The sequence below is a fragment of the Pezoporus occidentalis genome, unplaced genomic scaffold (assembly GCF_034315485.1).
Source record: "Pezoporus occidentalis ecotype Australia unplaced genomic scaffold, CSIRO_AGI_Poc_V1 ctg193, whole genome shotgun sequence".
NCBI lineage: Eukaryota > Metazoa > Chordata > Aves > Psittaciformes > Psittacidae > Pezoporus > Pezoporus occidentalis.
In genome coordinates, this window is record NW_026913782.1 from 492,557 (window position 1) to 732,932 (window position 240,376).

A 240,376-nucleotide genomic window follows, 5' to 3' on the forward strand; every position below is an offset into this window, starting at 1 on the left:
GTATGTTTGTTTTTAATGTGGGTAGCCCTGTTGGCCTTCCTTAACTTAAATGCTTTCTTGATTGGATGCTCAGCACCTAAACGCATTAGGCTCCCATTCAACACTCACAATAAGGCTTAATCTTGAGTCACATTGGCCCCTGAATAAAAAAAAAAATAAATTAGTATCTGCTTTGTTACAGTCATACAGCAATAAAAACTGGCCTGTCACACTATCTGCATTGTATGGGTTGTCTTACACTTAACTGTCTGCTTGTGTCCAGAGCTGGCTATCAGATCTCCTTTTTGTTCTTTGGTGAGGGAAGGGTGTTTTATGATGGGAAAATTAAGAGCTTGCTGTATCTTCCCCCCACCTCCCCCAGCCCCCTTAAATGAATCAGGTGGTGTAACACCTCCAAAAGTATTCACATACATTTTGTTACTGAAGCCACTCATGACTCCCACCATGTAAAGCTTTGTTGTGTAAAGTCCCTGGTCTCCAACACACGCATTTCTCCTTGTGTAGGCCTAGGTCAGCCATGGTTTCTCTCCCAGTTTTCCTGCTGAATGGTAAGCAAGGGGTTTTGCTTGGCAGACAGCACATTTTCAAAAGCACCTGCTAGCAGAAGCAAGGGATGGTATGGAGTACTCCACTAGCTGCCTAAATAACCTGAAAACCTGTCCCTCAGTCCTGCTTCAGTTCTCCAGTTTTCATTTGTATTTTCCCACCCTGTGTGGTAGGAAATCACACCAAAGCCAGGCAGGTGCTTAGGTACTGCAGTAGCAGGAACCTGTTAGATGGATGAACAAGCTATGAGATGTTGCTCCAAGTCCCCTACTGAAATAACCTTCCAGCAACATATGGACACCCTTTGAGAACATGAATAGCACTCTACCTCTTAAGAGCATGATAGTGATGGTCTGAGGGAGAGAGCAAAAAGCACCAATTGTTTGTAGCATCAGCTTTACTTCAGGAGAAAGGAGATACCAGGCTGCAGAAACACCTGCCCAGAAGTTTGCGAAAGCACGTTTTCACCCTGTGCTTCATATGCAGAAATGCTATGCTATTTACTCATCTGGATGATGACTGGGAGACACATTACAATGAACTATTATGGAGATGAATGCTTCAATTTTAGGAATTCATGTCCCAGTTGTTACTGTGAGAAAATAGCTAAGGACTTAGATGGAAGCTGAACCTAATAACTTAAAAATCAGATCTTTGGAGTAGATGAGAAGAAGACACAGAGAACAAATGTTTGATACAAAAACAGCATTAAAACAAAACCATTTTCACTAGCACAGTATATACATCTTTATTTAATTGATTATATGTTTTCTTCTTTGGGTAAAAGGGATTTGAGACATGCAAATTCTAGCTTAGAGACAAGTTGTGCTCATGAGTAATCCAACTGACCTCCCCAGGCTGACTCCCGTGAGCAAGTGCTCATCACCACCACCACCGAGGTTGCACAATCAGTGGGGTTTCAGTGCACCTCTCTAACTGCACCACCCTTCATGCAGCACCGCGTCTGCCCTGCTGCAGCACAAGCATTTGCTGAGCTTCCCTGATCGCCACAAAGCTACGCCAAAACACAGGAAAAGTGTCCTGTGCGAGGAATTAGTTTGATTAGTTCTCTTAGGATACACACTATTTCTTTCTCTAAGATCACAGAAAGAACATTTCAAGGATACTCCGTGAGAATAATCAATCTTTTAAAGCACACAAGTTGACTAATTACATTTGCAAAGGAGAAAAAGAAAAGCTGTGTTTGCTGTGGCAATGAATGCGGTAGTAAAGTCAGCACAACTGAGCCCGTAATTTTGCCTTTTCACCAGGTTTCAGACCATTAGGTCTGTGAGCAGTAAAACAAGGGGAAAAAAACAGGGATAGGAAAAAGCACATGGTTAATATTTACATTATGGTGCCCAAATGAAAAAAGACCACTTGGCTTCATTTAACTTCCTATTTTCATAGTCTGAAGAATGCTGTAACATGCTCCTGGTGCATGCCCGTAAGGTAACTAGTAACTGGCTTCCATAAAAACTGTTATTTACCAGAAAAAAAAACCCAAACCAGTAAAAATCCTTGCTCAATTCACTGCACATTATACATGCCAAATTGCAAAGAGATTTTTTTTTCCCCTGCAATGAAGTAAGTAGAAGCACCAACAAATACAAATATGCATCTGTTACTAATGAGATGTTTACAGCCCCTGCCTTGCCAATTGCACATATGGAATACCTCAGTGCGTCGTTACCTATAGAGCTCTGGTTAAGAGACAATAGGTGCAAATTAATGTACAAACAGACATTATCTCTTCAAGCCTGGACATGACTTGAAGCCTTGTTAAATATTTTTAAATGCCACAGCTTTCTCCTAAGGTTTTAAAATCCTTTCTTGCACTCTTTGCTGATGGGAGAAAATGTTCAGGGGACAGGACAAGATATTTATAATAACAGGACATTTCACTCTGCACTTTTGTTTTAGCATGTGGGGGGAATAATAATTGTATTCAGACTTGAAATGGCTTGGGTTACGCAGTTCAGAGCACAAGCACCTGCAGCAAATTAATTTGTTGTAGCACATTTATTATCTCATAGCTTCTATTTAGGCTGCAGCTGTTGCTATTATGTTAATAATGTTTTTTATCACCACTGTATACAACAGGTTATGGTAATAAAGAAATTTTGGGGTGTGGGGTGTTGGTTTTGTTTTTTTTTTTAAATTTATTTTTAATTTTATTTCTTAGAAAGAAAAAAGATGGGGAGAATATAACACATAATCATTGATCAGGCATTGAGCCTCGTGTTTATTAGCTGATTTGAAAGAGAATGGGCAAGAGAAATTAGAAAAGAGTAACAATAGATAAAGATGGCGCGTGCAGAATTTGTGAAAGCAAAAAAGAAGAAGAGGTGGCAAAAAAAAAGAGACAGCAAGAAAGCCCGAACACCGCAGTGCTGGGGTGGTGAGTGTTCGGGTGGGGGTGGGGAAAATGCTGCAGTTTTCGTGAAATAATAAGGTGGAAAAAAAAGGCATACAAAGAGTAGGTTTTTCATTGTCTGTAAAATATAAACACAGATGAATTCTGTCTTTGGTTTGTTCATGCTTTTCACTCTGCACAGCAGGGATGTTCTTAAGAAGTTGCCCTCTGCGAAATTTCACTAAATGGAAACCGTGGACCCTGCATGATGCGATTATAATCACACCAGCCATTCTTTTTACATAATTTTTTGTTTAAAATCCAGTAATGCTTCTTCTTTTTAAAACATATATCTGTATCTATACACGCATCTAAAAAGGTGCTGGTTTATGTCCCCCCAGCAAAGTGCAAGCTGGAGCTCGAAACTGGCTGTATCCCATCCGCAAATCTCCATGGACTCCCAAACAAGATGAAAATTTGGAGCTGACAAGAACATGTCTGCTGCCTGCAGTCACTGCAATAGCTCACCATGTTGCCTACTAACCAAAAGATCAAAAATTATCGATTTCATGGCGCTGCGTGCTTGGGATAGAAAAGCTACTTTAAAATTTGCATTATTTAAGAAACGAATTAAGAGAAAAGATCGTGTTTTAGAGCGGTTTGGAACGTAAAACTGGCTTTATGTTTTAATCTTATCAATGTTTTCCTCTATTTCTATGATTTTTAGCAGCTGGGGTCTGGAAATGATTTTTTTTTTGCCGATGAATTTAGGATTTTGCCGCAGTATACATCTGCAGTCCCAGAATCCTCTGGTAAGATAATCCCTCCTGCGATGGGGAAACGCCTTTAACCTTTTCGTGAATGAAAAATACGCAACCATTTTGAAATAAAGAGGGGGAAAGAATGATGATTTCTATGAACTGGGATGAAATTTACTGTGAACTGAAAGAATAAGGAAAGAAAAACATACTGTAATCGTGTTGTGGTGTTGGAGTGTCTAGCTGTTGTCTACCTTTCTTCAATGGCGTCTGTAAATATGCCTGGAGTATGGTGTTACCCGTATTTCACGAGAACCAAGACCGTAGGAAATAAGAGCATTTCCTTGCCGTAACAGCAGGAATGCTACAACTACCATCTCCATGCTGCAGGCTTTAAGGAAAATCTTGATTACTGGTCATTGAAACTCATTTGATCAGTGGATTCTTAAGATGACTGGACTGCATTAGGGGAGCCAAGCCTCTAGATAGCAAGAGGTGTTCACAGCTGCTCTGGGGTTTCAGCTAGAAAGGGAAGAGGAAAATATTCTGTGGCATAATGAAAATCTGAAGCCCTAATCCATGCACTGCCTGTTTGGAGATTTGCTCAAATGAAGCTCCTACTTATAGGAGCTCCTGATACTCATATTTTCAGATGGCACAGTAATTAAGAAAGAGTGGTCTAAACAAAAAAATGAGGTCTTAACAATTTACTATTTTGTTTTAAGATTACGTATTAGAATCAATTACTTGGAATAAGGAAATCTGGCCTAAAGCTACGGAGAGAAAAAGGAAAAAATTACATTATCAAACACCTTTTCAAAGACAGTTTTCTATATTAGTACATCTCTATATATTTCGATCGGACAATTAAAGGGTTACAACCCTGGGAAATCAGGGTTTCAGGTGGACGAACTTTGATTAGGGAAGTAGGAGGTAGGTGTCAAACCTCTGCTAATGTTTTTGTTTTTGCCGGTGTTTCTGGCTTTTCTGCCAGGGTGCCTGAACACAACCATTGCAATTGTTTTAAATGGGGAGTATGAGACCCATAACCACTGAGAGACAGGCACACAGAGAAATTTTAAAGGCAGCGGTGTACTTAATAATGACAACGTTTCGGAAGGGATCAATACTGTGGGTTTCTGTTTACATGACTGTGCAATAAATTTTTAATATAAAGCCACCTTGATTATCTATTTGGCTAGTAGCTATTAAACTATATGTACTGGGAGATGCAATGCTTCATGTTTATTCTGCTCCACTGCTTAATATGCCAGTAATCAGATATTCTGATGAGTAATGCCTCAGCTGCTAAATCAGCTGGAGACTTCTTCCAGTTTCTGAAACATCTGTGATAAAGTTAAACTCTTGTAGGCTTTCACATGTACTTAATTAAAGAGGGAAATATTAAGGCATATTGTATATACCCAAAATAGGGAATACCAAGGGAAAGCATAACTTCAAAAAAAAAATATTAATAACCAAATTGCTGGCCAATGACAATTCTATTTCTGATGCCTGAAGCAACATTTATAGACTACTCCGATTTCCGGAGTTAATAAGATGTTTTGATCAGCATCTTCTATACTAATTTATTACTGATTTATAGGGTCTCTCCTTCCTTCAAAATGACCCAGTTACACACTCCCAGTTTATATTTATAGACTACTCTGATTTCTGGCATTCGAACCAGTTAATAAGATGTTTTGATCAGCATCTTCTATAATAATTTATTACTGATTTGTAGGGTCTCTCCTTCCTTCAAAATGACCCAGTTACACACTCCCAGTTTTTTGTCCAATTCCTGAGAAAAGTAGAATCTCACCGGTATTCTGAGTTTGCCAAATTTTCACTCTTTGTCCATAAAAACCAATTTTATTTATTGCTGAAACTTAGACAGAATGGCACAGCTATTTGCATTAGCACAGCAAACATTCTGATGCTTATTAATAAACTGTAGCACTTGTGTATAAGGCAGAAGTTACACTGATTAGTTCTGTATCTCAATGAGTGTGTAAGTATTGCAAGATCTCTCTTTCGCTCGTCACTCTTGTATGAAAGTGAAAATATGTGACTGTTTTAATACACTATAACTTCACTTTGCTGGAAGAAGATCCCCCCCCCCCCCCCCCCCCTTAAGACAATCAGAATGACATATTTTTTTTACTGACAAGTGAATATATATTTAGTCAGTGCCTGAAAAAGTATCTGTAGTTGATGCTTGAATATGTTCCTAGAGTACGCATGGTTAAAAGCCAATTTTGCATACACTTTTAAGATTCATACGGGAAATCAAATATTCAGGCCCAGAGCCCTAGATATTTCCAAAACTGGTAATTTTGCTTTGTCCTTATACGAGTGCCATGGCTACTCATTTGTTACCATGTTCCTTACGAACATAGCTAAATGCCAGATTTCATACGGAAAGGTGACCAACTAAGTTTACCTTTAGCTGACTGTTATTTTTATTTGATGGGCTTCCTTGCTTTCTACCCTGTTAAAAGTTGACTCACCAAAAGCAGTGCTAAGGATGTAAAACAAATGAAGATGTTAACAAAAAGATTTAAATCATTATCCATGAAGCTCTCGTTTGCACTGAGGATTTCTTACTGCGGTGATACACAATGGACACATTAGGAGACTGCTTGACCTTTCGAAAAAAATATGTCTGCAGCATACTCGTCTAGCAAACAGCCACCAAAACAAACCTATTCAAGTATAAAAGGGCTCGAAGGCAACTACTGAAGCTGCAGATACACACTCAGTGCTTCTTGGGGGATAAAGAAAAGAAGGTAGAAGAGGCAGAATAACCAGGCTGTCTATGAATTTACTCGTGAAGCCCCGCACTGTAACATCTAACATTTACTCGTTTTCTTTGTGGATCACGACACACTATTTTAGAAAATCATAACCACAAAATGTACTTTAGAAACATTTTTATAATTGAAAGAATACTGTTAAGAATTAGGGTTAATCAAAATTGCAACACTTGCAGCTATTAATATATTGGTTTTCCTGGGGTAGGGTTTTGTTTTTTAAAAGTGAAATTGTAGAAAATGTTTAGGTACCTAGTAGCTCAAAATTGCAAAGTTAATATTAAACAAATTTCTATTATAGCAGTTTGTCTAGATCTGAAAGTATCCTAACAACTTTGCAGTGAAATATATGCAGATTAAAATGACAAGAAACCATGCAAGAATAAAGCAACCAAAAAATCAACAAGAGTATAGCATTATGTACTAAAGGCCTTATGAAATGTATATATATAAATAAAAGTTGCATGTTTTAAACCTGCTTTTAAGAGGGCTAGCTCCAGTTGTCCTCGTCAGGTCAAAAAGAAAAGCGGTCCACAGTTCAGGGGCCAGAAGCAAAGACACGGACCGTACCCCTCCTGCTTCTGCAAAATCCAGGCTCCAAAAGCCCCATCCCTGCAGACCTCAGGGGGTGGGATGGCACACAAAGAGGCTCTGAAAGGTATCTGGGACCATGCAATACATCAAGGGCGTTTGACTGATTCTACTGTTGTTATCAAGTACCCAATGGAATTGCTTATAGTGAATTTGGCAATAATGCCCTATAGAAACAGCACTTTGAACTTATATAGTACCTTTGATCCAGAGATCTAAAAGGAGGGCTCTGTCAGTATTATTATTGCCATTTTACAGAGGGTGAAACCGAGGCAGAGCAGATCTTCCCAGGATCTGCTGTAGAGGAAGGCAGCTGAGAAAGTGCAGTGGACAAAGAAATTAACTCTTCCCCTCATACCTTTTTGCTTTTTAGTGCCCAAACCAAACTCCAGGAACATTTTCTCTGACTCTTATCTTAAACTGGAATCAAACTTCTGGTGACAAGAATGGCAAGGTCCTTCTGCTCATAGCTGCACTAAGTTATTCCCCTGGAAGGAGATGAGCGTGCTGATCTGGCAGGATGTTTTGCCAGCTCCTGCTGGTTGTCCTCATTCTGGCCAGCATTGACTGAATGGGCAACTGTCCTAAGAGAAGAGAGAATGACAAGGAAAGCTGTATTTCGTAAACCTCTAACTTCAGGGTTGGCCAGGTGGCATTTCATTCCTTACCAGTGGGGACCCTGCTCAGGAAGGCTGGGTGGATGGAACAACAGGGGGAACAGGAGGAAACAAGGGCTTTTTTTAATCACCACTGCCTACCAAAAGCCGCATTAGTCATGACATCTAACCTGCAGACTTAGGACCCTTCCCCTGCACTTGCCCCACTGGGTTGCGACCCCTCTCCACCCATGCCAGGTCAACCTCCAAGGGCTGGGGTGCTTTGTGTGTGCAGCAAGCCCTACATTATTTTTTTCCTTCCCCCAAAGGGAGAAACATCCTGTTCTAAAAGGCACTGATTCAAATAAAAGCAGCTGATGTGAAAAATGAAGAAGCACCGTGGAAGAGGCTCCTTTAGTCTAACACCACTTACTACTGAATAAATCAATAGGACAAAAATAAATCCTTAACTAAGTGCAACTTCCCAAGTAGAAATTCAGGTCCCGTTTAAAACAGGACTACCAATGGAAAAAAGCAGGTATAAAGGTGGCCCCTTTGTGAACTGCATATGCCCTCGTTGTGAGGTTGGTGGGGAATGAGAGGCTACACGAAGGAACAGGAATTCAGTCCCCAACATCCGCTAGCGCCAAAGCAAACTGAAACTAGGAGAAAAAAAAACACGAGAGAAGAAAACTATCTTTCAATAGCAACGGATGGTTTACATAAACACCGAAGTATATACCGTCCTTGTTTCATGGGGCTTGGGGGGTGTGTGTTAAACACCCCGTATGTTAAACACACTTTGCAAGACTACACACGCAAAAAGTCCGTGAAACATTTAACTGTACAAGCCCGTGCACGCCGAGGAAAGGCTGCCACAGATGTGCCTTCCCCGCGAAAAACCCTTGTGTAATTCACAGTATTTTCCTGCTTTTACGACTCTCTGAACAGGCGAGGGGCGGGCGAGGAGGAGATGGGGGGGGGGGGGGGAAGTGAAGGAAACCCGCTTCTTCCATTAAAAAAAAAATACATAAATTGCATAACGACGTACTTTCTTTGGCAACTGCTTCCTGACAAATATTTACCACAGCGGAACGCGTTTCCGCCGACGTGAGCGGGCCCCACCGCCGCCTTCCGCGGGTTGCACCGGGCCGCGCCGGGCCCGGAGCCTCGCGGACTTGGCGACGAGCGTTTGAAAACACGGAGTTTCGTTACAGTTGGTGGCGTGCGTTTAGACAAAAAAGAAAAAAAAGAAAAAAGAGTATTAAAAGAAAAAGCATAGAATCCGCAGCAACGAAACGCCAAGTTAAAAGGCTGGGGGGCAGGTCGGTTTCATGGTTGCCTTTCCCCTCCCCACCACCCTACAGCGGGACCCTGGGGTTAACCTCCTCAACTGCACCCCTTTCCCCTCCGCCTCTCCCCCACCCTCACACAACTTCGCTCCCAGCCGGGAACTCGGCTCCTTCTCCCCTACATCCGGAGCACGGAGCCTCCACCAGCCTTCCCCCACCCTCTCGCCCCTCACGCCGCCACCACAGCCTTCCCCCCGCCTCACGGCCGCTTTCCCGCCGCCGCCGCTGCTGCTCTCTGTCTCCCTCCGCCCTGGGAGCCGGGCACTATTTCTCCTCCCCCTGCCCTGTGCGCTGGGTGCCTGTGGAATGCTGCGCGCTGGGCCCGGCCGCGGCGGCAGGATACAGCCGAGTCCGGCGATCACTATAAGAACCTCCTTGTGAGCGACGCCATTTTAAGCCTCTCACTCGGTTCGGCGGTGGGAGCGGTAACGGCGCCCGGGTAGGGGAACTAACACGGTCGCCACCTGGGAGGCAGCGACGGGGGCACTGCTGCAAGCAAAGAGCCGAGCGAGGAGGAGGAGAAGGCGGCGGCACAAGGAAGGAAAGACGGACCAGACCGGGGTCGCCCGGGCGGCAGCAGAAGCCGGAGCCCGGGGAGACCCTGCGCTCTCTCCTCACTGCAACGTTAGTGCCGCTTTTTTTTTTCCAGCGGGAACTTGAGGCGAGCCCCAGCCGGGCTCCCTCTCCCTCAGCGGCCGCCGGTGTCCGGGAGCGGGCGCTACGTCCCGCGGCCGCTGTGGGGTGCAGGGTGTGCCCGGCGCTGAGGCGGGAAGGGCCGGGCAGGCGGGGGGCGCTGCCTGGGTGGGAGAAAGGCGAGAGAGGGGGGGTAAGGAAAGGGAAGGAGAAGAGAGCTCGTGTTTGGGGAGGTCCGGACAGCTGCGTGGCTGAAGGAGGCGGCAGCTGCAGCTTCCCGAGGTGTCTCTTGGGAAGCTTGTCCTGGGGCGAGGGGGTGGTTGCTGGGGGTCTGCAGGAGAAGGCGAGTCGCTGCCCCCCGGGTCGTCGCAGCCGAGGCCGCGGGACTTCCGTTGTCGTTCCCCTGTTCCTTTATCCTTTTTTTAAAGGCTAGGGGGAGGTACTGACTCGCCGGTGGGCTGCAGATTGCCGTTGGTGCTAGGAGAGGGGAAAGAGCGCAAGGGATGGGTTTGTTTGTACCGAATGCAATTAATCACGGTCACTGCAGTCAGCGGGTGATAACTAATCTGAAGCCTTGTGGGTTTTCGGTCTTAGTTGCTTGCATATTTGCTGGAAAGGTGGTGCTGCTTCTGAGTCTCTTAGAAATGGAGCTCCCTGGAGCTGGGAGCAATCAAATTAAGTTTTAACACCCGCGTTACCAGAGTCTTGTAGCGAATGACTGGGGGCTTGGGCAGTGTGGGGGCTCTCATGCTGCAAGGGGAAGCGCGTGCTGCTTTCCCTAGCTAGCTGGAGGGACGACGGCGGCTCCAACCTCCCAAAAGCACGCTTCTGAGGTGTAAGAAGCAAGTTGTTGTGACTTCCAGTACGATATGGGCACTTGTACTGACTGCCCGTGGAACAGAGAATTCCAGTTTAGTTCTGGTGGGTTTCTCCCCCACGGAAAGCTTAGTTGGTTTCTCTTGTGTATGACTAGCTGCTCCTGGAACAGCGAGGTTTAAGTCTAGCAAACCCTTAAATTTTTCCCTAGGTACGACTTGGTGTAGGACATCAGGCTGCTTTTTAAATCTTTTCCCAAAAAACATTTAGTAACCCCTTCTGGGAAGAAAGGGCAGGCCGGGAAGGTACTATGGGCAACTTGTACGACTTTAGGAATAGCAGCGTTGATCGTTGTAATCAGCTACTTCTTGATCTCTTTTCTCACGGAGTAGCCATTGTTCTGACACTCTGTATATTCCAGACATCTGTGGTCATCCCATCCCCCAAAGTATGCAAGTGGTGAATGGAAAGAGGCTGGGCTGGTATGCTGAGGTCGGTGGACGGAAATCAAAGAGGGGTTTTAGTAAAATGGGATCTTTATGTGCAGAGACTATAGTAACGGCAAAGATGAGAAAGCTACCTGAAAGAGTGTCAGGGTTTTCTTAATATTAATTTCAGACACACCAGTGAGCAACTTAATTGCAATTTTGCTTCTGAATGACAAAATGTACTACTGCAAGGCTTTAAAGCAGCATAAAGGGCAAAATCTGCTGGTGTTTATTGGGCCAAGTTACAATGTGAATGTCAGTAGCTGACAGTCCAGGAACCAGGAACCTTGCACCATTTATTAAAAGGTGCTGACAGCTGCAGGTATGTGGCTACTGTGTTGATTGCCTAATGGTTGGTACTGTTGGAAATGAGGCTACTTAAGTCTTCACGTGAGGCTTTAAGGCTCTCTAAATTCAGCCATTCAGGATGAAATCATATCAAGTGTCTTGGCATTTGGGCTTGTTCTAAAGTAATGTCATGTTTGCTTGGGTAATGGTTCAGATATTTTCTGTTTAGGTATAAGCTGATGTGTGGGAATGTTCGTGTTGGTCTGTATGGCTGAGCATTTCAAAGAGTCTAGGAGAGAAATAAGTAAAAACATGTTGATGGGAAGAACAATGCAATGCACAATAGCTTCTAAAAGCAAGGATTTAATATGAAGTAAAGCTTGATTGAAAAAGGCAGTTATTCAGATGTTCTGGTACAGCCTTAGTAAACCCAGCTTCTTTTTTCTTGCCAAAGCAATAAATAGGCTGGGTTACTTCCTTGATACATGGCTTACTATGAACACTAGTGTTTTGTTATAACTACATGATGTGTCAGTAACTGGCTTATCAAATCTTGACAATGAAACCTGGTTGCCCTTCAGACATACAGTTCCTTTGTGAAGCTGGTTTTGGTCTTCCTGGACTTAACATCCCAGAAAACTTGAGTTTAACTCTACAGAACACAGTTGTTCAGAAATTTAATTCAGACAAGTTGTCTTCTAAAGGTTTTCTAAACCACTCTTGCAGTATTTTGAGGGGTAGAAAAGGAAGTAGCAAGAATGGGGCAGGAAACGTGACTGTTGTGGACTTCAGTTTATGAAGTTTGAATGTGTGGTCTGAAACTCTTGGCTAAGGATGTTTCTGCAAAATATTGTCTAGTAGGCAAGACTAGTGTGCAAATACAGCAGTAATCTAAATCACTCATGTTAATTCATAGTTAAAGCTGGTAAGACAGGGGTTGTGGTGATCATGCAATTGCTTGCAGCAGAACTTGTTCTGTGACTTCGGTAGACTGCATACTGTGGCAGGAAAATTGGGATGGACCTTACTTACCTGGAACATCATACTTGATGAAGCCTGATAAGACTTCGTGAGAAACTCTGCAGGCAGCTGGGACTTGCTTTTGAGTCCTCACAGCACCACATTAACTTTGCAAAATTCTGTGAACTGCAGTTTTGCTGACTTTCTAGTTAAGCGTAGGAAGATTTGTTCTGGAGGTTTTTGGTGTTCTGCACCAACTGAATTGGTTAAACTTGCCAGCATAAGATAGTTTGACAGTGATTAACTTTTAATACCCTTTCTGCCACTTGACCCCAAAGTAAAATTTGCTGTAGGTCAGTGATGAGGCTTTAGTCCAAGAGGGTACTGTCTTAATATGCCAGTATTGCATGGCCTGTTTTGCCTCTTCTAAGACTAAGGGAGCCAGAATGTTTTTTTTGCTCTGGCAGGTAATGTAAAGGAGAGAACTAATGGAAGTCTGGCATATCTGTCTGTATGGAACACCAAATCGATAAGGTGAGCAGATGAAACCTGTACCTCAGTCTGCCCTTGTGAATCTGCTTACTGTGATTTAATGTGAAAACAAGTGTGACCCGTGCCTTGGGAAGTATGGGTGCAGATGTTGCTTTACAGCTTGAATTGCAGAAAAAAATTTTGCTAACATTCCAAGTTGCTTTAGGAAACAATGTACACTGGCTGTATTAGTATTGCAGAAGTTACTTGTGGTGTTACTTAATACTAAGTAAACTCGAGTCTTGCTTAAGGAATAAATTAATTCCTTTAAAGTTTGAAAGGGTTAATGTAGTATTCGAGGTTGCTGCTTTTAACAAATATGAGCTAGGTGGATCTTACTGGAGTTGGCAAATTACTGGCATGCACAGTGTGTTTGCTGGAACTAGCATTTCTAGGCTGACTTACTGTGCTAAATGGACTTGTATAAATCAGAAGTTTGCCAACTCTGCAGCAACTGTAGCAAGTAGTTTTGTATTGTCCTGGCAACAATTCAGGTGCCCTCCAGTGGCCAGAAATCTTGACATCCGAAAGGTGCTGATATATTTTGTTGTCTTGTCAGTTTGTCTTGATTAAAAGTTGAAAAAAACGTATCAGACTTGATTAGCATGTTCGTTGCTTAAACAGTACTTTTTTGAATGTCAGTATGTCTTATTTTAAATAGAGTTATTCTGACAGACAAGCAGAGACAGTCACTTTCAGATTCATAAGTATTTCATTAGTGTCAGTGCAATTATGACTAATCACTCCGGTTTCTTAGACCATGGAGATTAATGTTTAAAGCCCATGTACAGGGCTGGTGTTGTGGTTGCAGCCTAAGAAGAAACTAGATTATGATATGATACTTCCTGGTTTGAAAAGGGAGGTTGTTTGCTAAATTATTGCTATACTAGAGTGGAAATGAGTATTTTAACTTCTGCATAGACAGGAGGGAAAGATGCTTCTGTAATACAGTGGCTGTCAACCTTGTTAGTGATGTACACAATCATGAAAAATGACTGCAGAGCCATTAAGTATCTTTTTGACACTCTTAAGTAGGCAGGAAGCTTGAGGGATGGCAGTGGTTTGTTGCTGAACTTTATTAGTGTTAAATGAAATACAGTATAATGCTTAAGTTCTCATAGGCTATCTGTAAATAGTTATGATGGCAGCTTTTTTGTCTGCATAGTGTAGGTACCTAACTGTCCTGCAGATAAGATGTGGCAACTTGTTAACCTGTGATTAGAAAACTGCTCTTAAGGTTTTGCCCAGCCATGGAATACTCAAACATAATGAATCCTGCGTGAAACCCTGATTGGAAATGCTTGCTGGTGACCAGAAGATTTCAAAGTAAATCCACTGCTGAACAGAAGTGACTTAGTAACTGTTTTGAGGTTACTTGCATTAGTTGGTGGTGCTTGGTTCGTCAAAAAACACATGAGTAATTGGGCTGATAATCTTGTTGTGAATTTAACACCAGTTCATAAACTTGAAACTGTCATACCAGTCCTTTAATACTGACCTGCAAGGTGCTGTCAGATGATTGATAATGTGCATTATGTGGAGAAGATTATTACTTTTGTTCTCAAGATGGATGTGTAACCCCTCATTAGCAGTTGAGGAAGTTTCTTACATAACCTTAAATGTTACCGTCACTATCTCAGCAAAGAAGGATATGTAGGTACTTGGAGCCAGTCTTGCCTACTAATAAAGTGATAGATTTTCCTAGTGTTGCACTATGCTTACTAGTGAAAAGCTATCTTAAACCATTCCTTTCAAATATAACCTGATGATTTCTCTGTCGGCTTGAGTACGGCTGCTCATAGCTCTTAGAATCAACCAGAGACTTCTGTAGGGGACAGATACTTAGTGCAGAAAGTGCAGCTGTCTTTGAAAAGATCACTTTGCTTTGTTTGCAGATGTTGTTAGAACCTGTTTGCCCATGATTTTGAATATAAAGAATTGCGTTGACCCGCCCATTGCAACTCCTGAATCTTTCTGTAGGTAAAGAGGAGAGTAATTGGGCTGTGGATCTAAACACTTCCCTGACGTGACAAGATCCAGTGCTGTGATACTTCAGCTACTACAGTATAAGTATTCCTTTAAGAAGCAGAGTGTATGAGACTATGTGGAAAGGTGTGGTCTTTACATTGCAGAGTATGCCCAGCCACATGGCAGCCTTGGGCTCTGACCAGCATCAAACAAAATTCTCTAGGGCACTCCTGGTAGTTGTAAGAAATCACAGTGGTAGGTAACTGCTACTGAGCAGTTTCTGACACCTTTGTCCTATCAATACATGACTTCTCTAAAGTTTCTCTAAAAATCTCTCTCCTAGAGAGTAAGGTACTGTGCATCAAAGGTATTAGAGCATCTTCACATGATATTGCCAGCTTAATTTTTGAGGAGGCTTCCTGGCAGATTTTAAAGTTTGAAAGTTCATATCTTAGAGTGATCATGCCCAGGTAAACTTCATTACTTTTAGTAACTTAAATTATGTGCTTGTTCTGAATTCTCCTCCAGGTTCTCATAATTTTCTCTGTTAGTTATCGCAGGTATCTGTAGGCTGACCCTGGCTCTCAGACCAATGTTAACTGTTGCTTTATTGAAACTTCTAATGGGTTGTTTATAAAAGGGTGCTTAAAGGTTAGTACCTGTCAAGACCCTGACTAATTGCATGAGCTGTTAGTGCCGAAATGTGGTGTTCCTTGCTCAAAGGGCTGGGTTTCAGTGACACTCAGTGCCAGCAGCTTGAAAGTTCACCAAGTCCATTTCCAATACATTTTGTCACCTGAACTTTCTGCCAGTGACTGTTTCTCTTCAGTGATTAAAACTGCTGATGCTCTGGGTGGGGTTTTGTACATGGGGTGAGCAAAATGTGGAACTTACTGCACTTACAGTATAGCTTCGGCCACACTTGAAACTTGGAGTTAACAGAATTATCATGTGGCAAGCTGGCTAGGAAGTGTGATTCTTTGCTAGCCTGCTGCCCCTTTTGGGAGGGAGGGGAGGATGAAAAGGTGAGTGTCCTGTAATATTGGAGCACTCTGCTCCAGTCCTAAAGGAAGTGAAGTGTGGTAAAATATAGGCTTGCAGCCAAGTTCTAAGGTCCTTGTGGTTCTGCTCCTTCCCCTCTGCCATGTGTGTAGTTTTCTGACTTTGTAACCACAGTCTTCACTAGACGTTTTTTGAGGCATAAATCCTCTTTTACTATAGCTAACCCAGTGTTTAAGTCTAGTCAAGACTACCAGACGTCTGCAGTTCGGTTCCATTAAGCAATTGTAATCAACTTAGAGTAGTCTAGCAAGAACAGAAGTATCTGCACGCTGTTTGCTTTGGGTAATGAGCGTGTGAATAGAAACTCTACTCTGTGCTCTTAATTGGTGTTAGATTGCCAAGATGATGGAAAATAGACATGCATAAGGTTTTATATTTTGTGATGTGGCATCAAATCAACTCTTACAAAACTAATAAAAGCTAGTGTAGGGAAGCTCTTCTGCCTTTATGTTGTGGAAAAGATTTTTAGATCACTTCCAGGGCAGAAGCCAAAGGCAGAAAAAGCAGAACTACTGATGAAATGGCAAACTGGGATGTGTGAAGGAAAAAAGAAATGAAGTGGAACTGAAGCATCAAAAAATCAGTGGCTGAAAGCAGAGGCAACTTGTCATGAACATTGATGGATCTCTGTGTGTGCTGTCAAATGCTCCTCTTCCACTTTAATTCTGTGGATTATTTGAGCTAGTTTGTTGCCTCTTTCAGCACATATTAAAGATATTTAAAGCTTGGAAGTTGCAGCCTGTTAAGGTCAGTAAAGCGGATACTATTAGGGTTTCTTGATTTCCTAATGTTTTATAGGAGAGACAGATCGTAGACTTTCAGGTCTTATTATTAAGATATTTTAAAGAACAATTTAAGACTTATTCTGGGCCCAGAGTCAAGTTTACTGTGATGTGATCAGCTGAACCTAAAAGTATTGCTGTTTGCAAGGCATCTTCTAACTTTCTGCAGGCATCAGTAGAATGCGTTGCCTTGGATAAATTTGAGCTGGGTGGATTACATATGATACTGAGTTTATCACTGCAGTGAAGTATTCCTGCTTGGTGGTTGGAGGGAATAATGTGAAACAAATGCTGCCTGAGGAAATAACTAGAGCAGTTTTGTCAGGAGTTGAAGTTTAGGAATGAGCTTGTTCTGTTACAGTCTAGGATCAGTAAGCTGGTTTTCAGTATACATGTGCTGTGGCATGATAGGTTCGGATTATTGGTAACTCTTAGTTTTCAGTAGAACTACTGGAATAGTTGGGGTTGCTACACCTTGGCACAACACTTAAAATGTAGTAATGCTGCTGTCTCTTGCAGTGGTGTTTCTTCTAAGGTGGTAGTGAAGGCTGTACGTATTTTATCATGTAACCCAAAAGAAGATAGAAATGTTTTGGAGCTATGAAAACACATGATGTTTTTATCTTTAAGAGTTGGTGGTATTGTTTGACTCATTTCCTTTTCATGTTAACACTGCATAAGTTACTTCCATTTACTTAGGATGTCTTCAGATGGCCTGTGATAAGGTATCTTTACCCAGTATTAAGTATCAACTTGCTGAAAGCAGAAGGAAGCCTGACTTTAATGAGAAATGTAAAGTGTTATATTCTGATTCCTGGTGTAGATAAGGTAAACATTAAATTTACTGCTAAAATGTGGCTATTTACAGCCTTAAACCATTATTTGAGAACCAGTTCTCAATGAGTTTCATAGTAGTTTTTGTTCATCCAGGTTCTTAAACTGCTGGTGTGAGGAGGTATCTGAAAAATTGAATTTCTTAATCCAGAAGTCACTACTGGTGAGTGACTAATTTCACAACAATCAAGGTCCTCTAATGTTGCATATAACTTTAATTTCAAAATAACCTCCACTTACTGCATACAGCTGTTCCTTTCAGAGTGGACAAGATGACCGAGGACTGCAAATGCTGCTACTTTAGAATATGGGAATGCCGATCTGTATTTGGGATATGGAATGTATTAAAGGAAAACTTTTGTATTTAAACTTGTGTACAAGATGAAATATTTTCTAAATGCAGATTTTTAGATTGAAGCTCAGGCATGTTATTTATTTCTACTTTGAAATAAAGTGTCTTCTGAAATAAAGTATCTATGCAGGGAACCTCCATAGAAAAACCATCAACCCTAATTGTCATTCCTACAGCAAGCTTCCTTCCTTAAAACACACAACACCAAAACTGTACTTTCAGGATTTTTTGCCAATCCTGCAGAAGATTCTGATTAAAGGCCTCTAAAAGTACCTATACCCCTTCTCAACAGAAGCGAGGTAAAAATCCTCAAAGTTAAGTTTTATTTGGGCTATCTGGGAAGATGTGGGAGAAGAGGACTTTATCCTCATTTGGATAAGGAATAATAAGTTTACAGTAGATTTCTGGTGTTTAAAAGTTTCCTAAATTGAGACCTACAATGCAAAGGACAGTCCTTTTTAACTTCTGAGGTTATCTTTCTTTTCTTAATCCAAAATTAGAAATGTCCAAGTTAGAAACTGACTGCAAGTACCATGGATCATTACTTCCCACAAGTGCCATCCTTGTTTTCATCTGTGAATAGACAATCTATAAACCAGTTCTTACAGGTCACCTGTAACTTCTCCCTCCTTTGCTCCCTCTCGCATCTTAGCTGCTGTGTGTTCTTCAGCTTGACTGACTTCTCACTTTCTGCTAATCAGTTTAGTGCTATTCCTAATGAATGTTAACATGATTATTTCATTTGGGTCATGTCTTCATAAGACAAAGCAGAAGGTTTGTTGCAGGAATGCTTATAGCATGATACATATAGGTAGATTAGACCAGAAGATGCTTGAAGGAGACAGGGCACTCACTCATGCCTGAAAGAGCTTATATACCGTGAAAGCATCTTTGATGTTGCCATTATCAGTGTTGTCCTACTTAGATGATTCCTACTTCCCCCCCCCCCCCCCGCTTCCTTAAACAGATTAATAATGTCCAGGATAAGATCCCAGGGTTTTTTTTTTTTAAATCCTCAATCAAATGTGTTTCCTACATCCTTTACTTGAAAACTAAGGTTAATGATGAAACTTCTGCTACATTAAGTTCTTACGTACCTGTTCTTGGGTCATGGGAGTGAGTGCTGTAGTTACCTGGTGTTAATTAATTTTGGAACTGGTGTTTCCTGTAAAGCAGATAGTTGGGCAGCATCATTGGCAGGCAGCTGCCTGAAACAAGACCAGTTATAAAATTAGACCTAAAGAATGCTTTCAGTAACACCTTGGTAATAATTGAAGTAGCTTTGGAATACTTGGAGAAAAACTGTTTTCCAGTACATGTACTTCACTTGTATGTAGCTAATACATGTTTTTTAACTGCTGTAACTGTCACAAGAAGATGAAGATCTGCTTTTTCTATGTAAAAAAAAAAAAAATGGTTAATTTACAGATGCAGTTGCTTGGCCTGTCCTAGGTGGGATGTATCAAAACATGGTCAGTAGACATATTCACTTCAAATAGAAACAGTGGTTGGATGTATCAGCCTTGAATTCCCATACAAGGTTTAATAATAACATGCTGAGCTCAGTCAACAGATTTCTGAAAGACTTTCAAACTTCAAGTTTGACTTGCTTTATAAAGAAGAGGGGATCTGCTTATCAAATAAGTCAGGTAATCTAGGTCAATCTTAATGAAGATAATTCTTCAGATTTGAGAAATGTTACGGGCTCATTGACTTCCTTGGCATGTGCCTAACTCTTTTCCAAACTCAGAAGTTGATACCCAAGTTTTATTCATTATCAAAATACTCCTCTTTCAGTACTTTGAAAACCAAGAAATTTGCATTGTCTTCTGTAGTAACTTGAAACTTGGCTCATAAGCCTGCAAAGGTTGCAGAACTATTTTTCTCATTTTCCTGGAATTCACATGCAAGGTTGGGACTGATGGTACGCAGTACACTCTAATGGAATGTCTTGCATTGCACTTTGTATTGAGGAATTTGTGTGTGTATATATATATATATATGTATTAAAAGAAAAAAAAACAGCCCCCACTTAAATCCAGAGCTGATGGTGCATGCTAGTGGGTAGTGTCATGGAGGATGTTTTAAGAAGTTAATAGTTCCATAACTCCTGGCAGTACATTGGTATGAACTTCTTTATAACATGGCATTTACTAAAAATCAGACTTTACTTTAGAGTACCAGATAGTTTTTAAAAATAGTGGGGCTTACAGAAGCTTGCTGTCATGCTAAAGTATACAGAGTCCTTCTATCTCTTCCTGATGCTTAAGAGCTGTATCACTGACCTTGACGATGGAATGTCACTAGTCATGTGTACTCCAATAAATTTGAACAGGGGCTTGATTTAAATGAGCTGGTATATGCTCATGGCTGAAGACACAAGCTTAATTAGCCTAGCAAGGCTTTTTGTGTTGTTTCCACTGCCCCGCCTCCTCACACCCATCCTGTATGTACTGATCCAGTTTCTGTTGGGCAAATGAATAGCACAAGCATTTGTACCTAGTCTGGGGTTGTTGCTTTCTTTGTAAGTGTTAACTTTGTCAGTGACACATAGGAAAATAAAGTCAGCAGCTTTCCTGGACACAGTTCACCCCTTTGTAAAATGAGAAAGAAAATTATGGGAGAATGTTCAGCTACAGAAACCCTAAAACCAAACAGATCATACCCTTTTTCACTGGGTACCTTTGGTCTGCAGTTATTTTGAACTCTTAGGATTAAAACCATTTTTTCCCATTTAAATAAAAAGATGCTACCTAGAATTGCTGAGCATGGTTATGTATGAAATGTAGATGAGGATGTTAGAGATTTTCAGGTGCAGCCAGCAGGCTTATCTAATGTCAGCATTTCAAAGACTGAGCATCTGAGTGATAATGCAGTTCTGAACACTGAATCAGTATTTGTCATTGCCATTTTGTAGATGTTCCTCAGCTCTGGTTTGGAATAGTGTTGCATTTCAGTGGCTAGTGTGGTCTGCTGGATTGTATCTAATGGTACAGCTCTTCTTCTGGTCTCTTCAGGCTGCTGAAATTGAAACAACCATTTCAAGAGTGCAGTTGCTGTAAGCCAGCTGCATTCGTCTGTGCAGAATTCAACAGTGGAAGGAAAGTCTGAATGTTATTCTCAAGCCCTGTATTGCATATTTGAATCTGAGGTGGTAGTATCTCAAAGCATGGTCAAGCTCCTGACTGGTTCATCTGCCAGTATGTTAAGTTCAGAACTAGTTTGGTGATAATTTTTTATTAACAGCCTCATGATAGGAAGAGACAGGAAACGTTACAATAAAAATAGATCTTTTGTGGTAAGCATGTTGTAAATTGCATATAGCGTCTGTATCTTGCCCAGTTTTCTATGGCATATGTCGCATGTGCCTTACAGCGAGGACTACAGGAAGTGAAGGATAAAAATTCTAGTGCTGTTCCACTGCTTTCTGTTTGGAAGGTGTTAATGGGGCTGACAGAGTAACGCATGAGACCTGCAGGGAGCCATCAAGCTTTTGTATCGGCATTTCTTCCGCCTTAGGTACTCAGAAGAACTTTTGTATTAATGGTGAACTGACAGCATGACTTAGTTTCTCCTTCCCCTTACCACTGCTGCTCCAAAATGTTGGAAGAATCAGTGTTCAAGGGACTGGAAAAAAACGGTTGTATTGTCAGTGCATCTTCCATGCAAATTACGAGTAGACTGAGTTGGCCAGTCTCTTCCAGGTGGTGGAATAGGACTCGTTTAGGGACTTGTGCATTAGCAAACGCATAGCAGGGTACTTCCTGTATGGTTGTTACGTCTTAAATCAGCTCAGTGCTGCTCACCTGCTGCAGATGCAGATCTGTTGTCCATTTAAAAAGAGCCAGGGAAGGGTTGCTGCCAAAAGTTGTGGGAGTGCAGAGTCAGGACAAACAGCACTGGCATTTGTGGAGCAGAGTAATGAGATTGCTCAGGAGCTGCTGGAGTATCCTGTAGCTGGCTCGGGGACAGTGAAATAAAAGCTCGCCTCAGAGTTGCCTAACCTATTCAGTGAGACTTAAAACTACAGGCCTGTCTTCTGTTTAATTCTGATTTTCTAAAAGGTACTCCTGAAGGAAACTGGGAAATCTGTCTTCACACAAATAGTGTCAAATGGACTTTGTTCTTCTGACACACAGTACTGCAAACATGTCCTTTAAAGAGATTAGCGGCTTGCCTTTACTTCATTGTCTAGGAATGTTTTGATCAGCATAGCTCTAACACCTAAGGGCACATTGAAAGGTGATTGCTGGAAGAGATGGTTTTGCTCACTGCACTAGTTACCACTACAAATGTTTCTGCTTGGCTAGCTCCCAGAATAGGCTGTCACCAGCTCTGTCTGTGTTGAAAATGGTGTTGGACTGGGGTAAGGGGAGCAAATGAAATAAAAGTGACAGCTTTGAGTGACCTGTTGTGAAGCTGTAGCCTCGAATTTCTCTTTCTGGGTTAGTGAAGAAACAGCTACAGATTTATAGTACATATACTTCCTTACTGTTTGATATCAAATGCAGTTGCATACTGGTGATTTTGATCATATTTCAGCCTCCTGCCCCCAGTTATCTTGGCTTTCTGTGCAAAAAAGCCCCACCAGACAACTGAGTTTGGTGACTTCATGTGTGCACCTAAAGGAGAGCATTTGTTTACAAGACAGGTTCAATTTTCAGTTGAACTTCAAGGAAGACTGTTTTGGGTAGAAAGAAACTTGTCTTCTTGTGGTACAGCAAAGAAGTGAAGGAGGAGGTACAATTATAACTCTTTAGGTAGTTTTTGTACCCCTGAAATAATACCAGCTTGTCTTAAATGGTCACTTCAGCTTTCCACATGAAAATCCATGTTGTAGCTCTGTATCAGTTTTTCTAGTATCTTAAGAATAGTTGTCTTTGAGGGAAGTAACATTTAGCCCTTGTCTTTGCAGCATGTCCAAGCTGTGGAATTTAATGTCTGGACTTCATGCAAGGATAGAGGAGTGAAAAATGGCTCAATCATGATCAGTCTTCAGTTCTTTTTCTCTTAAGAATTTATCTTACATGTAGTCTGCCAGAAAAAGTCTGTGTGAAACATTTCATTCTTTTGCATCCCTGTCCATGGGGGTTTGCTAATTAGCACTGTAGTAATGAAATGGCAAGATAGGTGAAGTCTTACAGGTGAAGAGTTTGCAATTCTGGTGTTCTAATAGGAAATTCTGTCTTACTAGCTCTGATTAGTGTTTAATAAGTTCTAACCTTGCTCTTTTTCAGGGTCTCTGAAAGGTAGCAGGAAAGAGTTCTGGGAGCACAAGGAACATGGCAACCCAAGGTATATAATGCATTACAATTTCTATTACTAGAATCTAGCAGTTCTAATAAAGAGCAGTTAAACGGTCTCCTTACTCCACTTTTTAAACTTCTATTTAAGCCACTTGGATTGAATAATAATGTCTGTTCTACTGCAGTAATTAGTATCTTACACAGGAAATCAAACCTGCAGATAAGTTTGTCGCTGTAAGCTTTTCAGGTCCCTTAAGTACAGTTAAGTACATAATCACAGTATGTGGAAAAGGGGACCTTTAAGCAGTAGACTAAGAATGTTGCAGTAGCAGTGATTGCTCTGTCTGTTAGTTGGGTTTATAGGCATCTCTACTTGTTTGATACAGAATCTCAGTTAAAAACTGCTGTCTCAACTTGCAGAGTTGAACTTGCTGAGTTGAAGTAGTTGTTTATGGGAGTTTATTTTCATTTAAAGTCCATGTCATCTCTTGAAAGATTGCTGGAGTAATTAAACTAAGCTTAATGGTTCAACAATGATTTCTTACAGCTGACTTGATGGAGTTGGATATGGCAATGGAGCCAGACAGAAAAGCAGCAGTCAGTCATTGGCAGCAACAGTCATATCTGGACTCTGGTATCCATTCCGGTGCCACAACAACTGCTCCCTCCTTGAGTGGCAAGGGAAATCCTGAAGAGGAAGATGTGGACACAACACAAGTGCTGTACGAGTGGGAGCAAGGATTCTCTCAGTCCTTTACCCAGGAGCAGGTTGCTGGTAAGGCCTTTTCTCTTACACTGGTTTGTTTAGACACACAGCTTAAAAATACAGAAACCTAAGTACTGAATTACTACCAGTCTAGAAGATGAGCTCTTTATTCTGAGTTTGAGGTAATGACTTACCTTGGTTTTCAGATATTGATGGCCAGTATGCAATGACTAGAGCTCAGAGAGTTCGTGCAGCTATGTTCCCTGAAACACTGGATGAAGGAATGCAAATCCCATCCACGCAGTTTGATGCTGCTCATCCAACTAACGTGCAACGCCTGGCTGAGCCATCCCAGATGTTAAAACATGCTGTTGTTAATTTGATAAACTACCAAGACGATGCTGAACTTGCAACTCGTGCGATCCCAGAACTGACCAAACTGTTGAATGATGAGGACCAGGTAAGCATTTTCTTCACCTCAGTGTAGCTCGTTTGGGGGGCTTCTCCAATGCCTTTAAAACAATGTTTTCTTCAAATATTTCTGCAGGTGGTGGTGAACAAGGCTGCGGTTATGGTTCATCAGTTATCCAAAAAGGAAGCGTCTCGCCATGCTATTATGAGATCTCCTCAAATGGTATCTGCTATCGTACGTACCATGCAAAACACAAATGATGTGGAAACAGCTCGTTGTACTGCAGGTACACTACACAACCTCTCACATCATCGGGAAGGCTTGTTGGCAATCTTCAAATCGGGAGGCATTCCTGCTTTGGTTAAAATGCTTGGGTATGTAGACTGCTAATGCTACGGTACATGTGTTTTTCAGTTGGTACTGGTAGCCGCAGGTATTCACAAGGGGTTTTTTTCCTTCTCTAGGTCCCCAGTAGACTCGGTGCTGTTTTATGCCATTACAACCCTTCACAATCTCCTGTTGCATCAGGAAGGAGCCAAAATGGCTGTTCGTCTGGCTGGTGGGCTGCAGAAAATGGTTGCCTTGCTCAACAAGACAAACGTCAAGTTCTTGGCCATCACAACGGACTGCCTTCAGATCTTAGCTTATGGCAATCAGGAAAGTAAGGTGAGTGCCTCTGTTACTGAAGCACTTTGAACGAGCAAGCTTGCTGTGAATGGCCCAGCAATTCCTCCTTATTCTGAACCTTCAGCCACGCTCAGCTTTTGCCAGTCAGTCCTGAACTTGCAAGAGGTGAAGGGTGCAGGAATTGCTTTGCAGAAATGCAGTCATGCTTATAGCGGGACTGTGAAACTTGCAGACCACACAAGCAGATGGGAAGTTTCTTGCACCCACCTGTAACCTCCAGTGGGTGTAAGCCAGTGACAATTACTACCTGCTGAGTGGCACAGGAAGTGACAGATAAATGTAATTTTTGCTGTCTTTCAGCTGATTATTCTGGCAAGCGGTGGACCGCAGGCTCTAGTAAACATAATGAGGACCTATACTTATGAGAAGCTATTGTGGACCACTAGTAGGGTGCTGAAAGTGCTGTCAGTTTGCTCCAGCAACAAACCTGCTATTGTTGAGGCTGGTAAGTACCTTGTAACCACGGTAACTTCAAGAGCTATACAGTACTTCAGGATCGGTACATTCCGTATAAGGGTGGAAGCTGCTAGCATCAAAGATTGAACTGGGATCTTTCCTTTACTCCATAACTAGTTTTGGAGGCCTTCAGTGTCCAGAAGTATAAAAGCAGTCTGTTTTAAGTAAGTCTGCTATGTTTTTAGCTGGGTGCTGAGCATTGTCATGTTAGAATGTACATGTTAGAATATTGTACATGTTAGAATACATGTACATTTAACAGGCCCAGTGTCATGCTCTTGACATGAATCTCGGGGTTTTTTTTTTCCTATGGGATGAAGTGTTAGGGCTTAGCTGTATTAGGATACTAATGCTGAGAAAGATCCAGAAGCTTGTGAGACATGCACTTGAACGTCAACAGAGAGAAGAACCCAAGTGTTAACAAGATGAGGATCTGAGTATGGTGTCAGACCTGAGTAATGCTGTCAAATCTGTGCCATCTTCTAGGTGGGATGCAAGCTCTGGGACTCCACCTCACAGATCCAAGCCAGCGCCTCGTCCAGAACTGTCTCTGGACTCTGAGAAATCTGTCAGATGCTGCAACAAAGCAGGTACATGGCTTTCTTCTAAGGGATCAAAAGCCAATGTAGCAGAAGAGGAGAGAGACTAAATTTTGCTTCCTTCTGTTTTGCAGGAGGGCATGGAAGGCCTTCTAGGAACTCTTGTTCAGCTTTTAGGATCAGATGATATCAATGTTGTGACTTGTGCTGCTGGCATCCTTTCTAACCTTACCTGCAACAATTACAAGAACAAGATGATGGTTTGCCAGGTTGGTGGCATTGAGGCTCTTGTGCGCACAGTTCTTCGGGCTGGAGACAGGGAAGACATCACAGAACCTGCTATTTGTGCGCTCCGTCACCTCACCAGCAGACATCAAGAAGCTGAGATGGCTCAAAACGCAGTGCGTCTCCATTATGGGCTCCCAGTGGTGGTTAAACTGTTGCACCCGCCGTCACACTGGCCTTTGATCAAGGTAAAATGATGGGTTAACAGCATCCAGCACTGAAAACTGATGCTTTTTAAGATGTAATTTTAACTGTGTGAAGTACTTTGTTTACAAGGTGTTGAGGAATGTAATTTGTCTGATGGGGAAAGTTGCTTCAATTGAGTAACTTTGCATTTTGTCCTGGAGATTTAAGTGTTTGGGGCCAAGAGATGAATAAAAGAAATTGCTAAAGGCAAGCGCACTCACCACACTCTTTCATTCCCCATCCCCTTTCTTATCTGCAGGCTACTGTTGGTTTGATCCGCAATCTGGCACTCTGTCCTGCAAACCATGCCCCACTGCGTGAACAGGGTGCTATTCCAAGGCTAGTTCAGCTGCTGGTTAGAGCACATCAAGATACCCAGCGACGTACTTCAATGGGTGGAACACAACAGCAGTTCGTGGTAAGTGCCCACCACTAGCTGAAGTTACATTAGCGTTGCCTTTAAAACTCCTCATTTGTCAGCGTGCCTCAGCCATGTATTGTTTAGTCTAAACAGCTGTTGTAATTTGCTCTGTTTCATGTTACTCTCTTGGTGTGCTGATAATTCTGTCTCAACAGACCTGAAGTTTTTGTTAAATAAATAAGAATGCCAAAACCTTGGTTCTTATTTCACTAAGAACCCCTTGAGCATTTAGTTCTGAATGCTGTAGGTCACAGAAACACTGGGTTTGCCTACTCTGGCAAGGCAAATAGTTCTGTACTAGGAAACCAGAACTGCCTCATCATACATTCTCATAAGAATGGGTTTAAGAATGTTATCACAGCTTATTGTGTATTTTCAAGGGTGCTTAGAGCTGTAAAAGTACTGAGAAGTTGTACAGGCTCCATACTTCTTACCTGTTTAGGTAGCAGCAAGACCAGTCTTGATATTCCCCCCCATTAAACACATTAATAAAGGGGAAATTGCCTTAGCGTGGGCAAATGGAAGCAGGAGTGTAGTTAATACTTGCAGAGGCAGGAAGGGGCCTCTTTGTTACTGATAACCACTATTTCAAAACTACCCAGCTAATCCATCTTGGGGAAGAAGAGCCAGTGTTGTCAGACCTGAAGGTCGCGGTGAACTCAAGTAAAACTGAGAACACCAGGAGGAGTTCCACTGAGATGCTTCACTTAATTCAGTTGGGTAAACTAGGCCAACTCCTAGCAGGGGTGTTAAGCTTGAAGGCCAGCAGCAGATAGTGGATATAAGGCCCGTTGGAGAAACGGGGTGTGTGCAGGGGACAAGCTTGGTTCATTTGTTGGCAGGCTGATCAGCTTTTTGACAGTCATTTTATAAGATCTCATGCAATATCTCAACTTCAAATAATGCCTTTTCTTTCCCTGATTAGGAGGGCGTGCGTATGGAAGAAATTGTTGAGGGCTGCACTGGAGCTCTGCATATTCTTGCACGTGATGTTCATAACCGAATCGTAATCAGGGGTCTAAATACCATTCCATTATTTGTGCAGGTAAGAGCAAGCTCAAGATAATGCTATTGTATATACTAGGAGAATGAGTAATACAGCTCTTGTGCTTCCTGGGTAGAACTGCTAAACCTGAATGTGCTGAAGTGCTCATTTCAAGTAGAATTGCTAAAGAAACCCTCGTGTTTTGGTTGCAGTTGCTGTACTCTCCCATTGAGAATATCCAGAGAGTAGCTGCCGGTGTACTTTGTGAACTGGCTCAAGACAAGGAAGCAGCTGAAGCAATCGAAGCTGAAGGTGCAACTGCCCCTTTAACAGAACTGCTTCATTCTAGGAATGAGGGTGTTGGTAAGTGAACTTAAAAGACAGATTTCAAACCTGTGTTAGAACAGTTGCTGGAAGAGTTGACCTCTGCTAAAATCACTCTTCCTTCCGATAGCGACATACGCAGCTGCAGTGCTGTTCAGAATGTCTGAGGACAAACCGCAAGACTATAAGAAGAGACTTTCAGTTGAATTGACAAGCTCTCTGTTCAGGACTGAGCCAATGGCTTGGAATGAGGTGAGTTGTGTTTTCTGTATTAATGGTTCCTTAGGGAGACTTTACTTCCAAGTCCTCCCTCTTTCCAGTAGTGACGTGTAGATGCCATCAGTGATACAGGCCCAGCTTTACATTTGGTTGTATCATCGTTACTTTGTGTGCTCAGATTCAGTGAACCTGTGACAAGCATCCTTAGAGCTGCTTCTTCCCTTGCAGATAGGAGGAGTCCATTCTTTACTGCTGCTAAAGTGTGTAATTCTCATTATGTTTGTTAGTGTGCCAGGCTGTACATGAGAATTTTGTACATTTCTGTGCTGTTTACCAGAACCTAGTGAACTCTGAATGCAGAGATGGAGGCATGAGTAATATGAGGGAAGCATAAAGGTAAAACATATCCTGTGAAAGCTGTGTCAAGGAAACAGTGTTGGAGTATAATCTTGGTGGGGGCATGCAGTTTGTGTCTTTTCTTAGAATTGAGCTTTCAGAATTGAATATGTTTGCAGGCTGATTATCACACATTGCTTTTCTTTAGCTTTAAGGGCTGTACAGTGAATTGAGACTGAAAGCAGGCATTGTGGATGAAGTTGAGGGAAGGTTTTGCTAAGTCTCTGTCTCATCCCCAGATTGTTAAGATTCAGGAGCCTAGCAAGTCTTAGCTTGTCTGTATTTACTAAATTAAGGACAGGAGCCCTTGTTTTGTACTATTTCAGTGCTTATTTTTCTGTTTTTCTAAAATCTGTATTTACCACAGTAATGTGAAAAAGAAAAGGAAAAAAGCTAAAATGGATTATCTCTTGGAGTTACACAATTGTGCCACAGACAGGCACTTCTGTAATTGGGCAAACTGGGAGCGGTTCCTTCAGCACTCTTAGGTGGTCTCTTGCTGGCTGGGGAATCTCTGAACAGCTGACTTGCAGGAGCTTACAGGTGTACCCGAGGAGGTGTTCCTAGACCTGCCCCATCTTTATTCCCAAACAGAACCCTCCTTCCAGCGATCAAGGGATTTCTGTATCTAAATAGATGTGGATGCTTAGATAAAAAGGCGTATCATGGTCACAAAAGTATCCTACTGCAGTGCTTGCTGCAGAAGAGTTGCTAAGGAGGGATCTGGAGCAAGCTTCAGAACTTCTTAAACTCGGAATCAGTAGTTCTGGCCCAAAGACCACACGTTAAAACTCTTGTAACTTTTTGTGTGCATCTAGACGGCAGATCTTGGACTAGATATTGGTGCCCAGGGAGAACCTCTTGGATACCGCCCAGATGGTATGTCTCTTCTGTTCCTCTTGAATGAACTTAAGTTGGATGAAGTCAGTTTGTAAGTTTTAAAGGAGAACTGCAAATGGGTGAAGAGTGAATTACTCTTCAGTAAGGTACTGCAAACTGACAGGCTGATGGGGAACTGCCAGTTCAAATAACCAGTTCCTGCAGCACCATTTGGCAGCACTGAAACGGGAGCCATGTGAACGTGCAAAACTAGTGTCTCTTGCCTGAGTCCTGTGGGAGCGTCTCCCACTGAGCTGTGTTGTTTCCAGAAATCTTTTACAGTCTTTACAAATGGACTTGACAATACCAATAGTGCAGTTTTTCTTTAAAACAAAAAAGCTGGTATTGAATGTATTAGTCTGAACGCAAGCCTGTCCCTAAGGATTCTAAGCTATTTTTGACTAGCCTTTCAGAAGCAAGTCTACAGTCTTGGAGCCTGGTTTTGCTGCAGTATTGTTGAATTGTAGTATTGTTGATTGTGCAGACTAATGGCTTGGCTGGAAACCTGCTCGTGCTTTTGACTGCAGTGTGCTTTGTCTGCAGGATCTTACTGGAAGGCTGTTTCGAACAATGAAATAGCCATTAAGGGCAGGCAACAGATTGTGTTGAACTTGGCTGAACTAGAAAAAGAATTAGATGGCTACAAAAATCTTCTCACACACTGATACTTGCAGCTTCCGATGCATCTAACATCTGTTAACATTATGCTTTTTTTCCCTCTGCCACCTTTAACTTTCTTAGATCCTAGCTACCGTTCTTTCCACTCGGGCGGATACGGTCAGGATGCCTTGGGTATGGACCCTATGATGGAACATGAAATGGGTGGCCACCACCCTGGTGCTGACTACCCAGTTGATGGTCTGCCAGATCTTGGCCATGCCCAGGACCTTATGGATGGGCTGCCTCCAGGTGACAGTAATCAGTTGGCCTGGTTCGATACTGACCTGTAAATCATCCTTTAGGTAAGAAGCTCCAACCTTGAATTTCAAAAACAAAACAGAGACAAACCCATGCCTGGACTGAGGACTTGGTTGGCAGGGAGGGATTGGCTCGATTGGGTCCCACTGTGCCACAGTAGTGAATAAACGCTCTGGAAACACGCAACCAGAACACTCCAGACTGACTTCTGCTGTCAAGTGTGGAAGTAATTAACTGTTAATGTCTTGTGCACCGGCTTCACGCACTCTTACTGTGTTAAAGCAGTTCTTTGCTCAGGAACGCTGACCCCTGTGTTTTTTCTCTTTGCAGCTGTATCATCTGAATGAACTTGCATTGATTGGCCTGTAGAGTTGCTGAGAGGGCTCGAGGGGTGGGCTAGTATCTCAGAAAGTGCCTGACACACTAACCAAGCTGAGTTTCCTATGGGAACAGTTGAAGTAAACTTTTTGTTCTGGTCCTTTTTGGTCGAGGAGTAATAATACAAATGGATTTTGGGAGTGATTCAAGAACCGAAGAATGCACAAGAATGAATTGCAAGATGGAATTTATCAAACCCTAGCCTTGCTTGTTAAAAATCTATTATTTTTTTTAAATCTCTGTAATGGTACTGACCTTGCTTGCTTTGGAAGTAGCCTTTCTTTTTGCAGTAATTGTTGTTAGGTTTTTTTAAAGTCTCTCGTAGTATTAAGTTATAGTGAATATGCTACAGCAGTTTCTAATTTTTAAGGATTGAGTAAAGGTGTAGAACACTAATTCATAATCGCTCTAACTGTATTCTGAATAAAGTGTAACATTGTGTAGCCTTTTTGTATAAAAACAAACTAGACAAATAGAAATGGTCCAATTAGTTTCCTTTTTAATATGCTTAAAATAAGCAGGTGGATCTATTTCATGTTTTTGATCAAAAACTTTATCTGGGATATGTCTGGGTAGGGGCCAGTAAGAACTGTTTATTTGGAACCTTGTATTGGACAGTTTACCAGTTGCCTTTTATCCCAAAGTTATTGTAGCCTGCTGTGATACAGATGCTTCATGAGAAAAATGCAGTTATAAAATGGTTCAAAATTAAAGTAAACTTTTAATTCACTCTGTGTCAAATTATTTCAGGTCATAGAGTGTATTTGTGTGGTCACAAGTTTCCTGCACAACACCTTCAGGACTTCAGAGGAAGATGCCAGAACTGTTTACCCTACTAAGGAGTAATTAACCACACTTAGAGCCCCATGTCCTGCTAAGACAGTGTTCATCCCTGTGCCCTGCTGCCACTTGACCTGTGACCACCTGCCACATCTGGCATGTTCCCTCAGCCAGCTGTGAGGCAGCAGCTTGCTTCCTGCCTGGCCCACCAGCCCCACGCTCTGGTTCTTCAGAAGGTGAGAAAACTGCATTTACTTGGCTCTCCTCAGAGGAGCCTTCACTTACCATAGGCTGGGGCAGGAACTTAAACCCATTTTCAGAGGTCCTTGCCTGTGTGTAACCGATTTCTCTTGTGGCAGCAGGGAATGTGGTTCTGGAACCACTAATTCACCTCTGCACATCTGTACAGGGCAGCAGTTTGCTGGTGGAAGGTCAGAGGGGCTCTTGGCCATGCTTAGCATCCCAGGTTCCTGAGAGCTGGACAAAGCTACACAATGGACTGTCCCCTCTTGCAGAGCAAAGGCCCTGCAGCTGCAGAGGGACAAGTCTCACCCAGTTAGCTTGGTTTCTCTTGGCCACACTCACACTGGACAACCATTACTGTAAAACACTTCACCAAGTAATAGGCACCATTTACTTTCCCAATTTCTAGTAACTCCAGCTCTAATCCCAGGTAAGAACAATTCCTGTCAACCAGACACTGCAAAATCAGTTGCTTACCTAGGGCTGCTCACCTCCGTGTACTCCACAGAACTGGCTGTCCAAGAGCAGGATTGTAGAAGCAATGCTCTGTAAGGCATCTGTGTTGGGGAGGTGTGGCAGGAACAGGGAGGTGCTGCTTGGAAAGTGGAATGTTAAGGAAGAAGGGGATGGTAGTACCAGTTTTAGCCATGCTCTGCTTGTTCAGGGTACGTTCTTAGCACTGGAACTGCTCTCTCTCAAGGACCTTCCAGAGTGCCAGCTTTTGCTGTCAGGCTCGTCCTCACCTATTTCCAAGCCAGAGCTCCAATCAGGAGCTGAGGATACCATTCCACCAGTGCAGCTTAAGCTGTGTAGTGCCAGGCAGCAGAGGGGGGACGAGTCTCCCAGTAAAACCCCATGCTACGGGGTAAAAAACTGATCAAAATCACACCACATACATAACCCATGCGCACATCCTCTGTGCATGCAGTGACCCCTTGAGATGACAGCCGAGGCAGTCACTTGGTCCACAAGATACAAGGAACATTTCCAACAGCAGCTTAAAACAGTGAAACGCTTCATGTCTGTATTGTGAAACTGCATATTTAATTAACACTTCAAACTGGCTGTCAAATACCTGCGCTACATCATGTAATGCCAACAAAGTAAAGCAGGAACCAAGAATTCATCCATACAGGGGTTTAAAGACCAACCAACCCCCCTGAAACCTCCCAAACTCACACATGTGCCTGCACACAGCCACACCTGAGCTTGCTGTGTTAGTTGGGGGTGTTCCTGCAGCACTGGTGCTCAGCATCACACACAACTTGTGTGTCTCAGGCACAGCCGGGTTACTTGGTAGTCTTGATGCTCTCATGTCCCACCATCCTCAGAATTTCAAATGCCAAGGAAGCCACAGCAACATCAGCGTGAGAGCTGGGAATTAAAACCATTAACACCAGTTAGACATCTCTGGGGGGGGAACCTTGTTCAAATCCCACATTTGCCTTTACCCTGGACAATTCCTACTGACCATCAACTGTTCTCTGTACCCTGCACTACCTCCCAACCATGGAGCCTGCCCTGTGGCAAATGTGGTGTGAAGATGAATTTCAGCTCAAAGGCACAGTGACTGCTACCTCACCCGATTGCTCTGTACAAAGCCAACATCGTTTATTGTGACCCCATGAATGTGCACACAGACGCTTCCAGCTGGACAGAAACAAAGATGTGTTTTCACACACACATCCAGCAACTACTCCCCCCCCATCCCCTCCAGCTCTGCAGGTCTCAGACTGACTGGTGGGGCCCTTTGCTTCCTCACCAAAGTTTTCATTATTATACGTATTTCACCTCATTTTCCTGTCTGGAAACACATGTTTTTTCTGGCATTGGAACAGAGGCTCTCACACATTACTGCTGGTCCACAGGAACAAGTCTCTAGGCTACCATCCTTCACCTTTAGCTTAGAAAGGCCGCTATCAGATCAACCTGCAACTTCCTTGGTTGCTGCTAATGACAAGTACCTACGGACACTCCATGCTTTGGGGAATGCAGAGCTAGCCAGGAAGTCCAAATGCTCACTCCACGCTGTGTAAGCTGCTCTTAATGAGCAGCAATTTAGACCAGGAAACGTGGTTATCTGAAACAAATTCACCCTGGCAACTGCCTTCGCTGAGCAATAAATGGCTACGATCCCACGTTTCACAGTGTGGCTTCGGTTCCACGTAGCTGCTGAAGCAGAACAGGCTGGTTGTGTGTCACTCGTAGAACTGCCTGCTCTCATGAGAGGGTGTTATCACGACAGAGACCGGCAGCAGGAGAGCACCCACAGCAGCTCACAGCCCCAGCAGTGCCCCTCTGCTGGCTCCTGACCGCTTGGCTGGCGTCCTCCTCCTGCCATGCAGGCAGAGTGAGGCGTAAGAAACCTGCCTGATGGAGTGAGCACAAAGGCTCCTCAACCACTTCACCCCAGTGATAGGATGTCTGAGCCTTGGGAGCACAGCTTAGATCCAGGATCTCTAAAACACTTCCAGTTCTGCATGGGATACAGAGAGGCTTCTTAACCGAGTTCAAAGCACAAGTGAGGAGACCAAGTTTATTAGGTCACAAGGAATACTCCAGGGAAGATGGCAGAATATCCATAGCCTCCCTAAACAACAGCTAAACCTGATAAAGTTTGCTAATCCCAGCCGCCTTCCATCTGCCTGTTGCCAGTTTGTCCACACCTGAGTCCATTACAGCCCCAAGATCCAGGCTGAATCCCTCTGTTTCCTCTGGAGGCAAAGGGGCAGGGACATGTGCTCCCTAAAGAAGGGGAGGAGGGGAAAATAAATCTCTGAGCTCCTGGGGGCTCCCCTGCTGCTGCTGCAGCGTGGGAGCTGGGCACAGCCGAGGAACTTGGCTTACCCTCATGTACAATAGGATCCTGGAATCCCAGACTGGTTTGTTTTGGAAAGGACCTTAAAGCTCATCCAGTTCCAAGCCCCTGTGTCCAACCTGGCCTTGAACACTGCCAGGGATGGGGCAGCCACAGCTTCTCTGGGCACCCTGTGCCAGCGCCTCAGCACCCTCACAGGGAAGAACTTCTGCCTTAGATCTAACCTGAACTTCCCCTGTTTCAGTTTGAACCCATCACCCCTTGTCCTATCGCTACAGTCCCTGATGAAGAGTATCAGTTGTCATTGGCATCAGCTAGAATTCGGTCTACTGGGCATCCTGTCTCAAATAAGAGTGCTCTTTATTTGGGGTTCTGCAGTATGTGGTTTCCTGTTTCTCTATAGGCAACAGACAATGAGGAGAAGCCAGGAAAGCAGAGCCAGAGAAATGCTAAAAACCAGTGAAACCCTAAAGGAGAACCCCCTGTGCTTCCTCACTGTCACCTTCACTGGTGTTGCCTGGGCCTCCCTTGGGGAGAGCTGACGTTTTTCACTCAGATAATTTCCTGTGTCACACGAACCCCATGAGTCAGCAGCTGAGCATGCGAGAGGGATGCGGACTGTTCCCAATAGGTTCGGTCAGTCCTCGGTGTGCATCTGCTTACACTCCCCGCATCCCAACATCTCCTTCCCACATCTCCCCTCATCCCTGCTCCCTTCCCATACAGGGTACACCCTGACATAATGTGGAGGAGCCAATTTTCCCACACAACTGACCCATATAAAGCCTGCCCTTGGGAGCACAAAGAGCACTGAAAAGATGATCTTAGTGTTCCCAAACCTGATCCATAAACTACAATTTATTGGGGAATTTTAGCTCAACCAGGAGTAAAATAGAATCATGGAATCAACCAGCTTGGAAAGGACCTTTAAGCTCATCCAATCCAACCACTGCCCCAGCACTGCCAAGGCCACCACTAACCCATGGCACTGAGGGCCTGCAGCCTAACAGCCCGCAGCAGGAGTCTTAATACTTGTTTTGAGGGGCAGAGAACAGTAAAATCCATTCATCCACATGTCCAAGGGGGATTGGATGAGGGAAGGTCTGTGAGAGATGAGCTGAGGTTCGGCCGGCTTGCTGGGACTAGCACCTCTGTTCTTGCCCTCCCCTCAGCCACAGGTATTCTTGAACACAAGCAGTTTTGTTCCTGTGCTGCACATTTGAAAGTAATCAGCACCAAACACAATCACTTTAAAACAGGGCACAAACGTCACACTGTGCTTGTAGCCCACTCCATCACTGCCCAGTGTCCGGTCACAGAGACCAAGTGTTTGGAATAAGATTGTATATTCAAGAAACAAGGTTAACCATGGCCAGAGACAGGAACCTGAGCAGCTCAGAAGGCGATTGATTACAGGTGAAGACCATTGCAGACAAAGCAGGAGGCGAGCACTCTCAGCCCTGGAAATTCCTAGCAGCCTGAGGGGCCTCACCTGGCAGTGTGGGCCAGGCTCTCCAGGGTCTGGAGAAGAGCATCACCATCATTCTTCAGGCTCTCTGAGCGCTTCTCGTTTGAAGTTATCTGGAACGAAAAGAAAGAAGCGTTATCAAAGGCTCAGGAGAAATTCCTCTCTGTCATTTTTTCTGTGGGGTAGGGGAGAGGGAAGCGAGTTGCAGCATTTAGTACAGTTGCAAATGGAATGTGACATTAAAGAGACCCAAGAGAAAGTCCCTTTTACTGAGCAGGACTGACTTGTAGGCACAGACCATCAAAAATACCTTGGCTTCATTAACAAGACTCACTCTTGCTCGGAGTCCCTGTACGTGTGCAAATTCACACATCACAGTCTGCCAGTCCTCATTTCATCTCTCGCACCAACACAAATACAAGCCCCATTTAGCCTGAATTCCAGGGAGATCTTGGGGGGGGAGGTTACAACATTCATTTTCATGTCTCTTTTCAGGGAAAACCTCACCAAGCTTGTTCAGCTTTCAGATCCAGACGTGTGGGGCTTCTCCGAAAGAAGCCAGGTTACAATCCCTGCCCCTCATCGCTCATTAGGTCTGTTACCTGCACAGGACTGTCGCCTACAGAGCAGGGCACGGAATGACCAAAGCAACTTCCCTCTGGTGTCAAGTGAAGCCTTACTATAGCTGATTCTGCTGCTGGCGTGTTCCATCACAATAATCTGCAAGGACTGATTGTTTCTCCAGCCTTAAGCAGTGTAACTACACAGCTCCAAGTGCATTTCCTGAGCAGTCACTAAGCAGGTGAATGGGAAGGGTAAGGGGGACACGATGTGAAGATGCAGGGCACTGTGGCACAAATGGACACTGAATACTCGGCAGTTTGCTGAAGAAGCTCTTGTACCTCCAAAACTCACTGGGGAAAGGGTTTGCGTGTCAGGTCCTGCTTGCAAAGGTAAAGAAATCTTGGCTGCAGAGAAAGGAAAAGAGGAGGACCAGAGCAGCTGATTGTTCTGATACTGGAGGAGTTAATGCTTGAAACGACACCTTCTAATCCCCAAATCTGGCAAGGACTTTTAAGCTTCAGCATGCTGTGGCTGGCCCTGTTTACCATTGATCAGGCATCTGGGCGATACGCCTTCACATCTCCCTCTTAAATCACAAGAGAAGCTGCATTTACAGCTGCCATCCCCCCGTGATTTATCAGCAGCGGTTCTGCAGCGGTGTCACTGCATCTATAATCACAACATCCTGTAGTTAAGCAGTAACAGGGAACTGGGAGCTGTCTGAAGTAAACTACAATGCACCCTGTGTGCTGGAAAAACCCAGCGATGCCATCACCTGAGTACAAAACACTGCTAAATCCTGATTTACCATCACTCATCATGAAACCATTTTCCTCTTTCGAGGTTCACATCTGACCCTTCCACTTTATGTCTCAGGAATCTGCTCTCTGCACTGGGGAAGGCACCGAAGATGTTTTGTAATCTGGGTTCTGAATGGGAGAACACCACCACAGGTAACAGCAGCAACACAGCTGCAATGGAGGGGGGAAAGTGCTTTCACCACAGGACATTGCACTCTATTCCTAAAGAGGGCTCAAGCCTCTACCACACACTTCCCCATAACTTCTGCAGCTCACCAGTGGCTGCCACGCTCTTTGCACTCACCACATTCCTGTCTCTTGTTTCTCCTCCACTTTAAAAGAGCCAGAGGTGACAGGGGAGGAAGGTCACTAGGGCTGGATCGTGCTCCATGAAAGTGCAAGGTCAGATACAGGTTACAGCTATCTTTAATTCCAGTGCATCCTAACTCGTGGGTGCTGACACCTGTACCACCCTCACAGTGCTTTAACAGCTCAGTCCCTGTGTATCATACAGGGATGGAACATTCAAAACAGGCTCAACTATAGAACTTGGTAGCAAGAAAAAGCTTTTAATTCTACAGTGCTCTATTTCAAACAGCAGCTCAGTCCACCTGAGTCACAGGGTCTGCCTACAGCCGAGTTGTAGCATGCCTCGTGCCATTATTATGAATGCATTTGTGTGAGTACAAAGCATTTGAGTGGATTAAATGGCTTTATATGCACAGAAATGGTAACAGACAGAAGCAGAAGGACCCATGAGATCATCTACCCCATCTCCCTGTTGTGTTTCACTGTCCAGAGCAGCTTTCAGTCACAAGCAATGGGCTTCTGCGATACCTGTCCAATAGGGGTGACTCCACTGGCTAATAAAATGCTCCAATAAGATCCTTTCAGAAGTAGAAGTGGTACCACAAGGAGGGGAAGGATGGGGCCTTTAACACCATGAGCAGGCTCTTTAAGTCAAATTTAGGATGCATTTTCTTGACAGCATCAACTAACAGCTTCCCATGAGCTGAGGGGTGTTGGTGGAGAAATACTGCCGAAATCCCTGTTCACTTACTTTGTTATCTCCTTCTACCCTTCCATCCACACCAGTTCTAGTTCTCCTTCACTTGGAATTTCAACAACCGGTTTAACGATCGCCTATAACACTGCTGTACGTTAGGGCTGGCTACAACACATATTCAATGACATAATCAATAGCTATTCCTTTAATTAAACATGTAATTACATCTCAGTTTAGTTGTACGCTCACTGCAATGTAACAAGAATTTCAACAGGACTTTTCTTTATTAAGCCAAGAGCCATTCAGCAGCTTTCCCCTCTTCAGTTCTAGTTCAAGGATGAGCCCTAAGGAGCACTGTAATGGATAGGTGAAGATCAGTATTCCCTGACATTTAGGGTATTTCAGGTTGCTAAAGGCGAGGGCAAGAAAACACACAATGTAAAACATTCTCTGGAAGATCCCCTTCACTAACAAACTAAGGAGGTTTGGATCCTTGGTCAAAGAGGTGATTTTTGCAATTCAAGGTTCAAGAAAGCACGGAAACTTGAGGGCAAATGACTTTTCTTAAGGCTGGTTTCATAACGCTGAACTGCTTTCGCTGGTTAAGTCATAACTCATGACTGAGTTAAATGACCTAAGCAGTAAACTACTCTCTCACCATTTTGAAGAGAATGAGACTCCTGCTTTGCTGAGGTTTCCAGTAACCTGTAAGCTTGATGTCTGTGAAATAAACTGGGAAGTGAGGCACAACAGCGACTGAGTAAAAATAAGCAGCTTTGTACTTGAAACAAGTGAAGTGAGTGAAGAGAGGCCCCGAAGCACGTTCACCTTCATCTGCAAGTGCCATCTTCTCAAATAAAGAACTGCTGCAGGTGTTGGCCATATCCATGCTCAACAGATGCTTTCCTCAAGCCAACAGGCTGCCCAGGGCAGGGCTGCAGTCACCGTCCCTGCAAGTGTTCACACAGCGTGGAGAAGAGGCCTCAGTGCCATGGGTTAGTGGTGGCCTTGGAGTGCTGGGGGATGTTTGGACTGGGTGAGCTGAAAGGGCTTTTCCAACCTGGTTCGTTCTATGAATCTATGATCATTGGGCCTGTGCACACAGTCAAGGCCTTTCATAAACGCTCTTTCTCACACAACGGCTTTTTCTCTTCCCTAAGCACACACATTTTTACCTCATGAAGTGATGCTTCTTTACGTTTTCCTCAATATGGAATACACTTAAGCCAATTACCTTTGTAGGATTAGTTAGCTCACGTTCTCACCCAACTTTACCAGCTGGCTGAGAGCATCCATATGGGTGACACGGGACCTGCCATGGGCTGCTTTATCAGAACCACCAGATACTTGTAGGCCCAACCTTAGCATCACTTACATATCGAAAGATGCTGTGAATAAAGTACCACTTATCCCTAGTTAGAGGCTTCTCTGTGAATGGGAATTGTATCTTCAGCTAAAACTACAGTAAAACCAATCAGAGAGACACTTTTTCCTGTGTAGGACATGAGTGTTCAGGATGATAAAACCCCACAGAATTAGAAGAATTGCCCTCTACACATTATTTCAATTCATTGTGAGTGCTGTCCCCACAGTTTTAAATGTGCATCTCAGGCTTCTCATTCCTGCTTCCATCTTTGCCTGGCCAAAGGCACTGCCAGCATAGGACACAGCATCTTTCATCCCCACCCAAAGCTCCTCTTTCAAATGCTGTCTGGGGTGGTGGTGACTGCAAGTTGGTGGCTGTTCACAGCTGCTCGGTGTGACCTTACTCCCAGCTTTAAGGAACAAATGTCACAGAAGATGGTGGTGTCAAAAACATCAGCTATAGCTGATGTGACAGCCCAGCAAAGAAGTCAATGGGATGGTAACTTCGGAAGCGAAGCACAACGGGCTGGAGGAGAAAACCTTCTGTGTTGTGGCCCATCTTATGCTTATCCCAGGGCATTTAATGGTACTTTTCCTCTCAGGCTGTCCGCGCTGAGCTGTTCACAATCACCGCAGCAATCAAATCAAACACGTCCCTTGGCTTGTCATTCACAACTCATGAAGACATGGCCAGAAATATGCCGCCATTCCCTCTTAACGGAGGAGCAATAACCAACATACAGCAAACGGGCACCCATGCAAGTGAGCACTCGTGTGAATAAAAAACCAAACAGATCCACTGATCATGTCTGAACTTACTAAATATAAAGATTCCCTTCATTAGAAATCCCTCTCCAAGCACATACATTAAGCTGGCAGTGCCTAGAGGAGGTATAAGAAATGGATGCACCACTTCCCATGATGGATCAAATGGATCCATCACTTCTGTAGGCCTGCACACTTACTTACTCTTACAGAGTCACGTAGCTTTACCTTTGTGTAATGAAGGGCCAGACCCACTAAAGCATTTGGAGCCTCTAAAGTAGCTGCAGAGTAGAATATTAGAGCGGTAATGATTATGTTTAAGGCGTCAACCCCCAAAGAGGAATCCTAAGAAGAGCCCGAGATCCCTGCACAGTGCATGGGGAGTGTGCAGCTACCAAAGGGCATGGAAACCTGCACGCTGAGCATGAAGTTCTCCAGATTCCCTTTCCCCTCTGGAGCTCAGCCTGCTAACGCAGCAAATGAAAACTGGTGCAGACACCACAACTCCAACCTTTCCTCAGTTCCCCTGTGCTCTCCTGTAGCCTTCTGCCCTTTTCCAGGTGAGTGAAGGTCACAGTTTGCTGCTGTGGCACGGTTTCCACTGGAAGGGGAAAGGCTGGGAAGTCTGGATGGTTCTCATGTAGGGGGTGAATAACATCATGGCACAGGGACTCAGCAGGGTATTTGCTTCATGTCCTCGGGTAGGTACGTGCGACTGGACCCTTCACAGCACTCAGGTGCAACCCATTTGCACGCTGTTTAATGAGAATGAACGGCAGCTCTTGCCAGGCAGTGCAAGTCAAGCAGAGGAACACCTTGAGATTTGTGCTCCCAAAGACACCGCGCACTCCCTACCATGGCCACAAGTTGGTTTTGCTCTCCAGAGTGTAGAAGAGCTCATTCTAAAAGGGTAAAAACCTTCCTGGCATCCCCCCCCCTCCATCACGGCATGCTTCCTTGCTCCTCTTTACAAATGCTTGAGCTGGAGTGAGCCAGACACAGACCGTGTGTGTGGGAAGAACAAATCAAGTCAGACAAGTTCTATTTACGTTACTAACTGCCAACTCACTGGAACAGGCCTGAGCAATGCTGCTGGACCATAAAAACAAGAAAGGAAAGTTACAAAAGCATGAGTGTGTTCCAGGTGTGCTTTGGCAAGCACATTGCAGCCAGGGATTGCCGACACACCATTACAAAGACTTTGTGGCCTCCAGATCCTGCAAATACATGTGAAAACAAGCAGGTATCTGTGACAGAAACCCCCCTGCATCAGACAGCTTAGCTCTGAGTTTGGAGTTTTTATCCCCCCTTTATGGATAGGATTCTTGTTGCGCTGAAGTCAGCAGCAAACTCCTTTTGACTGTGATAAGGCCAAGCTTTCACTCGACAGGTTTTGTCTTCCCATTTGTATGTGTGTGCAGGTTTATCCCAGGTTCAAAGCCATCTCCACTGGTAACTTGGAATCATACCAGTTTCCCGGCAGTCTGAAAGCCACGCTGCCTCAAGGACTACTCACAGAGACACAAGGAATGTCTCCCACACGCTGTACGATGGTTAATTGATTTTGGATGTTTCTTGACACCTTCCACTTTGAGGCCATTCTCTGCCCTTCAGCTTATACACAATGCACACAAAGGCATGCTCCATGCTTGTTGGAAACTGTAACATTACCAACTCGCAGGAGCATTGTCTAAGCATAAGAGGAGATTCATAAAACCCTGGGGTAATTATTGAACACTGCTCTCTGTCTCGTTTGACTTCTTTTGCTTTGGTTTCTGTTACAAGCAGTGTTCTCAGCTCACTTTCAGAGATACAAGATGTCTTTATAACCCACAAAATAGTGCAGTTTCCATCCTCTGTAACCGGTGAGGTTAAAATATTTGACTTAACAGAACTGAAGAGGGCAACTTCGACACATCCACTAGACCCAGGTGTCCACAACAGCTTCATTAGCAAGCAGTGCTGTCTGGCAGAAGATGTCTCAAAAGGAGACTTCCACATAGTGCTGCAGTTATACGTGCCCATAAGCAAGCCCAGCATCAATATGGCATCAAAAACAAACACTTGTCACCCTGTTGCTGGTGATCTCATCTGCAAACACAGGTTCATCTGTCATCTGCATGCCAACGACTCCCTGAGGTACCACTTCAGACTGGTTTTGCTCTGCCCAAACAATGATTCCAGCTGGCCTCAAACAGCAGCTTTAGCAAAACAAGGCCACACACTGAGCTTATGCAAACCCTGCAAGCCCCTCAGATCCCTCTTCCTGCAGCTCACCTTGCTGGATGCGAGGAGATCCCAGATACACCTCACCCTGATGGTCTCTTACAGCTTTCCCCATTACCAAAGGAATAGGGAAATACACTGGAATGATTTTTATCACCGCAGCAGGTCCAGTTTAGGCTCAGATCCTACGTTCATGTTCCTTTAGGAGATACTATAGAGGCAGCTAGGAACACACATTAAAACAAAGCACAGATCCTCTGCATATCTAGATCTCCCCTCAAGTTCATCATTCCAGGGATCTCTCATATTCAAATGTCCTTCAGAGTCTATCAGCTTTTCTCCTAAAATAGCTTCTGACAAGTAACTACTAATCCCTCTTAAATGTTGATTCCTATCACCCTTTTCCAGGGCGGCTGTCATTTTCTGGCCTAATAATTCAATTTGTGCATAAGATCCCTGAATTTCAGTAGCTGTCATCCCCTGTAAACCTCACAAAATAGGCTGACGGCAAAGATTATATGTGGATGGAGTTATATGTGACCTCCATCAGTATGCTCCATGGGTTAGGGATTGCCTTCTGCTCATGGACATTTTCGTGTTCATCTCATACAGCTCAACGTAGATATTTCACTGACAGATTTCGTGCTATGGCAGTTCAAATAAACTCGAGTATTAATACACTTGCAAGAGTCAGAATCATTACTGCAGCTAACTCATCTTCACGCTATTCGGAAACCAGTGACACCCAGAACATGTTGGAAAGTGCTGACCTTCAAATGGTGATTACCATGCAGGAGAAGTGTGCAAGCAACCAAGCTATTACCATTTTTGTAAATGGTTTTAAATGTAAGGGCACAAAGCCTTGAACAGCCATGCCTCCGATGCTCGGATGAAGTGGCCAAGCCCCTAGGAAGTGCCAAGAAAAACTTGAGTTTTAATGCTTCCAGCCTCTAAAAAATGATTGCCTCGACTTGACAATGTCCCTTTTCCTGCTTTAAAATGCTCCTCAGAAAGGCAAAAGGCTACCGTGCCTTGCAAAGGTAGAGTGATGTGACCAACCTACCCAGGCTGATGTGAACAGATGCTGTCAAAATTATCCTTCTACAGATCTGCTGCAATTCAAGTCAGATCTAGCATGCAAAATCCCTGGTTTCTGCCAAGCAGAACCTTAACTTTCCTGGAGAATGGAACAAAATTGGAAAACTCACGCTTACACTGGCCATAAGGTGGGTTTGAACACAAGACTCCAACAACTAGAACTCTCTACAACTTGACTTAATGTGTTAGATTTACTACCCCAAGAAAAGCAGGAATATAAGGAGTCAAAAACTAAAACAGATCACGAAAAATACACTTAGAATAAAAATAGTAGCAAGATCCTGTTAGAAAATCATGATAAACTATTATTTTGAGCTACACATTAATGGATTAAATGTTAATTCTTTTGTAAGTCCTATAGACTTGGCTTCCGTAGAATCTTAGTATCCTAGAATGGTTTGGCTTGGAAAGCACCCTAAGATCATCCAGTTCCAGCCCCTGCCACAGGCAGGGACACCTCACACTAGAGCAGGTTGCTCCAAGCCCTGTCCAACGTGGCCTCAAACACTGACAGGGAGTGGTAGGCACATAAAGCTTGGACACAGAACCCTTGAGGTTTTCTTTAAGTACCAAACATGTATAGACTAAAGACTATACAAAATATACTTCATATAGTGAAAGGAAGATTAAAAAGCTTGAAGATCTTTTAGCAGAGGTAAAATAGGCATGGTTGTACTTACGCTTTATGCAGAAAGCAACTAGGAATGTAAACGAGTGAACAGGGATATAAGTCTATAAACCACCCATTTCTGAGGAAAATTATGCTTTATGAAATGGTTCCATTTCCATAAAATTGTAAAAACTGTCATAAAAACAAATGGACTCCTGGAATCGATTCTTGCTTATTGTCATGTGACAGATGGCTTTGCCTGCCTGGAAGAGAGCAAACAGCTATGGAGTTGGTCCTCTCTGACCTCAGAGAGAATCATTTTGGACTATTCATTCTTTTGTTAACAAGCCCAGTTGCATTTAAGCATCTTTACGACAGCTACTAAGTCATCCATGTGCAATTACAGCGAGGAGGTCAAAAGGAAGTAATAGTGATGAGCCCAACGGATGACACAGCTAGGCAATCTCAACAGTATTGCATGATGTAAAATTACAGTGCACTGAAACACCAAATGAGTATGGCAATCCTTTTGTGCCCACAAAAACAATGAATTAGGACTCCATAACAAAAACACCCGTGATAGTCACTGGGAATTACACTGGCCCTGAATTATGAATTGAATAAACAGGTTGCAGGTTTCAGAACTGCTGGTTTCACTGTACAACCCCAAGCAAAACATCTGTCCATGTGAAAGAGAGCCTATTTCTTATTGTTTACCATGGCAGTATTGCATTCCAGACAGCTCCTGTATCTATTCATAACCACACTGGGCTCCCAGTACCCAAATACCAGCACAGTGATAACTGTTGTAGAGGGACTCGGAAAGCAAACACATTCCAAACAAGGGGATCAGTAATGGCCCCCTGCAATGTGAACCTGTAGAGTGCCAGTCACTGGAATGAAACCTTTCCATTCTTGCTGCTCTCCGACATTAAAAGCAGGTCCCATATTGGATGAGACCCCTTGTCAGTGTCATTACAGAGTAGTTATTGCAGATTGACTGAATAATGTCAGTTGTGAAAACAACCATCAACCAAAATGTCAGCCCAAATCTGCCCTTAACACATACACTGCACATATACTTCCACATTTACACTATTTACCCCAAAGAAAGATAGTGAGATTTAATGTAGAATGAATAGTTCAATAGGCCACGTGGTGAGTAAGTGTTCACAGTTACTTCAGAGGTCATTCCCCCTCACACTGGAGATAACCACAGGTTGTCAGTACATTCACGTTTTGGGTTTTGCCAACACTTGCCACATTTCATTAAGCTGTGTTTGGACTCCACCTGCTTGACTCTTCAGAGCCCTGCTGGTTTAGTGACACTAAACCAGTGATTTGATGATTTCATTGCAATTTTCCTCTCCCTACCTCCACTCACATACACCCACACTTGGCTGACTATCACAGTCCCATCAGTGACTGGCAGGAACAGGTTCCTGAGTAGTTTTCCTATGCTTTTATGGATTCATTGAGTTTCAGCTTCTGGCAGCCTGTGTATAAGAGAAATTCCTGCAGCTGTCCCTGACATCATACCATTTTACTGTTCTTTACAATAAGATTCAAAATGCAGATGAATATAATAAACCCTGCAGAGTTTCTTTGCTGCAACTGCAAAAACAAAGGAGCTCTAAGACAAGGTTAAATGATTTACAACAGAACCTTGCAAAGAGAAGATAAATCACCTTTTTCTCTCAGTACAGTGCTGTACAGTCGTTTTCATCTTTTCTTATCAGCTGCCATTTCCAACACTTACAAGAAGTGCTCTTATTATGCTAGGGAGCAAAAAGGATCAAGCTCTTCAACGTGGCAGTCTTCTATCAGCAATAAAAGATACAAAGACCCAGAGTCCAAAATGATGTCACTAACCAGTGACATGAATGGCAATGTACTGCTCTATTGCTAATACAAGAAGTCGGGGAAGGCTCATTTTCTTTAAGGATGAACTCAAATAGCTGATAACACACCCCTGACAGCATAAAAAGAAGGACAATGCATGGCAACTCTGCGTACTACTTCACGGCAGATGGAGTGAGGGGAAGTAGACTCGCTGGCTGTGCAGGTGATGGGCATGGGAAGGACAATTTTGGCTGATGCAACTGCCCACTGTGATCACCAAAGTGGGACAAGACAAGGAGGAATGTATCAGTGTCAAGAAATGGATATAGCAGCTGCAGAATACCCGCTTACATTGTCCCTCCTCTCCACATAGAAGGCTGTGTCTGGCAGTGTTAACCCAGACAGTACAGCTTATCTTCTCCATTGCACAGTTAAACAAATTTCAGCTAAATTAAAATCATGCCATTGAGTAAACAGTCATTCCATCACAAGTACTTGAGTTAAAGCAGTTTAAGAAATTACCAACCACTTAGCTAGCTTGTGAGATCTATGTATATATGCACCCACTAAATGGCAATGCTTCAAATGGCTTAAACCACCACTGTTGGTGATTTACTCTTAAGGTATTTTACTCCATGCTGCAAGAGACTGGGTGCCCATACAGTCAGCTGAGTTATCTCAGGCAAGGTAGTACTGATTTGCAACCGAGCAGACAACTCCTTCAACTCCTTTCCCTTGATGGCACCGTGATGGATGTCCTTATTTTAAAAGCTGGGTAAATGATAAAATTCCAAGCCAGAAACTGCTATCAACAGAGGAACTAGGCTAGCACTATAATTTTAATGCATCCATATTTTTATAAAACATATTCAAATTGAGATCAGTTATGGCATCAGTTAGTTATGTTGTCCAAGGGGCTTTTTGCATTTCAGAGCCTTAAGCATGAGCTCACAGACTCTTGTCATTAAAAGGTGGAGATAAAGAGGTGCAAAGCTGAAAAGATGAAACTTTCAGGGAAGAAGTCCGCAACACAGGCAGGGTCTGCCCTGTAAACACAAAATCTCCTGAATTCCCAAAGAAGTCCTTTTTGCTTAGGAAGTAAACAGCTTAATTTGGATAGGAGAGTGGGAGAGCATTCTCTGGAAGACATATGGGCTGTTTCTCTTTGTAACTCTCTAATACAGTAGAGATTGACCTTTGCATCCTCATTTTGATGCTTATCTTGAACAAACAGCATAGGAGTCAATGTCTACTGAGAAAAAAATCCAGGAAGTGACTTTTCTTTCTAAGTGCAGAGCAAATCCTAGGGAAAATGTTCATAAACACTCATGCAGCTGCTGTGGCTGGATGGGAAGCACCTTTGTGATGCAGTGCTTATTGGGCCATTAAATGCTTGCTGAGACAAGTTAAACTTCAATCTTGAATTATACGATTAAGTCTTCCAGGCAGTAAGTGATCCTTTGTAGCTTTTGTTATCTCCAAATACATTATACGTAGAAGAACAAACATCTTCTTATTTTATATGTTGCTTTTATCTCACGGGCGAATTTAGCGTTCAAGGAGTGGATACCACTGAGCAAAGGCAACCCTAATGAATGCAAGGGATCTGAGGAACTTCACCCACGCAGATGGGGCAGTGAACCTTACACCTAGCTTACACCCAGCTTACGGCACCGCCAGTTCTGCAGTCTTGGCTTCAGCTGAATAGACAACTGTGATCAAACTGTGTACAAAGCAGTGACCGACAACCCAGCTTCCAGCTATCATCTAATCAGGACGTGAACTGGATATTTTTGCCTCTCATTTTCTTTTTGACTACGGGAAAAAATTATGAAGTACTATTACTGCACTTTAATATTCATGATAAATATGCAGAGGCTAAAAATAAAGCCTTGTTAACTTAATAAAGCAGTTTGTTTTCTCTCAAGGTTTCAAGTTAAAACTCCTCAGACATTTTTGCTGATGTGCAGCTAATTACATCATTGTTTTGCATTTGCTGTTGCACAAGGACCATGAACAAGGAGTGCCTTAAAATTAGATGTTGCAGCCCATACACTTAACCTGATTAGGTCAATGATTGAAACATTAACACAGTTAGGGAAATGAAAGCAGAGTCTTGTTAAACGAGAAGTCATTATATACTCTAACACTGTATTCTTTTAACTGAAACTTCATGTTTTCAGATGCAGAATGAGCATCTGGATGTTTGTCACAAGATATTTATTGCCTTTTGCTCCTAATACCCCCCTGTGGCTGCCAAGCTTCCAGGACCAGGTAACTGAGTCACAGTGCAACCCTTATCACGTCACAACACAAAGCTGATGTGATGATCTCATTACTGCTCCAGGAAAAGGAATAAACTCAATTCCTCTTTACACCAGCAAATCTAGCTTTCAGCAAAGACCTACAAAGGCCTTAACCACATAACAGAGAGAACAAGTAACAGTGTGGCACCCTGTTAAGGAAAACTATTATCATAAGCAAGATAGTGACATTAAAGTCTTTCAAAGAAAGACTCAGTGCTTTGCCAGATGATTTCTAAATTTTGAAGGAGATCTGAAGTTATCTATCGATACCTATCTATAATAGGTTAAGATACCTGGAAGTTACCTTTATGTCAGGTTAAAAAGAATTTTGTACATTAAAGAAGAGATTTATTGCACTCTTTCACGCACTTAACGCCATCTAAATTGGCTGGGAGGTTCATCTTCAAGCTCTTCATCCTTCTTTTAACATTGTATTTGGATCATTTTCTAGCAGAGTATCAGACATGCAGAAACAAAATCTAAAATGACTAAATCTGACTTAAAAAGAATACTTGTCTGATCAAAGCCTCTACCTCACCTGTGCAGGTTTGGGGGTTTTGGTGTGTTTTTTAGAACTAAGTAGCAGGAAAAGCCTTATCTTCTAAGAGTTGCACTTGATTGCTCATAAAGATTTGAAAAATGATTGGGATTATCATTCTAAAACAGCACCCAGGGGAACTGGGTGGATCAAGGGATTGCTAATGAGATATTGAGTCTTTCACATCTAAACTGCTGGTTTAAATTCAATCCAACACAAAGATCACCCAGCTGGTGGACACCTGAAAATCTGTAAGGAATGAGGTGATGTTCTCACTCTAGTTTTAGATGGCCTACAAGTGCAAGGTCCTACACCTGGGTCGGAGCAATCCCAAGCACAGCTACAGGTTGGGCATAGAAGAGATTCAAAGCAGCCCTGCAGAGAAGGGCTTGGGGGTGCTGGTCGATGAGAAAATGAACATGAGCCGGCTTCAGTGTGCACTCCCATCCCAGAAAGCAACCGTATCCTGGGCTGCATCAAAAGGAGCGTGACCAGCAGGTCGAAGGAGGTGATCCTGCCCCTCTGCTCTGCTCTTGCAAAACCTCACCTGGAGCATTGTGTGCAGTTCTGGTGGCCTCAACACACAAAGGACATGGAACTGTTGGAACAAGTCCAGAGGAGGCCACGAGGATGATCAGGAGCTGGAGCACCTCCTGTATGGAGACAGGCTGAGAAAGTTGGAGCTGTTCAGCCTGGAGAAGAGAAGCTGCGGGGAGACCTCAGAGCAGCTTCCAGTGTCTGAAGGGGGCTACAAGGATGCTGGAGAGGGACTCTTCATCAGGGACTGTAGTGATAGGACAAGGGATAACGGGTTAAAACTTAAACAGGGGAAGTTTAGATTGGAGATAAGGAAGAAATTCTTTACTGTAAGGGTGGTGAAGCACTGGAATGGGTTGCCCAGGGAAGCTGTGAATGCTCCATCCCTGGCAGTGTTTAAGGTCAGGTTGGACAGAGCCTTGAGTGACACGGTTTAGTGTGAGATGTCCCTGCCCATGGCAGGGGGGTTGGAACTTGATGATCTTAAGGTCCTTTCCAACCCAAACCAGTCTGGGATTCTACAATTCTAAGATACATGTTTTAAGACCACTGAACTGCCAGCAGAATTGGCACTCTGCAGTGAAACCAAGTAATGAATTGACGATGAAACAATTTGAATTAACTTTTACCTCTCAATAGGGTAATATAAAACAAGGATTTGGCTTTCTGGATCAGGTTTAGATAGTACTTATGATCTCCAACCTGCTCAAAATAAAGAGTTTCAGCCTCTAAGACTACTACAGTAAAGTCAAATGAAACATTTTAGTAACTTAAAAAAATTACTATTTCATTTCCAGAGTGGCTATAGTGGGTTTTAATGACTTCTAATTTACAGAAAGGGCAGTGGTAGATGCTAATGAGTGACTCAGACAATTTTTTATTATGCTTTTCTGCAGGAGTACCCATTATCATGTCAGTTGCTGAGAACATAGCACTCTCTCGTCCTCCCTCTTATTTAATAACAGCAAATTAATGATTTCCAATCATTTATGGACTCAATGAATTTAGACCCTAGCTTCACTCATAAATTACAGCAAATGTATCATTTTAATTAACTTACTAGTCAGAGCTGTTCTACAGATGTTTTGTTTGCTTGAACATACTTCAGTCTACAGACTATTTGCAGCTCTTACTACTGTGATTCTTCATTTCCTAATGGGATTTGTGACAGATCAACTGTATGACGTATTACTGTTTCTCTTTGCTGACTACCGGGTCAAACTGAGAGTTCACCTCGTAGGCCTAAAGCTCTTTGCTCTTGGTACATGACATGGCTATCTATCTGTCTCAAATGGCTACCATGAAAACCAAGCCCATAGCCAGTATAGGGAAATGCACTGACCTTATCTATATATGAATCAGTGGGTTGGGCACACAGTAATTGCCACAGCAGAGGCAGAGCCTTGTTCCCCTTACTCAGCCTTCTTCCCTCTTTCCTTCTCAAAAAGCACTCTTCCACCCCATAACCCAAGTCCCTTACCCTGCAGGAACATCCCTCACGCCCCATGGCAATTACAACCCATGCACAGGAAGGGAACCCACCAGAGGTACCAGAGCAAGGTAGCAGGTTCCATGCTGCTGGCCCTGCATGGAATGCAGGAGGCTAGAGCAGTTCTTTGTTGTGTCTTTCAAAGGATCCTTAGTGGATACCAGGCAGAAACCCATTCTGAAGACCCAAGTACTTAGCTATCACCTTGACGGAAAATCAAGGTCTTGGGTCTGACTTTTGTCACCAAAGGAAGCAATGATGCCCTGCCTTCCCATTAGGTCTTCATCTAGGTACATGATTTTAGCTTCCCTGCTTAAACTCCCTTTAGGTATGGATCTGTAGAAGTGGGGTGTCATCTTCTGCCAGGAGGCTGCTAACATACTTCCCGGTACCCTTTTACCTTTCCAGACAGTAGATGTATGCACATGCTCCAATTTCCCTCCCAAAGGAGCTGGATGTGTGATCAGAGAAATGTGCCTCAGGCCCAGTGGTCTTTCTGGACCCAGACTTTACACTCTCTCTTCTACCATTCAATACACTAGGGTGGGTAAAGGCAGGTGTCTTTAGGGTCTAAAATACCTTGCACTAGACACAAACATGCCACAGCCCTCTACCAACTAGCCCTTTTCATGTTGATGCAGCACAAGGACTGGCACACACTTTCTTTACACCCAAGCACCTTTAAGATGAGGAAAAGACACTATTTCCTTCCTATCAAGCAAGGCCAGACCTCTACAAAGCCTGTGTCCTCTGACAGGCTATTATGACCATAGGCTGACCTTGTCCAAAATGATGAGCTCATGACCATTCAGACACCAGGTGGTAGTCCATGAAAAGGGCTGTCCAGCCACAGGGACCTCCTTACTCATTACTGGCCTCATGGACATTTTTCTTGGACCAACGCTCTGCAAGCCCCAAGGCCTATACAATTAGGATGATTTTTGTTCTCTATATATTAGTCAGTATCTCTCATTAATGAATGCTATCTACAATTCTGCCATCCAATCTGGATCCAGACAAAGAGCTGTCATCCAGAAAGAGTTGCCCGCAACTCCTCACCACCAGCCTTAGTTTTGAATAATTTTGTATCATCAAACATCTTTGCCATAGCACTCTTCATCTCTTTTTCCAAGCAAATTATGAATGCATTGCAGAGCAAAGATCCTGGTAGGCTTATGACAGTAATCTACATTTATGGTGTAGCATTAGCTATTTATTATTTCCTATCATTTAAGCTGCTATTAATCTGTGAGAACTTTCCTCTCTCTCATGGCAGCTTAGTTGCTTTAGAAGTTTTATTGAGAAACCTTAACAAATGCCTTTCCAAAATCCACATCCAGTATACCAAGTGGATTGCAATTCTTCACACATTACTGACTCACTTGAAAGAACTGGAGAAATATGACTTCCCTGCACATACCTCATACTGACTCTTACCTAATGTGCTATATTTATCTTTCTGTTTACCTCCCTTTTGTTATTATCATACCTAACAGTTCAGCCTTACAGAAGTCAGAGTTAGGTGTCTGCAGCTCTCAGAATGATCCCTGGAGCCCTTTTAAATGTACTTGATAGGTTGTATACCACAATTGAAGCAATTCAGCAATTTCCTAGACAACTGCCATTGGGACCAGCTGACCTATTACTACTCACTTGATCAAACTGTTACAAAATCTCTTTCTGTAACACCTTCACGATTTTTACACAATTCTATAGATATAAAAAACAGACTGAGATGACCAAACTGTGTCACTTTCAGTAGCAAAAATCAGAAGTCTGAAAAGTGATCTTTGTGGTACAAGTACAGGGACTCTTCATCAGGGACTGTAGCAACAGGATGGGTGATGGGTTCAAACTGAAACAGGGGAAGTTCAGGTTAGATCTAAGGGAGAAGTTCTTCCCTGTGAGGGTGGTGAGGTGCTGGAACAGGCTACCCAAAGAAATAGTAAATGCTCCATCCATGACAGTAGGGATGGACATCCCCAGGTAGGACAGAGCCTTGGGCGACATGGTCTAATGTGAGGCACCCCTGCCCATGGGGCTGATTGATCTTAAGGTCCTTTCCAACCCAAACCATTCTACGATTATGTGATTCTCTGACTTCCCCTCTTCTTGTCTTCAAGGAATACCTCATGTGTCAGCCTACAAAATGAAGTCTGATGCAAAGATACAGCAGTTTCTCCAAACCTTTCCAAGTAGTGATGAATGACTACCTTCACTGCAGATGATGTGTTTTTTCATTTGATGAACTGATATGACAGCTGTGGCCATGAAGAGAGGCACCTTTGTCTCTATTGTGAGACAATCTGTTGAAAAATATACACCTCAGAGTATAACCTGGGTCCCTGGCCTTGCTAAGTAGCAAATATCCTTGCTAAGTAACACATACTGATCAACTTGGTAAACTGCACCACCACTAATCTAAAATACCACTACACATTTCAGACACCCTTTTAAGTCTTAGCACCTCAATGTTTATGGACATAAACATGTCAAGACAGAAAAGAGCAGACATTTGGAAGTCCTCTGGTAGGACACCTCCCCTGAAGGCAGGCTATCTTATCACCTTGGAATGATTTCTTGTGATTTCCCTTGAAACATTTCCTGGGTAAAGCTCCTGGAGATAAGACACTTCTTCCTGCTTGTGTCTGTCCCTTATCACATTTCCATCCAAAACTGACGCTGGGAGTGACACTTCTTGTATGGGGCAGCTTCTGAATTTGCTCATCAAAACGGAAACGAGGAAGCTTTCTGAAGAGCATGTTCCCACATATCTGCAGTGTATACATGATGAGCATACAAATATAATACAGTAACATAATCTAGCTTTTGACTCTGAGAACAAATCGTGGGTGTATTAGTTCTTGCTTAACATGAGCGCCACTGGGAAGTACATTTCAAAGGGATAACAAGGCTGTGCAAAGGACTAAGATTCACAAAACTATGAGGGTAATTTTGTGATGGGTGTGGACTGTGGGAGGTTTTTCGAATAGATGCTCAGAGCCAAGGAAAGCTAAACCTTTCTTCTTCTAAATGAAACAAAGCCTTCTAATAAAGACACCAGAGAAACGGAATAATGTTATTGCCATGGGACATGCAAGTGCAGTAAGCCAGGATACGGTAACACTTCAACGATAAGCAGAAATCACAGGCTTAGAGTGCAGAGACTAATAAAACACAGGAAGCAAAAATAAGAAAACGTTGCAAATGTATCTGAGAACAAAAATAGTCTTAAGAACAGTGCGCTTACCATGCCAGTGGAGGAAAACCTGCGTAATTAAAAGGCATTGATCATTTCTGTAATGAAGGTGAAGGAGTGAGAACATCATTAGGAGAACTATTTGTCAGTCTCGTTTTCAATCGGACTCAGAAACTTCAGTGGCATTTGTATGAGTAAAATTACCAGAATGCCCATATTTAAAACACATTAGGGTGGCTGACTTTTAGTTTATCAATAGACCAAAGACCTTTGAGTATGGTGCCAATCAAGATCAGGGGGCTAAAAAGAGGGTAGGCTCTTGGAGGCTGTGGGACACAAAGTGCTAACTTAGGGGAAATGTCAAGGCGTGGATGGGGTATGGAGATAGGCAGCTGATGGGGACATAACAAAAAGTGCAAATACCAGATTGTTAGCACGGGAGTCTCATGGTGAGACTGCTGTAAGAATGAGCTGGAAGCTGGCAACAGAGAGAGCATGGAGAGATAAGCAAAGGGGGGGTTATCTTCCTAGATCACAGGAGAGGATTTGATTAGTGGCAAGGGTCATCCCCAGAGCAGCTTCTCCCATGAAAAACAGGACAGTGGCATTTTATTAGGGCACAACAGCTGAGAAAGGATTCTCCAGTGGCTAGGGAGCACTGGTTCACAGCTTCTCCTCTCCTCCCCTGTTTTCAATGAACTCAGATCTTGGAAACTGAGCTGCTGCCTCCATTCAAGTTTGTTTACTGGGGTAGCTGACAGGAGATAATATTCCTTTACATCTCTCTTCACAAAAGCCCGCAGCAACAGATGGGTTTTGCAGCATAATCTAAAGGTCAACAGCTTCTGACCAGCAAAAACTAAAGGAGAACAGACCAGACTGCAGCAAGGGGAAACCTAATTAAAAACTAGGTTCATATTTAACCAGTGCTCCAGTATTGCACAAGGACTGAGGGAGTACCTGAGGTACCTAAGGTATGTTCAAACCAATAAATGCTTTTCCTAAAAAGGAAAGCTATGCATAAATGTAAATCACATCCCAAATTCACTATTTCTAAGACACAATATGTAACAAACAGCTAGTTTTCTCCATCAGTTGAAAGCCTCTAAGCACATCGAAGTATTCCGAGCTCAACATGACAGAGGGGTGGATTCTGTCATGATGCATCTGAAATGGCTTAGAATTAGTTTCATGAGTTACATAGATGAGGGAGGGAGGAAGAAGACTGTCACATGGATGTTCAGAAGCACTTATGGTTGATCAAGACTCTTGAGCTGCAAATTTGAAACGCCCTGCTTCTCTTCAGCTAAGAAAATGGTTTCAACCCTGCCATACTGCTCAGTTTCCCACCCTTTCACCAAAACTCAAAACTTCAGTTGCTCAAGGGTGCACCCCTCAGCTACTGAACATCCTTCAGACTCAGAGGGACTAAACAAACATGGCCTATGCTTCACAGTAATGTGGACAACTACAGCACCCCATCCAGAATAAATGAAACATCAGTCAGATACCGTTTTGGATAGCCTTTCAGTAAGAAATCATTCCAGTCCAGCAGACTGTAACATGGGCAGCTGGCCAGTAAAACCAGCTGTTCTCATTCCACAGCAGAAATCACCAAGCAATAAAACCAGCAGAGTCTCTGAATCACAGAATCATAGAATGGTTTGGGTTGGAAGGGACCTTCAAAGCTCATCCAGTTCCAACCCCCTGCAATGAGCAGGGACATCTTCAACCAGACCAGGTTGCCCAGAACCACATCCAGCCTGGCCTGGGATGTCTCCAGGGATGGTTCCTCCACCGCCTCTCTGGGCAACCTGTGCCAGTGTTTTACCACCCTCACTGTGCAGAATTCCTTCCTCACATCCAGCCTCAATCTCCCTCTTTTAGTTTAAAAACCATCACCCCTTGTCCTGTCTCAAGAGGCCCTGGTAAAAAGTCTGAAGCACTGCATGGCCTCTAAATAGACAGAGGGGAAAGATCAGCTTGAGGAGAGTTACTGTCCTTGGCAATAATATTCTATCACTGAACTTGACACAAACACTGACTTTTAGCTATAACCTCTACACTTGCACAGATGCAACCATATGAACAAAGCAAGCCCAAATCCCTAGATAGCACAACACTAGTAGTAGTGTTACAGAACTGATAGTTAGTTCTGTAGTTCACACTGCAGAACTTATGTGATTATAATTTATTATGACACCCCTCTTTTGCACACGCTTTTCTGAATATGCCTTATAGGAAGAAGCATTCTTTATTTTAAGAAACTTCTGAGTTTTTAAGCCTGCTGAAAGCATTTAGCTAAGAGCTTTAGCTGCAGGCTTTTAAAAAGGAGCACAGAAAATACACATGCAGGAAAGGAAGCGCATGTTTTAAAGAGCTGTCTAAAAGACAGCACTTTGATTTTGCCCCAGTTTGATTCCATGGGACCATGAAGAAGACCAACCAGTGGGAATTCAAACACTGGATCACAGTAAATCAACAGACATGAAAACATTAGCTCAGGCATTAAATTTACATTTTCCAGACCATTGGCTCTTGTGACCCAGAATACACTGGGAAATTTCAAGTTCTGCTGTCAGTTCTGTAGCTCTGATACACTTTAGCCCAAAGCACAGTCATGAAGGGCAGGCTCTCACTTCACTCTCTTGCCCTCCACTGGAATATACTTCATATATAATAATATATATTCAATAATACATACTAGGCATGGTATATTTACAATCTTATTACACATACGAATGGGGATAATGAAGTTCATGCTCAGTCTCAGACTGGGATGATGCACGCCCTGTTTAAATGGAAACAGCAGCTGTTTGGGGACCATACAACCAGCCGCACGAAGCTTTAGCACGCTCAGAATGTTCAGGTATTTCTGGTTATATTATGGAAGAACTCTTTACTGAGCATATAAAAAGCTGCCACTTTTTGAAGGGTTTCAAGCCTTTGAAGAACTCTGCAAACCAGAGGAGATTTCAGGGGATGGCAAAAGCCACGTTGTGTAAAGAGAAGTCAAATCCTCGCCACAGGCAGCGACTTTTCAGAGAAGCACAGTTAAAGTCATCGGTGGTTTTAGAACTATGACATAGTAACAACAACAACAGCCACAATAACAACGACAAGAATGTAATATCTCTTAGTAATATTACAGGAAACTGGAAGTTGCATCAAGAACAGCTTAGGAACATTTCAACCTGAGGTCGACACCTATTACGACAAATTAAAGCCAAAACACCCCAAAGTTACAGGCAACTGCTATACAACAGGACAAGCTGGAAAAGCCCCATAATATCAACCACACATGTCATATTCAGCCCTGTCTACACCACAGAGGAAATGACAAAGTAAGCATTTTGCCTTTGTTTTGGCTGAAGTGCTTTTAGCATGCTCTCCCTCACTAGTACCACCACAGTGCTCCTGCTAGCTATTGTGCTGTAGTAAATGACTTCCCAGGATAGTTTTGTTTCTCTTCCCTATCCATATTATCTTAGAAATCATACTAGAATAACACTGGTGACATGTTTAAATGCATCTGTTGTTACCACAGTTTCAATGGCGGTGCACAAAGGCTGAAGTGACTACCTCCTGCTCTCTACCATTCAGTCTACTCAGCAGATCCAATGGGGCACATGGAAATGTTCTCTTTTTGATATCCTGGCTGAACAACAGTTCTCCTGGACTTCTCACTTAATCTGCCCTGTAGGAAATTCAGCTAAATAAAACCCAACATAACAACCAAGCTTGTGATGGGAATATTGCCCAGGTGCTAAAGAGTATTTCATATTCTCAAGCAATATCAAATCAGTTACAGAATATCTGTAATGCTATAAACAGAATATAATAAAACCACTTTTTTTTTAAGTTTTCCCATAATAAGTTACCAATTATATATGATCAAACATCTCCAGTGCAAAAAATATTCTACAGATAAAGTTTCAAATTCACTCATTCCTCCTCCTCATTTCAACTGGCCTTGCCATGCCTCATAAACTGATGGCAAAACCAGACACCAGGTATACAGTATGTGACCTTTCTGTGACGTATGGTGAAGGACAATGGGACTCCTGATAAACAGGGACTTCTTGAGAGTATGTAAGGCCATGACCTATAAATACAAAAGAGGTGAAGCCCATAACACTTCTCTTTTTCCATCAAGAATAGGCATGGATCCAGATTCTTACGGGCCTTATGCACTGAGGTTAACCCCTGGCTATTAGAAATAGGATACTGAGGAAAACAACATACATTGAACCGATGATCACTCAGGTGAACACAAACTACATCCCTACCTTGCTCCCCCTAACAGAAGTCATGGGTTAAGTAGCACAGGGCAGGAATAAAAATCTCCCCTTTGAAAGAGATAAGGAGAGGTCCCTCTCCTGATGGAAAGTCAGAAGAAAGCCTGGTTGCCTCTAGCCTAGAGCTACAACTGAACTCTTCCATGAGGCTACTCCAAGAGTCTGAGCTCTGAAAGCATCATGGGGCACAACTTGCTCATACCATTCTACTGAGTTAGGAGTTTCTCCCTTGTAGCTTCAGTTTAGCTGAGACTAAGTGGAAGAAATGCCTATTATTGACGCACAGCACAGAGGCTATCCCTCACCACCCTGTCCAAGCAAAACTCAGACCTACGAGGGGTGGTCTTCAAAAGTATCTCAAACAAAAGGAATTTGTGTATTTGGTAATAGTGGGTTTGTCAAAGTAATTTTAAACAAAAAGACAGTGCTATAGTTACTGGGATACTGGACAGATGGGATTTAAGATCATAGAATAAGCTGGAATTAATACAGAAACTTTGTAGCTTTCTGCATGAGATATACTTATTTTTAGAAATAACAAAATTAAATCCACAGGGATCTTATCAAGTCAATAAACTCTTTTTTTTCCTCCCTCTGAAATCATAGCCATTAATATTATTCTCACATATGGGAGAACTGAGTTGAACAATTACTTTAGTCAAGGATTTATGACTATACTGGATACGAAAAGTCTACCCATGTCAGTGGCTTGTTCTGTAGTATGTAAATTACTGTAATGATAGCAAGCAATTTTCTTCAGTCCTCTGTTCATTCTCCTAAACAACAGCTTTCCAATTTATCAAGATAAATGAAGGAGCTGAGCTACAATTCTTAAGGGAAAATTTAATAATGCCTTTTAGTAAATTTTGATTTGGAATCAGAATGCCATACAACGTGGATACTGGCATTCTGCACCAGGTCAAAATGAGTTCCAGTTCCTACAGGCTGTGATTTACTTACTGACCCTAAAGCTGAGGAGATGCTAACGAGAGTCCCCTTCTCTATCTGCTTACAATAATTTCACTGAGACTGAAGAAGAATAATTAAACCAACTTTCCACCTTCTGCCACTGGGATACGCAGGTTTTGTCACTTTACCACAATGGATTGTTTCTAACACTACAGTCAAATGGCTTCCAGTAAATTCTTTATATATGCATTGCAAGTCAAGTTTTTACTTTTGCCCTGTTAAGGACTCAGTTAACTAATGATAACAGAGCATAAAAGAGAACATTCCAAAAGGTATAATTTTCTTTACCTGTGCTTTTCAGGAAGACTTCTAAGACACCAAAGACCTTCATGTGTTAAAACCATCTGGTATATAACCAATAAAGTTTTAAAGTTTGGAGTTTTCTTCACATGTTCCAAAGCATCATATTCACAGTAAGAAACCACTTTACCTATTCTCAGCGTAAATGGGAAAGAAAAACAATGTTTTATTGTGCAACTAAGCCATCTAAACACTGCATTAGTAAAAGCAGATGTGATGCCCACCCACCACAAGGCTTAGTGGTGGACTTGATAGGTTTATGGTTTATGGTTGGACTTGAGGATCTTAAGGGTATTTTCCAAGCTAAATGAGTCTATTATTCATACATATAACAGTCACTAATACTGTTTATTTTACTCTTGATGGTGGTCAAAGGTTTGGTTTAGAAGAACAGCACCACAGCATGCAGAGCAAGGTATAGATATGGTGAGTCTTTCTGTAGACCTTAGACCAGGCATGAAGTATACAGGGAAAAAAACCACCACGTAGCCAACCAGTTATGGAGAGGAGAAGCAAAATGCAGGCTTAACTCCACCAAAATAACACTTGTAATTGTAGACTAAGAACATATTCAAATTGTTAATTTACTCAGGTAAACTAAGCCAGGGCTATTAAATGTCGTGCTTTGCAAAGTGGTGAAACTTCTATTGTTTCTGTGCATGGGCATATCACTACCACCCAAGATACAACAATACATAATTGCACCTTGGCACTTTTACTGGAAAGAGCATGTTCCTCACTGTCCTTTACATCAGCTTTGACATCACCAGCATGATTCTTAGTTTGCTCTAATCAAAGGAGGGGCAACGGCTATATATTTATAGTTTCTCATTTCTCATATTTATAGTATACATTTTATAGTTTCTCATTTCATTGGCAACTTGTTTTAATAAACAGGTAAATAAAGCATTGGAAGATCAGATTACTTTGGGGGAATGGAAGGTTATACTACAGCTTGTTTAATCCCTAGGACAATATTGATGGTGGAATGAATACGAATAGGCACCCTGGATACACCGCTGTTAGCCACCCAGTCCTTGATCATTTTAGCATCAAGTCAAAAGTGACCATCTAATACATGTTCTCTGGGCCAAAAGTGTTTCAGAGTTGAAGGAAAGCAGGTATTTGTATGATCACCAACATTACCTTTATATATTAAAAGCTTCAAATTGCAAAAGGACTGAAAAGCCATCTGTGATAATACTTTTAAAAATAGCCAATAATGGATTCCTCCTCTGTGCAAGAAAGAAGCATTGTAGAGCTGGAAATTGGATGCTGGGTAGAGGCATACAACAAAACAGAGCAGAAATACCTAAGACAGAAGTGCAGACTCCAAACAAGCAAAGAGCACTAAACCCAGCAGAATGGTATCTCACTCTTGTACAGCTCTAACTCTCACAGCTTCTACCTCCCCATCAATGAACTGAAAATGACTCACCAGTAAAACCCATTCTACCTCCTGGCAAAATTACCTGCCCATAAACAAGATGAAAGCAACTACTAATTTCACTTCAAACTAACTGTGCATTCTGAAGTTTCAACGGTCCAAATATGAAGGTAGAAATCTTTCTTTCCTAAGACACAGGAATAAACTCAGAAAATGGATTTCAAATAAAGAGATACAGAAAATTAGGCTTCGTCATCAACCTTTTTCCCATATATGTGAGTAGTCATTTTAAAACTGGGACTCACAACAGGACAACTTCACCATTTTCAGACAAAGCAGGCTGGTGAGCCATTAGGGAAAGTTATTTCAAGTAATTTGAGCTGTACTCAGTGACATAAAGATGAACTTCGGCCCTGCAGTGGACACAAGAAGATGGAGAAAAGGCCCACCACTATAAGCTGACACTTCTTTTGTCTGTTTTTAAGGCAGTGGCGGGTGTTTGGTTGGAGAGATACTATTTTCAGCCAGGTAATTTTTCAGACAGATCATTCTTCTGATCCTCCCCATAACTCTGCCCCACACACAGCCGCAGCAGCACAACTTGTAAGGGCACATGGGTAGGGTGGGAAAAGGAACCAATACAGGAACAGAGACTGAAAACAGGGGCATCCCCATTGCCAAAGCAAGTAACTTGGCAAGCAGTTTGTTTAAAAACATTCTCAAACAAAGACTTAACACATCTGACTTCCTGAACTCTGAGCCTGTCCTCCATCAATCCCTGCTTTGAATAAATCCATAAAGCCTAACCTTATTATGCCACATTTTAAAGGCTTTTTTCTCACTTGCACTAATAGTTAGGTAGCCACCCTCGCATCATCTCTCAAGCACACAGAGCCATCCCCCTATAACCACGTTAGGTGAGGATGAATATTGTGAACTGATTAGGTTGAGCTAATTCATGTTTGAAACACTACATCTTGCCAGATTATTTTGGTAGTTCCACTTCTTATCTCAAGCCAGAACTCAGAAACTGATGAGAATACATGGAGAAATGGACAGCAAGCAAGAAGTGGATGAAAAATTAAAAAGAAAATGGACAAACACCAAATACGGTTGAGCCTCAAATTAAAGCGGGTTCATTTCCAGTTCTTGTCTAGCTTTAATCCTGGTTGATGTGTTTGCCTGAACCAGTCTGTCCATTTTCAACTGGCAGTCGAACAACGCATCCTAGGAAGTTGCCCTACACTGTGGAAAACATGCTGCTGCCCAGCAGTCAGGGCAAAAGCGCAAATGCAGTACTGAAGTCCTCAGGTTGTTCCCTCTTCCATGAACACACAAGATGAGGAAAAGGCTCAGGGACACCAGGCTCTGAGCAGGAGGCAGAAGCAATAGGGAATAAAAGTGGGGTCATTTTACCATTTCTGACATGCCACCCTACCAATTGCCAAGCAAAAGTGGAGGGTCCAATTTAAGTCTATTAGTGACAGAGCTTGCCCCTGACTTGCTACAGCTATACCTGTGCTCTGCAGCGTCAGGCAGTGACGCACAGCAACGTGTGAGGCACTAATGGCTCAGCAAACATGGACCAGCTCTTTCCGCAGCCAAATAACCACTGCAGTTCTGGTTACTTCTCTGAGACGTGCTTGCTCACACCGTGTGAAGACTCAGCCCGCTGCTTCCAGTTACGCAGTGGGTTGATTCTTCGCAATTTAGATTTTAATTTACTTTCAGACTTTTCCCTTCAATATATTTAATGAGCGCAATAACCCTGCAGAATGTGTATTAGTCAGCTAATACACCCACACCCTGGGTGTGTTCTAGCCCTCAGCAACACCGCTGCCCCAGTATAGCCAAGATGCATGCATACTGGCTGACAAAAACACACCTTCCGTTGTGTTACTGCTTACATAAGACAGGACCTAACATATGTAACTGTATATTAATGACACACCTCGATGCATTGTTAAACTGGAAACTATGGCTGTGCTCCGTCAGAGGCTTAGGTGTGTGCTGTATTACACAGGGCAAAATTAATTAAGAAACCCTGCGTTCTTGCTGGCAGTAGCTGTAGTGAGATGCTGGGAACCAGAGGTCTCACTGCTCACTGACCTATATGGAGCAAGATCGAGGCCAGCCTCCTAGGTCTAAATGCCTTTCGGACACAGTCTCTAGGCAGAAATGTGTTAGGGTGATAGGAGGAGGAGCTGGGCCTGGTTAGCCCAGAGAAGAGCAGACTGAGAGGGGATCCCATCAATGCACATAAATATCTCAAAGGCGGGTACCAGGAGGATGGTGCCAGACTCTTTCCAGTGATGCTCAGCGACAAGACAAGGAGCAATGGCCATAAACTAGCACACAACAAGTCTCACCTCAGCATGAGGAAGAACTTCTTTACACTGAGGGTGTCAGAGCACTGAACAGGCTGCACAGGAGGGTTGTGGAGTCTCCCTCTCTGGAGACATTCAAACCCTCCTGGACACGTTCCTGTGTGACCTGCTCTGGGTGGCCCTGCCTTGGCAAGGGGTTGGATTGTGTCCAACAGAGGTCACTTCCAACCCGGATGATTCTGGGATTCAGTGAAAAATCCCCATGTGCCCAGCCCTGGTTGCAGGTTCTCCATCCCTATAAACCAGCCTGAGCATGAGCTGCTTGCTGAAGGGGCCGGTCCCCTCTCCCCCATGCCAACCTCCCCAGCCCTCCTCTGCGCCAGCACTGGCGTTGGTGCAATCAGATGGTGAGAAATCAGGGATGGGATCTGGCCAACCCCTCCCATGCTTTCTTCCCTGGTTGGTTTTACAGTTTACCACTCAGGCTCATACTGGCACCAGAGAGGCGGCAGCAACACAGGGCTGGGACCTCCCTTTTTGACGCCAGCCCACACACAGGCTGGTTTAAAGCAATCACGAAACTGCACCATGAACAGCACTGGCAAAAGCCTTCCCACAGACACAGTTATCCCCACAAGAAGTTGCCTTGCCCCAGTGACTTTTTCCTTTTGAACAGTGAGTTAAGGTGACTCTCTGCTGTGGAGCTGAGGGGGAGGTTTCCACAAATAGCTCTGCTGGCAAACCTCCTCCAAGTCTGCAGTGCAGCAGGACTGACTTTAACAAAGCACTGCTAAGTGATACCAGCAGTGATGCAGCCCCTGGTGGTTTAATACTGATTTTTATTCCTTGCCTTATTTTCAATATCTCATAGAATCCCAGACTGGTTTGGGTTGGAAAAGACCTTAGCATCATCCAGTTCCAATCCCCTGCCATGGGCAGGGACACCTCACACCAGACAAGATTGCTCCAAGCCCCTGTGTCCAACCTGACCTTGAACACTGCCAGGGATGGGGCAGCCACAGCTTCTCTGGGCACCCTGTGCCAGCGCCTCAGCACCCTCACAGGGAAGAGCTTCTGCCTTAGATCTAACCTGAACTTCCCCTGTTTCAGTTCGAATCCATCATCCCTTGTCCTGTCACTGCAGTCCCTGATGAAGAAGACTTATACTTTTTCCTCTGGGCATTATCAAACTTTCTCTTTTTTTTTTAATGACTTTTTCCCCTTCAACGCTCCAAGCTTACTCACATGGGAAGTTTTACCTTCAGCTGCCACAGCTCCATCAGCTCTCCTATCAGGCCCATTTGAAAGAAGTAAGGTGCTAATTAAGGTGTTAATGGCTAAGGAAACACCTTTTTTTCTTCTTTCTATTTCAAGGAAGAAACTGCTGGAAACTCAGCAGTTTTATGCTCAGGGGCTGGAGCACCTCCTGTATGGAGACAGGCTGAGAACATTGGGGCTGTTCAGCCTGGAGAAGAGAAGCTGCGTGGAGACCTCAGAGCAGCTTCCAGTGTCTGAAGGGGGCTACAAGGATGCTGGAGAGGGACTCTTCATCAGGGACTGTAGTGATAGGACAAGGGGTGATGGGTTCAAACTGAAACAGGGGAAGTTCAGGTCCTTTCCAACCCAAACCATTCTCTGATTCCATGATTCCTTGCAGAAATGTTAGACTGCATATAAATTTAACAAACAGAAATGCCTTCACTCGGCACACAGTGCACAGAGTCTGGCTCCCAACAGCTCCAAACTAACATTTGTTTTTTCTCTTCCACCTTGGATTTGGAACCATTTCAGTGTGGAAGAAAAGAAGGGATATCTTTCCTTGGTATCTTTGAGTGCCAGAATACGTATATTTTTAATCTTTAAAATTAATTCCATACCAGAGAGCATCTTAATGATGAGAAAAGTGTTAATGTTTGCAGTAATGTGTGGTTTCAGACGCCAGCTGAGCTAACCTTGCATCCCTCTGCTGCCGAAAGAGGCTTCCCCCCCTCCTCTTCCTGCTGAGTCTTCCCAGTGCCAGTCCACAGTTGCTTTGGGTCTGGCGCTTGTCTGATACCTCCGTGAGTGCAGTTAACTCACTAAACTGACATGAAGCCGTTGACTTTTTGCTGGGTTTATTTTCTGCCGGTGGAGTGAGCTGAACCGGCTGAAAGCAGTGGGAAACACTGGGGGATTCTTCCTTTTCACAGCAGCAAACTGCTAAAATGGCTCAAGCATCTTGTGAAACCTCCCCTGAAGGGCACAGCTTTACTAAATTGCCTGATAAATTAAGAGGTTGCTATTACAGAGACAGGTCCAAGTTGTCATCCAATCTATGTTAAGTATTTCAGCTCCCTAAAGTGGCAGAGAACTACCCAGGGCAGCAATTGCTCTCTATATCAGCAAGTGGATCTTAAACACATTCTGGTCCAAGGAGCCTGGAGGCTGATGTGAGGCAAAGCCAGTTGTGTGGCAGGAGTGGGAAGGAAGAGAAGAGCCAGGAAGAAGAGCGAGCCCACTCCTCTTCAGCTGTGGTGAGAGCTGAAGCCTTGTGAAATCACACCCTGGTTTATGAAAACTCTTTGCAGAACCTCCCTGCCAACCTTATTTCTCCACTCCTGTTAACAGCTAACTGTGAAGTTCCTGCTCCCCCAGAGTCTTTATATAAACTGGGTGTCTTGTGTAGAAGCAAAAGCAGTGTTTCTCTTTTTTTAATCAACGTTTTCATTTCATGTAATAACCCAGTCTAACAGTCTGCAAAAATAGATGCAGTGATTTCAGATACTGCTGCACACCAGACTGCGTGTTACTGCTCTCCCAGCTCGATGAGTTGATCATGATTGTTCTTCATTCACTGCAGTGCAAAATCAGCACAGCTAGCTCGAATTATCCTGGCAGCAATCTATATTAAGCAAAGGAGGAGATTCTGGTTGTAATGTGAAAGTCATTTTTGGAGATGTCAGAAAGATAGGAAGCTTTACTTACAATGCTGCAGATGGAACGGAGCGGACAGGCCCCTCGAGGGCACTCCCATAGAGTGCTGTGTCCAGCTCTGGAGTCCTCAGTATAGGAAAGACATGGAGGTGTTGCAGAAGCTCCAGAGAAGGACCACAGAAATGATCAGAGGGATGGAGCACCTCTGCAGTGAGGAAAGGCTGAGAGAGCTGGGGTTGTTCAACCTGGAGAAGATTCCAGAGAGACCTTATTGTGGCCTTTCTATACTTAAAAAGGGCCTTTAAGAAAGAAGGCAAGAGACTTTTTATCCTTTATCCTTTTGTGACAGGATGAGGGGTGATGGGTTTAAGCTGAAAGAGGGAGATTGAGGCTGGATGTGAGGAAGGAATTCTGTACAATGAGGGTGGTAAAACCCTGGCACAGGTTGCCCGAGAGGCGGTGGATGAACCATCCCTGGAGACATCCCAGGCCAGGCTGGATGTGGTTCTGGGCAACCTGATCTGGTTGGAGATGTCCCTGCTCATTGCAGGGGGTTGGACTGGATGAGCTTTGAAGGTCCCTTCCAACCCAAACCATTCTATGAGTCTATGATTGCACCAACACTTTGCCAGGTGGTTCGTGTTTTTAAGCCAGCACCTTTCCAAATGCTGGTTGTTTTTCAACTTTCAGCTGCTGTTTTTAAAACATTTGTGTCTCCTCGGTGGGAGTTTGGGGGTTTGTTTGCTTGTTTATCAATGCAGCATGTTATTTGGAGCCTTATGCTTTATGTTACAGCTAGACCAAGATGAGAGAGCATTTGTCAGGGGGTTTATGTCACTCAGGGATTTGAAGCAGCTGGTACCTTTGCCAACAAAAAAAGCTTCTTCTCTCAGCATATGCTACATCAGTACTAGGAAGGTTTGCACCACGACTGTGCCAAGCCAGTAACAGTGGCATATTTGTAAGTGTGGCAAGACAAGACCTCAGAGGAGTGATCTTTAAACCCTGCTCTGACATGAATTTGCTCATGGGGCAGAAGGGTATTTTTCCATGACTTCTATTCCAACATACTTATGCCTTTGGATTTTGGTTACCCATATCTGTTTTCTGCTGTGTTCTGATAAAAGCTTGTTAGAAACCGTATTCTACAGAAACTTCAGATCCAATTTGCAGAAATATGTGCTGTCATAAATAAACAATGGAGCTGATGAAATCTGACCCATTCCAAACACAGCCTTGTGACCTGTTTCTGGCTCTGGCAGATGACTTCTCTTAAGAAAAGCTGTTGAAATGCTGAACATTCACATCTGAACTCCACTCCAAACTCAGTATCAACTTCGGCTTTAATAAATCAGGACCATTACCTCATCCTTACTTTTAACTGCTAAAAGCAACTAACTTTATGGACTGCTACACCTGACAAATTACTAAATGTTTCAGTTATTTTCTAAGTAGAATGAAATGTAGATGCAGTTCTTTAATCCCCATCTCCTCTCAGAGAAATTAATGTATCTCCCTGTACTGGCCTTGTTTTATTTAAGTAACCTGATAACTCAATCCTTTCCCATCTTCTCAGGATTCAAAATAAATTGGTCTCTTAGTCTACTCTTTCCTAAGGAATATGGTTCTTGCAGATCTAATCCTTTTAAGTGACTGAAATCCTCAGGTCTTTGAATCAGTCAGGTTTGGTAATACTTTTCTGTAATAAGAAAAGCAGGATGCAGGCACCACCTCCCCTAACTCACATTCTGACATCTGTATTGGCACAGGAAAGCCTGCGGTATTGCATTTGGAGTCGATTGTTCACAGACATGCAAGTATTTCACTTCTGAACTTCCAGAATTGTTGCTCTTTTCTAAGAAATTATTATTCACTGAAACACAAAGTTAAGAAAAATTACTGAAGGGAAAGAGCTGAAAATAAATTCTTTCTCCCAAGAAGGTAATTACATAGCTAAATGTAAATCCTAAGTATCAGTGGCGCTTGTCAGAGTGCTTTAATGTGCCTGATTTTTTGCAAACACTAACTTAACACTTTCCTGACATCTTGATATGTTTCTGAGAAGAGCTGCAGAGTTTGGCTGCAGTGTGTCACACCCAGTGAACAGGAGGACATTTTTTATGCTATTATGACTGGAAAAACCCTTACAAAACAAGTCCTCTAAAAGAAAAGAAATCTGAAAGTGAACTTCTTGGTCTACAGAAGGTATCCGGTGCAATCCTAGCTGAGATTCCAACGTTAACAGCTCCACCAGAAAGGCCCAACTAATCAGTAAAGCAAAGCGAGAACAGGGGAAAAACCCCTGGATTCCTGAGGCCTGCAATCCACGAGGATGGAAAATAACCAACCCAAATATTTTGAGCAGAATTAGGTATTAATGCTTCAGTGGCTTCCAGCGAGAAATATGATTGAGTTTTAAACCAGATATTAGAGAAGTAAAATACATTTCGAGTTATTATGCAAACCAGACATTTTCTATGCAAATTCGGGCACTGCACTTCTATAATCTTAATTTTAAAACAGAAGTTGATGTTTTGATTGTACGTGGTGGGGTTTTTTCATTCTGAATGTCATGCGAAATTACTGTGTGCATCTGGAGGCTTTGTGGGTGGAGGGGATTGGCACAAGGAGGAATTCATTCTTGTGAAAACAAAAAGCTTTTTCTAAAGGCAGGGTTAAGGATAAGAATGTAGCACTTGGGGTAAAAATGGAACCAACCACTGTTTGTAAACACATCAATGTGCAAATGAAGCAGCATTACTCATTAAGTACACAAAATCCTTGATTCAGCCCATGCTGGTCTCACTGGCCTCAGTCTCAACCTTTTCATCTCTCTAAGAGGTTATATTCTCTCCATCAGGATACCAGGGTTCCTCAACTCAACATCGACAGACTGATCTTCTGAACACACCCCAGCTATTGATTCCTACATGATTTCCATTATTAAAGTGCAACATGGATACACTGATCGCAACGCTTGGCCTCAGTGATACCCATTTTGCTTCGTCAACTGAAGTAGCACAACAGCTGTTTTACATTTAAACAGCTTATTATTAGCTGTTTAATGTTAAAAACATTAAGCACAACAGCCTTTTACATTTAAAACACCATTCTAGACCTGTTGTACGTTTTCAGTTTACAAACCCACGATACAGAATGCTGGGAGGTAGGTGGAAATTCAGAATGCATTTCTAAATACAGCAAACCCTACTAGAACCTGTCTTAGCTTCTTCTCATCATTATGAACTAGCAGTTTGTCTGTATATCTGAAAACTAGGAATGCTGAGCTTGTGGGCCCAGTGAGGCTAAGCAGTGAGTAAGCCAATGTCTACCTTCAATCGTACCTTGAATACAATACAGTAGTTCTGGCACTTTTGGACTAATACAGCAGAACATTTTTTAGCTTGTCCAACCTGGTGCAGCTCTGCTGTGTCACTAACACTTAGGTAATTTATATGAGTTCAGCCTTTCTTCGTCTAGGGCTAAGCTTCATCTCCTTGCATGCCAATAGTTTTCCAATGAGTAAATTGAGAACACTTGATGTCCAAGAGCATCTATTCTGTAAAGATTAGTATTCTATAAGCACCAGTTTAACACCTTCTTGTATGCCTTTTACACCCCTCTTCATCTAAATTACTCTAAATTTCTTTTTAATGTAGGGTTATGTTCTGCAGTTCTGTTCTATAATCACATTATAGGATTATGAATCGGGCATTTTATTTCCAATTCTATCACTAGCCATCTTGGCTAAAGCAACCAAAAATTACTGAGTAAAATATTCTGCCATTATCAGACCAATTGGCAGAAGCCTCAGTATGTAATATCACTTTAACATTATTTTGTGGTTGAAATTCATAGTTTCTTCTGAAAAATGCAAAGCTCTAAAGGTAATGAAGTAAAAAAATGCTTGAAGCGAGATCAACAGGAACCAAATCAGATGCACTCTTCTAAGCAGAAAATGGAGCACGCGAAAGTTACCAAGGCCAAAAATAACCTTTCATATTAGCATGTTTTGAATAGGTAAGACTGGCTACTTGTAATGAAGAAGAATAAAACTTGGATGGGTCAGAGGCCAATGATGGCTTGGGACTGACTCAATCTGAAGTCTTAGAAATAAAAACCTGAACTCTTGAATAAGACACTGGTTGTCACCCAAAAGCAATAAAGGGTGAATCACCAAGCAGTCATCTTCTTCTGTCTTCACACATTAATCACACTGCCTCAATTCTGCTCTGGTGACAGCCCACCACTAAGGCATTTAAAAGCTAAGCAGCTGAACTGAGTCTTTTTCTGAGGACTGTGCTCAGATTTGGCACTGTACTGGTCTACCTCTATCCAGGAAGCCTAAGGAAAGGCTGCACAACTGAAGACATGCTTTTTCATGGATACATGATGCACAGCAGCGGGATGCTGATACACACAATTCAATCCCACTATTCCCAAGGATGTGCTGTTTTCACAGCTTTCTATGTCTGCAGGCAGAGTCTAAAACTGGTTACATACTCCCATAACAGTTGTCTTGACCAAGCCTAGAAAAGACCCTTTGCTCCTTCTCAAAGCTGCAATATCTTGTCATAACGTGTAGTGCCTGTAGCACTCAGGGCAATTCCTCTCTAATTAAATCTGGAAAATACAACAAGCTGTAGCCATCTGAAAAATCTCTGCAGCAGCAACAGGCCAGCTGTGGCCCCCAGACAGCTCTAACACACGGCTACCCCAACAAGTATGTTGTGTGCAAGTGGTCCTAGAGGGATGCTGAGCGCCCTTCCTCTTACACTGCACTGTGGATTGCCATCCACTGCTAGGATTAGTCAGAGCTAGGAGTTTATGCTAAATACTTTGATATTTTACATTTAAAGGCAAGAAGAAACCTTATTTACTGGTTTACAAAAGGGTGAAACAGCTGAATAAACAAGTCTGCCTTTGACCTTGAATGGAACACACAGGTGGTGTGAAATAACTGCCTCAGTTAAACAGTGATATTACACAGAGATGTTTCTCTGATAACCAGACAAATGACACCACAGAGAAATTTCATCCTATCAGTAACCCAATAACCTCTACAGTCTGTACCTGCAGTAGCATCAGCACATACACAGTAACTCATTTTGCTTAAGAGTCTGCTAGTTGAAGCCCCCAACAGTTAATTTAGAAACAAGTGACATTTTTTGGACTAACAATAGAAACAGAGAAGGGAGTTTAAAAGATACAGAAGATCCACCTAATTATTAACAGACATTAATTGCTGAAGTGTGCTCTCCTTGATATAAGAACTGCAATAACACTAATGGAACAAAGCCAATCAAGAACCAAGCTTTGAAAGTCTTAACCTTTTGTATGAGGCACCTTAGCACATCGTTCCTAAAACCATTTCTGCTTAAAATGTGTCACATGGATAGATGTTTAAAATACATATAAAATTTTAATTGAGGATTAAAACTTTCTCTTTTCTGCTAAAACTCTTTCCCTCCAATTACATTTCGTTTGGCCTGCTCCCTTTTCTCTTCCCAGTCTTTTTCTTTGATCAATGAACCAATGCTAGTTAAACATACATAAAAATCAGGGTTCACCAAATTAGAAAGGCAGACTTGCCGAATTCAAACACGTACCCTAAATATTTTCTTTCCCTAAAGTCGTGTTCAGCTTTACAGCTAAGTCAAGGCTGAAAGCTTCAGCAGTAAGATACATAACAGGAACGTTTCTTATCTTAAACATTTTTAAAGGATGGATTACAACACTACAATTACTATTCTGCCATTCAAAATTGAAAAGGAAGTGAACTGCTAAAAGCACAAGCTGCCATAAAACCAATCACTTCCTTTCTTGAAACTTTTCATACTTGCATGAAAACAGTTTGCCTAACAAACATCAGCTTCAGTAAGGAGAAACACTACTTGTTTTATAAATGGCCCCTGCAAAAGATTTATTTGACTTACATTACATTCTATCAATATTCATTGTTGGTTCCACAAGAGCTGTAAGAAAATAAATATTGGCTTTGAGTTTCATTACCAGTTCCCAAGTTTGAACCAAAGTCTCCTTAACTGCATCTTCAATGAGCCAAAACATTTTAGGGCAGCATCTGACTTTTGCTTTGATATGATTCACCCAAAGAAGTGGTGAATGCCCCATCCCCAGCAGTGTTCAAGGCCAGGTTGAATGGGGCAACCTGCTCTAGTGGAAGGTGTCCCTGCCCATGGCGGGGGGTTGGAATTGGAGGAGCTTTAAGGTCCCTTCCAACCCAAACCAGTCTGGGATTCTGTGATTGTTCATCCACACCAAAAAGTAAGAAATTGAGCAGATTAATGTGAACCAGAATAAACATGCAAACAAAAATGTTTGCATAGACTCCCTCTTCAGTGCCACTCTAATCATACACATAACTGAAGGCTGAGTGACTTTCTTGGGAGATGTGCATGAAACTTTTTATAACAGCTTATCACTTTGCTCCCTCATCTGTGTTTCTAGTACACTAAGCACGCCAATCAACATCAGCTACATGGGACCTTCTGAAGATTTAAACAGAAATCACTGTAACAGAATAAAAATAGAAAAGATTATAAAAAATATTAGTCTCACTGAAAAGTAAAAGATGGTAGATCCCATTTTAATTAACACTATTTAAAAATCAAGCTGTCAAGAACTATGCCTAATTCTCCCTGGGTTTCAATGACACTACCTCGTTGGTGTTCTTCTTTTGAAGACTGCAGGGTGCAACTGCAGCTTTTGAGTATCGTACCCATCTCATTTCTGTATGCTGAAGGGATAGCAACAACCCCTCCCAAGTAATGCTGCTATCCAAGGTTAAGCTCAGATGCTGATAGTGGTATTTCTCTCTGTTCTTGTCTCTCCTTTCTTCTTTCTTTGCTTTAGAGCACAGTCAGTTTTAACCCTCTGATTAAACTGTCATTAGCGAGCAATTTCTACAATGTTAAAACTACTTTTTCAAACCTCGGTTTTCAAATGTGAGAACATCAAAACATTTGTGCCTTTTTTTTTCCTCTGTGACTTCACAGGAGTGTATAATGATCATTATGAGGTGGCTCCATGTTTTAAAGTTAATAACCAGATTTGAGCAAAAGCTGCAAAGGTAAAAACGCCATCAGAGGGCAAACCATTAACAGTGCCACACAGAAGTTTCCACCCACATATTCAGCCTGATGGTTTTGAGACTAGAGATCAATTAGGAAACTACTAGAAGGAACTGATTATGTATTATGTGGTATGACTCTACAAAGTTACTGGCACCTGCAATTACTTTACTAGAAGCAACACATATTTTGTGTTAGAGTATCAAGATATTCTTACGTAAATTATTTAATGTAAATGAAATCATAATTTATGAGAACATAACCCATTTAAATCAGTGTCACTGATATCACATTTAGGTGAAAAGAAATAGCAGAAATGTGTCATTAAAATCACTCTAGACCACAGTTCTAAGTGCCCCTTGACATTCAAACTGAACTCACATATTCATATAGGACAGTGAGACTTTATGGTACTCTGGAAACGTTTCTCCAAAGGAAACCACAGCAGAAGTAACAGACAGCAAGGAGATATCCCTCATCAACTCCCAGACAGAAAAAATTACTAGTGATTTAAACAGCGCACACTGAAAGCGCCAGGAAGCATCCAACTGCTGCACACTCTGGGCTGACTGCCATCGTAAGTCCACAGAACGCTGCCCAAACAGGTAAGAGTTTGCTGCTTTTACATCTGTAGCTGGAGTAACAAACAGGGTGGTGGGATGTAAAGGGCCTTTTTTAGCAAACTGAAGAAAGAAAATTTTGCTTCCCATCAGGAGAGCCACAAGAAACCACTTAAGCACAGGTCTTTCTGTTCATGTTAATGAACCTGAAGCTACATTTAAGGTCTTAATTTTGGTAGTGACCAAAGTCCTTGTTCGCTCATCCATCCATCCGGCTTCTGCTCCAGAACCTAGGATTCTGTAGTCATGGGCTACAACTCTATGTGTGTGCGTGTTGCTGAGTATGAGAAATAAAACCCTCTAGACAAAAATAACACCACCACCACAAGGGACATGTAGTCAGCATGAACGCCGTGCAAGTCAATGGCTATCTTCTCAGAAAGGTCATATGATAGCTAGACTTGCACATAGGAACTGCAAAAAATATATATGACTTTAGTAGAGCCAGTATTTTCTCTGTTTTGGAGAACAATGTGAACCATCTTAGCAGAAGTTAACAGTGCTGCTACGTTCCCTAAGCACACTGAAGACATGATGGCCCTGTTTTACTCCCGAAAGCTCAAAACCTTTCAGTTTAGAAAGCGGGAAGGTTTATGGAACTCTTTTTTACTTCTTCTTATTGGGACTTACTGACAGCTCCTCTACACTTGATCCCATCTCTAGGCCAGAGAGAAACAAGGACACTGAAGCTTGCCTTGTTTTCCTTTACGATGTTGCATGTCAGAAGGAGACTAATAACAGCTGAAATGTCTGCTTTCCTCTTTGTATGCTTTGAAATCCTACCCATCCACTTACAGGAGGTGGGAAAGGGTGTGGGTATTTCACTGTGACCTCCCCCCCTCAATTTATCTACGCCAAGGAACATAAAGCTGACCTTCTTAATAACAGGACTACGAGTCCCAAAGATCCTTAAATACATAAACTAAGACCAACTCTTATACCACGGAAGTCACTTTGTAGAATGACAGAATTAGGAAAACCAAAATGCATGGGCTTTTCTTTCTGACAGGTCTCAAGTTGTTTCTTTGTAGATGCACTGAAGATGTCCAAATAAAACAGCAAAATGATGTACATAAATCACCTTAGGTGCTAAACAACACTTACTGCGAGGAATAAAAACCCCAAACCAAATAAAACAGCAAAGAAAACCCCAAACCCAACCAAACCCCAGCAATAAAAAGACAAGAAGGTCTTTTTTTGTTTGTTTGTTGGCATATAATCTTACTTCCAGATTTAGCTCTTTAACAAACATTCTATCAGATATACTTTTTCTTTGTATACTGTGCAAACTGGCTTAGACATCTCCCATAATGAAAACGTTGCTACTATTATTATAAAGTCATATAAAAGTAGGTGAGCAGCTGCAGCCTAATAAACACACAGCTGAACAAAGGAAACTGCTGACAAGCCGCAGTCTTGTTTTACTGTAAATTCTCATGTGTTCACATCGTATCTTAATTGTACACAACAATAAATAAGCTTCTGTCACTAGGAGTTTCTCAGAAATGGGCTAATGCTAATTATCTCTCTATTTTCACCCACATGGTTTTAGTGAAAAGCTTAATGGCAGGAAAAGAACACAAAAATAATGAGCTGTGTGAGCCATTTCAGTGGCAGAAAACATTAGTTCTCTTTATTTGATTTTTCCAGCTTTATATGAAAGCTTATGCTCTCCCATAAGACTTCTCAATATTCCAAGCATTAGATCTATTATTATATTATGTAAGAAATAGATAACCCATTTCCCTAAATTTTACTTCAGTATGGTTGTACCAGTCAACTGAAAGCCAAAATGTGCATCTCCAGCACCATCATTGAATATAAGGGCTGGCCTTTCTTACACCTGGAAATACATAGTTAAATACGGGTGACAAGTTTCCTTTCTCTTCTGCCCTTTGTTCTATAGCTGGCATTAGGAAATGTTTATTTGGTCATTTGTACTAGTCTGACAAAGTTATTTTAGCTCTGACTGATGGGAAGATAGCATGAGGCCCTTAATGGTAGACTTGGCAGTCCTGAGGTAAAGGTTGCACTTGATGAGCTTAAAGGTGTATTCCAACCTGATTCTCTCTGAAAGAATACTGCCCAGGGAATGACTAAGAAGAAAGGGCCTTTTGAACCACTTAAGTGCTACACACTTCTTTTCACTCTTTTTGTCTGATTAATCCTTCTTAGTTACACGTCTTCAGTTTCCAGTCAAAATCAATACCACACTGAGCGCCATATAAACATACGGCTTGAGACATAAAGGTGGTGACTGCATTATGTGGTGGCCCCTAGGCACACCCGACCTTTGAAATGCCCTTCCAACCCAAACTATTCCTTGATTCTATGACACTTTCTGTGCTGCAAGCGTGGCATCAGGTCCAGCTGTAGCACAGCCCCAGCTCCATGGTGGAACCTGCATGCTTAAGCACACTGGGCTAGTGTATTTGCACCAGCTGCCTTGCAGAGCAACAGGGTTGATGGAAGGCTGGGGGGTGTGGAGACTACTCCCCACTTTAAGGTGCAGCCCCACCAGTGGGGACAATCACTTCCTCATCTTCTGGATGAGGGTTTAAATAAGGTTGCCAAAACTTTTCTATTCTCACTAATAATGTGACTGTGGCTAGAAAATGTCCCTAAAAGACTTCATCTAATACTATAATACATGGTGGCTTCGGTGCGCCTTCTCTCTCCCTACAGTCTTCCTGAATGCACACAACTTTGCTGGAGGACATTCCCCACTATGGACATTTTAACACAGCAGCGCAGGTCTGATTCATTTGCTTTGCAGAAGAGCGGGAGATACATCCCTGCCCATCAGAAGGGAGAAGAACAGAAAGGTACATGAGAAGTGCAACCTCCTCTTTCCTTCCTCTCTGCTGGAATAGAGAGGCTGCAAGCTGAACTCCTCTAAATTGGTGGGGAGCTGGATCAAAGCAGCGCTTACAGAGGCCACAGGCTGTGCAGAGCAGGACACAGGATTCCTATCAGACTAAAATCCCTATGTTCAGTAGCCTCAAAATCTAATGTGCTCCGTATTGTTTGGGAATTACATTCAGAACTGCTGTGACATTGAGCTAGTGCTATCACTGCTCTGTATTTCTCACCTCTAATCATTTCAAGACATTGCTATTATTTTTTCTCAAACACATTCATCAGCAGTCAATGCTGCTCCTTTCACATTCCAATCCACATCTTGCCACTGTCCTCTGCACCTTGCCTTACTCCCAGATATCCCAGGGTCACTAAATCACTGTCAGCATGATTACATTTGCATTCTACTTTCTAATCCAAGTCCAACCAGAAATATATTCATTTATTATATTCCTGAAGTGTTCTACAAGGTAGAAGGCAAGAACTGAATAAAAATATCTTGGCAGATTGATGCCTGGCTGCTATTGCTTTCTAGTAGAGATGGGCAAATTTGGTTCAAAGCCATTTGAACTTTGTGGGTAGAGCATTACCAGGTTTATCTCCCATTTAAAACAGACTGTTAAAAGGGGAGTGAGGAAAAAGACATGGATGCAAGATTCAAAAGCCAAAAAACTACTGGTGCTAGTTTTGTGTTTAGGAAGACTATTAGGCTTCCCACATACAGCAGTCTCATATCATAGCATCCTATTTCACTCATTTCATTGTACTTGAAATGTACAACTTAAACTCAATTGGAATGAAAACTTTTAAAGCAAAATACTTCATAGTTCTATTGAATACCATAGAATTTCTGTTCCCCAGTTAGTTCTTTTGTCTCTTCTTTCAATCCTTTTGTAAGAGAAATAAATATCTTTTTGCTAGGACTTAGAGTATGTAGCAATTTGGAATGGCAAATCAGAGCTTTTTGTAGGCCTGATATTCAGGACTAATAAGTACTTTCAGGAAATGAGATTTCCTTTGGAATCTCCACAACTGAATTTGGATAATTAAGGTATTTTAATTCCTAGTCATTTAAAAATCCTCTAACCACTATGTAGACAGAAATGCTAAAACATAAGCTATAGTTTAATGAGAAAACGTTAAAGGATTACAGAACAGCCTAATAGATGTACACACACAAGCACATAACAGTATGCTAATGTAATTATGCGTTCCTGAGATCATAAACAGTTATGCAAAACTGAAGTATGAAGCTGCAAGAAGGGGAAAAGGATCTTGTTAAAACCTGTAGTGGTCAAAATGTAAGATGAGAGTAGGCATTTTGACATTCCTGTTTTCAACATCAATTCCCACAAAGCTTTCAGTTTCATTTAAAAGAAAACAATAAATAAATGTCAAGGAAAAAATCAGGAGCTTCTGGTTCAGGAACCCAGCAAAGAATTCAAACCATACAACTAGAGGCGGAGTTGTAAAATAGAAGAGATGCCAAGAAAAGGAGCCTAACAAATATAATGGTGAAAGGGATACAGAGGCTAGGAGAGCCTAAAAAAAAAAATCATTCATTATTAAATAACATCACCTTCAAAATGTAATATGTGCTCCATTTTGGAGCTACAATACATGAATAAATTGCATGAGCATCCCTCTGGTGTTATCTGAGCTCCTTAGTGGAGTAACAGTCCACTCATGCAATCCTGAGGGCCTATTATTTAAGTCTTCCAATGACAGCTGTAATTTGCTTTGCAGCAATAAGGTTTTTCCCCACCAAACTAAAAGAAATATTGCTCTATTTCTATTAGCAGAGTCAGGGCCACACATAACTCACTGATGTATGGGGCATGAATTACTCTTAGCCATCTTACAGCTCTGGACTCTGCAAAGAAATATTGTGTGCCATTTTGGGAATACACCCCCATTTATATTGTAAACACATAAGCTGTATTAATGGTTTAAAATGACAGAAGAGGGCCTTGAGCTTAATAAAGTGATTCCTTTTATGCTTTATGTAAACTTGTTATTTTATCACACCTGCTAAAAATCATGTATTATAGCATTTAAATGCTTGCAGTACTCGGAAGAAAAGTAGCAGTATGAGGATATGTAAATACACTCATTTCCATGGGAATGACTCAACTGTGAAAGATACTGGTCTTAACTCTAATCTGCCCTGTGTAGACTGTTGCTCTAATGAAAACAAGCAACAGTCAGGAACTCACTAAGGGATCTTAGTTAAAATGTTAGGGCTGACTAACTGCTGCTTTACCAGTGAGCTCTTTTTTGCTCCAGCACTCAGGAGCAGCACTAAGCCTAGATGCCCATGGCAAATCCTGCCTCTGTATCTCTCCAAGACCACTGCAGAAGAAACAGCTGCAGAGAGCCCTGTCCCAGCTCTTCCCTGGAAACGCTGGCCTCTTGCATGAAAAGCCACAAAGGAAGCATTCAGTCAAACTGAGAACAACGTATTCCACCTTGATTCTTTCGTTTTTTTTCAGGGATGAAACGGGACAATAGTAAACTGCAGTTACAAATAATGTAATTTGTTTAAATGGTTAGTCTGCTGGACTCCACTGTTTGGTATACATACCCCACATCACATATATATATATACCTCACATAGAATCACAGATTCAAGTAGGTTGCACAAGCCCTTTAAGCTCATCCATTCCAACCGTTCCCAGCACTGCCCAGGCCACCACTAACCCATGGCACTGAGGCCTCGTCTCCACGCTGTGTGAACACTTGCAGGGACGGTGACTGCAGCCCTGCCCTGGGCAGCCTGTTCCAATGCCTGAGCACCCTCTGGGGAAGGAATTGTTCCTCAGCTCCATCTAAACCTGCCCTGGTGCAGCTTGAGGCCGTTTCCTCTTGTTCTATCCCTTGTTACTTGGGAGCAGAGACCAGCTACCTCCTGGCTCCATCCTCCTGTCAGGCAGTTGTAGGGGGCAGGTTTTCATACAGAGATTTTAATTAGCACAGGTAGGGGCAGGTGTTAATATAAATAATCTTTTTCTGATGCAAGTCTAATATGCAGTAACTCTGTTCATTGCAATTACCCAGCATGTACAGCATAAAGATCAGATTTCCATCCACAAGGTACAATATCATGCACTACGGAACATCCCATTTTGACTTTTCAACGTATCCTGGGGTTATGCTCTACAGCAGCACTCTTGCAATTAAGTACCCCAGAAAATTTCCTTTAAAAATGAATTTTAAATCATTGGAGCTATCTGATACTGTAAAATTACATGCTTCTGTTGATCCATTTCTAAATGAATACTACATATTTCTGGAAGAGTACTCTTATTGATATTAGAGGATTTAGGTAACCATCTGCTTTTTGACAAGACTAAGGATGGTGTGTGAACTTCATTGCTCTTAAAATGCTTCCTGAACAGCCTAAACCAGCAAGATGTTTAAGCAGAGTAGAGCTGGTATGCAAATGATGAGATATTCCTATACCACATCATATGAACTCATCAACTAGGTATTTCATCTCAGAGAAAGTGTCTGCTGTGTGGAATTTAGGACAGTGATTTAGAGCCCACAGAACACTGCATCACCACAAATTCCATTTGTTATAAATTTATAATGATGTTCATATAAAAACATTGTATTTTAATAGTTTAAAGAAGTGACAGCACTGGGCACTTCATAAACGTTTAACTAATAGAGTCTTCATAATTTAAAATGTGGAGGTTTCATCACTGAAGATGCTGGACCGAATCACTGTTTGAACTTGGGGAGAGGGGTCAATTACTGTAGAAATCTCATGAAAGCCTAACCCTTAATACACACAAAGACTGCTTTTAAACACAGCCTTGTTTCAGAGCACTTACATGAATGACGGAGTCATCTGAAGTTGTGCAGCACCATGTTCCTAAAGTCCAGATATGGTTCTCACTGTCAGTGAGAAGCAGTATGTGAGCACAGGCCCTCTGTTGGAGAACTTTAAACGTATGCCCTTACTGTTAACAAGTACGTCAACCAACCATCAAATTCCACTACCTCCCTGGTAAACATACTCTCCCCCTACAATATACCCCTTTAAGCAGTCCAGCTATATATCAGCATCCACACATAGACTATTGAATAAAGCTGTGTGAGACCTGCAGTTACTCATGGCAAGGTTTTTGAAATCACCAGCTTCTCGGCAGCGTTCCAGCTTTAGAAGATGAAGAGGGGTAAGGAACCAGACAAAGTGAAACCCAGTCACTGGTTTTCAGATGCCACGTTAAAGTGCAGAACTTAAAATGTATTTTAAAAACCCATAAACAGAAACATTGGCAAGGAAAATAAGGGAGCACTGGGGATTAACAAAGAGGGTATGTCAAGACCTCTTGTTCTAATGGTTGAATACTAGGTGATTTAGAAGCCAAAGGAAGGAGCACTCTTTTACAGCAGGGAATCTACATTAGAATTCCTCCTGGTACATGGCAGTTAAGATTTTACTTCCATGCTGAAATGTAACAGACTATTTCACCCTCAGGAAACTTGTCAGCAAGGAGACCGAGTTTAAGAGGACAGATGTAATAAAAAAGGGAGGATTTGTTGAAGGGTTTGCAATATGAATTTGCTGAAATATTATTACTTAAATACCTGTAAACCTGGTATCTATGCATAACTGCATCTCAACATGGGCAACCGAAATCTTTCAAAGCTCTTTTAGTTTCTGGTAACAGCCTCGTATGAAGACTATATGAAGACTGAAGGCTTTCAAATACCTCTGTGAACATAAACATTTATATCTGGAATAAAATGAAAATACTTTTGTATTAATAATCAGGAGCAACTAGTTAAAACTCCCATTCCTGTTTGCACAGAACTGAACATTGCCGAAGGATCTGTTTTATCCAGGATGGTCATCTTTGTGTCAAATTATTGCTTATTAGGGAGAGTCAATTCCAGGCAATTCCTTGATCTTATTTTCAATACAGGAAACAAGCTGGATTGCTCTCTGGAGCAAGAAATTACTTTTTACTGTGCTTGTATTGAGCTTACCACAATGAGGTCCCAGTCTACAAGCACTAATACAATTCAGTTATAATAATGGAAGTAGCAATGACTGCTCATACGCGTGTAACAACAGCAGAAAATGAGAATGAGAAAATCTTGGTAATAATTGAAGCCTATTTAAGTGCTGTTGATGGGTCCTCTTAAGCAAAATGTTCCTGATATTTACCACTCCTTATCGGAGGACCGTGAAATATTTTGCAAATATTAAACATCACAGGCATTTATGAGGGTAGGTGAGTAACATCGAACATCAAGCTGCTAGCACCAGGCAGAAAGCAAAAGTAGGAGGCATCCAGCTATATATATTAGAAAGCTGACAGCGTCAAACCAAGCCTGAAGAAAAATGAAGGAAAGCCATTAAAATAGGCCTCTGTGTGAACTTTAGGGTTGGGAGTGGAGAAGACTGTATATGATTTGCTGGCAAAGCAGGTGTTTGTCTGTGTGGTGGAAATACAAGATGAAGGAGAGCGTGCTCTCTTCAACAAGGAGAAAGTACTTCACAGTTACAGTAAAAACCCTGTCAGCAAATTAGTCATTGCAGGGGTGTGAACGCACAAACCAAACCAGCACCTCTGGATTAAGATAACCACGGGTATCCCAGACACATCACCAGCTGCAAGAAGGTAGGACCTAAATCGCATCAAAAGTTAGAAGCCCCAGTAAATACTTCCTTAATCAAAAGCTTCTAAGCTAGACAAACTCCTACATATCCCCCAAATGGTAAGTTAATTGCATAAAACCTCCTCAACATCTGACTTAATACATAGCAACTTTATGCTCTGGTTCATCACAGTTATACAAAGCCTAGTATTTTTAATAGAACAGGCTTGGGGACTCCAGTGATCAGCTGAAAACACTAATCTCAGCTTAGATCCAATTCAAATAAAATTTGAATTCTCCCAGTTACTCAGAATTTCCTGACACTGAGTTACGAATACCCCAAATCATAGACATAAAGAAAGTACATTGTGGTTATGGTTACGCACACACAGGGACACAAATTATACCACATAAAGTGAATTAGAGCAAGCACAATGAAGTACAAAATTCACACAGCAGAAGAGGATTCTGACACAGCCAGAAATAAGTGATCCTATAAGCCTGGACAATCTTATGGAGATTCAAGCATTTGCCTTTTCTATGAGAAGAAACAATCAGAGCATTCCTGTACCATCCAGTGCTTTGGGCTGAAAAATAGCCAAGTTTTCTGCAATTTGGTATCAGCCACAGAACTTCTGCACAGGATCAAAAGTGACAAGACAGGGAAAGATAATTCCAGAGACTGCATCAGTGACTGAGACTTGCCCATGGAAACTTGTTCTGTTTTATTTCATAAGACATAAATACTGGAAATAGACCCACCAATACGTGACTTTAGAATCCTTTGCTTAAGAAGTTTGGTCCACTGAAAGAAAGATACTATAAAATTCAAAGAGGTAAATTAAAAAGAAAGCTAATCTGAAACAGAAAAGGCCTATTAGGATTCTTTCAGTGCTCACACCAACTGTATAAGTCTAAATACCAAGACATTCCTCTCGCTCCTCCAGTAGAAACCATAGGATGCGAATGTCAAAAAAAGAGAAAGCCAAGGATGGTGCTGACTTATTGTGCTGCTACTCAGTGTCTAGAAAACTCCATGCATTACACACAGTATAAATGAGCTTGAATTTAGCCCTTCACAAGGTGCATAAGCCAGGCACACAAGTCATAAACACGCACATGCCTCTAAGGTGAAACAGCATCTGATCGTTCTAGATTATGAACTAAAATTCTTCTCAGACCTAAACACTGAAAATTTGGGTCCTGGATTTCAATACATAGAATGCAATTAGGTTAAAATTAACCATGTATAGTACTACAAACAATGCCATGGGATCTCAAATGATAACCAACTACAGTATCCTGCTTATATCTGGATATCCTAAGTATTAGTAGACATATGAGTAACATTTTCCTGTTATTCCAGAAAAAGTGCTTTTTGGAAAAGCCCTGTTATCCTTAATAACAAATAATTATAAACTAAATAATCGTTATTTTAAGACCTGGTTTTGCTCCTAGAATGTCTGACAACAAATTGGAATGCAAGTCAGTTTCGACTATTAAATAAAAATCACACTTTCATTGCCTAAATGCCTTCCTTCTTACCGCTACTGAAAACACTTTACTGAGCTTAAAAAAAAGATCTCCATCAGGGTTTGATGGTGAAAGAACAATAACTCATTTCCATAAGAATTTGGTAGAGCCTGTATGACATCACAAGGTGAACCCAAAGTTCAAAATCCAGCTTGAATGAGATGCAAAACCAAAACAGGGATTACTCAGGTAAGTTAATATTAGCTCAATTCTCTGTTCAGTATAGATACACTACAACAGACATCAAACAGCCTGTGCTGCAGAACTATGCCTCCTAAGTGCTGAATTTCCTTACATTACACTATGTATCTAGTCTAACTATCACTCTATTTAAATCACTGTTTAAATTGTTAGAGTAGCTGTGATGAGGATGCATTCATCTTCTGAGTAATTTGAGCTAGTTTTTCTTAACTCTTCACTGTAAAGTCAATATACGGCTGCTTCACCAGTGGCAATGGCCTGCCATAGCAATTCTGACTCAAAAATATCCTGTTCATGATCTACATAATATATCTTCACACCAACTAGTTTTTGCTTCTTGGAGGGGATCTTAAAGTTGTTTGTGTCTAATGAAAAACCCCATCCTACCCAAGGACATTGTCCTATTAGACTGCAGCCAACAGAAGATGGTCTATAAAGGAGGGATGCGGGTTTGGTTAGAGCTTGAAAACATGAGATTAACACTAATGAGGGATAGAAATTATTCACATAAGAGTCATCTGGATTTAAAAAAAAAAGTATAATTTAGGAAAAATACATATAACAACCTGGGCATTTATAGTGAGCATACCTATAATGTCAGCAATCCATGAGTCAATACCGTATTCACAAGTATCTCTGTCATAAAATTACTCCTCAGAGCAACAGAATATTATGGATTACTTTCATAAGCAAGGAAATTAATTAAAAGGCACACCGAAAGACTGAGATTAGAGAAAGAAGTTTTTCTCCAGCTAACTGAGTTTATCTGAGTGCTCTGATCTCTCCACAGGAGATAGGCCAACAGGTTCCTGCAGCTTTGTAAGACTGGGAAGGCAGACTCCACAGGGAATTGCCACACAAGCACCGCCTTGTGGCACTGAATCCTCAGAGCTGAAGCCATTAAAGGGATGCTATCTGAAAATCCCTTGGCATTTTGCTTCACCCTCTTTGAGGGAAGCTCCCTGTAGATGTACTTACGGGAATCTCTTGAGAAGCAAATCTCCAGCAAGAAGCTGGACTTAGAGAGGGACTGCAGGACTGCAACCCTAAAGCAAATGTTTGTGCTACTTGGGCTGTATCGCTCTTCAAGCTCTAAATATCTCCTCAAGCTCTAAATATCATCTTTCCTTATAATGCATGATCAGTGAATAATATAAGAAGGACCTAATCTGGGAATTACCACAATAAAATATCTACATATATTTTAATATACAAACACACAGCTGTCAATTCAAGAGATATGAACTCGGCATATCTCTGTATAAAACTCAGGATGCTATAATTGATAATCTACATAACAAAAATACTTAGGGACACAAGACTTTAGACATAGTGACCCAGGCTTTAATCGGTTGGAAACCAGGTAATAAATCCACCTGCAGGTACACAATGATGCCATTGCTGTGGCCCAGACTAGCAGGGAAAGTAAATTAATGTTCAATAGTCCTACAGTGAATTAAATGAAAGTTATGGACTTCTGCCACAACTCAAGTATTGTCATTCTAGTCTTAACACTTTTAATATGCAGCCTAATGTGATTTGAGAAATCTTTATATGTAGCCCCACGGGATATGTGACGCCCAGATGACATCCTAAATGTCTTAGCTGCTCACAAACAAAGGATGAACAACTTTTTGACAGTTATGATATGCAAAACAGTGAAAATGAGGTTCTAGAAACACAATCAGAATTCTAAAAAGAGTGATTTAGGTAAAATTCAAATATCCTTTCTGACAAATACTTTGGGTAAAAGAGAACAGAAGTTCATTCTCAGTGAGTGGAGAACTGCCTGTTAAAGCCTGTTGCATACTCATGTTTGCCAGAAATCTAATAAGATGGCATAAAAAAATGAATATTCCCCTGTTTTGAAAGCTGAGATGTTTTATTTGTGAGCACCCAGCTGTAATTCCACAGTGATTATGCGTCCAGTGGTCAGACGTTGGCTAGCTCTGTAAAAATTATGGTGATAATCACCCGCCTTTACATTTCACACTAGATAATAAAGAGAGATGTCAGGTAGATCTTTTCCCTGTGGGAAAAAGAGAAATCAAAAAACTTCTCAGTAAAGCAAGTGAAAAGTGAACTATTTGCTTCCCAAATGAAAATTTCTTCTACTTCCCAAGGAAATACATTACTCTAGATGATTCTTCTGGACTGTGGGAAGATGCTCTGTATCTTCACCAGAAGAGAAGAAGTGAAAAGAATTGATTCCTACAAAGTGTGGAAGGAGAGGCTTCCAGAACCAGAAAATGAGACAGGATCACTCTCCTGACATCACTGACCGGTTACACAAACGCTAAAGAAGATGAAGAATATCTCAACAGCAGTATTGTCTAATCCAAGATGAAGCACCAGAATGAGTTATTAAAAGAGCTGAAGGGAAAAACAACAACAAAACCCTAAACCCCCCCATAACAATGTTTCTTTGATTCAACAGTTTTATTCCATTTCTGTCCATTATATTAATGCCAGTGAGAGTACATTCCTGAAAAAGACTGCTTAATGTGGGCTTGACAGAGCCAAAAGCTTTGAAAGCTGAGGTGACTACAAAAGGAAAAGACAGCCAATGTGGCCTTTTTAAAAGTTTTAAATGATTCTTACTTAAACAGTTACAAAAGCTCAAAGCATTTTTTTTCTGGCTTTTACTTCTAATGATTTATTTTCATAGAATCATAGAATGGTTTGGGTTGGAGAGGACCTTAAGATCATCCAGTTCCAACCCACCGCCATGTGCAGAGATGCCTCACACTAGACCATGTCACCCAAGCATCAGACCATGTCGCACAAGGCTCTGTCCAGCCTGGCCTTTTACAGCAAAATAAAGCTTGTACAAAGGGCTGTCCATGGTGACTCCATTAATAAGTCTGCACAAAGATACATTCCCCCCCCCTCCCTGGCCTATACCTTTATTTCCATTTAATAAATGAATACAACAGAATTGTAGGACAACAAATGGGCAAAGAAAGGGTTGCAAGAAGTTTACATTGCCCTGCAGACAATCTGCTGGTCAAAGTTGGCAGTGACCATTAAAAAAACCCCCACAAACTCAAAAAACCATCCAATTTTGTCCAAACCTCTCCCCCCAACACACACAGGAGGCAAAACTTACTGAATGAACACCATTAAACCAACACAAAGATACACGTTCCCACTTCATCAATATAAGGTCATCTTGTACATTAACAAATTCTATGACCTTACACTTGCTGTGAAGTGAAGACATCTGCCTGCATTGGCTCACTAGAGTCATATGAAACACAAATGGGGACAAATTAACTAGTCATATTGCTATGCCTTTTCCTTACTTCTGGAAATACATGCTATCAGCGCATTTACAGCATAAACATATTGAATTCTTTTTGTACATTCCTGCTTCACATAATACCTGTGCTTGTATCAATAAAGTTGCTGTAACCACAGACTGGAAAGATGCTCTTGTATGAGCACTGACTGGCAAGAATGGAAATTGATGCACTTAATGATCCCTCTATTAAAATATTGCTCAGATATTAAAAAAAGAACAACACTGCTCTAGGCAATAAAATTCAGCATGAACAGATGATGTGGGCTGAATCCTTCTTAAGTAGATATGATTCTATTTCAATGTCTTTTGTGATTATGACAGTTTTGACAAGATAATCATCTCCTACGAACAGGACTTTTTACATTTTAGAGAAATAATGTAAAATTTATTAAATAATCTGTCAATTATCTATGAACCCTGCTTTCAAAAGAAATCCTATGATCTCATTAAAATAATTACAGAAAATCTATGCCTGATCTTATTAATAAGAAGTACCAGTATCACTGGTATATAAAGGAGAGATCTAAAAGTAGAGGAATTTGCAAGATTCAAAAAGTGATAGCATAAATTTGTTCTCTTAAGGTAGCCAACAGAAGTTTCTGTATTAAGTATCCTGTTCTCTATGTCAACTACTGAACTATAGCCTTCAAAATGGGAGGAAAGATGTCTGTAGCTATACTTAAATTAAATGATCTAGAAATGTACACTGCAGCCTCATTTCTTTTTCCTTTCTTCACGTTTCGTTGCCTCTTTGCTCTTATTGCTCTTGGGGCAAAGCAAAAGCCAGTTCTACGCAGCACAGCAATTACACAGAAAGAGCACAGTTACAAGCTTCTCTTTAAAAAGCACAAAGCGTCTTTAAAAAAATCTTTGCCAGAATTCTCTTTTCAGGAAGAACATGAGAAAATAAAGGAGTGAAACCTGAGAGCTAAATAGTTGCTTCCTCTTAACTCCTGCTGCCACTGATTATGGCTTCACCCTAGTAGGTAGCACTTCGCTTTCAGAATTCAAGTGCCTTCTGCCTCTTACACTGGGGAAGTTACCCTCTTTTAATTGAAAACTCCTGCTCTTGGAGAGAAAAGGGTAAAGTAATCAAGCAACACAAGGTGACAATGCAGGCAAAGCTTCTCATCACAAGGCTTCAAGATAAAACCCACAGTACTATCTAAGAGAATGTTACAGATACAGAATGTTTTCTACCTAAGCTACTTGAAAGACACAATGCTACTGTCATGCCCCCATGTCAGAGCATAACAGAACTGAACGAAGAACATCACCACAGTAAGGCCTTGCATGACTCTGCTCACTGGCATTCTGCATCACAACCACTCCAGAAGTGGTCCCTATTGCTTGGTGACAATGAGGAGTCAACAGTCAACCCACAAACCTATTTCAAGCACAAAATGGTATTTTGTTTACCATGAAATCAAGCACAGTGTTTCTGAACAGCTATTTAATGCTTCCAGATCAGTTTTTTGAGAAAGCATTCAGGGAATTGTTCCAATACTTCACCAAGCTGAAGTACTAAACATATCTATAAATGGCAAGAGTTATTTAAATAGCTGAAAAGTTAACTGAAAGAGGAGAAATACTACAAGCATTTTGGAAAAGGTTTCAAGTGCAGAAGGCAATCTTCTCCAGAGAACTTAAATGAAATTTAAAGACATGAAATTTAAATTCACATAAATTATCACAGAATCATAGAATAGTTAGGGTTGGAAAGGACCTTAAGATCATCCAGTTCCAACCCCCTGCCATGGGCAGGGACACCTCACACTAAACCATCTCACCCAAGGCCCGGTCCAACTTGGCCTTGAACACTGCCAGGGATGGAGCATTCACAACCTCCCTGGGCAACCCATTCCAGTGCCTCACCACCCTTACAGTAAAGAATTTCCTCCTTATATCCAATCTAAACTTCCCCTGTTTAAGTTTTAACCCGTTACCCCTTGTCCTATCACTACAGTCCCCAATGAAGAGTCCCTCCCCAGCATCCTTACAGACCCCCTTCAGATATTGGAAGCCTGCTCTGAGGTCTCCATGCAGCTTCTCTCCTCCAGGCTGAACAGCCCCAACTTCCTCAGCCTGTCTTCATAGTTTTTTTCTTTTCACTTTTTTTTGTTTCTTTTCAAAACTGATTTAAAATTTTTTTTTTTAATAATTTGAAAGCACAAAGCAGCACCCAAAATTATCCAATTCTACAAAAGAAACAGGTGGAATTTTAAAGTCTTTAAAAGATGACTCACCAGTCTCTTCACAATTCTCAACAAAAGCTTCAGTTGTCGAGCATCTTTTCTGGACTTCAGTACTTCAGCAAAGCTGTCCATGTTTTCTGGAGACATGCTCTCCTGACTGTTCCCTCCATAGAGCTGAACCAGCAATGATAAGCACTGTGAGGCGCTCGCAAATATTTCAGTATCTTCACTGGGAAGCTAAAAATGAACAAACAAAAATCAAAACCCAATTCCAGAAAAACTGCGCATCACTGGGGTTTGGGAGAGTATTGACATTTGCATTGTGCTAGGAAAGAATCATTTCTAGTTGACTGACTCAAAATCCCATTACACTCAGCTTAATAAAGTGAGGGAATTGTAATATATCTGTTCTTAAGCAGCACTATAACAATGTCTCCACTATGATTCTATCAAATCTAACTCAAGAGACATAAAAGCACTGAAAACATTGCTCCCAACTCTTAGCTTTGCCTTAAATAGAAGTGGTAATAGCAGAAGGCATTACAGCCATGATGTCTCATCTTCTACATAATGCACACCATGAAACTTCATTTAATTATTTCTAAACCAAGGCTATGGCTTCTGGTTGAGGTAGAGTACAGGCTCTCTGGCTATTTAATGGATTTTAAATAGTCACATTAGGAGGTATACTTTTCAGGTTTTAAATACTTTCTTGAATTCCAGCTTTTCTGCATTCCTTTGAAGAGCAGACACAGGAGCAGGCTCTTGCAATGGGATGGAAAAACTCTTTCCTAGGAAGCAAAGTTGTGGAAAAGATTTGAGGGCATGGCTAATAATCACCTTTAAATGAGCTTCTGATAGTATGACACTGCTATCAAAATGCTTTATACCCTTCTTGAAAGTACAACCAGGAAATAACAAGTAGAGATACTCTATTATGCCTGTATTTGGCACTGTTGGAATGACAACAAGAACGCAACACCTAGTTTTAGCACAGTTCACAAAAGCTAGTGAAATAAATCACAGAGGTTTCTTGGGAACAGGCAGAGGATGACAGATTGGAAAACAACAGTAAAGAACTGAAGGAATTCAGTGTCTATAGCTTATCAAAGGGAGGGTTAAAGGGCATTTGATCATACTCTCTCAGTTATATGTAAGAAAAAGCAGGCTGAGGATAGGCTCATTCCTTTACCTGAAAAAGGACTGGTATGAGACGATAGCTCAACTGCTTTAGATAAAGAGTAGAAGGAAGTTAATACTTTGATTTCTTTTATTCTTTCTTTAATCAGAGTCCTTAAGTGCTGACACAACTTCCTTAGACAGATTCTCCATCACAGCCAATGTATATACCACAAAAAAATAACAAACCCTTTTACTAAAATGTGGATTTGATTTCAGAAACCCCTGGGTCTTGTGTCATATATGATCCTAGACTGATTACAACTGCTTTTTCTCACCTTACAACCTATGAACTGAACAAAATACAGCAGTGGCCATCGTAACTGATAAGGTACAGAAGTGTAAAAGCTCCTCATGGCTCCTATTCGGGTTTTGTATTCCAGAAGTGCTGTTTATGAACAAAGCAGCTAGATTACAGTTAACTGACTATCCCTACTGACAATAAAAGGAAACCATTTCTGCAGTCTGCCCAACCCCTTATAAAATACGCACAATCACTACAATAATGTTACTTATTTAACCTGCAGTAGGAACTTCCCAAGTTTTCTTCATTTTAAGGAAAACCCATACAGTTACTTTAAAGCTCTCTATGCATGTATCAGACATACAGTCCTCAAATATTCAAGCAGCAATTCCCCACAGATCTGCATGCAAATAGAATCCTGTTTTCCATTAGCTTCCCAGAGCTGACTGTTTAAACCAGCCTGAACTGAGATGTAAGCTCTGCATACATAGCCCCGAGACATATCACATCCTATTTGACCTAATGCTATGCAAGTGACAGGACCACAGCAGCTATTTCTTCCCCAGTTTTGCTGTATGTTTTCTCTTCATTCCAATCTAAAGGCCACCTATTTGATAGTTGATATTTGACATCAGAATTATCTAACAACATCATCGACATAAATAGAAAGGCTTAAAAGGAGGAAAAGCTACAAATAGGAACAAGCTTTACAGATCTATTTATATATTCAATCCTTATCAAGTAAAAAAAAAAAATCCACTGGTGGCTTTAAGCTGACTTGTATTTCCTTCACTCAAAAACTGCTATTAGATAAAGGAAGTTAAACTACTTTAACATATCTCTCATGCCTTGTAACAGCAGCACTCCAGCTTACAGTTTGCTACTAGCTCAGCATAGACAGGTATGTCAACCTCTCTCTGAAGAAAAAATCACAGTCCAAGGAGGACTTTTCAGATTTGTTTGTGTCTAATCAAAAATAGAACATAAAAACCAGAGAACATTTGGATAGATCTGTCCTTGCCCTGGCATGGCAATGGAGGCTGGTTCCCTCGGCTCCATAAGCACAAAATCCTATGTGCAATCAGTAATCACGACAGCCATACCCAGAAGTGAGACTGTTCCCAACGTCTTCTTTCCTAGCTATTCATTAAGTATCTGAAGAGGGGAAAGGTCTCTGTCGAGGACTGCCCCTACAACAACCTTCTGTGAAGAAATACGTAACGTACCATGCCTTTGGCAGTTCTTCCTAACACCAGGAGGGTACATGATTTTCAAATGAGCAATTCCAGCCTGTCAGCATTATGCCCAAGGTAGGCTGTCTTCAGCAGGAATCCCCTGTTAGCCTGACAGCAGAACATTCTGCCCTAGATGATGAGAGGTTGGGCTTGGGCTTTCTTATCTCCTCCTGGCAAGCCTGACCTTTCACTACTGTTGCTGCTGTTCTTTGCCCCCCAACAAAAGAAAGGAAGACCCTGAAATTCTCCATCCAATATGTCATGGCATCGGATAGGCTCACTCTTCACAGGATGTCAAGCTTTCAGTGACCATTCTCCAAACCTAGCCACCAGTATCATTCCAGGGCTCACAGGACTTGCTAGTCAGGACATCATCCTATTCAATTCAAGGGCCTTCATCCCCTGTTGTACTTCAGGCTCTTCTGCTCCTCTGCTTCACCAGAGTCCCTTTGAGCTTCAGTGCTATCTAGAGTTAGGGGAATAAGTTGCTGGCATCCTGGAAAACTGCAGGGTAAAACAGTAACAGCATAGGTCCTGGATGAAGAGGAAAAGAGGTTGGGAATAGGAAAGACCATATTTAGTCTGGACAGGATGAGAATCATTGGTCTATGGCCTAACCCATCAATAATTAAGGTGGAAGAGCAATGTCCCTATTTAAATATGCCCACATCAGCACTTTTCTCTATAACTCTCCCCATTTTGCTGTTTCACTACTGACAAGTAGTGATTTAGATGTCAAAAGCTGTAAGTTGGCAGCCTGAATTTTAACACTGACTGGCAGTCAATGTTCGTACGGGTTATAAAGAGCAGGGGATCTGAAGAAAATTATTGGTGTGCAAAAAAGCAATGACTGAAAACGGAATACCTGTAAATACAGAAAACCAAGGAATAAAAACTCAGCTTTCGAGAAATAGTATCTCCTGTCTAATAAGAACAGTGAAGCTAGAATCATGTAGCTAGACAATGAATACAGACAGATAGTTCACCTCTTAATCAGCTGGAACAGTGTTCTGATCATTTTCTAATCATAATAACTCCATTTGATATAAAGAAGTATATTTTAAGTCTTAGAAATGCGTTTATAGCAGAACATAACAGCAGCTACTTAAGTTTTTGTTCTTTCAGAGGAAGCGAAACCCATGAAAAACTAGAGCTCTAAGTGCTTAAGAAAATACTGCCCCTTAATATTTCATAATTACATGAAAAAAGAAGTCTTGTGGCCTTTGATACCTTTTTGCTTTATCAGTCTTACAGGGGATTATGGATTCAGCCCTTCAGCAAAGTAGAAACGTTAGTACTCTTTCTCCTTGCAGCTGTTAATATTCGGAGCTAGTGTATAGCTTGAAGAACATCCAGTCCCTCAAAATAAATTGCTGAACAGCTAAAGGCAGCATTTTTGCCATGCTCTACCTCAGAACTGTAGATTTATTTTACATTTCAACAGTTTAAACTAATGCCTCATGACAAGGTTTTTGTGCAATGGAGACTGTGGATTCCTTAACTTTTACAGCCATGTTATAACTCCCTGTCAACAGGCTCATAACAAATTCTCTCTTCTTTTCTACACAGAACCTGCTCTGTGCATTTTAAGGTTAACGTGCTGAAAAGCAGGGAGTTTCTTGTTACTAGACATCGGTATTTCTGTAGTCTTGTTGTCAAAAATGCCTTCATTTTGACCAGAGTTGCAGTGTGTTCATGAATTGCAAACCACTGCAAGAAATGTGTGATCATTTGAGCTGAAGGGGCAGTTTTCACAGCGCTGGAGTTGTTACAGCATCTAATTTTAAAGCCACAATGAAACTGGCTGGATTACCCGGAGGGGACACTATTCAGTGCATTAATGAGGTTATCCACACAGAGAGTTTATTACGAGAAGAGGTAGATGTTCATTAGATCAGTAGTGTGATTACAGAATGTGCTGTAAAGGAAGCACCACTGGGAACTACAAGGAAAATGATTTTGCGAACATTAAACAAAATGTAAAAGCAAAACATCATTATTAAATCTGCTCACTTTACTATGCTATCATTAGAAATACGTATGCACAGTTTAAAATTAAAAAAAATATTATAGATTAGGGCAAAATTGGGAAATTATGGAATATATTTTGAAAAACAATGTATTTCCAGTTCATTATAATTGAGTTTAATTGCTGAGAAACTAAGTCCCCATTCTGAAATGCTGTGACAATATCCTGTTATTTCCTTCGGTGCCTTTTGGGGTGTTTTTGGTTGGTTGGTTGGGGTTGTTTGATTTTTGTTTTTTTTTAAGGTAGCTCTGTAGAATTCTTCACATAAAATTCACGCATAACATTTCAAATACAAGAACAGCCATACATAATGCAATATAGGAAATAAATAGATGCCTTTCCACTCTGGCCACAGAACTGTTTGCATTCCTAAGAAATGTGAAATCGAAGCCTACAGTGTTATCATTCTTCTGCAGTCATTTTCATTAGTCACTGACAAACGCCTTCACACGCTCTGAAACCAGAGTCAGGGCACAGCCTTAGAACCAGGGCAACAGAGAGACAGAAAGGACCTAGAAGAGATTATCTCATGCATCCATGTGCAATGAGGCTCCGTATTTGCCCTCTTCATGTCTGCACATGATTAACTGGCCTTTCAACAGTAATATACAGAGCACAGGATGGAACTGCAGCTATTACTAATGCTACCACAATGAAGAAGCCTGCCACCAGAAGACAGGAAAAGTTCTCTCCCAGCAGCCCTGTAGGCTCAGAAAAGACTGGAAGAGCTACATGTAGGATCTAAATCTAGGATCCATAGAGAAATGAAACTCCTTTTTATAGGTAACTGTGAAGTTTCTGAAAGTTTTTGAAAATCCACACTGAAGTGATTTAAAAACTAAGCAAATATTACTATTTTTTTTTCTTTCAGGGTAACAGTACATCAAAAAGAAGGTATTTGGTATCTTCTGTAATTGCTGCAAGTTCCAGTATAATAACCCATTCAGATTTATTTCCAAGCTGAGCAAAGTTACACACAAAAAGCCAAGTGTAATTAACTTTAAAACACAAAGCTGCCAAGCAAAAGCCTAAATGCTCGATTTATTTTCCTCTTATTGATCATCATTTCAGGGAGACTGATCATGGGGTTACATATTGAATTCTCTGTATTTGCAGTGTTTTCTCCAGGACAGAACTTTCAATTATTTCTTCTTTTGCATTCTGTAATACTCTGAAGTTGCATTTACATGCAATCTAGGTTTCCTAGGCTTACTTTGCTAGGTCTTAACGATAGACTAAATCACGGTTACAGAGGGGAAAAACTGATTCTATGGTTTTGACATATTCAAGTTTTACGCATAGTGATTTTTGAGGGATTTTTAAGAGAGATATACAAAACTTGAGAACATTAATGGACAAGTAACGGGGCATGGAGCAATCACCTACTTGATGGATATACAAATTGACGAGGGAAAGCAGAGAAAAGGATTTTAGCAAACCAGAGAAAAGGATTTTAACTCAGTACCTTAAAGTGATGGTTGGTTCAGAATTTAAGGCTTCGAGTACCTCCAGAAAATAAAGTTCACAAAGAACTAAATGCCTCAATAAAGTGCTACGTAACCACACAGCTCAATGAATACAGCCAACTACTGCTAGCAGCTAGAGAGAACATAAGCCTGGGTAGACCTGAGTCTTTTTCAGGGGTAGGGAGTATATACATCTTGCGAGACCCACTAGGCTTCACAAAGAAGCTAGTCCTATTTGAGGAGATTAGAGCATAAAACGTTTTAAACAAGTGGATCCTAAATGTCAAAATTATTATTCAATTGTTCAAACTCTTCCAGCCTTAACAGGAAATGTTTAATATAGCAATGGGTAAAGGATATAAAACTTAACAAACCTAACTGAAATAACTTTCACTTACCTAATCAAGCACACATAAAGAACATGTATTACAAGAGGAAATCCCTTAATTTTACAAAATCCTTAGCAAAAAAAAAAAAATAATCAAAAAACCATTCAAAACCACCCCCCCCCCCCCAAAACAGCACCATCAATGGTTTTTCCTCTTAAACTTAGCAGATTTTAAATAAGCATTTTAAACACACCAGAAATACAGAACAAAGTAAAACCTAGTGGCAATTTGCAGTCATGCTTCTCAAATAGAAGGGCAAGTGAGGACCTAATCAGTACACGCTAACTATACAATTATCCTATCCTTTAATTAAAAACTTATAAAAGACTTCCAGGTGGTTTAGGCTGAGGAAATCTTGGCCTCTAATTTTCTGTTGAGACTTAATGGAATTTAAATTTATGGCTAGTTTCACTTTAAAAGAACATTTGCATCACTTCATGTCTTGCTATTTATCATATATAATGATTAAAAAATTAACAGAAAATAAAAGAATTTATAAAGATGATATATTATATAGTGAAAATTCAGTCACTTTGTTTTAGGTCATTCAGTGAACATTTCCAAAAAGCCTTTGTCAATAGCTGGTTAAAACAAATCCATCAAAGGAGAACTTAGCAACATGCATAATGCCAAAAATTAATAAAAAAGGATTCACATTCTTCCCCAAAATAGAACATGACAGACAGAGCTAAAGACAGTAAAAAGGGCACAGTATTTATATTATAATACGTCTGAAAACCTATATTTAAATGAAAAACAACAACAAAAAAATTGAGTCTGGAAGAGAACACAGTGAATCTGAAATGCCTCTAAGCAACATAACCTGGTAAGGATAGTGTGATATTCCACAGGGAAGTTCTCACATACCATTTTATTGGCTTTATGTTGCATAAAAGGCTGAGACAGCCTCTAAAACCCCTGTCCAGCTCAAGGATTCCCCTACTACAAGCTATTACACACAGAGCTAATACAAATCTCTGGCACAGTATGATGGAGGTTGAGCTGATGGGATGCATCAGGGCCCCAGTACAGCACTCTGTGGAGATTTCAAGGCAGTGCTGTGAAATCTGGTAAACCCTGGAAAAGTCTGACTTTAAACAGACTTCAAAGATGTTCACAGACCACCAGGGGCCATTCCTACTTGTAAATCCCCCAGGATCATGTTAAAATAAAACTAAACCCTTGAGAAAAACTCCAAAGGCTCAACCCCAAAATAATATTAAAAGGCATTACTCACTGCAATCAAGTTTAAGTTCCCTGACTTTTCTAATGGTAGAAGTCCTTGCTTTCCCTATGCAGCGATCACTAGTCCGTTCTAAAGGACTAAAATCTGACTATACATATGTATCCAAACTGAAAATCTGCATCCTGCACCTCATTCCACATTTATGCTTGGGACAGACTTACTCTGATGTCACTGTGACCTCTGACTTCTTAAAAATTGTTAAGAGTCTAGGTGGGAGCTTACAAGCAATGAAAACTTAGCAGACACAGTTCAAGGATGTTGAATTCGGTTGAGTAATTCCAACTTCAGCAACATTCCAAAGGCTCACAAACAAGCAAATCCTCACCAGTTGAATAAGCAGGCTAATTAGGTCCGTCAGGGGTTTATTGATAAGCAGAAGCTCTTCAGCAGCCTGTGTGTCCCCTCCTGTGCCAGATTTCTGTGCCTTAATAAGGTGAGAAAAGAATAAAAAGCAACCTTGGTGACTGTTGCGTTACAAGGAACAAATTAGGTCCATTAGGTGGCCAAACTCTGAACAGAAGTTTGAAGCAGGCTTATAAACTCTTTTCTAGTTAAGTACTCCTAGGCTCCCAAGGAACAGTTAATGCCCCCTGTGTCTGTAACAAGCCCAAAGCAAAAGGGAGTCATGCTGTCATGCCCATCCTGCATAGGCTGAATATACTGGCCTCCATGACACTTCTTCAGCAAGATGCTATAAACCGCATATGCAAAAGATATCTCTAAAGCCATAAATGTTTTATGCATTTGTACTCCCTTCAACAGACCATGCCTATTTTAAAACTGAAGTTTGATTGGGTTTTTTTCCTTTATCAAGAGGAATTTTAAGTTCAATCAAGAAAATCAAGGTGACTGAAAAGTCAGGATTCTCAGCAACAATGTCCAATTTTGCCCTTCTGACTCACTTTGTGTATCCTGAAATGTTCATCATATAATATAACAATTAAAGTTATTTTTGAAATAGGAAGAAGAAAACCTTCAAGTGACCCAAACCTGTGCTAAGATCTGTTACTACTTGTAATGCTGGCCACTGTCATCTCCCCTCATCAAAACACACTGCCATCCTAGGCAGTGCTATTTATGACCCACCCCAGCTCCAGGACACCAGAAAGGTCTGCTTGAAAGATTTTCCCTTTAACTTAATTATGCTGCACCAGCTTTGGACCATGACCCTGTACAGTTGAGCTGCTAGAGGAAAATGGACACATTTTATCTAAAGAACACATTTAAAAATCATTTCAGATTGTGTTTCATTTGAAGCTCAATCCTAAAACCACCATCCAAGTATGGACTTTCATTTATTAAGCAAACACAGAAGCAAGTCCCCTGGACAGGAGACACTACTGCTGAGGCTCCACTGTTGAGACTGATGAGTTGAAAGGATAATGCCTTTCTTCTGGAAAGAATTTAGAAATAAAACAGATCTGGAAAGCTGTTTCTCCAGGTAATATGACACATTGTGGTGAGTCTCAATGAGGGATATACAGATGACCTGGAATGCTGAAGTATAAGAAAGGCAGGAGGACACAGCATAGAGAGGGTAAAACAAAATGAAGTGTCTATATTAATCAAGAAAGGGAAATAAGTCACCTTCACTTCAGCAAAATTTACAATAGCTTTTCTGGTTAGTGCTTGGATGAGAAAACAGGTAACTGTTGGACTTTATGATCTTAATGGTCTTTTCCAACCCAGTTGATTCTATTATTCTATGACTACTTTCTTTAACTTCTATATATTTAGTGACCACAGAAAGCAAACTCTTGAATGAAGCTGGATACAGCTGTCAGCACCATTCATCATAAAGTATTGAAATGCAAAGGAACAGTGGTGCCATGTTTTGCCTATGCAGCTGGATAAGTTAATCACTTTACATATAAAAAACCTAAATAAAAAGCATTTAAGTGGAGATAGTACCATCTGTAGAAGCCAGCTAAAGCCTCAAAAATTGATAATAGGAGAAAATTTGATTCTCTTTTTCAAGTTCAGTTTTAGAAGGTATCTTATTCAGAAGATCCCTATAAAAACAGTCCAAGACTATTTGTTATCACTACAGTGATGCATTTAGTGGCCCATGGACAGTGAAATATTATGTAGATGCATTGTAAATAGTCACCAACTAATGGCCATCTTTCAGTAAGGCATGTGTAATGATTGTCAAGACAAGTATGCCAAGGCAAGTAAATTCACTGTAAAACTAGTTTTATAGGGGCACAGGAGAGAGCTGTGCTTTAAAACTCAGTTTTCCAGCCTCTTGTTCCCGTTGGCTTTCCGGAGCAAAGCAGATCACTTTGGCTAGAGCTGGACAAAAGTGGAGCTGGAGTCTAGCACATCAATCAACTGAGGTATTCAGGCAAAGCCAGAACAGAATTTGGCTTTGAATGTACAGATTTAGCTTTGTATCTAAATAAAAATAATCAAATTCACTACTACTACTAATCCATGGGCAAGATCCTCTTTCCTCATATGTTTCTTCACCACTGTTGCATGGAAACTAAGTATAGAATTTAGCCCTCTGTGATTACATGGAGTGATGCCAACAACATGACAATCAGCAATTAGCCTACAGAATTTGATTTATAAAGTGATTCTTAGATAAGAAACCCATTACAGAACCTGCTAACAGCAGACTCAGAAAAGACACGGTATCATACCATCAGATCTAAATTAAATCTCTTCCAAAAAAAATTAAGGAAACCCCATCTCTCAGGACTATAACATCACTGATTACATAAATCTGTGTAGGAAATAAAGCAAGGGCTCAATTTTCTATACCCACTTCATACATTAAATCTTCTTATAAAACCCCCCCGAAAAATAACCAACCCTTGGAGAAGGGCTATGTCAGATTGAAGAAGCCGTGTCCTGAATGTACAACTTGGCTACAATCTTTTGAATCTCTGTCCTTCAGATATATTGGACCTAAAAGGCTTCTCTATTCTTCAGTGGTTAATCCCAAGAACATCAAAAAACTGGCACGAAGAGTATGTGGTGTTGTTTGCAGCCTAAATAGAGAAATTGCTTCCACTTGACTAACTTCAAAATTTGGCAGGTATTTTAAAACCAAAGCAAATATTGCTAGCTTAACATCATGTCTAAAAAAAGATGAAAGCTTTTTCTTGTTTTGTTCTTGAGAGAGTTACGTGCAAGTTCTTTGAATAGTATCTTTTTGTGCTTCATTTCTAAGGAGGAGGAGGTCTTCATTGGAAGAGGAAGTCCCATCAATGCCATAATTTGCAGCGGTTCAAACAAAAACTTGGAAGAGAAATTGAGCAGCATGAGATGAAATACTTTTGTCAGTGCATAGGCAAGAGTTTCAGATGCTCTTCAAGTACAGTATCACATGTGATTTATAATAAGATTTATGGAGTAATCTTTTAAAATGAATGGAAGAAAAATGCTTTGAACTATCATCAAGCAAATGTTGAATTACAGAAACAAAACAGTCAGCTAGGATCTGTGTTTCCAGTACACAATGAGGCTAATACAGATATTCTAGCCAGGTAACTACACGAAACAGTGACATGAAGTTGAAAAATACATGCTTTTCTCCTTCCACCACACTAAAAAGTCAATGAAATCAGAATACTGGGAATTTCATTATAGGATAACAGGAAGTTATCTAAAAAGGCCAGGTTGGACAGAGCCTTGGGTGACATGGTCTAGTGTGAGGTGTCCCTGCCCACAGCAGGGGGCTGGAACTGGATGATTTTAAGGTCCTTTCCAACCCAAACCAGTCTGGGATTCTATAGAAATTGTTTAAGGTGGCGATGACCTCAGGAAATGAATTCCATACCTGTAAAGTCTGGCGCACAATGTTGGCTGTATACATCAGCATGCAGTGCAAAATGTCAAGCAAGGACAGAAGTGGTGCATTCACTGTCTTGGTGCTGCTTTTATCATCTGCCTCCAAGTAGAGAGCCACAGTTTCTGTTAGGAGACTACAGATATGATGAACCAGTCCTACACAGAAAGTGAGACAAAAAAGAGAAACAGGCTCTCAGGAAAAGAACAATGTGGAAGGTAGCCTAGTTAAAAATCAGAGATTAGAATAAAGAAAAAGTCACATACATTATGAATATTTATTAAACTTCCTCTTTTTATCCATTATACTAATCACCTTCTCTCCTATTCTCTTTGGAGCAGCTCATAGAGTTATACTGATACAATCAAATTTGCTAACTGCATGGAAAATTACATAATATTCACTAAATAAAAGACGTTCTTGGAGTCCTAAACTTTTCCATAGCATGCTGGCACGCAACTCTCCTTCACAACACTCCTGGTCACAAGAAAGAAGCAACTTCTCCAGGCTGTATAAAATGACACATCAAGCTCTGAGCCCAAGATTTTGTGTCTTAACTGGTGTGCCAATTACAACCTCTACCATATGCTTTACAATCTTATGCTTAACATAAAATATATTCAGAAGAACATTATACAAGGAACACCGAATACCACACCTAAAATGTTAAGATTTGTTTGACTGATGGTAATCACAAGTTTCCTGAAAATACCTTCTTGTTTTGAAGCTTTTTTTTAAAGATCCTTTGGAATATAATACCATCAACTCCTGTAGCTTGCTTAACCCACAAATCATCTGACATACCAGAAAAAACATAATCCATTTCAAGGCAATACAGATTAAATTCAGAATGTTTCTTACTCTCAAATACAAAATGACTGAGTTCATTATGTTTGATCTTACATCTTTTTCTTCAGAGATTCATAAGGAATAAAACATATTTTGTTCCCCACCAAGGACATAACTATGTTTGTAAATTATCTTATTTTAAACCGGTAATTAGCCACAATGTGATTTGGGTGCACACAGGCAGTAACATTGTGGTATATTAGTATATTAGCTTCTAGTCCCCCATGACTCTAAGATGACTGAAGTATTTCACTGATTTCACTGAAGTAAAAGTGCTTTCATCAGTTCTCCTTTAAAAAGTAATTGTATATGTTTTTACAAACATCAGTACAAGATTAAAATGAGACAATCTTCACTCACACCCTCTTCAGCTTTAGCGAGGAGTCAAATCTGTGCAGTGTTGAACTGTTTTGCCTTTGAAAGATGCCCCATCAGTTAACTAAAGTACCATGAAATATTTTCCTCCCCTATTCATCAAGCTTAATACTTTCCCCAGGAAATGAAACAAAAACATTAATTTAGAATACAGTTATGGGTCAGGATCATAAAGACTTGTGCTCTTCTTATATCTCGCATCTTTTGTGTTTTTATGATTACTAGCATTATTCTTTCACCACGGTTTGATTGACAGACTACAGCTCAGGCCAAGCTTTGAATTTCCTGGAGTTTTGTCTGCATAAACTAAACTCTCCAAATTACATCAGTCTAATCTCACACATTTCATTTCCTTCTTTTCTAAAGCACAATTTCTGCTGCAGTTCTGAGCGCTCCATACAAAAACGAGCTGGCATGCAGAGACACATTGAAGTGATGTCACCAATACCCACCAAGAAGCAAAAACCCAGCCATAATTCTATGTCTACCTGATACAGAACTTGTGCTTATTCTACACCTTTTTTCACCAGACTAAGTTAGAATAAACCTAAGAAAACAATCCAGTAAGAGCTGGCCCCTATCAAAGCAATGTCTCCTAAACTGCCTGCAGGGATATGTCCAAGCACACTGTTTCTCCCTCTAGATGAGCACAAAACCCACAGCCACACCAGACTGAATGAGTCACCCTGTTATTTCTAGATGGCTTACACACAGTCCTCAAGACAGTGACTTGGAGATGAACGCTGAGAAGGCCACCTTCAAATAAAGGCATTGTATGGGTCATCATCAAGAATTTCTAATCAGTAGTCCTCTCTGTGTTTAGAGCACGAAGTAGGGAATGACAGAAGTGAACAAAACAATAGGATCCATACCTATGATCTGCAATCCTTTCCCTTTTAACTTTGAAGAGGATTACTTGTTTATTGCTTTGACTGTCCCAGCCTGAGCCTCACAACTGCCCTATTTTTGCTGTTTGGTGAACAGAACACTCAATCTTCGGCCCACCCATTGAGATATGAATAATATCATCACCTAGATTTTGTTCTCTTCAAGTATTTACATCCTTGGGCTATGTGTATTAGCAAACCCTGCCTCTGAACCACAGCAGAATATTCACATTGATTTTGTTAACTAAACCATCAGACTTAGATTTTAGGTACAGACGTGCTCAGACAGGGTTATATGTACAAAGCTATGCATGTTAAATTTGGGAAGTTTGGGGAAAACCAAAACTTTTCCTGAACTTTAAAGACCTTTGGAAAACAACACATCAAAACTTCGGAACAATGACATCTAAAATGAAACGCTGGTGCAAAACGTTCCCTAACACGCTGCAGGATTCACACAGAAACCTGACAAACACTTGGTTCCACAGATAAAACAGACTGACCTCTTGGCCAAATAAATAAAGTTCTAGACATGCTCTTTAAATTACTGCATCGTGTCACAACACAAGGAAAATTGGAGGCCACAACTGCAGACATGTAAATACACTCCTTGCTTACACCACAAGACAAAATACATGTTCTTTGTCCTCAGAAGAGAAAGTTGGGAAGCTGGTGTAATTTACTATGACCATGACAAAATTCAATGGGAGTTTAACAGCCGTGGCCACTGGCACTGTAACTGGTTTACTCAAAAGGTTTTATAAAGACTATAAAACCTAAAAGCTATAAAAACTAAGAGCTATAAAGATCAAGACTGACATGCCTCCGCATTCCAAAGCTTGAATCCCAAAAGAGTCTGAAAAAAGACAATGCAATCCTAAACAAAAGGAGACTGTATTCATAACTCTGGAAATCATACCATAAAAATTGCCTATGGATCTCTGAGTTTCAGAAGGTTTTCTCCCAAATTTCACAACCGATTCAAGAATCACGTTCCTCTTAATTTCCAATAGAGCCTAAAACAGTATTTAGCTTCAAAAACCTCAGACAATATATTTCTGAGTCATATTTAGAATCACAGAATAGAATCATAGAATGGTTTGGGTTGGAAAGGACCTTAAGCCCATCCAGTTCCAACCCCCCTGCCATGGGCAGGGACACCTCACACTAAACCATCTCACCCAAGGCTCTGTCCAACCTGGCCTTGAACCCTGCCAGGGATGGAGCATTCACAAAAATTTAACAGACATAACATTCTTATGTAGTAACTCTCATGAGAAAGTAAAATAAAAATAAGTAAATAAGTAAAAAATTGTAGTAATTCTTCATTAGAAAGTAAAATAAGCTCAGATTCAAAAGGCACACCCCATGCTCTCCTGAACTTCGGAAGTGGTGCATCTGAATCCGAATCCTGTATCACGGAGGAGAGCTAAAATTAAATCAAGGCAGACTGTACCCTGAGAAATGTTACACATTTGGAAGTATTCTGGTACTTCCAAGGACGTTGGAAATAGTCCAATTTCTCAAGAGAAAAGTGTGAGCAACAGTTTACATGGATTAAAGTAATCCATCATGACTTCTTTCAGATAGGCATTTCTTACTATGAGAAGTAAGTAAAAACTTATTTAACTTACAGGGGTTTTTTGTTACTCTATTAATTTGCAAATTTTACCAAGGAAGATTGTTCATAGATGTAGTTTAAATTTATTGCAGTACTTCTTAGCATACCAATGCCTTATATTTACTTGTAAAAGGAGAATCTTCGAAATATCAAGTGCAGTGCTATTTAAATTTTGCAGAAAAATAAGCTGAAACTTGGATTTTGCATTAGAATTATGTTTATAAATTAACATAACTGGAATTGAACAAAAAAATCCTCTTCTAACTGCTGTCCAAGATTCATAACACGTAAAAAGACTGCATCCAAAATTCCTACCCCAGTTTTATAGCATCTGATAACCCTGGTGTTTACAGCAGAGTGTTTCTCCTGCCGAGAGCTCTAGAAGGAACTGAACACGTTGCTAATATCACTCTATGAATGCACACTGGGATGACTATGCTTGTGTTTCACAAATCTTCTCTGAAGATAAAAGGAGTCTTTTGGCCCGTGCTACATCTAATTGGACAGAATGTGCTATGGTACCTTCTGGAGTAAAGGCTGAGGGGAGATATTTGATTCTCACCTATTAGCAAGATGGATAAAGGAAAAGACATCTTTGCTTCCAAATCACATGAAACATCAAAGGAGAGCCTAGGAAGCGATCTTCTAGGCAATCCTTTCATACCTACCAGCAATTAGAGCATTCAACAAAGCTTTCTGCTTCCAGCTGAAGAAAACGTTAGAGCAGATGTACCTCCTCGAACAATGCCACCAGCAACAAATCCCTCGGCCTGGCACAAAGGTTTCTCTTTGTTCCTTTCTGTCTGGTGCTGTCTGGAGACATTCTTCCCTATTCGCATCACATCTGCACAACTGCCCAGGGATGTTACCATATATGCAGTCTCTAGACTTTTCCTCCTTCTTTTACTTACAGAGTGGACGTGGTTGGGCTTTTTGCCTGTTTTTAAACAAAACTACTCAGAGTAACAACATACTGGGAACTAGAAACGACAGCAACAGACTAACCAGAAAACATATTTCATAATCTTTTTAGATGTTAATGATAAAACTCAAAAATAATGCTGAAAAAGAAACGCAGGACTGTAGTCTGATAGATCCTCCCACACAGGAATTCATCCTAAGTACCTGAGCACTTAAGATAATCCATCATGTCATCAAGATTCCTCATAAAACCTTATTTACCTATTTAAACCTGGGATTTCACTTGCATTCCTTGCATCACAGCCCTACCACTCAAGGGTTCCCGTTTTGAATGACTGAAAACAGGCAACATAAAGCAAATGGTATCTTTAGGGTAATGACATTTTTAAAAGAGGCTTGCTGCTTTTGTTGTTATTTTTGTTCATTATTTATTACTGTTTCTGTTTTAGGAACTATTCGTGCCAGCACTATGTTATTATTGAGGGAAGACTATACTAGGATAGGAAATTAGATCACCACTGATTTATATGAGCAAATACAGCATACCTATGGACTCTAATGATGTTCAGGGGAACTATTCACAGTGTTGTGAAGACATTAACAGTGTCTCATGTCAGCAGTCAGGTTTGATTTGTCTGGATATCATGCTGCTGGCACCACAGTCTCCCAAAATACCGTCTGCTCCTTACGTTTTGTAAGTAGCTGAGAACAATTAGACAGTTACTAAAAAGGATGAGTGAAAACCATACACACAGGTAGGATCCACTGAAGATGTGCACACAAAGTTTAAATGCCCTTCTCAGGCAGCTTGTGAGACTGGACATGAAACAAAGACTTTTTCTCTTATTTATTCAAATAAAACTTCTGCTCTTCAGACATGAATTTTAGTGCCCAACAAAGTCATAAGATTTGCTGCCAGTTCTGTCCCTAATGCAAATATTATGTACATCACAAATAGGCTAGCACAAGGCCTTTGGATGCACATAAACTCAAGTGCTGTCATCCCAAGAGCTAAGTGACAATGTGGTGGTCTTGAAGCAGATCTACGTACTCAAACGGCCCTTCTAGCTGGAAGACCTGGGGAGGGATGGAGGTAGGGGTAACACAGTGACTGCATGGAGTTTACATTTCCAATATGTCTGTCCCCAGTTGTGCATATATTAAACACCTAATTTGCATTCTTTTCATATGGATTTAAGCAGTTTTGTTGATACACTCCTGCAATATGTCAGTTGTGTCGTACTTGCAAGCGCAACCTTCCGCCACAAAAAAGTTAAAACCAAGACTGTAGTAAGATAAAATCACATTGCCTGGACTGGCTATTATAAGGAGTTATAAGGCAAACCCTACAGCAGCTTTTCAGTTAGATATTTTTCTCCGTATGTCTAAGACACATTAGAGCTTGTATTCCACTCTGCAAAGCACAGTAATTCCATGGCATGCTACACTTCCACTCAGATCCTGATACACCCTATTTCATCCTTTACAAGGTGTCAACTAAAATAAAATGCCTTGGTTTTGTCACACTGAAGTTAGATGATGCTTAGGAGATTTTCCAAACAGCAGGTGTTAATGAACTGCATGAGGACCAACAATATTTAACAGGGCACCTTACTCTTTGCCATGCAACAGTCTTTAAAACCTCCTTTAAAACAAGCCTGAGATGCTAGCGGTTGTTGCTTCACAACTACATGCAAGAGCTTCTGCGTGCATGTTGTGAATTGTATGCTTTTTAGAAAAACAGAGGCTGCATCAATTCCTCAGATCAATGGCAAAAACTAGATGAAAAGTTCTTCACTAGATTAAAATCTGGGGTTATTTTGTTAGGTTAGGACTTCTTTGCATTGCAGAGCCTTGTACAGAGTCAATAAAGACTTTTGACTTACTGCTCAGAAAGACCAAGCGTGCAGCAATTACCATGTGATAAAATACAGGGGAAATTTATATCCTGAGCTTAATTTAGAACTAGAAATTCTTCTAAAGAGATAGCTATTTTAATAATAGACTTCCTGTCACACAAGATTAAACCCTGTTTATCTACTTCAAAAGTCTTAACGTTCTTCTGCTTTGGCATCAACTTTCCCTTCTACCAAAATCCTTGAGAGACCACAAACTCTGAGAACTGCCTTTCTGACGAAACCTGTACAGACCAGATATGAGCAGCCTCAGAATGCAGATACGGCCCTAACTGTTGTCACAAATTGACAGCATTCAATAGCTTTGAATTATTAATTACTCTAGCCAGGCCTTCAAGAGTCCCTGCACTGAGAGTGATAAGGACCCATGAACCTCTCTGAAGTTTTCAGTTTTAAATTGCAGAAATAAAACACAGTTGTCAACTGTTTCCCATATATATTCAGCAAAGAGTAACAAATCTATACATTTCCCTACTGGAAATTCATGCTCTGTAAGAAAAGGTATTAAATACCTTTATTCCTATTCCTCTCGGTCTATTTACAACTAGACCAAAGATCAAAAGCAAATGCTGGAGTATCAACTAAGAGAATTGTGCTTGCAGTTATTACAACAAAACTGAATCCATGCCACAGTTTCCTGTAACATCCTGTGTTATTCATCAACTAAGTTTACAAGAGAAATGAAAGCTGACAACTAGTAATTGCAACCGTCTAAGGTGGTCTTGGTGTATTTACACTTACATGATCAAAGACCTTAAATAGAGGTCAGGATATTACATGACAGTAAATCTGGTTTTGCAGCTATGACCAGATTATATTCCATAGCCTTAAATCTACTTTACGAGGTCAAGTGTTTCCCAAATAACTGTTAGGATAACTTTGACCATCAGACTCTCTAATTTGCTATCATCTGGCCATACCAATAATGACATATTTGATTAAATCTCTAAAATCTAACACAGACTTTTCACCTCAGATGTTATTATCCTTCTGATTAAGTGGCTCAGGCATATGTCTTACTTTGTTTGCATGAATGCTTGTTCTACTTTGACCTACCCATGATTTTCAGCCTTGCCACTGGGATCTTTGAGCTGGAACCCATCTCACTGTGATCATGCTGTCACCTCAGACTATAGATAAAGTGCCTTACCTAATGCTCATCATTAGTACAGCCTAGACCAACAGAGCCTTCATTTGCTGTCAGCACATCCACCTGATCCCAACTATCTTATCTTGAAAAGACCACACTGAGCTAAGTCAGCTGGTACAGCATAGTTTATTTAATCAAGAGGCACTCCTGGCTCTGAAAGAACTGCAAGCCTACACATGTTTGAATGCTGTATTCCATACCTTGTCTTCCCTATCTCAATAGGGCCTACCTAATAGAAGCATGGGTCTACTGACACTGGGCTGCGGACAGCCTGTACCTTTCTTGTGCAGATGGCAGCTGCTGGGAGTAGAGGAGCCTGTGTATACAGTAACAGAATGGCTCAGACTCTTGGGGAAGTCTCTGCATAAGCACTGGAAGGAGATCACATCAAGTGGTTTGTTCTACAAGGCTATCTTGGCCCAAGCCACGTAGTTCTGAAACAAAAACAGTGAACTCTACCATCCTTCAAAACAAGCAGCTGAGCTGGATCCTGCTGCAGATCTGATGTTTAACTGAGAATCTGGACTCCGCTTTGCTCAAGGGCAACTGATTGGTTCAGAGGTGAAAAAGAGGTTAAGATGACTGATAAATTACCATGAAAGAGATGCCCACCACAGAACAGGAAAGAGGGACTTAGACAGGATTTTTTCATTCAATGGGTGTACTGTGAATGCATGCAAAGGAACAGCAAAGGAAACCTAGTATGCAAGCGCTGGTTTGGGCTTAAATTTCTTCACAGTAGCTTGTATGTGGCTATGTTTTAGGCTTGTGTTGCAAACAAGTTCTGACAGCAAACTGATGTTTTAGTTACTGCTGAGTAGTGCTTACACAGCATCAAGACCTTTTCTGCTCCTCACTTTAACCCTTCCAATTCTCCCCCCACCCCACCAGGGTTGGGGGCATTAAGCAAGCGGATGTGCTGAGCATAGTTGCCAGCCAGGGTTAAACCATGACAGTGCATTTTCTTTCTACTCTACTGTGCCTGCTCTGTTGGGCAAAGGTGTTTATCAGGCACTGATGTACTATAAGGTCCCAGTAACTTCTCCAACTTGCTCCAACATAGGGAGCCTCCATTACCCTGGGCCAGGGTGTGCTTCATGTGACACTTCTTATGTGCCTTGAGCACTTCCAGCCTGTTTATGCCAGATCACTGGTGCCAAAAAGCAAGTTAAAGCAATGAAATTAAGTTCAATCTTTTTGTTTGACAAGATAAACAATGCAGGGGGGGGAAAGGCAGAGCTTGCCATGAAAGGATCACATTCCTTTGTTCCTCCCCCATGTTATCTCAACTGAGGAGACAATCATAGAATCCCAGACTGGTTTGGGTTAGAAAAGACCTTAAGATCATCCAGTTCCAACCCCCTGCTGTGGGCAGGGATGCCTTATACTAGACCATGATGCCCAAGTCCCTGTCCAACCTACATAGTGGTGGCATCAGGGCATATTTGATAGGGCTTTCCTCTGTTTATGTGAAGAAACACCTTCTAGTTTAGAGAGAAAGCTAATATGTCAAACAGCCTTAGGGATGCCCTGTGAGTGTCAATACAGGAGCGCACACTTTTCCAGATGGAACTAACATGCAGTTTCTATCTGTAGATAGCTGAGAGCTGCTCAAAATTTTGGCTCTGCTCTGAACCAGGCTTGTCCTTTGCTTGTGCTCATCAAAACTTCTAGAAAGAGAGAACTGATCAGGCTTAATGAAGGTTATGCTTTAACTGAGATGGTTTTCAGAAGCAAGCTACAAAAAGCTAAGTCTGGATCTTCTTCATCTTTGGATGCCAGAGAGGGACTCTTCATCAGGGACTGTAGCAATAGGACAAGGGGTGATGGGTTCAAACTGAAACAGGGGAAGTTCAGGTTGGAGATAAGGAAGAAGTTCTTCCCTGTGAGGGTGCTGAGGCACTGGCATAGGCTGCCCAGAGAAGCTGTGGCTGCCCCATCCCTGCTCCCACACCGAAGCTCCCAGGACAGAAAGCTGGTGCTGGGCATCACCTGCATCACCTGTGGTGAGCTCTGGAACAATGTCACCACCATGGCAATCCACCCTTGCTTAGCCACTTAAAACTCCATCTGCGTACTGCACTCAGGGCAGCACTCTTGGGGGTCCCAGAAACCACATTCCAAAATGCAACCCCCTGCTCCTACACCTAAGGTGCCACGACAAAAGCTTTTGCTGGGCATCAGCTACACATGGTGAGCTTCAGAATACTACCACCAGCCTAGATATCCACACTTGCTTTGCCACCTAAAACTCCACATACACTGCCTCTCCAGGCAGCACTTTCAGGTGACTGAGAAGCCATTCTTTACAATGAGGGGGTAAAACACTGGCACAGGTTGCCCAGGGAGGCAGTGGATGAACCATCCCTGGAGACATTCAAGGGCAGGCTGGAGGTGGTTCTGGGCAACCTGATCTGGCTGAAGATGTCCCTGCTCATTGCAGGGGTTTGGACTGGATGAGCTTTGAAGGTCTCCTCCAACCCAAACCATTCTATGATAATTTATAGTGTAAGTACAAAATGCACATAAAAATACAACAGTGCTAAACAATACTATAAAATTAGATCATAAATAGCAAAAGAAAGCATCAAACTAAAAAGACTACATATAAATGTTGTATTTTAAGCAAAATCTGAAAAATAAAAAGTATTTAGGTAGAAAAACAAGAACATCACAGGAAACAGTCTTAAATAACACAGACTAGTGCGCAAATGGTTTGAATAGATTATTTTGACATTAACACGTCTGTTCAGTCCACAACTTTCCTAAAAGTAACTTAGAAAAGGAGACTATCTGGCTGTCTGAGAGCTGTGACAGCTACTGAAAACATCTAAAACAAAACCAAACCATCAAACCATTCTTTAAACCAGTGAAAAACCTCAGATTTCATTTATCTGTCCACTATACAGATCTGGTCCTGCCAAAACTGGTGCTGGTTTTTAGCAATTGAGAAAATGGATTTCTTTCCGTAGGATCATGTAAGTATACCTGAAGAAGACTATTATCCCTATGATAACAGTAATGATTGATGTGGTTTGATTTTGCGTCTAGTACTTTGTATCTTTGCAACTTTACACTTACCTGAAATTGGCAGTGATACACTGTGTTCATACTGAGACTGTTCTAACAGCTAGAACAGAAAGTGTATGACAGCCCTACAACCTATGGAATAGTAACAGCATTCAAACTGAGTCTCTTTTCAAATATATAGTTACACTTTAAATTTCATCACCTAATATCATCTTTTAGCTTACTAATTATAGCTGACAAACTACACATGGACATCATAATTAGATTTTCATTTATTATCTGTAATAACTTAAATAGTTTGTGTCATCATTAGTTAACCTGTAGCTAATACAATAGCTACGCTTTTACCTACTTACGTATTTTCTCTCAAGCTGATCAAATGAACTAGTGCTAATATATGCGATTGAGTTAAGCCTGATGCGAGTACTAGCATGATGTCTAATGATAATGCCTTATTAGACTGCAGAAAAAGCAGCACCTACATGAATGCAAAGATGACCATCTCTAGAGGGGAGGAAAATAAAATCAGGTTTGGGCTAAGTGGATGAGAAGGAGCATAAGGCTTTGAAGACTGTCTCCTTTATCAAATCCTGTCATTAGGAAACTTTCAGATACCCACATCCTCAGATGGAAAATCAATTCCTTCCATTTTAACATACCAATTTCATTTTTCAAATGAGTTTTCTGCTTCTAAATGTTATTGGAGCAGTCATTCAGCCAAAACCTGCAGTCTTAGTTTTGTCTAGGAATTGGATAAGCATAAAAAATGTCCATTACAGTAGACACATTAGAAACATAAAAATAGTCTGAGTTTTGAAATTGCTATATTTATTGAACTAACCTCCCACTGTTAAACTAAACTGATCAGTTATGTCATCAGATTTCTGCATAGGGCCCCTGAGACTGGAATATTATGGAATGAAAAGATTTTCAACAATTTTTTGTTATCACTTCTTTCTCTTCCATCCATTAGGTGTTAAAATGAGGTACCTTAGCTGGTTTAAACAGGCAGCTATGCTGCAAGATGATCCTAGTAGGAAGCTTACACCCCAGGCACAGAAAAGACCCGTCCTCTGTTATAGTGCAGCGCTGGGGAGACAAGACGTAACAACCCGTTGAGCCTTTATTAACTTATTTTATCCTTTGAAGACTTAGCAAGCATGCTGTGACATTTTGTGCCTTACAGATACGGCTCTCAACAACAGGCTTGGTTCTACTTCAATGGCTCAACTGTTTCTCACAGCAATTACTGTTTCTATTTCCACCCTTTTCAGGTGGCTGTATTGATGAACATCACAGGATGACACACCAGGTTATTTTTTCCTCAAAGACTTCACTACTGCCATGCTATTTTGACATGATTCCCACTTATCTTTTATCATACCAGGCTTCTAAGCTTACGCATGTGATGTTATACACTTCCACCTGAACAACTGGCATTTTGGGTCAGAAAAACTTGTCTTAATACTGTTAAAAAACATTCTGAAGTTCAGAACATCACAGAAGAGACTTCCTCGGGCTCAACCACCACTTCCTATATAAGCTGTAACTCAAATGAACAGTGACACACAAGTACTGTACTATCTTTAGATGTTTATAGAGACATCTCTGTGCTCAAGAGCTGAGCTGACTACTACACTTCTGGCACAGAGCTACAAAAGGCTTCCATCCCTCATGGCAGAGGCTGTAAGGTGCACAAGGGACTTTCCCTATCACATCCAAATGATACAGGAGCAAGAACTGCAACTGCTCAGAGAGGAGGATACAAGCCTGTCTGCATTCATTGTTTGTATTTCGAAATAATTTCTCACTTTACATTTATTTTACTGTGAGATATTTTTGTTTCTAAATGTTGATTAAATGCAGAAAAAAATTGGTTTTTGGATCTTACTCATATTGATTTCCCTAACTTATCCTCTCTGCCAAACTTTCTATTCAGAATCACAGTACGCTGCATATGAACTAAGCTTTACCTTTTCTTGGAGTGATGTACAATAAGCAGGTCTGAAGTATTGCCCTGAAACAATACATTTTCTACCTCCCATCACTGAATGAATAAATATTCCTATATTGTATTCTAGATGAGTTTTGCAGAAAACTCCTCCTAGGTATAAAGAGGGACTACTAAAGAATAACCAAATGGCTTCAGAACCGGCCTGAATGTGCGTCTGATTTCTTCACAAACTAGTCTGTGGTTTTGGTTTTGGTTTTAAGTGTGCATTAGTTCATTAATTTTATAGGATTTTATAACTACTGCCTTTCCCTTGCAAGTAGACTTCTCCTGTATGACTAATCCATGGTCCTCTTGATCACTGTCAGAGTGAGCTAGTTTCTCATATCTTGGAAGAAAACCCTGCAACTCTGAAGCCAGCTACTCCAACAACTCACTTGAATGCCTAAAACCCAAGTCTCATGCACTGTCACAGTGACACCTTCTCCATGTGGTATGGGAGTCCAGACTAGTGCATAGGTTGGTGCAGCATGAGGAAGATCTGAGTTGCCAAGTTAGCGCTGCCTACTTTCAGGAACGCTGATGATTTAGCAGGAGAGAGAGCTGGCTAGGAAACCAGAAGCTGTCCTTAAACACTGTGCTGTGGGCAGCACAATCAAATGTCTTTTGGAGACTGAAGCCGAAATCCAATTATCTGTGAGGAAGTGAAAGGTAGAAGATAGAAACCTTTGGGATCTAACTAGGGAGCTCAGGATTCATCGCCATTTATCAATCATTATGTTAAAGATATGTGTATGTTACAGACTGACACAGGTTTTTTGCCTTTTTTTTTTCCATGAGAAAGGTTAAAGTTGGATGTTGGTCTCACGAGTGCCACTTTTGTGGCTATGCAATATTTAACAGAGTTTAACAATACGACACACAAAGACATTTGAAATCTAATTAATCTCTTGACATTTGACTAAAAGTCAACGCAGTGAACCACAAGATGAATAAGGATACCTCATCCACAAAGGCTGATCTTTCTTTCATGAGGTGCAAATGAGTTATCATCATCTGACTACAAAGTTTATTGCAGATCTCTTCCTTTTTAATAACTGTGCCTGCTTTAAGCACCTAGTATGCCTTCTTAATTCGATGTTGAATGTAACACGTGCTGTAGCTGACATTCTACATTTCCATCAAAGGTCCTTCCTTAGGACCTTAGTTTTTACCAATACTACTTGAAGTTCCATGTACTAGTAATAGCTGTTGCATTTTGACACCATTCAAAGACAATTTTTATTGTTCTAAACCCCACAATTTCACTTCTACTTTAGTTCCTGAGATTTCAACAGCATTAACACATAAAGTTTAAGATTTTCTGTACCATATTAATAGAAACTGGTTTTGGGCATTCAGACAAGCATCTTTTCTCACAGTGCTTGTGGTGATTACTTCAGGACAGGAGCCAAAAACAGGATCACAGCAGTAGAGCCTGAAAAAGGTCATTCAATTCTACGTGACTGTATTGAACTTTATATATAAACCATCTCCTTAGAAGACCATCATGAAAAACAAAAAAACCAAATAGTTTATGGAGTATAATCAGATTCCAAAAAAGCTGAAAACGTAAACTCTTTGTAAGTAGTCCTGGGCTGCAAGCAAGTTACTACATTAGCTTTGAATGACCACGGAAACCTTTCCCAAAGACAGAATTGCTGGGAATTACTTTTCATACACACTACCGAAGATAGTTGTTCATATAATGTAGTAGATTTGAGGCATTATGAGGAATAAACAGCTGCAGACAACCAGAAGTTATCACAAGATTTACCTTCCAACAACCTGCTTTGTTCATTTCTTCAGAATGAGGATCCTGCTTTGTCCTGGGTCACCCAACAATAAGCACGTGCTATACTGGGAGCTGCTCCCATGCACTGATTGATCCTGTGAGATCATGACATGGGTTACCCTCCATAGGCATGGAACAATACACTGTTGAACTCAGTGGTTACAAACCTAAACCAGAAGACTGCAGGTAGCCTAAAAAGCAAATGGGTGTGAATACAGAAAAGACCAGGGAGATATATTAATGAATAGATATTAACAGGCCTATAAGTAGACCTCAGGATGCTACATAAGTGTTCAAGTTTTATGCTTTGCAATTTAGTAAATGCTAATGGAAACGGAATTCACAGATGGCAGGTTTTACCTCCACCAGTAAGGACCATTACATTCCAGGATGTAAACAGAGATCAGTCAGCCCCACTTTGATCATGTTGTAACTTTATGGTAAAAGAAGGAAAACTGTTCAAGAATGATTCTCCTCTTCCATTTACATTCTTTAGTTGCTACCTGAAGGTGAAATTACATCCTTTGGTTTTCTGCAACCTAATTTATATTGGGAATGTCCAAGATAATAGGTTACAAATGTAATGTTTTCTAAAATTCTATAATTTGGAAATTTTAGGTATCAAAATTCCTTCCTTTCTGTAAGTGTACAAGTACATACATATGTGTATTTTGTGCACATCAAGTATGGCACTATTGTTTGCTGTACATTAGCCAGGACTATTTAACTGATAAGACAATATTATTGCCTTTCCCTAAGTTATGGCACTACCATAGGTTTCTCTACTTTCCTCAGATACTAGTTACTATAGAGTGAATAAATAGTTTGTGTATTTGGGCCTCCATGTTCTCTCAAGTTAACTTAAAATCATCCAATGATTTCAAAAGATGGGGAAAGGGAGTAAAGAGACCGGCAAGGAGAAGCCAAAACAGAGGGAAAGAGGGTAAGTCTCATGCTTTTAGAAAACCATGCTAAAAATGACCACTGTTGTCTTGGATTTTTAACATCTCACCCTAACTATTCATATAAGACCCTATATTAATCCCAGTCTCCTTACTGAATCCAGTCTCAGTAATTAAACTGAATCATATTATTCCCTTCTGATTATTAAGTGGACATCATCATTAATGTTAACAGAACAAACGTTTAATAGCTGATAACACAAACACAAGCTCTTTTAAATTCCCTCTGCAACTTTAGCTGCATATGCTATTCTCTCTTTCACCTTTAAACATTACAAGTGGTGATCATCACATGTCTGATGTACTGTCACACAAAAGGAAACAGTTCAGGGGACAGAGAAACTAATGTTGGGCACTCCACCCTGTATGCAAGTCGCTGAAATGCAGAACCCTGTAACCGGTATTAACATGAAATCACGGAAGTAGTAATGAAGCAAGTGCATCATGCAGGATTTCCTTGAGAAAGGGGAAAGTTCAACACGTAAGCTGCAACCCATTAACTATATAGAGAACCTAATACAACTTCTCTGAGCAAGGGATTGTTCTGAAGGCTAACAAACAGGCACAAAATGAAGCAGTGACACGGGTCTCTGAATGATCTGTCTGTAAAAACAGGGCTTCTTGGCAGCTGAAGAGATGGAAAGAAATCTCGCTCCTAATATCTGGACTTCTGGAAACAAAAACCTTGACAGGACTGACCCCTAACCTGGGCTCCTTACGATGTTTAGCAAGTGCTTAAGGGTTTTAATTTTTTAAGCTCCATATATACATGAATTATCACACTGTAATGGGGAAATAAGGGAAATTGATGACACATAATACTCTGCCTTCAGCCTTTTCTTTTTGAAGACAGCAGAATAGCTCATGAATGTTGAATGCCTTCATTAATAGCATGGACACAGACTGTTAATAGGAAAATGCACCTTCAGCAAGTTTCCAGGTGACACTGAAATGAGGCAAGCAGTTGATGTGATGCAGCGCTGAGCTAACATTGAGGAAGAACTCAAGAAGCAGGAGACCTAAAACAATGGGCTGCCACAAACCTCTTTGAGTCTGACAAAGGCAAATACAAAGCTGTGCACCTGGGAAGGGATAAATTAACGTAAGAGTACAGGCAGAGGCTGAAAATACATACACCATGTGGTTCACTCTCCTAAACATCTTGGCTGCCCTCCTCTGGACTTGCTCCTGTCAATGGCTTGTTACAGTTTGGAGCTCGGAACTAGTCGCTGTTCTAGATGAAATCTCACAAGTGGCAAATACAAAAGAATAATTACTTTTCTCCATGTTCCAGTCACTCTATTGTATCACAGCCCTCTGCCTTTATTCTTGCAAGGGCACACTGCTGCCTCATGTTCAACTTTTCTATTTGGACTCCAGGATCCTTTTCTGCCAGATGGAGCTTAATTTCTACTTTACCAGATCATGTTCTTCTCTATCACACAAAAATTATCCAAAAAGGACAAGTTGAGTATCAAAGACAGTGGCAGAAGTTTAAGCTATTTTCCTGTAGTGAGCACCATAGACTTACACTGGCAGTGGGAAGGATAAAATGCCCTCTAGTTTGTATGGAATAACTTTTCTCCCTTTTTCATCCAAAGGAAAGCTTGAAGTCTACAATTACAAGATCAATACCTTCACAACAATCCTTGCAAACCAAATTTCAGAAGTGCTTGACTTGACACTTGGGCCCTTAATCAATAAAGCACTGGCCAAAATCCAGTTTTCCAGGACTCTGAACATTAGCCAATGGGGAAAAGGGATGAGAGTCTTACTTGAGATTTATTTTTGGCTGCTGTGCTGTTTTTCCTAGTCAGGATGCTGAAGTTCTGTGAGCCCAAGAGTGTTACCTAATAGTCTGACAGTATTACTGGAGTAATTCATAAAATAGCACAAGGAAAAGGTAAAGACTTTTATGATGTTTCTATCCCACTTCCTTCATTTGGAAACTAGCATGATGGAAGCAGCACAAACATTGAAACCCCAAGAAACCCCAAGGAGTTCTAAGTGTAACAGGCAGTTTGCTGATAAATAACCAAAGAATCAGAATCCTCTGAACCATCCCTCTCCAATTCAGATGTATTTCCCTCTCTTTTCTTTTGGCCTTATTCTCACACCACTAGCCTCATAATGGATCTGTTTGAAACAAAGGAGAGGAACACATTACTAGCTACACTGTGTTTTATTTCATCTCCTGAATGACAGCACTGTTCATTTAATCCCATCAGAGTGAAAAGGATCAGGAATTCAACTTTCCCACTTTCTGGGTGAGTGCTTTAACTGCTAAGGTAATTATAAAAAGAAGGGCACAACCATTACTACCAATCTTGATGGAGTTTTATGCTGGTATGTGTATCTCATATCTAAAACAGAGTCTTCAAATTTCCTTATCACTATCAGTGCTTATACTTAAACCATTACTCATACTATGTCTCATCTGGCTTCTTCTCTCATGACTACAGAAAAGCCACACTTCCATGAAATTTCCCTCTCACACCTCACCCAATCTTTTCTTAGAGGTATTCAAAAGGTTTTCTCTCATCTCCTGGATTCACAAGAGACTTAGCAGTCTCTTCACTGTCCCCCTATTCACAAGTCTTCCTTTTCCTTCTGCACTATGCTATATATTGTTATGCAAGTACTCTAGGTCTTTGATTTATGACAAATGATACGAACAGTAGCGTAGATCTGTATTGCTGGATGCCAGTCATTTACAATAAACAAAAGGAATTCTCTCTATGTGCATATTTCTAAAGAAGTTGTTGAATTTACATAGATTTCCAACTACAGAAACTTTATTTTGTAAAACAGAACCAGGTTCTAAATAAATGGATCTTCAAGAATAAAACACAGTGAAATGAAGACATGGAATGGTTTGAAGACTAAGACTTCACAGTCAGCTCGGGCTCCACGCCACTAGCCTGTATCACTGGATTGGAAGAGGAGCTAGGTTTTTTAGAAGTGCAGAAATATTGTACAATTTAATCTTTCACAGATGTGAGCAGTGAGAAAAGGAAGAAGGGGCAGAGGCTCTCTCCCTGCGTTCTGCACTGGTACGGTCAGAGCTCTAGCCCACTCCTTTTTAAAGCCATCCTTCATAGGCATAATGTAACTTTCAGCCAGTGACTCTTTAGAAACCACATTTCCTCAGAGGAAAAGGTTTTTAAGTTTATAATCAAATCAGTAAGGGAGGTAGATGAAGTGATGAGTAGCAGTCCGTTATAACACAATTACCTAACAACCACTCCAGAATATAAATACATTCAAGTCTACAGTTTCACACAGTGCCAGACATTACAAAAGACTGGGAAACATCTATAGTAAAGAGAATAACTGAAGACAACATACCTTCTTCAAAGAGTAACACCATGTTTGTGTTTTTGTTAGCAACCATGTTATTCAATAAGGCAATTACAGTTTGCATTGTGTTCCCAAGGATACTGTCTTGGTGTTCCTGTATAAAATACAACAAAAATCAGAATAAAAATTATCTAGTTTTCCTTTTGCAAGGTTAACAGAAGACTATTCACTTCCAAAACCACAGTGATACATAAACAGTACTTTTTCAGTTCCTTAAAGGTCAACATTTAAAGTGCTAGAAACCTAGCCAAATCTCTTAGAAGCCTCTATTCAGCTTAACCCTGTATTAATTTTCTTTGTACTAGAGCACTTTAAACTGGATCATAAGGAGAAGAGACAAAGAACAGGGGCTCACAGCCTTTTGGAGGACTATTAGTTTCCTACCAAACCCCTATATATATATATACATACACATATATCTGTGTACATATATATTATGCATATATATGTGTATAAATATATATATATGTGAGTGTGTGTATATATATATATCTATATATATGGGCCAAGAGGCCTAACGTTTTACTTACTTTACATAGAACTTTGAGATGTCAGTTATGATCTCTATAAAGAGCACAATAAATATCTGTTCCTCTGAAGGTTTAATACACAGCCTGATAAATGGAAAAGCAATGTTGGAAAGTATAGACACCACAGTCTTCAAAAGATAAGGTAACTAATACAGAAAAGAGATACCATAAAGCCATGGTTCTAAACATAAATTTGAAGTTATTTCCTACAGATAGCTGAAGGGTAAGAATCACAGTTGTTCCAGAGCTCAACATGTTTATCTGGTAGTCTATCTTCTTATTCACTCTCCTAAAGAACATTCAGAAAATAATAGAGAAACAGTAAGAATGATTGTGTTCCTGAAGATAATGATACATCCACTGAGAATATACAACTCATAAAAGCAAAGAAGTTTCACAAGTGCCAAAATGAGAGCTGACTCACGCACTGTCTTTGCAAGTACAGTATTTCCATTACTGCCCCATATGTTTCAAGTAAATATTTTCTAGTAAAATTCCCTCTGGAGATATACAATTACAAGAGAAGCTGGTAGTTGTTTACAATAGTGATCTTGTGCATTCAGCAGGTTAATAACATTAAAACGAAGCCACATTTGCCTTTAATAGACAGAATTTATACAACTGTCTACTGAAAGACTAGCACTGATGCTTTTATTTATATCAAAGCATACGTAACAAAACTTACCCTCCCCTAAGCACACATAGACTAGAATTCAAGATGGGAATGTCAATACTTTGGGGAAGGAAAATGTTCTCTTAGTGAAGACAATAATCTTACAAATGGCATACTCAGCTGTACAACTCGAGTTTTAACACATATCGCAGATGGGTTTTGATAAGATAACTTATTAGGTTTCAAGAAGCTACAGGTATGTTTTGCTTAGATAAGCCATCACTGATTGCTGTTAGGCTCGATTTTAGAGGTTTATATAAAAGTATTTAGCTTCTTCATAACGTATGAAGGAGCAAAGCGGATCTGATTTGTGTGCACAGCACCACAGACTGCGGACATTTAATGAACAGTGCACTTGACAGCTTTAATAAAACATAGCCTTTGCCAGCAGAGATAATTAGAATTGAAGCAGCAAAATTCTAGTGTTTGGCAACACAGATGAAACAACTTCATTAAAATGTAGAGCTTTGGTGAATGAAAGGCAGCAAAGCATTGGACCCTGAAGAATCAGCCTTCTCAAAACTAATTGCTTCAGTGCTTAAAAAGGACAGCTAAGAAATACCAAGGGCATAACAAGGAAATACTAGGATAAAAAAAAGCAAGCATGGAAGATAAATCAGGCTTTTCAAATAGGACTACATTTTATTTAAGCCATTAAACTTTTCATTCTAATGTTGAAGGGCTGTAACATTAACAAAAGAACTCAGTTGAAGCATTCTAAAAAGCCAGTTAGGTAAAAGGGTGTGAATTAGAAAAGTGGGAGTACGAATCTTGGCAAGATACTATGGCTAAAGCTGCCATTTCTCTTCCTTTAAGTGGATTAGAAATTAGAACAGCGTAGGCAAACTACAGTATTTTAATTACATTTCAGATAACAAAAGAGATAGCAATTGTGATAAGAGGCTACCAATTTGGGAGACTTCACATACAAGCCTCCTACTCCTGTACCTAAGAATCCAGAAGAAATCATACTAAATGCTACATTTACAGATACCCTTTAATTAAAGTATATATATATATATATATATATATCAATATACCCCAATATCAGTATACAAATACATTCTCTTACCACACCAAGCTTCAGATTTTCAGTGGCCTAACAATCTAATCTTTTTATTCTGGAAGTCATTTGTTACATCCTTTGCACTTCCCAAACCTCCTTGTTATCTTGGAGACAACCACGTCCTTCTATCTGTGTTGATGGTCAGAATCTCACAAGGCATAAGGAGAAAAGGTGACATTTAAAACAAAGAGAGCTCTAAAGAATGCTGCCTCTTTTCATTCTGAAGAATGAAAAGTAAATTTTTCACTTTTAGAAGTAAAGCTTCTGTCAAGATCATAAAAGTACTTCTCTTGCACAGCAAACATTAAGAACTGAAAATGTAAGTAAGGCCAGTGTTCCTTCTCTTCTCATTTTATGCTCAAATCCTCTGAGAATACAATTTCAATTACTGGACATGTGGAGAACAATACTATTGTTAACACCACCTATTAGTAGGGAAACGAGTTTTCCTCCTTTAAGAGGTCCACTTCATGTCTCAAACTTCTGGAAGTCAAATAAACCAGCCTGGCCTTGAACACCACCAGGGATGGAGCATTCACAGCTTCCTTGGGCAACCCATTCCAGTGCCTCACCATCCTTACAGGGAAGAACTTCTGCCTTATATCCAGTCTGAACTTGCCCTGTTTCAGTTTGAACCCATCACCCCTTGTCCTATCACTACAGTCCCTAATGAAAGAGGCCCTCTCCAGCATCCTGAAAGGCCACTTAAATCTGTTCAGAGTTAGAGGCGGACAATCTTCAAGGTGTAGATTTCTTACTCTGGAGAACTGAACTTCCTCATACCAAAGAAAATCCAGGCACCCTGGAAGCATTCATGCTGGTATGTTCTGAAGCAATGAAGCTTTAGAAGGAATTGATACCGCCATGGCAGTAACTACAGAAATCTGGAGACTCTTTGGAGAGGCAGTGTATCAGTGAAGCATTTGAACAGCAAAATCACTTGCGAGCTGCAATAAACCATTACACCAAGAAATTTCCATGCCAAAATATTCACTTCTCAGACTGGTTTTCAGCTTTAATTAAAATCTAGTTCTTGAACGGCTTCAGAATGACAGGCACCAATGAACTGACATCTTTTTTTCCACATGGATTTTGCTTTGATGTAAATGGCACTTTGTCACCTCAAGGAAAAAGGTTTAGAGGAGTTTGGGGAATTTCCTGGTGACATTTTTAATTGAAAAACACAGATTCATTAGACTTACCCAAAGGATCACATTAACATTTTTGACTGGAAAAGGTTTGAAGGGTTCAGAATAGAACCTATATTCCTACTATGACACTAGGCAGACAAGGCAAAAGAAATTATGAACTGGTTGCTATAAGTGAAAACTCTACCTAATAAAACACTGATTTTATTCAGTGAAAATTACAATTTGTTAAGTTACTTATCAACACAGTGGTTTTTTAGGTTATACTTAATGAACATTAACTATCAAGAGTAAAGTTGGTTGCTATAATATTAGAGAAATATTATAGGGAGATTGTAGTTTACATGATCTTTGCTTAATATTCATGGTCAAGCCAAGACAAAACACAATTGGCCCAACACTTAAATTACAACTCCCTTTCAAATCATAGAATGGTTTGGGTTGGAAGGGAACTTAAAGCTCATCCAGTTCCAACCCCCTGCCATGGGCAGGGACACCTTCCACTAGAGCAGCTTGCTCCAAGCCCCATCCAGCCTGGCCTTGCACACTGCCAGGGATGGGGCAGCCACAGCTCCTCTGGTCAACAAAAGCCTCCTCCCTTCTTTCTGTCACAGCAGGTTACAGAATTGTGCATCTCCTCCATTTTAGCACTACTGGTTTTGGACTGCTGAACACTGAAAAGAACTATAATGGATGGTAGACTTTCACATATGTGTTGGGTTTGTTGTTTGTTAGGTTTGGTTTTTTCCAATCACTTAGTTAAGGACTCTGAACAGTAGCAAAGCTTTACAATAATCACATTATTAAATACTAAAAATGCAGGAAATGAAAAGTGGTTTAGGTTTATTACAATATCTTTGTGAAATATAGGAATAGGGTTTATAAGTAAACTACATCAGTGAAGTTCGTTGTATAAATCAGTGGTATATCATCTCGACTCTCAACTCCATCTCATGTTAACAGTCCCTGATAAACACACTGTTACCTGTCACTTATTCAAGAACTCAAGGTTGAATGTGTTTTCTTCTTATGCCAAGCTATGTATATGAAGTCCAAGATTAAAAGGAGCTGGGGTGAAAGTGAAAATCAATGGTCTGAACAGAACTGAACTATGATAAAGAAAGTACAGTTTCTTATTCTATGTAAATACCAGAATCACATTTTCTCTTATAGACACAGCAGGAAGAAAGTTTACTGTTACCCAAAAATCTCCTACAAAGATATGAGCCACTCATCAGCTTAACTTGGCATTCAACATATAAGCCACCAATCCCATTCTTCAGCCAAATTCTGTGTGAGGTTACATGATTTTGTTTTATTATAGTTGACCACAGGAACAGCATATAGTTAGGATGAAAGACTGAAAAAAATCTGAAGACTAAAAAGATACTCAACTAAAAGATAGTCAACTTCAAGGCTAAATGACAGCACCTTCTCCTTGCTTATATCATTCTAGGATGTTGCTGCAGTTTCCAGGCTCCACAGAGTTTGCTTTTAAATTAGTTCTGCCTGTGGCTTGAGGCAGAAATAACACTTTTTCCTTTCATTGTGATCTTTCTACTTTCATTTGTTTTGCATTTAATACTTACTCTGCCTCTACCTGTGAGCCTAGAAAAAGTGAACATGATGAAGCTCACTTTAGTAGATCATATTTCAGGCATGTCTTTCAGCAAAATACTTATGAAGTGACAGCCCCATTTTAGCTCTCCAAATTCCTGACAGCACGAATGCAACACCAACAACAGGAATTCTATCTGCCAGCCATGGGAATTCACTGACATTGGAAGACAACTGTTTCCTTAGCTGGCAGGGATCTGACAGTGATGCTGGACTACGAAGAGGCATCTGAGCCAGAAGCGATGAGAAGGAAGTAAAATGGAGAAAAGACAGCTAACAAGAATGGCAATAATAACAATAATTATTATTATTAAAAAACACACTTGCACATGTATGTGCCAACAGATTACTATCCCTGTGAATTTAAGATGGTGCCTAAATGAAAAGATGGTATATATAGATTAGATACATGAAAGTTCTCCACCGTGAGGGCGCTGAGGTGCTGGCACAAGGTGCCCAGAGAAGCTGTGGCTGCCCTATCCCTGTCAGAGCCTTGGATGACACGGTCTAGTGGAAGCTGTCCCTCCCACAGCAGGAGGTTGGAACTGGATGAGCTTTAAGGTCCCTTCCAACCCAAACCAATCTGTGTTTCTATGATTTAGTCACTTGAGTGAAAACATAAATGTCTTCACAGGTACTATTAAAGAAAAGACACAGGCATAAAGCATGAACAGTTCTCATTACCCAGAACATTTAACTAGGAAGAAAAGACAGAAACCACAAATTTCTTCACCAGGTATATATATATATATGTATATATAAAAATAAAATAAATATAGCAGAGTGAATTTTGAAATGACCTGAGCTCTACTCCCGTGGTGGCAATCTCAGTAGCGCCAGGCAGTAGACAGTGTGAAAAACTGATGGTACAGCTATACTGAGCACTACAGGGTCAGCTGGTACCCTGCTGGTATTCCCCGAGATGCTCTTTGTGCACTTGTCCAGCACAAGTCAAGCACCACTCCTCAAAACTCTCTCTCAGTTGTTCTGACTTCAACTCCTACATGTCAAAGAGGAGCAAAGGCACAACTCAGTGTTTAAAAGTAACTCAGATCTACAAGAATACAAGGACACCAGTTCTGCTTCTCATAAGCATTTGCAAAACAGTATCAGATGCTATGACTTTAAAGAAAGAATACCTCCTGCTGCTACATATGATATCAATTCATTCAATTTTTATAGGAGATTAACAGACGGATCAAAGACACTGTTAGAGTGACTAACACTGGCAAAACAGGAAACTCTTCTAAAAAATTCCTACTTCTTAAAGACAGGGGAAATCAGTCTGCATTTTATTACTGCTATTATTAACAAGAGGTTGAACACCATTTTTTAATTGGCACATCTTTCAGGGTGATCTCCAAATGATTTATTACAGTTTTTTTTCATAGCCTCACCCCACCTCTCCCCCTCAAATCACTTCTATTTTGGTGCCTACATATTGAGTCAAGAAATGAACTTTAGGAATACAGGTTTGAAAATTGGTATAGGTTATAAAAATAAATCCTGGTTAATGACAGAGCTATATTCCAGTCATCAATACGTGTTTTCTTCTGAGCACAGGTTCAATTAAAATCTTCATGCTTTCCATTACTGTTAAGGAATTTATTGCCTGGAAACATAAGGAGATACTCTATAAAGGCACTGGGAACAATGTGCCTTACAACCCCCAAAAGACTGACCTTCTCCTTCCCTGCCATGTAGGTCATTTCAGTACCAAACACATACTAAATGATTATATGAGAATTTATCTCTCTTGCTTTAAAAGGAGGGCAGGATACACTAAATATGTGTATGTACACACACAAATACACACACACATTTACTTGCAAATTATTTTAACTATGACATACAAAATTCAAATGAGTCTATGCCAGCAACACTAAGCAATGACTGCTTTGAAACTACATGTTGTTTCAAGAGAGAGCTAGATTTTCCATTTGCTCAAACACTGAAGACTTCAAAAGTGTTCCCAGTGTGTGATGGGCACACTCCCTACATCCACAATGGCTCACTATCTCACACCAAGCGCAGAGGACTGAAGTTCTTTTATTTCTCCTCATGTTAAGCAGAAGTCCAGATCATCAGAAGCCTCTGCTACAAGGAGGAAGCAAAAGGAAGCAGCTCCAAGAGGAGACAATGAGAGATGGCAATAAAGCATTTTGCTTAGCAGTCAAAATACTGACTTTGAGCTTCAGAAATCCACCACCAGCCTTTCCTTCTGGGTGATTCTGAATGTGGGATCTGCACTTGGCCACTTCCCCTAAAGCACTCCTGACTGACAGGCTACTGGCTAAACTGGGCTCTACCTTTCTCCACTGCCTCCAATGCCACTTTGTACAGAAATTCCACCCTGAACACAGAAAACCTCTCAGTGGAACCTACACAGAAAAAGGAATAACACCATGAAACACTGAAATAACCCAAACACCTCATCCCTTAAACAACACACTTGAGTCCAGAAACCCATGAAGCCATGACCATTTGCTATCAGCAAGGTTCTGCTGCTCTACCCAAGCTGTCGATCAACAGAGTTTCAGACTTGTATGTACTCAGAGGCTGAAAAGAAGATGGATACTGTTAGATCAAAGTAGCATTTTGATGCTGAGAGGCATAGAATGTCATTGAGAACTGCATTTACTGTCACTGGAGGCCAGACATTTTAGCCCGTATAGAATGCCACACAATGTGTCATCGCACTGTGAAAGGAAGAAAGAAAAAAGAACCAGAACACTAAATCCACCAAATAATTGGACCACTAGATTAAAACAGCACAGAAACATGTTTTATATGAACTGATAAAAATACTTTGTTAGAACACAAGGGCCTATTAATAAAGGACTTAATTTTTTAATTACTCATAATAAGCCATTTTACAGTTAAGCATTTTTCTTCATTCAATCCATCCTCCCTGAACAGTTATTCATAGTGAAAAATGTGTACAATGGATGTGAGAGGGAATAAAAGGATGAAAGAAGAAAACAGCTAAAACAGAGCTGAAAAGCTGGTAACAGAAATGTTACAAAAGCCAGGGAGAGGAAAGTATGGTATTATTAGCTATTTTCATATCCTAATGGAACATGCAAGTTCCAGGCTGTTACTAAGAGTGGGTCCGTGGCAAAGAGCCCAAATGAGGTCTGAGAAAGGATAATGTACCTTTAATGACTGAAATAGCAAGAAAATTAAATCTAATCATGTTTCATTAAGCATACTCTAGCTCCCATTTTTACTAAATTATTTTATTATGATTTCCCAACTGTCTGTTGAAATAACCTTTTACAGCAATTTAATTCACCATCATAAACAAGTCTCATTTCTCACAATGAACTCCCCTGGGTTTAGTGAGAGGAGATGGAAAATCTAAACCTTGCCAATCCTGCAGCCACTAAGGTAACCACTCAGGGAGACAAAGATTTTTGTTTTCCTATTTGTGGCTGAGATCATTAAGATATAATTAGAAACGGGTTCATGACTAATACAGTGTCTGTTATGGAGATACCATTCGCCCACCAAGCATCTTCTATACCAGTCTTTAATAAGGGCAGCAGGCATAATCCCCACTTCACTCTCCAGAGAGTTATGCATTAAATGGACTGCATTAGACATCCCTCTCACTCCCCCCTTTTTAATGGAATCTTATTGAGGCATCCAGCATTTTCTCAGTCTCCATTGTTACCATCAAAACCAGTCTGTTTGCTTTCAGCAATATGCTCCTGCAGTGCCATCCAGATGTGAGCCCTAAAGATAGCTACGTGCAGTGAATACAAATCCTGCTCCACAACTTGTTACAGAGCAAGAAAACGGGGAACTTCACAAAATACAGGAAGAAATGAATTGGACTGTTTACAGAATAATTTTGTCTCTCTCTCTGCAGTAGTAGCAAAAGGAGCCATTGACCCTTGCACGTGTCCTTTCTGCTTTAGTGAAATGAAATAGCATGCACCAAGCAGAAAGGATGCACCAAGAAGGAAGGACACTTTACTCAAGTAACTGAAAGAAATTAAACTTATTGCAATGCTCCATATCAAATCACATGACATAGGAATAAAAAAATTAAAAGCAATGTCACCCACCAAACAGTGCTTAAGGATCTGCCACAGGGATCAATTTATGGCCATCAGTTAAACTGCAGAGTGATAGCTGTCAGACGCTGTATTTAATATCATGATGTTTCAACAGGTTGTTTTATTTGGTAGGCAGGAGTTTGAAAGGAACCATATGAAAGAAAAAGACAACAGTTCTAGGGCACAGTTTTGTTTCCTGTACCTATATGGGCAGTAAAGAACTACTTGCTCAAAACAAGCAAGAGACGGGAACTGAATGTGGTAATACAAACAGGGCACTTGAAAGACAAGCCTCAGAAGAAAAAAAAGAAACTTGCGAAATTTCAGCTGAATCTTTGAGATGATCCTACTGTAATAATTGTAATTAAAACGTTCCTGTGGGTAAACTCAGATTGAATTATGTATCTTTTGGCATACATTTGACTATAAATCTACTTCAGCAAAGCTAGATTTTTAAGCCTGCCTTAAAAAAACAATCATTTCGTAGAACAAAATGTATTTAGAAACTAAGCATATAAACCAATGTGTAAATGACTATAGTTTAAACCAGAAAGTCCAAAGCAGAACATTACAATTTAAATTGTTTTGCTTTGCAGAAGACTAACATTCTAAAATCTAATCATCATCCCACTCTTCAGGAAGCCATTACCGTAAGGAATGTATTATAGATGACCAAAGCCAAACCACGCAACTTTCTAGATAAATGATCAGTTCAGAAGCATAATGTGGAAACCTCTGCCACTCAGAAAGCATTTTCATGGCTGTTTAATACTCTCAAAAGCTCTGATGTGAAGCACACAATAGCTTGGTACCTTAGTCATCAGAATGCAGCTGGTCAATCAATGTACAGTCAGCAACTGCCACATTCCTACACCAGTATTTATTTAGATGGGTTTGGCAGATACACCTCAGTTGTTTGACAGAGCAGTAATAATGCCACAGTAAAATGGGTCACAAGATCAGTAACGTTCTAAAAGCACACATCTCTGCTTTACTCCAGTATGTATTTTTCCTGAAATGCTTTCTCTTTGCCTTGATATTGTACTAGCGGGAACAGTAAATTGACAGATTCACCTCAATCAGCCTGACAAACTCAAAGTTTGGAAGAAATACAGTTTTTATTTAATGTTCCTTCTATAGAAACAAAAATAAATGTTGAAATTTAGAAATTAATCACCTTGGGTGAACATTTTCATTGATGGCGATTTGTTTCCGTGTGACCCATTGAAAATTCCTCGTAACATTCATATGAACTGTGGTAAGGTCAGGTTTTCTTCCTAGAAATTCTGGTTAATAAAGGATATAATCTGATCCTGGGTTTGTGAAGTCTCATGTTAGGAGGAATCAGCACTCTCAGTCTCTGCAACACCTGCATTTCACACATTCGCAGCATGGTGCGAGATGCCCTTCTCTTCACAAGGTCTCCATGTGCGCTTCCTTGGCTCAGTCTGCGATTCCATGATGGGCCAAGTAGGGGTGGGAGTGAGGGAAGCTGCAGAACTGCACCTCAGGCAGCTCTGGGGCATGCATCAGTGACAAACAAGAGCAGCCCTGCTGGCTTCCCAAAGCTGCTGTTCTCCCCTCTTCCCCTGCTCATAATCAACTGATAAATAACTCCTGGTGGAATCACCACCCCTGGAAGTGCTCATACACCATGCAGACGAAGCCCTCAGTGCCATGGGTTAGTGGTGGCCTTGGCAGTGCTGGGGTAAGGGTTGGAATGGATGAGCTTAAAGGGCTTTTCCAACCCAGCTGATTCTATGATTCCTGGCACCACACACGTTTCTCCTTTATGTCACACCATCCAGCATGAAGAACACTTACGAGATCACAAAGACAATGAGATTTCTAATATAAATAATGTCACATACGTATTTATGTTTATTTTATATATATATATTTAAAAATTACAATCTGGCTATAGGAGAACTAAATGAAGTGAAATGTGCTTAAGGTGTGAGGATGGGAAAAAAGAGCCTGCAGGGTGGGAGGTGAGATTCACCAGTTACTGATAAGAATAGTGGAGGATGGATGATGAAAGATCAAGAATTCAATTTGTTTAATTTTATTCACACCAGAGCCAGCTACCAATCCAGAAGATTAACTACGTTTGCTGCATTACTTAAAATGTAGGAGAAAGGCAGCAGATGCTAAGGAACATTTGAAGGAAAGGGGTGTAACAGAAGTAATGTGAAGCTGATGATACCAGTTAAAACTCTAATTAAAAAGGAGTGCAATCATCCCTTTACCCATCCCCAGCCACCTCCCAAATATCTTTTCTCTATTAAGTGTGAAAATTGCCCAGTTGTAATGACTGAGTGAAAAGAGCTTTAATATAATATAAATCCTGTGGATCTGTGCTAAATAGTGAGAGCTCTGAAACTTGTTCATAGGTTGGGGATCTGCATAAATGGAGGGAGAAAGGTTGTATCTGAAATTTAAAGCAATGCACATGGTGGGGAAAAAAGTACTAACCTCAGACATGAATTAATCATCCCAGGTTAGGAAAGAACTTCACACAAATGACAGCTCAATGATAGAAATCAAAAAACCAAAGTGAAATGCAAGGAAAAGAAGGAAGACTAAAATAAAAAAGATAACATCACTATGTCAGTGAATAAACCCACAGCTCATCCACCCTATGAACACTCTACTCTGGTCCTAAATCTCAAAAACTATCTATGGAAATGGAAAATATAATCAGAAAGCAGCAGGAATGATGGGGAATGTGGAGCCAATATTCCAGGACTGGAGAAACTAATCACCTGGTTGACAACTAAAATCTTTTTGGGTATCTCATAGCTCACCTAGGCTGGGGGTGAGCAAGGTTGTGGTGGGGGACACACCCAGGACAGCTGACCCAAACTGACCAAAGGGATATTCCTTACCACATAGAATCAAGGAATGGTTTGGGTTGAAGGGACCTTAAAGCTCACCCAGCTCCAACCCCTGCCACGGGCAGGGACACCTTCCACTAGAGCAGCTTGCTCCAAGCCCCTGTGTCCAACCTGGCCTTGAACACTGCCAGGGATGGGGCAGCCACAGCTTCTCTGGGCACCCTGTGCCAGCGCCTCAGCACCCTCACAGGGAAGAATGTCAAGGCTATTGCTCCCCCTCCTCAGCTCAACGGGAGCAGCTTCTCAGAGAAGCAATCCCAGTAGCCTCCCCACTACCAAAACATGGCCATGCAAACCCAGTATCTTCCTTAATTGAGGAGATTTCTTAAGTCAGGTACAATTAGACTCCAACACCCACACAAGTAAACCCTGAAGGAGTTACAGGAGTGAAACAGAGCTTGGTATTAAATACCATCTATTTTGTAAATCAAACGACTAAAACCAAGAGCTTAAATAAGAACTTTATGCCCAAATTTGTTTCTGAATTCTCAAAACTACTGTTTATTTTTAACCTATGTACTATTACCAACATATTTATCCATATGTATCAAACCAAATAAACAGCAGACTAAAAATTAACCTCATAACTCAAAGCTAATACAGTGAACTTTTAGCTTTCTAATTTCTCAAAGAAGTAACTGCTGCTTCAGAGAACAAGCCAATCTGTTTAAGTCATAAAGAACAATCTGTTTTCTCATATGAAAAGTAGGGATGGCAAGACAAATTTCTACAGCTGATGACTAAAAACTTACAATACAGAAAGCTTCCCATGCATGCATTTTCAGTGTGTAAATCAGAACCAGACTTAGCTCCAACTAAAAGTCTACCTACCCCAACAACCTATCTAGAACACCCTGCAACGGAAGCAGCCCTACAAGTCAGGTATACAGCACACTTTTGCCAGTGTCTAGAAATTCAGAGCCCAAGGACTTTGAGCCAGAAGTGGATCTTCTGAACATAATAGATCTCAATGGATTTTTCCTCCATTAATTTGTCCAGTCTCTTTTCTAATTCGAGTAAGGCAAGGACCCTATGACACAGAGTTCACAGCTTAACTTAACCCTGCAGTATCACCTTTTGTCAGTTTTAAAGATGCCAGCTGAAAGTTTTCTTCAGGTCTTTTCATACAGATCTCACGTTAGAAGATACAGCAAACAGCAATACTGTTTCCTATTCACCTCGAATGAGCCACTCATGACAGTATGCTATGTATGTATCATACTTCCCCTCAAACATCACTTCCCAGATAAAAGTGCACAAAGAATAATCCCTTTCACAGAAGCCATTACAGACCTTTGATCATGTTTGTCTCCTTTATATTCCTTGCAGTTCTGCTGTAAGTCTTTTGAGATAGGAAACCTGAAATCCACATATGGCACAATATTTTTTCTACTTACCATTGTAATACTGCAATCTATAGAATTCAGTTTGCTTTTCTGACCAGGACTAAGGATTAAGCAGATGGTTTTATTAGACTGTGTTTTTGTCTAACCACGATATCTCATTCCTGAGTGATAACGACAACACACCTTGCACTGCTGGGTATGAGGAGCTGGGACTGCAGACACATCATGCAATACTTCAGAGCACATACAGGTGCTTTGAAAAGAAGTGCAAATTAAACTGAAAGTGAATAGTAGTAGGTGTCAAAAAAGCTTGAGGAGATTTTAATTACATGAATACTCACAAGAACTTGAAGGTTATGTACAAAACTTCTATCAAAAAAGGTTCAATTCAAACGTGGTGAAATAATGTGAATGCTAAGCAGTTTTATGACTGCCAACAAAAAAAACCAACCCAAAACTGCTGAAGAGGGGAAAAAACACTTGATCCACAAACTCTGCACCGTCAACTTTGTAAGACTTTAAAACACTGCATTTGCAAAAAAACTGAGAGGGGAGAGAACATGAGCATCAACTGTGTGCCTATGCAAGTCTTGGGGCAGTCCATGGTGGTGGTCAGCCCTGCTCTCTCACACCTGCTGATGACATCCATCTTCAAGGCACATATGCTCAATACCCTTCTGCCTTAAGTTCCCAAGACTGACAGACTGATCTGATGGCTGAAATGAAATCCCTGATACAATGTTCTGTGGCCACAGGAAAAGGTGATGGACCCCTCTCATTCTGACTACCTTGGGAGAGCACTTACAGAATGACTCCTGATTCCTGAAACAGGCTGAACAGAAGAACACACCAGAACCAAGTACTGGAGACTACTGTTTAAAGTTATGTATCAATATAAAATGTCAAAAGAAATATGATTTCTCTTTCAGTGAAAAAATTCATAGTCTTTTAAATGATGCATGGATTCAAGGCATCCTTACTTAGTGTAAGAAAACAAGTTTATATAGGATGTCCTAACTGTAGGGGAAAACAATGAAAGCACTTGACACCATAGCTTAAGTTACAACAGAGTACTCAGTCAGTCCTTAAATTTGACTTTTTGTACATACAATTCTTCTCCTAAATAATGTATTAAAAAAAAATAAATCTTCATTCTAAGTACATATTTCAAATATTCTATAAATCTTAACTGTTCAAAGATCACAGAGGTAAAAAGGAAGGTCTTAGTTAATGTCTAAGTACACCTTAACACCTAAGCAGCAACTTTATCTGTCAGGATTAGCATGCTCCCTTGAATGTCAGAGCTGCAGTGTTTCTAAGTAAAAACATAATCATTAGGAAAATACTACCTCTTTTGCCCTAAATTCTCCACAGCAATATTCAAATTACCCAATCCCAAAAGTCCCATATATACTTGAATTAAATCACTTGTTCAAAACCCACAAGACTCATATTGAAGGTATGCTGCATAATGTCCAAGAGTATTGCCAGATGAAACAAGTTGGCAGAAACCCACTGACTTTATAGTACATCCATCCAACCCTGACCTACAGTCCTCCTGGGACTTGGTTCACAAAAGAACACCCCCATGCAGTGTAAAATAGCTCAGATAAGGGAGAAATGGGAGTGGAGCCAAGCCAGCTGAATAAGCATTGCCACTCCAGTCCATCCACCCTGGTTACTTAAATATCAAAGCATACAAGGAATTAGGAAGCAGGAAACAGATGAAGAGCTCAGAAACCCAAACATACCTGGGAGACTACTGACTTGGATCCTAATCTAGAAGGGTTAACTAACCCTCATCTAACCACAGGTAGGACACAATGAATGGTGCCTACCATACTAGGAGAGAATCTGTAGAGCAGGTTGTGCTTAGTTGTTGGTTTTTAGGTAGATGGACTGGATTGGGCCAATCAAATCCCAAAATGACACATGGTTGAAGGCACCTTTGGGGCTTTGAAGTCTAACCCCCTGCTCAAAGCAGTCCTGTCAAAGCAGCCTGACTTGGGGCTGCATCCAGCAGAGTTTTAAGAGTTTCCAGGGATGGAGCTGCTACAACATCTCTGAGCCCTTGTTCCAGTGTCTCACCACACTCCCCACAGCACAAAGTTTATTCCTGTATCAAGTTGGAAGATGTCTCAGCAATGCACAATAGAAGGACAAGTCAGGCTTCATTATCTCTATACTCTCTCATGAGGCAGCTACAGACAGGAGTAAGATTCCCTCAAGAATTCTTTGCAAAGGTCATATGAAACCTGTTATCTTGACCTTTCTGTGTCTGCCATGTGCTCCAGGTCCCCCAGCCATCAGGTTGCGTATCCAGTGGGCTTGCTCCAAGATGCCAAAGGATCAGGATAAGAACTATTACCATCTTTTACTTCAAATTCTTCTCTGCACACAGTATTTGAACAAACAATGGATTCCTAAACAGCTTAGCCTTCCAAGGGAAACTAACTGTTAAAAGTCATTCAGAATAAGCACTATCACAGCCTTGTAATTGGAGGGGATACCTCTGGATACCAGGGTCCAGCAAGGTCCAAAGGACAACTGATGATCCTCTGGATATAGTAGAAAACCTAGGAGATTTTGAGCAATAGCCAAGGGCCAGCACACAGTAATCATCAGATGCTTATGTTATTTGTTAACTGCTTTGAAGAGAGTTTGAACTGCATCATCACCATGCACCCCTGTAACACTGAGCTGTTTGTCTCAATCTACAGAAGCAGCAAAAAGACCAGAGGCCTCAGCTGGGCTCTAAGTCACTTTGAAGTAACACTGTGAAATGCTCTTGGGACAGTCAGAGCAATGAAGTGATAAAGACAGAGATCTGCCCATGCAAGGCACAACAGTGACTACTACTTTGCAATAACTTTTTCTTTGAAGTGCATTGTAAAACCATTTTCTTTCAAAAGACAGCTTGTAAGACATTACACAATCACCATTCACTTTGGGCTAGTTTAAAAATACCTTGTAAAAAACCCCAGACCAACCAACAAATAAAAAAACTCCAGTATGAATTTACAATAGAACATGAACAGTGAGATCAAAGAGATGGCAAATGTCACAGCATCAGAAAACTCAAAGACGTATTCTAGTACCAGCAGCCATCATGGTCACTGTTGCTGCAATGCACAGATCTACACACTTCACCACTGCTTGTGCTTTTCTTTTCCAGTTTGCTATACCTAGCTTTAAAACCTTATTAAAGTCTTTTAGACTCATGTTTATTATCTGAAACATTTTCAGCTTCTGGGACAGGATAAAAAAACCCCAAGCAACTACCAAGAAACACATAAGAATGTTTGTTTATACATGAGTTTTCTTATGTTCCTTAGCACTGAATATAAAACTTTAAGAGAAGTTATGTAGCACACACTCTAAAAGCAGTAAGAAGCAATTCCTTTAAGATGCAAATAGCTGAATTTCCTTCCCATAAAGAACATAATGCTGTCACAAATGTTGTGGGCTCAATTTTTCTCTCCAAAGTGGAGCTTCAGGTGATTTTGTAAACAATTTTAGTCCCTCCCTTAACAGGAGCACTGGTTCAAAATCATTTTCCAGACAGGAAAATCAGTGACAGAGGATATGCTTTAGTAATATTTTCTCCCTTTTAAAAGGCATTTTATCATGCAGAATATCTACTTATAATATTAAAATGATTCAAAGGGTGGCTCTGCTTCCCTTCACATATTTTTCTTTTCTCATCAGCAGTCCTACTGGTGATAGATCCACACAGACATACAGTCATAAAATAGGCTGTTCACATCTACTTAGAATTTGTATAGTGCTGCTCACAAAATCTTAATACCTTCTAAATCCTAATGAGTTTATCATCCCTCCATTCCTGTGATCACAGAATCATAGAATGGTTTGGGTTGGAAAGCACCTTAAGATCATCCAGTCCCAAGCCCCTGCCATGGGCAGGGACACCTCACAGTAGCCCATGTCATTCAAGGCTCCATCCAATGATGTACATTTATATATATACATATTTATATATGCATACATTTATACAATGATGTACATTTATAGCTTAGACATTACCTTAAGAAGCATTTATTAAAAAATCATGCATGAATAAGGTCCAGTTAGGACCTTAAAAAGTTCCAGTTTCACGATGATGAACATCAGTTTCTGATAGCTTTGTAAGAATAAAAGTGTTCACTGAACACCCAAAGGACACTAAGCACATCTGAAAGAGAAGGCTTTGAAACAAGCGAAACATCTGAAACAAGTTGCCCAGGGTCAAAAGGACATATGGGTCACCAGCAGGATCAGGAAGGGGCTCTTCCTTCTCTCAGTACTCTGCCAACAAGCCCATCTTTTAATTCCATGAATCATGTACTTCTGATAAGTGAAAAAAAACCTGAAAATCTGTGCTCAAATTCTGTCCTTTGTAACAAAACCACACCTAACTACCACCATTATGACCTCTCAATATTAGAAAGTCGAATTAAAACCAGTCCAAACTATTTGACTCAAAACTCTACAAGAACAACTGAAAATCAGCTACTAATACGATTCAGACAAACAACGACGATTATCTCAGGGTTCTGGAGGGAAAGTAAATCATTCCAGCTCTGTTCAGAGCTAGCAGCAGTTAAATGCAACTTCCTAAAAAGTTTCAAACTTGTACATGCAAAGTTTTAGTTATACAGTATTTCCTTTGTTATCCCAAGCTCGTGATATTCATAAAGAAAATACAAAAGAAGTGGCACGCTTCACCTTACAAGCATATGGCATCCCTCCAAATGAGCAGCATGTGCTTGCCACATGGTCCCTAAGTTGCCAGAATATGTCCCCATCACTCCAACACTCCAGTTCCAGACCTTTCCATGAGATTTCTTCAAAATACATGTGTATTTTGCAAGTATGGGAGGACATCCATACATTAACCGTGAAGATATCCTCTCCTTTGAACTTGCTAGGGGACCCAAAACGGGATGGCTGCAGCACCTAACTGCCTAAGTATCTAAGCTTCCTAGAAGACTTTGGACTAAGCACTCTGTTTCTGCATCCACACTACTGACATGAGCTATGCTACTAGCTCACTAGGTGGAGACATCTTCCTGAACCACTGCCAAAACTGACTGCGGCACAGACAAGCCTTAAACTTTGTGATTATAGCAAACACGCTGAATGTCTAGTGTAAGTGCCAATGGCATTGAAAAAGTCAGCTCTTCCCCCTGCTGTTTGTAGCAAAATGTCTATAGAAAGGAAACTTTTGTTGACCTTTTCACTGGGGACAAGAGGCTGGAAATCAGCCCATTGGAAAGGGATCTTGAATTTGGGTTCATGGCAAATTGAACGTGATCCAACAGCATGCCCTGGCAGTAAAAAGGACTACCTGTGTCTTGGGGTGCATCAAGAACAGCACAGCTAGCTGGTCAAGAGAGGTGAACGTCCTTCTCTGCAATGCTCTACCTTAAGTACTGTGTGTGGTTTTGGGTGTCTCAATATAAGGACATCAAACACTTTTACACTAGTTTCTCTCTTAACCCATCCTTGGGTTTTAGATCTCTTTCAAAACAAGCAATTATTTTGCTTTATAAACCACTGGTTAAAATAGGATTTGGGCTTTTTCACTTTCAGACATCTCAAAGATTACATTCCCAGTCTCTCACAGCAATTTTACATGCACTGCCACAGCATAACCGTGGTTATTAATCTAGTGCATTTTAGGAAAAATGCATACTTCACAAATAGAAAAAAAACCCAGAGATATTCATTACGGATAAATTTAAGGTTCCTAACTATAACTAATGCCCATCTTGCAGAAGCCACAAAGGTCATTAATTATGTTTTTTATTTTCAGGATTTTATTTGATGCAAAAAACAAAAAAGCATTTATCTTCTAAAGGAACCTTTTATACAAGTAGATTCGCTGGTGAGAACAGCATAAATGGCTGCTTCCTTGACGCACTGTCCATTTTCGTTTTATCAACATCTTACAACTTTGTCAACACACCTAACGAAACTAGTTTGACATGATTTGGGAAGTGTGACACGTATCTATTATAGTAAATGTGTATAAAAATTATTCTTACCAATATGACTTGGAAAAGAACTGGAAAAAGTTGGACTTCTTCCACAAGTCTGAAAAGAAAAACCAAAAAAAATTGAAGATTTATTTAAAAGCAGAGGAAGTGAATTCTTATTTAACACACTAAACTCACAAAAGGAGCAGAGTAGTAGAATAGCTGTTGCCAAACTCCATGACCCAGAACCTCAGCCTCTGACTAGCTCTCAACAAAAATGAGCTCCACTTCAGCTATTAAATAGAAACAGCGATGTTCTACTGCTTTGGAAATTACTTCTAGGTCTGCTTCACTGATGCGATTCAAGTGAGTGGAACAGTAATTAAATGTTTTTAAATGGCAGAAATGAATAAAAATTCAGAACTATAACAGTATACACACCGTGAAACTCTGCACCATTAAGAATGTGAATTAATAGACTCAGCGCACATCATGAAATTATAAATATGCTGTGTTTTTTAAAGCATGCTACATTAACATCTTGGGTTTACCATATTAATATATGATGCGTTTGTCAGGCAACTCTCAACAATACTGAGGAGTTGTTACCCAAAAGAATTTAGCTATATTCTCCTGAATTTCAAAATCAGACACAAACCAGCATATATGTGTACTTATAAGAAAGAATATTCTCAAAAAACAGCAATAGTTCACATTCAGTCTTTTCTATTTTTAGCATCCAAACCACTCTGTATTTATTAGTAAATCAGGTGTCTTACAAAAACCATGACTTATATAATTCTATGATGTTCTTTCCTGTATTATGCTAATTTAAAGAATGACTGTCCCTTTGCCCATTCATCAAACACCACAAACCACCAAACTGTGTGTTTTGAAAACTTTCCTGTGTCTTTATAACATTACTGAAGTGCTTCATAAACAATAGGCAGGTTTAGCCTTGTGGTACGCCTGTAAGATACTGTTATAAAGTTCTCATGAAGAACGAAGAGTTTGTGTAAGGAAAGGAACTCATTATTTCTAAGTGAGGAAGCTCGATTTTAAGGACAACTTCTGTTCTTATCAAGTTGATAGAAAAAAATACCCATATGCAATGGAAATCCGAACAAGTTCCTTACATAGGTCAGGAGAACCTGATAGCTATTCTCCTCTGTTCCGTCTAACAACCCTTAAACATACAGTTATGGCAGCTGGGACACAGCCAGATCATTAAGAAGAGTCCTCAGGACTGCAGATAGGAAGAGTTATTATACCTGAGGTTCATTTTCCAGGGCCAAATCTAATAGTTAAAAGCTTAGACCATGCCTGTAAAACAGAATTTTGCTGATGGGGTATAGCAATACTGAATGTAAAAAAAGGTCATTTAAACACCAGACTCCCCAAAACAGCAACTGCTGTAACAGCAATCATATTGACAAAATGAAGTTTTGCCAGCACAAACCTCCTTATGCTTAGGGCATATTGGAATTACTTACCCCAGCGAAAGCTGCTTACTTTCCTAGGTAAGCAGCATTTAAACTGAGAACACATTGGCAGTAAAATACAATCAAATAGCGAGAATAGCTAAGCAATCCCAGTTTAGGAAAGACCTAGAAAAATGCTTTTTGTGGTAAAGAGTAAATTATGAAACAACAGGTTTCAAAAACTGTTAGCAGTTACAAAGTCAGCTATACTTTCTGCTGTGATAGGCAAAGACTAAACGAGAGCCAACATGGCTATTCTTAAAGGTCACCTGCAAACCTTTATGATTGAAACAAGAAATAGCTGGAGCCTTGAAAGAAAATTATACACATAACTTAGCTAAAGCATAAAGCCATATCAAGCAATGTATTAAGACAAAGCCTAAACCCAATTTATCCTAACTTTACATACGTATGCACAAGAGACAAAGAGGGACATTACCACATTCTTCATTGCTATCTTACAGAGTTTTACAAAGGAAATGCTTCAAGGCAGGTGAAAGAGGAGTTTAGCTAAGGAATTCATTTCTTAGAATGGTCATATTCTAATCAAATGATACTTGGTTCTTTTTTGATATTAAATGATATTAAATTAGGTCCTACCCTGTTTGGAAATCATACAGGGTCTTCACCATACATAGAAGCAAATCCTAATATTAAATAGCAAGTACTTGCACTTTCTTCTCATTTAATTCTACATCCAAATGAACAACACTGGCTCAAAATAACTGGTTGCCTGACTCGGTAAGACTTGCCATCAATACCATCTGAATTTTTAACACATTAACAATTTTCAGAATGGGATGATGCCTTTCAAGAAATATGCAAGATCTGTTTTACTAAGATATGCTAAATTATGCTAAATAATGCTCCATCCCTGGTGGTGTTCAAGGCCAGGTTGGACAGAGCCTTGGGTGACATGGTTTAGTGTGGAGTGTCCCTGCCCATGGCAGGGGGTTGGAACTGGATGTTCTTAAGGTCCTTTCGAACCCAAACCATTCTGTGATTCTATGATTCTATGAAATTACCTTCCTACAAAACACAAACCTACTGCAGGATCCTGAACACAGAACTAAAGGCTTTATGTTACATGTGTAATCCCTGAACAAGCCCAGGCGCCTGAACAAGTCCAGTACAACCGGACTTCTGGTTTAGAGTTTAAGCTTTCTATCCTAGCACCAGCATGCAACAGAAGCATCTTATATTATGGTGTAAAATTACACTGCCTTGCATTTGTGTCTCACAGGAATAATTCTGGTACACACTAACAAAGGCAGTCTTGAGGAGACAGCATAAGACCAACTCCTTTCTTACTGGGCATCAAGAACATCTGTACTGGTCCCCTATATAGAATTCTTTGTCTGATGAAAACATGATGAGGTATTTCAGTTATATGTGTTCAAGGTGGGCGTTATACAAAGTCTGGGGTGGTTGGGAGGAGAGGGGGAAATAAGTGAAACGCATAAAACTTTTGATCTTGTGTCACTGCCAAAGTAATTCAATAAAGTCCCTATATATAAAATCGTCTAACAATTAAATATTCTTATTTAGCCTTTTTTAAATGTTTCAGTAAATTCTCTGCTTAAATACAAACCTATACATTCTACACATCCAGACTGCTGGCTTCCTCCTTCACAGGTAGGATTTACCCACAGGTAGGCTGGACCTACAGTGGCAGTTGGGCCCTAAATACATGAAACTATTGATTTGTGTAAGCAAATTCTGTAAAACTGCAGAGGAGGGAATTTTCCAACACACCAAGATTTGCGCTCTCAAGTCAATTCATTTTCAAAAAATCAGTATTTTAGACTATTGTCATCAGCTTTTATAAAAAAAGCCACAAAAAAAAGCAATGTTTTCAAGGCTTTTTTATTATTTTTTTTTAAAGCATTTGTGTATTTATAACTTTAAAGTCAAGCTTTCAGCCCCAAGTTCAGTAACTGTAAAGTCATAATTTGCTAAATAATTTTAACTGGTTTGATATGTGAAAACGCTTAAGACAACTCTGAAAAAAGTTTTAGTCATATGCTCTTAGCGATACGATTTAGTTCTGGGTAGTCCTGTGACTCAATGATCCTTGGAGGTCCCTTCCAACATGAGATATTCTATGGTATGAAAAACACAATAGGATGTCAAGCAACTGTTTCTTGCTCCAGCCTTCTATAACTAACCACTCTCATGCCTGAAAGTTTCTACACTAAACTATTTGCACAAATAAGCACTGATGTTAGCCTTTTACATCAACCGAGATTTCTGGTTATTATTCTTGCCCTATGAAATCATAAACAAAGTCTGTTAAATGAAAGAACGAGGGTACTTCATTCACCAGCAAAATCAATGTTCTACCAGTAACCTTGGAATATTTCCAAGGGAGCAAAGCATTCACTTTACACCTCGGATTTCCAACACTCTTACTCGGATAACGTTAATGGCAGCTTCTGAATCCATATGGTTTTTCTAAAGGCGGTCTGTAAGGTGCAAACCTTAACAGGTCCATCTGCTATATTACTGACATGTTTTCAGTGCACTAAATAAGGAAGGTCAAGTAGGCCTTACACCTTCAAACTAACTCATTTGAGACTCCTCCCTTTTGACATTTCCTGCAGATCATGACATAGCAAGAAGGAAGCAGCATAAAGGACATTATGTGGGCTTAGGCCTATTCTAAAATAGAGTCTGCAGCATTGTAAATCCTTCTATATATCATCTCCTTCCTCCCAGTCTTACTGAATTTAAAATGAAAAGCCCTTTGAATTGATAAGAAGGATGGCTGACCAGAGACAAATGGACCAAGAAAATGTTAAGAGAACATTGGGGAATAGTAGCATCTCTGCACAAGGATCTCATGGTCCTAGAACTTCCAGTCATAAAAAAATAAAAACATTTATCTTCATATATGTGGAGAATAAGCACCTAAAATTGGACTAGCAATATTCAGAACACTGAGCAGGGATCTGGCTGACCTAGCCAATATGAAGGCTTAAAATGTCCCTATCTTCCGCATTCAGTCATCAATATCCATTTAGGACTCTCAGATTCATGCATCACTCTCTTTCTTTCCAAAAGGGTAAGTCTGGGTGTTTGTTGTGTTAAATTTCAATAGCTACTAAATATCTTTCTTAGAAGTGTAAGAGGTTCTAAACCTCTTCTTCAATCCCAGACCCTTCTCCAGGAGAATTTAGCTTGTCAGGGGAGGTTTAGAGTGGAACAATTCCTTCCCCAAAGGGTGGTCACGTACTGGAACAGGCTGCCCAGGCAGCGGCAGAGTCACCATCCCTGGTGGTATTTAGAAGACTTGTAGACATAGCGCTTAGTAACATGGTTTAGTGGACAACGTGGCAACTGGGGTTACTGTTGCTGTTACTGGTGTAACAGCTGGACTTGATCCTAAGGGTCTTTCGCAACCTAAACAATTCTCAGATGCCATATGGTCACCTGCCCCAACCTGAGCTTATAGACACAATTAACAAAGACAAATCACCAGGACCAGACAGCACTCACCCAAGAGTTCTAAAGGAACTAGAGAAGAGTATAGCTATTAACTATAGTATGTACCTTGTTCAAAACTCTCTTTCACAGGAGATTTAAAAGACAGAAAATGTGATGTTACCAGACACTAACTTTTAAGATAAGTTGGATGGTGGGGGTGAAAATCTGGGCACTGCAGACATGCTGAGCTGTACAAATGACCCAAAGCTATTCTGAAGAACAGAACTGGTGGGCACATATAGAGCAAAACCCGAAACATTTATTTTAAAGGGATAAAATGTCAAATCCTCAAATCCATAAGAGATCTTTGAATACAGTCAGCATGAAGACAAAGGAGAGCTGGTTGGTACCATATTCTTGGGCTTTCCAAATGTATTTTATATGGGCCCCATCTAAAAGCTCTTAAAAAATAAGCAGGACTGTTCAGATTGCAAAAGGTACAGCTAAAGGAGACAATACACGAGAAATTAAGTAGTGTGCACTTCTTTTACAACGTAAGAACTCGATGGCATCAAAGATGGCATCTGGCAATTAGCCAGATTAGACAAAGAAATCCAAAGAAAACCTCTAAAGATATTAACCTTCATACACAGGTGACTATGCCATGGAATAACTATTACTGCTGAAAGTTATGTGTAAAATATCTTTTTGAACCCACTTAAACAAATATTACTCATCAATAGCTAGGAAACACCATGTCATCTTATATGGCTTCAAAAAAACAAGTCACAGGGGGCTGAGGAAAAAGTATTGTCACTCACTTGTCCTCTTCCTGTAGTCTAGCTACTGTCTCTGGGCATCTACTGCTGAACACAAGACAACGGACTGGATGTTGGTTTAGATCTGCTTCACAGTGAAGAGAGGATTCGTGCTAGAACTGAACCCACTTGAGTTTCAACTCCAATTATAGCACCCTATCCAGCTGACCCTTCCTCATCTGTTTGGGTTTTATTTGCTATTTATATTCTTAATGGCAAAAATTCACTACTGAAAATAGAAATAACCACAAATGAATGGTATCTTCTTCTGTCTAATGCTTTACATTACAGGAGTAAATATGTGACCCTTACAATATGACATTTTCAATAACTGACTTAACAATAACATCAAATAGTAGCCTTACATTTTTAAAACTTAGATATTCAGCAATTGATGAGCAACATGAAAGAGGGAGCAAAATTATAGGTTTAAGGTTAATAGCTGATTTCTTTACTAAAGGGAACTTTAACAAACCTAAGACTACGGAGTTGTGTTTTACATTAAAAATGATGGTTAGTATTACAGGCAGTGCATGACTATGAGAACTCTCTTACAATAATGAACCCTGGCCACTGCCTTTGCTATGAATTACAATGATGTGCAACTTGATAACAGTGCTATTAGCTGACACACAACATTTCAAGAGTCTGCTACTGGGGAAGTCTTCTGGCCCAATGTTATTCAATGAAGCAGCATGCATGTAAATATTATACCAAATAAGAGGAATAGCAAAGATCATATGAATTATTTGGTGGGTTATATTTAGTATTTAACTTCTCTAAACAAGAAAATCAGGATTTTTTTAACTGTTTTCACAGATGTGAAACTAGTGTAATCAGAATCAGGTTCAAAATCTACATAAATATTCCCCACAGTTCTAATAAAACTCTATCATCCCCTGACAATCTCTATTTACACTGTGATTTTCTCCCTATGCTGTACACAGCTAACATGTAATTATACTTTTCAGCTCAGCTTGCCTGTTACCAGAAGTACTCCATAGCATTTTATTCATATTCATTACAGAAAACAAGAAAACACATAAAACCAGGAAGTAATTTAGAAGAAATAGATCTAATTTTTAAAGTGAGCACTTCAACCTAAAACTAGGAAGCTAAAACTAATAGGAAGAACAAAGTGTTTTTAAAGTAATTAATATAAGCCCACATTAATCAATTCAGCAGGGAAAAAAAAGCACTGAAGTATAATGGTAAAGAAACTACAGCAGGTTCAAAGATGATGCATGCAAATGCATGGTGTGAACCAAATAACAACTCTACCAACACAAACCAATTAAAAGCACCACACTGAATTCCAAACAGGTTCAGGGTTGTTCGTTTTACTGATGGGTTTTTGGCACTAAGGGCATGGATATTAGATAGACTATTTCAGAGAATACTGAAAATGCTAATGTAGAACATTATGATGTATGGAAAGAGGCTCAATTCATTATTAACATCAACTCCAAAATGTGCCTTTAATGATCTTGAATAGATAACTCATGGGTGCGAACAGTGGCGCAAATTAAGTCTGAAAATTGGACCATTCTTGGGCGATTTTCAAAGACATAGCAACAAAGTTTATTTTAATTAGCCAAGACAATCTGCTGCAGTGTACAAGGTTCATCCATCCATCATCTTCACATGTATCTGTGGCATTAGAAGCAGCAGATTGCTCTGTTGCTCTTCAGCACCTTCCTGTTCGGTTTTCTGCCACCTCTTCCCCTTCCCTAGGGCAGTGCCTAATGTCTGTCTAGGAAATATACAGTAAGGACAGGAGGGGGGAAGGTTCCTTAATTTGCTCCCCTGTCCTTCAAGCCACCACAAATCTAAAGAGGGTCACACTATTCATTTCTAGATTTTTATCTCCCTCAGGAAATGACTTTAATAACAGAATGCTGGAATATGTCCCATTGCAGTATCTGACACTCCTCTCACCTCCACTCTATTTTCTTTACTTCCTCCCTTTCATGCAACCAAAAATGTCTGGTTTAGCAACCCATAAAAAATGGACTCCACAGTTTTGAGTGCTTAGCTTTCAGATACATTAATGCCATCAAATGTTATAAGTTTCTGACTAAAGGCAAGTCAAGTAGGTGCACAGAACAGTACGCAGCTAAATATATAGCTACATTTCATAATCTTATCTATAAGACCAAGAGCCAAGGTAAGAATCATGATCCAGTAAAGGTTTCCTACAGTAGCAGAGCATAAAATACCTTACAATAATTAAAACATTTCAGAAGAGCTAATCAATTTACCATGTTAATGGAAACTGAGACATTCACATCAGCTCCTCCTTACTACTAGAAAAATCCAGCAATGTGATCACTGCAGACCACAAGAACACAGTGTAGAAAACTCAAAGTTAAAGGAAAACCAAACCTTTACAAACAGATTATGTCTTTCTATCCAGGCATATAAACTATACATTAATTTGATAAACTCACAAATGACAAGGTATCTTATGATACTGCTCATTTAGAATACAGACTTTATGTAGTTATATCAGATCTCATACTGCTGCAGACATTTGCTCCCATTGTGAGAGGTTCAGCCCCTCCAACACCACGTTATACACAAGCACAATTCAGCAAGAGTAATTAGAATAGGGGAAAAAAATTAATGCAAATTCCCAGCAGTCCAGAGACAGTCAGTAATGAAGCCACATGTTTCCTTAATATCAGTGATTTCCTTTAAAAATCTTCAGTATCAAAATAGCTAAAGATGAACTCCACTATTAATGCTCACACTGGTCCTAATGTTCACAATTTCTTATGAATCATTGAAAATTACTGAAGAAAACAAGGCAGCAGGTATTTAGGAGAGTCACAACAGAGTATTGTTAACACTCTAGAAGTCAGACCATTAGAGCTTGGAGCCAAGTATAAAACAGGCAACTGATTGGTTTAGTGTGAGATGTCCCTGCCTATGGCAGGGTGGACTGGAACTAGATGATCTTAAGGTCCTTTCCAGCCCAGACTATTCTATGATTCTATGATGGACAAAATTCTGTTCAAAGCTCATCCTTCCAATATCTGCTATTTTCTTAGTAAACAAACTCTAAATGAGGTTGTATCAGCAATATCTGCATGGTATAAAACCAGGTATATAAGGGAAACACCTGACTCAAACATACTCTAAACCATTAAGGTGAAAACAAGAAAACACTCATCCTTCTCTAAAGCTGGATTTTCTTCCCCTGGATGCTCATATGATCAGACGTTCAAATACTTCATGTTCTCACAGAAACATGAAACACATTAAAGCTCTTTTTACAGCTACCATTTTACACAGGCTGGAGCTCATGTTTGTGAGTGATGTAATTTGCAGCACATTAATGGGATATCACTAGAATATTCCACTGCTAAATTGAAAAGTAATAGAGTGGAAGAGTTCCCATAATACAGAATGTTAAAAACGACCCCATCAGTGCAGCAGTGCCAAAGATTACAAGCTATTTTTTTGTGTTCTTGAAAAATATTAAGGCATTCAAAATATCTGTTGTACATTAGCATTATTTTATCATAACCTTGTAGGACATTAAAAATATCATATTTGAGTATCTGTGCCTCTGCTATATAGAAAAAACACTACCTGACATAGAAAACAGAAGTGTCGGGGGGGGGGAAAGATAAAAAGAAGATTGAATGCTTTCCCACTGATATCACAAGTTAGCTGACTGACAGTACCATCTATGAAGAAATGGAACAAAAGATTGGAGTGCATCTGTGTCCTTTCCAGTGCTAAAATAAGAACTGCTCAAACGTTGATGTCCCTATTAGGAAACACATAGGAAAAGGCTAAGGGGATGGGAAGAAGAAAGCGGGAGATACAAGAAAAATGGTGGGATTAAAGAAACAAGAGAGCAAGAAAGAGGAGAATGCCTTAGGTGAACCTGTCTGAGAATATGCTATCATATGGAACAAACTAAACAAAGAACAGGCGCCCTCCTCCTCCCTCCAGCTCGACCTTAATTATTTTAATAACAGCTATTTTTGAAAGATGTGGAAGCAATAAGGTAAATACTAATATAACATTTGGGTATTTTACAGCCTTTGTGCTACCACTATTTTTGTTTGATTAAAGTAAGTCACAGGAGAAATCATCCATGCAGACATCATGGATGAAATGCAAGCCTGGAGGAGCTACAGAGACTCAGTGGCAAAAGTCAGAAGATTATGTCCTGTAACAAATACTCTGCAAGGATTTTCTAAATGTCCTAAGCACTAGTCAAAGAAATATGACAGCGAGATCTAAGTTACTGTTCCTTAAAAGGGGCCCATAAAAAATATGGGGAAAGACCTGTTAGCAGGGCCTATTGTGACAGGACGAGGGGTGATGGTTTGAAACTAAAAAAGGGAGATTCAGGCTGGATGTGAGGAAGGAATTCTGTGCAATGAGGGTGGTAAAACACTGGCACAGGTTGCCCAGAGAGGCGGTGGATGAACCATCCCTGGAGACATCCCAGGCCAGGCTGGAGGCATTTCCGGGCAACCTGATCTGGTTGAAGATGTCCCTGCTCATTGCAGGGGGTTGAACTGGATGAGCTTTGAAGGTCCCTTCCAACCCAAACCATTCTATGAGTCTACGATTGTTAATTCCTAATGGGAAATAAACTAACTGAAACATAAAGAAGCCAGAATAACAGAGAATGGGTAGTTGTATCACCTCACAGAAGCAGGTCTGTGTTCAGTCAGGGCCACCAAGAGTTTCAGAGCATACATTGGTACTGGGTCTGGAGCCATCAGAATGTGCTCATACCTGAAAGGGAAAGGGGAAAAGAGGTAGCAACAGTGAATAAAAATCAAGAGATGGTTGTTAAAAACCTGATATTAAAAATACATAATTTCCCATTTCTAAACTTCAGAACCACCACAGTGGAATTACAACGCTGTTCAGAATTGTACAAAGCAATAAGGGTACAGCATTTGAAAAATAGCATCAGATTCTCCTTAAAAGCATCATTAACAAAAGAACTCATTTTTTTAGAGAGATCTACAATTATAAAATGTCAAAATATATCATTATAATTAATATAACTTACTATTAATACATTAACACTTGATTACTATAATTAATATTGATGTTAGTATAATTATATCTATTTCTAAAACACGTGTTTTTATCAATAAAAATTATACAGAAACATTTATAAAACGTGCATTTTGTCCACATGCACGATTTATCTAAATTACATATTTTTTATGTATTTAAAAAATCTAATCTTAGAGAGATAAGTAGAAATTGAGCCTCTAAATATTAGGCAGAAGATTTATCGGGTGCTCAGCTCAGGAAGACCATCAACCAACTTCTACATGATTAAGCTTTATATTTTGTTTACACAGTGGTTTTTCTCAAAAGGAAATATTTTACTTGTACATCACTTGCACTGAGCTTTATTTCAGATTTCAAAACCCACTGTTTTAACTAGAGCATACTTCCACTCTCCAAGCAGTATGGAACAGAAAATACTTCCAAAAAATGTTTATTGAGAGCTATGGCAGTGAAGATAAAACTACAAGTAAAACATCTATGAAACATTGCCAAACATCATCTCATGGAAATCTTGGTAAGGGAAAATAGGCTGCTAAGAACCAAACCAGACCTTGCTGTGGCTGCTAACATTCCAGTAATGCCCACCCAGCAAACAGGGCTAGTTTTATTGTGTTTAACTCAAACTGTGTCTGGATGGCAACAGGATACAACGATGGAAGTGAGGAAGATGTAAGCATAAAAAAACCCCACAAACTCGGCCATGCCAAAACACAGTCTTTGATTAAAACAGTGCTACTCAAAACACATGGAAGTAACAGAACTGGGAGCATGATCCTCTTCATTTGTAAAAGGAAAAGCACGAAGAATTGACCAAGTACAAGTGAAGGATGGTTTGTGGGAAATGTGGTAGGTTATCATGTTTTGTGCTTCTGCTACATTTTTCTTTTTTGTGTTCTAATGGGGGAGAGGATGGAATCAAGAGAATAAAGAATTTTCTTCACATCCTGTGAACCCCTAGTGCTGCCGGATCCCTTCCTACCACCTGGCACGTACCCTGCTCTGAGCTTCACTGCAATGAAGATCCCCTCTCCCCCGGCACCAAACCTCAGCGCTCTGATTTACATGGGAAGGGAATCTAGAAGGAGGTGATGCTTTCCAGCCACATCTTCGATCTAGACCAGTCTAAGACAAGGAAGGTGATGTAGTCTGTGGGAGCTCCTTCACAGAGGCCGACATTCCTACACAAGCAGGCAGCCTATGCGCAATGGCAACTACGCATTAGCTTGAATATGCTGCCATAGACTTGCAAACCACATTGGAGTAAAGACACAATTAAAGAATTAGAAGTGTTTATGTCTTCAGTGATTAAATCTCCTTTACAAATAACAAGTTTCAGTTCCTGAAAGAAAAAACTATTTCTCACTGGCAATTAAAAAGTCTCTTTCTTCATAAAAGAAGAAAATACTGCAATGTGTTAGTAAGCCCTGATCCTGGAAGCCCTACATGAGAGCAGTACATATTTCTGCCAAACATTATGAGGCTATTGGCCTTTTTTTTCCCATGATCTATGGATGGTTCTTTTGGTTGCTTCTTTTGGTAATCTATGGATGGTTCTTATGGTTCTTTTGAGGCAAGCAAAGATGCTATCGGGTGACTCAAGCACCAAAAGTCATCTGCTCATGCATAAAACATGGACTTAGGTCTCCAAAATGATAAGTCCCAATAGTAATAACATATGAATCAGCCATTCCAGCTCAAAAATGCGATAGTTGCTTGTTTATGAGCAATGTGAAACTATGCTTGTTTTACTATAAACACGTCAATACCTTCCCTAAACAGGGTCCACTTTAAACAATTTTAAGCCTTCTATGTATTACATTTTAAAGAGACTTCTTATTGTGCAGACTTAGCATCCTAATTCCTTACGGTTTAATAAGAACCAGTCTCACTTTATTTCCTTTTACTTGAAACTCTTTTCTCCTCTCCCCCAAAAATAATACCAGTAAAGCATATTTGTAAGGGGAAGTGCACTGATTCATCAAACCAAGTATCACCTGTGCAAACACAGATTACTAAAGTCAATGTCTTGGCAATAAATATCAACACATTGCCTGAATAAAGGCCATTAGGAGCTATGAATATATGAATCTCTTCTGAAGGGAAAATATTCTGTGCTTGAGATACCTCGTTAAATTAATGAGCTCCTTCAATGATTTCCCTGCCACTTCAAAACACAAACCAATTTAGGAACAGTAGTTTTAGAGAGCATCTTATAAGGGTTCTATAAACTCTCAGTACTACACTACAAGGAGTTATTTTGCAATCTTCTCTATAAGCAACCATGACAAGAACTACAGATCTGGGGATATGGTTACTGTCTCTCTTAAAAGAGATGGAACATTTTATCTACAAATTATATCAAGTCTCCTGGACTTCCTACTTGCAGAACTGGCTTGGCAGTCCACTATGAACAAGCTACACAATCTTTCAAATTAAATATAACTTTATTAACACAATCCTTTCCTTTTGCAGTTTGACTCAAATGTCAATTTATATATAACTAGGGATATTGTAAATTAAAAAGAGCTGATGGTTCAATGTCTGATAAAAAAAATCTGGACATGTAACAAAGCATTTGTCTTCTACTCTTTTTATAGCTGAAAGTTTCATTTTAGTTCTGAAATGCTCAGAAACCTGAAATTTAATAACACTACATGATAATAACACCTCCATTTGATCAAAATTCTCTGAAGAAGTTAACTTTCTGATTTACATATGCACAAATGCTTAATGGAAGCACCATTTTATTGATGACAGTAAAGATGAGGGAAAAGTAACCACTGTATTCCTGTGCTTATCTCAAAATGAAGGCTGTATTTCACGCACAGTGCCCAAAACTCTATTTCCTGGCTAAGTTTTACATTTGAACAAATTAACTTGTGGAAGATATTTATAGGAATGAATTACAGAGACAAATGATAATCGTTATAACCTTTGTTAGAACATTACACGTTAAACCCAGATGTCCCTCTCTTCCATAGTCAACAGCTTTCAGTAACAGAATCAAAAGGGGTTGAAGCGCCTACTTCTCCACACAGACTGCCCATGAACAAGCAACCATTGCCTCTCACCTTTTGACTGTCCTCCAGCCAAGTCACACTCTGTCCCATCCTTTATCCAGCAACAGAAAAACTAAACATCAGCAAACACCTCTTCAACCTCCAAACACAAGCTAGTTGCCGCTTCACTTTCTATCTCAGAGTTTTCAAGTAATTCATACTTCATGGAAGAGAGCTTTACATTACCTTTATAAGTAGGTTACACTGAACCTAAGACCTCCCTTCTCTTTAGATTTAGGCCAAATCCCTTTGCATTCTTCTTTTGAGAACAATTAAGAGTGTATGTGGATTCATTCCTACCTCCCATCAATATTTTCTTGCCCATTAACTAGAACATTGATGAACAAAACTTACCTCTCTGGTCTTTTTATAGACCAAAGCATCTGCTTGCTCTTTCCTTAGTTTCTTTTTAAGTCTTGTTCAAACTGAATTTTAAGTTTTTTTTTCCCCCAGAAAATCCTCCTCTGGCTTTTTGTTCCCTCTGTGTCTTTTTGCATTAACTACCTACTCTCCACAGGTGAACGTATTTAGTAGGGGCTAGCTCAACCCACAGGTTCAATTAATGTATTAAACATGCAGACACTACTTAACTCTTTCTGAACCACTAGAAGATTTACATCCTGTTTTACTCTCCTTTTAAGCTAGAGTAAAAATGTTAATACTGAGTTCCAACATATTCCAAATATCACAAACTTTAGTATTTTCTTGAGATAATCTCAAATGGTTTTCCAAATACAAGTATCACCATCTCTATTGGTGAGATAAAGAAACTGACTCAGAAAATATTTAAAACCTGGAATCAAGATTCTGAGCTGCTTTAAGGCCCTTTTTCATACATCTGTAATGCAATGCATGCAAAGATAGCACAGGTGAAGTCCCTAAAAAGGATCATATTTAGTTTCAGACCAAAAAGCCCTCCCACTCAATTGAGCTAATTATACTGGAGATAGGAGTGTATTGCCTGTTCTCCTTCTAGTTTGTAATCAGCATGACCCCCACACCCTCCAGTTCAATGAGAAAGACTTTACAAGATGGGCATGACTACAAATGGCAAGTTTCAGAGCAAGGACAGAATTTGGTCTTGCTTGACTCCAGGAATCTGAAGGAAGATTATAGACAGCTTTTAATAATGCATATACTCTGTTTTTTAAAATAATAGTCCCACTTTCCATTTTAATTCATATTGATAAACTCTCTATTACCCAGAGGGGGGAAAAATAATGTGAAGAAAGATGTGAAAATGTGCTTCTCTATAGAGCTCTAATATTTCCTTCCCATTTTCTCTCACACAGCAAAGATCACACATCCTGCATGGGCAGAACTTTGGTCCTCAAACTTTAAGAATATTAGACAATTAGCAAGAGACAGTGCCATTTTGGGGGAAGGCACTGGGTTTCTGATCATCATCCAGCATCCATCCATCCACCCTTCAGTCACCTAATGTAGGGGTGGGGAACAACTCTGTCAATCAGAGCTCACTATTTAGCATTACTAACTTTTGTGGTGCACACATGAAAATACACATTGTGTAGCATTATTACAGTAATGTGAAAGATAAATCACAGAATGGTTTGGGATGTAAAGGACCTTAAAAACATCTAGTTCCAACTGCCCAAATGATGACTCATCATTCCTGTACTGACCTTGCATTCATGCTTCCCTTCCCTCTACTCACAGATGTTATTAGCTCACAGTATGTACATGTATAACACAGAAAGCTTGGCTTTATGCTCACCTGCAGTGAGTTTGAAATGACAGGCCTCATTTGATGACAAGCCACATAAATGAAGTTCCATGCCACACCTGGCCCACAGGCTGTAGTTTTCATCTACTCTTCTGGAGGGTTTTTCTGTTGCTTAGGACAGCAGTGAAGGACAGCAATCCAGAGGCAATAACCCATGGGTGGATCATGGAGGACTAACCCATACTATTTATTATACTTTATCAAAAGTTACATGCCATTCCCTATGATTTCAGAACATTTTCCGTGAGGACATAATATCCCAAATGGACAAAATAATGTTGCTGTTACAATGTTGTCACTTTATTAGCAAAATAAAGAGAATATTTAAATCACAGCCCAAAGCTAGACGAAACTTGTTTCACTCCAAGAGCAGCCAGAGGCACAGTATCAGAAGTGAGCATTGCACAAAGTTGTGTTTGTTTTGTGTATACAAAGTACTAAATAAACCTAGGAGAGAAACATTGGACAGAGAATTCTGGCAGCAGTTAATTGCTATTCCTCTTTTCATTTCGTTATTTAAACATAAAGAGAGTAGTTAAAACAAATATGCTGTCAAAATGGATAGAGTATCAAGTTATTCCCCATTACAGAAGCAATAGTATACTTACTGAGGCAGCAATGAATCTCTAATGAGAGACAGAAGCTTGCTGTTTGAGTCGAGGCTCTCCCCTTTCTCCTCAGCCATGACCTCGTGGCTTAAAAGCAGTGATGTGTTTTCTGCGAGCAACCGCAAGCTGAAGAGTCTCCATTCCACTTGAAAATAAAGGTGCCAAGAATGTGACCACACTGAAGTCTAATGAAAACAACATGTGGAATTCATGGAAACTGTAGCTGATGCACCTATCTACTTACCATTCTGACTGTGGACCAGAGAAACTAGCGGTGGAAGGATACAGTCTTCAACCTAAAACAGAGTTAGAAAGAGCTGGCTTAGATTATTCTCAGGGAAAAAAACAGAACAGAGATACATTATATTATCTACGTTTATTCCACTGCTACAGCCTTTAATCAAAGAGATGAATAACCATGGAAATGCATCTATAATTACACTTACAAAGCCACAAAGTTCACCTTTCTCTGGTAAACTGCCATGAAGTTACAGATAGTAATGTATTTTTATCTAGAAAACAACAAGTACTTTGGTATAATTCATTGAGAGCGAATTTTAATTTAAAATACAGAACTCGGTGCAGATATAAGATATTAAAAGAGTATTATAATATCTATTAATCCTGACGCTTTAATCCATGAACTAACCATTGAATAGAGTTCAGAAGACATGTCCTAAAACAAACCTGCATAGAACTAAAATACATCAGGAAAGATGTACTACCTCTAATGAAACATCCTTAAGCTTTAATAGAGACTTCACAAAATATTAATTTCTTGCACTCTGATAATACACTCTTCCATGAAAATGTAAATATACAGACTTAAAACTTAAATATGAAAAGAAAAAAACAGTCAACTATTTATTGTCCATGAGTGTATTTCTACCCTAACCCAATCATCTGTCACAGAACTAGTCAGCTTAGTTCCATCTGAAATCAACTTATGGCAAACCTTGCTACAAGTCAGTTTTATATATCTAATATTATAAAAAGAATATATTATTAGTATTCTCTATAAGAGAATTAATTGCTAAGACTTAAGTCATTGATAAAATATAATTTATTTAGACAGGACATCCTTTGGTTTTGGGTAAAGAATGGGCGGACAGCCCTAAAACTTTTAAGTAAGCATCATGGATACACTGCTTGTTCTTGGATTTATTTATACATATAAAATTACTGTGCAGGTTCTCACTACATCATGGACAGGATTTGATGTAACAAGACTGTTCTAATCCTCCATGTGTTTTTTTTCAGTGATCAATGCTAGAAGGTGGAATTTCTAGGTTTCTACAGCTACTATTATGAAACATCTATAGAAGCTGAAAGTATGGACAAAAAGGGGTCACTGAATGAAGTTAGCAATTACTTCATTGCTTGCTGGTGGTCTCTAGTAAATCAACCTCTGACATTAATGGATTCATTTAAGTCTTTTCTCTCTTCCGAAAAACCTATCAAAAATTGGCTTTGTTACATACTTTCAATAAAAAAGGTAGAAGACTGCTTGAGGTATAGAACTACTCCTGCAAGGACAAATAGCCTTTACACCTACACAGATAATACTAGATATCTTGGTTCCTGACAACTGGAAATGAGTAGAAAAAGAGCAGGAAAAATAGACCAAGCATAAAGCACAAATCCAGTTTTTAGTAAAGTAATTCTTGTGTTAAGAAGTTTCCTAATCTGAAGATGAATCTGTATTTTTGCTTTTAATAGTGCTTGCTAGCCTTTTCTCCTATATATTTGCCCAATCCTATCTCAAATGTACCAGTACTTTTAGCATGTGCAATACCTACAGCACTGAATTCTACGATTCAATTATGATGCATGAAAAGGCACTTCCTTGTTTAGTTTAAAGCAGCTAACTTGATATCCACTTAATCTTGTTTTATGTAAACCACAAATAATTATTGACAATTAGTCTTTCCCATGCCATTCGTAATTTTATACCCTCAAGTCTTTAGTTTCCCAGCTGAAGTTTTTATCCTTCAGCCCTTCCTCACTTCACTGAGCTGCACTTTTTCTTGTAAAGCTTCATTTCCTTTGAGTGAATGACCACAACTGCATTCAATATTCAAGGCTTGAGGGCACCATGGACTTAACCAGGTGTAGTGATGTTCTCTGCTATTCTGCCTGATCTTTTACCAGTCATTTCTAATAACCTCATCTTTCTGATTACTGCTGAGTATAAAGCCATCAGTTTCATAGAAAAATTATGCTCACAGATCCCCAGAACAGTTAAAATAGTTTACAGCTTGACACTGCATATGCACAGCTGGAATGATTTTCCCCATGTGTGTCACTTGACATTTATCAGCATTGAATTATATATCATTATATTGTCCTTTCACTCAATACCTTGAAACCTTCTGCAACTCTTCTGTCAGTTTTAATTTTCACTACCGTGAATAATTTCATGTCATCAGTCAGTTCTGTCACCTACAGATTCATTCCCTTTTCTGGATTAGTTATAAATAGTACACATTGCAACACAGATCTTTGAGAGGCACAATTCTTAATATACCTATGCTTCTTAAACTGATCTCTATTCTGTACTTCATAAATTTTAACTAGTTAGAAGAAGCTGATCTGTTGGGGGTAAGAGGAAGGGCCACTGATGGATTTGAAGACTCTGCTGCATGACTTCGTCAAAAAAACACTTTGGAAATTCAAGTATACTGTCCAAAAGCAGAACATCTGTCTCCATAACATCCACTGACTACTAGCGAGGGACAGTGCCCAGCAAAAGCTGTACTCACTTTTCTACAGTGTTATATCACTTTCAAAAATCAGATCTTTTGAAAACAAGGCATAATTCTTACAGAAATTCTTACACAAAGCCTGTATGTTACTTTAACCCACAAAAGAGAGACAAGCCATGGTTTCAGAGTATTCACCAGCTATTAGAAAGGGTTTGAAAGACAACTATACCTGCAGTCCTTCTTTGCTTGTCTCCACTGTTCAGGAGATGTCAGACACAAAGCCTGCATCCTAAATACGTGTCTGCTTTGTTAGAAAGAAGCAAGCATCCCCTCAGCTTTACTTTACCTCACCAAGCCGAGCCCATGCTTCACAACTGCCCACTAAAAAGCAGCTGTACCACTGCAAGGGCTCACAGTGGAAGGATTCAATACACTAAATCCCTATCGAGCCAAGGTACCCCCAAAATGGTGATGGAGAACTAAACTTCCATTCACTTGTGGTAGTTGGCAAGGATGTATTCAGCTATTCAACATATACATGCAACTATCATGTATTAATGAACTAGTGTATAAGCAAAGTAAACCTACTTGTTATCCCCTACAATTTATGCTATGTCTATATGGATAGCTTAACAGCCTTCTCTAGGCTGCATAATTTACCTTTATACAGCTACCATTCCCAACCTAAAAAAATCTCTCCCTTGATTAAAACAGAGTTTCAGAGCTCTTCCAATCGATGCTTAAGGCCAAAGTCCTGACATTTGGTATCACACTGGGCAGACAGAAGAAGTAAGCAAGCTTAAAGTCTGCTCCAATACTGTTTGCAAACAACCCTGTTCTCAAGTGAAAATCAGATCCTGGAATTAAACTTACATAAAGAAACTATGCCATCCATTCCATGCAGCTATCATATCCAAAGCCCATTAATTTATTTCAGAGATTTTTCTAGAGATATCTGGTTCTTTTGAATGACAAATACGTTGCCTGTATCCACTATTCAAAGGAGAACACAACAAAGCAAAGACCAGCAGCTCCCAAACCCTTTTTCCAGTCACATGTAAGACCCATAACATCCAACATCACCTTGACATTTATTCTCATTAAAATTCCACAAAGTCGTTGCTGGAAGTGACCACGGAATCAAGATCACGCTGCCTTCATATTCCTTAAAGAATCTGCTGGAGGCACAGCATGCTCCTCAAGGTTTTAATATTGCCAGTAATCTCTCAGAATGTCATAGAAAAAGAAATAATCTAATACATGTTGGAATGAATTTGGGAGAAGGATGACATTTCTGTAATTTTGGGGGGAAAGTCTTCAGAACCTCAGCATCTTCACTGAGATGCTGGGTTTTTTCCCTTCTGGGAAGAGACAGCACTGATCAAGTGACTCTATATGTCAATTAGTGCAGAACTGGTTTCACACAAAAAGTCTCCTGTCGTGTGGATTAGCCCAATGGACAGAGAGCCACACAGGGTGTAGAATTTGAATCTGCTTCAAAAGGGGAAGCAACTGAAGAAATGCTCTACAAGATGTTTATACAGTCATATCCTACACTGACAACATTAAGGTGTCGGTGGTTGGATCAGAAGAGCCTGTGGATGAAGACCACCACTGATGCTCAACCAAGAAAGGACAAAGGTGAGCAGAAAAAAAAGCACTTACAGAAGTTTCTACTCTTCTGTTGCCATCTTGGGTGAAAACAGCTCTTATATTGTGAACCAGTAGATTTCCATGTCATACCGCTTTTCCCTTGACTTCCCATCAAGCAACCCATCATGTTCAGCGTGCTTTTATTTTAGCTGCTTTTAAAAGTAAGTTTTAAAACCTTGAGGAGGACAATCATTGCTGACAGCTTCTGGCTCAACTAGAGAACTTTCATGCTTTGAGTAAAAGATCATCTATGCAGTACACAGATCATTTTTGAGAGCTAGTTAGAGTATAGAAATGACTCCCACAGGAACCGCCTGCCATCAGGAACCTCATCACTGTTCAAAGCGCTTTGAATCAGCGTATGTTCTTTTTCAGGCAAATAAATATACTTAATAGAGAAAAAAATACAGATGATACAGTCAGCACAGAATTCTTCCAGTTAATTATATCTAAATCTTTACCAAAATTTGGAAATAAATATTATTATAACACTTATTATCTGAATTTAGTAAGTATTTTTGCATTATAGGTACATGAAGGAAATGGGCAGTTGGACTTGGGTCAGTTTAAGAAACCAGGAGTTATATTCCACTCCAATCTACAGACTCTTCCTGGTGGCCCTCATCATCAGATTTGCATACCTGAAAATCCACAGTTTTGCCAAAATTTGCCAAGCCACACTTACCATTCATCTTTCCTCTGTATCTTGTAAAAATGCACACAACTGCATGCAGATGGAATTACTGCTCACTACTGGCTTTCATTTGAGCACTTTCAATTAATTTCCCTTGACGTTATCACAGTCAGCAACACACAATACAGCCGGTCCCCACAGAAATGAATCTCCTCAATAACTGACTTCAAGTTGATGGTAATCAGAAATTTGATCACAAAACATCCATTTATTCAATTTTGTTCAGGACACAAAGGCAACTCAAACATGAACTAAAAACCAGAACAAGAAATTCTTCTCTTCTCAAAGAAGAAACTAACCTGAAACACTGCTCTTGAATTCTTATTAACTTACACAATTTCCACTGCAGCTAAAACTAAAACTAAGAAACTCACCAGTTCTGCTTGGTCAATATAACCTCACGGAATCATAGAATCCCAGACTGGTTTGTGTTGGAAACGACCTTAAGATCATCCAGTTCCAACCCCCTGCCACGGGCAGGGACACCTCACACTACAGCAGCTTGCTCCAAGCCCCTGTGTCCAACCTGGCCTTGAACACTGCCAGGGACGGGGCAATCACAGCTCCTCTGGGCACCCTGCGACACCACCTCAGCACCCTCACAGGGAAGAACTTCTTCCTTATATCCAACCTGAACCTCCCGTTTCAGTTTGAACCCATCACCCCTTGTCCTATCACTACAGACCCTGACGAAGAGTAACTTTTTTATTAAGTTCATTACACTTTATTAGAAACACATTTAACTTCTGATTGGAGACTTTAAAGCAATGTCACAGCTGCAGTGAAAAAGAAGTGCATCCTCTCGAGAGGATGGTTTGGGTCTCCCCCTCACCCCCTCCATAAAATGCTGTTTGTAACCAACTTTGTCTAAATGCGCAATCCAGGCTTTAGAGATCAGCCCAGGATACACATTTCTCTCCAATAAGAGATTTTCCTATTAACCACTGTTACACTTAAATATCGATCTGGAAGCTCAAACGTGTCTTGCTTCCACTTCTCAAGAAAGCACCAAGATTCTCTGGGCGCTGACATTTCTGTTCAGAGATTCCAGTCATGCCCAGCAAGCAGCAATTAGAAGATCTCCCTTGAGTAACAGCAATTCTAAAAATGGTCTGTATGCATCATAGAAGATGAAGCACCACTTTCCTCTTAAGTAATGTATGCTGTGCATTTGAGTATAATTAGCACACTAGACATCATAAATAATATTAAACTAATTACTGTTTGCACCACTAGTGGCAGATGTGCTTAGAGATTATTAATTACAGTGGACAATTTCCCTAATTTTACATACCAAATACAAGACAATTTCTCCCCTTTGTGTCTGAGTGGCTTGTGCTGAGTGTCAGGAGGGCTCTTTTAAATTAGGAAGAACTGTTATTTATGAAAATAAGTTAAGTAATAGATTTTGTCAAAAAATATAACTTATTCATTGACAAAGTAATTAATAATTACTTCTATTTAATACATTTCTCTATATTCCTATTCCTAATCAGGGAAATTATTCTACAAAAGTGGTACGCGTCCTATATAAGCATTGGACAGGCAGGAAGTTTCATCTCTGGCTACCTAAGGTTAACTGATGTGCTCAGATGGATTTTAAACAAACATCTAAACTTTTCAATGTATGTGATGAAGTAAACTGTTCCTCAGAAATTTAGATACTTAAATAAAACTCACCTACTGCTACTTAAAAGACAGTGGGGTGGGACAATCATTCCCTGGCTTCAGTGTCATGTTCTGCTGAATGTGGGGATGGAAGCAGGGGAAGAGGAGTTGTAAAAGGGAGATGTCTCCTTGCAGTTATTTTTCCTGGGAGAACCCATCAGACCATTAAGTAGCTAAGGGAGTTTTATTTAATGTGCTGACACAAGGTACTGCAATCTCAGTAAATGCTGATGGGCCTCCATAAAACACGGTACAATTTCTGTCAGTGTAAGACACACTGATAACCCACAGAAGTAAAACGATTACTTTTAGAAATACACAACCATAATACAGTGTTTCGTGGGCTGACAGGCATTGTAGGGAGGTATCAATAGGCATTCATACCTCACCTACATTTGTATTTCTTTTCTAGAACATCATTTGCCATATAACTTTAAAGTGATTTGAACTGTCAGTTCTGTACTATTTGCCCTCTGACTATTAACTGCTAACATTTTTAAGCATGAAGACCATTTTCTTGTATACCACTCTTGTGTGAGCATAAATGAAAAGAAACATTAAGCTTATTTCAATTCCAGTTTCTATTTTCACTTATTAAGAGCTCAAATACTCAGCTAACATACACACCAAATAGGATCCAACTCCTAAAACACCTTAATTTCTAAGATCACCCATTCCTATCTAGCACAATCCCTAAGATCACACTTTCCTATGTATTACAGTTTGCTAATGCCTTTCTTAAGAGATTTGAGTATTCCCTTAACCTAACTCCAATACGAACACATAAATTTCAGTTTTAATTAAATGTTCACCCCAGTAACTATGGTGGGTTAAACTTCTGGTGGGAATTCTGCTGCAAAACCACATTAGTACAGGTTAGAAGTCATCAAACACTGATGCAAACATTCCAACCTCCTGATTTGCTGACAACTGTTTCACAACATAATTGTTCTGCCTCCAGCTCACAGCAAAATCATTTAACCAAAAACTTCAAAGAAAGCAAATGTTAGTGATGTAAGAAGCTTACAGTATGTGGGTTTGGTCATAGTAATGCAATTTATAGCAAGCAATCTATTACACAAACAGTAAAACACCATGAAGTGTTACTGATGATCTCATCAGGAGGGGTATCCATGGAAAAGGATGATCAACCCTCAGAGGTGATCTTTCCAAGCTATGAGGCTGAAGAAAAACTTCTAGAACCACGTGTTGCAAATTTGCATGGAAATCATTTTAAGACCTGCTATTTCTAAACTTCAAGCCCTTTTTATTCTCCCTCTAACTTACCAATTAAATAGAGCAAACTGAGTCAGAATGCCTTGCTGTTGCTTTGAAAATTAAAGCTCTCTATAAAGAATAACAGATTTTACTGTCAAATAGACCCACACTACATTTTAAGTCATATTTCACAGTTTCTATGTTTTCAATACATTCTGTTTATCCATGGAATTAGGCCTATTAGTCTGCAAATCCTTAATTTGTTGCCAGACTTACAGTCAAGCGATGGGCTGTCAACAAGACAGGATGCTGTGTTACTGCTTCCAAGGTGGATAAAGTAGTTTTAATAAATTCTTCTGATGCAGCTTGTCCTATTGGTAAAAAAAATCATCGTATTTCTTTATAAAATGCAACAGTTAGAATGTCTGCATGTAAAAGTACTGCAATAGCATTGGTTGCCTTACCTATTGCTCCATCCAGGTTCGTTTCTCCTGAATCTATCGATCTGATAAAATTCTACAGAAGAAGCAGCATTTATGTTAAAACACTTCAGAAACCAAAATAAAGAAATCACTGAATAATTACAACATTTAGTTCTTTAAGGAACTGTGTAAATACAAAATGTTAAAACACCTACATTAGAAAACACTATCATAATAATAAAGATATGAAAGACTAAGAGAATCAATGATCTGGCCTCTATAATGGGATTTTGCACATCTATAATGCTGCTGGACACTTAAATGCAGAGGACAGTAAGAACTATTACTCTGACTAATGTCAGGAACAGTAACATTTCCAGCTAAACAGACAGCAATTAAATGTCTTTGTTGTTAACAGAAAACTGTAATTCCTTTGAAGACTATGAACTACCTTGGACATGGCTATGTTAAAATAACTCACAAAGACCAAAGACCCTTCAGAAAATGCAATTTTCTGTTATTTACACCATCTTTTTGATCTCTGTGCATACTACACACACTATGGCTACAATTACATGCCAGAGAAGACACAAAAATGCATTTTGAGGAACAGGGATAAATATTCATAATCTGGGTTAAATAAATAGACCCTGTATTCTTTTGCCTTTTAATCTTCATTTCACTCTTTTCCTTTCATTTCTATGCACAGCTGTTTATGTCACAGGGATGCAAAAGACATTAACATTTGCTAAAGAAGGAAAAAATCTCAGCAGAATTTATAGGATGCTCTTCTTTACTAATGCAGTATTTAATACACAGCGAATGTACCATGGACAAACATTCTTCTCATTTTCAATTTGCACCACATATCTATTTATTTGTACAATGTAAAAGATTAAGAAAACTATGCTTGTTTTATATTTCCTAGTCAATTAAACTTTTGTTATTATATAGTAAGTTTGCAGATGTGTCTAGGTGGGTTATCTTTTTCTCATGTAAAAAACACCTGAAAGATTCTTCTCTAATTAAAAATACAGTTAGAAACTAATTCTATTTTTCATAATTCAAATACATTTCAGAGGCAGTCATAAAAGCCAACTGCTTCTATAAAATTAAATGTCATGTTACCTTCCTGACCATTTGAAGGAAAACACCTGTTATTACCTAAGTAACTTGTTTTGGAAGAGAGTAAATTATTTTGTTTGCTTATTTGAGACAGTTTCACACTGAACCATAGTCTCAAGACCGATTTGGAAAGATCCATATAGTTGGTGCAAAAATTGTTTTGGCTACTAATGCTTGTTTCCTTAATTTTGTATTAGAGACACAAGAAGATGTATTTATACAAAACAACAGCTAGCTGGGTGTTTTTAAGCAACGGAGCGGAATGGTATGTGTATTCTGCTACAGGTGAGCCTGTGCCCTATGTACTCCACTAGGAGCCTACTATTAGCTGTGCCTTTGGGGCACCTAATTATACCTCTGTGTAGTTCTATTGCAAGCTGAAAACATGAAAGGACTATCCTGACTCCCTCTCAATTTCTTTGCACAACACTACTGAAAATTACAGATGATGGAAATAACTTCAAAGTAGCAAGGAAAAAAAACACAACAATCTCAATGAACAACAGCTACAGGAAAAATTCTCTTTTCCTTCCAGATCCCAAGCAACTCTTTCTGCCCCTAATCATTTCTCATTGTTAAGAATATGATTTCTGAATAAATCAGAAAAGGAAGAAAGAAAGGCAGACTGACTTGCTAAAGTCAATTGCAGCACCCTCCCCTGAAAAAGTACAAACTAATGATCAAATGTCCCTTTCTAGGTATCAGTGGGAATGTTGTTAAACACAAAATCCCAGAGTAGACTGTTGCCTGATAGAATGGATAGTTAGTCTTCCAGAATTAATTCTATTAGTCATGTCAAAACACAGTTGCATAAAATGGATTCAAATTTGGTATTAATTTTTCAGATATATTACTTTTCATGCAGATATATTCCCTTTTTCATGCATAAATTGAAATAGTATATATAGGAGGATGGAGCCAGGAGGGGCTTGGCTCTGCTCCCAAAGAACAAGGGACAGGACAAGAGGAAACGGCCTCAAGCTGCACCAGGGCAGGTTTAGATGGAGCTGAGGAACAATTCCTTCCCCAGAGGGTGCTCAGGCATTGGAACAGGCTGCCCAGGGCAGGGCTGCAGTCACCGTCCCTGCAAGTGTTCACACAGCGTGGAGACGAGGCCTCAGTGCCATGGGTTAGTGGTGGCCTTGGCAGTGGTGGGAACAGGTGGACTGGGTGAGCTTGAAGGGCTCTTCCAACCTGGTTCATTCTGTGGTTCTATGATTCTGAGATGGAGGAAATATTCATTAAAGCAATCTTCTCCTCCCTGATCTGAAACAAAAGCTGTTCTAGTATAAATAGCCTGACTTATTCAGTCAGTAGTTCATGCAAACTGGAGTAACACACATCAAAATAAAACTTACATGGTGCCTGCTCTGCTGTACCTATATTGGTGACAAAGAATTTCACTTGCTAGAAGGTTGACTGGAAACCATTCATAAATCTACAGCGTAGCTACATATGCTTCAAGGAGGGGAAGGGTTTTGCAATTCAACATTGGCAGCTGAAAAACGTTTTTAGTCATCCTAATGCTAATTTTTATACAAATATTTTAGTAGAACCAAACCCACATTTTCTTGGAATCAAAGGATAAAGAAAAATGAATGTGAACAGTAAACTTTAATCTAGCTGCTTGTGGTAAAGCATTTCTTCATGCTGTTGTGGAAGTAAACACCCAGTTGGCATTTAGGAATCCATATACTTAAAAGTATTAGCTTAACCCTGATACACAGCTTTAAACTTGCTTTTCTTTTTCTCATTTAGCAGAAACAACTGTTTTCCTATGAGGAAACTGCATTACATCCCATGGCACAGTTAATTTTCTATTGCTAATGTCATAAATAGGTTGTAGATGATAGTGTGAGACAAACAGCTCTGTATCTTATACTACTCAGCTTGTCATCAACTAAATACAGTGTAAAAGTACTGATGAGAAAAAAAGTGACAAAAGGAAAGGATTTCTAAAAATACAGATTAGATTATAATTTATCTTCCATTTCTAGTCATAAAAACTAGCGTAAAGTTCTACAAAAAATAGTGTGTGTAATTCAGAACTAAACTTTTCCACTCTGAAATAATGCACACAGGAAATACTCAGTTTGTTAGACACATGCAGAGTTTCTCTATACTTGAATACCAGATAGAGCATTTTCCCTTTGACCCAACAGATCACTACTGAAAATCTTTTCTAATACAGTTTTTAATACAATCAAAGCTTAAATTTTATATTCAGAATCAAGTTCTCTCTCCAATTTATAAATTTAATGGAACTTTATTACATTAAGATTTAATGTAATTTTGTTACATTAAAAGAATTCCCCCACTGTTATGTGTATGTGTATTTTGTAAACAAGATTTAACTTAGACAGCTATACTCACAAGTAAGGTCCCATAGTTGAAAAGAAACTCCTCTGTGACTATCTGGGGACGAAATATCTGTTTGGATTTAGCAAAAGTTGAAAAAAAAAATGCATTAAATGTGTATCTTGTGACCAGAATAAGTAAAACCTCTATTTCACAGTCATGTTAAAAAAAGAAGACAAGATACTTATTTGCTTCTATCATTGGAGCTGTCTTGTAGTGTGCTAAAACAAGGCTTACATCTTCAATGCTGTGGTATAGCTGGAATACTCAAAATATCCAGACATTAATGAAAGCTCTATTTTATTCATTCTGATCATCACCAGCAGAAATTAGATTTTGGGAAACTGCAAGAATTTGTCCTGTTTAACAATTTTTGGAAGAAAGATCTACCTGGGATGTCACAAGATGCAGCACTACAGGCATCATAGGAAGGCACATCTTCAGCTGTTTGGCCTGAACTGTTGATGGGTGTTTCCGTCCAGAGACATTAGTTAAGGCAGTGAGAATGTCACCTACAGAAAATAACATTTGAGACTGATTTGATGCAATTGCTTTACTAAACAGCAGCAAACGACATATAAACCAGCTCTGTTCCAGTATCCTCTGTTCAATCCGGTCCCCCTCCTCCTGCTGAAGGTAGTGCTCATGTGACTGCATGATAAACCAGGCTGATCCAGCACTTTTTCCCAGCTCTGTTCTCAGCCAGGCCAATTTCCTGCTCTGGCTACAGAGGCAGGCACACAAATGTGACCTCTGGCAGAAGGTGAGGATAGAAACATCAGGCAGGTGCAGAAGAAAAGATGAAAACCCCTCTTGGCAGGGTGAACATACACTGGCTTTAGGTGGCTACATATACGTGGAATTATATTCTTGAAAAATCTATGAATGCAGTTCTATTTCCAGTGAAATAAAAAGCAGATTTCTGATGACATTCCAGCTGAGCAAGAGCTGAATTCATCATGATTAGCGGGTGACATCATGCTCAAGCAGTATGTTTTTTCCTGCAGCATAGTACCACTGGAAGAAGACACAAGCATCCTCCCCCCTATAAAAGATCCCTCCACCAGCGACACACACATACATTGTCATAGAACCATAAAATGGCTTGGGTTAGGAAGGACCCTAAGATCACCCAGTTCCAGCCCGCTGCCATGGGCAGGGACACCTCACACCAGACCAGGTTGCTCCAAGCCCCGTCCAACCTGGCCTTGAACACTGCCAGGGACGGGCCATTCGCAACTTGTTTAGGCATTCTCATACACAAGATTAACAATAATGCAAGTGACCTAAAGCAACCTGAATTCTCATCTTCTCATAAAAGAGACAGCAGCCGGTCAACAACAGAACTTATTTGGCCCCATAGCAAACCTCAAACAAAATAATGAGGGAGCAAAATTTTAATTGCAATAGTGAAAATTATACTTCAAACTTCAGAAGAAACATACAAAAAAAAAAATCAAGGAACATTACATTGAGTTTGTGTTACATTGTCCCAGAAAAGCAAGACTGTGCATGGGATAAAGAACAGAAGCAGCTACAGAAAACTCACAGCTCATATGCAAAGAAGGAAATTCTGTCTCTATAGCCTGAAAATATTAAAAGCCAAATCCTGTCTTGAGGACACTTACTGTATTTTTACCCTGAGAGCTACACAAAACTGTGAAAAGGAAGTCACAGAGACATTATACAAATAAAGAATATGACTTAGTATTTTATATTATTTTTATGCCAGAAAAGGCCCTTCCTTTCAGAGTAAGTCACTTTATTCATGCTGAATAATACCAATGCTTTTTTTCTGCTCCCATGGAGTCCAGTTTTCAGCATAAGCAGGAATGGCAGATCCTGGCACTAAAACAGATTGTAAAAATATCTAGCCTGGAAGATTTGATTTGTTCTATAATATGCTGCTCACGAAAAAAAGAAAGCATTGCCTAAAACTTTCCAAATACATAAACCAAAAGATGGATTTTTCATCAACACATTTGTGTTTGAATTACTCGTAAGACTGTAATTCAACAAGACCTCTCTGTGACTAGCAACAAAGAACTTGCTGAACAATCTCCCTACGTTTCAAGTCCTATATAATCATCACATTTGCCAATTTTGCAGTTGATAGATATGGTTACTTTAATTTTCAGTATGATTTAAGCAAATTATACTTACTTCCTAGAAGAGATTAAATAATATAAAAGCAGAAATACAATTACTTTCTTACCTACAAGTGAACACTTTAAAAATTATCCACCCGATTAATAATTTATTTCATGTGTCTCAATGTATCTTTAGGGCTCATTTCTACAATTTGTGAATCTATTTGGGTTATAGCTACATCTGGTGGAAGAAGATGGGATCAGTAAGGAGCTTATATAACTGCATATCAAAAAAGCCAGCTAGGATTAATTCTAAACCAACAGTTAAACTGCTTTAAGCATTTCAGTTTGCAGATCCATTTTTTTCTTAGGAGCCTAGAGCTTTTACCCCCTCAAGCAGAACATGTTCCTTTATCATACTCAGAACAATAAAATGCCTTCTGACAAATGTGCACAAATATGGACAGATAATAAAAGCAATAAACACACAAATCTAGCTTGGAAAGGAAAACAAAGTGTAAAGGTTATGCTTGCTATAGCAGGTGTCAACAGCGCATTGAAACTGTGCATCAGCAGTAAAAATCCCAACAGAATACAAATTAAAGCAACTGATGTATTCGGCATTATAATGATAGATATTTGATGGTCAGTACTTCCAGGTTCTGAGGAAATATCAGGACCTACTCTATCAACTGCATATAGTACATACAGAGTGCAGGAGGTGAATTTCTGCCTCAAACGTTTATAGTGTGAGACTTTCAAATCACAAAATATAACCAATATGCAAACCTGCTACTTGGGTAGAAAAAAGGGATCAGGTGTTTGCAGGAAGGCAAAAATTTGCATTGATATAGGAAGTAAAGCTGCTTTTAAAATAGCAACATGACATTTAGGTCTACTGACCTTTGCAGTGCTACCAGTTCCTTTTCAGTATTCTAGGGATAATGTAGAGAAGATGAAAAATAAAACAGGTATCATCTCATCAGAAAATAATTTCATGAAGAAAACGTTTTATCATTCAATGACAAAGCACATACAATCAGGTGGGTTTGCTCCATTTCTTTTCTTGAATACTCCCAGCATTTCCTTCCTTGTCTCCTATTTAGCCTTCTTATGCTATTCTATGGGACACCCCCCCTTCCCCCCCACAAGTTTTAATTAGAATTTTAATGATGATTCAGACTAGCCACACTGATCTCATAATTTCTCCTTCATTCCTTCTTGCCTCTTCCTTTCCTTGCCTCCATCCCTCCACCCTTCCCTCCACTCAGTTCCTTCCCTTCTTCCCCACCTCTTTACTTCCCTTTCTTCCAATCCTCCTCTCTTCCCTTCCCCTCTCTCCCCTTCTCCCATTTCCCCTCCTCCTTCTTCCCTTTCCTCCCTAACTTACTTCCTTCCATCTTTCTTTTCTTCTTTTGTTCACTCCTAATCAGTTTTTTTCCAAACAAAGCCCTCATTTTTCCTGATAAAATGTATAGCACAGCTTTTTCCAGGAAAGACAATCCCACCATTCTTCCATATCTAGGATAATTCCTGTGACATTTCTTTCATTCACAATCAACCCTGTATTCAAATCTCAACAATAGATTCTCCTTATTTTTTCAAGATTTTATCTATTTCTTCTGTACAAATGGCCACAATTCCCATCCTATTTCATCATCTTCTCTTAACTGACTCCCCAGACGCTTGAACCTATTTCTTTCTACTTCAGTTTCTTCTCTGGTTGTCCAGTGAGTCCAAATTATGCCCTTCAGTTTGCAAGTTTTCTCCCATTTCCACGTGTGCCTTTCACTGTTCCTTCTGCAAGTCCCCTCCTCCCCTCGTCCCACTATGAGCATTTTCAGTGATGACAGGACTTCAGCTGCAACACCCAAGCAAATTTCTGCTGGAAAATATAGGACAAGGGGTAACGGGTTCAAACTTGAACAGGGGAAGTTAAGACTGGATACAGGGAAGAAGTTCTTTACTGTAAAGATGGTGAGGCACTGGTAATGGGCTGCCCAGGGAGTTGTGAATGCTCCATCCCTGGCAGTGTTCAAGGCTGGGTTGGACAGAGCCTTGGGTGCCATGGTTTAGTGTGAGGTGTCCCTGCCCATGACAAGGGGTTTGGAACTGCATGATCTTAAGGTCCTTTCCAACCCTAACTATTCTATGATTCCTGACTGAGCTGACAGGGCTTACCATGCACCAAATGAAAAACATTAATGGGAAGTGTAGGTTGGATGTAAGAAGATGCTCTTTACTGTGAGGGTGCTGAGGCGCTGGCACGGGTTGCCCAGAGAAGGTGTGGCTGCCCTATCCCTGCCAGTGTTCAAGGCCAGGCTGGACACAGCCTTCGGTGACATGGTCTAGTGTGAGGCACCCTGCCCATGGCAGGGGGTTGGAACTGCATGAACTTAAGATCCTTTCCAACCCTAACCATTCTGTGATTCTACATTTAATACAGAAAATCATGCATTCCAGTACAAATTATCTGATCATGACATAACTAAAAAATTCATGAAACTGGTAACATGCAAACTTCACATAATCAGATTACTACAGTCTTTCCACCTGTATACGGCAAGAGATATTTGTTTCTTGAGGGAGTAATCAAAGGCAAGATTTGTTCAGTTAACCGAGTGAATTTACCTAGAATCCCTGGCAGCTGCTGCACAATGTGACATACGAGAAGATCCAGGCATTTTGACAGGTATTCACTGCTGCCTTGCTGCTCTTTTCCTGGCGTGGTCTTTCTGCTGTCTCTTTCAATATACATCACGAGTCTATATTTAAGCAAGTACAAAACATTACCTCTCATTATAAAAAATGTCACTTTATCTCCAAAATACTACTGACCCAGACATTTACAGTATCTGCGGTTACAATCAGGACAATGCATTTGGTTTGGCTCTGTAATTTTGTTGAAATTTTAGTCTTGTTTTCAAATAAATTAATTTCAAAAATAACTACAAATGATTGAGTCAATGAACAAGAGGAAAGAAACTCTTAAGCTACTATAGGTGCATTGCTTAGTTTAGATGAATGTATGATGCTAACATAAGGAGCAAATCTCTCTGCAGACTCAGAGAGAGACTAGGCCAAGATGTGCAATAGAAGCAAAAGACTAAAGGCATTCATTCTCAACATGTAAGACTTCCAAGAGCAAAAGTAATTTACATCAAAGTAACAAGAGATCCAGCTTTCAGTCAAGAAAAGTCATACATACATAAATAATACTCCAGGCTTTCAAAATGTTACCACTAGTTGGAATGGCCATATTGAAAGAGACAGAAGTCCAAACTAGCTTTATATCCTTTATCTAGAAATCTGGCATTTCTAAAGACAAATTCAGTGCTTATATTCTAACTGCTAAGTGCTAGGTAGCTGTGCCATCCCACAGAACTATGGTAACTGATTTATTAGCCACTGGCTAACTTACAAGAGCTTGCTTTAATAATACACCAGTAACAGAATGCTCCAGGCAATATTTTAAAGCACTCATTTGAATAGACAGAAGGGCCACACTTCCCTTTAGGGAAATAATATTGACATCTGGGCCCTGGAGGCCCTGTGCAAAGAATCAGTTGCTGGTGAGTGAAATCCATGCTCTGGATTTTAAGAATGTACTTCAGTATTATCTTTTTTAATACCCTTCTTATAATGAATGCTGCCTTACAGAGGTATGAAAACATTTAAGCTGACTCAAGCGTACATAACAAAACTGCAGGACTCACAAACACAAAATGTTACCCTAGGAAAGCTGGTTTTCCATCAAAAAGCCAGTTTACTTCATGAAATAAAAACTACCCAAGAATGCATTTTTGCAGGATTAGGTCTCTAAACAATGCATGACTGTTATGGAATACTACAACTCACCTTATCCTTCCAGAACTATGCTGCAAAGATAGAGATAAATCAAAAGACTCCCTTTCACTTCTGCAAGAGCCCTGATGGAACACATTCAGCTGCACCTCCCAGAGACTATGGAGACATGTTTTTCTTGCAGTCTCTGGAAACTGCATTACAGGGAATTTTGGTGTGTCTGGTAGAAGAGAACTACTTAAAAATCTGATATCACACTTCAAACAGCATTTGCCTTAAAAAAGTTTTCAGTGTCTTTAATACAAAAACGTTGGACGTTTTAAATTTAAGTGGTCTAAATCCCTCCAGCCTTTCCAGGCAACCAAGTAGTTTTTACTCAGAAACTCTTTAACTTTGAACAAAAACTTGACAAAAGATCAGAGTTTTTATGTGTAGGGCTTTTTCTTCCAGAAAACACTTCCATCATTTAGTAATCATCCAAGTCTATATGGAAATATGTTTAGACCTGTTTACGTTTTACTTAAAATAGACTGGATAGAGTTCAACATGAATGGTTCTATTGCTGAGAGGGGGGTCATTTTTTCAAAGCATGTTTTAGTTAATCCCATTTGAAAAGCATACAAAATAAGTTCATTTATTCTAAGAAAGATAAAAAGTTTATGTAACCTCATGAATTCTCTCTTTTTCCCTTACCCAAAGCAAAATCTGCTCCTTCTAAGGCTCACTGGGACCAGAAGTTACTTTAAAAGCCTCTCCCAGTAACAGTGGTTTCCCCTTGTGAATAATTGTCACCTGATGACCCCAGACAAAAAGAGAACGCTCTTTTCTTGATAGTCTCATGAATACAAGGCTTCATACAGAAAAGAGTACACTCCTAATACACTGGCTCAAAAATACCACCCATTTTAAAGTATTTCAGGTATGAGTATGAAAATACACATTACATATCTAATCATCTTCCATTACTACCTTACCTTGCTTGACAAGTGAGTAGCAATGTCTCCCTGTTATTAATTAGAACTTGTAGCAGGACCAGAAAGGCTTTTGCTCGAATGAAAGTTGAAGGACTTTCAAGTAAACGAGTAATTGTAATCACAAAATCCTTGGTGGAAATAAACACAAGGATATTAACATTATTTTATGGCTAAAGGTTACTTGCGCTGTATTTTAACACTATATACATGTAAAGTTTGCTCATTTTCATGTGTTTTGTATGAGTAATTTAATTCTCATGTCACTCATAGGAAAAAATAAATCCATAAACCAATACTAAATATTGTCCGTCCAAGACAGATGGGCCCAGTGCAAAGGTGCTTTGTACATCTCTCTGAAGCTGCAACAAGCTAACACTATGTAATGCACTTTGTCTAAAATGGCACAAAATAAACTACAAAATATGACAGAGTTTAAAATGCCTTACCTTAAGGATAAATGCAGGCTATGTTAATATATTTTTAAGATAAAACTGAAGGATTTTCAACATACATAAATTTTCCAGCACAAATATGATTAAATATTTACCTGCTAACTCCTATACATGTAGGAAGATTAAAAACAACTTTCTTGGATACAACTATGTCTACATCATACCCTAAATTGTGCAACAGATGCTCCAAATAGGTGGAAACTGTTTCAACCTTCTCTGATTGTTCCTATCTTAATAAATTTTGCATTCCTAAAGCGAAGAACATCTTTGCAAGGAACCACCCAAATTAGGGCTTGGAAAGAAAGAAAAAGGATAAACTGCAAGCAGTAAGGCCATGACTTCCCTAATCCACTGACTACATTCCGTTCCTAGGATAAAATCACTTCATAAGAAGCTAAGATCCTTGCTAACTCCTTCCTCCTGTAAATCCAAATGAAAGAATAATTTTGAAAGTTAAACAAAGATAGTGATAAATGAAGAATAAACATGAAATATTTCCCTTCAAAAGCTTACAAGTGGATAGCTGACTGGATTCTGAAATCACAGCTTGCTTCTTTTATTCTCTAGCTCCCCCTATTTTGCCCTGTGAATTGAAATTTACAATTTCAATTGTAATTTGACTTTCTTCTCTAGTTTCTGGAATGTGGCCTCACACATGGAAAGATGCGAGATTCCTGGGAACTGCCTCAGCTTGTGAGAGAATAAAGCTGAGAATCAGAGGAAGGAAAAAAGAGCTCTCATATTATCAATAACAGAAGTATTATGAGTTATAGAAAGCGTAAGATTAGATTCATTTATGATCTGTCCAATGATATGTTGACATACCTTCAGGAGTTTTAACTGCTGTAAACATGAAAGGTAAATGAAAAAGGGGAAAGAGGGGAAAGCTAAAAAAAGGGGAAAGAGAGAAAGAGGAAGGCAGGAGGAAAAAACAGGAAAGGAGAAAAAAAAAGGGGGAAAGGGAACAAACCCATGAACAAACAAACCATATGGGGATGGGGTTTATTCCTCTGAGGAATAAAAATATCTGCTACTCATCTGTACTATTCTTCTACGTAGAAGAATTGGGTAGTTTTGTAAAAAACAAAACAGAATACTCAATATAATTTATTAGAAACAGCCTTTGCAACAATTAACTGTACCTCTTACAGAGACTGGAAAAAGGAGTGTAAGAGTTGACCAACAAACCATCGGCTCTTACTCTGATACCTACTTGACACTGCCTTCAAAAGCTGTCAGCATGGACAGCCACTACATGAATCCCTGAAAAACAAACTGCTGTTAATTATTGTAGAACTGTCTTGTATCTCTGTAATTTATTTCATGAACAGAAGAGTTCCTCAATCTTGGGCTTAATAAGCATAATTTGTGGAAACAGACTGCTTTAAACACTTCAACAGCTCATGAAGCACGGCTTGTAGCTCCTCTAGTATGAGCCTGCAGTGCTGAAGTTCTTAATATCTACTAAAAAGCAAAGGGTGGAATCTTAATAAAGAGGGTTTAAGGAGGGAGGAAGGAAGGATTCTTCATTTGTGGATTGGTTTGCCGGTTTTGGTTTCTGTTTGGGTTTTTTGATTGTTTGCTGTGGTTTTTTAATGAAATTACTCAACTCAAAGAAATTTTTACGTTAAAAAAAAAAACAACCCATAAAGACTTAGTGAAAAAGTACATGTAAAGCAACACTGCCTACTAACATAAATAGACTTGACAGACTAAGTACAGGGACACCATGACAAAGACACAAAGGAGGCCACAAGGATGCTCAGGAGCTGGAGCACCTCCTGTGTGGAGACAGGCTGAGAACATTGGGGCTGTTCAGACTGGAGAAGAGAAGCTGCGTGGAGACCCCAGAGCAGCTTCCAGTGTCTGAAGGGGGCTACAAGGATGCTGGAGAGGGACTCTTCATCAGGGACTGCAGTGATAGGACAAGGGGTGGTGGGTTCAAACTGAAACAGGGGAAATTCAGGTTAGATCTAAGGCAGAAGTTCTGTCCTGTGAGGGTGCTGAGGCACTGGCACAGGGTGCCCAGAGAAGCTGTGGCTGCCCCATCTCTGGCAGTGTTCAAGGCCAGGCTGGACAGAGCCTGGGGTGACATGGTCTAGTGTGAGGTGTCCCTACCCACGGCAGGGGGTTGGAACTGGATGATCTTAAGGTCCTTTCCAATCCAAACCAGTCTGGGATTCTACAATTCTAACTTCAAACCAAAGCACATCTATATTCAAGTCCTCATGCTCTGGAAAGCAAGAATATTCTTCTATTCAGTGCCATAACTAGATATGGCCAAGATAAAAAGAGACTATTGGCAGGGAAGTGAAGAAACAACCCAGCTGTGACAAGGTATTGCTGCAACTTTCCGAATAATTTTACTTATTAGTATTTGAAAAAAAAACAAAAGAAATAAAGCTCACCTCACCCTATTATCTGACCTCTGACACAACTTAACTGCATTTGAAAAGTTGAATGAGTGGTTTTCACTGAAAGGTAAATTCTTGGCAGCCAAACAGAAGTAATAAGCAGTGGTTTGGGGTTTTCTTTATCTGCTGTTGTAGTGTGGAAAAGATTTTGGATTTTGAGCTGTTTTTCCACACTTCATTTTAAAAACATAATTTCAGCTTTATTTGTTTTCAAGACAAGAAAATAAACCAGAAAGGCTTGGTATCAGAGAGGTACAAAAACCAGCCCCTTTTAGCTACTGCAGTTCTCTGAATATTTATACTAGCACAGATGACCACAGAACTGCATTTCTCTTTTGCTTTTGGCTTTTATTTTGTATCTGCTTTCATCACTGTTCTTTAAGGGAGCAGAAAACAAGCGCAGCCTGAAGTCTTGTAAGATAAGGGAGTTTCCAGATACCATATAGAAAGTTAAATGATCTCCATCTTGAATTTATATCCTTAAGCATCTTCTAATATATTGGTTTGCAGCTGTACAAAAAAGCTAATCACAACCTTGTCACTACTTCCTGCATAATGCTGAGGTCCTTATGCCTCTTATAGTATACAAAAATGCTACAGGAGGCAAAATGATGTGCAGGCCAACACTAGCCACTTGTTTTTGCTTTTCCCTTCTCTCATTAAGGTAGACTTGTGTGTCATGCTCATGGACTACTGAAAGTTGCATGGATTATTAAATTCAGGTTTCAGCAAGAAAACATTATTCCATGTAATGTGATAGGACCTGGCAGTTCTATTCAGGAGCAAGATTATACTTTTAGATCCTATTCATGAAAATTAGAAATCTATTTTCTACTTCCAAAATCCTAAACTATAATTTAAGCAAAACAGATATCTCTCTCAACTAAAACTATCTCTCTCAACTGAATCCCAAAAGATTGTTATAGATAAGATCTAGTTGGAGACCGGTCACAAGTGGTGCCCCTCATACAAGTGGGCTTGGTATTAGGGCCAGTTTAATACCTTCAGTGATGATCTTGGATGAGGAGACTGAGTGCAGCCTCAGTAAACATTTAGTCTGGAGAGGAGAAGGCTCATAAGGTGGGGTAAGAGGCACCGTATCGCTCCCTACAACTGCCTGACAGGAGGTTGTAGTGAGGTGGGGTCGGTCTCTGCTCCCAAGGAACAAGGGACAGGACAAGAGGAAATGGCCTCAAGCTGCACCAGGGCAGGTTTAGATGGAGCTGAGGAACAATTCCTTCCCCAGAGGGTGCTCAGGCATTGGAACAGGCTGCCCAGGGCAGGGCTGCAGTCACCGTCCCTGCAAGTGTTCACACAGCGTGGAGACGAGGCCTCAGTGCCATGGGTTAGTGGTGGCCTTGGAGTGCTGGGGAACGGTTGGACTGGGCGAGCTTGAAGGGCTTTTCCAAGCCAGCTGGTTCTATGATTCTATGACTGTCAGATTACAGCATACATTACAGCAGAGTATCTCATGAAAACACAAGCTAGAGTTCACATTTCCTTTGTGATTTGTACCCTCTCCAAGCAGTGGGGGATTACTTTTCTTTTTGAATTTTGCAGACTTACTATCAAAAAAAACCACAAACCAACACTATTTTTCTAAACGTGGAATAATTTGGTGATCAAAATAAAAAGCTTTTAATAGTCCATTCCAAAATTATCCTAGACATAAATCAGAAACAGTAGTTTTATTCAGTGACACTACAAAGAAAACCCCAAGTTATTAAAATGCTAATTTCTGCAAGATACTTCATCTACAAATTGGCCTGAGGTCCTTTAAGGAGAGCATAAAGGACGGCTTTAGATTCAGCCAGGACATTCATTATTTTCTCTTTTAAATGTCTGGGAGAGCTATGTCAAACAGCTGTCCCCATGCTTTTCTTATTGTTTTTCCTTAGGACTGTTATCAGTTATGGTCAGGGTACAGTTTTCCGATTTGACTGAATTCGAGCTGCAATAGCAATTTAAATACCCATTAGTACCATCTCTTGAAGATCTGTGAGAAAGAAAAACTATATGCCTCATTATCTAGATTTTAAGCAAAAAATACATAATAAACATTCCTAATTTCCTGCTATTCAGATACATAAATGTCACCAAATTAAGCATTTCAAAAGCACAAAACCACTACCAGAGTCAATTTTAACTTTCCATTAGTGAAATCCCATGCCAGTGAATAATATTAATCTGAAATCAAACCTTTTCTTGAATCAGCCTCTGTAGGTGAATCCCACATGATAACATTGCCAAAAACATGGTGAGCATGTGCTGCTGAATTTTGGATATTCCATTTGCCAAGGAATTTAGTACCGCTGGTAAGCCCACTTTTTCAATGACACTCTGGAAAGCATTAGGTGAGTGGCGAGTAATTCTGCATAAAGCCTACAAAAGTGGAAAAAAAAAACACAACAGTTATTCTATGGGATTATGATCTCAAGAAAAATAGGGAGAATAAAAACAGGTGGAGACTTTCCAACAGTTTAGGAATATAGAGAATTCATACAGTTCCATTCATAAAACAAGTATTAGGGGAAAAGGCTACTTATTTTGAGAGACCTGGAATTCTTCTAGATACATTGCTATGCACTCTATGCAGCTGAAACTAAAATACTCGGTGTGACAACATCAACTCATACAGAATCACATTACTCTTTCCTTCTGGAGAACAATAATGATGAAGCGGGTTCGCCCACACTTGAGTTTTATCAAGCACAGAATGCAGGCAGCATCAGATAATGCTGTACTAGAAATGAGCATAGGCAGCAGAAAACACAGAGCTGGCACCCACCACACAAATCCTTGTCACCCATAAAAGCAGGAATCTTTGTTTTCTCTGTTCATGGACTATAATCCGATATGCAGTAGTTCACCACTGGAAGTCCATCTTTAGATCTAGACACTTACTTTAGGTGTAGATACAGTGTTTAGTATAGTAAACATGGAAACTAATCTCCAAATAATTGATTTACAAGTATCAATGACTAAAACAATTCTAACAGAAAGTGACTGTACCCAAGTGAAGCAAGTACAAATCTGTTTAGTGCATACTAATTTAGCTATTTCATAGCAAACACCACCAAATGGCCTCCAGGGTGGATTAATCTCCAAGTCAACACAGCTTTTCCTTTTGATACTCCTGGAAATACAACCTTCAAGATACTGTAACTGCTTTTGCTCTCTCCAGATAAAGACTCTTTAAACATTTAAAATTTCATTTTCCTTGTTAGGATAGGAAAACAGATTATTTCAATTTGATACATGTGAAAATCTGAATTGGTTTTATGGAAAAACTCTAAAGGCAACTTTCTTCTTGAAAAGTAGGCAATATTACCACTCCTTTGTTCTCTTCAGACGAGCCATATTTAGATACTGCTGCTTACTTGGAGTGTATTCAGTAGCCAGGTTTCATTAAAGAGCAACTGCAGCCAATTAAATCCACAGAATATTATCATCAGGGAAAAGCTTTCCTTGTAAGAACCTCAGAAACTACCCAGTTCACCAGTGCCCTTGGAAACATTACTCAAAACACTCTTAAAAAAAAATAAAAGGAAGGTATAAAAGACAATGAATCAAAAGCTTATGACTTTTAAACAGCCATTTTATTGACACTATTCATCTACTCTGATCCTGTTCTTCCTTGTCCTTTCTGGTCCAGTAACCGTATTGATTGCACCCTTTTCTTTTCCTCCATGCCCCACACCTTTTAAAACACAGACAGTCCATCTCAGCTTGTTACTACAGCATGCTCTATTTCCCCAAGGATACAACCCTGCTCTCCACCTCTAGTCCGAGTTCTCAAAACAAGAGCGTGCAGGAGGTATGTGCATCCACTAAACTTACTCTCGAGGGTCACGTTACCAGTGAACTGCTGGGATCCAGTGCCAAAGCAACATGGAGCTAACTTGGAATGCTGACATGGTGTATACAGATTTGCCAGTGCCTCAGCTCTCTGCTACAGACCTCATCACACAAGGGTGACCACCGCCACAGGCCACCAGATGAGCCCCAGGCAAATCTAGTAGGAAAGACATGGCTATCTAGGATCACACTGAAGCTCTGGAGACAGCAGCCAAGGGATGAGGCTTTGAATTCCCACCAGCTCATATGTCACAGAGTGCTCTGCTGTAGGAGTGAAACCAACACTTCAGCAGAAAAGCAGGAGAGACTTTAAAGTGGGAGAGAAGACAAAGCATCCTAAACCACTTCAGTAAATCCAGTATCTGGAGAGAACAGATGGAGATAGGTCAAAAGGTGGTGGAGCAGGAATTGGGAACCAATGATGAGAAAAGGCAGGCAGTAATCTTGGAACATGAAATGATCACAGTGAGAGCAAGGCACTTTCCTGGCACTGTCATCTCTGTGCTTGCTCTCTGCAGAGCCTTAACCAGCACCTTTTCTCCCAGCAGCTCCAACCCTTGTATCATGATCCTTATCAGTCCTTCCTATTTGAAATATTCTATGATCATCTATACCTCATCATAGAATATCCACTGCCTTCAGGTCTTACATGCCAATACGGTGGCTGGATAACATTCACCCTTTCAGGATGTACTCCATGACTCTCAAGTCTGAGAATGAATACATTAACGTATCTGCAATACCCCTGTCTCTGACCCAAATTATACAGCACCAATTAGTCAAGAAAAACAAAATCAAAACAAGCCCCCAAAAGATTACGTTGAGCTTCCCCAAATTCATTTCCATTCAAGTGGCTTATGTTCTGTTACTCCTCCTTCAATGGAAAAAGCCATCTCAAAATCAAAAATTGTTTAAAAACCAGAATTTAAGACTTTCAGTCGACTGAAAATCTTCTTCTTGCTGCTGAGCTTGTCAGAATGTCACTCTGACACCTTACAGCATGATTTCTTCTCTGAGCCTAGCAAAATGATAAAAAGACAGAGCTTTCCTACAGGCAAAATCTGTGATATTTACCCGAGGCATGCTGGACTCCAAAGTGAGCAAAAGTACAGAGACACAGTCCCCGTTTGCCACCTCTGACAGGAGGACAAGGTAAAGTGTCACTTCTTGGCTCTAGAGACTGAAGACAGAGAATCTTCTTGATGTATTTTTATTATTGATCGAAATAATCGTTAGTAAAGTGCCTTACTGCTAATTATTCTCCGCAGACAGCCTGCTAGCTCTAGGTAAAGGTATGACACATGTATTTGTTAACAGAAATGTGTTTTTACATGTGAATGTAGGTGTCAGTCAGGAATAAATTCTTCAGGACACATTCAAAGGCTGCAGGAATGGATGCATAATAAAATACAACAGGACACTGATGATTTCAGTTGATGTGGTCATACAGAAGATAAATGCTTACAGATCTATAGGAACAATTTAATGAATGCAGAAATTGTCCAATATAGCTGGAGAATACGTTAATACTTTACTTTCAAAATCAGTATGCCACTGAAATCTCTATAAATTTCAGTTGTTAAAAGATCTGCCCATGTTAGATTTCAATATTAATTGTTGTTTTTTTTTTCCTAAAGATTATAAACCCAAATACCCCAGCAGTATTAACACATAACCATGACTTATATCAAGCATTGAGTAAGAAATCCAATAAATAAGCTCACCATCTTATTACTGCAGTGTTTCACTACAAAGCAGCAACAGAATTAGAGTATTACCTTAGTGTATCCTAATTCATAAGCTTCCTTGTCTAATCCACTTCATATGCAGTATAAAATAATGAAACCTCAGACTTTTGATACAGGACACAAACCCCAAAACACTGGGAGGGATGTGAAGGGTGGGAAACCCAGGATCATATTCAGACCCAAGCATACTTATGTGAAACGACCTGAGTGGAAGAAGGAGACAGAATTGGCTACATGGATAGCAATAATTTCTATGAAGACCAGAAAAACAAGACACAAAGCTGTTGGATCAAGGATGTCGAAAAGTCAACGTCTCTTACTCCTGCAGTATCCTTCACTGCTGCTTTCACTCAAAGCTCTCCAGTACATTAGTCTGGAGCAAGCTCTACCTCCAGCATGATTAAAAACTCAGTAACCATGCAAGGAAAAGGTATGATCTCCAGGAAGCCTACTGCCTTCACAGGAAAACCACGTTTCTTTGGAAGAGTTGGGTTGGCTTTTTTTGCTTATATTGTCCATATGTACACTTTTACTTCAGATTTGCACAAGATGTTGAAGAAAATTCTGCCTCAGCCAAACTCAGTGTGCACAACACAACATGATCATCTTTTTAAAATGCTGGCCTTACACTAAAGCATGCACTGCCTAAGAACTTTGGGAGAGAAAAGCCGAGAGAAAGACATCTTTCTTACTTAGACTGACAAGTGCCATTGATAATATGTCCCACGTATCAGCTGATTCTAGGGAATCCTGATAATTGCAGCTGTCATGACCTCCTAAAACACACTGCTTTATCCTAACATGTCATCTATACAAGGGCTTCTAGAGTAGCTCTTCAGGACTGATAGTCTTTTGAGAAATGCCCTTCAACTTCCATTATAAAGGGAAAGAAAAAAAAAAGGATATAAGAGCTTGGCAAAAGCAGTATCATTGCAAGTCTGAAAAGTGCCAACTCAGGAGTGCCAGATGTTTCATAGAGTCATGGAATCAGCTAGGTTGGAAAAGACTTTTATGACCACCAAGTCCAAAGTTCAATGTGAACTACCCTATAAATATATATGGTAACTTACTACACGTCACTGCATTTAACACCCTTGGTTGAGCAAGAAGCCCATAGAGATCAGGTTTCTCTACCACAGTGACAAGAGGTGAAGGAATTAAGGAACTCAAAATCTATGATATATCCTATCTCCTCACTTGTTATGATGCATGAAGATTTTCTTCTGATCAGATGCTATGGAAAAAAGGCAACTTCAGCCGTGCTTAAGAGAGGTTAGCTACCCATAGCATAAATATTGTGGCAAAGAAAGGATTTTTCAGCGGTTCATCTCAACCTTACAGCACTGGGAGGGTCAAATGATCTGGGATCTCAAAAGAGTCTGAGGATAGAGAGAGACAAACAACAACCCTCTCTTCTGACTGCCACTAGAAACCTCACCTAAAGGTAAAGTGTGCAAGCCATATGCCACTCATGACACTAACCCATGATCCCACCACTACAAAAAGCCATAGAGTCTGCACTGATAACAAGCGTATTCTTGAGAATCACAAGTATAACTTGCACATCTCACTGAGCAGAAAAAAAAGCTCTTGCCTACCTGAAGCACACTATATTTTCCAAGACAAAACTGACTTTTCAAGAGGGTAAAAATAAGAACCCACTGACATGCCCTCTGGTGATCTTTCTCTGCTCAGTGTTTGAATGTAGTTCAGACTGTTCCTCTGAGATACGCTGCTCACTGTGGCATACAAAATAGGCGCAACTGTCCAATAAGACCCTAAAACCAGAGCAGCCCTGGAAGGCTGGTGTAGGAGCCAAGGGAATGGTAAATGCCGAAGCAAAGCTCTCCAAGTGGATAGCATGGAAAAAGGAGGAAAACTTCAGGACAAGTTGAAAGACATAAAAATAAAGAGCTAAGATATAACAGCAAACAAGTAACAACTGCCCAGTCTAATGACTGACAAGAACTGAAAGCACATGGCACAAAACGTCCCTTATGGAAAAAGTAATGGGAGGAAAGAGAATTTTGCAGACTTGTTTAGATACTCAATATATAAGAGAAATCACAACTCTCATCTCCAGTCTTACACCATATATACAGTCTTGATGCAAGCATAAAAATTCACAGATCAAATAGGTAAAAGTCTCAAAAAGAGCCTTTCTGAATAAAGCAGCCAACCAGCCAGACTTACAAGCAAGCTTAAGCCATAAATGATCTGTATAAAGGTTAAACATACATTTTACATTTTTACCCATATAAGCTCCAGGACTAAGTTTTTACAAAGAATTTCAGGTACCACAGAACAAAGGCTTTTGTAATGCATATTTTACTAAATAAGTTTATGGTTCAAAAAGGTCAACACATTCTCCCAGCATCTGAGCAGTTTAATTCCCAGGAAAGGCTCTGCCACAAATACACACTGAGGTAAATATTGAATACATAGTTATATTTTTGAAAATTATAAGTTGATTCTACCATCTACCCCTTCAGCTATATTTTTATTCCCTCTCCTTTATTACCTCAATGCTAGATGTGTCTAAGCCCATACTGCTGCTGCAGCAACATTACCATTTTCCATCTGGGAAGCCAACAGTAAACTCATTAGTGAGCCTGAGCTCTCCTCAGGAAATGAGCATCCAGTTACCACACTTCATTTAAAATAAATCAACTTACTGTTCAGTCCTCAGTTATTACCTGTATTGGTGGGTATGGTTAAACTCACAGCCCTGCTAGGTATTTTCTACCTCACAAATCTTTTTGTTCCAAACCTGCTTGCATGTCATAGCTCTGTTTGTCTTCTCACCTGCATTAATTTACAAATTCAGGGCAAAGAATAACCCTGATGATTTTATAGGAAGTAACACAGGGATTTCAAATACGCCTTCTGAGCAAAAGTCCAAGATAAAAAGAAGAAACATTTTTCACGTAAAACACCGTGCAAAAAAACCCCACAGCAATTTTGCAAGAATTCAATTGATTATTTGAAAGATTAGATGTTTCAAACGTAACTCATGATCACCATCATAAGAAAACAGATGTTCCAAAAAATGATGACTCACAAGGACTTTTCATAAGCACTGTGCAGATTTCAATTTCAGAAACTCTGTAAATATGTTTCAATGTAATCTGAAATATAACCGTGCATACATACAGTAAACATGCTCAAAAACATCTCAGTTTCAATTCAGAATGCTTCTGAAAATAAAGCCCACAACATTTCTGCATCATAAAAGCGAATTCCTCACCGAAACAGCAGTTATCTTCAAAGAATCTACTGTAGAATGTGTGAAAAGGTACCACAAGATAGGTCCAACTTCTCCTGTAATAAATCCTTGTGCATGGCAAGAGAGAGTAGTGCAAACATTTTCGATTATCTTTGCTGCCAAATGGTTCACTACCCGATCTTCCTATAGGAAGGAGAGAAAAGGAAAACTCATATGCAAATGTTTCTAATGTTTCTGATTTCAGTTTAAATTACTGCCTATGTCTGTGTTTTATTCTATGTTGATTGCCTTGGTGTGGTTTCCTTGTTTGATACTTGCCAAAGTCATTTCACAGGAAACTTCACTTTCTGAATGTTATGTTTACAGACCCCACTTTCCCTTCTACTGCAATGGAAATTTAACACGAGTACAACTTAACACAAAAGCTTTCAGCTCCAAATTGCCACCCAAAATTACCGTCATGAAAAAATACAACGGTTTTGTTATGATAGAGGTATTGAATGATCACTGCTTTGTGAATGAACGCCTGTGTATCAAAACTCGTCATTACAACAGGCTCTGAATAGCACAATTATGAGACATGGAGTTACATTAGGAAAAAAACAATTACATTAGGGAAAAAAAAATTACATTACGAAAAAACCAATTACATTAGGAAAAAAACAATTACATTAAGCCCTTTTCATTCAGAATAACCAACAACCCCCTGGGATAAAGACAAAACCTTCTTGCAAGCCAAGTTATTATGCAACTCCTTTCACTTCTCATAGTCTTCTGTAACAAACAATCCTAACCAATGTATAACATAAACCAATGGGTCCCATTACTACACCAATTCTTAAATTTCCATAGGGGATTCTGAATCCTTCATATGACAATATGTAGTATTATCAATAAGTATTAGTGATAATACTAATCAAACACTAATCTGCAAATTATTTGTGGAAAGCCACTGTACATGTACCTTAGCATCTACATAATACTACTCATACTACAATGTCCCCATGGAATAAAAAACATCATGTCAGATGATGAGCCATCAGCATATCATGAACATCTCACAGCAGCAGTTCTTTCTCAAGAAAACTGATACTGACTCCAATGGATGCTTAACAGAGATCACTTAAAAGCAGAGTCTCTACTTTGTCTGAGTTCTCCCCCTCACCTCCTCTTAGTATCTCTGCTTTCACTTAAAAGCAGAGTCTTTACCTGAACAGAACTGGCAGATTCATTGCTAGTGGTTCTTCAGCTGTGCATTGCCTCACCTTATTTCAATCTTTAACTATGAATAAGTGAAGTCTTTCTACAGTGCCTTAAAAGGCATTCTTGAGTTCAGCAATTTTAATATAAGGACAACCAATTTAACTTAGCAAGTCTACTTCATAGCCTGGCTTCACAAATAAATCATCACAATATCTAACTGATTGCTTTCTTAAACTAATCTCCACATTAGCCTACTAACCTCTGGATTTCTGACATTTATCTTCACAATTGGAGCCACCAACAACTGTGAGCAATGACTACGAAACCTTTCAGAAAGCAGTACAAAAAGCCTTCCAGAAGGAGAGAATTTAGACTTCATTAAAAATATATTCAATATCCACTCTTCTACTGACTTAGGCCTTCTAAATATAGATACTGATGTAGAAATACTTGGAAACTCTAGCACAATGCTGTTGAAAAAAACCCAAGCTGTATTCATAATTTTCATGCTAACCCTTCCTGTTCTCCCAACGAACTGCAGCTCTACTCAAAATACTTCAAAGAAATACCAAACCCAGTTCTCCTCTAAACCAGTTACATTCTCTTATAAAACTCTGCTGATTTCTGTAGGCTCCCTTCTGACTTACAGCCATGATACCAAAGACGATTTAGGGTTTACAGTTTTTATTACTGCAATATATTGTATCATTTCAATCTATTAAAGACCTAAATACACAAATACACATATACGTGTGCCAAAATTCAGCTTCTCCAAACTTTTTATAAATAATGTTAATTTTAAATCTTTTCTGTGAATTATCCAGATTTCTGGATTTCAGTCTTTTTTTTTAAAGTTGAGTTAAACATACACATTTATCAAACTGACTACATGCATTTTAAAATCAAATCCATAATTAAAACATTAATAGTTAAGTTAAATCTCTCTTACATGTGAAGAGATTACTAGGAATGCCAGTTGGGACTCTACTACTACTTCAGGCAGGCAGAAACAATAAATGCACTATAATCCCATTTAAAAACCATAATCTATGCAGTGGATAACAGTTATTATGAATGTCAACAAATTTAAATATACGATTACAGTTTTTCCCCACAACATTTGGTCCTAAAGGTGTGCTTTATTTCCTTACAGCCATCAATGAGATGATTATGCTTTGTGCCAGACATTCCTGCTACTTTGGCTAGAAAAAGGTCATAGCAGCCTTCCAGCATCTTAAGGGGGCCTAGCAAGGATGCTGGAGAGGGACTCTTCATCAGGGACTGTAGTGATAGGACAAGGGGTGATGGGTTCAAACTGAAACAGGGGAAGTTCAGGTTAGATATGAGGAAAAAGTTCTCCCCCATGAGGGTGCTGAGGCGCTGGCACAGGGTGCCCAGAGAAGCTGTGGCTGCCTCATCCCTGGCAGCGTTCAAGGCCAGGCTGGATGGGGCTTGGAGCAATGTGCTCTAGTGGAAGGTGCCCCTCCCCATGGCAGGGAGTTGGAACAGGATGATCTTAAGTTCCTTTCCAACCCAAACCATTCTATGATTCTATGTACCACGACAGTGCTGTAACAGCTCAAGGAGGGGGAGCAAATCAAAGTCATCAATGAATCTATATTAATTTGAAATAACTGAATCTAATGGCTATTTCTATTGATGGTTAAAAACAGTGCACTAGAAGTTTTGGAGGCACTGAAGATACAGTCACTATGTAGCCAACATACTACCTAAAAGTAGCATAATTTAAGTTAAAGCTTAAGTATTCTATGATCTTTTTATATTATATTGTGTACAGATACATACATTTGAGTAAAAGCATAATACTGATAAAGAAACACTGGAAAGCTGAAAGATCAGGAAATAACATTGTGTCCTGGGTTCAGCAGTAGCAGTCATTTTTCCCCTTCTTGGTAGCTGGTGCAGTGCAGTGTTTTGACTTTCAGCTTGGGAACAGAGCTGATAGTGATGTTTAGGTTTGGCCAAGGACTTTGTGAGCCTCATGCTCTGCCAGGGAGGAGGGGAGGCCAGGAGGAAGCAGAGACAGGACACCTGACCCAAACTGACCAAAGAGGTATTCCATACCACAGCACGTCATGCCCAGGATGTAACTGGGAGTTAGCCGGAAGGGCTGGGAGACTGCAGGGTTGGAGGAGGTATCGGTTGGAGCTTGGTCGGGCTGGGGGGGGGCGAGTTATCGGTCGGCTGGTGGTGAGATGATGTATTCTCTTCCCTTGTTATTTCCTTTATCATTATTATCATTGGTGGTAGCAGTAGTGATTTGTGTTATACCTTAGTTACTAAACTGTTCTTATCTCAACCCGTGGGAGTTGCATTCTTTTCGATTCTCCTCTCCGTCCCTCCGAGAGCAGGGGGAGGGCAAGAAAAGGGGGGGAAGTGAGCGAACGAATTACCTGACTGGGTTTAAACCACAACACATTGTATTCCATCATTGCTCTAAATCAACCTCCATACACTTCTTCCTTTAATCTTAAAGGACAGAATAAAAAGAAACTACAAACATAACAATGAAGTAAAGCTGTATCGTCCTGAGCATTCATGATTATAAGAAGTAAGTCTTGACTACAATTTGCAATATAAAGCTTTCTCAGAGAAGAAAATAAAATTTTAAATACCTTTTGCAGAAAAACAAACAAACAAAAAAGATTCTGTCAGTAAACTGGAGAATTGATATCTAAGGAAGAAATTAAAGCGATAACGTATATGATTCAGACCACTACTTTTATATTATACGCAATTCTGTCAGTAAGTTAAAAAACCAGATGTCCAAAGGAGAAATTGAAGTGGTGATGAGTATGATTCAGACTATTATTTTTATAGTAGAGGCAATTCTGCCGGTAAACTAGAAAACTGCTACATGAAAAAGAAATAAGAGACTATATATGAAGGTATTTTTCCACTTGTATTCTGAAATGTAGCTTTGTGTTTATGGATATTTTTGATTCTTCACATGGTGGTGTTCCAGCAAGTTGAGGCTGCTACAACTGAGACAGACCTATTTGTATTAGTACTTTTGCACTGCACTTGCACAAACAAGCACAAGTACTTAAACCTCTACTACAAACCTCAAGCATCTTCACTAACAGGAACTGTAGAAATGCATGGCTGTGCTTGGTTACCCTGGACACAACTTTAAACTTGTGCTTAATTAAATTTAATTCAAACTATCTCATGTCAAACATATCTTGATTCTGTCTTATTTTTCAAGAGAAATATATTAAGATAAACTACTACTAAGAAAAATTTGACATGTTCCAGGACTAAGAAGTGATTTCATTCTGTAAGAATAAATAAGTGTCTTATGGATGTGTCAATTTAGTTTCTCTACACTGAATATTCAGAAAGAACAAGTCTTCCATTACTAAATTTATAATTAAATAGCTTCTCACTAATGTGCCTTAGAATGACATCTTACTCCCATTATGAGCTGGAAATAGTCCCCAGTACAAACACAGTCATGTGTACTTGATCACCTGAAGGTTTGACATTAAATAAGCATCTAGACTCTTCCTCTATTAATCACATTCTGCAGGCAATGAAGATCTCAAAACAAGAAGAAAAAAAGATAGTTCTCTTGCTTTCCCCCCTCCAGCAACCTCCAACATGTTTTCTGCCTTGAGCTTTGCCTTGGGCAAAAATAAAGTCAAGTGGTCTCATACAAACAGTAAACGTAAACCCTCTACTCAATTCTTTTTCATTTTACAAATTGGAACTATAGGCATGTTTTTCTTCCCTTCTTCTAACATGGCTAAGACACCACCATGTCTTATGAAGAATACAGCGTAGCACATGTATGAGAATAAAACTAATTACTACTTTTTTGTCCTCAAAAGAATGCTAACAACCCAGCAGGATAACAATTCAGTTTTGAGAAACTGTATATCAGCCACTTCAAAACGGGAAGTAAATCTTGCTCAAAGATTTAAGGAAGATGTATAAAAAAATAAATTGCAAGAGGACAGTACAATCCATCAGGAATAGCTCAAAAGAAAGCCACAGCATTAATAAATTCCACATTTATTAACAGTAAGTTATATTTACTGGCCTATTTCCAAAACAAACCAAGCAGCAATACATAAATGTTGAATGCACAGAGAACAACGCTGCGTTCTTGCATTAATCTCCTGCTTAGGTCATGGTCTTATCATGATTATTTAAATTCAAGAGCAATCCTTGATTGACAAGGCACTGCAGTGCTGCAGGCTACAATTCTCACACAATGCCTAAAGGGTTATTACAGTGGAAAAATTCTATTGAGGACAATGAAAGAGCCTTACCCCTTCCCGAAGACACCTCATTAGCACAGTATAAGCAGCTGAGGGAACAACCCAACATTCTCTGGGGTGCTCCCTCTTTTCCTCCTGAAATGAAGCCAAAGGCACAAATGATTAAATCAAAAAAAATCACAATAATCTCAGTCACATAAAAAACAGGTAAAAGCTTCTTAATAAGGTTCATATTAGAAACATTTCAAATTAATAGACGCTATACAATGTATGCAATTACAGGGCAGTACTACTATTTAATGTTATTTCATGTGCAGCACAGAAATTAATATTTTATTAGATGATTTGAGTAGTCTCCAAAATCCGCAACAGAATTTGTCCTAATATTTCTGGGTTTCATCGATTCTCACTAATTCACACCTCCCCCCGCCAAATATTCTTGCACTCTCAATCATTTCAATTACTCCAGAGACAGCTAATTATTAAGAGTTTCTCTTTAAATGTGCTTTACCTGAGCTTCTCTTTAAATGTGGTTTAATTAACCAAACAGATGAAATTAATTTGTAAATTTACTTTGGGAAAAAAAAAAGATTCCAACTCATACAAGGAGATAAAAAGCATTTATTTAATCTTACTCTGTGCTATACCCATCAGTACCTATCGACATTGTTCTATAATTTTTATGTATTTTCCTTGAAATCCCCCTGTTAGAGAGGCTAAATCACTGCTAGTTGAATCAAGGGTTTAATTCTTCCATTTGGAGTTAATGAACTCCACTTCCCACCCCAAAATAGTCCCCTGTAAAACTACAAGTTTAAAAAAGGACATCTGGATATCATTAAGATTTAACTAACACCTCCATATCTAACACAGGTATTAGTAACTGGAAAAAATAGCCTGTTTTGGGAAAGTGAAGAATAATAGGCATTGGATGGTGGGAAGATGATAGGCCATGTGCAGGTTGTCTTAATAAATAGACAAAGAATGACAAGCAGCAACTTCTTCAGAAATTTGACATTTATTGAACTCTACTGGTTATATTAGCAAATTGTTCTTAGCATTCTATGTAAGTGCTGATACTGAAAAGCAAAGAATGGGCAAGGTGGGGGTTAACAATGCAAAACGCAATTACACTTTCTAAATTTCATGAGTTCTGAGTGGCCTACAGTAATACAACATACAGGAGTGATAATGTCAGGCATTTAATTAAAGCAGGGCACATTAACCTACAAAAAACAAAGCAACCACTACATTTTGTGGAACATGCAAAGGAGGGAGAGCATGAGGACAATAAAACACAGAAGATCATCACAAACCCATAACTATAGTAAGGCAAAACACAAATCCATTTGGTACTTTCATTCCTTTATCAAGTGACCTCACAGACTGTTAACGGGACAGCATTCGGAGCAATTAGATGATGCTGTTAACTACAAAGGCTTCAGAAAAGCTAGGGTTAGGCTTTTTCTCTTTGAAGTCACTTTTGTTCCTAATAAGTAAAAGGAAGTATTCTACTCTTCTAATAAGTAAAATAAAGGTGAGGGTTTAGAAGAACTCCTCTTCCAATTCCTACCACTGACAGTATTTTTTTAATACAAATAACCTCTGTTTATATTTAATGTGAATGTACTAGTTCTAGACTGAAGGTTTAAATCAGTTCTAGTCAGGAATTACTGTAATTGCATTCAAAATTAGTCAGGATTGCTCCATTTTGTTTTCCATAATGTTGTGAACGCCAACATGCTAGAATAAGATCTAATATGGACTCGTTATATCAACAGATTGGTATCACAGGCTGGGCTGATAAACCCTATTTAATTGAAGCCTCTAGCTAAGATGTTCTAACCCTTAGATCTGCCCCTTGGAGGCCAGCAGTCATTATGGTGATGTATTAAATTGGTTTATGAAGTTAAAACTCTATACTTGAAGAATGCAACTTAATTAATCCCAGATGAAGCCCTCAATTGCACTAATATGTTTCTTAAAACAGGCAAAACATCACAGAACATACAAGGATAATAAATTGTTGAGGACAGAAATGGCAAAGTCATTTGCTCTTTTTGTCTACTTTTGCATGCAAAATGTTTGTTCACACTTGTTAAATTTGTAAGGACCATTTGACAGTCTTACCTCATTGGCTATGAGGTAAAGAAGCTCCCCAAGTGTTGGTAGAAGGCATTGTTTCAATTTGCTATTTCTGAAGTTCTCTCTGATGAGTTCAGTTAAAAGTGTAATTGCCTAAAATCAATTAAAAAAATAAATCATAGAGCAACACATCTTTTCGCAAGCAAAATGTACTGTTAAAGGTAACAAGCTTTATCTGAAATGCCATCTTACTGATTTAGTCTAAACTTACAATAAAGAGCCATTTGCAAAGGATTTAGTAAGCATGGAAAGACAAGAAAACATAGTAATTACAAAGCAGATTATATATGCAACGTGGAAAAAAATGCAATAAGGAATAGCTAGGTGACAAATTGTCAGCTATCTGTTCTTCCCTTTCCCTCAGGACAGAAGTAGATTTCCCAGTCTACTTACTGTTCTATGTTTCTGTAAGATCTAAACCATCAGGTTACAAAGAGAAATGTTGTCTTAATCAGAAGATAGAAACTCTTCAAGTTTTGTCTCCTGATCTCCAAGTTTACTGCAACTCACTGGACAGGCCACACTAGTTTTCTGTACTTCAGGAGTTTCTTTTTGAAAAGCAGAGATATTTATATATATGTGTTTATAGTATTTATATTGAGGGAGTGGAGAGAAATTGAAAATCCTCACTCATCTTATGCAGGTGACCTAGTAAGGAATCACTTTCCCATACACATATGGAACAGATTTCATCCTAACCTTTAATGCTGGACTCATTAATTTATAGAGGATACTCACTATTTTTAAATGCTTATGGTTGCTCAAGTACAAGTCTGTATCTGCCATAATCATATAATGGCCTCTTCTTCTCTACAGAGCATAGAGATTTGCCCTATGATTTCCCTCTATTCACTGAACACACTGAAGTAATCATATGTTATCCTAGTGCACGACACGGGGGTTCATGGAATACAACACATACTGAACAGGCAGAATGCCCCATTAACCAAACTTAAGAAGACCTTCACATGTCCTCTGCAACAAAAGCTATGAAATAGGAAGTTGTAATTCTATATTACAGTAGATTGTGATCATCTATAAGCGTAATTATATATACACACAAATACTTTCATAAAACACACTTAATGTTATGTACTATAAACTATTTGTGAATATAGAATTTTGAGAACACTTTTAAATATCCCAAAAGGAGGGAGGCAAGCTGTTTCCTTCTCCATCATGTGCACAGATTAGTTCTAATCCCCACAAGATTTAAATATTCTTTTATCCTTTCATAAGGAAAAATTTAAGACATAAAAAAAGACTCTGCCCAAAGATTTTGATTCAACATTAAAAGGTGGTATAAATTTTAGGTAAAGAAAGTACATCACCTGGAAAAACACACAACAGAAAAACCTAATTCATTTTAACTACATAGTTTGAGGAATAAAGTCTCCTTCTTAACTATGTACTTGTTTTTCTCTTCAACTTCCCTATGTTTTTCCTGTCAGAGAAGTAAATAGCAATGAACAGAAAGTCCTGCAGTGTCTGGTAAAAGCAGCTGAACTTTAATAAATTGCCTACACATTTTGCACTAGCTGTCAAACTGGATGGGTATACTATAGTCCTGTCAGGAAAAGAAAGAAGAAAGATTCACATCTGAATACTCATTATCTTTATCTACAACAATGGCGTGCAGAGTTGATACATTATCTGTAGCAGATTCCAACCCATTTCAAGCTGTATCTAGAAGTTTCTCTGCAGTTTTAGGAGTCTGTAAGTGAAAATTACAGCATATTTGAAAAGAGGAAGTATTTTATACCTTCAGATGTAAAGTGGCAATGTACAATTCACAGTATTATTCCATCTTTGATCTATTAGTATAACTGTCAGCAAGCATCAGTGGAAATTAAAACCTATTTGTAATTCTGCAAACCTTTACAGTGATAAAAACTGTCTATGCCTCAAGCATAATGGAAATTACTTTTCAGTTCATTTTCTTGTGAGTACACACATGTCACATACCACAGGCAAGTAAATGCCAAAGCAATCTCACTTTCCTTGGAGGAAAGCACCCACTAGGCTAAGAAAGTACCCTGTGCTTACACTGCCACTAACCAGAAAAGAAACTAGACTAATGTTTATACCAAGTACTCATCAAGGTGAGCAACCTTCCCTGAACATCTAAAGCATGCTGCCTACCTCCCTTCTCATGTACCTGTGATTCACTGCACCCCAGTGAAAGCTGGTGAAATACCCTGCATTAAACAAGTGGCTTGAGACTGAAGAGCTGGGTGGCAAGATGGAAACAGATACTTTTGCAAAACTGTTTTACGGTGTCCAGATACAAAAAGAAATGGTCTGAATCACTGAAGTATTCGCGTCTTGCAGATGTTGTGTTCAGTACAATAAACTGGGTCATGGAATGAGGAGGTCTGAAGGGAAGTCTGACCAACAGACGATGGACATGGTATATAAGGAACGTTGGATATATAATGGACATTGGATATAAGGAGGAAGTTCTTTACTGGAGGGGTGCTGAGGCACTGGAATGGGTTGCCCAGGGAGGTTGTGAATGCTCCATCCCTGGCGGTGCTCAAGGCCAGGTTGGACAAAGCCTTGGGTGACATGGTTTAGTGTGAGGTGCCCCTGCCCATGGCAGCAGGGTTGGAGCTAGATGATCATAAGGGCCTTTCCAACACTAACTATTCTATGATTCTATTCTATGGTACTAGTGTGGCCCAGAATGTAGAAAAAAAGATAAGCAAATCAATATGTATTGCACAATTTATGCAGATATAGAATTTATATTGCTCCCTAGAGGAATTCTAGAGGAGATGGATGTGTGACACTTTTCCAGGTGGAATACAACACAAAACTGGTTCATCAGGAAAACTCTCTACGCTTTCAACTTTCATTGAACTGCTGTAGGAAGAGGTCTTAGCAAACCTTAGCCAACTAGATGCCATGAACTACCAAAGGAGGCTCCAACAATTTGCTTTGGAATCAACTCAAGATCTCAAAGGGTTTAAGTCAGACACAAATAGTAGCAATTAAGTTACGGATCTGTTGTATTTGCTAACAAATCAAAATGCAACTAAAAGAACAGTCTACAAGCTTTGGGGTTTGTTTTTTTGTGGGATTGGGGGGGTTCTGTTTTCTGTATAATGAAAAGGTTTTTTCTTCTCCTGGTCTGTCCTGACAGATTATTACATGACCTTAGCTGCAGATGTTAATGAATATATCTGATTTTCACCCAAGCCCTTAAGTCTGAAGCTTTTTAATGGCAGGCAGAACCAGGTAAAAACATTTGCTTCAAACAGGAGAGATACCCTGGTTTTGTTTCTGTCAATGGTAAGAAAGAAAAAGATTGATCAAGAATCCAGAAAACAGAGTCCCTAGATTATAAAGAATTCTGCCTTCAAAACTGCTGTCAGTGGCAATCAGCTGGAGCTGCTTTACACCAAAAGATGAAACTGGAACTAGAAACCTGCTGTACTGGTTTCAGCTGAACCCAGGACACCAGTCTTCACAGAACAGTATTTGGCAGGAAGAGGGCTTTTTCCTTTCTTTTTTTATTCTCTTCCCATTTGTTTCCCTTCATGTAACTGTCACCAGTATATGCAGGTTTCTACCATCCATCCATGCCTTTTCTGAATATCACATCTCTGGATTTTTATTCTTTTTATAACTCCGTGTGAAGTTACTCTAAGTCATCATCTTCTGCTTCCAAGCAGTGGCCTGGTATCCACTTGATTTAGAAGCCATGCTGATGACGCTCTTGAAGACCTATGTCCATGAAGAAAATATCCACGTGGGATATTTTAGATTGAGTAATTCTACACAGAATTTCTCATATTTTAAGAAGTTCTATAGGCTTTGAGGATTTTCCATAAATATTCTTTAAAATTAGTTCCCTTTAACTGATTATTGCAAATTCCTTCATCCCTCTCAGTGAAGATGCAAACCACAAACACATCGGCTAGAAATTCCCTTCTTCTCTACAGAATTCTTTCTAAAATGTGTTTCAGAATAAAATCCCTTTTCTTTTTCCCCAGATGGTAGCTGAAAGGGCTGGTACTCAGAGGAAAAGCTAGGGCTACAACCAACATACAACTGCTCTTGCCTAACGCTAAGCCTGGTTTGAGTGCCTTTTAGAAGACACTGTCAGAAGGCAGCAGGAAACGAGGCTTTTGAGAGATCACAAGTGTGCAATTTCTATCACAAAAACATGTTGTAGCTTAATTGTGTCAGTCAAGTGAGAATGTGCTTTAGAGGAAAAGGCTGGATTTTTTATTCCTGTCACTAGTCTAGAACTTAATTAATTTGCAAGAGCAAACAAGATGGGAAAATGGCTCTATTTTAGGTTCATTCTTAGTTGCAAGAGCTAAACACTTCACTGAGCAAACTGTACAACTCGCACAGATGCAAAGTTGGTTGGCTCAAAAGAAATTATTAGTGTCAAAAATAAATTAAAACCAAATTATTGGCTTTATGAAAACTGGGGTAGCATAACACAAGAAAAAAGAAGCATTTGAGACTATTATTTTAGCATTGTCTCCTTCCCTGCAATCATTTGAAACCTCCTCTCAAATTTCTACCAAACTAAGCAAGAATAAAAAAATAATAATAATAAAATTATTTATTGGTGGCTTTTGTTTTGAAACCTCTAGAAGCAACCTAAAACTGACCAAAAGGCTGTGGTACAAACTCATTTCTTTTTAAACAGAATACATATATGAAAACATTTTGAACGTACTACACATAGAAAAAGCTCAGAGATTACTCTAATAGGTATCAGAAGACACCCTCCTACACTGAGGATTTGTGTTTAAACTCTGTGATAGAAACAAAGAAGAGGTGAACATGCTAAAAGGCAGCCTTTATGAAATGAAGTTTAAGTCAGCCAGCTGCAAGCCAATTCTGGAATTAACTGACAGATCTGCTTGTTAGCTGCAAAAGTATGGACTGCCCAAGCAACCCAACTGCATTTTCTACGTATGGATTTAGCTACCTAATTTTAAATAGAGAGAGGAAACTGCAGGCAGTAAATGCTCCTTGGCTTTAGAATATTTGGATTTTTTTTCCCCTCTGTGTGAAACAGTTCTCAGTGCTCTCAAGAGTACAGGCTTTACCAAGAAAGCTAAGGGTATATTCCCAAAGGTAACTGGCTGACAGTTTACTTGTTAACATCACATTCATTTAGTACCACTGTCAGGCTGACTCTTTCCATTTTTACTGCTGCAATATAGCCGCCTTTAGTTTTGTGAAAATAGTAGCAATGTACCATAATGTTCCTGTACCGGATTCGATTTTGTCTTGCCTTTTTTTTTTGGTTTAAGGAAAAAAATATTTAATATTCAATTTGTCTTGCTCTGTGGATGAATAAAGCCAAAATGCTCTTAGAAATCATAGAATATTTTCAGTCTAGATTCTCAATTACAACCAATAAAGGCAAAATTATTCTATGCACGTATAGAACATGCCATAAGTATATTCTAAAGCCTCAGGAAAGTGATTCCAGAGGAGGGACAAACTGAAATTAGTTCAGCAAAAAACCCACACAGTACAACAGTCAGAAAAACAAAGCTTCCCACTGCACAGTACACACATAATAAAGGGAGCTGTCAAATATGTGGTACACTTCACATGATCACCATATTCTTCTGGAAGTTAACCTGAAACTGCTTATCACCCTAGGATCAAACCAAAAAGGCACATCCTATTCACGAATCCTCCAGCTGCCTTTCAAATCAAAGCAGTTTGCAGGCTTAATCCTTTGCAGCCCTAGGAAAGAATGGTTTGCACAAATAAATCCATGAAGTATTAGTTTCTCCTCTTACACATCTGCTTAATAACAACCTCTGCTCTCGGGCAAACATGAAACTGATAGACTTAGGGATAGAAAAGATAAAACACATATCATTGGTTATACGAGTTTTCTATGCAGCTGACATGTTGACACTATAAGCATTACTTATCAGCTTGACATTTATGCTTTAACAGTAAGTACTATTAGGTCAAGCTCTGTTTCTTAGTAGGTAGAAATTTCACAGCAGAAATTTCTTCGCATATTTCCAGTTCTGAAATGGAACATAAGAGATGATATAGCTCAGATTTTTGCAGCAAATTTAGTCCTCGCTAGACATAATTCCTGTTAACATTATCCCATGAAAAGAAATTATTGATTCTACAATTGTAATGCATGTAAAACTCCCTTCAATGGGAGTTACTCATCTGTAAAAACTACCTGGGAATCATCAAGCACATAGGAATATACAGCTTAAAACATGTCAACTTATTTGACTGCCATAGAATTTAAGTATAAAAAGTATAATAGAAAGTAATTTAGAAAGTGATTATTTTATAGTGCAAAAGATATTTCTTTTAGCTATAAATTTTAACTAAGTAGGACTTAAAACTGTATTCCTCGCTGTACATTTAAATTAGAATGCAGAGAATGGAATTAAATAAAGAAAGGAATTATAGAATGTCATGCAATAAAATTTAAACAGCTGCATTTTAAATTCTACATGATAATTGTTTTTTTCCTAACAGGTAAAATATTGAGATCTTAAGCTTCAAATATTAGTGTTAAAGAAGTCATTACTTAACAGTACTTTTGTGAGATAATTATGTTTCTTTAGCAGTAGATAACTGTGAAAGGGCAAATGACTATGTAGTGCTATAAAAATGAAAGGCCTAAAGAAGAGCAAATGAAACAGGAAACATTTCCCACTTTAAAAAGAAATGCAGTGGGAAGGGCCACAGGTCCAGAAAACGAAGTCACATTACACTTCAAACAGAAATCTCACAGCTTGTGTTGCACAAATATTACAATAGAGATGGGCAAAGATATCAAATGGTTACAATCAACAAAAATCTGTTATTACAGGAAAGCATGTAAACTGAAAATAGTCTGACAAGCTGTTTGGTGTGACATGAAGCACTTCCATCAATATAACCAATTATGAGGAATCCCTTTAAAATGTTCTCTGATGTAGGATGTGTTATTCTATACATAATCGACTTCAATACACAATCTTACACCCAAGTTGCACATCAGTTTCAAGCACCCATACAGAACAACAAAGGTAACTTCCCACCCAATGTTCAACTCCAAAATGGAAGTTGATTTTAGTGTTCTACTTTCCTCATACAAGTAAGTTTACTTCTGAAATAATGAATATAAAAAATTTTAATAGTATAAACATAATAGCTATGATAAGTTATAATAGTATAAATAGTAATACTAAAGGCAAATTCATTCCCCCAACTACAAACAATACACTTAATAAGCATAAAAAAGAACTAGACCCAAGTCAAAGTGTTCACTTCTGTCTTTGCCAGAAAGTCCCCAGAAGCAGTGTGGGGTGGGAATTAAAATCGTAACATTTGATGGGAAGCCATTTTTTCTCTTAACTCCAAGAGAGCATCTGTATGCTCACTGATTTCCTGAACTCTTTACATGGATGGGAATTGAGGGCCTGTCTTTTCCCCTACCACGGTACCCTTCATTCTCCCTTAACAAGCTTCTCTCTGGAGCTTAATAGTCCAGGTCACTATTGTATTTATGATACAAGTAGGTGAAGGAGAACACTGACACAGAATGGTTAGGGCTGGAAAGGACCTTAAGATGATCCAGTTGCAACCCCCTGCCGTATTTCATAACACTGATTAAGGAGGATATAAATAATGCTCAGAATCCTGAATGAAATATTGAAAACACAGACAAAAGTCTGCCAGATAGCTTTATAGCTTTTCACTTGCCAGAGACGTAGACAGTTATTCAATGAAGAAAGGGATCCTAGGGCATTGCTCTTCATTACCCCAAACATAACAGACTTGTAGGAAAAAACCCAAACCAAACTCAGCACTTTTACTATCATAAGAGCTAACTAAATGGAAGACTATTGCAAAGAGATATACTAGCAGCACAAATGATATAATTTTAATGCAAAAATGTACTATTTCATCTCTCAAGGAAAGCAGAATAAACAGTGTCAAGCAATTAAGCATCTGTTAAAAGGGTACAGCTTTTGCTTTGGTCAGGCAATTTACCTAAGAAAAATGCAAAAAAATGATTTAATCCTGCAATCAGTAATGCAAGTTTTCAGTTCCCTAGCTGAAAATCTCTTTGTTTTCTACTACCAACTTGGTTTAGACTTTAAACATAAAGCAAACCAAATTAACTGGATTGATAAAATTAACTTTTTGAAGGGGAGGGCAATAAAGCATCTTTCTTCAAGTATGATAAAAGGTCTTACTATTTCTCCAACAATCCAGAATTGTCATGCTTGACAGATCCATTGTCATTAATTATATCTACATTTTCTGTTTCTTAACTCAGAAGAACTTTTCTCAAACACACCATGACTTTCTGCCAGCAGAGGTTCAATTACCTAAGAAATACTGATCATTGATCTGTTTGCATTCCTGCCACATGCCCCAGGCAAGTATACAGGTTATAATGAATGGACCATATTGCTGAAAAATAAACAGAACACATTTACCACAGAAGTTGAAAGTAAAAATCACTCAAAAAACTTAAATGGAATTTCCTCACTGTTACAAAAGTATTGTGTCAATCCTGATGAAAACCTTGAAATTATTCTTCTGGATTAATCACTTTACAAAACAGTGGACATCTGCATGTGTGCACATGTATAAATATTCACGCACACATTCTGCTGCAGCTTCCACCTCTTGCCTACAGATTTTCACTGAGGTGAGTTTTGCTTGGTTGGTTTTTACACATAGAGGCATCAGAGCAAAACAAGGAAAGTGCCCTTAGAGGAAACACAAAAATTATGATCATCTGCGAGCAGACTTAAAAAGATATTTTCCAATTAAAAAAAAAATTAAAACTAAAAGCTTGGGAATAAATGGCCAAATGAAACCATTTTTATTTCAATCTCTTTACAACACGGGCAGATGTGGACAGACCTAGAAACAGAGTTATGAGAGATAAACTAGGAACATGACTTCAAATTGGTACTGTGTATGAATCTGAATGACAACAAACTGCAGGCCTAGACCAAAGACTAGGTAGAGCCTACGTATGAGTTCAGAGGTCATAGGTAGAGCCTACGTATGAGTTCAGAGGTCATTAAACTACACCCGTAATGATGCAGGTGCTTTAAAACTGCAGAAGACAACCACCAAATTGTACTTCAAAAAAAATCAGAAATATACAGGCTCCCATTACATGGAGTTTCAATCTGGATGAATTTAGTTTATTATTTAGGCCATGGCATTCCATAAGTCAAAGGCTTTGCAAAGGAACATGAAGTCTGTAACAGGTTCTCTGAGCCCTTTAAACATTCAGTAAGGGCAGTGGAGGACTCAGGCCTGTGAAAAAAAATAGGCAGAGCTACCTAGGTCATAGTGTGAAACTAATATTCACGATTAGCAAATTTTTAAAGGGGAAGGAAAAGGACCAGATTTTTGCCTTTGAAAGGACAGGCAGAGAGTGACCTGATAGGTGGAGATGGCTTGTCTCCTACCAGACACAGGAGGATACTGCTTCCCAGCACAGAGGCATTGTGAGGTAACTATCATCTCTCACCAAGATAAAAGACTGAACGTGAAATTTCATATTTCCTACATGGCAGAATGCCCAATCTATTCACACAGAGGAAAGAACACGAGCTTCTTTTAACAAATAAGCCAAATTAGATACACACGGAAGCAAGCCTCCCTAACCTGTGTGTAAGAATATGCAGATTTTTCTTTCCAAGCTTCCTGGAAAGAAAGAATTGTTGTTTTTTTTTTTAATAGAACCTAGTTCCTTAACAACCAGTTTCAAAATCTAAATACAAAGATAATATCTTTAAGTTTAGGTGTTTTCCTCAGATAACTAGGAATAAATGAGATGAAATGATTCAGATTTGTAAAGGGCAATTCAATGAAAAAAGTCAGAAACAAATCTGTCCTAAAAACACTTACTGCTACTGCCAGATAGAAATCACATATAAAGTGTCTTTACCTTCAATTATAGAAAAGATCAATCTCCCTATGGTATTCCAAGATCAGTCTCATTTTTTCTAATCCCTGCAATATTCTCCTAAGAAATACTTAACTAGAAATAGATCAACTGCAAGTGAATTCACAGATATACACATTTATTATGATTTTTTTTCTAATATGACCTACATATTAGAATACCTCAGCAGAATAAAGATAGCACACAGTTCCACGTTTGGCGAGTTTGTGCAATAGTAGTGTACTTGCATTTTAGTTTCATGGTTTAGTGACCTCCAGTGGTTACATTCAAAACAAACTGCTATTCACCAATTCCCTGAGTAAGAACATTAAAAAATATATTAAAAAATAGGTAAAACATTAATTCTTTTAATTAATAATTTAATTTAAATTTCATTATTAAAACTTTAATTAAAATATTATTCACTATTTTATGTATATATATATATATATACACACAAAATAAAGGCTTTTGGCATATAGTATGTGAAAGCTTACTTTAGTCTGTAAAACGAGGATGAGGCTTCTTTCCTAAAGCCTTTCTGCTTCTTCAGTTCTTAATATTACTACTATTTAACAATCACTTAAGCAAGGTTAAGGAAGCAGATTCAAACTCAAAGGTACAGGAACTATCCTTAAATAAATGTGTAACTGAGTAAAAGCGAGTAGGGGCAGAAATGAAGAGCCAACTTTTAACACGTGTCCTGTGCAAGTCTATTAGGTCCTGTGGTACTTCAAAAATGCAAAAGAAAACACAAATAACGGGATGAGTCCATAATGAGGTAACAAAAAACTGCAAAAGGTTTGTGACTGAGTGATAAAAAAATGGAAAAAAAGCTTTGTGTAACGCAGCATGCCAGAATGTATCTGACAAAGTGGGTTTTCACCAAGCTCAGGCCTTCTTAGAGGTAGCTATACTGTTGACCAGTAAAACGTTGAATCCAGTATCAGTAACAACACACCCATGAAAACCAAAATCTGATGACCTTTTGTTGCTGTGAATTCCTATTTACTTTCAAGATATCTTGCCTTGCGAAGATACAACACGGAAACAAGCTTCCAGGAATGACACAAAATGTTCATGTTCTTAATTTATCAAAATAGTTTTGAGCAAGTGAATTACAAATCTGCTTCATGGGTTGGTATCATACTAAGTTATTAAAAGTTAGATATCTCAAAATATTAAAAGCTGGATATCTCAAAATTACTTTTGAGTATTTTCACTGAAGCTTTTGAAAGTTAAGTAGCAGAAAAAACCTGTCACATACAAGACGCATCTGAATTGTGACCCTGAATTTAACTGACACTCAACTGTCAATACTGAAAGCATTGACCAAACTTCAGTGACTGTAACCACAAGGACTTCTTCCCCACTTCATAGCTTCACAAAACAAAGAACCCGAGGTAGTAACAATAATGTTTTCAATTCAGATTTCACTACAGAACTGAAATTTTAAGCAACATAGCAAGATAATCATAATAATCCTTAATATTATTAAGAAGAAACCACAGGGACCTAGAACAAATACTTCCTCAGCTGCATTGCCAAAAAAAAAACCAGCTATTAACCAATAACTACGTGTTCTGACACACCAGATGACCAGATCTGCACTGTATGGAGGCATAGTTGCTATGTGCGTTCAGCACTGATTTCTCACATTCAAACACCCATTGTACTCAAATCCTGACTTCACCTCATAAAAGTAGAAATAATGTCATATTCACTCTTTAAACAGTCACTAAATTGCAGATTCTGTCAAGTTTACACACTTTGTGTGCATGTGCCACATGCAAACAAGGACAGTAAGATCACTTTGTCTGATCAGTCTTCTGTTTCAGTCAACTACTGAGCATGCAAAATGAAGAAAGGGATTACAAATATTTTCGTTCTCCACAGAAAATTACCTGCCCTTCACTACGTCCGTTCTTCAAGAACACTGAGGAATCTCAAATGAGTTCCATCTCAATTACTTTTTGGGAAAAGGGATATCAAGGAATCAATTACACTATCTTATACTAATTATAATAATTATATTTCCAGATAACCAAATACATCAATATTCCTTATAACACACACAAGCATGAGAAGTATGACAGTGACTGCTGTTGTAGTTGTGATTCTGATCTTTGCAGAACTACCCAGAATAAACTCAGAAATTTATACATTTAACCAAATCAATTACATTCCCATTTACATCAGAAACAAAAAAAGCAGGGATCAGAAAAAACTCTTGAAAGTTTCTGACATAAACAACGAAAGCATTAACAAAATTCCCCCCTCTACTCCTCCCCCAAGGAGAAAGAAAGAAAGTTACCTCAGAAACAGGTACATTTTCACCAAGTTTCGATGTGTGTAATGCCAGTAAACCAATCAGTCGAGCAACTTTGACACGTCTGAATATCAAATAAAGTAGGTACATATCAAATAAAGTAGGTACATAAAAACCATTTCAAAAATACCATAAAACAACCATCTTGTTTATATTTTACACAAATTGCTAATGGCACAAAATACTTGAATTGCTGTTTACAGCTCGTATCTTCCTCTTACAGAATCAGAGTCACAGAAGGCTTTGGGTTTGAAGGGACCATAACTAGTTCTAACCCACTGCCACAGGCAGGGACACCTTCCACTAGAGCAGGTTGCTCCAAGCCCCGTCCAACCTGGCCTTGAACACTGCCAGGGATGGGGCAGCCACAGCTTCCATGGGCAACCTGTGCCAGTGTTACTTCAGTATTTCAGTTCAATTCAGCAATAAATTCATGCATAAAGACATTTCTTTCTGTAAGCACTGAAGAATAAAGATTCTTTACTTTGTTATGGTCTCACTAATCAGTCTAGCTCATGTTCAGTTCTCTTGTTACACAGAAAAACCCTATAGATCATTTGAAACTTTCCAGTATAGCTGACAAAACTGAAGTTAGAAGTGCTTCAGCAAATCAATTTTAAATGTTTTATTGAAGGAAAAATTGGAATAAAAATCAACATTTATGAAATGAACAGCAGAGGGCACTATCACATTGGAATATTTCTAACAAGCATCTAAAAAAGCTGTTATTTATTTTACCACTACTATGATATATACGGTTGGTTTAGTCAGTGATTTTGAGTAACACTATTTCATACAATAAGTTATATAACTTCTAGTTAAATTTTGAGAGATTTTCTATAATCTTTGGAATATATGAATTCAACGCTTAAAATATTCAGTGTTCTATTATTCATCACCACACAGCCAGTCAGGTAACACAACAGTCTCACAGGCTCAAATACATAAATACCCTGTTAAAGAATGTATTTAATAAAATTCAGTCAAAATTCCTTATTTAAACAAATTCATTAAAAATAATGTTACTTACATATCCCAGTTGGCGGCTGCACGCAGCTGCTGTATCAATATAGGAAACTATAATTTAAAGCAGATAAATAGGCATTAGTAGATTTTAATGATTTGACCTGCCCAATGATATACAAAATAAATCAGTAATACCATAAACAAATACTGTAGGTATTGTCAAAACATTGATAAAAAAGAATATGCAAAACCTGAGAAGAGAAATATAGCACTGTGTGCAGTTCTGGGGTCCTCGGCATAAGAAGGACATTGAGCTGTTGGAGCAAGTTTAGAGGAGCCCATGAGGATGGCCAGGGGCTGGAGCACCTCCCCAGACAAGGACAGGCAGAGAACACTGGGGCTGTTCTGCCTGGAGAAGAGAAGCTGCATGGAGACCTCAGAGCAGCTTCCAGTGTCTGAAGCAGGCTACAAGGATTCTGGAGAGGGACTCTTCATCAGAGACTGTAGTGATAGGGTCCTGAGGCACTGCCACAGGGTGCTCAGAGAAGCTGTGGCTGCCCCATCTCTGGCAGTGTTCAAGGCCAGGTCGGACAGGGCTTGGAGCAACCTGGTGTAGTGTGAGGTGTCCCTGACCATAACAGGGGGTTAGAACTGAGCGATCTTAAGGTCCTTTCCAACCCTAACTATAAACTGTTAAACATATATCAGTGTGTTAAAAACCACACTTTTTTTTTTTTCCATAATGGAGAACAAAGATCATCACATAGTATTACCCAACAAGCTTTTAATATATTTATTTTCTGAGAATGGACAAAAATTAGGTGGCAAATACTAGAATAATGACTGAACTGCTGACACACATTCAGCCACATAAGAACCAAACTGCATAGCTATTCATTTCTAAAATGTTCAGTTAATTGGCAATTTCAGTTGTTGGATTCCTGTCCCCAAAATTTTTCTCCAATGATAAAGGAGAAATAAGTTCCAGCAATTCAGTTTCCTGTTTTCACATGAGTTCTATATCATAAGACCTATGCTGCTTCCAACCTGAATGCTCTTCACTGAATTTTTCTGGCAGTGCAATTTTGTCTTTAACAGCTCTATATCCAATAAGGACATGTCTCAGAATATGACTTATGTGCAAGGTAGGTGCTTTACTTATTAAATAAACTGAAAAGCACATAGCTCAAGATGGCCTCTGTGATGCTTTTACATAATCATAGAATGGTTTGGGTTGGAAAGCACATTAAGATCATCCAGTTCCAACCCCCTGCCGTGGGCAGGGATGCATCACACTAGAACATGTCACCCAAGGCTCCATACAATCTAGCCTTGAACACTGCCAAGGATGGCGTACATGAGAAGAGTAAATCTGTTTTGCTTCTGCACCATTCAATAACCTGAGAAATATGTTAATCCACTACAGAGGAGACTAGTGCAATTGTTTGTCTGGTAGAAAATCGTTCCTGAAAGGTGAAACCACCATTCAGGTATATGCTAAACCAGACTCTCCAGAGAACATGCTCATTTTTTGAAGCGGGGCTTAATGAAAGCTTTACTGAATGTTCTTGGGGAAGTTTTTCTTGCCATTCTTTATGGAAATATGGCCAAGCAAAAGTGATTTAGCAATTCAATCCTTAACTTTTTTCAGTCTTCTCTATACTTTAATGATTCACAAAGACCAACATTTCATCATATGCTACTTCACTCTCCATCAAGGTTAATTTTTAACCCAACCTTTTTACTAATGTAACAAATCTATATAAAAATATATCTGAAATCTAAGGAGAAATAATTAGTTTCCCTCAGCTCTTTTAAAAAAGCTTACATGGAATTTAGGTGTTGGTTTTCTTTTACATCATTCTGTACTTAATTTGCCGTATTATTTTTGTCAGTACACCAATGATTTCTTGAAATATAACTAAAGCAGACAATTTTTGTTACAATGGCAAGTATGTAAACCATGTTGATTCCTTTAAAACTTTATTATTTACCAGCTGAGAGTTCATAAGCCTGTTTGCAACTTCCTTGTGGACAGCCACAGTACACAGATAGCACAGGAAGTTCAACTTGGAAGGTGCTGCTCCTGTATTCTTCTCGGGAGAGCCAAGCATTAAGCATACTCGTTGCAAGAAGTCATTCCAGTCCACATCCTTCATAGATGATAACTTCTCAGCTAACCATAAGAAGCAAACAAGTAGTTAAAGATACTGGCTCTTCAATGATGCTTTAACAACTAGAAAATAACATCACCATGGATAAAGATGTTCCAAAGTTCACATCTATTTATAATTTTAGCACTTAAAACATTAAACAAAAATGTTAATATCCATGTCTCTAGATTATAGAAATCAAAGAAGAAATAAGAAGAGAAACAAAGCATAAAAATGCAGCAGAGAGCCTCAAAACTTTTCTTAAAGCGCAACCCCACTAAGTCCTTGGACTTCATTTAAGTAAACATTCATTGGCATTGCATTTAGGAAAGGTAGTAGTTGTTCGTAATCATTACTAAGTCTTAATAAGAAACTGCAGTTTCATTGGAGAAAATTTGCAGCAAAAGCTAACAAAAGTCAGGAAAATTTCCTCAGAATCAATAAACTGAAAACATGTATAGTTCCTCATATAAGTAGGTTTCCACCTAGGTAAGCCTTAGCAGTATCAGAACACAGAGGACTTCAGAAGGAACATGAAGTCACTAGGATGGTTAACTTTAATCCTGTGGTTCCATTCACTGACCACTGTACATGAATAGAGATTTTTCCAAAGACTTCCTTATCAGTCTCAATGGGTAACTTTCCTCTGGAAGTCACGTATTCCCTCAGTTTTGGTTAGCTGTTTCTTAATATATAATGACTCTTCATCAGGGGCTGTAGTGATAGGTTTAAACTGAAACAGGGGAAGTTCAGGTTGGATACAAGGCAGAAGTTCTTCCCTGTGAGGGTGCTGAGGCGCTGGCACAGGGTGCCCAGAGAAGCTGCGGCTGCCCCATTCCCGGCAGTATTTAAGGCCAGGTTGGACAGAGCCTTGGGTGACATCTAGTGTGAGGCATCCCTGCCTATGGCAGGAGGTTGGAACTGGGTGATCTTAAGGTCCTTTCCAACCTAAACCATTCTGTAAGTCTATGATTAATATCATATCTGCCATCCTGATATACTCCAGTACAGAGTATTTACAAACATGTCTTTTGTCTTTTATTCCACTTTTACACTAGAGTAACAACACCTACTGAGGAAAGCAATTATAATTTCCATTTGTAAAGGTGAAAAGTGGCTTGGATTTCAGGTAATTCTCTTAATTTTTCCATACTGTCTTTAATCATTATTGTTTTTGAAGAAACTGAATTTGATGCTGCTCATCAACCAGAACGCTGTCCAGGAAAAAAGTTACAACCCTCAAAGTGTTAGAAGCACAAAAAACACTGGCCCATCTACAGACAGTAGTTAAACACATCAGAACATCAGTGTGATAATTTAGCTACTTAAATGCAATATGAAATAAAATACACACACACCCACCGGTCACTTGAATTTGATCATTTTTGCCTAGAAATACCTTCTGTTACTACAGTCTTGATTGGGAGACTGGGATACACTGTGCTCTTTTCCAACTCTAAAATCTCTTCAACAAATTAACTCTCCAAAACATGTACTTTACAGAAAGAAAAAAGGAGCTTTTTTTTTTATCTAGGAAGAGGTGCTATATGAATTATAAGATTACATATGTGGCTCTAAGCACAGTAAAGTGTATAATAATACTTCCTTAAATAGACCAGAAGAGTTTTTCCCAGAGGAATAAACATTAGACTCCTGACAATGAGAAGCCTTTTGTTTTCAGCAGCCTTTCCAGACATTAGAAACTAACGACAACAACTCCACACCAGCTTTTGGAGCACGATTCCCATAACATTCCATGATTAAAGGTGGCACTGACGAGGCTGCCTAGATTACAGCTGATCAACACTGCACATTTTAAGATCCTGTTTTCATTTGCTTCTCTGTCTTTGCCAAATTCTAATCTATTTGGTTGAATACTGCAGTTGGAATATCTCAGTTGTTTACAAAAAATAACATGGGAAAAACCACATTGTTTTTCCCCACACTTAAACAATCTTGACTTTCATTTTAAAAGCTTTTGAGCATGGGCTTGTAACTGAAGAAGGCAGAAAAGACAGGCATAGGACTGTCTGTACTTGAAAAGTCTACTCAAAATCGGTCTAGCCAAAACATCACATATGCAACGCCAGTTTCAGGAAAGTTATGAGTTCAACTATGACAGCTCATCATCTACAGAGGGAGGCTACAGGTTCTGTGATAGCAAGTTATAACGTCATATGAAGGAAATGAAGTTTCAACAGCTTCAGCAGATCCATACCTGAATATGTTGGTATATGTGAAGTTTTCGAGTCAAATCTAACTGGTACTTGCTTCATTATCTGGAAAAATAAGCAGACACATTACAACTAGTTGTAATACATTTCTGGAAATGTCTAGAGTATTTGAACATGAAAACACAAAGATGCAAAAATTGCACAGGAGGAGTGTACAAACCACTAAGGTCTTTTCCATTGGTTCCTGGTATTTCTTCCAAGCAGATATTTGACATTTAACTATGTTTTTAATATAATTGTTGGTATTTCCATTCAAGTAGAAATACCTTTTTTAATGCAAAATGATAGGATTTGTTCAGTTTATATTTTTATCTTGCTTGTATGTGGAAAAATACTTGCATTTAGGTTGTAAAAGCTACAGAAAGGAACAATGCAGCTCAGGAAATGTTTTAGCAATGCATTGCCATACAGTAAATACATATACATACACTAGATCATTCTAGAGTACTAAAAGTGATATTAGCACCAACAAATCATTCCTAAGGAACTGGGTTTTTTAATCCCCACACCATTTTCTGATGGATAAATGCTCAGTCACTGAACAGATGAGTGTGATTTTCTGTAACTAAGGCATACAAAAAAGGTAACTGTATACTGGAATTTAGCCTTTGACAGATGAAGCCTAGCTGTAACTAGAGAGCTGTTTGCTAAAAAGGTCTCTAACTCCACAGATCTGCAGAACAAAGGGAAATTTTATAACATAAGCTGACATTTCAGCTTTTAAAATTCTGCCGGCATCTAGTAAATCCCTTTCCAGGAAATTAAACTGCAAGCTTTTCAGCTTTACCAGGTGTCAGTATCATCCTCTTGTCTGCAGATTGCCAAGTATGCAGTGACTTGGAATTTAGTGGGATATTTTGCATTAATTCCGAGTCTGGCCTTGCATGGCAAGAAGATTAGTCTCCATGTGCACATTAGCATGTGCACTTACCCCTAATCTCATCTCTTCTAGTAACAACTGAAGCAGTGAAGGGCTTTGTGGGGGAGTCCTGAGACTGAACTGAGAATTTACAGAGGTGGCATCATTCAAATGCATAATTACCTTTGAAATTCTCCACTGGCAACAATGTGCTACAAACATATTAAAACAGTCTTGTTGGGAAGTTTCTTTATCTAACTGTACAAGCTTCTTAGGTTTTGAGAGTGTTAGGAATTTCATTAAAACAAACAAACAAAAGAATTGTTATAGTAAAGTCATACAGCAACTAAAAGCTGTAAAGAGATTCTTAATGAACTAGATGCTTCCTTCTAATGAAAAATGTTGTACTTCCTGCATCTGACATAGCTGCTAAAGTGACTTCAGGTTTTTTTGCCTATCATTCGTTCTGCCAATATCACACGTGCTCATACACGCACATTAAATTGCCATTGCAGTGCGAAGCTCTGATTCCTTTTTAGTCTTCCCTTTGCTGCCAAGCAGGTGTCAGCCTCTGCTCAAGAGAATCCTCACAAACTGTTATCACATTACTATCCATACAACCGGGATTGGATGGACATCTCTTGTAACTTCAGGTCTCATTTTCCAGAGAAAAATGTTCTTATTTATGAGAAACATTATCATATCTGAAGTTTAAAGAGTAACATAAGTTATTCTATAAAGGTCTAACTCTTAACCTGGAAGGCTTCACAGATGACTTTGTTTTGGGTATACCAAGACACAGTTCTGTTTGTGTTCATTTAAGTAACAGATATCAAAGCAAGCCATCAGAAATCTACAAAAGCACTGAACACTGCATTTAGTAACTTCTATTTCTTGTAAGACATTAAATAATGTTAGCATTCAATCCCAAAATAACTCAGTTCTCCAAATTAACAACCCAAGAGGATTATAAAAGATTGCCAAAAAAACCCTGCATGAGATCTTGCCAAATGACTGGGTGGAACTGCTTTAAAATGAGAATTACAAAATACAGGAAAGGAGTTTCACCCTGCCTAAAGATTTATCTGCAAAAACAGCTTCACCCACAAGTTCCTGAATCTTATATTTTATTTTGCTATACCTTTGGATTGTCAATGATTGATGTTATGATAAGATCAGATTCAGTGTAAATGAGCTCTTTCAGTGTTGACTCCATATCCTGCTGACTTGAGCATGTATTTTTAGCCTAAAAGAAGAAGAAAGTTGTAACAAAAAAAAAGTTGGTTTAGTCCTAAAGCATTTCATATTAACATTATATCATACAGTTTGGCCATGCAAACAACATACTCTAAATTACTTGTTGTTTATGTAGTAGCAGCTAAGTATTATGATGCACAAACAGGTTGGAAGAAAAAGCACCAGGTCCAAAAAGAAAGAGTAAGAAAAATAAGAAGGTAGCATCCCTTTTTTACAGTGAGGAAAAAAGGAGACTAAGCATCTTTACCCCTTACATCTGAAGTTATGCAAATTTATTGGTTTTCTTTTTTTCCAAATGACTTGCATACTGTAGAAACAACTTTCCTTTTATAATTATGGAAGGACAGAGAAAGAAGCGACTTCACCACAGATTCCAGGCTCAAATTCTAACTCTAAAGATATCACCATCCTTTAATATTCTTTTTCTACTCACCTTTTTCAGGCATGAATCTCTTTGTGGAGAATTCTGGATTGGGACAGTACTAGCATCACTTACTTCTACTGTAGTGCTAGTTCTAGGTGTGGGACGAGAACTTAAAAGAAAGAACAATAAAGAGATAAATAAACCAACAAACAGGACAGATTAAGTTCCACTGCAAACTGCTTTTTTGTTGCTTTTAGGAAACTCTCATGCCATAGAGTAAACTTCCAAAGCTGACAAACATAAATGATGCTTTGCCTTATCCATCAACTGGACATGAACATCCTGCTTTTAAATATGTCCTGACAAGTTTATGATTCGTCAGTTAGAAATGAGAAGGGATGGGGCGACTTCTTTTCGTGGTTGTTAAATGAATGTAATTTGGTTGTTTTCTCACCCACAATAGCTCTCCAAAATGGATGCTAAAATATCATTACCTTAATTCTTAATAAAAAAGAACATACAAAGAAAATTAATGTGACAAATAACTGTCGTTAATTTATGCTATTATCTTCTGACTCGCAATTCCTGGCTAGCTAATGATAATCAAAAACTGCCTGAATCTCATTTAGGAATGAGAACTGGGTTTACTTTTCAGTTTTCCTTTATAAAAATCCTGTCTGCCAATCAGAAAATGAAGAGAGACCAGAACCTTGCATATTTGCAATTTTCATAAAGCTGAAAAAGAACTTGCTTTTTGTAGTATACATTAATTTAAATCGCTTCAAATCAACTTTAGAATTATTAAAATTGGCAGGCCAGGATACCAATTTAATCGACAACTTGAAATGAATGTGTTTTTTTTGATTAGCAGAAAGTAATGTACGCATTTAGTTAAAAATCACTTTTATTTATTAGAAAAAGCAGCTAAATTAAAAAAACAAACACCACATAGAATTAAAGCTACTCATGAAAAATCAATTATCAAATGACTAACATAGGTATTATTCTTTTCAAAAGGCATCTTCTACCTATTTTCAACAGGAAGTTACATTTCAAGAGCGTGAGTCTCAACATATTATCTACCAGCTAGATAAAACTACACAAAATGTCCTAATTTTTACAGTGAAAAATATTTCAGGATCTGCTTGGAAGTTTAAGCAGTCTTATTCCCTAAACAAAGAAAGTAAGATTTCTAGTTAAGAGACTGAACAAATTTTTCTATGTTAGCACATGCTTCAAAACATGCAGATTTGTTATTTTTTTTTTCCCCCCTCAACCTGATTTGCTTTCAGATGTGTTTGAGATAGAGAAAATCTTTCCTACTTTTCCACTTCTGAGCCAGTTTCTCAGTTTAAAACAAGTGATTAGTGAATTGAACCAGCTGAAATGAGTAAGATCTATTCCTTTCACACATATAGAAGCTACTGCTGTTAAAAGCTGATTAACCACTCCTGCAACTTAAGTAAATCTTAGTGCCAGGTCAGCAGCTTCCTTTCAGTTAAAGGTTTTAAAACTTCAGTAAGTAACACATGCAGCTTTGAGAACTTAAATCATTGAAGAAAAGAGAATTTCAGAAAGTAATTATAAAGAATTTGTGTTACATTTCAAATTTTTTATCAAACAGATTTACTTATGTTGTTAAATATACTTTTTATTTAATACACTCATGACATAAATTTGGATTACATGTTATATGAAGTGTTTGTAATGCCACTGTAGCCTCTCGTTTCAGCAAATTGCTAAAGCAAGTAGAAAATGCTATTTTAAGTTACTAAGAGTATGGCTTTAGCTGTGATGACAGAAGTTGTAAGTGAGATGAGAAGTAATCCTTTATTAAAAGCAACTGAAATAACTGGAAAAGTAGACACTATCAGGCTCAAAAGCCGTATTTCAGGTTATGCAAGAAGCTTGAAAGAATATGAAACAGGAATATTTCAGCTTGATGACAATAGGAACATCTATTTACTAGATAATCTTCTTGGCTTGAACACTACTACAGGATCAGGCTTCAGCTAAAACAAATCACTGTTAAACAAATCACTAGCTTTTATTTAATACCTTGTAGGACTTAGCTACCACTAGCTTGTGATGAAAAGCTAAAGGAAGAATTTTCTAGTTGATCTTATGCTGAATGCTTATTCTTGTGTAGTTAAAGCAAGCATATTCAAAGCATGTTCTCATATATATGAGGTAAGAAGGCAAGCAAGTCCTTAATATATTTTTCTGTTTAGAGCTAAGAAATCAAAAGGCTTCCAAAACCCAGCAGAATAAAGCCATATTGTTTTAACTACAAACACTGCTTTCACAGCTTCCCAAAGATGTCTTAATATTAAACTGGTGATAAAAACCCAAAAGAGGATACATTAACAAAACATTACAAACAGAATAATAAAATGTCTGAAGAGACAGGAGAAAAAACAAACAACCCAACCACACAAGGTTTTAAGGGGTTTCTAATTGTTCTTAGATTTTCATACCTGAGAAGAAATATGGATTCTTTTGATTCACCATCAACCACATTTTTGGGGTGCAATTCAGGCCGAGTTTCTGTTGAAAAGAGAATATGAACTTGCATTCAGAAGTTAAAAACAGAGCAAGAATAAAGCAAGACTGACAAAATTCACAGGACAAAGTAATTCAAAATAACATCATGAACAATATTACCTGTTTTAAAAGAACTGCTTGGTAGGTTGTCTGCTCTTGAGGATGACAGATTATCTGGATTTTTAGCAGTATCCACTGGCTCTTTGGCACTCGAAGACACTGATGACTCTGTGTCTTCACTGCTGTTTAATGAAAGATATTAATTACACAGATTAAAGTAAGAAAGGATCATATCCACTATTTGCTGCAATTATTACAATGCAGTTTAGCTGTCATTCTCCAGAACACAATACTACTGAAATAGCATACACATACTTTCTATATTAGTAATTGCAGTGATGAAAAATAAGTTGCAGGAAAGAAATTAGAAAAGTTAAATTATTACCCCATAATTCCAGAGCTATGAAGAAATATTAAAAGCTTTAGAGACCATTCAAGTCTTCACAGATGAAAGTCACAAGAAACCTACTTCTAATAATGAAATCTGTAGCCTAGATTAAGATCAATAAGAACTACCTCTATTTTGCTTCATGATTTACATGTCACACCTGATTGCACGTTTATTGATTCTGGTTGTTTGGGGGTTTTAATATGCCCCTCTATTATTCACATGAAACTGGGTCATGTAACATTCCTGAAGGTCAGCCAGGACATCAAACCCACATTGTGAAGAAAATACATGGACCTATATTTAAGAAAGTACTGAGCTTCTTTTGCATGTCAGGCCTATGTCCTGCGTTTGTGTATTTGTCAATGTGGCAATATAGTGAGTGCAAACCTCAGCAGGTATTTCAGAGGCACTACAAAAACCTCAGGAGCAAGGTCAAATAGCAAGGCCAATATTTCGTAGGAGATTAAGAGTCTTCTGATTCCCTGACAGACTTATGTTTGAGGAATTCAAAGGTGATGACTGTGGTGGAGGTTAACATAAGCCTGCTAAAACCTTGAAGAAATGCTTACTTTGTGGTATAATCTACAAATCTTGACTTCTTACCTCCCTTGGTGGCAAAAGCAGTAATAAATTAACAGGCAAAGAGCCTAGAACAAACATTAACAACAAAAATACTGCCACACTGGTATCAGAAACAGGTATTTAACAGCACAAGAGAATGTTAAAATAGGCCAAACACAAAAACATACAGCATTCTGAAAGAATGTTATTTTCACGTTAGTACCTTAGGTTGGAACCTAAAATATCTTTCAAATATTTAGAACAAAAGAGCAAACAAATCAACATTAAATATTAAAAAAAATAAGTCAAATTACTGTGCATCATTGTTAAGCAAACAAATAAATTAAAATAAAAGCCGTTATTTCAGCAGTAAATTTTAACACATTCTATAGCCAGCAGGAAACAAACAGTTTCAAAGCAAACAGTGTAATACACTAATAAGATGATACAATTCCTAAACATCCTAAACTGTTCACTGTTTTTTGCTTGTATAAAAGAAGTCTTCCTTGAAAATCCAGTACCTTGAGCATGGGTCTCTAGAATCATCACCACAATGGCTAAGGGATCCTTTCCAGAATGGATGCTGCAACAAGTCTGTCCAATTCAGCCTTTGAAAAGCAACAAATAAACTCAAAAAGCAAAGTACAGCTCCAGAGATATACCAGACTAGGTTTTGAATCCAGTGACACTACAGAGCAATTAAACCTGTTGTTTGCTTTTATCTGATAAACAAGGAAATTTTCTTATGGGATAAACTTTTTGCCTTAAATCAGAATGGCTCATTCAGGCAACACAGACTATGAGACTACTAATGAAGGAAACTGCATAGTCAATCTCCATGCATTAATTAGCTAAAGTACCCTATAAATTATAATCTTATGTTATTTAACAATATAACTATATCAGCTATAAATCAAAGCCTCACAAAATAGATGTGCCCATTGCTCTGGAAAAGCAAAGCCACCCAATTTTCAATCTGCCTGTTACAAAGTTACCTATTTAACACCAGCTATAAAAACATAAAGATTTACTCCATCAAAATACCGATTCTGTATTTTCATATTAGAAAAAGCACAATTTGCTCTTTTATATAAGAGATGAAGTAATATTTGCATTGTCATCTACACATTCAGTACTATAACAATGTCTCCAGAGGTGAAAACAAAGACAATGCAAACAATTGTTATGGATTAGATGGTTTACCTTTTCTGAGGATCCTTTTGAAGCAATCCATCAAGTAAACTAATGAACTCAGCAGAAGGCTTGTGAAAAGCAGCAACTGTAAATAGAAGCACCATAGGAGATAAGCATTTGGCAGCAAAACCAACCACCACAAAATGTAGATCAAATCATTATCTACAGATCATGCTAAACACTCTTTTTAACAGTAATTTCATCCAAAAAAAAATTTGACTGTATTAAGAATCCTAGATGTACACTCTTCAAATTTCAAAAGATCCTAAAAAAATCCAAGCCCCTCAAAAACAAAAATCCCACCAATACTTACTAAAATTATTTTTATGTGAAAAAAGCACTCTCCAAGTATCATATAGTTATTACCAAAAAATAAAGTGGAGTTGAAATCTGCTTATATTGCAATTAAATTTCCGCCAACAATGATAATTTTAAGAGAACCACTGTTGCACCCCATTATACAAAACAGGCTTCCAAATTTCTTATTTAACTGAGACTCCACTTCTAAGAGCTCAGAACTATGAAATGCACTTTATTCACTTAGAAAGCAAAATCACTCTTGTAATGGAAATAAATAACAGCAGTTTTAAGTCTACTGGCCATTGTTTTCACTACATTACTATGAACTGAAGAGAGGCACTAGTATTTAAGGGTCTTCAGGCATACCACCGATGCCCAGTATGACTGAGATAAAAATTTCATCCCAGAAAGTAGATTTACTTTTCATTCTTAATATTAAAAGATATGCCTGTCTGTCAAAAGGGAAGTAGGCACTCATCATTAACAGGACGAAAGCTCTTATCAGAGGAAGGCAGTGCTAACATTTGGACAGCTAACAGATTCCTGTAATCAGCCTCAGAAGAAAGAGTGCAAAACAGAACTTTAACTTTCTAAGTATTATTCTGATTTGATTCATTTAATAATAACAGAATAACAATAACCCTTTGGTGTAGGTGGCAATGGATCTTCATGTAAAATCTTTTCAATTAATTCAGAAAAGCTGTCTGAGAAGAATGGTGGTCTTCCTGCAAACAAACAGAAGTGTGATACACAGATTAGGCAGACTTCAAAATAGCTGTTAGGTGCAATGATATGACGAGCTCATTTTCCTAAGGAAACACCCAAAGAAATAAACACCCTCAAATAAAACACCCAATTTTATTTATCAAGTTCTTTTGTCAATTTAAATACAAACCCTTAAATTAAATTCTCCTACCATAAATAGGAAAAGAGACTGGAGATAGAAAAAGGCACCAAAGACGGAGGTCACCATGACAGCCTTCTAAGTATGAGCAATAAGACAACAGGAGAAGGTCTAAGCAGAAATCTCAGTATCTGCGTAACTATTCTCCTCCAACAGATCAGTGTATTATTTAAGACTTCAGAAGGTTGCACTGTAATTCTTTTTCATGATGAAATTGTCCTTCCAGCTGCAGCCAATGCTAATGTGTACTTTATCTGCAGGAAATCAAATGATTCTAGTTTTGAAAGAGAAAACTCTTTCACTAGTATAAAGGTCAGGATAATGCACCCAGGATATAATACTGAGGAGATTAAAAACATGACACTGTCAGAATTCAAGGTCTCCTATAATTTTAAATCATAGTCTTTAAACAAAACACGTTGGTTAATATTCTAAGATTTAGATCACAGTCAAAAGGTCAACTTAACAGTATTACTTCACTTGATTATTTGGTAAGGACCATTCTATTAAAGTACATTTAGTACAGTCATCAAGAAATCTTTAAAACCTGCCTTAAGGTTTTCTATGTCTTAACTTCCCTAGAAAGTCAGTAAGAATTTACTCTGGGGTCATGACCTATGTTTCCATTATCACAGATATTAAATAGATACACAAACTTACAACCTGCGAACATTTCATAAAGTATACATCCCAAGGACCATAGGTCACTGGCTTTGGAGAAGTCTTCTCCCTTTACTGCTTCTGGAGCTGCATATAATGGAGAGCCTACAAAATACAGCACGTGTAATGCACTTTGATTATTCATTCAGCATTTATCCTTTTCAACACTTCAACCTTTGTCTCACACTTGAGTTAGAGATGATCTTTGCGTAGTACAAGAAAACTAAGTTTTACTGTAAGTAGTTTCAAATGAACTTCTTTTACTGAATTATGTAGGATTATATACACTATTTTGTTGATTATTTCACTTCTATTAACCAAGGTGACTTGTGTTACACTTCTGTAACACAGTGATTAATGCAAAGAATGTTTTAATATGACTTGACAACTTCTAGAGCCAAGTAAATTGAGCAGAACATTAAACCAACATCATTCTCACGTAATAGAAATAATTATGTTACATCAGGTTTGGCAGAGGTTTCTTGTTTTCAAAAGCTAGCCCAAGACAGAAGCCTTCATGAAGTTAGAAAACTGGTACAAAAATAAGGTCACTAGACCAGAAGATCGTTGATTGAAGCTAGTTATAGCTATATTCACACTAAAACGCTATGAAAACTTTACATCTCAAATTATAACAGCTTAATTACAAACCCTTTTTTATCTTGTTACAGAAAAAGAAATACAGTTTCTATTTTGACAGTAGTTCCCATCTAAACACTGATTCAGTTCTCAAGAATCTCTTTGCAAATTACACAGACTCAGCAAAGGTGCCAAATCCATAGTCCTTTAAAATGTTTATTTTGGATTCTTTTGCTCTTGGGTTTTAAGTAACAAAAGGTCATTAACTACACACATCAAAACAGCTCTCCTGAAGGGCAGCAGGAAAGAGATTAGATTTGTATTTCTTCCTGAATAAAGATCTGGTCTTGATCTCACTATTTCCACTGTGGACTTTCAGCAGGAGACAGCAGTGTATTAAGAAAGCTCTCCTTGTTCCCATAAAATATTGCCATGAATTCCATTCTTCTCAATAACAGTAACTGCTATGACACACCATTATCTTGGAAACAGAGGTCTGTGAGATGCTCTGAGATGACAACTAATAAAGATTAGAAGGTTACAACCAAGTTTCCGATTTCTTCTTGTTCTCTGACAAAAAAAATAACACCGTATTTGCAGCCTACTGCAAACTGTAGGGATTTGATGTAAAACTGAAAAAAGAAAACTAAAGAAAAAAATCCTGTTACACTGAAAGCTTGTTATACAGGTATACTGCAGCCTAGGATCACCTACATATGAGCTTCAATCCAAAAAACAACCTTAAGTCTTATCTACAAAAAGCAGGACAAGTTAAGAATTGTTAATATGTTAATTTATATGACAGACAGAAGTATATTTTTTCCATGTCCAGTTAAACTGACTTTGTGAAACTTCAAATTATTAACATATGCTGGTAAATACAGGTACTTTTCTTTCTACTCGCTTGCAGGTGTTGCTCCCTTTGTAAGTTATGATCTCTCTGAACAATCTTCCTTAGGAGCTAAAGTTTGGGTTTGAGCTTACTTAAAAAAAACAAAAACAAAAAACAAAAAACCCATCCAGGGTATGTTAAATCTGCTTACAGAAAATGTACAGACCATGCTTTCCATTGAAAAGACACAGGTAAACACATTAATCTTTACAAGTGATGAGACAAAATCAATGCTTCAGTTTCTCTAGAAATTTAGTCAGCCCCAAAAGAACAACAAACAGCTACTTTATTTCAAAGTCTTCTCTCCAAATTACATCAGACAAAAAGCTTTGTCCAACTTTCATTCTGTCCCTTTAGTTAATTTTTGTTAATTTTGGCTAGTAAAAAATATCGCACCTCGAAATCTATTTTTCGGGTATCTTTGTGGCGTGCTTTCACTGACATCTCCTTCACCCTCTTCAGATGCAACTGAAGCAAAATATTCCTCCAAGTTTTCACCATCCACTTTAGCCAAGCAAAAGTTACTGAATTTCAAAGTGCCAGGCCCTTCTAGCAGAATCTAGAAGAATAAATAAGATCCAACATACAAGTAGCATATATTAAAACTGACTGCTGAAATTTCCAACAAAGTATAAAATACTTTATTTAAAAATAATAAATAAATCACAACCTCAAACTATTTAGGTACACAGAGATGATTTTATAACTGAAAACACTGAAAAGTTTTAAGTCAACACCAATACTATCTTTTTTTCTTATAATCAAAAAATTAGACTCTTACAATAGGACGCTTAAGAAGTTTAATGCACACTTCTGTTTACTCATTATTAAATCTCAATGAAAAATGATGATACTTACTGTAGAAAAGAAAGTAAAAGTAGAGCATATAGAAAAACAGTGTATAGGAACACAGAAGTGTAGTAAAAAGAAACACCGCTTCATTTGAGGAGAAAAAAGGTAAGTGAATCTTTTCATTTTATTTAGCAGAATAGTCCAAAGATTTTGTCCAAAGATGACGAGAGTTCTCTCTATGCAGTCACTGCTTATTCTCATCATTAAACGCTTCATAATCTCAAAAATGTTGTTTGAAGAAATAGCTCATTCTATCAGGGAGGGGATGCACTCTGTATTTAGTGCTTAAAGGAGTACTTCACAGCAACACTATTCTTTGGAAGAACACAGACTCACCTCCATTATGCTTTAGTCATACATCTTTTACTGCTTTGGGTCTAGAAAGGGCTGAAACCCAGTATGATTGTGCAAGGTATTACAGAAAATTCAGAGAAGGGCAACTTGATCACTTGCAGATCAAGATCAAAACCAGTTACCATTAAGCAAGTATTTGTGGTTATAGTTATATTCTGGTGATTACATAAATTAAAAACAAATATGGACTTTGACAAAACTATACATAAATTACACACACACAAAATCAGAAGCTACATGAAGAGCTGTATTTTTATGCACGATAAGACAACTTAAATGGCATTTGGAAACAACAGAAAAGTTTATTAACAAAGAAAGTTTAGTTAACTTTACTTCCTCACTATCATTTTCTGTGACTTCAAAATGTTCTGCAGCATGACAGAATAGGTATAATTACAAAGTTATACGTCCAAGGACAGAGAACTAAAATCTTTCATTATTCAAACCAGTACAGCAAATAAAAAAGAACCTATCACATTGTATCAAATACACAACAGGGTAAGAAATCAATTAGACCATAAAATATCCAAGCTATAGACTTGTCTCACTGTCTTCACATATATTATAAAGCTCAACTGCCCTTCAACCTGAGGTAACCTTCTTCCAAACAGTAAAACAGAAATAATGGATTAAAAGCTCACGGCATACAATGTAACATGCGGTTTTCCCTATAAATAATGCTCCTTCTTACCTTTCCTGGTGTCAGTTCACAAAAGATAATTCCAAGCTTATGAATATGGTATAAACCAGTAATCAAATCAACACCAAATTCTCTCACTACATCTTCAGGTAGATGTTCATCTTGAGCAATAACAGATTCTAGAGAACCACCTGAAATACATTTAGACATATTCAGCAAAAGCATGTAAACAAGATGCCACACAAATCATTCCTGAGGACATTATGCAAGCTTCTTCAAATGAAGTCAGGTAAAAATTAGTATCTGCAAATACTAAAAATATTTGAGATTATCCGATAGTTACAAAATCTAAGATCTACAGAAAAAAATCCATTTCCAATATTGGGGCAAAAAAAAAAAGTCTTAATTTTGACTACAATAAATTGAATGCATGACTTCAAAATTATTTTCATATTTATTTATTTTACAAAGGAGACATCAGGAAAAGAAGAAACCAAGGAACTGTGTCAGGTCACAATGTAACAGCACAGAATGGGTTTACTCAAATTCCTTCACCAGATCCCTGCTCCCGGAGTTAAAAGAATAATACCAAGAGCAACTATCAGTTCCTGTGAACAAGCCTAAAGCTAATGACAGACAATTGTCCATAGAATTCACAGACAACAGAAGCAGCAAAGCCCAGTTACTTTCTGAGAGCCAGAGGTCAAAAACATCCAACAGATAAATTCTTTTCTTTGTTCTTTAATAGTTTAGATTTAAATGCATGTTAAGAAAAAATAACTTTCCTCTGAGACCCTGCCCAACTCACCTGTTTCTAAAAATACAGAAGAAAACCAACCCAAACCTGTAAGCACTATTTAACCTTCCTGCATCACTAAACCAGTAACAAACTGGAAATCAGAAGCTGGTGTCCAACTTGCATTCCTACTTCCTTTTTCAATGAGAACACAAGTATGAGACAAAATGGGAAACACATTAAGAGGAAGTAAATAGAAGATTGTGTTTGTTCTTCACATGGTATCTCTGTAGAGTCCTTTTCTTGACTGAGGGGCCCCAGCTCTTTCATTTTCACCCCTTCCTCTTTAAAAGAATTTAAAACAAAAAAAAAACAAGGACTAAAGTTCCACTTTCCATGTTTCTCACACAAATCCCAGCTTCCTCCCCTAACAAGTCATATCTGTCTAAGGCTCAGACCATCCTAACATGAGACCTTTCTCTGTCCCTCCAAAATCACCACCCTCTTTCACCAGCAAATCCAACCAACCCCTACTCTGCTTCTGATCAGATTACACCTGGAAAGTCTTCCAAACAGCCCTCATATATATCCTCTATCACCTGTGTCCTTCCCTGGCCTTTACATACATACTCTATGCTTTTCCCCACTGATTGTTACTGTTTCTCTGTCCTTGCAAAAATCAATTCTCTCCCCCCATTACCTACTTCCTTCCATCCCAGGTATTTTATCACACTCACCCCATTTGAGCCATTCACGTCTTAACTCATCATAGGACTTGAACTTCTCATCTCATTTCCCACAAGCTTATTGTTAAAACAGCCTTTCTCCTCCCTCCTGTCCCAGACTGCTATTGCAAACTGCATATTCTCCAACTCCCTCAAAATCCCCTTCCTCAACCTCATTTGGCCCTTTGTTACTCCTACAGCAAACCTGTTCCTCCGAGACTACAGTTCGTATTTTGTGGATTATGAGTCCAGGTTAAAGATACAAATTTATGCCCCAAATGAAAACAGGGATTAGGAGTGCTCGTCACAGAAAAAGATACTAGATTGTTTATTCCAAATCTCTTAACAGATTTTCCTGACCTTTTTTCCCTTTGCTCAGTAACTTGTTTCAGAGAACAGCAAGAGTAGAAGTCTGTCATCACAGTAGTCTTCAAATTATTCAACACTGCTGAATGTTAACATTATTTCTAAGCCTTGTTTATGCTTTTCAGTAAACCAGTCATTCTTTGAAGATCAAGCCCATATTACCTAACTACAGTAAATAATTTTCCATCATGTTTAACTACTGGATTTTATAATGCAATCTAGAGAACAACATGTAGAATTCCATAACATGACCAAATAGCCACAGAAAAAAAAAAAAAGGAACAGTGAAACCTGCAACACAGAAGTATGCTGTATCTGATAACAGAAACTCACTTTGTCACCTTGAGACAAGTGGGAGAGACCTTCCATATTTCAGAAACAGTTTTCAAGGCTCTATAAAATTAGTAAGAAACCTATGTCTTGTTCTATTTGTAAGTAACTTAGCTTCAAGACACACCCCTTGCAGCAAACTGCAATACTGCAGGGTAAAAAAAAAACGTTATAATTGTTCAAGCTGTAGTCAATAAAAGGCTGCCTGTCTAATAATATGTGTTCACTTTTAATCACTGAAAGAATGACCTGGGTTTTTTCCAGAACTTGTAGCTTCCCTTCAGTATCTTTTGAAATAGAATTCTGGATAGAAATAAATGCTGTGTGCAATATGGACTTTGGCTATGAAACAAACTCCAGATACCAAAATCTGAGCATTCGTCACTTGCACAATTGGCCTTCTTTTCTTTCCATGTGGAATAAAGCACATTATCTTTTAAAAGTTTAAAGAGTTTAAAACATGCAGTTATCACAAGCAGAGAAAGCTTTACCAGATTTCTTTAATGGATCGATGAGAACATCTGAAAGCTCAATGAAACACTTAAGACAGTTTTGGGCTCCCAGAGCTCCCAAATTAACATCAAAATCAGAATACTACTGAGCAGGAAAAAAACTAAAAATTCACTATTAGCTTCAGAATTGCCCTTTGTACATTATTACTTGATTTGCTCCTTGCTGACTTTATTGTGTGCTATAAAATGAAAACACCAAAGCTGCCAGTCCTTAGAAAACTTCAAGTAATTTTTACTTAACTAACCTCCAACTACTCACAATTCGGTTTTAAGCTCACCTGAGTAGCCCCATCTCATTAGCTATTTAAAACCAACATGTCACATCAGTTAATAGTTAACATACATATACAGTGAAGCAGAGGAGAAACATTATTTCAACTAATTTCTAAAAATATTTCCAAAAGCAAAAAGACTTTTGTCCATAAACAGGATTCTCAAGTTTATAATCAGATAATTACTAAGTTTTTTTCAAGGATCTAAGTATTTGCTGTGAAGAAACTGTTGAGAAGTCTCTTACAAATACTTACTCTATAAATTTTTACCTTCTGAACTTATCTTACCTGTGCATAATTCCACTACCAGCCAGAGATGGTTGCTTGTTTCATACCATTCATAAAATCTCACTATATTTCTGTGTCTTATTTTATGAGTCAGACGAACCTAGAACAAAGTTTTTAAAATACATAACTGGAGAATAGGAAAAAAAGTTCCCCAACCAAAAATTATAAGCACTGTTTAACCTTCCTGCATCATTAAAACAATAACAAGCTGAAAATCAGAATTTGGAGTTAAGTTTGCATTCCTAGTTTCTTTTGCAGTGAGAACACAAGTGTGAGACAGCATGGTGAGCACATGAGGAAGTAAAAAGACATTTTTTTCATCTTTCTTAAGCTTATCAGGCAAGAGCAATCATTGAAAGGTCCCTAGAAATCTATATTTCTATTAAAACTACATAGCCTAATCTCTACAGAGGCCTGTGTAACTTATTAGAGTTGTAAGGTATCTGCAACAGCTTTCTAAGAGGACCGCACACCAGAGCAGGGGAAGAATGCGAGGAAGAAGGAGCAGCAGAGGCAATGTATGACGAACTGACTGCAACCCCCATTCCCTGTCCCTCTGTACCACAGGGAAGTCAGGAGTGAAGTCTGAGAAGAAAAGTGAGGTGAGTTAAGATTTGGTTTTATTTCTCATTATCCTACTCTCATTTGATAGGCAATAATCTAATTTCCTCAAGCTGAGTCTGTTTTGCCCATCACAGTAACTGGATGAATGTTGATGAATCAGATGAATTGGTGAGTGATCTCTCCCTGTCCTTATCTTGATCCGCAAGCCTTTTGTTATATTTTCTCTCCCCTGTACAGCTGAGGAGGGGTGTGGGTGTGACAGATTGGCTTTGATGGGCACCTGGTGTCCAGCCATGGTCAACCCAAAGCAGAAACAAAATTTATCTACTGGAAAAATATTTAAATGTCTAACTACATCAGTTACAGTTTCTTTTCCAGAATGTGTATGTTTAAAATGTTGCCAAGATCTCACAAAACAGAATTAATTTACCTTAAATGCTATTGTTTCATCAAAAATAATTTCTTCTTGGTAATTAAGAGATTGATTATTCACTGGCAAGTATTACTACCACTGAATTTGCACAACTAATAGCAAAATAAAGCAAACTACTACATGCAAGTAACTGTTTTTAAAAGTTCTCTGCCTGTAAACATGGGTTTATGCATACGATTTAAGCAACAGTAAAAACAGATGAAGAAATAAAAACATAAAAATGAGACTCTAAAGTATAAGAATTTAAAATCTTAAGAAGCTGACCTAAATGGTGACAAGAAGCACATGGTATTTTTCTCTTATATTACCTGTTCTACGGGGTTCTGTAAGCTGTTTCTTTTCCCAGATTTAGCAGGGGAAAAAAAAACGCCAAAAAAGCAAACACTACTCACCCAGTTTGTTATTTCAGCTCTTTTGCATTTATCAGTGCAAAGAATGGCAACAAAATTAATTGTTCCCTTTCTTCTTCCTTTATAGACAACTGTCTTATTCCCTCTTCCGATCTCCTCATACAGAACAAAGTTCTCCATACTTGAGGATGCTATACAGGCAATGGATTGGAAACATGGTATTAGTCTCATAAACAAATAAACTTTTAAACAAAGAAGGAGAAGGGGAAATCATTCTAATTTAATAGTCACTGGTGTACAGTATTTACCCTCCCAGTTCTCAACTGCAAAATAAGATTTGCCTGAAGAGCCATTGGGCAGAAATGGCAATGTGACCCTGCGACTTTTCACAATGTAATTTAAATTTGCCAAATACCACTTTAATCAATGCAACTGAAAACCACAGGATTTTTGAATATTAATATTCTGAACTATCATTTTTGTCTTAAGAATGCTTTTAATTTACATACTTAAACAAATGAAATATTTGTCATTTGTTGCAAACCTAGCAGGTGACACTTCTATATTTAAATAGCTAGATGCTTCTCATAAGAGACTAGTTAATTCTTTTGTTCCATAACTATTTTCTCTAAAAATCTCAGAGCAAGCGGAGAACTGATAGCAAAACAGTGAAGCATCTATAATACATGAAGTAAGAGTTCTGCTTTCCATCCTGCTCCTCAGCTGTGCTACCAAGTTAAAACCAGAGACACAGAAAATCCCAATACCAGCACATTCAGAAGCAGGATATATTGATAGCTACTCCTCAGTAATCACCTTGTAGTAAGTTCTTCCAGCTCCAGGACACCTTCACATTCTTGCCTAGTTCTTCCAACTACCAATTTAATTATCTCCAAGCCAAGAAGTTGTTCTTTCTCAACTCTGCATGATTTACTCCATTTTGTTTATAAAACTGCTTTTTGACCAACAAGACCGGTTCTCAATGCAGTTATCCTAAAACCACAGAAAAGCAGCATACTGGAGAAAGAACTACAACAGGAATTGCCAGTAAAGATGGAAAGGAAAGGCTTAAGTAGAACAGCTGCAGATGCTTAATCACAAATCACAAACTCAATTTCACTTTAACTCTTTCAAGAGACACAGAGCTCCCAGAGTGACAAAAGGAAGACCAGGGAACGCCCAGGTTTTCAGTCAAGACTTCAAAAATACAACACAGCATTATGCAGCACCAGATAACAAAATGCCCGTCACTAAAATAACGTTTCTTGCCAGAACATCATCAGGTGCCCAGTACAACCCAGGTGATCCAGAATTCACAACAGACATAGCAGCCTCATGACTCTAGGATTTCCTTTATCAAAGAGAGTTACCCAAGACAGAAGTTTTCTTCTCAAAAGAGGAAAGAATCCCACCACTGTGTTATCAATATTCTAGCCAATTTTGGTTTAAAGTATACATTTTATTAAACTGAGTAAGCGATAGCAGATAAAACAGCGCTGGGTGCGCCGGGGAGCCCTCCGCTCCGCCCAAGACGCGCACACGCGGTCCCTGGGAGGCGGTCCTTTATCTTCTCCGGTTCAAGGCCCCGGCCAATCCTGTCGCCCCTCCTCACTCGGATGTTGACATGGCTCTTCCCCATTGGTTCCCTTTGTTGCAGGGGTCTCATTACCGAGAAGTTTCAGGAAGTTTCGAGAAGCTGCCAGAGGCTTCGAGAAGCGTCCACCGCCAGCCTCCAGCCTCCTCACCGCCACAGCCCCCTCCCCTCAAGCGTTGCAACAAGACACCACTTCGAGCCACCCAGCCCCCTTTTCTCTCTCACAATCCCGCGCAACAATACAACTGACCTCCCCCCATTACCTACAGAGTACAACAGTTACAGAGTCAAAAGGAGTATTATTTCACATAAGGACAGCCACAGAGAGCCTCCCTCCCCCCAAACTTCTTGATGAACAAACCCCACACATTACAGGTGGCTCGAAGTGGTGTCTTGTTGCAACGCTTGAGGGGAGGGGGCTGCGACAGTGAGGAGGCTGCCCGTGGACGCTTCTCGAAGCCTCTGGGAGCTTCTCGAAACTTCCCGAAACTTCTCGGTAATGAGACCCCTGCAACAAAGGGAACCAATGGGGAAGAGCCATGTCAACATCCGAGTGAGGAGGGGCGACAGGATTGGCCGGGGCCTTGAACCGGAGAAGATAAAGGACCGCCTCCCAGGGACCGCGTGTGCGCGTCTTGGGCGGAGCGGAGGACTCCTCGGCGCACCCAGCGCTGTTTTATCTGCTATCGCTTACTCAGTTTAATAAAATTTATACTTTAAACCAAAATTGGCTAGAATATTGGTAACACAGAACATCATTGCCATAGAAATGCATCCAGCAAAAGAAATGGCGAAACTACAGCCCACTCCCCAAAGTACATGTCCACATCCCCTGCCTTGCACTTCTTCTTTCTCAAGAATACTTTGAACCTGCTATGCGCACCCTGTCACAAGACTGAAGCATATATACACATCAGATGTATTAAAGATGCCTCATATTGGACATCCGTAAAACATAATCATCCCCTCATGAACCAAACCATACAAATGCGTGCCAGGCTCAGCGACAAATACAGAAATACCTGGTTATCTGACAGAAGCAAGACCAATAACATACAAACCCACACCGACACAGAGCAGTCATAGGAAAGGGAAATCTTCATTGCTACCTCATGACTGGGAGTGCTTTCACATGCAGGTTAGCAAGGCTGCAGGAGGTCACGGGGAAAAGCACCTTATCTTACAACCCTAAATCTCATAACGGCTATGTCGCCATTTCAGTACACAAACTAACGGAGCGTGACATGCGAGACAGACTTTCAACAGCTAGGATTCGTTAGTTTTGACATAAAGTATGAAGAGATCAAACAAAGCGACGCAAAAAGTGCAAAGAACCATCTCGAGAGGAGCTAGGTGCTGTGGAAGCCGGCCACACCACCGCCTGTAAGGAACCGGCTCTGAAGCTTCACAGAAGCACCCAAAGCAACAGACTGCTGAGGTAACTGCATTCGCTCTGGGCGCCAACACGTTGCTCCCTCTCCTCATGAGAGGACCCGAGACCTCCTGTAGTCAAAGCTGCACTGCAGCCCCCGGGACTGGAACTAGGGAGTCGGAACTGGACTTTCCAATCCAATCCCAGGTCCCTTCCAACCCAACCCATCCCATGGCTTCGTGACATGGCCGCGGGTGCGGGGCTAGGGCGGGAGCGGGAGGACGAAGGGAGGGGCGGGAGGGTGGCTCCGCGCGCCGCTCGCGCTCTCTGAGGGCCGCTACCCGCCCGCAGACGGGAGGTGACGGGTGGCGGATAGGAAGCGATAGCCGTACCTGCGGGGCAGCGGATGGACCAGGTAACAGCACTACCGCCGTTACCGCCGCCATCAACCGAAATCGCCGCACGACTGGAGCATTCCATGACACAAGGGGAAGGAGGAGGAGGAGTTCCGGCGGGAAGCTGTTCCGCGCACACCACAAAATACAGCGAGCCGGAGGAGCAGCGGTACAACAGTCACAGTGAGCCCAGGGGGTGTTGTGGGGTTTGCTTTTATTCTAGCGAGAACACAGAGCCAGGTGCCCATGGGTCTGTCCTGCCTCCCCCCCCGCGCACCGCTCGGATGGTCGCCACCTCGCACCTGTATCCAGGAGACGGGGCCAGACGCCGGAAACAGAGCGGAGCCGCCATTGGGCTGGAAGGGGCTGACCCCCGAGCAGGGCCGGGGCCAGACGGGAGTTCCCGGATGTTGTGGGTTGCAGTCGAGACGGGAGGGGGCGCATCCGTCCGGTTGCCGGGCAACCGCCAGCGCGGGGCTGACGGGCGGGCGGGCTGAGCCGTACCTCAGCCCGCGGTGAGGGGAAGCCCCTCAGGAGGAGTGGGAATCCCAGACCTTGCCCTCTTGGTTGTGGGGCTTTGCTGTTAAACCGCCATGGGCCGAGCATCGGACAACACAGGTAGCGTTGTCAGTCCTGTTACAGCGGGTTGTAAAAGCCTAATTGGGGGATAATTCGTGCTGGCAACATTGAGCCCTTGGAACGAGCGCTTTCCGTTTTTAACTGTAAAGTGGTGTTTTCACTTCATTCTTCATCCTAGGGACGGCTGGGTTTGGGGTTTGTGCTTGTCTGCTTTTGGTTTTGCAAGGCCCTTGAAAGATTCAAGTCAGCATCTTTTCCTCATTGCATGATAAAACATTTCACATTTGGTCTGTCTTTCCAGGACAAGTTGAATAACGTTCCAGGCACAGGGTGCCCAGAGAAGCTGTGGCTGCCCCATTCCTGGCAGTGCTCAAGGTGCGGTTGGACAGGGCTTGGAGCAACCTGCTCTAGTGGAAAATGTACCTGCCCATGGCAGGGGGTTGGAACCGGGTGAGCTTTAAGGTCCCTTCCAACACAAACCAGCCTGGGATTCTGTTTTGTCCATTATCCCATATTCAACTTGATTTCCTAAACAGTTTTGAACCCGTTGATCTACTTCAACCAGATTTTATAAAATTAGTAGTATACTTAGCAGGAAGGAGTCAACGTTTCTATATTCTGTATGATAACAGATGGTTGGATTTTTTACCCCCACTGTAGGGAAAATTTCAGTATGAGCTGAAACCTCCCTAATTCTGTAACAAACCCAAAACCAACCCAACCTACCCTGCTTGGGAGAGGGATATTAGAAAGGTTTTATCTGCAAAAAGTGCTTCAGCTTTGTTTAATACCGCCTCAGCGGAGGCTATAGACACAAAGCACAGACCTGGAGGAAATGAAGCTTCATGAATTACACAGCTTGCCAAGAGTTCTGTCACAGTTCAGCTGTTGAGGGGTTTGGTAGAGAGTCTACAAGACTGGTAAGAGGTTAGTACTGCAGCTGGTTTATTGAATATCCACATAGAATTGACTGGAGTCCTAACATCAAAACATATCGTGCCATACATACGCATGGCAAAATGCTCACTTCTTAACAATTTCAGATCCTATCCCATTCTGCAGCATAATTTCTCAGCCATTGCAGACTTGATCTGTAATTCCCAATGAAGCTAAACAAGCAAAGTATTTTTTCCATTTTTTTTTTTAATGTAAATGAGTAGTTGACTGGATATAAATAAACCAAATGCGTAAGTAGACATCACCTAGTTTCTCTTAGTAAGCACAAGAAAAGTATGCTTTGAAGAGGGCTTTATTTAGATTTTAGAAATCTGTATTTTACCTTTGGCTCTGATAAGGGTGACTGATATAAAGAAGAAAGAGTAGAATACTAGCTCCTGACAGCAGTTTGATTGCAGATCTTAAAAAAGTCACTTAATTTCATTGTCCTTGTCCAAACTAAGCCATAGTAACTATCAGGTTACTGCCTTTGTTTCCAGATTTCTAGTGTTTTGTCCTATGTACAGATTTCTGTTATGTTAGTCTAGGTTAGAGATTGATTTTATGCCAAGGGGGTAAGTATCCCATTCTGGGGGAGTGAGACGGTATGAACTTTAACAAAATCTGTTCAAATCTTCATATAAGAGTGGCAATAACATTGCAGAGTACACAGAGAGAATCACAAAACAATGCTTTAATAACAAACCAGAGTTTCATAGCTTTTTAAATTAAATGTCTCCATGATGAAGAATTTTTGGTGTAATTAAAGGCAGATACAGGGGACATGTTGACATACACCCCTCTTTTTTTCCAATACCTCTTAGTTTGGAACTGTGTTGCTTTGTTGTTGTTGTTGATACACACTTCATTACATGTACATCCAGATGATAAGAAAGATACAGACAATTTCAGTATACTCCAGATGGGAATTTTCCCTCTGATTTTGTGTAAGAAACAGGAATTCTCTCTTCAAACATTTTACTTGCTTCCAGTGCAAGAGGTACCATGAAGAAATAATCTAAATACAAATGCAGATCAGGGCTGCAATTACAGGACTCTTGTCTTTAGTGTTTGGTTTTTTTAACTTGTTTAGCCTGTTACTCCTTTAGTCTGTTACTGAACATGACTTCAAGCATTGTACTCAACTGCAGTGAACTTTTCTGTGGGAATATTTTCAACATTCAAGAAAGGAATGCAAAATATTCTCTGTGCTGTTTGCAGCATTTCAATCCTCTCAGCAATCTGTACAGCAAACTCAGCCTTGCTATTTGCCTGGCTATTATATGAGACAGTCAGATGCAATCAAATTCTTGTTCTCAAATAAGTATATGATCTAATTTAAGGTAAACTGAGATCTTGTGATTGTAACCACATAGTTCAGGAATGTTTAAACACTTCGGGGCTCTATCCTCAATGGGTACTACAGAAGCCTCTGACATTTGCCTGATTCCCAAAAGCCTGATTAGTCGCCTATAGTTTTAAGGTATGTTTCCATGTTTTATTTTCCTTTACTAAGATCTTGTAGCTTGCTCTAATGTCTGTAGAAGATGCTATATACTTGTGTTTTATTTTGCCAGATGCACTGATTTTTCTCCCAGCTATCATGATTACTCATGCTCTACCCCATCTTGCTAGTACATGGTGTTTCTTTCTATTCCAGACTGACCCCATTCTCAAGAGAGTTTCTATTCTCAGCGTTCTGGGTATGATGATTCAGTTGCTCATCTATCATATTTGGATGTTTCATCCACCTTGATAGTTCTGCCATTCCTGGGAAGCACACAGGGCCACTTCTCTGATCTTTCAGCAGAACAATGGACATAAGCACATCTTTATCTTGTGGCTTTTAACCCCAGATTCTTTTCCAACATCCTCTTAAAACTAGCACATACTTTCATTGTTTGAGTGAAACTTTGTCTGTTTCTCTTTATTTCTGCATTTCTGTGGTAACATTAAGGTTCTCATAAGTTAGTCACCTTGTTTCTTTGGTACAAGGCCGCTGTAGTCACTGATGCCTCTTGAAGTTGTTAAATAAATTTAAATGTTACAACTTAAGTATCGTGTGCTGCTGATACTTGGGAGTAGCAATGATTTTTCAGATTCTTTGCTAGTTCCTGGGATTCTTCTCTTTGGGAATTTGTTTTATCAATCATCGAGTTGACCTTTTAGCTGCAGAAACAGCTAAAATGGCAAAACAGTCCCTTCCAATGTGTTTGTTTCACTGGTGAGGCAAAAATTACTTGTGGTTTCTCTTACAGGGCTCCAAATCTTGCCTCACTGGCTCAACTTGTAAGGTCACCAGTACTTCATGTATAGCATGCTGGGTTGCCTCTTCCTCCATTATGGTCTCAATGCTTTGTGTATGTCTAAGGTTTGAAAGAGATGTGGTACTCTCTCGAGTTAATACCTTTAAAGGTTGGTATCTTACAAGCTACTTTACCTTCCCAGAGTCACTGGGTTTCCTTGGGAAGGCAGCCACTGCTCTTTATATGATACCAAAGTCAAACCAACTTCCTCGTTGTTGTTATTGCTTGTGCTGAGTTTTATCTGCTAAAGAGATGAGGTTAATTGTTACAGACTACCACAATTTCTGCCAGGCATTCCTCGTACCACATTCCTGTGTATCATCAGCTCTGATGCTGATTGCCCGGCTGGCAAAGCTGATATTCTGCTGCTGCAAGGTTCACTACTAACAGCATTCTTAACACGTAAGCTTGCCTGCTGGCTTCTAAGGTATGATGAGATGACAGCCTTGCTGATGCAGGAAGGCTGAACAGGCCTTGCCAAAATCTTGCTCTTGTAGTGACTACCACTGTGACTGAGATGATGTGGAAATACTAGTAATGCTGTATTTTTCTGTGTATTTCAATGTTTGACCTATTCCTTACTCTGATGCAGTAGATAGTGTGGAAAGCAGATGCTGTACTCTCTAGGTATAACATGTTGGAAAAACATCCCATTTTCTTCCAATACATTCAGCAGTTTGGCCTCACACAAGAGTCAAATGCGCTATTATTACATATAGAGCTTAACTGTTTCTGCAGAAAGCAATGACTTTAATTTTGTATATTCTGAAGATTCAGCTTGTGTATTCAGGATATCCTTTGCATCCTAATTAGAACTCACAATGTCTTGAAGGTATTATTATCATTCCACAGTGTAATTTTCATTTGGCTTTGCTTGATTGCACTTTTTATTCCCCTTTTCTTGCAAAATGCATGCCTGGCACATTTATCATTAACCCACTATCTTGCATTTAACTTCCTGCTTGTTTGTGTACTTGTCTTCACTTCTAATGCTAATCTGAGCTTTACAAACTATTCCAACTTGCATTTCATTAATGTCAAATATGTGCAAAACCCCATCCTCAGTCACTGTTTCCTTTCTTCAGGGTTTTTTTTTCAGACTCTAAGCTGTGTAATAATGCTTTATTTTGCCATAATTATTATATATGATCCTCTATACATACATATTCATGAGGGAGGTCATTTTTTAATGATATTTTTCCTTAAGACCTTTTTATCTTCATTTTATTTGTCTCCTCTGCTTGTGTTTATGCTTTAGTTTATCGATAAACCTTCACTTGATTGGTTTAGCTTCTCATTCCTTCTGTTCTTTTCAGATTACATGTGCCTGTTGTCCTTGGGTCACAATTGCAATAACACTTCCAACCAACGCTCTAAGCTGGTATTGCTCCTGACAGATGCACCCTGTTTACAGGAAAGAAATTTCCAGAAGAGTAGCACCTGAAGAAGAAAGCATTCGTGCTGGCTGATGCTAGCTGAAGGAAGCATAGAGCACTGAGCAAGAAAAGCTTTTCTGCTGATTTGATTCTTCCAGCAAAGGTAGCATTGCATACCTTGCTGTAAACAAACAAACCAACAAAAACCAAATAAAACACAAAACCAGAAGAAACTCCATCAAAAGATGTCACATTTTTAAGTTTCAGATGCTCAGTCAGATAACTTAAAGGAATTTACGTTTATTGATATTCAAGTTAAAGCAACACTAGCTTTACAAGAGCCACCATTTAAACAAGAGAACATGCCGTGCAGGCAGCATTATGCAGATACTTCATAACCCCTTTTAAAGGGCTTAGAGCATTACTTAGCCCATGTGAATATAAAAGTGCAAGAATGGGGCCAGTCACAGCAGGTACCAGCAAGAAGAAGAGGAAGTACTGCAACTTCTTTCTTAACTCCATGACACAGCTATTCAGAAATACATTTGTGGGTATGGTTTAAAGGTATGTTTGATTTTTTCAGATCATTTGTTTGTGCCCACTGGAATTAACTTATGCTCTGAGATTCAAATCATCTGCAACTGTAGCTGCAATTGGGATTTCAGCTGGCAAACTAACCACAGATTTCTGAAACTTGTTTTAAATGCTTTTAAGGCAATATTGTATTATTTTATAGTCCCTGTAAAGAAATCAAAGAAGTTCTAGAGTGAATAACATGCAGGAAAAAACAGCATCCTCACTGAAAAGTATATTCGAGAAGTCTTCTATTTTAGCAAGGTGGAAATAAGAAGTCTCTTCTAGAAATGTAATCGAAGCAAAATTGGGACTGAATATGATAAATATAATCAAGAAGAGAGCAGAAATTGAGAGAATAATGAAAACATGATCAGAGAAATCTAGGAAGCTTATCTGGGTACTTGTGTCATTTGCCAATAGATGCCAATTGCTAGGTGGATGAATCATAATGCAATGGAGCATGCTTATGTGCACTAAGCACAGTGCAACAACAAATCATAGGAGGATTTGGTGCAGCAACCACCAAACAACAGCTACCTATCCCACGAGCAACATAAAGACATAACCTTGCAGGGGACAGGCTGGCAATCCTGTAGTCCCCAATTCTCTCCCTAATGCACTCCCGCACACTGTTTGGGAATAAATGGGGCATGTCACTGCCATTTGTCCCACAGTGAAGGGCTTCTCCTTGCTCTAACAAGACTCTTTCTGGCCTCAGAGGTGTATCTCAAATCCTTGTTCCTTACAGACATGACAGGTCAGTTGGCTCTTCTCAACAAGTCTCTAGTCAGGCAGACTTGCTTCTCTCTGTTGTTGGTGTGGATCTTCACTTTTCTACTTCTAGGGTCTCCTTCTGTCTTCAGATCATTTCTGCCTTCTGTTTTTTTTTTCTCAGCACTGATTTCCTTCCTGGGCTCTGGTTCCAAGATGATTCTGTTTTGTGTTTTTCTCTTGCTTTTGTGCAACTGAAGGCTTTTTATTTTTTATTAGTATTATCCGCCTTAGCAGCCTGTCTGCTTTTTCCCTTGCTTCACAATAACATTTCATGCAGCACAGACCAAACTCTTCCTCAAAACTTTTCCTTCCCTGTGCAGACCATTCCTCCTCACTGCTGTCTTGGGCTTACGTTATGCACAGTAACAAGTGCCTGGCTATTGCTGCAAGGCTCTATCCCTCATTTGCAACTACAGAGTCTTGTTCCCCCTCTTGAGCAACCTCTGTCACTCATCTGACTCCACTGTTAGCTGTTTCAAGAATTAATCAGAAACCGGACCTTTTTTAAACCTCCAGATCTGGCTTGCTCACTGGGTCATGCGCAGACAAGACCCAGCACAAAGCAGGAAGCAATGGGAGGACTCAGCTGAGGGTGAGAAGTGGAAGGGACCAACCTTTTTAACCTAGGCATTAGACTGCCTAAAGGAACATGAAGTTTCTACTTCAGGGAGGAGTTAGATGATTTAAGAGTGCAGGGTTACCAAAGGGATGGTCCTGTTCCTCCCAGACAAAAACGTTTCCTTTGTGCTCTTTTATGATACTTTTATGATCTTAGTGTGAATCTATTCAGTTTACTAATCTGGCAGAAAACTGACAAAGGGAAGAATATAATTAGTTCTGTTAGCACTCAGTATTACTGAGTCACCCACTGAGGAATCCTAAGCAGCAGAGCCAGCCCCTGGGAAGGCCAGGAGCTGGGGGAGCAGCCTGCTCCTTTGGCTGCAGCAAAGATTTAGGCTGACTCCCATGCCCCATCCAACTGTACCCTGACTCACTTCCAGGGGATCTGCCCTCAAGACACGCCTGTTGGTAGTGCCTGTCAAGCCTCTGTTCTTGCAACATTTCTCCTCTCCATCATCCAAGTGGGATTCTCTTTGTTTGCATCTGTGAAGGGCTGGAGCCTTTCTTTTTATGGGTTATTGAGAGTCTAACCCTGAATCCATTTGCACCTGCTCGAGGTCAGCACACATCCCAGGCTTCTCACCAGTGCGGCTGCCACTTTTTTCTTACCAGCTTTAACCTTGGACACAATTCTTCCCTTGCCGGTAAACAACAATCAAACCCTCCTCCACTAAATAGTTCTGTGAGCCACAAGAAACAAGAAGTCATGGTTTCCTCTGTGGGTCGTTTGTTTCTTTGTTTTTGGGTGGTTGGTTTATGATTAGATTTATTAAGAATCTAGACTGAAGCTTTTCTCCGTGAGTGGGACATATATAACAAATCTTTTCCTTAGCAGATTTTATGTCTAATGTATCTCGCACTCATACTGCAACTTTCCTCCTCAGAAGGGCACAGGCAAGATTCCTCTCCTTCGTTCTTCTACCAGATCGAAGAAACACGTATTTTGAACGTCTGTATTTCACCGGGACCCTCTCCCCTATTCTCGTTTCGGTAGTTTTGTCCACCAGCGTCCCTGCAGCCTGCCTGCGTGCTCGGCCGGGGTTTTGTTCCAGCCCTTTTGCCCCGCTCAGGCAGGCAGCGCTCCCGCCTGCACCGCGGGAACTCCACGAGCAGGTCGCCGTGGCAGCGTGCCGGCTGTACCAGCCCTGTCATTCACAGCCGGGCCCAGGTGGTCACAACCAACCCGAACGCTTGCCAGAGCCGCAACCCCTTCTCTGGCACACGAACGGCTGCGCGGACCTCGGCCGCGGCAGGGGGCCGGTT

General features: G+C 39.7%; 2 protein-coding genes and 1 long non-coding RNA gene across 14 annotated transcripts; 2 read left to right on the forward strand and 1 right to left on the reverse strand.

Annotated features, from left to right (window-relative positions):
* The first annotated feature begins 9,259 nt into the window (after nt 1–9,259).
* On the forward strand, nt 9,260–31,492 carry CTNNB1 (catenin beta 1). Of its 3 annotated transcripts, none has more exons than XM_062617196.1 (16): nt 9,267–9,636; nt 22,964–23,021; nt 23,520–23,747; nt 23,885–24,138; nt 24,226–24,464; nt 24,555–24,756; nt 25,078–25,222; nt 25,720–25,823; nt 25,907–26,245; nt 26,503–26,661; nt 27,590–27,709; nt 27,862–28,012; nt 28,104–28,225; nt 29,407–29,467; nt 30,209–30,429; nt 30,716–31,492. In XM_062617196.1, exons 2-15 carry the CDS (start codon nt 23,009–23,011, stop codon nt 30,415–30,417), a joined length of 2,346 nt encoding a protein of 781 aa, XP_062473180.1. In that variant the 5' UTR covers nt 9,267–9,636; nt 22,964–23,008; the 3' UTR covers nt 30,418–30,429; nt 30,716–31,492. The 3 variants fall into 3 exon arrangements, with proteins under 3 accessions (XP_062473182.1, XP_062473180.1, XP_062473181.1); XM_062617197.1 differs by lacking the exon at nt 9,267–9,636 and adding an exon at nt 17,519–17,537; XM_062617198.1 differs by lacking the exon at nt 30,209–30,429 and having other exon boundaries at nt 9,260–9,636.
* Nucleotides 31,493–33,016: 1,524 nt separating this feature from the next.
* On the reverse strand, nt 33,017–231,965 carry ULK4 (unc-51 like kinase 4). Of its 10 annotated transcripts, XM_062617176.1 has the most exons (38): nt 231,943–231,965; nt 229,401–229,577; nt 228,627–228,775; nt 227,238–227,337; nt 224,060–224,199; nt 222,559–222,721; nt 220,695–220,796; nt 219,769–219,852; nt 218,837–218,912; nt 218,155–218,241; nt 216,742–216,863; nt 216,555–216,624; nt 214,147–214,246; nt 213,598–213,702; nt 211,582–211,642; nt 209,205–209,386; nt 207,275–207,321; nt 206,230–206,308; nt 193,976–194,083; nt 191,897–191,980; nt 186,417–186,578; nt 179,763–179,945; nt 174,698–174,825; nt 172,551–172,684; nt 168,220–168,341; nt 167,845–167,901; nt 164,389–164,440; nt 164,201–164,295; nt 156,231–156,282; nt 155,987–156,131; nt 150,189–150,281; nt 139,862–139,910; nt 120,462–120,567; nt 101,609–101,775; nt 98,144–98,242; nt 90,082–90,267; nt 36,097–36,185; nt 33,017–33,160 (listed from the first exon to the last, which is right to left on the reverse strand). In XM_062617176.1, exons 3-38 carry the CDS (start codon nt 228,762–228,764, stop codon nt 33,076–33,078), a joined length of 3,852 nt encoding a protein of 1,283 aa, XP_062473160.1. In that variant the 5' UTR covers nt 228,765–228,775; nt 229,401–229,577; nt 231,943–231,965; the 3' UTR covers nt 33,017–33,075. The 10 variants fall into 10 exon arrangements, 8 of the variants coding, with proteins under 8 accessions (XP_062473160.1, XP_062473159.1, XP_062473163.1 ...); XM_062617175.1 differs by lacking the exons at nt 229,401–229,577; nt 231,943–231,965 and having other exon boundaries at nt 216,742–216,860; nt 228,627–228,836; XM_062617179.1 differs by lacking the exons at nt 229,401–229,577; nt 231,943–231,965 and having other exon boundaries at nt 209,334–209,386; nt 228,627–228,836.
* A 1,897-nt stretch (nt 231,966–233,862) lies between these two features.
* LOC134162886 (uncharacterized) lies at nt 233,863–237,338 on the forward strand. The gene is made up of 2 exons (XR_009964478.1): nt 233,863–234,943; nt 237,181–237,338. It is a non-coding gene; the product is annotated as an uncharacterized LOC134162886 (long non-coding RNA).
* Nucleotides 237,339–240,376: the final 3,038 nt, after the last annotated feature.

Coding starts and splice junctions, on each gene's coding strand:
- CTNNB1 (XM_062617196.1), top strand. Junction 28,226..29,406: donor AGCCAATGGCTTGGAATGAG/GTGAGTTGTGTT, acceptor GTGTGCATCTAG/ACGGCAGATCTTGGACTAGA. Junction 29,468..30,208: donor TCTTGGATACCGCCCAGATG/GTATGTCTCTTC, acceptor TAACTTTCTTAG/ATCCTAGCTACCGTTCTTTC.
- ULK4 (XM_062617174.1), bottom strand. CDS start 228,815: ATGAGACTAATACCATGTTTCCAATCCATTGCCTGTATAGCATCCTCA. Junction 222,722..224,059: donor GTGAACTGACACCAGGAAAG/GTAAGAAGGAGC, acceptor TTATTCTTCTAG/ATTCTGCTAGAAGGGCCTGG. Junction 33,161..36,096: donor AGCCTGGCCCACACTGCCAG/GTGAGGCCCCTC, acceptor TTTAATTCCCAG/CTCTCACGCTGATGTTGCTG.